This window comes from Oncorhynchus gorbuscha, linkage group LG20, assembly GCF_021184085.1.
Source record: "Oncorhynchus gorbuscha isolate QuinsamMale2020 ecotype Even-year linkage group LG20, OgorEven_v1.0, whole genome shotgun sequence".
Lineage (NCBI taxonomy): Eukaryota > Metazoa > Chordata > Actinopteri > Salmoniformes > Salmonidae > Oncorhynchus > Oncorhynchus gorbuscha.
In genome coordinates, this window is record NC_060192.1 from 25,548,654 (window position 1) to 25,765,309 (window position 216,656).

At 42.7% G+C, this 216,656-nt stretch overlaps 16 protein-coding genes, 1 long non-coding RNA gene and 1 pseudogene across 25 annotated transcripts; 10 read left to right on the forward strand and 8 right to left on the reverse strand.

Annotated features, from left to right (window-relative positions):
* Positions 1-6,563: 6,563 nt before the first annotated feature.
* On the reverse strand, positions 6,564-11,185 carry LOC124007334. The gene is made up of 2 exons (XR_006833908.1): positions 10,964-11,185; positions 6,564-7,326 (listed from the first exon to the last, which is right to left on the reverse strand). It is a non-coding gene; the product is annotated as an uncharacterized LOC124007334 (long non-coding RNA).
* A 3,439-nt stretch (positions 11,186-14,624) lies between these two features.
* Positions 14,625-18,139, reverse strand: wdr74 (WD repeat domain 74). The gene is made up of 10 exons (XM_046317559.1): positions 17,968-18,139; positions 17,654-17,760; positions 17,378-17,502; positions 16,951-17,014; positions 16,665-16,808; positions 16,449-16,550; positions 15,998-16,154; positions 15,470-15,612; positions 15,279-15,332; positions 14,625-15,172 (listed from the first exon to the last, which is right to left on the reverse strand). Exons 1-10 carry the CDS (start codon positions 18,026-18,028, stop codon positions 14,990-14,992), a joined length of 1,140 nt encoding a protein of 379 aa, XP_046173515.1. The 5' UTR covers positions 18,029-18,139; the 3' UTR covers positions 14,625-14,989.
* Positions 18,140-19,050: 911 nt separating this feature from the next.
* Positions 19,051-31,733, forward strand: LOC124007298 (protein cornichon homolog 2-like). The gene is made up of 6 exons (XM_046317762.1): positions 19,051-21,026; positions 24,291-24,359; positions 25,500-25,547; positions 28,394-28,506; positions 29,265-29,408; positions 29,621-31,733. Exons 1-6 carry the CDS (start codon positions 20,946-20,948, stop codon positions 29,646-29,648), a joined length of 483 nt encoding a protein of 160 aa, XP_046173718.1. The 5' UTR covers positions 19,051-20,945; the 3' UTR covers positions 29,649-31,733.
* A 6,617-nt stretch (positions 31,734-38,350) lies between these two features.
* LOC124007066 (ubiquinol-cytochrome-c reductase complex assembly factor 3) lies at positions 38,351-40,670 on the forward strand. Its single transcript, XM_046317344.1, has 2 exons — positions 38,351-38,604; positions 39,993-40,670. Exons 1-2 carry the CDS (start codon positions 38,488-38,490, stop codon positions 40,128-40,130), a joined length of 255 nt encoding a protein of 84 aa, XP_046173300.1. The 5' UTR covers positions 38,351-38,487; the 3' UTR covers positions 40,131-40,670.
* A 2,316-nt stretch (positions 40,671-42,986) lies between these two features.
* LOC124007064 lies at positions 42,987-51,531 on the forward strand (annotated as a pseudogene).
* Positions 43,497-44,959, reverse strand: faub (FAU ubiquitin like and ribosomal protein S30 fusion b). Its single transcript, XM_046317343.1, has 5 exons — positions 44,880-44,959; positions 44,365-44,446; positions 44,109-44,250; positions 43,930-43,985; positions 43,497-43,791 (listed from the first exon to the last, which is right to left on the reverse strand). The coding sequence occupies exons 1-5, from the start codon at positions 44,954-44,956 to the stop codon at positions 43,666-43,668; spliced, it is 483 nt and encodes a 160-aa protein (XP_046173299.1). The 5' UTR covers positions 44,957-44,959; the 3' UTR covers positions 43,497-43,665.
* A 2,357-nt stretch (positions 51,532-53,888) lies between the features above and the next one.
* znhit2 (zinc finger, HIT-type containing 2) lies at positions 53,889-55,953 on the forward strand. Its single transcript, XM_046316863.1, has one exon. The coding sequence runs from the start codon at positions 53,930-53,932 to the stop codon at positions 55,820-55,822; it is 1,893 nt and encodes a 630-aa protein (XP_046172819.1). The 5' UTR covers positions 53,889-53,929; the 3' UTR covers positions 55,823-55,953.
* On the reverse strand, positions 55,950-61,991 carry LOC124006747 (delta(14)-sterol reductase LBR-like). The gene is made up of 10 exons (XM_046316873.1): positions 61,720-61,991; positions 60,293-61,121; positions 60,123-60,191; positions 59,597-59,656; positions 58,410-58,638; positions 58,190-58,293; positions 57,974-58,093; positions 57,416-57,491; positions 56,956-57,078; positions 55,950-56,802 (listed from the first exon to the last, which is right to left on the reverse strand). Exons 5-10 carry the CDS (start codon positions 58,435-58,437, stop codon positions 56,753-56,755), a joined length of 501 nt encoding a protein of 166 aa, XP_046172829.1. The 5' UTR covers positions 58,438-58,638; positions 59,597-59,656; positions 60,123-60,191; positions 60,293-61,121; positions 61,720-61,991; the 3' UTR covers positions 55,950-56,752.
* Positions 61,992-62,164: 173 nt separating this feature from the next.
* Positions 62,165-69,136, reverse strand: vps51 (VPS51 subunit of GARP complex). The gene is made up of 11 exons (XM_046316862.1): positions 68,796-69,136; positions 67,537-67,666; positions 67,257-67,403; positions 66,271-66,490; positions 64,461-65,382; positions 64,106-64,321; positions 63,886-63,969; positions 63,642-63,776; positions 63,357-63,478; positions 63,107-63,194; positions 62,165-63,014 (listed from the first exon to the last, which is right to left on the reverse strand). The coding sequence occupies exons 1-11, from the start codon at positions 68,985-68,987 to the stop codon at positions 62,754-62,756; spliced, it is 2,517 nt and encodes an 838-aa protein (XP_046172818.1). The 5' UTR covers positions 68,988-69,136; the 3' UTR covers positions 62,165-62,753.
* A 58-nt stretch (positions 69,137-69,194) lies between these two features.
* Positions 69,195-79,375, reverse strand: frmd8 (FERM domain containing 8). Of its 2 annotated transcripts, none has more exons than XM_046316865.1 (11): positions 79,108-79,375; positions 78,692-78,779; positions 78,378-78,545; positions 75,651-75,752; positions 75,322-75,380; positions 73,379-73,545; positions 73,038-73,253; positions 72,785-72,908; positions 72,421-72,570; positions 72,080-72,305; positions 69,195-70,825 (listed from the first exon to the last, which is right to left on the reverse strand). In XM_046316865.1, the coding sequence occupies exons 2-11, from the start codon at positions 78,777-78,779 to the stop codon at positions 70,713-70,715; spliced, it is 1,413 nt and encodes a 470-aa protein (XP_046172821.1). In that variant the 5' UTR covers positions 79,108-79,375; the 3' UTR covers positions 69,195-70,712. The 2 variants fall into 2 exon arrangements, with proteins under 2 accessions (XP_046172821.1, XP_046172820.1); XM_046316864.1 differs by having other exon boundaries at positions 79,159-79,374.
* Positions 79,376-79,531: 156 nt separating this feature from the next.
* LOC124006745 (solute carrier family 25 member 45) lies at positions 79,532-90,830 on the forward strand. Of its 4 annotated transcripts, none has more exons than XM_046316866.1 (7): positions 79,533-80,109; positions 83,037-83,092; positions 83,191-83,234; positions 83,345-83,416; positions 89,418-89,606; positions 89,688-89,940; positions 90,232-90,830. In XM_046316866.1, exons 1-7 carry the CDS (start codon positions 80,048-80,050, stop codon positions 90,513-90,515), a joined length of 960 nt encoding a protein of 319 aa, XP_046172822.1. In that variant the 5' UTR covers positions 79,533-80,047; the 3' UTR covers positions 90,516-90,830. The 4 variants fall into 4 exon arrangements, with proteins under 4 accessions (XP_046172827.1, XP_046172822.1, XP_046172826.1 ...); XM_046316870.1 differs by lacking the exon at positions 79,533-80,109 and adding an exon at positions 81,734-81,884; XM_046316869.1 differs by lacking the exon at positions 79,533-80,109 and adding an exon at positions 82,085-82,255.
* Positions 90,831-92,596: 1,766 nt separating this feature from the next.
* ganaba (glucosidase II alpha subunit a) lies at positions 92,597-102,616 on the reverse strand. Of its 3 annotated transcripts, none has more exons than XM_046316860.1 (25): positions 102,365-102,616; positions 102,004-102,105; positions 101,776-101,884; positions 101,476-101,603; positions 101,166-101,345; positions 100,794-100,859; positions 100,016-100,082; positions 99,636-99,729; positions 99,378-99,474; positions 98,755-98,926; positions 98,522-98,642; positions 98,107-98,342; positions 97,847-97,973; positions 96,138-96,217; positions 95,776-95,916; positions 95,533-95,629; positions 95,301-95,402; positions 94,957-95,200; positions 94,369-94,433; positions 94,133-94,209; positions 93,930-94,004; positions 93,681-93,794; positions 93,466-93,578; positions 93,269-93,369; positions 92,597-93,063 (listed from the first exon to the last, which is right to left on the reverse strand). In XM_046316860.1, exons 1-25 carry the CDS (start codon positions 102,382-102,384, stop codon positions 92,954-92,956), a joined length of 2,838 nt encoding a protein of 945 aa, XP_046172816.1. In that variant the 5' UTR covers positions 102,385-102,616; the 3' UTR covers positions 92,597-92,953. The 3 variants fall into 3 exon arrangements, with proteins under 3 accessions (XP_046172816.1, XP_046172815.1, XP_046172817.1); XM_046316859.1 differs by lacking the exon at positions 102,365-102,616 and adding an exon at positions 102,253-102,350; XM_046316861.1 differs by lacking the exons at positions 100,794-100,859; positions 102,365-102,616 and adding an exon at positions 102,253-102,350.
* Positions 102,617-105,249: 2,633 nt separating this feature from the next.
* On the forward strand, positions 105,250-108,269 carry LOC124006746 (phospholipase A and acyltransferase 3-like). The gene is made up of 4 exons (XM_046316872.1): positions 105,250-106,020; positions 106,198-106,294; positions 106,551-106,819; positions 107,484-108,269. Exons 1-4 carry the CDS (start codon positions 105,967-105,969, stop codon positions 107,595-107,597), a joined length of 534 nt encoding a protein of 177 aa, XP_046172828.1. The 5' UTR covers positions 105,250-105,966; the 3' UTR covers positions 107,598-108,269.
* A 2,820-nt stretch (positions 108,270-111,089) lies between these two features.
* Positions 111,090-114,984, reverse strand: LOC124007122 (zinc finger protein-like 1). Its single transcript, XM_046317441.1, has 8 exons — positions 114,699-114,984; positions 114,317-114,433; positions 114,096-114,207; positions 113,794-113,987; positions 113,456-113,531; positions 113,031-113,237; positions 112,678-112,801; positions 111,090-112,469 (listed from the first exon to the last, which is right to left on the reverse strand). The coding sequence occupies exons 2-8, from the start codon at positions 114,416-114,418 to the stop codon at positions 112,283-112,285; spliced, it is 1,002 nt and encodes a 333-aa protein (XP_046173397.1). The 5' UTR covers positions 114,419-114,433; positions 114,699-114,984; the 3' UTR covers positions 111,090-112,282.
* A 2,332-nt stretch (positions 114,985-117,316) lies between these two features.
* LOC124007282 (sororin-B-like) lies at positions 117,317-120,542 on the forward strand. 2 transcript variants are annotated; one of them, XM_046317728.1, is made up of 5 exons: positions 117,317-117,641; positions 118,039-118,171; positions 118,297-118,365; positions 118,482-118,973; positions 120,052-120,542. In XM_046317728.1, exons 2-5 carry the CDS (start codon positions 118,067-118,069, stop codon positions 120,130-120,132), a joined length of 747 nt encoding a protein of 248 aa, XP_046173684.1. In that variant the 5' UTR covers positions 117,317-117,641; positions 118,039-118,066; the 3' UTR covers positions 120,133-120,542. The 2 variants fall into 2 exon arrangements, with proteins under 2 accessions (XP_046173684.1, XP_046173686.1); XM_046317730.1 differs by having other exon boundaries at positions 118,104-118,171.
* A 3,092-nt stretch (positions 120,543-123,634) lies between these two features.
* LOC124006670 (filaggrin-like) lies at positions 123,635-133,600 on the forward strand. Of its 2 annotated transcripts, none has more exons than XM_046316719.1 (8): positions 123,635-124,486; positions 124,768-125,157; positions 125,551-129,550; positions 129,937-129,962; positions 130,125-130,286; positions 130,516-130,582; positions 130,732-130,839; positions 131,429-133,600. In XM_046316719.1, exons 2-8 carry the CDS (start codon positions 124,937-124,939, stop codon positions 132,266-132,268), a joined length of 5,424 nt encoding a protein of 1,807 aa, XP_046172675.1. In that variant the 5' UTR covers positions 123,635-124,486; positions 124,768-124,936; the 3' UTR covers positions 132,269-133,600. The 2 variants fall into 2 exon arrangements, with proteins under 2 accessions (XP_046172675.1, XP_046172676.1); XM_046316720.1 differs by having other exon boundaries at positions 130,732-130,891; positions 131,429-131,567.
* Positions 133,601-137,598: 3,998 nt separating this feature from the next.
* On the forward strand, positions 137,599-141,587 carry LOC124007389 (peripherin-2-like). The gene is made up of 4 exons (XM_046317895.1): positions 137,599-138,302; positions 139,391-139,821; positions 140,003-140,249; positions 140,453-141,587. Exons 1-4 carry the CDS (start codon positions 138,153-138,155, stop codon positions 140,642-140,644), a joined length of 1,020 nt encoding a protein of 339 aa, XP_046173851.1. The 5' UTR covers positions 137,599-138,152; the 3' UTR covers positions 140,645-141,587.
* Positions 141,588-142,654: 1,067 nt separating this feature from the next.
* Positions 142,655-164,869, forward strand: LOC124007039 (ribosomal protein S6 kinase alpha-4-like). The gene is made up of 18 exons (XM_046317294.1): positions 142,655-143,676; positions 144,270-144,341; positions 144,548-144,615; positions 144,721-144,871; positions 146,345-146,460; positions 146,630-146,737; positions 146,967-147,047; positions 147,179-147,282; positions 147,646-147,796; positions 147,912-148,073; positions 156,220-156,345; positions 157,811-157,944; positions 158,670-158,763; positions 159,564-159,734; positions 160,098-160,289; positions 160,385-160,553; positions 161,750-161,913; positions 162,616-164,869. The coding sequence occupies exons 1-18, from the start codon at positions 143,583-143,585 to the stop codon at positions 162,838-162,840; spliced, it is 2,382 nt and encodes a 793-aa protein (XP_046173250.1). The 5' UTR covers positions 142,655-143,582; the 3' UTR covers positions 162,841-164,869.
* Positions 164,870-216,656: the final 51,787 nt, after the last annotated feature.

Genomic DNA, 216,656 nt, shown 5'->3' on the forward strand with positions numbered 1-216,656 from the left:
ACATAGCTATGAAATAGACTTCATACCTATCACCACTACAGTAGTGGAAGACACAGTGACATTTTCAGGCATTGACCTGAAAATGATCTGACTACGTCAGACTCATTCTGAACAAGTTGTAATCTGCCAGGATACTTGGTTTCCTTCCCTTGACATGCGCGCTTGTGTAAGCATAAATGCACATGCACAACGGAACATCCAATTAGGATTTATGCTAGGATCACTTAAGGGTCCAAGCAAAATACCAGCCTTAGTAAAGTTGAACATTTACTTCTAGGCCTTTGACTCTACAGCACTCACCAGTTTTCTTCCCAGAAGTCCATAGGTCATCCCTGTAGACTGCCCAAAACTAGTGCCTTACAGCTGTAAACTTATCATATAGTTATCAACTTAGGATAGTGCCTAAGCAACACATCAAGCAGGAAAACCCTAGATATGGCATTAGAGACAATGCCATGATAGTCATTTTGCCAGAACATTGGACGTATATAGAATACAGTCCAATTAGATAACTTTTGTGTGAGAACTATATTTTGTATATCTTTTGTTTATGCTTTCATTCCTTTTCGGTTCAGTTCCTTTGACACTTAGAAAGTGATAGAGCCATTAACAAAGTCCCCATACAACCATCACTTAGTGCCACAACGCCGCTCATTGGGGAATGAATGTAATTATATATATTTCCTGAGTGTGTGTGCGTTGTTAACATCTGCCTAAGTTACTGCCCAGATCTTCAAGTCTGGACGACGACCAGATGACGGGTCCGGAACTGCGACCCCAAATCCGGACACCGACAGCCCATCCTTGTGGCGGCATGCCCCGCTGTCAGGAAGCCGACCAAGGTAAACCACCAGAGGAGGGGGGGGGGTCGCAACGGCGATCACCAACCAGGACATCCTGCTACCCTGGAAGCTACTTTGCAGCTTCTAAGGAACCTACTAAGGTAAATCACTAGAAGGGACCGCAACGGCAATCACCAACCGGACATCAACTGCCATCCTTGTGGTGGACTGCTCCGCTTTCAGAGAAGCCTACAAAGTTCAACCACCAGAGGGGACTGCAACGATGATCTACAAACAGGACATCACGTGTTCATGATTTTATGATGATTTGTAACTTGCAGGACAAACAAGATCCAAACCACCAGGGGGGGTATGTCATGATGTTGCCCTCTGGGTATAGCAAGCCCCATCCCCCTCTCCCTGCCTCCCCCTTGCCTCCTTCAACTAGGCTGCTGTGGTCAGAGAGAGGTCGTAAATTCCTGAGAAGACCCTGCCACATGGCCACATAGTATAAGAGGCAGACTAAATGTTCATAGAGTACAAAGGAATTTCTTCCACCTCACAGAACTTGAGGTACGAACAAATTTCATGTTCCGGAGAAAGTATAAAAGATCGGTGAAGAATCCAGCTACGAACTGGTCCGTTTGTTACAACTTGGGGAAGCTCATGGGTGTAGCCACGTTACCATAACGCTGTTTATATAATGGCCTCAGATATGAGGTTTACATCTAATTGTTGTATAAGATGAATGAGTATGATACTGTTTGTAAAATTGTGTAATATGATTTTGGACTGTTTAATGAAGGAAAATACAATTCCCTTTTGATTTGAACTAAATCAGAGGACCGCCCCTGAGCCCAGTTAGGGTCAGGCATCCTGGGACAGCCCCTTTTCTGCAATTCCGAATAAAACCCAACTTTGAGAAATTATCACCAGACCATGTTTTTCTCCATTAGGAGAGGATGAAGGTTGTAGACCATTTCTGAATCTTTTAACCATACCACGTGGTTAAACTCTTAGACTATCGATACCGACAGAATAAGAACAAGTTTTTGATAAGGAAGTGGATGGCTGCAAACTTTCTACTTTTAAACTCGGACAAAACAGAGATGCTTGTTCTAGGTCCCAAGAAACAAAGAGATCTTCTGTTGAATCTGACAATTAATCTTAATGGTTGTACAGTCGTCTCAAATAAAACTGTGAAGGACCTCGGCATTATTCTGGACCCTGATCTCTCTTTTGAAGAACATATCAAGACCATTTCAAGGACAGCTTTTTTCCATCTACGTAACATCTACGTAACATTGCAAAAATCTGAAACTTTCTGTCCAAAAATGATGCAGAAAAATTAATCCATGCTTTTGTCACTTCTAGGTTAGAGTACTGCAATGCTCTACTTTCCGGCTACCCGGATAAAGCACTAAATACATTTTTCAGTTAGTGCTAAATACGGATGCTAGAATCCTGACTAGAACCAAAAAAATGTATCATATTACTCCAGTGCTAGCCTCCATACACTGGCTTCCTGTCAAGGCAAGGGCTGATTTCAAGGTTTTACTGCTAACCTACAAAGCATTACATGGGGTTGCTCCTACCTATCTCTCTGATTTGGTCCTGCCGTACATACCTACACGTACGCTACGGTCACAAGACGCAGGCCTCCTAATTGTCCCTAGAATTTCTAAACAAACAGCTAGAGGCAGGGCTTTCTCCTATAGAGCTCCATTTTTATGGAATGGTCTGCCTACCCATGTAAGAGACGCAAACTCGGTCTCAACCTTTAAGTCTTTACTGAAGACTCATCTCTTCAGTGGGTCATATGATTGAGTGTAGTCTGGCCCAGGAGTGGGAAGGTGAACGGAAAGGCTCTGGAGCAACGAACAGCCCTTGCTGTCTCTGCCTGGCCGGTTCCCCTCTTTCCACTGGGATTCTTTGCCTCTAACCCTGTTACAGGGGCTGAGTCACTGGCTTACTGGGGCTCTTTCATACCGTCCCTGGGAGGGGTGCGTCACTTGAGTGGGTTGAGTCACTGATGTGGTCTTCCTGTCTCGTTTGGCGCCCCATGCTGGTCATTTATGAACATTTAAACATCTTGGCCATGTTCTGTTATAATCTCCACCCGGCACAGCCAGAAGAGGACTGGCCACCCCACATAGCCTGGTTCCTCTCTAGGTTTCTTTCTAGGTTTTGGCCTTTCTAGGGAGTTTTTCCTAGCCACCGTGCTTCTGCACCTGCATTGCTTGCTGTTTGGGGTTTTAGGCTGGGTTTCTGTACAGCACTTTGAGATATCAGCTGATGTACGAAGGGCTATATAAATACATTTGATTTGATTTTGATATGATATTAATTACTAGTCTGCAGCTAGGAATTCAGTATCATTGAACGCGAAACCGCCGAAACATCCATTCTATAACAAATGAATGAATATCACTCTGAACTATCCCCTCTAACCAAGGCAGAGAGAGAGAGAGAGAGAGAGAGAGAGAGAGAGAGGGGGGGACGAAACTCTCCAACAGAAACAAACTTTTCAACAAAGATCCCGACGACACACTGAGCGTAAATATATATATTGATTGCAATTGTTCCCGAATTAGTTAGCATTTATGTGCAAAGGATTAGCATTTCAATTGTTAGAATTATCAACTTTGTAGTGTCTCATCTCAGTTGACCCCCACATCCACTTTTGTCTAACAAGCCGTGATGCCGGTTTAGCCCACTAGGGCACATTCCCCTATCATTTCTTGTAACCACATTTACCTTGTTTGTTTGTTTATGCATTTCTGTGAATTACTTACTTAGTAATAAATAAATTATTTAAGACAATTGATGTATGGATGACTCATAGTGAAGACTGGGTTTGTGCAGATAACCAACAATTTACGATGTTTGGAATGAGACTAACGTGAGGTAAAGTAAATAATTCATTAATCAGAAGACTATGGATCAGATATGAAAATATCTGAACGGTTATATTAGGAAATGATAACCTTGTAATCTGAATATTTTTCCTTGGTGCCCCGATTATAGTTCCATGATTAATCAGTTGATCGCGTAATACTAATTACAGAGAATCTTTGATAAAACTAAGTCTTCAATTTAATGATAGTAAAGCCACGACACCCCTTTCCTTAAATCTTTGTGTGAGGTCCGTGGTCTGTTTCTGATAAGAGGCATCAGAGCTGCATATTCTTCTGATACAACTTAATTGACTTATTGGGGCGGCAGGGTAGCCTAGTGGTTAGAGCGTTGGACTAGTAACCGAAAGGTTGCAAGTTCGAATTCCCGAGCTGACAAGGTACAAATCTGTCGTTCTGCCCTGAACAGGCAGTTAACCCACTGTTCCTAGGCCGTCATTGAAAATGAGAATTTGTTCTTAACTGACTTGCCTAGTAAAATAAATAAATAAAAACTTATATGGAGACTTTTAATAAGTGTATGAAAGCTGTCACCTCTAAGGAGGGTATTTCTGTCTGTAGGTATCCTATAGAGATCTGTAGAGAGGGAGGTTTTGTCCTTAATAACCATCACATCAGGAAAACTGATTTGTGATAGGTCATAGTTAATGGAAGGTGTTCATTCATAGAGTTTAGCATGGAATTCCAAAAGTTCTTCCTGGGTGCCTGTACAGATCACGAAAATGTCCTCCACATATCTCAGAATTAGGAGAATATATGAGAGAAAAGGGTTAAGGTCTGAAATCAGCACCACCTGTTTTCAAACATTTCTAGATACAGGTTAGCATAATTGGGAGCCCTAGTGCTCTCCATCTCTGTCCCTTTAGTCTGGAAGAAGAAGTCTCCTCTGAAGAGAAAATAGTTGAAGGTTAGTACCAGTTCAGCCAAGTCCACAATGCAATTGGTGCTGGGAAGAGCATTAGGGGGACGTTCATTGAGGTAGAACATGAGGGCCTCTAGGCCGCCCTGATGGGGGATGTTTGTATATAGACTGGTAACATCAAAAGTACACAGAATAGAATGTTCAGCTATATGGTCCACAGATTTATACAAATTAATAAAATCAATAGAGTCTCTAGTGTATGTGGGGAGGGAGATCGCCCCGGGTTTCACAAAATGGTCTACAAAGGTAGAGATATTCTCTGTCAAAGATCCGTTACCTCTCACAATGGGCCTGCTTGGTATAGGTGGTGTCATGCTCTTGTGAATTTTGGGTAGAGCGTATATGACAGATGTGGTTGGACAGTCAACTTTCATAAACTCATATTATGTCTTTGAATTTCCCCTTCATTCAAAAAACTGTTACTGGAGTCATTTTTTCAGTTCCATAAGAGATTATTTCTCTGCTTTGGACATATCGTGGAAAACCTTGTATTGTTTTTTCTCAGCCAAGAGATGATGTACATCTTTCTCAACTAGGCGGAAATATGTTTCAAGAGAGGGATTTCTTTTGGGTGCTAAAAATGTGCTTTTCCTCTTAAAATATGTATTCTTCCTTATTCATGTCCTCGGGGTGAGAGTCAGGTTCATTGTCATTCAGGTTATCAATGGGGAAAATATTAGCATTGTTTCCTGTCTGGTTATTAATATTGTTCAATAGATTAACATTGGCAGGTGCATAGGGAGCAACCCCATTACCAAAAAACTCAGTCAATCTCAAACTGCAGAAAACGTTTGAAAGTTTATAAATGTATCAAAGTCCTTGGCCTGTGTTGGGACAGATGATAATCCCTTACCGAGGGCAGATGAACATGTATAAGAAATAGACCTGTTTGGCAAGTTTATTACAGGAAACCTCTTCAAAGGGAATCTTTCTGGATCCAAAGGCTAAATAAATATAACCTGGGAACATGAGCAGCAGTGTGCTGTGTTTTGCTTTCTGTTTTCTATGCATGATAGATGACCCCTGTACCATGTTTGACTATGATCGTTTTTAGTGTCTCAACTCAATTTCAGTGTTCTACAATGTGGTCAAAAGAAAATATGGATTTTGTATTATTGTATCACTCTGACAGTGACACTTACATTTTTCTAACTCTACTTAGTCAGTCCTCTTTCTTCATGGAGTTTACTGTTTGAGGTCAAACTATTGACACTGTTGACATATCACACACACACACACAAAATATATTTCTTATTAAGTGCACTATGAAACTCCTCTGACTGGTAATATCCCTGTGAGATTCCTGAAGTGACTCATCCAGGGACCGCAATGTGAAAATGAAAGTAAGTTCATGACGTTTTCCCAGCACAAAGGTGATTTCATATAAACTGAAGAGACCTTAGGAAGATTAGTAGAGCTAAGTGATAAGGTAAGATTGGGGAAAAGGTGTGGGAGTGGAGAGTCTGGGAATATTTTTGCTTTCACTTTTAAAAGCCCCTCCCTTGCAGGTTTATGTTAAAACACAACTCATCCTGTGGCAACACTCAGGAATACTAAGCTTCTACCAGACTAGACAACTTCCGTCCAATTCTTGAATTTATAGAGACATTTTTTTCACTTACTCTCATGCACTTATAACAGTTATTATAAACTGGGTGGTTTGAGCCCTGAATGCTGATTGGCTGACAGCCGTGGTATATCAGACCGTATACCAAATGTATGACAAAACATGTATTTTTACTGCTGTAATTACTTTGGTAATCAGTTTATAATAGTAAGGCACCTCGGGGGTTTGTGGTATATGGCCAATATACCACGGCTAAGGGCTGTATCCGAGTGCTCCGTGTTGCGTCGTACTTAAGAACAGCCCGTAGCTGTGGTTATTGGCCATATACCACACCCTCTCAGACCTTATTGCTTAATTATATTATTTAAACAATCAGAGAGTGTTTTCAATCTTTATTTCCAAGGTTGGCAACAAAGCAATTGTATTGTCTTCAAATAACTTGCAAATGTATACCAAACAGAATATTATCAGGGGTTTCACAAATACATCATAGGTTTCTGACAATTTATCAAACATATCAATGAGTTAATTTGCTCCATCTAAACCCCTGTGTGTGCTCAGTAGGATAGACACAGCAGTGGCCTACAGAACTGACAGGCAGTTGTGTTGCAGACACTGGCTGTCAATTCATAGGTCATCACCATGCATCCCATGCATCCCTACTCTGAATTCAAACCAAAGTTTGGAGGGCATACATATCTTCACATGATGTTGTCATTGAAAACAAGGAGCCCATATCTCTTGAATGATCTAGAGACTGTTCTTAATAATACAAAACAAAAATTACATGACAATGTGGTGAAAGCAGATATAACTGAGTTCAACCGAAAGAGGAGAAACATCAGAACAGCCGTAATAAATAAGGACTGTGATATTCTAAAAATGGATTCCATGTCAGAGCTGGCTAGGGGGTGGCTCTCTGCAGGTAACAGCATCTCCACTGGAACACAGACAACTTCCACATGGAGTTGCTGTTACAGCCAGCAAGCACCAGATTTGTCCACAAGCTGTTCATAGCACACTATGCCTCCTACAGGATAACAATATTACTGCATTCATGCAACATTTAGCTCGTCCCATTTATTGAGGTCACACCTTCAGTTGTTTCTGGTGGGCGTATGATATCTCACTTTGAAATACCTGAAACAGAAGTACATATAAGGTCAATTACAGGGAATTTACGTGGGGTTAAGGCAGGACTCTGACTTAGTCATTCGGTACTGGTACATGTGAGGAGCCTGCAATTGCAACTGACTTTGACCTGTCATTCCCCCTCTACCATCTTTATGACCGGCTATAGTCAACATCATAGCACACAAAGGCCAAGGCCTGTCTAGATAACAGGGTTTTATGGTGGCTGTCAACATAAGGGTGCATTGAGGATTGTGAACACAAGTTGAACATAATGGGTGTGTCTGGCTTCTCAATAACTATGTTCCCTTTTTAATCCTACTTTTACTTCACCATCAAATGTATTTAGTGTTTGGTATACTGATCATTTATTCCTGTTGGAATATTGTTACTCATTTCTTTATTTTATTTCTCTCCCCTATCATGCTCAGCATTCCCTCTCCTGCTCTGATACCTCTGAAGACTTTTCCTCGTAGTAAACCTCTCTATCTTGGGAAAAACAAAACAATAAAGCAATTAAAAAACAGTGACACTGACCCTGACGCCCCTGTCTGACTCATCGCACTTGTTGTCAGGCACACTCTCAAACACTGCCTTTTTTCTATTTTCTATCTCTCATCCATTTATCATTGTATGTTGGCCGTGTGGCTCAGTTGCTAGAGCATGTTTCTTACCATGCTGAATGTCATGGGTTTGGTGAAAAATCTGTCAATGTGCCCTTGAGCAAAGCACTTAACCCTAATTGCTCTGGATAAGAGTGTCTGTTAAATGACCAAAATGTCAAAATGGCTGTAGGTAGCTTTGGATAAAAGCATCTGCTAAACGGCCTACATTCTTCTTATTTGTATTTTTATTTCACAAGGTAGGCCAGTTGAGAACAAGTTCTCATTTACAACTGCAACCTGGCCAGGATAAAGCAAAGCAGTGCGACACAAACAACACAGAGTTACACAAGGGATAACCAAACGTACAGTCAATAACACAATAGAAAAGTCTATATACAGTGTGTGCAAATGTAGTAAGATTAGTGAGGTAAGGCAATAAATAGGCCATAGTGGCGAAATAATTACAATTTGGCAATTAAACACTGGAGTGATAGATGTCCAGAAGATGAATGTACAAATAGAGATACTGGGGTGCAAAGGAGCAAAAAAAGAAAGAACAATATGGGGATGAGGTAGTTGGGTGGGCTATTTACAGATGGGCTATGTACAGGTGCAATGATCGGTAAGCTGCTCTGACAGCTGATGTTTAAAGTTAGTGAGGGAAATATAGGACTCCAGCTTCAGTGATTTTTGCAATTCGTTCCAGTTATTGGCAGCAGAGAACTGGAAGGAAAGGCGGCCAAAGGAGGAGTTGGCTTTGGGGATGAGCAGTGAAATATACCTACTGGAGTTTGTGCTACGGGCAAGTGCTGCTATGGTGACCAGTGAGCTGAGATAAGGCGGAGCTTTGCCTAGCAAAGACTTATAGATCACCTGGAGCCAGTGGGTTTGGCGACGAATATGAAGCGAGGGCCAGCCAACGAGAGCATACAGGTCACAGTGGTGGGCAGTATATGGGGCTTTGGTGACAAAATGGATGGCACTGTGATAGACTACATCCAATTTGCTGAGTAGAGTGTAGGAGGCTATTTTGTAAATGACATCGCCGAAGTCAAGGATCGGTAGGATAGTCAGTCTAACGAAGGTATGTTTGGCGGCATGAGTGAAGGGGCCTTTGTTGTGAAATAGGAAGTCAATTCTAGATTTAATTTTGGATTGGAGATGCTTAATGTGAGTATGGAAGGTGAGTTTACAGTCTAACCAGACACCTAGGTATTTGTAGTTGTCCACATATTCTAGGTCAGAACCGTCCAGAGTAGTGATGCTAGATGGGCGGGCGAGTGCGGGCAGCGATCGTTTGAAGAGCATGCATTTAGTTTAACTTGCATTTAAGAGCATTTGGAGGCCACGGAAGGAGAGTTGTATGGCATTGAAGCTCGTCTGTAGGTTTGTTATCACAGTGTCCAAAGAAGGACCAGAATTATACAGAATGGTGTCGTCTGCATAGAGGTGGATCAGAGAATCACGAGCAGCAAGAGCGACTCTTCCTCTAATATATTAACAACTTTGTCAATTGGTCTTCATGTTTAAACACTGGCCCCTCTGAAATGGCACACTATATCAACAGTAACAAACACAAGGAGCCTGGCCTTCTCATACTAAATACAACGATTTCCCTTATAATGAATAACCATATCCCATGTTTGTCATGGGTTTGTACAGCAGAAGAAAGTAGAATTCTTTGGAAGGGATATCCCACTAGACACCCACTGCTTGAATCAACATTTAACCATTTAATTTCAACGAAATTAAGTTGAACTAATGTGGAATAGAAGTTAAATTGGTGCCTGTGCCCAGTGGGATGTTAAGGTTTTCACAGTACTCAAGCATGTTTATTTGAATTCAAACACTGCTGACCTACTTATTTTGCCTTGGTTAACAACAAAAAACACTAAGCAAAAGCTTAGGGTTAGTTCAAATGCTTTAAAATACATATAATGTATTACATGCCATTCTCATGTACTCTCTGTCTCTCTCTCGCACGCACGCACGCACGCACGCACGCACGCACGCACGCACGCACGCACGCACGCACACACACACACACACACACACACACACACACACACACACACACACACACACACACACACACACACACACACACACACACACACACACATTGAATGACAGAAATATAATTAAATCTGTTAAATGTATATCTCGAAATACTTTCTGGTTGTAAAGAACTGATTTTAAACCATCTGCTTTCCCTGAAACTGCTCTACTCCAGCTGTCACTGTATAAAACAGTGGAATGTCAAATGATGTTTGTAGGCCTATGTGGCGAAACTTATTCAAACAGCCTCTTGTTAGGATAGCCGTTTAGCCTTTGAAACTGGAAGTAGAAAAATCAAGTACTGAGGTTTGTAAGATAATAACGTTGTGTTTTCCATTTTAAAGCAAAGACTGATATTGAGAGTTTATCTTACGAACAAAGGTTAGCATGGGATGGGTTGACACTTTTTGTGGATGGATACATAGGAATCTCAGTTTCAAGCCTTTACAGGTCCAATGCAGACATTTTTATCTCAATATCAAATCATTTCTGGGTTATAATTAAGAACCTTACTGTGATTGTTTTCTTATTACAATCGTCAAAAAGAAACAAAAATAGCTTCTTAGCAAAGAGCAATTTCTCAAGCAAGAATTTAGCTAGGACTGTCTGGGAGTGGTCTGAGTGGAGAGGGGAAAGCTGGCTGTTATTGGCAGAGGTTTGGAACTCTCTTTTATTGGTCTATTAACAAATTGGCCAAAACGCCATCCTTACAAAACAGGCTGAGATTTTAGCCGGTCTTTTCAAACAGCTCTTACATTTAAAGAGCATTATCCTAATTTTTACTTCTCACAGTATTATTCCAACATCATAATGTGGAAATATATATGAAACACAGGATAATCACGTTTTTGACTGAACTAGGCCTTAAGATTATTCTTATCCTATCTAACATGTCTTGTAAATGTACAGTTGTAGGACATTTAAGTCCTGAATATGAGCTAACACATTCACACGGACAAACATCATACAAGCGCAGTACTCACCTTCAGATGCAGCCGAGCCTGGCCCGGTGACTTTCATAGCACGAGGCCGAAGGTTAGGGAGCGTCAGCTTTTGGGGGGTGCAAGGATAGAAAGGCAGAAATAAGGAAAGAGCGGTCTAATGTAGCAGAAAAGTCTGATAGAAGGCAACGCAGTGATGAACATATACACAGACAGCCTCACTAAGAGGAGAGGTAGAAAGGAGAAGGAGTTTAGGGTGCATTTGTCAGCAATGCAATGGCAGAGAGGGTGGCCAGTTTAAGAGACATCAGGAGTGGGAGCCAAGTTAATTATTACACTCCCAGTCAATATTTAACAGTCTCAATGCCCTGCCCCTCAATCCAACATCCTGATTCCACAGACTCACACTCAAGGTAGGGCTACAGAGAAACACACTCGTAGTTCTCGTTTGTACCATTCACAAACACACCGTCAACACACAAAAACTGTGCCAATGACAGCAGAGCACACATTGTAAAACGCATTTGTAAATCCACCATTCCATTTGTCATTACCACTGAATGTATGATTATTTGACCTCAACGTGCCTTCCCATGAATGCACTTGATCTCATTGGCTCGTCAGTGTGAGCTCCATGTTATGTGGCAGCACTGATTTATCATTAAACCCGTACTAAAGTATACAACTGAGTGGAACTCTGCACCTTGATCAATGTCAGATTTCTCCACCAACTCTGAATCAGTGCTCTGAGCGAAAATATAAATGGTTTCAATGAAAAAACACTGGTGTGGTTGGCTAACATGGTGGGGATTGTGTGGTTGGATAAACCTTTGTTCTAGTTTGTGTTTTTTGGAGTCACTAGACTAGAGTCATAAACATCCCAAACTATTCAGTGGTCGACAAGCTGGCGGCATTTTGTCAAAAAGGATTGTTACATACTGTGAAAGAAATGCAAAAAGGGGTGAAACAAATTCATGCACACACACACACACACTTGTTTTACTATTCTTGTGGGGACCAAACAATTGATTCCCATTCAAAATCCTATTTTCGCTAACCTCTAACCCTAACCCAAAACCTAATCCTCAACCTAACCCCAACTCCTAACCCTAAACCTAACTCCTAAATCTAAAATAGCCTTTTTCCTCGTGGGGACCGGACCGGCGAAATGTCCGAACTTCTGGTCCCCACAAGGATAGTAAGACTAAAAATACACACACGCACACGCACGCAAGCAAGCACACACACACACATACACACACACACACACACACACACACACACACACACACACACACACACACACACACACACACACACACACACACACACACACACACACACACACACACACACACACACACACACACGCACACACATACACACACACACACACACACACACACTGGCTCTTAATTACTGGAGTAAGCAAAGATGAAACTCAGTGAGATCATGAGGTAATAGTGCAGGGGCAGCACAAGACTCTGGACTCTAAACACCGAACAAGGGAAACAGATTTTATAATAGCATTATAAAAATGCTTTTGAAGTGTTAATGATTGTTAAAAACAGGGTTAAAGAGTACACGTCTTTTATCAGTGCAGAGATATAAAACATATCTAAAGTTACGGATATATTTTACTTCATTTCTAAGAGCACAGACCTTTTACAATTCAATTCAGCAACATCCTCTGGTTTCTCAGCTCCTACTTAATCCAACAGCCCATTGCTGTAAAATGTCATCTCTTCTCATAAAGTGTGAATGTCTACGGAGAACTGAGAGATGATTGTAATGAAAAACTTCCCACGGCATCGTTTTTCGTCATGTATAAAAAAAGACGGATCCCTGCTTAGACGAGCAGAAAGAAAATACTAAATAAGCTCCACACCATTGATATGAGGAAACTGAAAACATGAATCTCACAAGCCCACAGTCTGTGTTGAGGCCCCCTCCCCTCCAATAGGTTTTGTAATACTAAAACATTCCTTCCTCCACCCTATGAGGTCTTAGGATCAAGTACATCTTCTGGCCAGTTTAGCAACAATCTTTTCCTTTTTGCGCCATTTGCACCTAAACTACTTACCCTTTCTAACTTGTCCTTATTGTGGTCTATCGACAATCAGGTGAAAAACGTCATTCCCATTTTATTAGACACATGACATGTTACAAAAGACCGTGTGGATGTGTTATTTCCCTGAGAGAACATGACACCTCTTCAGGTTATTATTTATTTTGGGACCAAGAAAAAGTATTTTTCCTTGAATGTCATTTTTGAACTGAAAGTAAATGCTGGGCAGCAATTTATTTGCAACTGACAAATAAAGAGAAAAGTCTTCTTTCTTTGAAGTTGTTTCCTCCTTGATTCAGACTGGTCTTATCGGGAGTTAAGGAATGGGTGTGTCCGTGTACAGAGTCCAGTCTCCGAATGAGTCGAACACGGGTATCTTATCTAGCACACACTGCTCTCCATGAAACTAGAGAAACGTGGTGCTGTCTTCAATACACCCACAAGGTCACAAGCAACTCCTAAATCCAAGCAGGTCAATTTGAAGACATAAAACCTAATGAAACTCACACTGCAATAATGTACTTTGTCAACCACGGTGATAAGTTACACAAGTGATTGTTCAATCATGGTTATAACTAATCCATTCAACCAACACTTATCGTTACACCTAGGTTTATTATACCTTGATTCCGTAAATGTAAGATAGGCCTCTCTCTTGAATAAGGTAGCAATTAAATGTAATCATTCATTAGACCCTTACGCCCTAGGCTTAGAAACATCAATTTCCACAGAACACACCACTGCTGGTTAAAATCTAAACAATTAACAGAGACATATTTACTCAAACTGACAAACACAAATGATAAAACACTTCTGGGCTATCTTCACAGCTTTAAAGAGCAACTGCCCCTAAAAAGGTACTTCCAATTTTGAAATCTAAGTCGCTCTGGATAAGAGCGTCTGCTAAATGACTTAAATGTAAATCGGCCAATGTGGCATTGATGAGTCAGAAACATTTATACTAGTGTCAAAATTTACTCGTGTAAATAGAATAATTTTGGTCATGAAGTCAGTCTCTTCCAAAACAGAGATTTGTGAAATAGGAAAAGATGGTGTGTCACAGAATGAAGGTTACCGTGACACTTTTCCTTTGGTTGGATTTATTTTAATCCTGCCATGTACGTCAATAGCTCAATAGCTCTTAAAATGAAAAAACTAAAAACGATATACAAATAATTAGAGACAACTAAAATATGTACAACATGAAAACATTGTCCAAATTATTGACCGTTCCTAACGACCCCCAGAGACCGGCTATCCAATTTCAAACCAACTTTGCCACGGTCACACACCTGCCGGCTGAAGCTAATTGGCGAATATGGCGACTTCAAGACAAGACCCGGTTGGACTGTTTCAGGTTATCTAGGAGGGTGAGTGACTAACTATGTACTTGGCAGAGTGAATGTACAAACACTCACCACTCACGAACACACATTAAACCACACCCCCAAGACAACTCGTTTGGCTTCAGTCACAGCCGTTGCAATTGTTCATTTCTAAGCCAAGCAAAGAGGTCATATCGGGAAGTTCAGCCCCCCTTTAAAAAGACACCCATCGTGCTGAGTGATTTTCCTAATCAGTACACTCTACTCCATTCCAGCAGACACCAAAACAGAAGCAAGCCAACCAATGGTATCAGACGCCATCGTTCTTTTTATTAGGGGCATTGCACTCTCGCTGTCACACATACTTACAACCAATCCTGTTCAGAGTTCTGAGATATTGGAATAGCCCCAGGGATATTGTACATACAATACACTTATTTTGTGTGCCAAAAATAATATATATTATTTATGTTAGCTACATTTCAAGGAAGTTGGTATTGAAGGGCATGCAAACAACTCCAGAGTGAGTTTAGTTTTAATAGGAAAACTACAGCCATTTCAGTACAGACTCAACAGGAAAAGAGTCTGTACATCCACAACAGACGTTTGGCAGACCTCTAGAGCTTCTGCGTTTCTCATAGAGCACAGCCCTTTCCTTAAGCTCTCCACTGCAGGTCATTTGACCACTTTTCTTTTCTTCGTAGTCTTCTCTACACCTGTAACTACGGCTTCCTCTTCGTCTGTTGCTCGCTTCTTAGCCTGGTCATTTATCATCTCCATAGTGTCCCACACCTCATCCACTTCACCTCCCTCTTCTTTCACTTCCTCCACATCTCCGGTTACTGCTGAACTGCTCAGCTGAAATTGAGGACGGAGAGACTGTAAACACACTACAGTATTGTTGCAGCAAAATCACATGTTCACAGCAAAAGTATAATTCATAGCACTTTAAATTCTCCCCTACCTCTAGATCTTTGCTGGACAGAAGCACACAGTTGAGTCGTGACTTCAGATACACCTGCAAGGGAGACCGAGAAAGAACATCTTGAAGACAAATATTAAAAACAACTCTAGGATGCTTCCCTAATGATGGTTTGTGTAGCTAGCTTCAGGTGTACTGAGAGTGTAAGAGAAAGATAGTGTGTTTGTGTGTACCTTGTGCTGTAGGGAGCGGTCCTCCAGGCTGTGTACTCTCAGAAAGCGATCCAAACCACAGGTAGCCACCAGAGGGAGAGAGGGGTGGCACTGCAGCCCCCGCACTCCTCCTGCCAGCCCCTTCAAACACCCACGCACCAGACCTGCAGCGAATGGAGAAGAGAAGAGGCGGCAGGGTTATACAACCAACAGACTGTAGTCAAGGAGAGGATCTCACGCAACATGCACACATAAAAAGCTCCATCCCTACATGACTATCAGAAGACAATAATTCTGATCATTACAGGCAAAGAACAATAAAGCTAAACAGATGCTTCAAAGAGAAAATACAGCAAAATGCCTCTAATGTAGTACAGTGAAAAATAAATACATGGGCAAAATGATAGCGGCTAACATGGAAATGTTCTGATGCAGATGGCTAAGAAAACACAATCATGTCAACAACCCAATTTGTAAGTCGCTCTGGATAAGAGCGTCTGCTAAATGACTTAAATGTAAATGTAAGCAGACATCCTTTGCCTCATTCACCTTTCCGCAAATCTAAGATGGCGAGTTCACCATGCGTGTTGCCCACTACAACACTGTCTTGGTTGGCAGGGAGGGAGAGGGCTGTGAGGGGGTACTCTCCAAAATGAGCCTCCAGAACCGGACGCCTCTGGGGAGAGGCTGGGTCATACACTCGCACCTAACAGAGAGAGAACAAACATATGAGTTAAAATAGATGTCTTTTGTAATGTCCTTAGATAAATGAGGCAAAGAGACGTGATCCAAGTCATTCATCCTGGTACCTGAACTTGACCAATATGAATTACAATCTTTACAGAAAATGGACTATTAAAACCATTAAGAGTCCCTTTTCACACTACTGAGCAAACTGCAGCTGGATGTATCATTTGAGGACTTTGCTCTGGGTCAGTGGCTGGGAACACCAGCAGACCAAGTCTAAGAGCAGGGCTTTTACAGGAAGAGACAGACAGACCTGGTGGTGACCTGTGCAGGTGACGATCTTGTCAGAATCTGGGATGAAGGACATGTCTCTGACCCACTCTGGCACTCGCATGTCCAGCCAGTCATTACGTACCTGCAACATCAAAAACACAGCACTGTGTTAATGCGAAAATCACCTAAAAATAATAACATACTATGTAGTCATTCCCACTGTAATTCCTTGACATGTAGTTGTTAACGCTCTTACATTCTTAGAGGTGAAAATGGGTGTTTCAGGCCTCTCCAGATCCCAGACCTTTAGGCCATTCTCCTTCCCACCTGTGGCCACTTGGTTGCGCTGTGAGGGATTCTGTCGCATCCGACAAACATTCGTCCCTGCATTTATCTCAACCTGGATATAGGGACAGAGGTTATGTTCAAGGAACTGGCAGTGCACAAAAATGCAGACAGTGAACCTTGTTCATTAATAAGTATCCATCAGCAATGTAACAACCCCTAGGGGGCCCAAGTGGTATTCTGGCAGTGTCACTCACTGTGTCTGTGCTGCCCTCCTTCCAGACCCTCAGCAGTCCTGTCTCCACACACGTGATCAGAGCACTGCATAGACACACAGGGAGTGTGTAGTCCAGTGTCAACATCAGGGGTGTATTCATTATTCTCAGACTGTAGCAAAACATTTGGCTTGTTGCAAAACGTTTTGCAATGGAAACCGTTTACTGTAGGAAACAAACGGAAGCAAACAAAACGGGGAGGGACCATTTGTCCAATAGAAACTCTAGTTTTAGTTGCAAAACATTATGTTTATGGCAAATTATTTCTGTTACAGAACGTTGAAACAGACCATACGTTTTACTACAGTCTGCGACAAATGAATACACCCCAGTATCCTCAACACATGACCACGGAGCTGCTGGTGTGTACGGTTTTGTTATGACTATGTCTTCATCGACAAGACTATACCTGTCCGTGACAGCAATTCCTGTGAACCTGCCCTGGGTGCTCTCCCCACACTGTCTGGTCTCAGTGAAGATGCCCTTCTCTGTGCTAAATGTCTTCACTGTGCCATTCACAGACCCCACCAGTACCTAGAACAGAGACACTCTGGTAAAGAACAGACTGGCACAATACTCATGAGGCAAACTTTCAGACCTACGTCCACTCTTAGCCAACACATCAATGACCAACAGATCAGACATCATCAAGGGCTCCATTACTTTCTAGAGCCCCCACACACACCTCAGTCTCATGTTCATCTCCCCAGCCTAGGACACACACTTCCTGGTCCCGGCTCAGGCAGCTCATCTCACAGAAGTTGAAAGCCTGTTTTTTGGATAGGCTCACTCCTAATGAAACAGACAGACAGAGTAAGTGATAGACATTTAAATATCCTGAAGATGAGCATCATTCCCAAACCAATCTGTGTTGGATTGGCTAATGCACTCTCAAGCTAGCTACAGCTAGCTAGCAAACACGTGGGGTGGTTAGCTAGCTCTAACAAACCAGCACACAAGCACAACATGGCTAAGTTGACTGATATACAGAATTTTTACCTTTTAATATCCCTGTTTCCGATCCAACCCATACTGAGCACACTTGACTTTTGTCTGCCATGAAAAAGAACGAAAAGATTGTCAAGAAAACAATTTTTTTAACACGTTAATGGTGTGTCCAGAATGTCCTCCGTAAGGATACACTAGTCACCATACTTCTGTTCCCGACCAAAATGAGCTTATATAAAATTTCCAGGAGATGGTGCTCTTGAGTTTTACATTGTACATCACTGCATCTATCCAAAATCCACAGGCACTATTGCAGACAAAGTATTATGATATTTACAGTATCACTCAGACTGATAGACGAGGGCCATACACAGAAGCAACCCACAAGACACCAAAGGGGAACATTCATTTTGCTGTTGTTTTTACATTATGTAAGATTCACTGACTTAATTGTCAAAAGGGTATTTTTTCTGATGCTATTGGTGTTTTTCAAATGTTCAAGTTTGTAATAATTAGAGTGGCACTCAGGAGTGAGGTATAGCAGGGGACAGGCAGAGGAGAAGGAAGAGAAGAGAAAATTGGACTTCAGGTCACCCTGGAGGATTTACCAGAGATTAGCTATTGGCATGGATTTAGTGGGTGACAAAAGAGGGGACAGGGATAGGGATTAGGGGAAAACAGCATGGGCACTTTAATATCCAAAGCCAAAGACCTGTGGGAATTAAAAAGTTGTAGAAATCCTCCAAAGAGAATAAGAGTACCAGAGAGACTGGCAGGGTAGCAGGGTAGAAAGGGATGAGAGCAAAAACAGCAGGACCACAGAAAGATAGAGGTAGCTTTGAGAAAACAGAGAAGGGGAGGGAAAGAAAGTAAGAGAAATAATCATATACTTAAAAGAAAGAGAGAGAGCCTTTTCATCTTTCTGGAAATGACAGAAGAATAGGAGACACAGCATCATGACACAATGAGAGGGGAAGAGGGAGAGACAGAGAGAGATAGAGAGGGAGTGATAAAGAGAGTTGGAGAGAGAGAAGAAAGAGAGAGCGATAGAGAGAGAGCGGTAGAGAGAGGAAAAGGGAGCAGAGGGAGGGGTAGATAGAGACAAACAAGGGAAGTCGACAAAAAAAATATTTGGAGCTTCCCCTGCCCCCTCAACCATCTCTGGGGAACAAGGGAATACGGCAACGGTTCAAAGCCAGGGAGAGAGGGACCGAGAGAGAAAGAGAGAGAGAAAGAGGGAGGGGGAGACTGTTGAATGCACTTGGCCGGTATATTCTAGGGTGATCCAAATCTTGCTTTATCAGACTGTCTGAGAGAGAGAAGAAGACGAGACTGAGGAGGACAGAACATGAGGGAGAGTCTTTCTCGGTCTGTTTTCAAAATCGTTCCATTCTTTTTTAGAGAAAGAGAAGAGAAAACATAAGGGGGAGCTTTGGAGAGAGAAAAGCGAAAGAGGATGGAGGGGGACAAGAGAAAGAGGGGAATTAATGAACTTAGAGACTTCTAAGGGCTGTGGAGATGTTTTTCCTTTCTTAAGAAAAAAAGACTTGTACCAAATAAGAGCAAAAAATGTTTTAACATCTAAACATAGTTGATTCTCTAAATGCTGTTTTTCCACCCTGCAAGTGAGCACTGAAAAGCATATGCGTGAAGAAATCTGATGGACGCGACTGAGATAGATAGAGAAAGGCAAGGCAGAGAATTCTGACATGGTGTCGACCCAAATTGACAGAGTGGGAAGAGGAAGGAGTTGGATATTCAGTGATAGACGCATCTACCACCAAACACAGGTACACTCTGATCAATATTAAGATCAGTCAAAATATCCATCGTCATCATCACAGATTATCATTATCCTGATACATCCATCGTTCATCAGTCTTTATTGATTTGAGACCTCAGTGTGGAGTGTAGTATTCTATCAAATTGCTGTTTATTTATATTCTACTCTATACATTACAGCACCATTTATCAAATCATTGCAAGCTATTGTTATCAAATTGATCATTTGATTGTAAGCTGGTGATCTTTGCTCATTCTGTTATTATAAATGATCACTAATAACTGTCATCGTAAGAATATTTATGGGGCACGTGTATGAATTGCTGTTATTGTATGAAAAACAAAATATCCTTTCTCTTTACATTAATGGACAATTATTATATGCCTACAAAACAGGCCTTTCCTTCTTGACAGCATATCTGCTCCGTTTAAAAACATTGAAATATCAGAATATACCAAAATCAAAATCTCTTTTGAATAATCTCTAATTCCAATTACAACTATAAATGTTTGTAGTTCAAATGTAAATAAATAAATATATTTGCCTATTACAGATGTGCGCTAACAATTATATTGTTCTTGAAATATGTGCCATCATGATTTTTTTCTAAGCAACTGAATAATAATAATAATAATAAGCCACAACACTGCAAACGTCTGCTATAATGACCACAAGCCATACTGTCTCTCATCAATAATCATTCCTCTCTTTACTTTACATACAGTCCAGTGTGTCAGGTAGTCACTTACTAGCTGTGTCACTGTGAGCAAGGTGGAGGTTACTGGAACGGGGAGGGGACAGACACATAAAGGGCACAAAACCCCTGTCTAGAATCAGAGGAGGCTGGGACCAGAGGAAAGAGCATTGCTCAGCTGTAGCTGTTCTCCATGAACAACTGTGCCTGTCGACCGCTTTGCAAATTGTATGTGTGACAGAGAAGAAAATATTTTGCACAGACTCATGAAAAGGAAAGAGGAACTCAAGCAGAAGGAGCAACCTAGATAAGCTGAAATAGAGGGACCTCAGCTGATAGACTAGAGAGTGGAGCAGGGATTCTTTCTTCCAACACAGTACTTCAGCTCCTCACCTGGACAATTCAGTCTCTCAATACAACGTAAGAGGGCAGGGAGTGGAAGAACAGGCAAAAACCTCCTGAGGAAGGAGAGATAGTCATCAATAGAGAGAGAGAGGAGGGGAAGTTCCCCCTCTCTCGACCCAACTCGTTGTCAGGCTGGCTGACACAGCAATGGCGTTCACCTTCGCGGCCTTCTGCTACATGCTCACCTTAGTGCTGTGTGCCGCACTCATCTTCTTCGTCATCTGGCAGGTGAGTTGAGCTCACACACACACTCACCTTAACCATATTTACAAACTCTGGGTGATGGCGGTTAAACCATGTTTCAGCAATATTCTCTTGTTTGCTTTGTGACTCATACCTGAAATAAAGAATTGGTTGGTCTGAGAAATATCTATAATTCTGGGTGAAGACTACTTAACGTAATAGTAGTATGAGACAATGCAATAACTGAAGTCTAGCCATTGGTTGGTGTGAATGTGTGCCCACGTGTCCATCTGTGACACACTATTTATTTTATTAATATCAGTACTGGAAGTGTCTCTCTCTCTCTCTCTCTGTTGTTATAATAAGCACATGTACAGTGCCTTCGGAAAGTATTCAGACCCCTTGACCATTTCCAATTTTGTTACCTTACGGCCTTATTCTAAAATGGATTAAAAACATTTTTCCCTTCATCAATCTACACACAATACCCAATAATGACAAAGCAAAAACAAACCCTTTACTCAGTACTTTGTTGAAGCACCTTTGGCAGTGATTACAACCTCGAGTCTTCTTGGGTATGACGCTACAAGCTTGGCACACCTGTATTTGGGGAGTTTCTCCCATTCTTCTCTGCAGATCCTCTCAAGCTCTGTCAGGTTGGATGGGGATCATTGCTGCACAGCTATTTTCAGGTCTCTCCAAAGATGTTCAATCGGGTTCAAGTTCAGACACCTGTCCCGATGCCACCCCTGCGTTGTCTTGACTGTGTGCTTAGGGTCGTTGTCCTGTTAGAGGAAGGTGAACCTTTGCCCCACCCAGTCTGAGGTCCTGAGCGCTCTGGAGCAGGTTTTCATCAAGGATCCCTCTGTATTTTGCTCCGTTCATCTTTGCCTTGATCCCGACTAGTTAGGTTTCCTCCAGACATGTGCCAGGTGTCCTCCAGATGTGATACTTGGTATTTAGGCCAAATAGTTCAATCTTGGTTTCATCAGACCAGAGAATCTTGTTTTTCATGATCTTAGAGTCTTTAGGTGCCTTTTGGCAAACTCCAAGCGGGTTGTCAGGTGCCTTTTACTGAGGAGTGGAGTGCTGCAGAGATGGTCGTCCTTATGGGAGGTTCTCCTATCTCCACAGAGGAACTCTAGAGCTCTGTCAGAGTGACCACCAGGTTCTTGACTCTTCTCCCCCGATTGCTCACTTTGGCCGGGCGGCCAGCACTAGAAAAGTCTTGGTGGTTCCAAACTTCTTCCATTTCAGAATGATGGAGGCCACTGTGTTCTTGGGGACATTTAATGCTGCAGAACTGTTTTAGGTACCCTTCCCCAGATCTGTGCCTCGACACAATCCTGTCTCTGAGCTCTACAGACAATTCCTTCGACCTCATGGCTTGGTTTTTGATCTGACATTCACTGTCAACTGTGGGACCTTATATAGACAGGTGTGTGCCTTTCCAAATCATGTCCAATCAATAGAATTACCACAGGTGGACTACAATCAAGTTGTAGAAACATCTCAAAGATGATCAATGGAAACAGGATGCATCTGAACTCAATTTCGATGTGATACAGCCTGGATTAAAACCAGAGACTGTAGTGACGCCTCTTGCATTGACATGCAGTGCCTTAGACCGCTGCGCCACTCGGGAGCCCAAAGTTTAGGGGTCTGAGTACTTTCCGATGGCACTGTATGGCACCATAAACAGGAAGTTTATTAATATGAGCTAGTGAAAAGGAATTTAAATTTGAGTAGGAATGGGGAGACAATTAGATGGAGGGCGAGAGAGATATATGTGCATTAATGCAACCTTCATCATAAGGACCAGCCTACTGACTGCAGAATTATGATAGGAATTTGTACAGGCGTCACTGGAGACTTCTTCACAATCAGTATTCTACATGTCTAAAACCTCAGACACAGACTGCACAAAGGCCAGAGCTCATCTCTCTCAGCTATAGCCTTCTGTCGAGGGAGACATTGTTCATTTGAAATTCAACACAGCATTATCAGATCATTACAAAAGACTGGTTTGAAATTACTGTAAGTATTGACTACTAAATTGACTAGTGGGTGAGACTGCACTGCATGTGAGTCAGTCAATGTGTGTGTGTGTCTGTGTTTGTGGGAGAGATGCGTGTGTATGTACCTGTGTGAGAGAAGGGGAAGGTAAAAGGTGGGATAGGGTGTGTGTATGCGTCAGCAACGAACCATGTTATTGAGAATGCTTATCAAACTATCATTTTGTTCCACCCCTTACCCCCATCTGCCTCCATCCATGGTTTGCGACCCCCATCTCTGTGTGTCTTTCAACCAATGAGATGGCTTGTTCACTTCTATAGTAACCATGGTGCCCGCTAAGGGGCTCATCAGATCACCATGGAAACTGTATCTGTTTACTACGAAGAGGAGCGTGAAACAGAGAATAGGGGGTTGTGCTATCCGGGATCCTTGGGACATCCCTACCCTAACCATAACCCGTATCTAACCCTAACGCTTACCGTAACCATTTTACATTTCAACTTCAAAGGGGTAGGGACGTTCCAAGGATCCCGGATAGCAAGGGCCGAGAAGAGGGAGTGGTTTAGATCTATTAGGTGGGAAGGTGTTGTTGAAAGTCAAATACAGATGTGGAGCGTTACATTGGTTTCTGAAAGGGAAATATGGATGTCACAGGGAGAGAGGAATGTTGAGAGGCAGAGAGGGATGCTTAGCTGGAGATCTAAGAAACAGAGAGAAACAGAGAGAGACTAAGGATTTGAAAGATATAAAAGGATGAATGGAGGTATGGGAATTGCAAACTTAATGCGGCAATCAGCAGTTGACACAATAACAGAAGAACTCCCCGCCCCTCGTTTGGTAAAAAGCTAAGGGATGGAGCTGGAAATATGTAGCTATGGATGCAAGGACTGACCAAAATGATAGCTTTAACCATGTTGTGAGGCCATATGGTGTTTGTTTACATTGACTTTGTTTAAAAACATTGGAGTAAAACAAGCTTATATTTCGGGCTCTGATGGGGTATGACAGTTGAGCTAAACTCACGAGGCATTATAAATGATATTCTTCAAGAATCAATGTCTACATATCATTAATTTACAAGTCCAAAATGTTTGTAGCATCTGCAGATTACCCCTTTAAGATGATAAGAAATCTTGTGAAAAGAGGCTAAAAGGGATATGATTGGAATTTAACGAGAATAACACATTGTGAATGTGAAAGAAAACACCATCCATTTACGTTCAATATTAATGTATCTTTATCCAATGCAAATGACAGAAAATGTAACCATATACACTGTACATGTGTTTTTAGATTATTGCGTTTGATGAGCTGTGCACAGACTTCAAGAACCCAATCGATCAGAGCAACCCCACCAGAGCGGTAAGGCCCCCTGCTTTATGAAAGGGAGGGGAGTTCTGTGAAGTGTGACCCAGTTCTATGAGCCCATCTACAGTCACGGCCACTCAGCTGTGAAGAGTAGAGCACTATAGACAGACAGGCAGACAGACAGACACACATAGACTATGGCAATTTATTCAAATAGAAAAACCTTTGTTAATTTATCTATTTATTTATCATGTGTGAAGCATTTACTCAATGTAACGTTGCTTCTATTTTGCCAGTGATATTTTTGCTGAGGGTTCCTTCATCTAAAATAGCTACACAATAATGTTCTGTATCTGACTCTCCATATCTGACTCCCCATATCTGACTCTCCATATCTGACTCTCCATATCTGACTCTTCATATCTGACTCTTATCTGACTCCCCATATCTGACTCTCCATATCTGACTCTCCATATCTGACTCTCCATATCTGACTCTCCATATCTGACTCTCCATATCTGACTCTCCATATCTGACTCTCCATATCTGACTCTCCATATCTGACTCCCCATATCTGACTCTCCATATCTGACTCTCCATATCTGACTCTCCATATCTGACTCCCCATATCTGACTCTCCATATCTGACTCCCCATATCTGACTCTCCATATCTGACTCCCCATATCTGACTCCCCATATCTGACTCTCCATATCTGACTCTCCATATCTGACTCCCCATATCTGACTCCCCATATCTGACTCCCCATATCTGACTCTCCATATCTGACTCTCCATATCTGACTCCCCATATCTGACTCCCCATATCTGACTCTCCATATCTGACTCCCCATATCTGACTCTCCATATCTGACTCCCCATATCTGACTCCCCATATCTGACTCCCCATATCTGACTCCCATTATCTGACTCCCCATATCTGACTCTTCATATCTGACTCCCCATATCTGACTCCCCATATCTGACTCCCCATATCTGACTCCCATTATCTGACTCCCCATATCTGACTCTTCATATCTGACTCCCCATATCTGACTCCCCATATCTGACTCTCCATATCTGACTCCCCATATCTGACTCCCCATATCTGACTCCCCATATCTGACTCCCCATATCTGACTCTCCATATCTGACTCCCCATATCTGACTCTCCTTTCTCTCTGTTCACTTTTCAGAGGGAAAGAATTCTGAATATTGAAAGAATATGCAACTTGCTGCGGAAGGTCAGTAAGTGGCTCGAAGGCACGCACACACACACACACACACACACACACACACACACACACACACACACACACACACACACACACACACACACACACACACACACACACCACACACACACACACACACACACACCTTGTGGGAGAGAAGATCTACGCATCTATTTACAGGACTGAGACGGATTGATTCACATCTTCCCTTCCTGCCTGTAGCCCACCTTCTCATTCTCTCTCTTACTCTCACACACACACACACACACACACACACACACACACACACACACACACACACACACACACACACACACACACACACACACACACACACACACACACACACACACACACACACACACACACACACACACACACACACACTATAATTACCTGGCTTTCTATACTGCCACCACTCTCTAATTTTCTCTGTCAGTGTTAATGGACAAGCTGTAGAGTCGATGAGGGGAGATTGAAGGAGGGAACACCTGGAGGCCAGCAGGCTTTTATGAAAATCATAACTGATCCCTGCCACTCTCATTCCATATGAAAATCATAACTGATCCCTACCACAATCATTCCATATGAAAATCATAACTGATCCCTGTCACAATCATTCCATATGAAAATCATAACTGATCCCTTCCACAATCATTCCATATGAAAATCATAACTGATCCCTACCACAATCATTCCATATGAAAATCATAACTGATCCCTACCACAATCATTCCATGTGAAAATCATAACTGATCCCTGCCACAATCATTCCATATGAAAATCATAACTGATCCCTACCACAATCATTCCATGTGAAAATCATAACTGATCCCTACCACAATCATTCCATGTGAAAATCATAACTGATCCCTGCCACAATCATTCCATATGAAAATCATAACTGATCCCTACCACTCTCATTCCATATGAAAATCATAACTGATCCCTACCACAATCATTCCATGTGAAAATCATAACTGATCCCTACCACAATCATTCCATGTGAAAATCATAACTGATCCCTGCCACAATCATTCCATATGAAAATCATAACTGATCCCTACCACTCTCATTCCATATGAAAATCATAACTGATCCCTGCCACTCTCATTCCATATGAAAATCATAACTGATCCCTACCACTCTCATTCCATATGAAAATCATAACTGATCCCTACCACAATCATTCCATGTGAAAATCATAACTGATCCCTGCCACTCTCATTCCATATGAAAATCATAACTGATCCCTACCACTCTCATTCCATATGAAAATCATAACTGATCCCTGCCACTCTCATTCCATATGAAAATCATAACTGATCCCTACCACTCTCATTCCATATGAAAATCATAACTGATCCCTGCCACTCTCATTCCATATGAAAATCATAACTGATCCCTGCCACTCTCATTCCATATGAAAATCATAACTGATCCCTGCCACTCTCATTCCATATGAAAATCATAACTGATCCCTGCCACTCTCATTCCATATGAAAATCATAACTGATCCCTACCACTCTCATTCCATATGAAAATCATAACTGATCCCTACCACTCTCATTCCATATGAAAATCATAACTGATCCCTACCACTCTCATTCCATATGAAAATCATAACTGATCCCTACCACTCTCATTCCATATGAAAATCATAACTGATCCCTACCACTCTCATTCCATATGAAAATCATAACTGATCCCTACCACTCTCATTCCATATGAAAATCATAACTGATCCCTGCCACTCTCATTCCATATGAAAATCATAACTGATCCCTGCCACTCTCATTCCATATGAAAATCATAACTGATCCCTACCACTCTCATTCCATATGAAAATCATAACTGATCCCTACCACTCTCATTCCATATGAAAATCATAACTGATCCCTGCCACTCTCATTCCATATGAAAATCATAACTGATCCCTGCCACTCTCATTCCATATGAAAATCATAACTGATCCCTGCCACTCTCATTCCATATGAAAATCATAACTGATCCCTGCCACTCTCATTCCATATGAAAATCATAACTGATCCCTGCCACTCTCATTCCATATGAAAATCATAACTGATCCCTGCCACTCTCATTCCATATGAAAATCATAACTGATCCCTACCACTCTCATTCCATATGAAAATCATAACTGATCCCTACCACTCTCATTCCATATGAAAATCATAACTGATCCCTGCCACTCTCATTCCATATGAAAATCATAACTGATTCCTACCACTCTCATTCCATATGAAAATCATAACTGATCCCTACCACTCTCATTCCATATGAAAATCATAACTGATCCCTGCCACTCTCATTCCATATGAAAATCATAACTGATCCCTACCACTCTCATTCCATATGAAAATCATAACTGATCCCTGCCACTCTCATTCCATATGAAAATCATAACTGATCCCTACCACTCTCATTCCATATGAAAATCATAACTGATCCCTACCACTCTCATTCCATATGAAAATCATAACTGATCCCTACCACTCTCATTCCATATGAAAATCATAACTGATCCCTACCACTCTCATTCCATATGAAAATCATAACTGATCCCTACCACTCTCATTCCATATGAAAATCATAACTGATCCCTGCCACTCTCATTCCATATGAAAATCATAACTGATCCCTACCACTCTCATTCCATATGAAAATCATAACTGATCCCTACCACAATCATTCCATATGAAAATCATAACTGATCCCTACCACTCTCATTCCATATGAAAATTGCAGCTTTTTAAAAGCATTTTGTCCTGAAGTGTTTCTGATAACGACATTTGCATTTGTGTGGTGTTCACTCTATTTGTATGTTTTATTTCTAGCTGGTGGTGCCAGAGTACTCCATACATGGGCTGTTCTGCCTGATGTTCATGTGTGCTGGGGAGTGGGTCACCCTGGGCCTAAACATCCCCCTGCTCTTCTACCATCTCTGGAGGTACACATACGACACAAAACGACACAAAACGACACAACACGACATGCCAAGACGCAACAAGACATGACACAAGACACAACACGACACGACACAACATGACACGACAAGACACAAACAACATGACATGACACAACACAAACAACATGACATGACACAACACAACACGAACGACACAACACAACACAAGACAACACGACACAACACGAACGACACAACACAAGACAACACGACACAACAGGACACGACACAACATGACACGACACAACACAAACAAGACACAACACAAACAACATGACACGACACAACAAAAACAACATGACATGACACAACACAAAACAACACAACACAACACAACACAAGACAACACAACACAAACAACATAACACAACACAACAAAAACAACATGACATGACACAACAAAAACAACATGACATGACACAACACAAAACAACACAACACAACACAAGACAACACGACACAACAGGACACAACACAAACAACATAACACAACACAACAAGACACGACACAAATCGACACAACAACACAACACGACACAACACGAACAATACGACACAACACAACAGAAACAACATTACATGACACAACAGAAACAACACTAACAACACAACACGAACGACACAACACAACACGAACAACATGACACAACACAACACAAATGACACAACATGACACAACCACTCTCTCAAACAGGATGCTTTTTAGTTGTTTTTGTTGTAAGAATGCTCTCTCTCGTCAGGTATTTCCATCGGCCGGCAGATGGGTCAGAGGTGATGTATGACCCTGTCAGTGTGATGAATGCAGACATCCTGAACTACTGTCAGAAGGAGTCCTGGTGTAAGCTGGGCTTCTACCTGCTCTCCTTCTTCTACTACCTGTACAGGTGAGGTCAGATTAATCAAGCTATTGATCATCAGTCCAGGCAAGTTCATTGGTGAATGGGAGCCTCCTCTTCTTACTGCACAATAACTGCTGTCACTCAGACCTAAAAAAAAAGAGTGACAGGGGACATGATGTTATTGCTTGGCAACATCACATTCCTTCTAACATTGCTGTCCTTCTTTCCTATTTTCTGCCTCTCTCTGTCCTTGGCAGTATGGTCTACGCCTTGGTGAGTTTCTAAACACAGAATAGAAGACAAAGCGACAAAGAGGAGATTGAAAGACCGTAAAAGAGATAGAGCATGCAAGACTAAGACTGGGTGATGTCACTCACCCTTCTTTCTCACCACCCATTACTCCATCATAGACCCTGTTTTGCTCTCCTCAAATCTTTGGATGGAGGGACAAACATTGGAGGACATTGTGAGGAAATTAGGCAAAGTAAAGAGACATTTTTGAGGCTGCTCAGACACTGCCGAGACATAGAAGAGGAGGCGCAGACAGTGAGGAGGAATGAAATAATGAAGAGAAAGAGAGAACACATCTTAGCCTGTGTACGGGATGCCTTGATCTGACCACATCACGTCTTAAGGGCTGCGGGTCTGCTATTCTTAGTGATACTGTCACTCAACTGTGAATTTATAACGTTTGTGTTGCCTAAGTCCTAGCGTAGATGTTGCGGATTCATACATCAATATCCTTCCATTCCAATAAACCTCACCATTTTAGAAAATAAACATGTATTTAGTTATTCTACTAATTTGGTTATTATTAATTATTTCAATAATTCAGTACTTGTGGTAAATCATATTCAGAGGATATGAATAGTTAGTTGTTTAAGCAAATAAATACACAGTTCAATGCTACTATTTTGATCCAGAGTGATAGCAATTGTGTTATTCACAAATATCTAATATACGTCATTTATGAAGTCAACAACACAAACACACAATATGAACTGAACATTACGAACACAACATGAAACAATGGAGCAAGCCAAGAGGAGGAATAACAAGCTGTAACACTGTTTTGATTATGATGCAATGGCCATAAGCTTCTGCGAAGGATCACGGACACCCTGGAGCAATGTTTGAGTCTAGGTCCATCCCAATCAAGGCACTATCTCCCAGCCCCCGTTCCTGCCCAGGGCAAACAGGCGGATTTCATTCCAACAGAAAATGATTCAGGACTGAAGGGAATGTTTTAGCTCTGACCGAGTTGGTACTTGGGTGTTTAAAAGTATTCTGTGTTTGTCTGTTCTGTTCTAGGCAGCAAGGGATGATTTCACCTGGACTTTCCATGCTCTGTGCTCAGTGATTCTAGATCCTAGAAATCTCATTCAAGAAAAGCAATAGCTAGGAGCGATTACTGTACATGGGATCATATTTCCTCTGTGGACTAATACTGTGTGACACAAATAACTGATGAGGCTGCTGAAGATGCTGGTGTTGATAGGGTTCCAATGATGACTGTGTCCTGCGCAGAAACGCGTCTCACATAGAACATTATGGTGGGACATACATACAGTAACTGTTCTCACTCATAGGTGTCACGGTGAATGTTGTCAGACACTTTAGTCTTCGGTTCATTTCAAAGCCGTGACTTAGCTGGTGCTGTCCTCATCGTCATGAATCCATAGCGCTATGGACATAGCGCCTTCGTACATCAGCTGAGATATCAGATATCAGCTGATGTACGAAGGGCTATGTGTAGATCATTCATAATGATCGGACTGTGTGATGTTAAAATCATTAGAAAAATGAGTAATACTGGAACTTGAAAAATACATGTAAAAACTGAGTGATTATTTATTATAAGTTGACCATAATTGTAGTAATGAATTGTTTACAACAGTTGTGATCAGTTGGCATCTGAACACACACAGAGCCCTGCATTATAATGGAGCCACTCACATTTGAGTAATGTGTCAATATTGTTCAGCTAGGTTTCTTGTGCCAAGACACATACAGTATGTTGATCCTGACAGTTCCCTCTAAAAAAGGACAACAACTTCTCAACCCCTGCCAACAATGTGAGTCAATCACAGACAATTGCTAAAGCACAAAATGGCGGGTCACAGAGGAGGGGAAATATAGCTAGGCTGACCATCAATGACTGTCATAATGCAGTTCATCAGAATGAATGGATGAATATATATTTAAGAATAACTATTTGTAACTGTCTTCTATACATCTCTCATCACTGTATGCTATATTTGTTGGTGCGGTAGTTTGTATTCATTAGAATACAATATGATATACAGGTCACAAACAGCAATTCACATATTATAATAAAATAGCAATGTGTTAAAATATTATGTGGTACAACTACTGTGTTTTTCGTCTTTTCTAAAACTATATTTTCTTGAACAATTCTTTGTTAAGAATTGGATTCATTGGTCCAGTTGTAGTGCACTGGGTGTTCATAGTTAAAAATGCAAATGAAAGAAATTCAATGCATGATTGGGAGGTGAAGGATCTGTCTCAATAGCTGTAAGTAACAGGTGATCAAAAGAACATTGGAAGATCGAAAAGGAGACGTATTCTGAAGGCCATACTTTGTTATGTCTCAATCCCAAGATAATCTGTTTGCTATGGACTCGAGGGAACCTGGAATAGTACAATAAACAGGAGCTCAGGATTGTACATCTACAAGAGAGCAAGTATGATGGAGGAAGTGAGTGTGTTAATTATGGGGGTTGGAGGGGAGAGTGGGTGAGGGAGAGTTGGAGAGGTAGAGACAGGCAACCGGACATAGACTGCATCTCATTATATGGTGTCACCATGGCAACATAATTGTGTTAGATTCCTATTGACTCACCCTGTCTCTGCCTCACTCTGTTGCTCTCACTCAAATCTCAGAATCAAATCCAAAATAGACTTTACATGCATGGCAGCACTGAAGTATAGGTAGATGCATGATACAGCAAATACATTGTTATCACTTATCTTATTCAACTCAGATGCACAGCAAACCATCTCTCTACATTACTCACATACACCCACACACACACACACACACACACACACACACACACACACACACACACACACACACACACACACACACACACACACACACACACACACACACACACACACACACACACACACACACACACACACACACACACACACACACACACACACACACACAAAACCACACGCACGCACACACACACACACAAAGACAAACACACACACCCACAAACACACACACAAACACACATATGCACAGACACACACACACACACAAGTCATATTATATACACACCACACGTTTATGTAAGCATGCACATAAATGCCCTCTCTCCTTACACTCTCTCAGATACTTAACAGTCCATACCATATATTTCATTCATTCTAGGCCCCCCCTACCCTCCGAAATAATCATTTTCTCAACTCCGTCCCTGCATTCTCTCCCTCCTCTCTGCCTCCAGAGAGTAGTTGCCATGGAAACTGGTTACAATTGATAAGTTTGAAACATAAAGTACGCGCTTGGCATATGCACACACACACTCACTCTCTTTCTCTCTCTCTCTCTCTCTCTCTCTCTCTCTCACACACACACACACACACACACACACACACACACACACACACACACACACACACACACACACACACACACACACACACACACACACACACACACACACACACACACACACACACACACACACACACACACACACACACACACACACACTTTCTCTTTCTCTTTCTCACTCTCTCTCACACACACACACACACACACACACACACACACACACACACACACACACACACACACACACACACACACACACACACACACACACACACACACACACACACACACACACACACACACACACACACACACACACACACAATTGAAACTACACTAGGATTTCTACATGGTGCATATACTCTACTCCCCACATTATAAAGTGTAAGCAAAGCAAGACATCAGGCAATATTATGACTCAGACATTGTGTGACCTCACAAACAGGGAATAGTCAAAGTAATTGGTGGTATGTCATGCCCATTGAAGTACAGTTGGTAAAATGGCTGATTAACACTTAGCTAAAATATTGGGTTTCTAGAAGTGAACTCATCACCTATATTTGGAATTAATTCCACAGGAACAGTCAGAGAGAAGGGGGATGCAAAATTGGGGGGAGATACAGTGGGGCAAAAAAGTATTTAGTCAGCCACCAATTGTGCAAGTTCTCCCACTTAAAAAGATGAGAGAGGCCTGTAATTTTCATCATAGGTATACTTCAACTATGACAGACAAAATGAGAAAAGAAAATCCAGAAAATCACATTGTAGGATTTTTTATGAATTTATTTGCAAATTATGGTGGAAAATAAGTATTTGGTCACCTACAAACAAGCAAGATTTCTGGCTCTCACAGACCTGTAATTTATTCTTTAAGAGGCTCCTCTGTCCTCCACTCGTTACCTGTATTAATGGCACCTGTTTGAACTTGTTATCAGTATAAAAGACACCTGTCCACAACCTCAAACAGTCACACTCCAAACTCCACTATGGCCAAGACCAAAGAGCTGTCAAAGGACACCAGCAACAAAATTGTAGACCTGCACCAGGCTGGGAAGACTGAATCTGCAATAGATAAGCAGCTTGGTTTGAAGAAATCAACTGTGGGAGCAAGTATTAGGAAATGGAAGACATACAAGACCACTGATAATCTCCCTCGATCTGGGGCTCCACGCAAGATCTCATCCCATGGGGTCAAAATGATCACAAGAACGGTGAGCAAAAATCCCAGAACCACACGGGGGGACCTAGTGAATGACCTGCAGAGAGCTGGGACCAAAGTAACAAAGCCTACCATCAGTAACACACTGCGCCGCCAGGGACTCAAATCCTGCAGTGCCAGACGTGTCCACCTGCTTAAGCCAGTACATGTCCAGGCCCATCTGTAGTTTGCTAGAGAACATTTGGATGATCCAGAAGAAGATTGGGAGAATGTCATATGGTCAGATGAAACCAAAATATAACTTTTTGGTAAAAACTCAACTCGTCGTGTTTGGAGGACAAAGAATGCTGAGTTGCATCCAAAGAACACCATACCTACTGTGAAGCATGGGGGTGGAAACATCATGCTTTGGGGCTGTTTTTCTGCAAAGGGACCAGGACGACTGGTCCGTATAAAGGAAAGAATGAATGGGGCCATGTATCGTGAGATTTTGAGTGAAAACCTCCTTCCATCAGCAAGGGCATTGAATATGAAATGTGGCTGGGTCTTTCAGCATGACAATGATCCCAAACACACCACCCGGGCAACGAAGGAGTGGCTTCGTAAGAAGCATTTCAAGGTTCTGGAGTGGCATAGCCAGTCTCCAGATCTCAACCCCATAGAAAATCTTTGGAGGGAGTTGAAAGTCCGTGTTGCCCAGCAACAGCCCCAAAACATCACTGCTCTAGAGGAGATCTGCATGGAGGAATTGGCCAAAATACCAGCAACAGTGTGTGAAAACCTTGTGAAGACTTACAGAAAACGTTTGACCTCTGTCATTGACAACAAAGGGTATATTACAAAGTATTGAGATAAACTTTTGTTATTGACCAAATACTTATTTTCCACCATAATTTGCAAATAAATTCATAAAAAATCCTACAATGTGATTTTCTGGATTTTTTTCCTCTCATTTTGTCTGTCATAGTTGAAGTGTACCTATGATGAAAATTACAGGCCTCTCTCATCTTTTTAAGTGGGGGAACTTGCACAATTGGTGGCTGACTAAATACTTTTTTGCCCCACTGTATGAATGACATATTATAGAAGAATTCTGATAGTTACACCTGGCCAGAAATAAGAAAATACTTTAACTGGAAGGGAAGGAGAGATGGGGAAGTGGATAGAGAAAAGGTTGACAAATTGCTGGGGGTTAGAAAAGACAGGGCGCTGTGGAAATATCTGGGTAAGAGAGACATGGGAGTCTGGATGGGGTTATTAAACAACTGGGCATGGACTGTAAAGACAAATGAGGGCATTAAATACTGTCCATTTGGTCTGTGTCTGTTGAGGATCTGTCATGATGCGACAGCCTAGTTTAAATATGCAGGTTACATGTAATCTATGAGCAAAGCATGTCAGAGATGAATGAACTAAACTGGTTGATACCAGACTCAGTAAGCTGAAGATGTGTGTATGTGTGTCATGTACTTTGTTCCCAGTGAGTCAATATGTCTGGAGACAAGCATGGTTCCCTGAATAAGAAACGCAGCCTATGCATAACATCTGCGTATCATCACTTTTTTTGGCAGCAGTAAATGCTATACTAACTCACAAATAGATTTCCCCAATCTGCAGCCAAATCTGCAACATGCAACTGAAGAAGCAAGACTTTTTCACTGTGGCTTGTTTTCTACTAAAGCTCTCAGTAAAAGGCACATGCTCACTAATATGCCAAGAGAGGTATATTAACACATACTGTATTCCTTCCCACTTTATCTCTCTCTAACACACACACACACACACACACACACACACACACACACACACACACACACACACACACACACACACACACACACACACACACACACACACACACACACACACACACACACACACACACACACACACACACACACACACACACACACACACACACACACACGCACGCACGCACGCACACATGCACACATGCACAAATACACACCACTGCTTCCCATTTGTACCCAAAAATGCAAACTGAAGAGAGCCCAGATCCATCAATGAACATGTTGTATGTGTTTCAGATTATAGCAAACATACAGTAGTTGAAAACAACAATAGGCATGTCCTGTCGCTCCTCAGTCTCATCTGTTTGATGCTGTGTCATGCTATGAAATATAACACTGGAACAGCTGGGGAATGGGGCTACGTGTTGGTGTGAAGAATGCTACCAATTCTGTTTCTGAGCTATGCACAAACACACAAGCATTAATATTCAAGAATACTGGAATACTCTCAGACAAAAATGTACTAGGACAAACAGAGTGGGACAGGATTTAAACCACAATCAGACAAAGAATGTACACATGGATGTTGACTCTTGTGCACATAGCACCTTCGGGAAACACGGGTGTCATGGCAACGGGAACTGGCATCTGCAAGCGTTACTGTTGCAATTAGAGAGGAAAGGAATGGAAGATCAGATGGGGTAGGTGTGGGGGTGGGATGGAGGAGGGGATGGGGTAGGGGTGTGGGGGGATGTAGGATGGAATGGGGTATGGAGGATGGGATGGGTGGAGGATGGGATGGTGTAGGGGTGTGGGGTATGGAGGATGGGATCAGATAGGGGTGGCGGTGAGGTGGAGGATAGGATGAGGTAATTGTCTGGGTGGGGTGGAGGATGGGATGAGGTAGGTGTAGGATGGGATGAAGGATGGGATGAGGCAGGGATGGGGGGTGGAGGATGAGATGAGGCAGGTGTGTGGGGGTGAGGTGGAGGATGGGGTGGGGGTTGGGATGGAGGATGAGGTAGGGGTGGGGTGTGGAGGATGGGATGGGATGGGGTATGTGTGGTTGGGATGAGGTAGGGTTGGCGGTGAGGTGGAGGATGGGAAGAGGTGGTTGTGGGGGTGGGATGGAGGATGGGGTAGGTGTGGGGGGTGGGACGGAGGATGGGATGGGGTGGGGTAGGTGTGGGGGTTGGGATGGAGGAGGGGATGGGGTAGGTGTGGGGGGATGGGATGGAGGATGGGGTAGGTGTGGGGGTGGGATGGAGGATGGGATGGGGTAGGGGTGGGTGGGTGGGATGGAGGATGGGATAGGGTAGGGGTGGGTGGGTGGGTGTGATGGAGAATGGGATGGGGTAGGTGTGGGGGGTGGATAAAAGTGTCATTATTGACTCAGCTATCATGGAAGAAGGGAGGGAGGGAAAAAGAGTGAGGGGAAAATGTAATGTGCTGTTATGTATTTTGTGTAAAATGTTACACATAATTCTAAAGGGTCAGAGTGTTACAGTACGCCTAGGGCTAAGAGATATTTTGGAAAAGAAAGACAAAGTACAAAGTACTGAGTCTAAAAACTGTGAGGAATAAAATACTTGTCTTAGAAAGAAATAAAGCACACTGCCTCACTTACAGCAACATGTACTTCTAGTAACATTTTAAAAAGCAGATTGGTCAGACATTAAATATCTTATATTGTTAAAATATGTATAAAATGGTATACACATGTTATTATCAGTGATGGACCTTTAAACAGTACAAAAAATGTCACGGGGGTCTCTAGTTTTGAAAATGATAATTGCTCACAATGTCACCAACTCTTGAAGAGTTAGGAGTACATTTTAGCACATAATATCACAGCAGAACTGCGAGTTCTATTATGTATTTTTAGCAAGTTACATTAGCTGGCACTGAACCTTAACAATCTTTCTCCTTCCACCCTACCTGACACTGATGAATACATATTATCAGCACTTATCAGCACTCAATACACCCCCACACACTATGACTCACACATATACACACACACACACACACACACACACACACACACACACACACACACACACACACACACACACACACACACACACACACACACACACACACACACACACACACACACACACACACACACACACACACACACACACTTTCTGCCAATGTGCACACGGCAACACAGGTGATTTTCTGAAGAGAAAGTGTACCGAACAGTACTGTATTTGACCAAAAAAAGACGCTACTTGACTGACACTTGGTGGTTTTGAGTGGAAATTGCACAATTAAGCTTATCGTCAGTGGTCCCTACGCATTAAAAAATTGTGTTAATAATGCATCATCTTACATTTACATTAAAATATTGGTCAACACAAACAGGAATATGGTCCACTTCTTGAATTAAAAAAGAAAAACGTGGTTTGACATGACATCTCATAACTCACCGAAAAAAGGTTGTATAAAGAAGGGTAGGCTATCCCATAATGCACTGCATATGTCTGTCAGCGGACATTGAGCACCTCCTAATGAACTTACTAGCTAACAGTCACAACAAAAACAGAACAGTGTATTGCTAATTAAGAACATACTCTCAATACGTCTTAGAAGGAGGATACATACAAGCCTAACATAATGAGTGGTCTACGCACTGTCCTGTTCTCTACTGGGTTTGTCGGTGTGGTAGGCATTGGATATGGAATGTGGTCAGTGATTACACCAGGAGAGGAAAGGAAGAGGGAAATGCTCAAGGTAGGCCGCTAACAATGCACTTGACTTACACAGCACTGACTTTTTAAACCGAGCAAAGGACTGCTTGTCATTTGTTAGTCAGATGTGTAATGATTTGTGCATTACATTTAATTTTTTTGTAAATGGTAAATGGCTTGCCAGTAGCTTCACCTGTCAGACATAGATAGTTACATGACGCTGTGGTTCTCTCTTTGCGCACTTGTCCGAGAGAAGGTTCTCCTAGTGGTGCTTGTTGCTTAATTCAGTGGTTCCCAAACTGGGGGGTGCGAGGGGTCAGTGTAAGAATGCACAAGGTGCAATTTCGAAAGTGCATCAACAGTTTTCCTCTTATGTCAGTCATTGCAGACCTTGGAGAGCTATTTATAACTTGTCAGAAATGTCCAGATCAACTACCCCACGTCAAGCTGTTTTTTTTTGCTAGTTTTTTAAGCCCATTGATTTTGTTGTAATGTTTAAGTCACTCGGATATCACAGGAACACACATAAGACATGGAAAATGTGTAGAATTTCAGGAAATAAGCTTTAAACTTGCAAAATGACAGAAGGGGGACCTGAGTGAAGAGTTTGGGAACCACTGGGTTACTTAATGAGCCATAGAATGGCATAGTCTGTCACTAATACTCACCAGAGACAGAAGAGAAAGTGCTGATAGAAATGTCATTTTTGAATATATTTTTCATTTCTGTTATTTTACCAGGTAAGTTGACTGAGAACACGTTCTCATTTACAGCAATGACCTACAGCAATTTACAGCAACGACCTGGGGAATAGTCATGTGGATTGGAACATGCAATCATGTCCGTTTTCTATATTTAATTTCTATCTGCAACCATCTGCAATTGCCTCCCACTGAAAAAGGCCTCCTGATGGTTTCCTGGTCTGAATCAAACGTTGAAAGGAATAAGAAACAGCACAGCAGACAGTCTTCAATAACATTATACCTTGCTTTGTTTTGGTGTCAGCTTCTGTTGCATTATCTGTATGCAGTATCAGCTTTGCATTCACCTCGGCTATGAAAAGCCAACTGACATTTACTCCTGGGGTGCTGACCTGTTGCACCCTCGACAACCACTGTGATTATAATTATTTGACCCTGCTGGTCATCCATGAACATTTGAACATCTTGGCCATGTTCTGTTAATGTCCACCCGGCACAGCCAGAAGAGGACTGGCCACCCCTCATAGCCTGGTTCCTCTCTAGGTTTCTTCCTAGGTTCTGGCCTTTCTAGGGAGTTTTTCCTAGCCACTGTGCTTCTACACCTGCATTGCTTGCTGTTTGGGGTTTTAGGCTGGGTTTCTGTACAGCACTTTGAGATATCAGCTGATGTAAGGAGGGCTTTTATAAATACATTTGATTTGACCTGCTCTTTTTCCAATCTGACCATCAGAATCTACCCGAAGCTAACCCACTGAGAATGGAGGAGACAAGGAAGAGGAACGCCCTCATGATGCAGGTGCTGAAGGAAGCTGCAGAGACCGATGACAACATTGCGAGAGGATTGGGCCCTATGAGATCCCAGAAATAGTCATGCTCACATGCTGGTCATGTTCTCCAACTCCGACATCACATGCATCATCCAATGGTTACGTGCCATGTCATCGACTGTGCCGTCAGGCACCAGATTGATACAACGTGGTTAGCTGATACGTAAAAAAACCCTATCCAGATCTGACATGTGACGTCTGAGCAGGGGAACCAGACCATTGTCTTCACATTGATTTGAAAGACGTGGGGAAGAGACCATACTATTACAGATGACACACCAGTAAACCTGAGCTTTACCACTTCCTCTTAAGAGACAAGATTATATTGGCTAAGTGTTTGCATTTGTGTTGAGTATGAATGAGTGTAAGGGACGTTAAGTACTTTGTTTCACTGAATAAGAAAGTGCTGAAAATAAGAGGCAATGGTTCCCAAACTTCAACTTGAACACATGCTCTGTTATATTGAAACAAAGCATATTTATTACAATAATAGTGTTGTATATAATTCATTAATCATTTTTGCTCGATGAACGTGCTTGTGATGGTCCCAACAATGTATGGCTAATAAAATGTAAACAATCCTGCCTAGTTTTGTATGTTGGATATTTTCTGTTACATTTTGTAAAACCAATTCGATTTCATGGATAGAGTAACGTTTTTAAATGATGTTTACATGATCATGAATATAATTCTGTTGGCACTTGTCAGCGGACCACTGTTGGACCCTTTTACCGGTTGCACCCATTTCCGGCTTTAGAAAATGACGTTCATTTCAACTGATGTCGAAGGTTGCGGTCAGATTCATGCACAACACATGCAGTCGTAATCGTCATACCTGAGTGGTCGTAACTGGGATCGGGGGATTACATTTTTAACTGTCTGATGTACGTTTTAATAATAAGTGATTATAGTAATTTGTCAAGTTAGCGGCTTGGTAATTATCACGTCAAGCCAAGCACAGCTAACGAGCTAGTTAGCATAAATCCATTTTTTTGACAATGTCAACACCAGAGCCATTTCCCGTACCACCGGGCTCAGTATCACCTGCAGCGGGTCAAATGTTTGGGAGCTGCTGGAGTTGTCGGATTCTTTCAGGTGGAGGTCTGCTGTTAGGAGCTGGATATGTCTTCCTAGCCGCCCGAAAAGTAATGCGCCAAGGTGGGACAACCTCAATTGGAACTGTCGCACAAGTCGCGTTTGCAGCAAGTGAGTAATTGTGATTTATTGGCAGCATGTTTACATGTTCAGTGACAAGAAAAAGTATGTGAACCCTTTGGAAACACTCAGATTTCTGCATAAATTAGTCATAAAATGTCATCTTATCACCTAGGTCACAACAAATGAGCGTTTGCTTAAAGTAACACACAAACAATGATACATTTGCATGTCTTTATAGAACACACTGTGTAAACTTTCACAGTGCAGGGTGGGAAAAGTACGTGAAGCCTTGGATTTAATAACTGTTTGATCCTCCTTCGGCAGCAATAACCTCAACCAAACGTTTTCTGTAGTTGCGGATCAGACCTGCACAACAGTCAAGAGGAATTTTGGACCATTCCTCTTGACAAAACTGTTTCAGTTCAGCAATGTTCTTTGGATGTCTGGTGTGAACTGCTAACTTGAGGTCCTGCCACAGCATCTCAAATCAGGTTGAGGTCAGGACTCTGACTGGGCCACTCCAGAAGGTGTATTTTCTTCCATCGAAGCCATTCTATTGTTGATTTACTTCCGTTCTGGGTCATTGTCCTGTTGCATCCCCCAACTTCTGTTGAGCTTCAATTGGTGGAAATATAACATTATCCTGCAAAATGTCTTGATAAACTTGAATTAATTTTTCCGTTGACAATTGCAAACTGTCCAGGCTGAGGCAGCAAAGCAGCTTCAAACCATGATGCTCCCTCCACCATACTTTACAGTTGGGAGGTTTTCAATGTTGGTGTGCTGTGCCTTTTATTCTCCACACATAGTGTTGTGTGTTCCTTCCAAACAACTCAACTGTCCACAGAATATTTTGTCAGTAGCGCTGTGGAATATCCAGGGGCACGTTTGCAAACTTCAGACATGCAGCAGTGTTTTTTTTAGACAGCAGTGGCTTCTTCCTTGGTGTACTCCCATGAACACCATTCTTGTTTAGTGTTTCACATATCGTAGACTTGCCAGAGATGTAGGCATGTTCCAGAGATTTCTGTAAGTCTTTAGCTGACAATCTAGGATTCTTCTTTACCTCATCGAGCATTCTGCGTTTTGCCCTTGCAGTCATCTTTGCAGTACGGCCACTCCTAGGGAGAGTAGCAACAGTGCTGAACTTTCTCCATTTATATACAATTTGTCTTACCGTGGACTGATTAACATCAAGGCTTTTAGAGATACTTTTGTAACCCTTTCCAGCTTTATGCAAGTCAACAATTCTTGATCTATTTTGTTCAAGGCATGGCTCACATTAGGCAATGTTTCTTGTGAATAGCTATCTCAAATTTTGTTAATGTTTTTATAGGGCAAGGCAGCTCTAACCAACATCTCCAATCTCATCTCAATGATTGGACTCCAGGTTAGCAGACTCATGACTCCAACTAGCTTTTGGAGAAGTCATTAGCCTAGGGGTTCATATACTTTTTCCAAAGATGATCAGATCAAATTTGATTACCAATTTATGCAGAAATCCAAAGGGTTCACATACTTTTTCATGACACTATCTCCTGCATTGTATTAGCAGCAGGAATTTATCCAACATTACTAAGGTGAAAGCAAAGGCAAGAGCTATGATGAGTTGAAGCTATTCAAAGTATTCTTGCAGGGCCTCTGAGGTGCAGTCAACTCAATATTTCTGTTTCAGGTTTGGCTGCTTGGGGAGTCGTGGTCATCGCTGACCCTGTGGGGAAATCACACAGGAAGGCTTGAAGATGCTCTGACAGATGGAATTATTTGAAGCTGCTGAAGTATAAGCCATGGTCATATCCAAGATCACTTTGACAGATAGTGATCTTAGCATAATGGATGAGAACATGCCAAAGACTATTCTCATCATCTGTCAGTGTGACTTGTCTATAATACATTAAATAAATTGAGAACATGTGCACTTGGAACTACCTTGTGCAAGTAAGAATTTCATTGGATGATATATACCATGCGTATCCTGTACATACAACTGATACAACTTGAACTACCCTGTGTTCATGCCACCATGACTGTATTTAGACAGGTAGTCCAATTCGGATCATTCTCACTAAAATTGTATTTTTACCCATCAGATAAGCTCTGAAAAAGTTCAGATTTGTCAAGAGACCAGTTATTGGGAAAAATATCAGAATTGGAATCTTGAGTCCATTTCATCTACTTCTGAACCATGAGAAAGACAGCCAATCATACAACTGTTCAATTCACCCAATGTAAAGGAACCATCAAATTGGTGCAGAGTACCACTCTTTCCTCACTGAGTTTTATTGTATTTCATCCCAGTGACAAATGTAATTATAAATGACAGATATTGCTCCCAGTCCATTGCTCACACTGCATGCATGGTCATGTCAATGTTGAACTGTGATGAGACAGCAGAAACAAGGCTTTGGGAAAATAATTTTATGAGTTGGCATTGGGTCCCTTCTTCTTGCCAAATGTTGGTACCACGTTCACAAAGCGCCTATTATACTGGATCCTCCTTTTAGCCCTACCAGTCTTCTTTTTCTTCTTCTCTTGCTTATCCACCTGTGAGAATGGTTATAAACAGAGTTAGAGGTGTGGTGTCTTGACGTGCACACTAGAGACTAAGCAAACTTGCCAGAAGAGCAAGTGATGTTGAATATGCCACGTTAATTTAATTTCTATTAAAACACAAACGCCCACCTTGGGAGTCTGTCCCCTGACTTTCCCCGCTCGGGCCAAGGAGCCATGGACTTTGCCTGGGATGGGAAATGGAAATTAATCAAAGCAAGCCCCACCAAATGATGGTACAGAAACAAATACCTTAACAATTTCACATATTTACAATAACGCTCAAGAATGTTTAATTATTGATCAGTTACCTCCCAACAGTCGGGGGGTAACCTCAAGAGTGCTGAACTCCAGTGCCGATTGGCAAATCACAGCATCATCCTGCAGGGGTTCCCCGCACAGAAAAACCACCTGGTCATCACAGGAGAGTCCCTCCAACGCCTCAATATGAGCCTTGTGGAGAAGGGACGAGAACAAAGAGCTGAATGTGGTTAACCTTTCATGGTCATCAATGAACTTTTAAACCAAAAAGTTGGTAGACGAAAGCACAGTAGTGCTATACTTTACCTTGATGTCAGCGACAGTTTCTAACCCAGACACCTGAAAGGTGTGGAGAGTCTGAGCACGCACAAACAGCTGCATGGTCAACCTGTTCAAAATAAGATGGATGATGTTAGGTCAGTGTGTTCTACAATCCTGAAAGACCCAAAGGGTTGTGCAGGATTTTGTTCAAGCCTAGCACTAAAAAAAACACCTGATTCAAACATGGTCACCAACAGGGTTGAATTTATTTAACTTTTATTTAACTAACCAAGTTAAGTATTCGTTTGTTTCTTCAGGCTTATGCCAAAATAAACGGTGAATCAAATGTCCAACAACTAGTGCAAAGATGAGTAGTTTGTGGTAAATCATTAGCAACTGACGTTATAGCTAGACTAGCCAGAGCGGTAGAACAATGTATATTTCCTGTCGATATAAAAAATACAACTTTTTTTAAGAGACAATGTTTAAAATGTCATGAAACTTTTGAGTCCCTTTGTTATGAGTTACAAAACAGAATTTAAACTTATTTCATAGCTCACCAAAATCTCGCAGTGTAATAATCGTGTGCTTCGCAAATGGTGTTTGGCCTGGAGATGGAAAACAGGAAGCATTTCATTGCGCATACCTGTGACGTAGTATTCTCTGATCCCGCCCACGTGTGGTGGTCGAGAAAAATTATGTCGCGCTCTTTCATAAACGGGACCACAATGTTATGCAGATGATTTAGGGAAAGTTTCGAGCTATACGACCACACGGCAAGAATACCAATACTACGATACGGTTACGAGTGAGTTGGCTATTTGATACCCATATACAGTACCAGTCAAAAGTTTGGACACACCTACTCATTCAAGGGTTTTTCTATATTTTGACTATTTTCTACATTGTAGAACAATAGTGAAAACATCAAAACTATGAAATAACACATATGGACTGTAGTAACCAAAAAAAGTGTTAAACAAATAAAGTATATTTTATATTATTCAAAGTAGCCACCCTTTGCCTTGATGACAGCTTTGCACACTCTTGGCATTCTCTCAACCAGCTTCACCTGGAATACTTTTCCAACAGTCTTGAAGGAGTTTCCTTCTCTCTGCAGTCCAACTCATCCCAAACCAACTCAAATGGGTTGAGGTCGGGTGATTGTGGAGGCCGGGTTATTGTCCTGTTGAAAAGCAAATAACAGTCCCACTAAGCACTAACCAGATGGGATGGCATATCACTGCAGAATGGTGTGGTAGCCATGCTGGTTAAGTGTGCCTAAATAAATCACAGACAGTGTCACCATCACACCTCCTACTTCATGCTTCATGGTGGGAGTCACACATGCAGAGATCAACCGTTCATCTACTCTGCTTCTCACAAAAACTAGGCGGTTGGAACCAAAAATCTCTAATTTGTAATCATCAGACCAAAGGACAGATTTCCACCGGTCTAATGTCCATTGCTCAGGTTTCTAGACCCAAGCAAGTCTCTTCTTATTAGTGTCCTTAAGTAATGGTTTCTTTGCAGATAATTGACCATGAAGGTCTGATTCACACAGTCTTCTCTGCACAGTTGATGTTGAGATGTGTCTGTTACTTGAATTCTGTGAAGCATTTATTTGGGGTGCAATCTGAGGCTGGTCACTCTAATGAATTTATCCAGCAGAGGTAACTCTTGGTCTTCCTTCCCTGTGGTGAGTGTAGCGAAATTCTTGTGGTTCTAGTTGACAGTGCTGTAATGTCTAACAAGTAATCAAACAATTTCACAACAACGACCTTATGCACACAAGTGTAAAGGAATGAATAAGAATACGTATATATAAATATATGGATGAGCGATGGCCGTGCGGCATAGGAAAGATGAAGTAGATGGATTAGAGTACACTATATCAAATCAAATTTATTTCAAATCAAATGTATTTATATAGTCCTTCTTACATCAGCTGATATCTCAAAGTGCTGTACAGAAACCCAGCCTAAACCCCCAAACAGAAAGCAATGCAGGTGTAGAAGCACGGTGACTAGGAAAAACTCCCTAGAAAGGCCAAAACCTATGAAGAAACCTAGAGAGGAACCAGGCTATGAGGGTTGGCCAGTCCTCTTCTAGCTTTGCTGGGTGGAGATTATAGCAGAACATGGCCAAGATGTTCAAATGTTCATAAATGACCAGCATGGTCAAATAATAATAATCACAATAGTTGTTGAGGGTGCAACAGATCAGCACCTCAGGAGTAAATGTCAGTTGGCTTTTCATTGCCAATCATTGAGAGTATCTCTACCGCTCCTGCTGTCTCTAGAGAGTTGAAAACAGCACGTCCAGTGAACAGGTCAGGGTTCCATAGCCACAGACAGAACAGTTGAAACTGGAGCAGCAGTACGGCCAGGTGGACTGGGGACAGCAAGGAGTCATCATGTCAGGTAGTCCTGAGTTATGGTCCTAGGGCTCAGGTCCTCCGAGGGAGAGAGAGAGAGAGAGAAAAGAAAGAGAGAATTAGAGAGAGCATACTTACATTCACACAGGACACTGGATAAGACAGGAGAAATACTCCAGATATAACAGACTAACCCTAGCCCCCCAACACATAAACTACTGCAGCATAAATACTGGAGGCTGAGACAGGAGGGGTCAGGAGACACTGTGGCCCCATCCGATGATACCCCCGGACAGGGCCAAACAGGCAGGATATAACCCCAGACACTTTGCCAAAGCACAGCCCCCACACCACTAGAGGGATATCTTCATCCACCAACTTACCATCCTGAGACAAGGCTGAGTATAGCCCACAAAGATCTCCGCCACGGCACAACCCAAGGGGGGCGCCAACCCAGACAGGAAGACCACGTCAGCGACTCAACCCACTCAAGTGACGCACCCCTCCTAGGGACGGCATGGAAGAGCACCAGTAAGCCAGTGACTCAGCCCCTGTAATAGGGTTAGAGGCAGAGAATCCCGGTGGAGAGAGGGAAACCGGCCAGGCAGAGACATCAAGGGCGGTTCGTTGCTCCAGAGCCTTTCCATTCACATATACTGTACATATGAGATGAGTAATGTAGGGTATGTAAACATTATATAAAGTGGCATTGTTTAAAGTGACAAGTGATACATTTATTGCATCCAATTATTAAAGTGGCTAGAGATATGATTCTGTATGTTGGCAGCAGCCACTCAATGTTAGATGGCCTTGAGATTGAAAAACAGCTTCTATCTCTCGGTCTACTTTGATGCAAATGAGCATTTTCGAATCTGAGAGTAAATAGAGCAGAATATATTGATAGTCACCTTGTCTGAGAGAGATTGACATGGTTATCAAAACGTCACGCCTGGCTGGGCCTACACAAAGCACAACCCTTATTTTAAGTGTTTCAAAAATACCCAATGGGAAAAATGATTGGTGGAAAAACAATTTGAACCATTTCCCTTTTTGACCCCCATTTGATCTTGTTAGTCACTCAGATAACATATTAACATGACAAAATGTGTAGAATTTCAGGAAATAAGCTTTAAAACGGCAAAAAATAATCTGCACCCCAGTGCAAAATGTACAGAATTGCAGAAAATTAACTATTCAACTTTTTCTCTCCGCATTCAAGAGGGGGGGGGACCAAAAATCCCATATTTATTTATTTCACCTTCATATAACCAGGTAGGCCAGTTGAGAACAAGTTTTCATTTACAACTGCGACCTGGCCAAGATAAAGCATAGCAGTGCAACAAAAACAACAACACAGAGTTACAAGTAAACATACAGTCAATAACACAAAAGAAAAGAAAAATAGAAAGATCTATGTACAGTGTGTGCGAATGTAGAAGAGTAGGGAGGTAGGCAATAAATAGGCCCTAGAGGCAAAATAATTACAATTTAGCATTACTACTGAAGTGATATATGTGCAGATGATGATGTGCAAGTAGAGATACTGGGGTGCAAAAGAGCAAGAGGGTAGGTAATATTATGGGGATGAGGTAGTCGGGTGTGCTATTTACCGATCGGTAGGCTGCTCTGACAGCTGATGCTTAAAGTTAGAGAGGGAGATATAGGACTCCAGCTTCAGTGATTTTTGCAATTCGTTCCAGTTATTGGCAGCAGAGAACTGGAAGGAAATGCGGCCAAAGGAGGAGTTGGCTTTGGGGATGACCAGTGAAATATACCTGCTGGAGCGCATGCTACGAGTGGGTGCTGCTATGGTGACCAGTGAGCTGAGATAAGGCGGGGCTTTGCCTAGCAAAGACTTATAGATGACCTGGAGCCAGTGGGTTTGGCGATAGATACGTAGTGAGGGCCAGCCAACGAGAGTATAGTGGTCACAGTGGTGGGTAGTATATGGGGCTTTGGTGATAAAACGGATGACACTGTGATAGACTACATCTAGTTTGCTGAGTAGAGTGTTGGAGGCTATTTTGTAAATTACATCGCCGAAGTCAAGGATCGGTAGGATAGTCAGTCTAACGAAGGTATGTTTGGCGGCATGAGTGAAGGGGCCTTTGTTGTGAAATAGGAAGCCAATTCTAGATTTAATTTTGGATTGGAGATGTTTAATGTGAGTATGGAAGGAGAGTTTACAGTCTAACCAGACACCTAGGTATTTGTAGTGAAGAGCATGCGCTTAGTTTTACTAGAATTTAAAAGCAGTTGAAGGCCACAGAAGGAGTGTTGTATGGCGTTGAAGCTCGTTTGGAGGTTAGTTAACACCGTGTCCAAAGAAGGGCCGGATGTATACAGAATGGTGTCGTCTGTGTAGAGGTGGATCAGAGAATCACCAGCAGCAAGAGCGACATCATTGATATACACAGAGAACAGAGTCCAGAGAACTGAACCCTGTGGCACCCCCATAGAAACTGCCAGAGGTCCGGACAACAGGCCCTCCCCGATTTGACACACTGAACTCTATCTGAGAAGTAGTTGGTGAACCAGGCGAGGCAGTCATTTGAGTAGCCAAGGCTATTGAGTCTGCCGATAAGAATCCGGTGATTGACAGAGTCGAAAGCCTTGGCCAGGTCGATGAAGACGGCTGCACAGTACAGTCTTTTATCGATGGCGGTTATGATATATCGTTTAGGACCTCGAGCATGGCTGAGGTGCACCCGTGACCAGCTCGGAAACCAGATTGCATAGTGGAGAAGGTATGGTGGGATTCGAAATGGTCGGTGATCTGTTTATTAACTTGGCTTTCGAAGATTTTAGAAAGGCAGGGCAGAATGGAAATACGTAGGTCTATAAGAGTTTGGGTCTAAGGTGTCGCCCCCTTTGAAGAGGGGGATGACCGCGGCAGCTTTCCAATATTTGGGGATCTCAGACAATTCAAAAGAGAAGTTGAATAGGCTCGTAATAGGGGTTGCAACAATTTTGGCAGAAAATTTAAGAAAGAGAGGGCCCTAGGGCCTGCCCTGCATAAATGTGTGGAATTGGGATGGATTGAATGACAGACACTGCTTATTTTCCCTTTTCAATGCATCTGTCAATTATTTTTTTCATGAATGAGTTATCTGAAGCACGCGAGAATACATTTCTCCCTGTCACTTTCCCTTCAAAAACAGACATTGTGTATCCCAGCTGGAGAAGCCAAGAGTGGGATATTAGCATCTACAGAAGAATACAAATTTGTGGAACAACTGATATCACCTTCACGAGTGCCCTTTCCCCCTAAACATGATGGTCCTTCCCCATTTGGCTGGACTCCTCCATCAGGTGAAGCTTGACACCTTACGTCATCCTTTGTTTTAAGGCAAATGGAGAGCAATGGCTTCGTTTATCACACTAATTCAACTTCTGCTTCAAATACCTTACTACATTTAAATTTGTTGTTCGAGTTGTTTTACGCTTCTAATATTCTGTACATGATTTATCTGCCAACACTTAGTTTTTTATAGTCTCATACACACATCTCTCATAGGCCTTTTCTCAATTGGATTTGCTGAACTCCTGTGTCCTCTCTCTCCGTCCTCTCTCGCCTCCTTTTGAAAAAAAGTCAAAGATAATGAAGGAGGGGAGGCGAGTAGAGGGAAGGTGTATCGAGATGTGCTTGTTTGAAATGAAATCGTCCTTCTCCACTGCACGTCATCAGGCAAATTAAGTTTACAGGGGTGGAATCCCAAAAGAAAGGTGTAATGTGCTAAAAAACACATTTAGTTGTTGTGCTAGACATTTTATAGATCGTTTTTAAATGTTTGCATGCTTTTCTCCTTTGAGAAAGAAATATCTGATTCAAATGGGGTGTGGCAGATTTCAAAACTCTTCCGCAAAGAACTCTGGTAGCCTACACAGAACTTGCTAGGATACACATACGACTATCCTTGATGAAAGTGGCTATCGAGGAGGGCCGGACACTTCCCCATTAGCCTATAAACAAATGAACACTCTCCTCGACCATGTCTCCACGTCATGTAGGAGAGAGGAAAGAGGACAGACTTTTTCTCAAATGAGACCATAGTCTCAGCAAACACACTTTGGGTATTAGGTGCTATTTACTTTATGGTTGATTAACCTCAATTAAATATTTTTCCTATTTTTCTCATCCCCTTTAACCCAACATTTTATAGGGGTGCCTCTTGCTTTACCATACATGATCTCTGTCGCTCCCGAATGCACAATGTTCCTGTCTACACTTACCTCACCCATGGCAGTCACACGACAAGGTTGAAGGGAACATCTGGGTGAGTGAGACATAATTTCTAGGGTTCTTCTGTCAAAGCATTGTTGAAACTTTTGCAGTATTGCATATCAGTAAGTATGACTGGCTGGAAACCAGAGTATAAGTATAAGAGCTCTTGTATTTATCTAGCAACAACTTTGGGTTGAATGTTATGTTTTCCTGTCACTGTGCAGTTGTTTCCCCCTGATTAATGCTGCTACTTTTGTGTCTCCTGTCAGGCTTTTGAGAAGGATGTTAAGGAGTACCTGCAACAGCTTACTGGCAAACACCTGCCAACCCAGGTCAATGAAGTGACCATGACAATTCGAGTCAAAGGTCACTTTGATACAGCGCTGAAGGAGTGGCTGGTGAAGATGGGATTCTAAGTCGACCTTTGGTGAGGAGGTAAACTGTTGCAGAACAGTTGTCAAAGAAAAATAGTGCTTACTTTTCTATATGCACCCAACATTTTCAAATGAGTGGATAAATAAGAGACAGTTGTTTATTTATGTCCATGTCAATTATATTTGTTTGTATGCAACACCTTATGCTCAAATGACAAGAGTTCTTCAAATTTGACTAATTAAATGGCCAATTGCTATGGGGGATGTCTGCTTTATTTAAAAAAAATATATATATTTTTTTTTAAATATCCACAGGAACAATATCAGTTGTAAGTTTGATATGTGATTCGGGTATTCATTGCATTAAAATAATAGCACAGCTTATCAGTGGAGGCTCCTCAGTGAATTTCCTAAAAATGAAATGGTAAAATATTTAAAGTTATAATAATTAGATAAATCTATACTAAGAATATTCACATCACCAAATAATTGATTAAAACACTGTTTTGCAATGAAGGTCTACAGTAGCCTCAACAGCACCAGTGTAGGATAACACCATGGTGTAGCCAGAGGACAGCTAGCTTCCGTCCTCCTCTGAGTACATTGACTCCAATACAAAACCTAGGAGACTAATGGTTCAACCCCCTTCCATAGACTTCCATAGTAATTATGGCAACTTCCAGAGGACGTCCTCCAACCTATCAGAGCTCTTGCAGCATGAACTGGCATGTTGTCCACCAAATCAAAGGATAAATAATTAATTTAGTACTGGAAGCATGAGCTACAGCTAGCTAGCACTGCAGTGCATCAAATGTGGTGAGTAGTTGACTCGAAAAGAGAAAGACAATAGTTGAACAGTTTTTAACAAATACATTTCCTCTAAAATGAAGGAGCCACAAGAGAGAGAGAGAGAGAGATTTTGTTTAAAAAAATGTAGTTTCATTTTCACTTACTTAGCTAGTAAATGCAGCTAGCTAGTTTAGCCTACTCAAACACCCTGCTCAAACAAATGGATGCTATGTTAGCCAGCTAGCTATGACTATCCAGCACAACACTGAAACTCTTCCAAGTCAGGGTAAGCTTTTGGTTTTACAAATGTATTGCCACCAGGGCCTGCGGATGTAAGTGCTAACTAAACTGCTTACTGACTGTGCACTAACGTTACTGCATGATTGTAACATATGACGTTACTTTAGCTAATATGTTGACAACGGTATAGGCTGTGTATAGCGGTTAAGATATGGTTTGGCTTGGAAAGTTATTTTTGCCTGGTCACATACAGCTGATGTGTTGTGCATTGAAGTCCACAAGCAAAGGGAAAAGATGAGAGGAGGAGAGCCCATAGATGCGAGAAGGAATACAACATGGCTGCTATGATAGTGAGCTGGGTTTACGCGTGATAATGGGTGTAATTCATTCTGCCAATTCTGTAGAACAAATAAATGGAACAAAATGGGGATAAACCTACTTGAATTTGTCCATTAGAAACTTATTTGCAACTGTTGGACTAATGAGTACACCCTAGATCAGCTAGATGTAGGCAAGAGTGTGCAAGGTGGTATTGAATGTGTCACTGTTTACCCATGTGTTCGTCTGTCTCCTGAAATGTTTCTCTTGACCTGCTTGCACCTACGTTGTAAACTTGCATTCATAGGCTAGGTTTTAGCAACCTCATGCAGTATCCTAAAACTATCACTGTTACATTGGACTGGGTGAATGGAATATGAATGACAGTCATCCAATATGCTGTAATAGAGATAAGGCCATGCTCATTAAAAAAAACGCCACCGACCGCCAGTGGTGTTCAATGTTTTGTGGTGTAGTCAATACTCAATGCTGGCAAGTTAATTTAGGATTTGGTGTTTTACACATATTTTTCATCGCTGTTGATGGATTTTTTCATGGGAATTTAAACTTGAGGAAAATGTTCCGAAAGATGCTGATGTTTTCTGTGACTTTTAAATGCAGATCATTTCATTATCCAGTTTCTATGGCCGTCACTAGTTACCACAGCCACAAAGTCATACACCCCGCCTATTTTCTTTTTACAATTTATCTTCTTAACATGTGATTTGAAACCTAACCCTAACGTTAACCACATTTCTAACCATATGTCTAACCATAACATTAAATTAAGACCAAAAATATGTTTGATGTTTTCATACATTATTACGAAATAGCCCATTTTGACTTTCTTGCTGTGGTAACTAATGGAAACGATCTTCCGTGTCTGGCAGTTATTTGTTTTTGCGAGCGTTTTACGATGGGGACACGTCATCCAATAGCGACAAGCTCAGAAACCATTTACGGCAGGAGTTTTACCAACGTTTAGTCCGAAATACTTAGTCGCACATGTTGTGTTCTTTGATAGTTTTAGGCTGATTAAACGCCGAAAATTGTAATTACTGTACTACATATTGAAGTATTGGGATTTTCATGTGTCTGACGACGTACGGAGAAGGCTTCTAAAGGTACGGCCATAGTAGTGAAACAAGATATAATATATCTGACATTCAATTCTGTGAGAGGACTCGAGTTTTAAAATCTGTCTTTCCTTTCAGGCAAATTGGACGTTCATCGTTTCACTCAACAGCATGCAATGAGAAGTAGAAACTAATTTGCCCACCCAAAATCATGAATCCAATACTTAGACAGAGAATCCCTCCATCTGTGCGGAAGTTGTTGACCGACATTGGACCAAGGGATGAGCACCACTGCAGTGAATGGCCTGACACAGAGCCTGAGACTGTCACTAGAGATGGAATTGAGCTTCCTGCCAGAGGAACCACCAATAGCAGTACATTTCTGACACCAGCTACTGGGAAAGAGGATGGGGATGCAGACCATACAGATGCCACAACACAAAGCAAAGTGTGTGGGCTGTGCTTATGCAAACTCTCTTACTACACCTGTCCACGATGCAATGTACCTTACTGTGGCCTGGAATGCTACCGGAGTACAAATCATTCTGTGTGCTCAGAGGAATTCTATAAGGAGTCTGTGTTACAGGAGCTGAAAGATATTGGAGAAACAGAGTGTGAGGGGAGGAAGAAGATGCAGGATATTCTGTTAAGGCTGAGACATATGGCAGATGGGGCAGAGGGAGGGATGGAGGGTGTTTTAAAGACCGTAGAGGAGGAGATGGGAGGTAGTGAGGAGACAAAGGAAAGAGCACAGGTTTTAGACCTCCTCTCCAAGTTAGCAGAGATTCAATCATCTGGGGAAGGGAATGTGGAGGAGATTGAGGAGATTTTAACCAAACTCAAAGAGTTAGGAGACACGGATGAAGAAGCAGGGCAGGTGGTTTCTGCAAATGTTGGAGACGTCGATGAGGGGGTTGAAGACGCCGAGGAGCTAGACTTGGCTGACAGGCTCTTGGGGCTGGATATCGATGCTCTCTCTGAGGAGGCATTGTGGGACCTGTTGAGCAGCCAGGAGAAGGAGAAGTTTAGGAGTCTGGTGAAGGGTGGCGCTGTAGGAGCTCTGGTCCCCCTGTGGAGACCGTGGTGGGAGCAGCACGAGGAGGGGGAGAAAGCTCTGATGGAGGTACTGAAGGAGGAGATGGGCGAGCCAGAAGGAGATGATGCAGCAGAACAGAGAGGGAGCAGGACAAGAGAAACAGTGAAGACAAATAAAGAAGGACAGGTGGGGAGTCTGCAGAAGGAAGAAGTGTCAGGTTTGTCCAGTTGTGAAAAAAGAGCGGCAGAAAGTCAAATTGTGGTCATTGCGGATAATGAAGTCAAGGATTCTGGGAAAAGACTTGAGAGTGTGGGTAAATCAGGGAAGGAGCAGGGACAGAGAAAGTGTAAGGGAAAATACAGAAAAGAGGCGAGCAAGGCTAAGGGACCAAAATCAATCCCTGGTGTGCCTCCAATCAATGTCAAAATCCTACCTCTGAGCTCCTTGTCATCCCATCCATCCCCTCTTGTTCGACATGGCTTGGTCGATGCACTGTTTGGCTACACCTTCACCCTACGCCTGTTCAATGGTGTCATCGAGTCAGACGTAATTCAGGAGTTTTGTCAAATGGTTCTCACTGTGTCCGAGGCCCTGAGCTCAGGCAGGGTGTTCAGCTCCCTCCAGGAGACCCTTGAGGGAGGGGAGGCAGCCATTTTGGCCGGGGGCTACTTTGACCGAGAGGACCCCAGTTCCCCAGCCAGGGCTGTGGAGGCTGTGGCTCATATTCTGACTGGGAGAAGTAAGCAGGATGTCATTGGATACTCCTTGGCAGCTTTGAGCCAACTCCGTATGGTGCTATCCCAAGCCAGGGCAGCTCTGCCCAAAGAGGGAGAAGAGGGGGACATGAGAAAGAAGTATTTCCTCGCAGGGAAGAAATGTGAGTTCTTTCAAGCTTGGGTGTCTGACAATGCCCAGGAGGTGAGAAGACTGGCCGCTGGGTTATGGAGAGAGCACAGGAAGAGGGAGGATGAGAGGAGTGTTTTGCAGAAGGAGAAGAGAAGAGTTGAAGAAAGCTGGAAGAAGGGAAGAGGAAAAGCGAAGGGTGTGTTGATTAAAGAAATAGATTAAGAACATTTTGGTATTTTATGACAGTTAAGTAAATAGGAGTCTCTTTATTATCTTGTTTTCAGGGCAAGCCTGGTATTTGTATACTATTTTGTAAAAATGTATTCTGACTGCAATTACAATTGAGACATGTTTATTGTTTTGTTTTTTAATTACAATTCAGTTATGCAATAAAGGTCATGTAAACTAATAAGTCTTACATTTCAGTTATCAATATTAAAGAAATAGGCCTACACTGTCATTCTAAAAGAAATTGTCCAACATTACCTTAATTTCAAAGCATGCATGAATTGTCATGATAATTTGAATATACTTCAGATTAGTGCTATTTATACATCAGTTACAGAAATGTGACTAATCTATTAATTTGAAATTAAGTTTTGGTCTGGTTGCCCGGACAGAGATTAAGCCTACTTCTCGACTAAAAAGCACTTTCAGCGGAGATTCTCTATTGAGCATGTTTTTTAGTCTGGGAAACGGGCCAATAGTGTCCAATCTTGAGGAAGTATGGCTAGATCAGTACAAAAGGTGATGGTCAAGATTGTGTTAGAGACTCACAGGACAGACATCACTACTGTGAACAACTTAAAGCTGCTGGGCTGGTGTGTCAGCTTGTCTTGTCTACTCATCCAGTTAGAAGTGTCATTTTCTCCACAGTGTTCACTTTTAAAGTACATATTCTTTATGACAGAAAAAAAGACAGCATTTCACTAGTTTCTGTTTCGTCCAGTCTGTTGAGGTACAGAACGTTCACTTTATACAACAAAGCTGGCTATCCTATTGCATGTCCCTGGGCCCTGGTTCTGCCCTGACCGGCCCAGCTCAGCTCAGTAGACATAGGGGAATATCCTGTTGGGCACACATCTGCAGTAGGCGTCCTAGGCCAGGCCATACTTGGCCCTGCAGTGCCTCTCATCACGGGCCTCTCGTGTATTAGCAGGACAGTGAAGTACACAACATAGAAGGTAGAAAATGGTTGAATCCTGAGGAAAGACATAGTACATGGGAATCAGAATACTGTCGGTAGTAGGAGGGATAGTGTATCACTGACATTCTATTCCGGAACAGCCACTGGTTATGGACACGTGTGCAGGGTGGCTGCAAGAGAGGATCTTATGTATTTTCTAGGTACTTACCACACGGCAGGGACCATGCCAGGGCCATGAGAAGGTCTCCTAAGTAGTTAGGGTGGCGGACGAGGCACCACCAGCCTGACACCAAAAGGCGCTTCCCCGTTGCTGTGGCAATAGTCTCCAGGTCTACAGTAAGGCACGGGGGAACATAGTCTTTTTTCAGTTTTGGCAGTCATTTGAGAGAGCTCAGATTACAAATAATTCACACTCCATCTGCTCTTTCTAATGGGCCCAGATTCTACTCTGTGGTGCTTCCTACCATCCACTGTATTCATATCTGCACTTCCATTATGGAAAATACCATTTGAAACAGACAGTAATAAAGCTGTCGCCAGAGAGAAGACCAAATTCTATCTATCTCAAAACTGTTAAACTGATTTAAGAAAAGTTTATTAACAAAAAATGTGTGGATGTTGATATGCCAGGAGATACCAGAACTCTAATCAACATTTTGAATACCAACATGCCACACTGGGATGCATAGGGTCTGAATTGGTTCTTCTGGGAGTTGGATTTTCTGAAGATATAATACCCAACACCTAATGCCAGGGAAACAGGAAGAGAAAAAATTACCATCCATGAATAAGGGTACATACAATACACCAAATATTCAAATGATTCAAATAAGAAGCATTCACACTGCTCCACCCCACACCTTGAAACTTGATTTACCATTCAATGTGACTATAGCTGTGGCTCCTAGAGGACTGAGGGACTGTGGGTGCACCACAGTCACATGCCGTATGTGAAAGGAACCCAGGCCAGGTCCCCAACCGCTAACATAAACCCAAAGCCATCATGCACTATGTCCATGGTGGTTAGTACAGCCTCCTGCAATATTACATATTCTACCTTCAAATGAAACATTATACAGCACTGCAGAAATGTAATGAATTCATGCAGGGCTCAATGATACATTCGTAGTGTACCACCACAAATTAAATTGGCATCATCATCGGAGATCACTCTGCTACCACTGTTATTTTCTGTGGACTGTTCCTGTGGACCGTCCTCCTCTCACCTCATTCCACAGAGCATCCGCCAGGTAGAGCAGCTGGAAGCTGTTGACCAGTATCATGGCCAGGGAGGCAGGGTCCCGTAGCTCCACCTCTTTCATCAGCATCCCAAGGTTAATCACCACCTAATTGGAAGAGGGTATGTTGGATCAGATTTTAAAAATCTATATCAACACAATTACATTTAACTTGATAAAATGTAGTCATCCTTTTCCACTCACCCAGCCAATCAGACCTGGTCTCAGCTCACAAAAGTATTTCAGATCGAAGCTCCCAATCCGCGGGTTCAGCTCTCGTCCCATAAATAAGTCATACAGAGGGTTTCCTGTGTGAGATATAGCAGGCTTGAGCCTATACAGAAAAACCTCTGATACATGTTCATGTATAATTTTGTTAACTATATATTTTCCATGTATTATTTCCCTAATCCTCCACCTTTACCTGTGTTCCCCCCCCTGGGCGAGGGCATGGTGAGGGGCCCAGAAGGAGCATATGTAGAGGTAGGGGGAGAGGAGGAATGACACCCCAATAGCACACACTGCCAGGGGCAACAACAGCTCAAAGAGATACCCCAGGGGCATCCCTAGCCATAGTGGCAATGTCAACAGCACAGCTGTGATGCACAAGGCAATGAAAACCTGTAGAGGAAGATAGAACGATAGAAACAGAGCTAGAAAGGGTGGGAGATCAGAGAGAGAAAGAGATACAAAAACAAGAATTAGTTGGGAGAGGGAATCATAAAAAAAAGAGGTAGAGTTTGGACTGAGTAACTTATAAAAATATAAATGAGTCTTTGGACCAACAGCATACATAGCTCAAGGTCAAGGACACCTGGCAGTAGATAAAAGGAAAACATAACCAGTTAACTCCTTCCACCCAGATCAATCAAACCTGACAGAAATGGAAACTATACACACACAGGGGTAACTGACGATTGACATTGGAACCCACTGCTTAAAAAGCATTACTATAGAGAGCAATAAGTAATGGAGTCTTTTTGTGGGCACTAACCCGCCATGGTTCGTTGGGCAATTTAGAAATTTTGTTTATAAATGCCAAAAATAAAGTCTGTGGTAAACACAGGTTTAGGAGATCTCCTATGAGATAATCTTCATCAGCTAATGTCACTTTTTGTGAAGTGGAGGTGCATAAAGATGGCGGCCCCCATGGACGTGTTTAACTATCCTTGTGGGGACCAGAAGTCCCCACAAGAATAGTGAACAAAAAAACATCAAATCAAATTTTATTTGTCACATACACATGGTTAGCAGATGTTAACGCGAGTGTAGCGAAATGCTTGTGCTTCTAGTTCCGACAATGCAGTAATAACCAACAAGTAATCTAACTAACAATTCATTTGACCAATTGGGGATATTTTGTTAGTCCCCACAAGGTCAAATGCTATTTCTAGGGGTTTTAGCGTTAAGGTTAGCATTAATGTTAGAATTAGGGTTAAGGTTAGGAACTAGGGTTAGTTTTAGGGTTAGGGGTTAGGTTTAAGGTTTTCAGGTTAATGTTAGGGGTAAGGTTAGGGATAGGGTTATGGTAAGGTTTAGGGAAAATTCTATTTTGAATGAGATTGAATAGTGTCCCCACAAGGTCAGTTATAAAAGACTTTGTGCACTTACCTCAAATTCCTTCTTTTACTCAGTTCGCCGTATTGTACTTTGCTATCCGTTACTCTTTTCCTGTATGGTGATAAGCAGAGTATACATGATCCCAATTCTAGCACCAAGACAGCAACAATTAAAATATATTTTTTTTAAAGTAGATTGTGCTGATTTGTTGGCACATTGAACCATATCGAGCTCTGTAGTAAAAAATAAATAATCTGTGGATAGTGCTAACACAATGATGTCATAACTTAATTCCACCATCTTTATGCATGTTTGCCATTTTGAAGCATTTATATAATAATTTAAAAAACACATAAAATATAGTCTTCAATATTCATAAAGGTCATGTTTACTGACTGATATTATATCATAGACCTAAACGTCTGAGATCTTATAAACCTGTGTTAACCTCAGACCTTATTTTAAGTGTTTATCCAAAAACCCAATTCTTTCTCCATACATTTTCCCCATAGGAATGGCTGAACGAATCAGAGTAACTCATTTAGGACTACAAGCTGGCGAGCTTTATTGCACCTACCAACCCTAAAATACCGTTTATAGGGTACGTGAGTCTCGATCCATCTTTCAGCACCATACCCTCAGACAGCTACAGGTAAGACAGAGACAAGTATATCAGCCAAATCTCACATGACAACACAGTAAATCGACAAGAACTCAAAGGTATTTCTAATTAATAGCTAGTCTCACCAAGGGGTCCCATAGCTGGGCGGTGGAGGGAAGGACAGGGGGCCACTGGAGCACGCTGGCCGCAGGGGAGCAAAACACACAGCAGGTAAAGCACCGTCAGGGGCAGGAAGACAGGGATGCAGGTGGCACCTTCAGGGGCAGGAAGACAGGGATGTAGGTGGCACCGTCAGGGGCAGGAAGACAGGGATGCAGGTGGCACCGTCAGGGGCAGGAAGACAGGGATGCAGGTGGCACCTTCAGGGGCAGGAAGACAGGGATGCAGGTGGCACCTTCAGGGGCAGGAAGACAGGGATGCAGGTGGCACCTTCAGGGGCAGGAAGACAGGGATGCAGGTGGCACCTTCAGGGGCAGGAAGACAGGGATGCAGGTGGCACCTTCAGGGGCAGGAAGACAGGGATGCAGGTGGCACCTTCAGGGGCAGGAGGACAGGGATGCAGGTGGCACCTTCAGGGGCAGGAAGACAGGGATGCAGGTGGCACCTTCAGGGGCAGGAAGACAGGGATGCAGGTGGCACCGTCAGGGGCAGGAGGACAGGGATGCAGGTGGCACCTTCAGGGGCAGGAAGACAGGGATGCAGGTGGCACCTTCAGGGGCAGGAAGACAGGGATGCAGGTGGCACCTTCAGGGGCAGGAAGACAGGGATGCAGGTGGCACCTTCAGGGGCAGGAAGACAGGGATGCAGGTGGCACCTTCAGGGGCAGGAAGACAGGGATGCAGGTGGCACCTTCAGGGGCAGGAAGACAGGGATGCAGGTGGCACCGTCAGGGGCAGGAAGATAGGGATGCAGGTGGCACCGTCAGGGGCAGGAAGACAGGGATGCAGGTGGCACCTTCAGGGGAGAAGAAGTGAGGTGAGTTGAGAAGACTGAGATGACTGAGAGTGGGTTGAGAAGACTGACTGAGAGTGGGTGCGAGATGGGATTGCGCAATATCCCTTTTTGAAATGAACATACAAAATTAGTATTATTTTTATTAAAACACACACTATTGGACTCACCCAAAGTCCCTCCAAATTCCCTTTCTGCTTGTGAGGATTTTTGTTTGTTTAGCTTCATGATCTGTCTCCTGTGAGCATTTTAAAAGGAGGACACTGGTAGACAGCATTCTAAAGATAAATCTGCTTAGGCAGCTCCATTTCGGAGCCTCAATGTATTTGGACTAGTATAGACTGTAATGGTCGTATTGTATTGTTGATGTTGAGAAATAAAAACATAACTCAGAGCCAAAATAGTTTCTCTATGGCGTAATAAGGATACGATTCGATTGAATTACCAAAGTCATAGACAGATTATTCAACATATATAGGTTATATCACAGCAGAAAAACAATTACATGTGCTTTAATATAACAGTAAACCGTTTTGTGCTGGACGTAAACCAACAATATGAAAGGGTTTTTCATCGTAGCATAATTTCTAGCATCACTCACCTGTATTCCTCATGTATGCATACTCCAAACAATAAGCACTGTGCGACCATAAGAACGCGTGCAACGAACCGCCCCAAAATAGCCCCTCTGAACATGTCCCATCTCTAAACCAATGAGATTAAGCCATGGCCATCAGAAGAGCGTGGAAGGGAGTGTTAAAACCAGACAAATTTACGCTAGGGTGGTGACCACCTTTATCAAACAGCCGAGAAAAGTGATGGTCAAATTCCTACTGTACACCTTTTTACTCGACTGCGCGCGAATTGGTTGCTAGAAACGGGACTCATGCTTATGGAATTTATGGAAGTACCGATGTTACACATTTCCAATGATTCCAGTCATTGATTCAAACTACGATCAATCAATTATGATTGAAAAATAAATTGAAAAACAAAATAATTGAGATCACACGACCTTGAAGGTAGGAGAGGCAACTCAGTACCTCATCTGTTTATGAAAGTAACTTTTTTATTACACCATATCACCACGTTACAATTTGAGTAATTAGCAAACAAATGATTATAGATGCACCCCACCCAAACATCATAATTTAAACAGGCAACCCAGCACTTTTTCCACTAATTGGTCTTTTGACCAATCACATCAGATATTTTCACATCCTCTCTCCAAGGGGTTGGTACAAAGAGGATGTTTCCCGTTTTTCAGGGATACAATATTTTTAACCAAAGCTTCCGTTTCCCCTGAAAAAACAGATGTGGGAACTCCGCTCAGGCGTCTTTTTATGCCTGCCACACTAGCTTATTTCAAATCAGATCTTTTTCAGAGCTGATCCGAATTAAAGATCCGAATTGGTCTGGGTGTCTACATGCAGCAATAGTAAGTAGCCTTAATCCTCCTACTGATACCACATTTACATCATGGGAATCCAGTGTGTCCAGCAAAATACCTGTTTTTTAATTATTCCAGTTCAGTTGACTTCAATGTTCTTTTTTTGTTGTTTTAAACTCTGTTACACACCATTCAATTTCACCATCGCATTTCACCAGTTCCTCAACCAATGTGACCTCTAGCATTTAACCTCTCTCACAGATGACCTCGATGACGCTCTGCTCCATGGGAGCAGGGTCCAGACAGCGGTGGGCAGTGCTGCCCACTATCTCATCGAGCAGGAAGTGGACCAGGTTCTCATCGGAGACGAAGCGCCAGAGGTACATCTGCAGGTAGTGGCAGTCCACCTGAATCTGTTGCAGGCCATAACGACCAAAGGTACGCAGGCGGACACACTCCAGGAACGTCTTCAGACTTATCTTTATGATTCCCGTCAACACAGAGACCTGAGAGATCAAGACAGAAAGAGTTGAGGCAATAAAAAGGCTAATGAATGGGGGGGAACCAGAGCTCTGTATCCAAACCACTCACTACCCACCTTGTTAAACTCCACAGGACTGAATATTTCAACCCGCTCAGAGAAGAGCTTGTGTATATTACTCAGGAGATTGGTATCCATAGGAGCACTGCAGAAAGACAAAACCATTCTTAAATCTTTATCCATTGGGGAAGACAGCAATCATCCTAACATTTGACTGACCCTGCCTCTGCCAAACCTCCACACATTGTGATGCAGTGTATATTATGTTATTATAAACATGTGTGTTAGGCAACTGTAGTTCAGGTACCTAGGTGTGTAGCTAGGGGCGTAGCGGGTTTGCTGCCTCGAACTGCTATAGACTGAGAAGGTCCTTTTGCTGGAGTCACTGCTGTGGGCTTTCCTCACCCCCTCCTCATAGAGAAGACCCACCTGTAGGGCAACACAGGGAGAGACAGATCAGGGAGGTAGTAAAGCTGTTAAGATTCCTAGCACTGATGCTGCTTTTGTCCACTCACAATTATACAGTAATTACAGTTTACCCACAGTGTAAAGCCTGTTTACCAAAGGGTTTTAAATAGATACCGGGCGTTACCTGCACATCAATAGAGGTGGTATCCTCCACCACTCTCTTCATCACAGCACGGACATTCCGTGGCTCGATGGTGTTGACCCAGTCTCGTGTCTCCACACTCTTTCTCAGCATCTGGGATATGATCAGGCCCTGAACCTGTCCACAGCAATAGAGAAGGGGTCAGCAGAGAAATAGAAGGACGAGGCCTGAAGTGGCCATTTGCAGAAATAGTCATTTGTTGGTAAGAAGGTGGGAAAATGTGTACCTTGACATAATGGTTCAGTAGCTTCTGTGCTGCCTCTCTGGCCTCTCCACATAAAGCTGTGACTGCAGTTACAGGAGAGTGATGCTGTGAACACAAGAAAGAATATAACAGCATTTGTAGTAGCATGTGATACACATTTCTCATGACATTTGCACATTTTGTTCTTACATTCCCATCAATTGTCTTCAAGAAATCTTCAGAGGTTCATTGGCACATTTACCTGCACAAGAAACTGCTCGTCTGTGAGGGTGAGGATGTAGGTGATGGTGGAGGTTTCATAGTCCAGGCAGAGGCGTGACAGCAGCAGTAGGAGGGCAGGGGGTGTAGAGCCGCCCCGGTCTCCTGCACTCTCACAGAACTGACGCGAGGACTGGCACACAAACTTAATGAAGTTAACCACCAGGCTCTCACGCACACCGTGGCTACAAAACTCCCCCTGAAGAAAGAGAAAGAGGAGAAAAAGATCCAACCGGGATGTCAATGTTAACATACAGTTAGTTACATAAATGGCATTAAAAAAAATATATGGGGACAACTAACTAACCACCAATAGCATGAATATTCATCTAGCTCACCTTGAAGTAAGGCTTGTTGGAGAAGGTGATGTCCTTTGCAGTAAAAAGGTGCACGGATGCCAGGACTGATTTGATCTGATTGAGAATGGAGGCAGACAGAGTGGAGAGGAGCTCTGGCAAGCTGGCCGGAGCATCTTTCCCAGTGGCTGGCCCCCCTAGATGAGACCCACCTCCGGCAGAGCTTCCACCCAGCCGAGGTGCTGCTAGGGCCTGCCTCACGTCTGTCAGGCTGTTCAGGTAGAAGCTCTGCAGGGCTGCCAGGTACTGCTTGATCCTCTCCCTGGCTGCTCGCACTACGATCTCAGTCCCCTGGCTGGGCACAGCAGACCCAGGCAGCAGTTTGGCCACAGCCTGGAGCCTGCGGTGGAAACGATCCAGAGCCCGGACCAGGAGAGAGTTGTCTCCAACACTTTTCTCCTCCTGTATCCTCCTCTCAACCAGGGAGAAGTAGCGGGTGGCCAGTGCATCCACAAAAGCATGCAGCTTGCCAATAGCCATCTGGGGGATGTTTTTGGAGGCCAGCTCACCTTCTTGCGGACGGTTAACAAACAACTCTTGGTACGAGGCAATGACCAAGCAAAGGCTGCTAACGAATTCATTGCAACCTCTGTCTATGAATTCCAAAATATCAGTCCTTGAGCTGGGAGAGAGGAAGGGATTGTTTAGAGAGGAGGGGCCAGTGGGAGATCCAGCAGTGGGTTCAACTGACAATCTGCGGGCGGGGCCAGTGTAGGGATCTGTCACTGCTGTGGGTCCAGAGGACAATGGTGGTCTCAGCTCCGCTTCCAGTCCTAGGAGGTCTGCTTCCAATCGTGACTGGGCGTGACTCAGGAACTTGTCACAGAGTTCCTCTGCCGGCTCATCCAGCTGCAGCAGAAGCTCCACACACTCTGAAAGGTCCTTCGCACTCGAACCTCCATCTCTGCAAACACATGCAACACCAAACAAAGATGAAACATTCATGCAGTTATAGTGTAGTATTAACCACGTTTCCATCCACAATTTTTATGCGAGTAAAGTCATAACGTACAAAACAAAATCACGACAGCTGTGATGGAAACAGGAAGTTTCAATTACATTTTATAAATGGCGACATGGTGGGATCTTTTTGTTAATTAAAATTAATTATGTGAGAAACGCCTTTATGCACAAATATTAATATAATAACCATCATATCGAAGTAAACTTGGAGTCATGCGACGATATGGTGTGTGGTCCTCCCACTACGACTCGGGAAATCATGCAGTTTATTAGGCTACAGATTAAATATGTTTTTATGAACTCATAGGGTGCTGAAAGTGCACGGTGATGAGCTTGATGCTCTTTTCCAATAAATATTGAGGGTCTTATTGACATGATGATCGATGCTTGACTGCCATTTGACAAATAAAAATATTCTCGCTCGTATCCATAATAATCTCATCAACCACACTGTATCTGTGAGCTGTTGACTAGAGCGCATGTCAACAGCTCACAGATACAGTGTGGTTGATGAGATTATTTTTTTTACAAAACTATCAGTAGAGCTGAAAAAACGATGGAAACACAACTTTATATTTGTATTTGGTACATGAAAACGAAAGTGAAAAAGTACATTTTGTGTGCACTACGTCATCATGCACTGATTTTTAATCCACAACAAGTCAATTTGGTGGAAACACACCACTGGTGGGAATATGTGCATATTTTCTTTATGTGAATGGAAACCTAGCTACTGCTATATAATATGAACCAGAAATGAAAATTAAAACACCATTGTTTGCAACCATACCAAAGTGAATACCAACTGAATATTTCCTGAGACTCCTACCTGAATTTCTGCCTAAGCTCCTGTGCCAACTTGTCCATGATGGCATGACAGTCATCCTGGATGCCCCTGAAGGAGGGCATGTGGCTGTACTGCTGCAGCACGCAGCGGGCACGACGATGGGAGCTCACTGCCTGGGCATAGGCCTGCAGCTCCAGGCACTTATTCAGCCTGGCAGGCAGCTCAAACAGGAACTGCAGCTTCCTCAGGAGAGTGTGGACTCCTTGGTGAGGGATGGGGGGGGGCTGCGTTTAGACAGGCTGCCCAATTCAAATATTTTTCCCACTAATTGGTCTTTTCACCAATCACATTTTTTTCAGAGCTGATCTGATGGTCAAATGACCAATTCGTGAAAAAAATATCAGAATTGGGCTCCCTGTCTTTAACACCGTAGTAGCCAATAATGCGTATAAACCCTGGATGACTGACATGGGACGCTGTATTGAAGACACTGCCCAGCCATCTTGGTACTCATCCTCCATTGTGAAGCTATAAAAATGCATTTATTAATGTCTACATTCGTTATTGATACGTTTACTCTATTACAGACAGCTACATGCATACTTTAATGATATTATGTGAGTTAAACAAAAATAAAATGTAAAATGTATATAAAAACATTGTCCTTCAAGTATTTTTTTATTTTTTTGCACTATTGTTACCATCCCCACATCAATAAAAATTAATTAAGTACTTTTGTCCTTAAAACATTTAATTGAAATACTGTAGAATTCCATTCATTCCTATGGAGGACTGCTCCTACTGGGGAGTGTCAATATGGCCAACCGATGGCTTCAAAGACTCAATGGCCAATACATAGCATCAGTAATCTAGGGTTTATATACATAATTAGTAGTAGCGTATTATGAAGTGGTTCACAGTCCACACAAGTAGTCTTACAATGATAGATATATGACCAGGAAATACGATTTGTTAATCTAGTTTTCATTGCAGGCGGTGGAGGCGTCACCTCGGGTTTCATTACCAACCTGACAGTTTGGTGATCTGTGCATGCTGGTCCTGAAGAGTCCCACTGATGCGTGCACTGAAATCTGTGATAGAAGCCATGTTGGTAGAGAGACAGTCCATTTCATCCTCCATCTTCTTAAAATCATTCTTCATTTTTCTGATTGTGTCTAGTAGAAGATGAGGACATTCATTAATTCATCACATGGTACAGTATGTGCACAGAACAGAGTGAGACCAACATGATCCAATTCAACAACATGATGTCCAACGCATTGCATACACTATCACCCATTGTCTTACCTGTGGCAGAGATGAACTTGTTGTAGTTCTCATACACCAATGTCTGCATGTCACTGTCCAAGGAGCGGATCTGCTTGACCATGCAGGTCTCCTGGTCCATCAGCTCTCCAAGGGAACATTCTCTCCTGAGCTGCAGACACCAGTAGGACTCAAAGGTCAGTTTTGAAGACAACAGACAGCTACTGTACTACCTGGATGACACCAATCATTTCTATATACACTAGATGACAGGTGTTTTGTAGCCTCTATTTTGGCACTCCCTCACCATTGTAAAACATATTTAGGAAGCTATCTAAATGTATTTATTAATGTCTAAATTTGCTTTTGTCACGTTTATTCTATTACAGACACCTTAATGCATACTTTTGAATGATACCATACAAATTAAATATACATATACACTACCGTTCAAAAGTTTGGGGTCACTTAGAAATGTCCTTGTTTTTTAAAGAAAGCCAATTTTTTTGTCCCTACAAATAACATCAAATTGATCAGCAATACAGTGTAGACATTGTTAATGTTGTAAATTACTATTGTTTTATTGCTTCTTTAATCAGAACAACAGTTTTCAGCTGTGCTAACATAATTGCAAAAGGGTTTTCTAATGATCAATTAGCCTTTTAAAATGATAAACTTGTATTAGCTAACACAACGTGTCATTGGAACAAAGGAGTGATGGTTGCTGATAATGGGCCTCTGTACGCCTATGTAGATATTCCATTAAAAATCTGCCGTTTCCAGCTACAATAGTAATTTACAACATTAACAATGTCTGCACTGTATTGCTGATCAATTTAATGTTATTTTAAATCGACAAAAGTGCGATTTTCTTTCAAAACAACATTTCTAAATGACCCCAAACCTTTGAACGTTAGGGTATATACAAGCAAAGTATCATTTTTGGAAAGTTCAAATCTTTCTTTCCCACTACAACAAAAAAATACTTGAATACATGTCATTTTTATAATACATTTAATTAAAATACTGTAGAATTATATTCTTTCCTATGGAGGACTGCGTCTTCTGGGGAGTGCCAATATGGCCGACCGGTGCCTTCGAAGCCTGTCATTGGCCAATACTTTGCGTCAGCAATCCAGGGTCTTGTTTATATACACCACTTGGTGACACCAATGATAGACAAGCAGTTGGCTCCCTTGTACGGTAAAATAATAGCAATCCTTTGCCTTTCACTTATTGTATTATGGTCAGTGAATAGCGAACTAAATATGTCGCATCCAGAAACAGAAACTGGATTTTACCTTATTGAGATAAACCTCAGGATCGAAATGCGGCCCGTTGATATCGCAAGGATCCATGGACTCAGCTTGATCCACGGTCTTTCCTTCCTCGTTCAGCCCGTAGTAGAGCTTCAACATACCGTGCACTCTGCGCTTCCGCGCTGGGTCGGAGTCAGGTGGGGTGGAGCCCGGAGCATTAATATCCCCGTCCATTTCGACCGAATATCTGCGAAACAAACCAAATAATAGCTAGCTAAATACAACTGACAGCCACCTAAACAGACAACCAGCTATGTGCCCCGACACTACCAAACCTGCAAGAGAATTGCCGTACTGTCATGACGAGAAGCTTGTAAAACACGAGCCAGTAGGTGGCAGCAAGAACTCAAGGAACACAAAATCATGACATTAAGGCTCGGATATGGACAAACGTTTTTATTGTAAAAATGAACCAAAAAAAGTTTCAAAAATATAAAAATCTCAGATTCACCGTTTTGTCAAAACAGTATAAAGCTGAATAAAAATGTATTATGGGTTTGACTAAACCTACAGCCACTTGTTTAGTTTGGTAGTGCACATTATAGAAATTACAAAGAAAACAGTGAAGTTAAAGGGTTTGATATAGTTGACTGTCTCAATGTGTACACACGAGGTCATGTAAATTTATAGCAAAATTAGCAGATAAAAAGGAATATAGTAACATTCTGATGATCATGTTTAAACAGACAAACAAGGCGACACAAATACCAGGTTAGTCTCTCAATGCCAAATTAATACTGAAACAAAAGGCACTTGGTCTTTATACAGAGACTACATTGTGAATGAATAAGGCTTCAAATGACCCAATGCCTAATTTGTGTGAGAAAGACAGATTGGTGTATGAGAGTCAAAAGGTATTACTCCAATAATATCAATAATTATCAAATGTAAAAACACTACAGTATTTCAGATAGCAACAGTACAATCTAAGAGTCAGTCATGTGCACACACACACAAAAAAACAGTTTTAAAAGAGCTTAACTTAATCAACAAAATGGTTAAATTCATTGTTCTTATTTTGTAGGTTTGCATAATTGACAATATCAGTTAACAGTGTAAACCACATTCTTCCGTTTGTGTTAACACTAAATTGCATCAGCGATACAGTAGAATCACTCCTCTCAAACTGACACTGAGTAGATGCCAGCAGAAAACATCCTCTTTTTGAATGGATAGCTCCTAAGTCAAACTGCCCTTGCATGTTGTACAATATAACAATAACAAAAAGTGAAATCTAAACCCACTTGGAAAAGGGTGCAGTCTGGAATATGGTTGACCTTGTGATTTCTGGGAGGAGGACAGATTCAGTCTCTCATGGACTGTATGTTTAGCACATAGCATCAGACTACTGCAGGATACATGTTTGTTTTGGTACAGACTGAGGGTTGAGCAATATAGTTGCAGAGCCTTCAATATTGCCCTCCTTTTAGACAATACAATGCCCTGTGCTGTTTGGTTTCCCAAGAGAGTTGCATACATTTCAATGGGTGATACTGTACGTAGTCATAGTAGATCAATTCCATCTGAGGGAGAACAGTAAAAAGGTCCCTTATCACAAGGGTAAAGATACAAAGTGGTACAACTGTGAATGTTACCATCACTCCAGTTTCATATTAAAACTACTTATAGGTAGCCAGTTCAACTTGACCTGTGAAGCAACGACACAACATCACTTTGCAGCACCTAAAGAATGCCAATATTCTCATCTAACTTCATATACACACACAATTATGCATAAATATTTATTCACACTTAAATCCCACTCTTGGTCCATTGTGTTTTCACAAACAAGATAAATGATAACTCTTTACATATCTTTTTCCTCTCGCAATCTTAACATGCATGTTCAGTTTTGGTCTCCAGTTAGCATAGAGCAGTGCCTATGCTGGAGATGGAGGATCACCGTCGCTCCAAACTCTCTTGCACCTGTACTGCGGAATATGTTGGTGGCTGTGCCTGCCTGGTGAAGAAGGAAGCAGCCCGCTTTGGTTTCAGCCGTTTGATTTCTTTACCTGCCGTGTCAACAAGTACATTTAACAGTTAGTTTTACAACCTTACCTGATAAACAAGTGAAACTTACACTACCCGGCCAAAAGAATGTGGACACCTGCTCATCAAATGTCTCGTTCCAAAATCATTAGCATTAATATGGTCCCCCCTTTGCTGCTATAACAGCCTCCACTATTCTTGGAAGGCTTTCCACTAGATGTTGGAACATTGCTGTGGGAATTTGCTTCCATTCAGCCACAAGGGCATGAGTGAGGTTCGGGCACTGATGTTGGGTAATTAGGCCTGGCTCGCAGTTGGGGTTCCAATTCATCCCAAAGGTGTTCGATGGGGTTGAGGTGAGGGCTCTGTGCAGACCAATCAAGTCCTTCTACATCGATCTTGACAAACCATTTCTGTTTAGACCTCCCTTTGTGCACGTGGGCAATTAAGAATAAATATATTTAAAAAATAAATGCTGGAAAGGGACTTCCCCCAAACTGTTGTCACAATTTGAAGCACAGAATCGTCATAGTTCCAGTGAAAGGAAATCTGAACGCTAATGGGCCTAGCCTGAAACATGGAAAACAGCCTCAGACCATTATTACACAACCAAACTTTACAGTTCACGGTCTCCTGGCATCCGCCAAAACCAGACGGTGAAGCGCGATTCATCACTCCAGAGAACGTGTTTCTACTGCTCCAGAGTTCAATGGCGGCGAGCTTTATACCACGCCAGCCGACGCTTGGCATTGCGCATGGTGATCTTAGGCTTGTGTGTGGCTGCTCGGCCATGGAAACCAATTTCATGAAGCTCCCGATGAACAGTTCTTGTGTTGACGTTACTTCCAGAGGCAGTTTGGAACTCGTTAGTGATTGTTGCAACTGATAGACGTTTTTTACGGCGGGCCCATTCTGTGAATTTGTGTGGCCTACCACTTTGTGGCTGAGCAGTTGTTGATCCTAGACGTTTCCACTTTACAATAACAGCACTTACAGTTGACAGCGGCAGCTCTAGCAGGGCAGACATTTGATGAACTGACTTGTTGGAAAGGTTGTATCCTATGACGGTGCCATATTGAAAGTCACTGAGCTCTTCAGTACGGGCCAGTCTACTGTCCATGTTTGTCTATGGAATCGATTTTATACATCGGTCAGCAACAGTGTGGCTGAAATGGCCAAATCCACTAATTTGAAGGGGTGTCCACATACTTTGTGTATATGGATGGTTAATATTGACTAAATGAATGGCATGCATGATTCTCCCTCCCCAGACTAACCGTTGTCCACATAGCTGATGGTGTTCAGTGTATGGACCCGACTGCACACCACACTGTTCTGCCTACGCAGTTTGCCACGGCGACCGTTCCCTTCACCACTGCCCCCTGCCTGTCCAGCAGGCTGATGGGATGGACCGACAGCGCCGTCCGTTTCCGTGGTCGTCCCGCCTTCGGCTGCAGAACGTAGCTCCACGCAGAACTCGATAAGGCCGCTCATAAGCTCTGCCTAGAGGTACAAGGAGGGAACAAAGATTAGTAAGAATTCTGGTAACGTCAAGGGAATTTATGACCGCCTACTAAGGAAAAGCACAATGGGAAATGGAGAAGTTAGGTTTTATTACTTGTTTTGAGTAGATCTTCAGTAACTTGTTGACAGGGGTGCCAGCCTCCTCCCCATCAAATTCGAGCCACAGGATGTGTGAGTCACCCTCCCCTTCAGGGTAGCTGTGGTCCCATGACAGCTCACTGAATCGCAGGCCCAGGAGCACGTGCTGTCATGGAGTAGGGATGTGAGAGAGGGAGAGAGAGAGGCAGAAAGGAAGAGGGTTGGGTCAGTCAGTGAAAAGTATTTTTGAATTGATAAAGGATCCCTCTGGTTCATGCAAATACTTAAAATCACACAGAATAAAAAATAAAAAGTAATATTCTGCTTGTTATGGAAAGGAATTATCATTAATTTTAACTTGACATTATTCCAGGTCTCACCTTCTCTTTGACGTCCATTACATACACCCCCTCCAGACTGATCCCCACTTTGACAGCTTTCCGTCCTGCTCTATAAAGAATACCCTGGGCTGGCTTGTCGATCTCCCCCGAGAAAAAAGCACACCTGCCCAAAAAAAGAAAAAAAGAAAAACCCCCACCAGCGAGACATGATGCAAGTGGCACATGAAGATAGAAACTGAATGTGTTCCATGCACCATGCAGTTGAGGCCATTTTGACCAGCTTGTTCCTTACCCGTAGTAAGGCAGAGAGTGGCATGTGCAGAGGTACTGGCGTAGATGCTGAGTGGGCTCCAGGGGGGTGCTGCCTGAGGTGCTGATCTTGCGATATTCCTCCAACAGGTTATGCTCCAGCCCTGCCTGACGGCCCCCTTTCCCCCTCAGGGTAGAGAACAGCCCCCCACCTCCCCCTGAAACATGTACAGGCAGGAAGGATATCAGCTTCTTCTCCCTGAGTGAGTTGGGAGAAGAGGGGCAATAATCAGGGTATGCAGCCAGGTATTGAAAAAAAAATATGAGTTATACAAAACATAACTCCAGCAAGAGGCAGATGTTCAAATCCCTGGCATAGTTTACCTTAAAGCAGCAGTGGCTTTCTGGTCATCCAGACCAATTCCCAGCTCCAGAGCAAAGGACAGTGCGCCCAAACCCATCCAAGTCTCAGGGTCACAGGGGAAGCGGCCCGCGAGGATGTTAACCCGTGCCTCATCATAAAGGAGTCTCAACACCCCCTCATCTTCAATCTAGAGGGAAAGGCCACGCAATGACAGGTGGAATAAAGGAGGATGCAAACAGAAAGGGAATTTGGGTCATTTCCATGTAAAAGGACCCATGAGCACCAACACGTGAAGTTCATAAGAGCATCTCAAATTGAATGTCAAATGAAAGCTAAGTTATATTTGAGAAATTATGGCATATACATATTTTTAAACCATTTTCCATTATAAAATTAAGAATAAGCAACGGCTTTGATTTCTGGTCAAACAGATAGAAAAACAAAACATTACCAGAAAGGCTTAAAAAGGTATTAGAAATAAATCTAAAACAATGTTGAAGACCCATGCCAACAAATAAACACATTTAGTTAAATACATTGTTCTGCCTTCTGTAAGTTTAAGAAAAATTCCATTGTGCCTTAATTCCATTACCAAAACCCCACATATCTTTAAGATATTTTCTAATTTCTCTCCCTCATGAGGAAGGGTAATGAAAGTTCACAAGGCAGACCTATCAATTAGTGTTTTTACTGATATCAATTTTGTTGATGAATTAAGTGATTAAAACTCAAATCCGTTAACGATTTGGTAACGGAATTTCAGCAATTGAATTGGCTATAATTGGAAATCATTAGTAATCAAACCACAGTTGTGTTCACAAGCTTGGACAGTAAAGAAAAGTATCATAGTAATGTACAGTAGAGTAAAGTTCAGAACACAATAACATACTCTATTGTAATTTACCTTGATGGGTCAGATTTGGTCCAGTCCAAATAAATGTGGTCTTGTTTAGGGACAGATCTCATTAAAATAATAGCCAGTGTGTAGAATAATACCCAAATATGCAAAGGAGGATAGCATATTCAAACTTTTTCTACCCATTTAAAAGATACCATGAGAAGGACATTCATAACCATAATTATGCAATAATGCTGCAGTAGTTTGTGTCGGGGGCTAGGGTTAGTCTGTTGTATCTGGAGTATTTCTCCTGTCTTATCCGGTGTCCTGTGTTAATTTAAGTATGCTCTCTCCAATTCTCTCTCTCGGAGGACCTGAGACCATGCATCAGGACTACCTGGCATGATGACTCCTTGTTGTCCCCAGTCCACCTGGCCGTGCTGCTGCTCCAGTTTCAACGGTTCTGCCTGCGGCTATGGAACCTTGACCTGTTCACTATGATTACCATTATTTGACCATGCTGGTCATTTATGAAAATGTAAACATCTTGGCCCTGTTCTGATATAATCTCCACCTGGCAAGTTAGAAGACTGGCCACCCCTCATAGCCTGGTTCCTCTCTAGGTTTTGGCCTTTCTAGGGAGTTTTTCCTAGCCACCGTACTTCTACACCTGCATTGCTTGCCGTTTTAGGCTGGGTTTATGTCAGCTGATTTAAGAAGGGCTATATAAAATGTGATGTATAATACAGATCAGGGACTAATGATGAAATTCCATTACCGGGTGTAAATCACCTTCACATAGTACTGTAGTTCAATAACCAAAATGTTTCATGTCATAGCTGACACCCCATTCGTTATGTAGACATGGTTGAATCTTAATTCAGAGCAAATATTTAACCGTTTTTGGAAAACATGGAAATAAAATAACGGAAGGAGATTGTACAGAAATTATTTGACCAATCTCAGCATCTTTTCTGAGGGTTGGTGCTAGAGTACTCGGGGTATGTGTCTACGACCAGGAAAGTATAATCTATCCATTTGACAATACAACCTTACTGATATTAAGGAAAATGTTTTCCCCTAGCAGTTTCATGTGAAGTTTGAGAAAATTGAAACAAGTAGTACCTGCAGCTCTTTAGACTTGGGATAAAACACATTCCTTCTGTACTGCAAGCTCGGCTCATCTGGAGAAAAGAATACAGCATGAGGGTATTACAGAACATTTTATATGATGGCAGATGTACAGTTTAGGATTAGTGATGTTGGGTCAGAGTTAACAGGAAGTCAGGTTGACAAAGCAATATGAATTCAGCAGTGGGGATGACAAATGTAACAATTTGGGGGGGGGGGGAAATAACATGGGAGACAAAATATGAATCTGCTCAAAAACCAGAAGAAAAAAAGGTGTTTTTTGTAACAGTCGTCCCTACACAGAGAGACACAGGCAGTCTCACCTTGAGATATGTCCTCCTCCGAGGCCTCAGTGAAGCGATACAGAAGGTCCTGCCACTGGCGGCACAGTTTATAAGGCTGATGCTTCGGCTTTAACTGCAGTTCTGAGAGAGGAGGAAAAGGCAGGATGTAGACAACCAAATATTATTTATGAAAGGATGAATAAACATTCTCATGGTATAACAGAGATCAAATGATTGGCATGACAAAGCATGCTAATCTTTCACACTATAGTCACAAGCTATAGACTTGGCCTAGACTAATTTTGCTGTAGTGATCTCTTCCATATTTTACAAACAATGCCAGTCTTCCAACATGACAGTAGTTCAAGAGAGAAGCATACAAACGGGTAGTGTTCCACTTTACATTTACATTTAAGTCAGTAGCTCAGTTGGTAGAGCATGGCGCTTGTAACGCCAGGGTAGTGGGTTCGATTCCCGGGACCACCCATACATAGAATGTATGCACACATGACTGTAAGTCGCTTTGGATAAAAGCGTCTGCTAAATGGCATATATTATTATTATATATTATTTAGCAGACGCTCTTATCCAGAGCGACTTACAAATTGGTGCATTCACCTTATGACATCCAGTGGAACAACCACTTTACAATAGTGCATCTAAATATTTTAAGGGGGGTGAGAAGGATTACTTTATCCTATCCTAGGTATTCCTTAAAGAGGTGGGGTTTCAGGTGTCTCCGGAAGGTGGTGATTGACTCCGCTGTCCTGGCGTCGTGAGGGAGTTTGTTCCACCATTGGGGAGCCAGAGCAGCGAACAGTTTTGACTGGGCTGAGCGGGAACTGTACTTCCTCAGTGGTATGGAGGCGAGCAGGCCAGAGGTGGATGAACGCAGTGCCCTTATTTGGGTGTAGGGCCTGATCAGAGCCTGGAGGTACTGAGGTGCCGTTCCCCTCACAGCTCCGTAGGCAAGCACCATGGTCTTGTAGCGGATGAGAGCTTCAACTGGAAGCCAGTGGAGAGAGCGGAGGAGCGGGGTGACGTGAGAGAACTTGGGAAGGTTGAACACTAGACGGGCTGCGGCGTTCTGGATGAGTTGTAGGGGTTTAATGGCACAGGCAGGGAGCCCAGCCAACAGCGAGTTGCAGTAATCCAGACGGGAGATGACAAGTGCCTGGATTAGGACCTGCGCCGCTTCCTGTGTGAGGCAGGGTCGTACTCTGCGGATGTTGTAGAGCATGAACCTACAGGAACGGGCCACCGCCTTGATGTTAGTTGAGAACAACAGGGTGTTGTCCAGGATCACGCCAAGGTTCTTAGCGCTCTGGGAGGAGGACACAATGGAGTTGTCAACCGTGATGGCGAGATCATGGAACGGGCAGTCCTTCCCCGGGAGGAAGAGCAGCTCAGTCTTGCCGAAGTTCAGCTTGAGGTGGTGATCCGTCATCCACACTGATATGTCTGCCAGACATGCAGAGATGCGATTCGCCACCTGGTCATCAGAAGGGGCCACTTATGGCCCAAGGGCTCTCTACAATCTCCACACATACATGATACTAGAGGTCGACCGATTATGATTTTTCAACGCCTATACGATTATTGGAGGACCAAAAAAAAAGCTGATTAAATCTGACGATTGAAAAAGAAATGTATTTGTAATAATGACAATTACAACAATACTGAATTAACACTTATTTTAACTTAATATAATACATCAATAAAAATACATTTAGCCTCAAATAAAACGTTCAATTTGGTTTAAATAATGCAAAAACAAAGTGTTGGAGAAGTAAAAGTGCAATATGTGCCATGTAACGTTTGAGTTCCTTGCTCAGAACATGGGAACATTTGAAAGCTGGTGGATCCTTTTAACATGAGACTTCAATATTCCCAGGTAAGAGGTTTTAGTTAATGTAGTATTTATAGGACTATTTCTCTCTATACCATTTGTATTTCATATACCTTTGACTATTGGATGTTCTTACAGGCACTTTAGTATTGCTTTTGTAACAGTATAGCTTCCGTCCCTCTCCTCGCTCCACCCTGGGCTCAAACCAGGAACACATCGACAACAGCCACCCTCGAAGCAGCATTACCCATGCAGAGCAAGGGGAACAACTACTCCAAGTCTCAGAGCAAGTGACGTTTGAAACGCTATTAGCGCGCACCCCGCTAACTAGCTAGCCATTTTACATCGGTTACACCAGCCATTAGGCTGGTAGGCTTGAAGTCATAAACAGCACTGTGCTTGCGAAGAGCTTCTGGCAAAACGCACAAAAGTGCTGTTTGAATGCTTACGAGCCTGCTGCTGCCTACCATCGCTCAGACTGCTCTATCAAATCATAGACTTAAACATAATAACACAAATGAGCCATGGGTCATTAATGTGGTCGAATCCGGAAATTGTAATTTCGAAAACAAAACATTTATTATTTCAGTGAAATACAGAACCGTTTGGTATTTTATCTAACGGGTGGCATCCCAAAGTCTAATAATTCATCAAAATCGGCATCCAAAAATACCGATTGTTATGAAAACTTGAAATCGACCCCGCCGATTAATCGGTCGACCTCTACATGATACAGTGAGCCATGGTACTAGACCAGCCACAACACTATTCCTTTGTAATACAAATCAGCCTGATTAAAATATCAAATGAATGATCCAGTTGTTTATATTAAAATAACAGCACAGCATGTGCAGCACAGCTGTTTGAGGGCTAGGGGAGGAGGAAGAGTGGTGCATTACAGAGAGAGCTGTCATTACCGAGCAGAGGAGAGCAGAGCCAGAAGGCAAAGACATCCATTGCCGAATCAGGAATGTGGAGAGCCTCCCTGACACTGTGGCCTAGCTCTTGGACACTCACACAGCCAACCCCTTCCACACATAGGTGTACAGCACTGTCACCCACCAGGTACACAAGCACATCTTGAGCTGTAGGAGAAAACACACAGAGGGAAGTTGACATAACACTAACATTAGCACAAAACACAATCTTGGATCTTCCAAATATGAAAACACAGAGGGACAAAACAATATTACATTGTAAACACCAGACTGAAAGAAAGAAGGAAACTGACCGCGGGTGACTGAGGAGGCCACACTTCCTCTCTGTGATTTACCCTCCGATGGTTCTGGAGGAAACCTCCCACACTCATCTCCTTCCATCTATATGGGACAAATATTAAATAGGGTTTTATTTTGAAGGTTATCCAGCAAATTCTCGGACACACTTAACGTTAGACATTTCAGAAGCTACGTTGGTTGCTAGCAGCTAATTATATTCTATATCAAGGCTTTGATTTACTAGTCGTTGTTTAGTCGTAAGAAAATAGTAATTGCTAACGTTAGCCGCCAGCTTTTGACAAGTGGGATAGCGACATTTCACATCTAGCACCCTGCGCGAACAGTAGGTATTCGTACACGAGCTATGTTAGCTAGCTAGTTACTAGTAGCAAGAAGTCAGCGGTGCGCTAAACCAGTAAGATTCAATTACCTTTTAATGACGAGGTGGTATTGACAGTGTATAACAACCTCAACAGCTTACCAGCAAACTGACAACTCTGGGGAACTGCGCCCACCGCGGTCCAGACTCCAATCCGGAAGTGTCGAGCCAGTAAAAAACAATATTTTATACGTAAACCAAGATAAACCACAGCCTGTCGTTTCCACTTGAAACAAATTAGTCATAATAGGCAGAACAAGCAAGGAGGTGGGCAGAGCCAAGCACGAGCTCCTATTGGCGTGTTCTACTAGCATATATCTGCACATGTCCATTAGGGACTTGGGAAGAGTCTTTCTTTTCCAAACGCAGTTAAGCCACGCCCCGTTATTCAAAGAGACGTTCTACTACGCTCCCATTGGCTAGTTAGCGTTGTCTCACTCACAGGCAATTAGCGCTGAAACCGTGCCTACTTAACGTTTCTTGCTCGTTATTTGAAGTTGTTCATTTATCGTTAGTAGTCTATTTTCCGGTAAAAGCATATGCTTATTATTCATACTTTCTCAAATATTTACTCTGCTACAGCCATTGAATCTGTCTTTGAGCGTCAATGGACGTTAATGGCTAGCTTGGTCCACGACGTTATGTTGTTATATTTTTCAATCTTGAAATACAAGGGCACATGTTATTAATCCGTGACTGAAATTTCGCGCTAGGTGAAATTCACTTCCGGACTTGGTGGCGGCTCAAAGCGTTGTAGAACGCCCCTCTGAATAACGGGGAGTGATTTTGGCTTAACTGCGTTGGGGAAAAGAAAGTCGCGTTAGGAAACCCCTACTCTGTGCAGTGCGCGTGTGCAATAGCTCAATTCGCCTTTGCACAACTTCTAAACGCGATTTAAAAAAAACTTTAAATATACAAAACTTAATCCACTCTTCATAACAGATTGTAGTTTTGGGAACAGAAAACTGTATTGAGATCAAATGATTCATCAATGAGCAGAATATCGGACAAAATCCATCTCGTTCCACCTTCTCCCACTTCATCAAACGCCAAGTAAGATGATTCACATTTATACATCCAGTGAAATATCTGTCTCATTGTTCTTTGGTAAAAATGTTCATATTTTTGTTGTGCAGCTCAACTTTTCTGGTGCATTACCGCCATCTATCGTTCTGGAATTGTAGTTTGCGTCACTATTATTCTGTGTTTAGATATAAATTGAGCAATAATGCTAAAACCAGAGGCAGTGTGAGCACTGTCTAGAGCAGAAGCAATACAATTGAACTCACCTAATGGGATCGGGGAACACTGTCTGTCTAGCTATTCGAAATACATTTGGGTTATAATCGCTACTTGATAGAAATGTATACATTTACGTAAGGGGGCTATGCCTTCTATGGAAAATAATGAACCACATTGAAGGCGTGTTCCACGACTTTCTAGAGTGGAACTGAACTTCTACGGAGTTGCATTATTTTCCATACAACGCAGACTCCAGAGTTGATTTAAACCATTGCTATAATTTAACACATTTGCCACCAGAAATGTGTTCAGCATTTATTGAAGTAGCTAGCTGGCAATTTGACTACATAGCTACAGTAGTTGCCGTGGTAACCATTCAAACAGACTTGCTAGTTTAGCTAAACCAACCCATCAGTCCAAGCTTGCCATTATGAAAATCCAATTCAACAATGGCAGTAATGTTTTCAATTGGACTTCTGCTTTCAAAAGCAGCTCAAACATAGAACATGTAAAAATGAACTATAACCATTGAATTCATACTTACAAAAATACCTGCAATTATAAACGGGGTGGTTTTGAGCCCTGAATGCTGATTGGCTGACATCCGTGGTATATCAGACTGTATACCACAGTTATGACGACACTTTTTTTTTACTATTCTAATTATGTTGGTAACCAGTTTATAATAGCAATAAGGAAACTCAGCAGTTTTTGGTATATGACCAAAATACCATGGCTAAGTATTCAGTTCTTAGATAATTTATTACAACATGGGAGAGAGGGGGCAAAGGGCAGGCAGAGGTCGGTAATCCAAAACAGTGTCAATAAGGGTCAGACCCAGAAGGACGAGAAACCAAGCTAGTAAGACTTGACCAAACGAACTGGCATCAGACCAGCAAAAAACACAGGTATAAATACACAGGGGATAATGGAGGAAAATGGGAGACACCTGTTGGGGGGTGGAGACAAGCACAAGACAGGTGAAACAGATCAGGGTGTGACACTAAGGGCTTTGCAACAGCCGTGGTATATCAGGCCGTATACCATGTGTTTGACAAAGCATTTATTTTTACTGCTCTAATTACTTTGGTAACCAGTTTATAATGGCAATAAGGCACCTTAGGGGAGTGTGATATTTGGCCAATATACCACGGCTAAGGGCTGTATTCAGGCACTCCGCATTGCGTCATGCATAAGAACAGCCCTGACCCATGGTATATTGTCCATATACCACACCCCCCTCGGGCCTTATTGCTTAATTATAAACTGGGTTGTTCGAGCCCTGAATTCTGATTGGCTGACAGCCGTGGTATATTTAAACAATAAGGCCAGATTAGGTTTGTTATATATGGCCAGTATACCATGGCTAAGAGCTATATATTTATTTATTTATAGCGGACAGTGCACATTTTTACAGCTAAAGGCCAGCAAAACCCTACCCTAGAAAAATTAATCAAAGACTATTTGCCTTGAGATATAGTACTTTGTAGGCAGTCATACAATAGTGCAGGTCGATCAAGAAAGTATAATGCTCCGATATAACTTGTGTTGGTGTGTATTCTACGATGAGGTAACGCTCAAATCAGGTAAATCTTCCTCTGATCTAGGTCACCAACCAAATTTTCTAGTCGAACCTACTCTTCAGAATATTTGCTTTCATTCTTTTAAGCGCAAAAAGCAACGTGGATGTTCGCCCCAAATTCATTTAGTATATTATTAACTGGTTTACTGCTCCAGACTGATGTGTGCGTTTATGAATTCTGCACGGGTTGAAAAGCAGCACATCACTAGCCATATACAAGCCATATAAGCAATGCTATATGCTTTAGCGACCTATATTTTCTATCAATGATTTAGAATGGGACTTCAATAGATATCTTGACATTGAACAGTCAACCCTGTGCAGACTCTTATCTTTTTTGGTACTGTACTTGCGGTGGTTTGCTTTTGAAGACAGGTAAGTGATAATGTCTGTGTTCAGATGGACCTACGAACAGTAGGCATACTGTTAAGAGATATGAAAAACCAAGATCAACCAATGGGAAATATGATTATACTCTTCGGTAAAGTATTTCTTTTTAGGGCAATCTAGGTTGAAACGGTACACATACAGAGGTTCAAGAACCTCGTTAGACATCACAGTAAAATAGAAGGATGTATTGTCAAAGGAAACAGTCAAATAGTAATGTACTGGGAAAGATGGGTTAGTTTGTGGATGATGGGTTAGTTTGTTAGTTTCTGAGGGTTGGAATTAAGATGGCAGTGTGCTGTATGTGAGCGAAAATAGCTGTAAGTAGCAGTAAAGGCATATTGTTGTCTGTTAGTCCCCACCCCCTGCCCCCATAAAAACAATAAAACATTAACATGCACAAGACTGCAAGGATTGCACTCCCAAGCTCAAAGATCACTCTTTGAGATCCAGAACCATGTGCTGTGAAATCTGTATTAAAGTTGAATGAGTCTACCCACTGGGCAAACACTGGTTGAATCAACGTTGTTTACACGTCATTTCAATTAAATTACGTTGATACATTGAATTGACGTCTGTGCCCACTTGGTAATGTCATCAGAGAAAATGATTAATCATTTAATATTTTCCCCTAAAATGTAATGGCTATTCATGTATCATCATAAAAAATGCTGAATTCTGACTAGATGGTTACAAGGTGAGAGATTGTAAACCCAACTACCTTGATTAACCTGGGACTGATAGTTGTACTGTAATTTATCTGTTTTAGTGTGAGCAAGCAACTGAGCATGCCGTTTGTGGAATTCATAGCAGGATGCCTCTCAGGTAATGTATAGGAGTAACATAGATCTTTGTGTATAAAAACATTTTTGGACATGAATATGGAGGGTGAATTTGACTAGGCGTATATGAATATGTTCTAGGAGCAGTAGGGTTGGCTTTTGGTCATCCAATGGACACAGTGAAGGTACAAGTATTGGACTCACTCAAACTTTATGATTATATCCACTAATTTAGACCAAGGAATCTAAACTTGTTGACAAGTCACATAATATGTATATTTTACTCCATATGTAGGTGCGTCTGCAGACCCAGGTTAAATACAAGGGGATTTGTGACTGTGTGGCTAGGACATACACTCGTGAAGGGGTAAGGTTTTGAATACTTTGGTATTATATGACTCATCCCACTGTGCATAGCATGTCATTTCAATGTCGATAATTGGGTGATATTTGGTTGATACGAACAATGAGATTACAACCTATATTCACCAACTCAAAAAGACAGCCAAAAGTTAGATGCATTTCCAGTGTGTTATGACTAGTCTTTCAACCATCTAAAAGCACAACCAAATTCCAATTTAAAAAACGATGTCTTCTTTTTGGTTTAGTTTTCACTCAAATGTCTATCGCTGCGCTTTCAACCATGCACAGCAATGTTCAAGTGGGAATACAATGTCAGGATTTTAGTTTATTTATACAATATATTTAATGTGTTAATGTGTTATCGCTGTGCTTCATCTAATAGCAGAACCAAATTGCTTGGATTGCTGTTGAGATTACATTAAAAGTACATAGTGCAGGGGATCTATGCCGTTCGAGATTCTGCACAGATTATTACACAAAGGTGAAGATCTCCACAGACCTGTGACGACCTATGCATGTTATCTTGAACATCCACACTTTCCGTTATTACATAAAAATACATGTATAGTTACAGTAACCTCAAAATGTGGCCATGGATATGTTACTCATTTTGAGGTAAAATGTTACATTAGTTTGTAAGATAGCCTTAATGAAGGCTATTTACTGTATTACAAAAGTAATATTAAATTGTATTTGGTTGACAACACAACCAAATATTAACATTTAAAGGAGATCTACTGCTTGGATAGTTCCATCTGTGCAGCTGGCTTATGCCCATTCTTTAACTTTTATTTTTTTTGGTTGAGTTGGAGATGTAAATCCAACATAACATTTGTTAACAAGTTAATAGGCTATTTATTGTATTTTAAATATAGAATTGTATTTGGTTACATTTAAAATGTTTACATTTGAGTTATTTAGCAGAGGCTCTTATCAAGAGCAACTTACAATTAGTGCATTCATCTTAAGATTGCTAGGTAAGACAACAACATCACAATCGTATCAAGTACATTTTCCCTCAACAAAGTATTTATCATCAAGGTCAGTGCTAGTGGGAAAAGAGAAGTGCCTTTTTTACTTTTCTTTTTTAATTGGGAGGAGGGGGGCGTCGGGGGCGCCGTGAGAGTTATTTAAGATACTCTTCAAAGAGGTAGTTTCAGATGTTTTCCCCAAAATAGGGACTCCACTGTCCTGACTTTAGGGAGAAATTTGTTCCACCATTGGGGTGCCAGGACAGAGAAGAGCTTTGACTGGGCTGAGCAGGAGCTGTCCTCCCATAGGGGTGGGAGGGCCAAGAGACCCAAGGTGGAGGAAAGGAGTGCTTGTTTGGGATGTAGGGTTTGAGCATAGCCTGAAGGAAAGGAGGTGCAGTTCCCTTGCTGCTCCATAGGCAAGCACCAGGGCTTCGACTGGAAGCCAGTGGAGTGTGAGGAGGAGTGACATGGGAGAATATTGGTTGAATACCAGGCGGGCTGCAGCATTCTGGATAAGTTGCAGGGGTTTGATGGCACAAGTGTAGAGCCCAGCCAACAGAGAGTTGCAGGAGTCTAGACAGGAGATTACAACTGCCTGGAATAGGACCTGCGCCGCTTCCTGTGTGAGGAACGGTCGGACTCTACAGATGTTGTAGAGTATGAACCTGTAGGAGCAAGTCACTGCTTTGATGTTTGCAGAGAACGACAGGTTGTAGTCCAGTGTGTAGTCCAAGCTTCTTTGCATTCTGGGAGGGGGACACCGTAGAGTTGTTAACAGTGATGGAGATATCTTGGAGTGGGCAGATCTTCCCCTGGAGGAAGAGTAGCTCAGTTTTGTTGAATTTGAGCTTGAGGTGGTGGGCTGACATCCAAGCTGAGATGTCTGCCAGGCACACAGAAATGTGTGTCGCCACCTGTGTGTCAGAAGGTGGGCAGGTTGTTGGGCAGCTGGACATCACTAGTCACAGGATTTCATCTGGAGAGAGGTGAGAAAGAGCTCAACACGTAGGGTAGTTCTGTGTGAGTGGGACTAGTGGACTTAGTAGGCTGAGTGAACGAGGAGCGGATGTTGTCAACCTTTTTTCAAAGTGGTTGACAAAGTCGTCCACAGAGAGGAAAGGGGGAGGTGGAGGATTAAGGAGGGAGAAAAAAGTGGAGAGAGGTTTCCCAGGGTTTGCGGCAGAAGCTTGACATTTATAGTGACATTTAGGGTGATAGAGGCTTTAGCAGCATATACAGAGGAAGATAAGTTACAGAGGAGGGTTTGGAAGGATGATAGGTCCTCCAGAAGTTTATTTTCCTCCATTTCCACTCAGCTGCCCGCAGCCCTCTTCTGTTAGAATGCAGTGAGTCACCCAGCCACGGAGCGGGAGGGGAAGGTCAGGCCGGCTGGGAGGTAAGGGGACAGTGAGAGTCAAAGGATGAGGAAAGGGAGGAGAGGAGGGTTGAAGAGGCAGAGTCAGGAGACAGGTGGGAAAAGGATTTAGAAGATGGAAGAGAGGATAGGATAGAAGAGGGGAGAGTACTGGGAGAGAGAGAGCAAAGATTGCAGTGGTGCATGACCATCTGGGTAGGGGCTGAGTGGTTAGGGTTGAAGGAGAGATGGAGATAAAATAAAAAGTAGTTATCAGAGACCTGGAGGGGAGTTGTAGTGAGATCAGTAGGCAAACAGCCTCTAGTAAAGATGAGGTCAAGCATATTTTCTGCTTTGTGAGTAGGAGGTGACTGGGAAAGGGTGAGGTCACGAGGAAAGGAGTGGAAAGATAGAGGTGGAAATACATTAATTGAAGTCCTTGTCGGGAGGTTAAATTCGCCCAGTACGAAGAGTGGTGAGCAGTCGTCGTGAAATTAGCTTATCAAGGTGTTAAGCTCATTGGTTGTCAACGCAACCAAATATCAACATTTGAACGAGATTTATCTTCTGCTTGGATAGTTCCATCTGTGCCACTTTCTGGCTTTAATTCCAGTTTGTTTATGAATTAATAATCAATATGTTGGAATTATGTCTCCATCTCAACCAAAAATCTAATTTAAAGAATAGGACTAAATCAAAACAAACTTGAAATGCACTTTAAATAAAGTTTGATTTGATTTAGTCCTATTCTTTAACTAGATTTTTGGTTGAGATAGATCCGTGAATCCAACATATCTATTATCAATTTGAAAACAAACTTGAATTAAAGTCAGTGGCACAGAATATACATCTCCTTCAAATATTGATATATGCTTGTGTTGACAACTAAACACAAAACATGTCATATTTATCTGTATGTTATATATGCCATTACCCCAACCTCTTAATGTTTTGTACACTCAGTGTATTTATTCATCGAATGGTTCTCTCATTGATCGGGTTCCCGCTTTAAATATCTGTGCATTTGGATTGACAATGATTTAACGTATAAAAAACATACTGATGAGCTTGTTTAAAAGCTACGTAAGATTACATATATTCGTTGTTGAAGTATAAAAACAAAGTATTGGTTAACTCTTGAGGTTCCTCGGGTCTCCACCGAATTACAGTACCAGTCAAAAGTTTGGACACACGTACTCTTTCAAGGGTTTTTCTCAATTTTTTACTATTTTCTACATTGTAGAATAATAGCGAATACATCAAAACTATGAAATAACACATATGGAATAATGTAGTAACCAAAAAAGTGTTAAACAAATCAAAATATATTTTATATGTGAGATTCTTCAAAGTAGCCACCCTTTTCCTTGATGACAGCTTTGCACACTCTTGGCATTCTCTCAACCAGCTTCATGAGGTAGTCACCTGGAATGCATTTCAATTAACAGGCGTGCCTTGTTAAAAGTTCATTTGTGGAATTTCTTTCCTTCTTGATACGTTTGAGCCAATCAGTTGTGTTGTGACAAGGTAGGGATGGCATACAGAAGATTGCCCTATTTGGTAAAAGACCAAGTTCATATTATGGCAAGAACAGCTCAAATAAGCAAAGAGAAATGACAGTCCATCATTACTTTAAGACATGGTCAGTCAATCCAGGAAAATTTCAAGAACTTGGAAAGTTTCTTGAAGTTCACTCACAAAAACCATCAAGCGCTTTGATGAAACTGGTTATCATGAGGACCGCCACAGGAAAGGAAGACCCAGAGTTACCTCTGCTACAGAGGATAAGTTCGTTAGACTTAACTGCACCTCAGATTATAGCACAAATAAATGCTTCACAGAGTTCAAGTAACAGACATATGTTAACATCAACTGTTCAGAGGAGACTGCGTGAATCAGGCCTTTATGGTCGTATTGCTGCAAAGAAACCACTACTAAAGGACACCAATAAGAAGAGACTTGCTTGGCTCAAGAAACACGAGCAATGGACATTAGACCGGTGGAAGTCTGTCCTTTGTTCTGATATGGTCCAAATTTGAGATTTTTGGTTCCAACGGCTGTGTCTTTGTGAGACGCATGGTAGGTGAATGGATGATCTCCGTATCTGTGTTTCCGTGAAGCATGGAGGAGGAGGTGTGATGGTGCTTTGCTGGTGACATTGTTGTTGATTTATTTAGAATTCAATGCACACTTAACCAGCATGGCTACCACAGCATTCTGCAAGGATACGCCATCCCATCTGGTTTGCGCTTAGTGGGACTATCATTTGTTTTTCAACAGGACAATGACCCAACACACCTTCAGGCTGTGTGCGGGCTATTTGACCAAGAAGGAGAGTGATGGAGTGCTGCATCAGATGATCTGGCCTCCACAATCACTCAACCTCAACCCAATTAAGATGGTTTGGGATGAGTTGGACCGCAGAGTGAAGGAAAAACAGCCAACAAGTGCTCAGCATTTGTGGGAACTCCTTCAAGACTGTTGGAAAAGCATTCCAGGTGAAGCTGGTTGAGAGAATGCCAAGAGTGTGCAAAGTTGTCATCAAGGCAAAGGGTGGCTACTTTGAATAATCTAAATTCAAAAATACTTGTTTAACACTTTCTTGGTTACTGCATGATTCCATGTGTTTTTTCATAGTTTTGAAATCTTCACTATTATTCTAGAATGTATAAAATAGTAAAAATAAAGAAAAACCCTTGAATTAATAGGTGTCCAAACTTTTGAATGGTACTGTAGTTTTAATGCACCTCACTGAGTATACAAACATTACGAACACCTGCTCTTTCTATGACATAGACTGACCAGGTGAATCCAGGTGAAAGCTATGATCCTTTAATGATGTCACTTGTTAAATCCACTTCAATCAGTGTAGATGAAGGAGGAGACAGGTTAACGACAACTTTTTAAGCCTTGAGACTCGATTGTGTATGTGTGCCATTCAGAGGGTGAATGGGCTAGACTAAAAATGTAAGTGCCTTTCAACACGGTATGGTAGTAGGTGCCAGCCCAGGTGCACCGGCTTGTGTTAAGAACTACAACGCTGCTGGGTTTTTCACACTCAACAGTTTCCTGTGTGACATCCAGCCAACTTGACAACTGTGGGAAGCACTGGATTCAACATGGGCCAGCATCCCTGTGGAACGCTTTCAACACCTTGTAGAGTCCAGTACATCTTAGTTTTTAGGGGAGCTCTCACAACAATCAATGTCATGATAGCACATTGATAATAGTCAGTGGCAAATATCATATCTAAGCAGCGATGGGCTTGGTTAAAACCCTGGATGGGATACCAAAGGGTAGCTTCTGATAGATCAATTCTCCAGGAGGAGGTGCTGCCCAGCCTTCTTCTGATAGTAGATTTTATCATTGAAGATCTGAAGTTCTTTTAAAGGTACACATTTAACATATTTTATTCAAGGTTTGTCTATGTTGAAATTTGGTTATCATGATGACATAATCCTGTGGTTGAAATCTTACCCAGAAAACAACAGTTGATTACTTTTTTTAAATCTAATGTATTTTCCTCGTAGAGTTCACGTCACAAATTATGTTGAAACAACGTTGATTCAACCAGTTTGTGCCCAGTGGGATTTGTTGATGAGTGTTTTATATTTTCGCTACATTGTTGTACCATCAGAAATTCCTTAACTATACTATTTCTGTATTTGCTGGATCAGATCCCTGGGTTCTTCAAGGGCATGACATTTCCTGTCCTGACTACTGGCATCACCAACGCTGTGGTCTTTGGTTCCTATAGCAATGCTTTAGACTGCCTCACCCAGTCCCAACGGAATGACCGAATCCAAGGCAACCCTGCCTCGGCATCAGCAGTCTTCGCAGCTGGCTGTTTCTCAGGTCTGGCACAGGTAATATGGAACGTGCTTTAAATGGCCCTGAAATATGGCATTATGTGTACTTCTTAACACCAAGCTGGTCTTTGCTGCCAGGTGGTGGTTACTGCGCCTGTTGACCTGGTGAAGGTACGCTTGCAGTCCCAGACCAAGGGCTGGGCTGGGGTCGGTGGTGACGGGTATCGAGGTCCCATTCACTGTGTGACTGTCATCCTGAGGGAGGAGGGGCCAAGGGGATTGTTTCGAGGGGGGTTGGCTCTTACCCTGAGAGATGTACCCTGCTATGGAATCTACTTCTTGCCTTACGAAATCACCTGCAGGTTTCTGACTGAAGAAGGCAAACGACCAGGTCAGTTGGAGAGAGATTGTGTTCCAGGCCATCTTTTCATGTGAAAAGATTGCTATATTATGTGGTTCCTGAGATGTTACGCTCATCTCCAGGCATTTTGAGATATGATAAACTGTTATACGTCACTGCAATAGTCGACTTGGAGTGTGTGTGTCATTAACAGTTCAAAGGCCATGCTAGTCTGTGAAAAGAAAGCGAGTCTGTGTCTAGATTTGACCGTTTACTGCTGATGGTTTGAGTGCTAGTGCAATAACATAGATTTTCAGGTAATTATTTGGTTTGTATCTGCAGGCACATTTGCAGTATTGATGGCGGGTGGGGTGGCAGGCGTGGTGACGTGGGCCTTTGCCACGCCCATGGATGTGATGAAAGCGCGGCTGCAGATGTCCGGTGCTGGGGGCCGGGTGTACCAGGGGGTCCTGCACTGCATGAGTGTGAGTCTGAAGGAGGAGGGGGTGAGAGTGTTCTTTAAGGGTCTCCTCCTGAACAGCCTGAGGGCCTTCCCTGTCAACGCCATCACCTTCCTCAGCTATGAGAGCCTGCTGCGTTTCCTCACCCGGCCGTCTGCAGACTGACCACAAGACTATATGCATCTCCTGGATACACTCCAAATGATGGAAAGAATAGCAACATTGGATGGACAAACCATTATGTTAAATGAACTGGTATATACAGTATACCTTAGCATGCTATACTCAGAATTGTATCTGCTAAACTGGAGTTTCACACTGTGTTATCCTCAATGTGGGCACTCACAGGGTTCATGATGCTGTTTTAGTAGGACGCAGTGCTGTGATATCATAGGGCGTCACCATACTTATGGATGCAAACTGTCATACAGCATCACCTCTTACAGAGCTATGATACCATCAGTATTTTATGTCATGAGACAACAAAACCTTGAATATGAAAACACCTGGAAACCAAATGTTTATACCAAGACATGGTGTATTTATGTACGAACTTCATAGCCTTCATTTATAATCACTTTTTAATTTAAAAAAAGTGAAGCAAATGGGAATGTAGTTGGTTTATTGCTGACAACCAATCCTCAATTCAAATCAACTTTTAGTTAAATAAACCCCCTTCCCCAAAATGTAAACATTTAGTAAAATGCGTCTTACTTATTGCATAAGTTAATGTATTCACCCCTTTGGATTTATTCACATTTTGTTGATTGACAAAGTGGGATTGAAATGGATTTAGTTGTGATTTGTCATTGAGCATCACAGAATACCAAAGTGAAAAGATTTCAATTTTTAACATAACAGTTGTTGCAAAACTATTCAGCCCTTTTGTTTAGAGAAGACTAAATTAGTTCAGGAGTCAAATGCGGCTTAACAAATCACAAGTTACATGGACTCACTCTGAAATGATAGGGGTTGACATTTATTTTAATGACTACCTCTTCCTGTCCCCAATACATACATTGAACTACAACGACTAGGCGGCTTTTCAAAAGCCTCAGAAGGGCAGTGATTGGTAGATTAAATATCTGATCTGGTATTGTTATCCATCTTTAAGCATGGTCAAGTTTATTATGCTGTGGATGATGTATTAAACCACACACAAAGACAGTCGTTCTTCTGAACTGAGCTGCAAGACAGGAAGGACACTGCTAAGAGATGTCACCATTGGTGCTTTTAAAACAGATCCAGTTAAAATGGCTGTGAAGGGAGAACTGAGGATGGATCAACATTTCAGTTACTCCACAATGAAATGTAAAGAATAAAAACCTTGTTGGCCTAAATGCAAAGCCTTGTGCTTGAGACAAATCCAGCACGTCACTGAGTAACTGCCTCCTTTTCAAGCATGGTGGCTGCATCATGGTATGGGTATGCTTGACGTTGGCGAAGACAGGAGTTTCAGGATAAAAATGGGATGGAGCTAAGCTTTACACCAAACACAGGAATTTACCTTTCAGCAGGACAATAACCAACAAGGCCATATCTACACTGTAGCAGGACAATAACCTACAACACAAGGCCAAATCTACACTAGCAGGACAATAACCTACAACACAAGGCCAAATCTACACTGTAGCAGGACAACAACCTACAACACAAGGCCAAATCTACACTGTAGACAGTGGATGTTCCAAATGGCCAAGTTACAGTTGAGACTTAAATCTGCTTGGAAATCTATGGCAAGACTTAAACGGCTGTCTAGACATGATCCTCAACACCTTCCCAGATCTTGCACAATCCAGGTATGCTAAAGCTCTTAAGAGACTTACCTAAGAAAATCACAGCTGTACATTGCTGCCAAAGGTGATTCAGGAGAGTGAATACTTATCTATTCAAGGTATAGTTCTTTTTAATTTACATTCTAATAAAATATTCCACTTTGACAGAGCAATAATGTAGATCAATTACAAAAAAAACAATTTAATTTCAATCCCACTTTGTAACGCAACAAAATGTGAAAAAAATCCAAGGGGGTGAATACTTCTAATACCCACTGTATTTCATCATGTATATATAATATATAATAATATATATGCCATTTAGCAGACGCTTTTATCCAAAGCGACTTATCATGTCCGATAGAAGGTCATCTCTTCTTCATACTTGTCTAGTCACAATGCTAACCCATGTAAAAGCAAATTCATTAACAAAAATGGAAAGGAAAAAAATACAAACATTACATTTGGACATTCATTGTCATCATTTATTTATTTTATTTAGCTAGTCATATAGTCTTATAAGGAGTCATTATCATCAGTCATAATTTCAACCCTGGAAAAAATATTTCTTAAAATTAAGTATCAAAGATTCAGCCTCTTGTTAGTGGTGCAGAATTTCTCCTGACTAACACCATTTGTGGTCCTGAGTTTCATACTCTTTCAACAACCCTGATCCATTTCTCCTGCAGTTTGGGTAACTGCTCCAAATCCTAGCCACACTTTTGAATCTGGTTGTGTGCTTTTCTGTAGTTGTATGTTTACTTGTTTGTCCAAAAGTCTGTGTGTGACATTTCATTTGTCTCTTGACTTCTATGTGTGTGTCCTGTGTTACCGCAGATGTAATGTCCAGTTGACCCCTGCGTTCACGCCTGGCTTACGAAGAGTTAAGACTGCCGTGTCCGGGTCAAACTCAAACTCCACAGAAGACTCCCCACCATCTGTGGAGGATGGGTGAAGAACATCAGGCACATTGTAACAAACCCCAATGTTCACAACCCTTACCACTTTCTGCACTAGCCTGCCAACACAAAAATAACTTTGCTGCAACAAGTTATTTTTCCATTACCAGAAGGACATTCAGGGGAAACTCCTGGCTCTACACGTGACACCATGTTGCCTGGTTATTGATGGTACATGACTAACCTGTCATTGTGAGGGTGACCGCATCAGGCTTCTGAGCTCCCAGGATGTTCACTTGCTCTACCCAGGAGGCCGTGGGAAACTGGGAGTCAGGAGACAGATCACTGCAGCATCAGAGAAAGAGACAGGTTACACTCGATACAGAAACACAGGGAGAACATGGCCTGGTTGGAATGATAATGTTAGTTAGAGGGACAGACCTCGATGAGAGGCTGTTCGCAGTGAAACTCAGGCGTCTGTGAATAAACTGCTTGTCTGTCTTATGTTTAAAGGTGTGACCATCATCTATGTAAATCTCTCCTTCTGCTTTGCCCTGGAACAAAGAGAAACATTTAAATGACGACAAAGCCCCTGCAAGTAAAATGGTACAACAACAATGGTAGTGATATCATAGTGGTGTAAACGAAGGTTATACCTGTGAGTCAAGGGCCACGTAGAGGGTGTAGGGATCGTTCTCCATGCAGGATGAGGACCTGCGAACACGGTTCTTCCGGCAGATAATGGAACCTCCTCGCTGGAACACTGGAATCTGAGATAGGAAGAGGTGGTGGGACAGAGAAGAGAGAGAGAACAGCGAGAGAGTTATTTGTGGGAAAAGGTGCTGAGTAAAGACCATAGGAGTTGAGAGAAACAAACAGCAGATCCATGTTAACAGAGAACCTACTGAGCTCATGGTGACAGGGATAGAGAGGTTCTGAGCTCCGTCATGTCTCTGGAACGTGTGGACGTCATACCAGACCTGTGACGGGGAGAGAAGCGAGAGGATGTCAGAGGACGAGAAGATATCAGGTTGACTGAACATGTGGTATATTTCAACAGGCAAAACTCCAGGTCAGCCTTCCCTCTCTCTCCATCCTCAAAACTCACCTCGCCATTCCCAGGTAAGTAGGCTGTGACCCCACTAGACCTTTCATCTGTTACAGGGTGAACCAGAAGATCTCTGCCTGATGAACACACAGGGGAAGAGGTAGCCTGGGGTAATGCATCATCCTCACCAGGTTGAAGAGCTCAACTTCATCCAAACATTTAGGTATTCAAAAGTATTGTACCATAAAAAGTTAAGTACATACCGGTCTAAAGGCCACTCTCCCTAACCTACTTACCAATCAGGAACTCATTGTCAATGGAAAATGTGGCAATATCCTCTGGATACTCCACCCACAGGGGCCTATAGTACAGAGAGAGAGAGATACAACCCAAGGTGAATCAAAATACAAGGATTCTCTCTAATATCTTCTCAAAGACTGGTGTCAGCTATAGACCTTCAAAACATAGACGTGGCAGGGCTCGACATTAACACTTGTCCGCTTGCCTGGGCATGTAAAACAAATAGTCAGAAAGACGATTATAGAGTTAAGTTTTCCGCATGGACAAGTTAAAAAAAAGCCTACTCTGATCAGAATTAGATAGTGTGCGGATCAAAAATCTGCACACCCAGTAGCTCTCCACATATGGGTTTTATACAGTAGTCCATCAGTGCAGTATTTTACTTTGTGGGAGGTTTAAGTGTGGCAGGAGACAATACATGGGATCAGAGACCAGCAGCCTTCCATTGTCAATACCAGTGATAATAATGGTATTATGGTGTTACAGAAGATTGTTTATTTTTGCACTTAGTGACTTGAGCTGACAAATAAAAAGTGTAAAAAAAAAGTTAATGTCAAGCCCTACATGGGGCTTGATGAGCCTACCTCATGACAGGCTGGCCAGTGCGTTGGGCATGGTAGAACTGCAGGTACCAGTAGGGCAGAAGGGTGTAGCGCTGACGCACAGCCTCCCGGATGAGAGCTGTGTTGTCAGGGCCAAAAAGCCAGGGCTCCCTCCGCGGGGTGTCCAGGTGGGCATGGGCACGGAAGAAGGGCTGGTAGGCCCCCGCCTGGTACCAACGCACCAGCAGCTCCGCACTGGGAGTCTTAAAGAAACCACCCACGTCAGCTGGGATGAGAGGAGTGATTAGGATACTTTAAGAATTACAATCAAACAAGGACAGACCGAGCCATCCAATCTGTGCAGCACCAATCCCTGCCAGCCTCACCTCCACAGAAGGAGATGCCAACCAGGCCCAGGCTGAGACACATGGGGATGGACATCTTCAGGTGGCCCCACTCAGCTGCATTATCACCAGTCCAAACTGCACCTGGAGGAGAGTGGGTGAATGCGTGTGTGTGAGAGAGTAAACACTTCAAGAGTGGGTTGGGGGTTCAGTGAATACATACAGTATACAACATTTATGGTAACCAGAGGGAGGCGTTATCGAAGGGTCTAACCATAGCGCTGAGACCCAGCGAAAAAGGCCCTGGTCAGGACAAAAGGCCTCTCCAACCCCCCGGAGCGCTGGATCTGACCCTCTGCTGTCGCCATTTGCTGAGAGAGGGAAAGAAGGGAAGACTGAGTAGATGCCAGTAAATAATAAGGATGCTGGAACTAATCCAAAACAATCCCAACAGTGTGGACAGTGAACACCCCCGGGGCCATCTAGTCCTAGTAACGCCCTTCCTTCCCTTCCTCACCACGTAGAAGCCGTAGAGGTTGTGGATGTCTCTGTGCTCCCAGGGCCCATGGAGGGCATCCTTGTGCATGGTGACCTCTGGACCGTTGAACACAGACGGCTCGTTCATGTCGTTCCACGTGTACAGGTTCTCCATCGAGCCCTGGAGAAGAGAAACAGGAGATAATGACATGTCAGTACATCTGTGGTCTCAGTAGCTCAAGGCTCCAGCAGCTTTACTGGTTAACCAGTGACATCAATTCTAACTGACTCAGTGAAGAGGACAAAGTTTCCAAAGGAAATCAAGAAAGAAGAAGGAAAGAGAAAAAAGGTAACTGCGTTTAAAATGTGGAGATGAGACTAACTGACACAGGGTTTACTCACCTCATACTGGTCATAGGCAAACATGCTGGCCCACCACTTCCTCATCTCAGGGTTGGTAAAATCTGGGTAACCTGCATTCCCTTTTACAAGGAAATATAGAGTACATATACATAACAGTTCTAAACAATTCTAGCCTTTGGGTGACTGAATCAGTAGAAAAACAGGCAAATCTTATAATGCGTTGACATTTATTGCCAAAATATTGCCCTGGAGGTAGAACTCAGCGATTTCCGTTAGATGGGGCAAATTGGCTATTTCAGAAAAACGTATGATTTAGCTTTTTGGTCTTAATTTAAAAGGTTAGTGCTAGGCATTAGGGTTAGTGGTATGGTTAAGGTTAGGTTTAAATCAGATTTCATGACTGTGGCTATGCCAGCAAGTGACCACTCTGCAGAGCTGCTTCCAGGGCAACATTCATGACAAATGCTAACCTGCACTGTGTTGTCTGGTACGTTAAATACAATAAATTAAATACACTAAATTACCAAAGGTATGTGGACACCTGCTCGCCTAACATCCCATTCCAAAATCATAGGCATTAACATAGAGTTGGTTCCCCCTTTGCTGCCATAACAGCCTCCACTCTTCTGGGAAGACTTTCTACTAGATGTTGGAATATTGCTGTGGGGACTTGCTTCTATTCAGCCACAAGATCATTAGTGAGGTCGGGCACTGATGTTGGGTGATTAGGCCTGTCACACAGGCTTCGTTCCAGTTCATCTCAAAGGTGTTCGATGGGGTTGAGGTCAGTGCTCTGTGCAGGCCAGTCGTCACCGATCTCGACAAACCCTTTCTGTGTGGACCTTGCTTAATGCGCAGGGGCATTGTTATGCTGAAACAGAAACTTCCTCAAACTGTTGCCACAAAGTTTGAAGCACAGAATCGTCTAGAATGTAATTGTATGCTGTAGTGTTAAGATCTCCCACCACTGGAAGTAATGGGCCTAAACCAAACCATGAAAAACAGCCCCAGACCATTATTCCTCCTCCACCAAACTTTACAGTTGGCACTATGCATTGGGGCAGGTAGCGTTCTCCTGGCATCTGCCAAACACAGATTTATCCGTCGGACTGCCAGATGGTGAATCGTGATTCATTACTCCAGAGAATGCGTTTCCACTGCTCCAGAGTTGAATGGCAGCAAGCTTTACACCATTCCAGCCAACGCTTGGCATTGCGCATGGTGATTTTAGGCTTGTGTGCGGCTGCTCGGCCATGGAAACCCATTTCATGAAGCTCCCGACAAACTGTTATTGTGCTGGCGTTGCTTCCAAAGGAAGTTTGGAACTCTGTAGTGAATGTTGCAACCGAGAACAGACCATTTTTATGTGCCATGGGCTTCAGCACTCGGCGGTCCCGTTTTGTGAGCTTGTGTGGCCTACCACTTCGCGGCTGAGCCGTTGTTGCTCCAAGACGTTTCCACTTCACAATATCAGCACTTACAGTTGACTGGGCCAGCTCGAACAGGGCAGAAATTTGACGAACTGACTTGTTGGAAAGGTGGCATCCTATGACGGTGCCACATTGAAAGTCACTGAGCTCTTCAGTAATACCATTCTACAGCCAATGTTTGTCTATGGAGATTGTATGGCTGTGTGCGCAATTTTATACACCTGTCAGCAACGGGTGTGACTGAAATAGCCGAATCCACTAATTTGAAGGGGTGTCCACATACTTTTGTACATAGTGTACATATTGACATGTTCCTACCTGGCCAGCACCAGCCCTCATAGTCTCCGCCATCTTTGTTTTTTATGTAGTAGCCTCGAGAGCGAATCTCAGTGTGGATCTTATAGCTGCTGTCCACCTTAATGTGAGGGTCCACTATGGTCACCATCTGTGGACAGCCGGGACAGGAGAGGACGCAGTGAGTGGAGGAGGAAGAGAGAACAGTGCCAAAAATGTAAATTATCTTCTCATTACCACACACACACCATTTCAAAATCCTATGTTTCCATCATTAAGTTCACCTTGCGTCTCTTATCCAGGAGGCCCTGCAACATGTCTTTGGGCTGTGGGAACTTGTTGTTGTCCCAGGTGAAGTAGCGCTTGCCGTCCGTGTGCTCAATATCCAGCCAGATGAAGTCATAGGGGATGTCGTGTTCATCAAAGCCCTGGTCCACCGCACTCACATCTTCCTGGTCGTTGTAGTTCCAACGGCACTGGTGGTAGGCCAGCGAAGAGAGAGGGGGGAAGGCCTGAGTTCCTACGACAGCCAGAGAACAGGTCATTTCTAAAGTGAAGGTAACACTTCTGGGATAGGGAGCAGTGAAGCTATAAACCAACCATGTATTGAACATTAAAATGTGCTTGGTGTGAATGTGTAGAATATACCGTGAGTGACGTGTACCTGTGTTCCTGTTAGTGAGTGTGTAAGTAGTGTACCTGTTAAGGAAGAGTACTGTGTGAACACATCATTAGGTCGTGGTCCCAGCATGATGAAGACGTCAATGATGCCACTCTCAGAAATCCATCGGACGTCTGTCTGAGGGACCTCACTGGAGCCCTGAACGCAATCAAACATGCACAAAGAGGATTCAGAGATCAAACCAAGTGGATCCAAGGGCAAAGAAGGAAAGGCAAGACAGTGTGTGAGATCCAGTCACACACACACCCACCTGTCCAGAGCTGACGTCCACCCATGTCTCTGCTGCGTTAAGCCAGAAGAGACCCATAGTCCTGTGGGTGTTGTGTGAGAGGAGGACAGGCACTGCTCCATACAGAGCCATAGGGTTAAAGAGCTCATACTGGAACACATCCAGGTTATAAAGCCTGTAGGGGTCTCCTCCACTAAGGAGAGGAACAGGAATCACTGGGTTAGCACTGGATGACCAACAAAAGGGGAGGCAGGTAGCCTAGTGGTTAGAGTGTAGGGGCGGCAGGTAGCCTAGTGGTTAGAGTGTAGGGGCGGCAGGTAGCCTAGAGGTTAGAGTGTAGGGGTGGCAGGTAGCCTAGAGGTTAGAGTGTAGGGGCGGCAGGTAGCCTAGAGGTTAGAGTGTAGGGGCGGCAGGTAGCCTAGTGGTTAGAGCGTTGGACTAGTAACCGAAAGGTTGCGAATCCCAAAGTTGACAAGGTTAACATCTGTTGTTCTGCCACTGAACAAGGCAGTTAACCCACCCACCCACCATTGAAAATAAGAATTTGTTCTTAACTGACTAGATAATTAAAGTCAAATAAATCAGAAAACTACACTTTGAGCTGAGTGCAAATGACATTGGGGCAAGGGCGTTTATAGTCTCACTCTGTGTTTTTCAGTCTGAGGCCGTCTGCATGTTCAGGGATGCCATAGACGTGTTCTACTCCAGGCAGGGAGAAGTCCAGACTGATGGAGGAGGGACCTGGAGGACAGGAGGCAGGTTACATTAGAGCAGTGTTTTTATTTATATACATTTTAAAAATTTAACACATGATGTCAATGTTAAGTAAATAGGTGAAAACAAATAAATGGACTTGAGTAACAGTTTGTTTTACTATGGAATTGTAGTGTACAATGATGTACCATTAGGCTTGGTGTCAGCATGGGTCTTGAATGTCTCCTCCCACATTCCTGGCTGATCCACCTCTTCTTCTGCTTCCTCCTCTCCTTCTGACACCTGGAAAGAGAGGGGTTTTGTGGAGAACCAGAAAAGAGGCCAAACGTGTAGCTAAAGTGTCTCAGAAAGGTGCTACTCGTACACACCCTAGTTCAAAGTTCACATCAAATTGATACCAGAAGTTGGAGCTCTTCTCACACCCTACTAGGCTACTACTCACAACCTGTTCTCTCTACACACTTTGAACACAAAAAAAATAGACAGAACAGAGTCAATAAATGCACCAATAAACCCATGCAGTGTTTGTATCAGAACAATAAGGTATTTGGAATAGAACACCACACACCTTTTCCTTGTCATGCTTCTCTGTGTCCTCTTTCTCCCCAGCTTCCTCTGTGTCTGTTTGGCTTTTGCTGCATCACACAATAATACATATCAATGTCAAAAGAGTGATTGATTGCTATAGAAAACACATGGAGAAATGTGAAGAACAAGTAAAGCAATATAAACTGCTTTTCATCACCTGGATTGACATGTTGTTAGTGATCGATTGAAGGACAAACTCTTTCCATTTGAGTTAAACATGCATTATGTACTGGCATCTTGTTGACATAGCAGTTCATTTTAACTTGTGTTTGCATTGATCTTAATGTTGGGGTTGCACAAAAATGTGCAGATTTTAAGTTAGGATTCAGCCCATAGAATATGACTTGGTAATGGGCTTGGTAATATGCCCACATTTCTAAAAACTTTGCAGGATAATGATTCAGAAGATTTTTTATTTGTTAATAATTATCCATGGGTAAACCAATCAAATCACTGAACAATAAAATATGACATGCAATAATTTGTTTAGTTTAGAGGGTGGTGGGAAGCTTAGTAAATATATGTACACTACACTGAGCAGTAGAGGCTGTACAGACTTATGGAGAAATTGCACACAGCAACATGTTTACATATATGTAGTTGCTCTAGTAAAGTTAAGATCAAAAGTAAAAATCTGTTGACTTCATTTTTGACTTGTTGGATTTCTACTATAAGACAATACAGCCGCAAGCTATTTCAGTAGTTCAACTCAGGTGTCACACAAACATTACATCAAGAGGCAAGCTAAGACCAGTTACCTAGAGAAAACGCTCTTGATCTTATCCCACATGCTACCGACTGTGCTACTTATTTTGTGGGAAATACTGGAGGACATGGTGAGAAACAGGAGGGAAAGGAAAGGAACAGAATAGGATGGGAAAACAGATCAGTACAGCACAGCTAAGTGCATTTTAGAAAACCTTTGAGACAATTATCAAATTCAGCAGGAGAGCACAAGTGGAAGCCTTCATTAAAAAGCCTTCCATGAAATTACACAACATATATTACACGGCAATATTCCGTCTAAGTCCATCCATCACAGGTCTAGTATATGCATTCAATTGCATTGTTCCATGTGATATAAATGCATGGTTTCATCCTGTACATGCAAGACTGCATAAGCGACTCACGTGTCCTTGCGTATGCGGAGCTGCTCAAAGGCTAGCAGGCCCCGGGAGTTGAGGGACAGCAGCACCTGTGGGCCCTCCATGATGTCCAGGCGGAAGGGCTGGGCACTGAGGATGAGCCTCCAGTCCTCCCCACCCAGAGACAACACCACCCTGTGCTCATCCTGGGCCACCACTGACATACTGCATTGGAGAGAAACGGCCATCACACCCATGCCAACACCCCCACTATGGACCTTCTCTATACCATTACAAAACCATCCCAGAATGTGAGACATCAATAGTGGGCTGATATTGAAATGAACAAACTCACAGTTCAGTGGGAGGGTCAGTGATGAGAACATCAGGCACCTCATATCGAGGCTTGATGGGCTTCAGCTCATTGATCTTCACTCTGGTCATGTTCCCCTGAAGGCGATACAGCTCGAGCAGCAAGAGCACCTGAACACAAGCAATGCAATTATCACACGGTTTGCACGATGTGGAAAAACACTAAGTGTATGGTGGATTTCCATTGTATGCCATTCAAGTAATCCATTATAAAAGCGAAGTAATTTCACCCAATCTCCATGACAACTTATTTACGTGTGCAGCAGGTCTTATTCATTCTGACCTTATTATTGTTATTCAGGAGCTGCACTGTGAGGTGGGAGTCACTGAGTTCCAGGGTCTCCAGTAAGGCTGTGTATGATGACTGGCCTGGCTTCATCGCCCTTTGACGACTACACACACACACACAAACAAACACGTTATTTCGTTTAGGTCTCAAAATGTCCATCTAGGTAACGTTATTGTTGTTACACATTTTTCTACAATTGAATTGATGGTAGGCAGCCATCACCTGCAGAAGGCACTCTGGTCACATGTTTTGAAGTTGCTGCGATCCACAGCTTGAGTGATGCTCAGGAAAACAGACAGCACGAGCACACGATATAGGCACATCCTAGGGAAGAATGGAAATAAACAGTGATGTAACTATGTTTGCAATTATCATATTCCAGCTAGCTAAATCATGTTGCTGCTGAACTGATTAGTTAGGTAGGTAGTTTTCCTCTAGGTAGCAAGCTATCCGTGACAAAAGACAACTGACCAAATGCGGCATTTATAGATAATATCCACAAAGACTGATGCAATAGTACACATGTTTTCTGTTGTAATGGCTTGCTAGCAGGCTAACTGAACCTGAATTCTGAAATAACTACCGTTCAATGAAGCTCGCCATCTTGATTCAGCTTGCTTACGCTCTCAAGCCTCGCCCCTTCAAATCATGTGCACGCAGATGATTTGACAAATAGAACGTATATGTGCCTGTAAGAAACTAAATATGTTATTTGGGGGACAGTCAGAGCCAACCCTGTCCATCCTGTAGAAGTATTGGCACAGTTTCGAATTAGACGAACTCCTGTTATTGCCTTAACTTGAAATGGTAGTGGGATGCTATAATAATAAATGCTCTAAACATGGTGCTTTCTGTTAACCGTTGCTAAAGCGTTTCGATCTTGAATGCGCTCCGCATTGCCGCGAGTCATTCAATGATTGGTCAGTTCATTTTGACGAGGGAGGCGCGTGTGCATAGCAAAGGTGCGTTAAACACTTTGGGGTTTTGGAACGTTCAGATATAAATATACTATGTAGAACAGGAAGCACGTCGGATCTATTCGTTCATGTAATTTCTATTTGCAACGTTCGATAACGTTTGGCGACTGAAAGTAGCCAGTCGTCCATCCCAAATTAATGGAAAAGATGGGTATGGTACTGTCTAAAATTAAATGAGAAAGATGCCACGTGGCATGGACTCAACATTAGACTATTTCTGAAGTTTGCTATTATAGAAAGCAGGAAAGCAACGGCTGGCTTTTTCAAACAGAAATGTGCATCCTCTAGCTCTAACTCCAAAAAGTTTTGGGACGCTGTAAAGACCATGGAGAACAAGAGCACCTCCTCCCAGCTGCCCACTGCACTGAGGTTAGGTAACACTGTCACCAACGATAAAACCGAGAATTTCAATTTCTACTGACTGGCCATGCTTTCCTCCTGGCTACCCCAACCTCGGCCAACAGTTGCCGCCCCCAACAGCTACTTGCCCAAGCCTCCCCAGCTTCTCCTTCACCAAAATCCAGATAGCAGATGTTCTGAAAGAGCTGTAAAACCATTACCCGTGCAAATCAGCTGGGCTAGACAATCTGGACCCTCTCTTTCTAAAATTATCTGCCGCTAACCCCTATTACCAGTCTGTTCAACCAACCTCTCTTTCGTATCGTCCGAGATCCCTAAAGATTGGAAAGCTGCCGTGGTCATCCCCCTCTTCAAAGGGGGTGATGCTCGACCCAAACTGTTATAGACCTATATCCATCCTGCCCTGCCTTTGTAAAGTCTTCTTAAGCCAAGTTAATAAATAGATCACTGACCATTTTGAATCTCACTGTACCTTCTCCGCTGTGCAATCCGGTTTCCAAGCTGGTCACGGGTGCACCTCAGCCACGCTCAAGGTACTAAACGATATCATAACCGCCATTGATAAAAGATTGTACTGTGCAGCCGTCTTCATTGACCTGGCCAAGGCTTTCGACTCTGTCAATCACCGTATTCTTATCGGCAGACTCAACAGCCTTTGTTTCTCAAATGACTGCCTCGCCTGGTTCACCAGCTACTTCTCAGACAGATTTCAGTGTGTCAAATCGGAGGGCCTGTTGTCCGGACCTCTGGCAGTCTCTATGGGGGTACCACAGGGTTCAATTCTCGAGCCGACTCTTTTCTCTGTATATATCAACGTTTTCGCTCTTACTACGGGTGATTCCCTGATCCACCTATATGCATACAACACCATTCTGTATACATCTGGCCCTTCTTTGGACACTGTGTTAACAAACCTCCAAACGAGCTTCAATGCCATACAACACTCCTTCCGTGGCCTCCAACTCTTCTTAAACACTAATAAAACTAAATGCATGCTTTTCAACCGTTCGCTGCCCGCACCTGCCCGCCCAACTAGCATCACTACTCTGGACGGTTCTGACTTAGAATATGTAGACAACTACAAATACCTAGGTGTCTGGCCAGACTGTAAACTCTCCTTCCAGACTCATGTTAAACATCTCCAATCCAAAATTAAATCTAGAATCCCGATTTCGCAACAAAGCCTCCTTCACTCACGCCGCCAAACATACCCTAGTAAAACTGACTATCCTACCGATCCTCGACTTCGTCGATGTCATTTACCAGATAGCGTCCGACACGCTACTCAGACTTTCCTTCCAGTTCTCTGCTGCCATTGACTGGAACGAATTGCAAAAATCGCTGAAGCCGGAGACTTATATTTCCCTCACTAACTTTAAACATCAGCTATCTGAGCAGCTAACCGATCGCTGCAGCTGTACATAGCCCATCTATAAATAGCCCATCCAATCTACCTACCTCATCCCCATATTGTTTTTATGTACTTTTCTGCTCTTTTGCACATCAGTATTTCTACTTGCACATCATCATCTGCACATCTATCACTCCGGTGTTAATTTGCTAAATTGTAATTACTTCGCTACTATGGCCTATTTATTGCCTTACCTCCACACGCATTTGCACACATTGTATATATACTTAAAAAAAAGGTTTTATTCTATTGTGCTATTGACGCTTGTTTATGCCATGTGTGTAACTCTGTGTTGGTGTTTGTGTCGCACTGCTTTGCTTTATCTTGGCCAGGTTGCAGTTGTAAATGTGAACTTGTTCTCAACTAGCCTACCTGGTTTAAATAAAGGTGAAATATATATATATTTTTTTTAAAGATTGTTGTGTAATGGCATTTTATTATTGTTAATTGAATTCCTATTGGATAGCCATTAGCAACATTATGAGCACACATTGTATAGAAAGGCTTTCAAGTTTAAAACCCATTGTGAGTTTAGGCTTCCGAGTGGCACAGCGGTCTAAGGCACTGCATCTCAATGCTAAAGGTGTCACTACAGACCCTGTTTTGATTCCAGGCTGTATTACGACCGTCCGTGATTGGGAGTCCCATAGGACTGCGCACAATTGGCCAAGAGTTGTCTGGTTTACTGTTTGGCCGAGGTAGGCTATCATTATAAATAATAATTTGTTCTTAAGTGACTTGCCTAGTTAAATAAAGGTTAAAGAAAAAATGTTGAACTATAGTTGATATAACTGTATTTGCTTTCCAAATTCAGGTCTGAACATTTTCATTATATATTTAAAAAATACTCATTTTAAAAATCTTATTGTTGTGAATTTATATGTACATTTGTCATTTGTATTGCAGCGCTTAAATCATTGCAGCTTCCTTCTTGCCTGGTATGGATTGTTGTTACTTTTTATGATCACTTTATAAACAATCCATACCAAGCAAGAAGAAAGTTTCATAAAAGAAGCCGACCATAAACACACCAGACATGTTACATCATTTCAATGCCAATCCTGGTCTAACAGTGGAAACGGTTGGTCCCAAGAAAGCACAAATCACTCATTTCCATTAGACAGTTACATAGATTATCTCATTGGCAAAGGAAACTCTAGTTGAAAGCCATCCATATTTTGAGAGGTCAGCTCTGCATATTTTGAGAGGTCCGCTCAACACAACTCACAAGTGCTACTCCAACAGTCAGAGATCAAGGTTTACTACCCAAAATAGACTGTGAAAATCCAATTAATGGCTTGATCCACTGTAGCCTAAGCAACACACGCTTTAGGTTAGCATGTCTGTTTTAATCAACAGAGGAGTATATTGCAAGTATGAACTTTTTTCACATGCTGGATAAGTACAGTATACGCAAGAACAAATCAAAACCTGGATATGTTATGTTTTTGTCACAATCTTATCAAAAGGAATGACATTGTCCCAATAATGGTAAGTCAGTAACACCGTGCAGTGTATTTGACTTGATGACAGACCTGCTTTGGTATTTTTGTTGTGTTTGTGGGGTAATCTTTGTCAAATACTGAATTAACATTGAATATAGACTTGTTTACTAATTGCCAGTTGTAATGTAAAAATCTGATATTGTGTTGTCAATATCAAACAAAGCCTCAACCTGGGGACCTGATTGAGATATTCCGGGGGACCTATCAGCACTGGGCCTTGTATGTTGGAGAAGGCTACATCGTCCACCTCTGTCCCCCCAGTAAGTACAATTTGGTCCTGATCTTTAATACTGGATGTCATGGCACAGAGAAGCCTATAAAGTACATGTATAAGGGATTCATAGACCTAGAAAAATTATGCTTATGATTATGTTAATAAAATCGTATATATACTCTATCAGAAAAACATAGTACACATCACTGATCTGATACCCTCCTAAGATTTTCCTTTCTGCTCTTTCCTCAACTCTCACGTGCCCCTGCCTCACCCCACTGATCCTCCCTCCCCTACCTAAGCTGAGGCAGCTGGGGCTGGTGCCTACAGCCTAGTGTCTGTGTTGTGTGATACAGCCGTTGTGACCAAGGAGAGCCTGGAGGAGATAGTGGGGAAGGACAGGTTCCTTGTCAACAACCTGCTGGATGGCAAACACAAACCCCGGAGTGTTTATGACATACTGAGGGATGCCCGCAGCCTGCTGGGCCTGGAGATGCCTTACTGCATCCTGAGGGGAAACTGTGAACACTTTGTCACAGAGCTGAGATATGGGAAGGGAGAGTCCCGGCAGGTGTGTGTGCTGACAATCATGATATCCTTCAAAGGATATCATGACATATCCTGGGATGTTGGTAAAGCAATACTTTTGGTCTATGCCTTGGTTTATTGTTTCTGCCAGTTGCCAAGCTGGACTAATGGGCTCCCGAGTGGCACAGCGGTCTAAGGCACTGCATCTCAGTGCAAGAGGTGTCACTACAGACACCCTGCTTTGAATCCAGGCTGTATTACAACCGGCCGTGATTGGGAGTCCCATAGAGAGGCGCACAATTGGCCCAGCATCGTCCGGGTTTGGCCGGTGTAAGGCTGTCATTGTAAATAAGAATTTGTTCTTAACCGACTTGCCTGGTTAAATAAAAATGTATTCAGTTTAGGAACAGTTGACCTGACCAAGGAGACTAGTCAGATAATCAGACACTACCTTGTAAAATGGGAGATGCATGTTACATATTAAAGCCCACATGACTGCATTTAGACAAGCAGCCCAATTCTGATATTTTCTCCACTAATCACATCAGATATTTACCCATTAGAGCTGATCTATTAATGGGGGAAAAAAATCAGAATCTTTCTGTTTTAGGATATGAAGTCTATTTGCATTTGAAAACAAGTTTATTTGGGGATAGGTGTTTCTCATCGGTTAGTGGTTACTGTTATGATCTATTCTCTTTTTGCAGGTATATTATGCTCTGGGCGTAGGTGTTAGAGCAGTGGCGATTGGCATGAAGGCCTTGAATGCAGTGTCAAACATCTCTTGTGTGAAGTCAAAACAAAAGCGGATACTCCTTTGAACCTTCGAGTCACCTTCCTCCGTCTACCTCTGGGGTGAATGCGGAGACAGCGGAACAATTTTTTTTGACAGGGGGTATAATTCCTGACATTTGGTAGGCTATTTGTAAGTCAATTAGTCTAAAATTAGACACATGCATTTTCTTTTCTGTCCTTCGCCTACTAGTTGCCCCCTAGGACAGGGTTTCCCAAACTTGGTCCTGGGGCCTCCCCTGGGTGCACATTTTGTTTTTTGCCCTAACACTACACAGCTGATTCAAACAATCAAAGCTGGATTATGGATTGATTATTTAACGGGGGGGGGGCACCAGGACCACATTTGGGAAACCCTGCTCACCAGGATAATGTCATACATTTATAGAATTAATGTATACATTTCTAGTTGACAGTGTGCCTCTTGTGAAAGATAAAATATTGTACTTGCTAATTGGCCCTCTAGGAAAACTACAGCTTTTCAGAACAATAAGGAGATTGAGTGCCTATCTTGTTGTCCTACGTATTGTTACAGACAGTGCGTAGGCCTAAATATGTGGTGTGATTCCATGCATGATTGTTGACAGATTGTACATGATGAATTTCTTAATGTTTGTTTTATTGACACATGAAATGGTAGCTTTTTGTCTAATCACATTAAACCGTATGATGGTGAATCAAATGTCATTTTCATTCTTCTGATTGGTGAGTCTTCAATTTTGTTAATTAAAAACTACACCCGTGGTATGACTACAGTACATATTTCTAATTTAGAGGACCCTTCACTACACACATTATAGCCGATGATGTGGATGTGGATTAAGGCAACCCCCCGCACCTCTCTGATTCAGAGGGGTTGGGTTAAATGCAGAAGACACATTTCAATTGAATGCATTCAGTTGTACAACTGACTAGGTATCCCCCCTTTCCATACCCAGAGCCTTCTATTTATTTGTAAATAGGCTTGTGTTCATTACAATGAAAAGATTCAAGACAAAAATGTTTCTTTTGGTCCAATATTTAGAATCTTGGTTCTTGATGTTTCTGTGATGTCATAGCTGGAGAATATGAACATTCTATTACCTTCAGACAGTTCCACACTTAATCACAGTTGGTGTACTGACAAATTACAAGTTGGGACAATTTTATTCAGTCCAAGAATCTGTATCATTGTGCAAGTGTCGGTCTAGGTCTCTCAAGAGTGGGCCACCAGTAGTTTGTGACATGGCAGAAAGTGGTGACCTCTTCAAGAATGTAAACGATGTTCTGTTTCTCCTTTTACACACAAATCAATTCACACATACATAAATAGTAAATGTCTTAAATCTGCTGGACAAAGACAATGCTTTACAAATATAATCATATAATGAATGATATGTATGATATTTATCTTGGATCCAGTTACTCATTATCCTTATTTTATATTCAATTACAGAAAATGCTTGTTCTCATCTCATCCATTTTGTGAGCAGGGCAACACCTCCGCTTTGATGGCATGGCTGTTTTCCCTGTCTGTGTCAAAGAGAGGGCTGTACACAACCATGTCGCTGCTCCTCTGCATCTTTCAGCTAGGCCTACTGGTCGCTGATGTCATCCTGCACTTTGTTATCAAGGACAACAGCTTTCCAAGCCAGCACCACACAGAAGCCATACTGGTGGCTACTTCTCATTTGATAATTATCATTGATAGAGGTTATATGAAAATTGAGATATTTTGTCTGGGTATTGATATCAGGTTGATATTAAGACAATCCCTGATATATATTTTTTACTCAGTTGTTTCAGGTGGTGAGTTTCTACTGGTCACTGATGGGCTCAGTGTATTCACTCCAAGCAGGAAATCGCAAGATGGGCTTCATTGCCCTACTGTCAGTCTGTGAGTCAATCAATGTCTGCATGGTCATCACTCCTAATTTTAGAGATACAGAGCTTATTTGTTTTGCATTCCCCAGTTACTGTTTGACATGAGCGCCTTCATTTCTCTCTTTTTTCTAGTTTTTAACTTGGTCATTTTCATCACTCGCTTCTGTTATGAGTTACTTATGATCCAGTACAGAAGAGAGCAGTTCTGAGAACAATAAATTAAATCACCTTAACCTCAGGAAACAGAGACCACTTGCAAGAGTCATCGTTATTTCTCAGAGGTGTTGCCATGTGAAAATTATCAGTATGACATGATATAAGGCCTACAAGTGTGTGTTCATAGATAATTAAAATATCTGTAAATACTTCATTTGAGAAATATGTGAATAGTATAGAAAAACATAATGGGTGTTTTTTTTATGTCTGCTTTTATCAAAAGCATATATTCCTCAAAAACTACATATTGTTACACTAACAGAATTGCCTTCTGCAGAGTAAGCATCAGCAAGAGAGATGTTTGTTCCTCAAATAATTTAAAGTGTTTAATGTCACATGGGGAAAAGTGCAGAGATATATAATAACAGCAGACTGATATAGGTGGTGTAGAATTTGATTTCAATACAGAAATGTGACTTCTCAAACATATATACAGTGCATTCGGAAAGTATTCAGACCCCTTGTCTTTTTCCACATTATAGCCTTATTCTGAAATTGTTTCAATAAAAACAATTCCTCAATCTACACACAATACCCCATAATGACAAAGCCTAAACCGTTTTTAGAATTTTTTGCTAATTTATTAAAAGATAAAAAACAAATAACTTATTTACACAAGTATTCAGACCTTTCGCTGAGACTCGAAATTGAGCTCAGGTGCATCCTGTTTCCATTGATCATCCTTGAGATGTTTCTACAACTTGAATGGAGTCCACCTGTGGTAAATTAAATTGATTGGACATGATTTAGAAAGGCACACACCAGTCTATATAAGGTCCCACAGTTAACAGTGCACGTCAGAGCAAAAACCAAGCAATGAGGTTGAAGGAATTGTCCGTAAAGCTCCGAGACAGAATTGTGTCGAGGCACAGATCTGGGGAAGGGTACCAAAAAGGTTCTGCAGCATTGAAGGTCCCCAAGAACACAGTGGCCTCCCTCATTCTTAATTGGAAGAAGTTTGGAACCACCAAGAGTCTTACCAGAGCTGGCCGCCTGGCCAAACTGAACAATTGGGGGAGAAGGACCTTGGTCAGAGAGGTGACCAAGAACCCAATGACCACTGATGGAGCTCCTCTTTGGATATGGGAGAACATTCCAGAAGGACTACCATCTCTGCAGCCCTCCACCAATCAGGCCTTTATGGTAGAGTGGCCAGAAGGAAGCTTGGAGTTTGTCAAAAATGATCCTAAAGGGTTCTCAGACCATGAGAAATAAGATTCTCTGGTCTGACGAAATCAAGATTGAACTCTTTGGCCTGAATGCCAAGAGTCACAACTGGAGGAAACCTGGCACCATCCCTATGGTGAAGCATGGTGGTGGCAACATCATTTTGAGCGGCAGGGACTTGGAGACTCGTCAGGATCTAGGGAAAGATGAACGGAGAAAAGTACAGAGAGATCCTTGATGAAAACCTCAGACTGGGATGACGGTTCACCTTCCAACAGGACAACGACCCAAAGCACACAGCCAAGACAATGCATGACTGGCTTTGGGACAAGTCTCTGAATATCCTTGAGTGGCCCAGCCAGAACCCAGACCGATGAAACATCTCTGGAGAGACCTGAAACTAGCTATGCAGCAACCCCCCATCCAACCAGGAAAGAGCTTGAGAGGACCTGCAGAGATGAATGGAAGAAACTCCCCAAATACAGGTCTGCCAAGCTTGTACCCAAGAAGACTCAAGGCTGTAATCAATGCCAATGGCCCTTCAAACTACAGCGTAAAGGGTCTGAATACATATTCATATTGTTTTGGCTTTGTCATTATGGGGTATTGTGTGTAGATTGAAGAAAAAAAAAAACTTTAATCCTTTTAAAATAAGTCTAACATAAGTTAAGGGGTCTGAATACTGTCCGAATGCACTGTACTTATTTTAGAGGTCCCATCAACACACCTTTCATAACACTTCAAATTCAGGAGAAAGTAGATCACTCTATCAAAGTGTCTGAGCACAGGGCACTTGTAGATTTAAGACTGCATGTGCCATTTTAATGCTAAACCAAGACCAATGTCCAATCGGTTAACCACTACTTGAATATCCTCACAGTATCTGTTGTACATTTTGTTTATCCACAAAATATGAACGTATATTGCATACAGAATTTGAGAATTGGTTAAACATTTATTCCAGTTCAACACAAAAACACACTATCATCTCATTAAATTTATATATTTACAGACTCATTTAAATCACCATACAATGTAGTATGTGAATGTCAGGTGTAGCATTCTTCCAATTCAACACAAACATCACTCTGTCAATTAACTTGAGCAACTTATTGACGCCCCCTTCAAAAATGCCTGTTTTAGCAGATGTTGCAAAAAGCCATGTGTCATAGAATACAGTATTTCTGTGGTGAAAATCTGTTTTCCCCATCACCATTCATTCCAATAATGCAATCTCATTTGATGTGGAGTGGGTCAAAATATATAAATTCATTGTACATATAGCTCTAAAAGCAACTGCCTATCCCAAAGGAGGGTGTCAGGTTGCCATCAATTCCAGGACAAAATGCATCCTCTTTTCTTTCATGTCTGAGAGAGAGAGAAGGTAGCTCTCTGCCTTTACTGGTCCCACCATCTTAGATGGCCTATATCGGCCCTATGTTCAACACTCACTAGGACTTGGAGCTGGTCAGTTGTTGCCCACTCGGATGTTGGGGTTTAGTAGGGGGTCTAAGTTGGGGTCGGAGTCGGCTGAAGCACGGCCCAGTTTAGCCATAATGATGATCAAGGTAAAGAATCCCAGAACTCCAACCAGAAGGAGCATGAAGACCCTCTGCTTCCAGGACAGGCCTGTCCTCTTGGAACCGGCCCGGTTTCTGAGAACACAAATTCATTTACATTTTCAGAGTTAAGAGAAATTGGAAAAAGGACTCGACCTTTGGAGACAGAGTAATAGATAATCGGATCTATAAAATGTAAGTCAAATACGGTTGTCCATATGTAAGGAGGTTTGCTAGGAAAGATGTACTTGCTGTGTAATAACAAAATGAAGCAAAACTTTAAATAACTAGTAACATTACTGACTTGAGAATCCGTGCAAACCAGCTGAGTGCTGGTCGTCGCCGGTACTTGTCGTCATCAAAGTCGATCTGTGTCACAGAGCTGTGTCCGGAGTCCCTAGTGTCATAGATCTTCCTTGGGGATGATGCTGGAAGCAATAATTCACATTAAATGAATACACCAAATATATGAGGATACAGCATACATTATACACTACGTGAGGAATGTCAGATGTGTCATCAAAAATGTCAGGAACTAGAATTAGAGTTGAGGCTAAGGATTGGATTAACGTATGGCATGACAACACTGTGTGTGGCTGATAATGGTTAGGATTAAGATAGCTCCTCTGAACCTGGGTACCATTCATAGTCCTTTACCTGTGTGTAGGGTGATGGTGTCACTGGTGGTTGCAGTGATCATGTTGACCAAAGAGTGTTGTTCATGAGCCACCATCTCCCCTTTGTTGTGGAGACTTCCATGATCTTCCTGAACTGTGTTTGGAACTGGAGTAGGGGCGAGGCCTGGGTGTGGTTGGGAGGCGTAGGAGTCGGTGGGGTAAGCTTCAGTAGGCTCCAATGCTGGTGCTAGCAGAGTAGGGGAGAAGGGAAGGCAAATGTTACAGTAAACTCCCAGATTCAAACAAACATTTCCAACATTCAGCTTAGCATATGTCATGACGCCCTGGATAAATAAAATAAAAACATCTGATATATATTATTATGTATTGCAACATTCAGTTGCAATACAGGCTCCCTTACTGTGGACCAATAAGGCAGTATCAACAGCAGAAACAATTACTTACCATCAAACGTGGACCAGTCGGCATAATCAGTGACATCCTGTGTGCTGTCTTGAATAGCTTTTACAGGTTCTTCAATCTTGCAGTGGAGAAACGATGTACCTGTTAGAGTTGAATTGTCACAGAACACCTATTTCATAATATTTGTGTCTTCTTTCTAAAATAAACACTTGATTTATGGGGTCCTAAAAAGTGAATTATGTTTAAGCTCTGACATACAGTATTTTACACAAATATAATACACAACTGAATGTCAGCCAGCATTTGAACCAGTATCCCCCCCTTGTCACTATTCAATATCCCTGACTGCTAGTGTGACTCAGCCCACCCATATTCCTCACCAGAGGTAGGCCTAGTCCAGCTCTGGCCCAGTTGACTAAGGACAACTGTTCCCTCAGCATGTCAGCTATTGGGCTGGCCAGGTTGGAGGGGGGGAATACTGGACCCTGGCAGCTGGGACACTGGTATCCTGCAGGAGCAGTGTGTAGGGGCAACCGGGCTGCCAGGTGATGAAGACAGGCCCAGTGGAATACATCTTGGATAGAGAGAAAGAGCAATGAACCAGAGGGTTTGAGCAAATTCCATACAGCAGTAATATCAAGCAACAGCAATAAGGATCTATCCTAGATGTTGACATTCTTACCATAGCAGACCAATCTGACAGTATCCTGGGAGATCAGTGGGTTATTACACAGTCGACAGTTAGGGTTGTAATCACTATCCTGAAGCCACTGGAGGTAGGACTGCACTATACACTTGGGATCAGACAGGTAGATAGCTTAGTTTAGTGGCAAACAACTACTTTGTGGTCCATATTTAATTTAACATGACACATTGGGTACTTAGAGCTGCCCATCCACTGACCTTGTTGTGGTTGGAGACCAGGCAATGCTCACACACATTCACCCGATGTTCAAAGCAGAACAAGTTGGTCACCTTCCTCTTAGGACACTTGCACAGACCCATGGTCTGTCTGTCGTGCTGTAGACAAGTGATCACCAAAACAAGCTTCAGCAACGACATAACTAGTTAACGTTATAGCTATTAACCAAGCAATAGTCTGATAACCAAGGAAAATCTACTCATGGTTCAAATGTAGTTTGATTATTACATATTGCATAGGTGCAAGACACTATTTGTATGTATTGAAAATGTAGATCGATAGTTGGAGCTAACGTTAACGAAGCTAATTCACAAGCATCAGATGCGTTCGGGTGGCTTTAGTTGTAAGTTAACTGAACCCTACCTGTCACACAAGTTTTCTCCTCGATGATTTATCGTTTGAAGGAAAAGGTGGTACAAATAACTTAAGCTAGAAAATGCGAACGTTCCCAAAAGCGGACATTTTGCCACGTCTCTTCCGGTAGTCTCAGTATAATGATGTCATATAAACGCGGAACATATACCGTAATGTTTAGAAAGGATCCAGCTTTTATTCAAATTAAAAGTCAAAAGTTATTTTTTTTGTGCATTTTAGCTAACCTTTTACCTAATTATCCTAACCGGCTACGTTAATTCTCCTAACCTGCTTTGAAAAATCAAATCTGACATTAAATTGACAAAAGGTGGAACCATTCCAGGGACCCACATTTTATACCAGCTGGTCCACGGGCAGGTTTTACCGTTTGAACTTAGGTTGTTATGTTACGATTGGTTTGGAGAGAGCTGATCATCAATTCTATTTGATTTTACATTAGAAAGAAACGTTGGCGCACTTAATGGGCGTGTCAGCCTCACCCACATTAAATTTCGATTTATTTACTAATTCAAATCAAAATAAAATGGAATGTTATGTCACATGCGCCGAATCCAACACGTGTAGACCCTACAGTGAAATGCTTACTTGCAAGCCCTTATTAACCAACAATGCAGTTGTAATAAAATACAAAAAAAGTATAAAATAAAAGTAACAAACAATTAAAGAGCAGCAGTAAAATAACTATAGTGAGGCTATATAAAGGGGGCACCGGTAGTCATTTAGGCAGGTTACCTTAGTGTTCTTGGGCACAGGGACTATGGTGGTCTGTTTGAAACATGTTGGTATCACAGACTCAGTCAAGGAGAGGTTGAATATGTCAGTGAAGAAACTTGCCAGTTGGTGCGCATGCTCGGAGTACATGTCCTTTTAATCCGTCTGGCCCTGCGGCCTTGTGAATGTTTACCTGTTTAAAGGTCTTACTCACATCAGCTGCGGAGAGCATGATCACACAGTTGTCCGGAACAGCTGATGCTCTCATGCATGTTTCAGTGTTACATGCCTCGAAGCGAGCATAGAAGTTATTTAGCTTATCTGGTAGGCTTGTGTCACTGGGCAGCTCGCGGCTGTGCTTCCCTTTGTAGTCTGTAATAGTTTGCAAGCCCTGCCTCATTCAACTCGCTTCTAATTCTAATACACTCGCGTCTTTATCGTAGTTTATTTATTTAGACAGAATCACATATTTATCATTAATTTAGTCTCTGTGCAGTGCTGAAGTAAAAGGTTCTGAAGAACACCTCCAAAAAGAAAGGCCAGACTGTATCACAACCGGTCGTTATTGGGAGTACCATAGAGCGGCGCACAATTGGCCCAGCATCATCCAGGTTTGGCCGGTGTAGGCCGTCATTGTAAATAAGAATTGTAAATAAGACTTGTCGAGTTAAATTTTAAAAAATACATGTGATTTGGTAAGAATGCCCCTCTACCTGTGACTGGCAGAACAGGTGTTGTATGTTGAGGATGAGGGCTGCAGTAAATATCTCAGATAGGGGGGAGTGAGGCCTAAGACAGTTTTGTAAATAAGCATCAAGCAGTGGGTCTTGCGACTGGTATACAAAGATGACCAGTTTACAGAGGAGTATAGAGTGCAGTGATGTGTCCTATAAGGAGCATTGGTGGCAAATCTGATGGCCGAATGGAGAGCACCCTTACCTGCCGATCTATAAATTACGTCTCTGTAATCTAGCATAGGTAGGATAGTCATCTGAATCCGGGTTAGTTTGGCAGGTGAAAGAGGAGCGATTATTATAGAAGAAACCAAGTCTAGATTTAACTTTAGCCTGCAGCTTTGATATGTGCTGAGAGAAGGACAGTGTACTGTCTAGCCATACTCCCAAGTAATTGTATGAGGTGACTACCTCAAGCTCTCTTAACCCTACCTCAAACTCTAGTGTGTTAAAGGTCCCCAAAGCACACACATCCCTGGGTCCCTCCTCTTTTCAGTTCACATCAGCTAGCGACTGGAACGAGCTGCAACAAACACTCAAACTGGACAGTTTTATCTCAATCTCTTCATTCAAGACTCAGTCATGGACACTCTTACTGACAGTTGTGTCTGCTTTGCATTATGTATTGTTGTCTGTGCCCAATAATGTGTGTACCATGTTTGTGCTGCTGCCATGTTGTGTTGCTACCATGTTGTTGTCATGTTGTGTTGCTACAGTACCATGCTGTGTTGTCATGTGTTGCTGCCATGCTATGTTGTTGTTTTAGGTATATCTTTATGTAGTGTTGTGTTTGGAGGATCTAAAGTGGTGCCAGAAGAAATGGAAGCTGTTTTACGGGCGCCCAACCAATTGTGCTATTATGTGTTTTTCACCTTTTTTGCACTATTGGTTAGAGCCAGTAAGAAAGCATTTCACTGTACTACACCTGTTGTATTCAGCGCACGTGACAAATACACTTTGATTTGATTTGTTGTCTCTCTTTATCCTATATATTTGATTTAAGTTTATATTTTTAGTCCCCCCTGCAGGAGGCCTTTTGGTGGGCCGTCATTGTAAATGACAATTTGTTCTTAACTGACTTGCCTATTTAAATAAAGGTTAAATCAAATTTAAAAAGAAAGATAAAATAACGGACAGGAACTACACTCGAATGTCACTTCCGGTACTTCCAGGCGGGGAATTTTTAAACTTTTGAGGACTGACGAGTTAAATCAAAATGAACTGTTCTCAAGTTATTCAGTCGTAGTTTTGCATGAGTTATTTGTTGCCTAGTTAGCGTGTGTGATATATGTATTTGCTAATTAATAAATAATTTGTTTTACTAATTTCTCAAGTTAGCTAGTTTGTTGTCGATAGCTACTAGCCAGATTACGTTCATGTGTATTCTTGCTAGCTAATCACCCACCGAATTCATGTATTAACGTTAGTAAATAAATTGGACAGACGGCAAGAATGAGCAACGAGACACATCAATCCTGTTTGGCTGGTCAGTATGTTTAATATTTTGTTCTTTATTTTTTAATTTAGAGGAGTGCTTCTGTTTAAAGTAGTGCTTGTCTGTAATTAGCAGATGTGTGGTTCACTCCAATGGCGAGATTATTCTAAATCAGTCAAATTGTCAAATGGTGCCTATTGTGCAGACTCAGTTAGACAGCTAGCTATATGCATCAATCTCAAATCAATGGCGAAGATGGACAGTACAATTATGGAAACAGATGGTCGTCTTCATATTGAGGCATACAGCTGGATCTTCACAACATCTCGACATTACTATAATTAATTATACGTTTTTAGATAACAAACAAAAAAACTGTCAATTGACTTTATCAGTCAAGGGACCAGTCAAGTCATGTTGCTAACTGAAGATCTCACATCATTGTTAGCTGTATAAAGGGAAGCCAATGAGCCAATATGGTTGGTTGGACCATTATTTGTCTTATCAAACCAGATTCTACCAGCCAGCCACGAAGGAGGTCAGCGCGGTTGACCTCTCCAAATCAAAATGTCCCCAACACAGTAAGTAGTACCTTTTTGTCAGCACAACCAGTAACATTTCAATTTACCTTTTGATGTAGTCAAACTGCATCTTCACTCTTGTCAGTGCTTTGTCTAAGTATATATAATGTTACTGTAATCCACAGGCTCCTACAGACACTGTGAAACGCCGCATCACTGTGAGGAAAATTGCACCCAGGAAAACACAATTCAATGTGAGTTGAAAGAACACAGCAAATTCATTTACAGAATAAGCTGCATAGTTTTAATATGTTTGGTCCTGCTATTTCATATCAGCCCAGTCATATGTGCACAATTGCTTTTGTTTCAGGTACCCTCTGAGGACAACAAAGAAAATGAACAAAGATTGTCTGAAGGCAGTCTGAAGAAGGCCAAAATGTATATCCCAGGAACTGCCCAGGTTCCTCCACCAAAAGCCACCATGCTCTCCCCGATCTTGGCCCCCTATCCCCAGGCTGCAGGGAACCCTGAGGATTCAGCATGGTCACAGAAGGTTCGTCGGTCCTACAGCCGCCTAAGCCTAGGGGACCGTTCGTTTGAGCATCCCCAAGGCCAGGACGTGTCCTCCCCATCTCTGCGTCGGGAGACCCTGTTTGGGTTTGAGAAGCTTCAGACACCCCAGGTTCTCCGCAAAGTGGAGCAGTCCAGGGTGGGCTCTGAGGCCTCCAAGTCATTCTGTGGGGTCAGCTCCTTCACCCTGATAGAAGGGGACGACAGTGCTGCTCCTGAGCCAGATGTCAACATTCCTGGAGTTGCTGTGGTAAAGGAGAAGAGGAGGAGGAAGAAGGTTCCTCAAATAAAAGTAAGTGAGACCATAACTGTATCGCATTAGTGGATACCCACTGCTCTCAGGGCAGGTCTGACGGATTTGACTAGCAGAAGTGACTACGTAGGAGGTTAGGAGAACTTGTGCAGCAGGTTAGTACAATTACGAATAGGGCTGGCTAAAATTGTCCACAACTTAAGCATATCTAGCTATAACTACGCCTGCCTGAGAACAATCTTGGTTTCCAATAATGTGATTCTGTGAGAAGAGGGCATATTATACTACTGTGGTCACTATTGACAACATTAATAAACAACTTAACATAGTAGACTACAGTGTATATTCAATCTAATTTATTTAGCCTGAAACTCCAAACAGCAAGTAATGCAGGTGTAGAAGCATGGTGGCTAGGAAAAACTCCCTAGAAAGGCCAGAACCTAGGAAGAAACCTAGAGCGGGGTGGCCAGTTCTCTTCTGGCTGTGCCGGGTGGAGATTTTAACAGAACATGGCCAAGATGTTCAAATGTTCATAGATGACCAGCAGGGTCAAATAATAATAATCACAGTGATTGTAGAGGAGTAAATGTCAGTTGGCTTTTCATAGCTGATCATTCAGTGTCTCTACTGCTCCTGCTGTCTCTAGAGAGTTGAAAACAGCAGGTCTGGGACAGATAGCACGTCCAGTGAACAGGTCAGCGTTCCATAGCCACAGACAGAACAGTTTAAATTGGAGCAGCAGCATGACCAAGTGGAATGGGAACAGCAAGGAGACATCGGGCATGGTCCTAGACCTCAGGTCCTCTGGGAGATTTAGAGAGAGCATACTTAAATTCACACAGGACACCGGATAAAACTGAATAAATAATCCAGATGTAACAGACTGACCCTAGCCCCCCGACACGTATAAACTATTGCAGCATAAATACTGGAGGCTGAGACTGGAGGAGACACTAAGGCACCTTCCGATGATACCCCCAAAGAGGGCCAAACACCATCAAGAAATGAAAAGTAACACTTATTGCTTGCTTAAACTATTTTTAAGATGGAGATGTGTAAGACCCTATAGCATATGTACCTTTGTGTTGATCTACTTTTCCATTTCCTTCCTACCCAGCTGGCAGAGTTGGACGACCTTGCTGCAAAGATGAATGCAGAGTTTGAAGAGGCGGAAGGATTTGATTTGGTGGTGGAATAAACTCATAGGTCATCCTCAAAGACTTTACATGTAACTAGAAATCCTTTTTGCCAAGATTGGAGAAAGTAAGCTTTTTACACCTCTATAATTGCATTTCAAAGGTGATGAGGTGTGAACGTAGTTGATATTTGCATAAATATGGCACCTATGGGAACAACAAACAGGATTAATTTACAATACAGATGTAGGCTTTTTCAATGTTCTAAATGTGAGATTGGTTTAATACGTGACTTAATACGAGTTGTGTCATCTTAAAACCAGTTTCTATCTTCACTGATGTTCCTGTCACTTTGATAGGTTGATATTTCTTTTCTTTTTGAGATGACAACTTCATTAGGTCACATGGACATTATCTTGTGTTGAAGAGCACCCTGTTATATTTTAAATAATTGTAAATTGGATTACAGACATCAGGTGTGTTATAACTTGTAAGATTTATTTACAAAGCATTTTCTGTGATGTTGAGATTACAGCTGTTTGCTTTTTACTTTGTTCTTTTCCTAAGTGTTAGAATTTGGGACAGAACATGTCCAAACTAAGAATCTTCATCATGGCAGATTGTCATGTCCTACTATGATTTCAGAACTTGTGTTTTGGGATTTGATTGAAGCCTGCATGTCATGCAGTCCCTTATCACATTTGTTCTCTAGAGGGTGCTCTCACCCTCTCATTGTGGAAGCCATCACTGTTTTTACATATACCATATTAGTTTAAATGTAATTATTTATTCCTCTCATATACAGTTCAAGTTTACATACACCTTAGCCAAATACATTTAAACTCCGTTTTTCACAATTCCTGACCTTTTAATCCTAGTTTTAAAAAATCCCTGTCTTGGGGCAGTTAGGATCACCACTTTATTTTAAGAATGTAAAATGTCAGAATAACAGTAGAGAGAATGATTTATTTAAGCTTTTAGAATTTTGGCTCATTCCTCCTGACAGAGCTGGTGTAACTGAGTCAGGTTTGTAGTCCTCCTTGCTCGCACACGCCTTTTTATTTCTGCCCACAAATGTTTTATTCGATTGAGGTCAGGGCTTTGTGATGGCTACTCCAATACCTTGACTTTGTTGTCCTTAAGCCATTTTTCCACAACTTTGGAAGTATGCTTGGGGTCATTGTTCATTTGGAAGACCCAGTTGTGACCAAGCTTTAACTTCCTGACTGATGTCTTGAGATGTTGCTTCAATATATCCACATAATTTTCCTCCCTCATAATGCCATCTATTTTGTGAAGTGCACCAGTCCCTCCTGCAGCAAAGCAACCCCATAACATGATGCTGCCACCCCCGTGCTTCACGGTTGGGATGGTGTTCTTCAGCTTGCAACCCTCTCCCTTTTTTCCTCCAAACATAACAATGGTAATTATGGCCAAACAGTTCTATTTTTGTCTCATCAGACCAGAGGACATTTCTCCAAAAAGTACGATCTTTGTCCCCATGTGCAGTTGCAAACCGTAGTCTGGATTTTCTATGGTGGTTTTGGAGCAGTGGCTTCCTTGCTGAGCGTCCTTTCAGGTTATGTCAATATAGGACTTGTTTTACTGTGGATATAGATACTTTTGTGCCTGATTCCTCCAGCATCTTCACAAGGTCCTTTGCTGCTGTTCTGGGATTGATTTGCACTTTTCGCACAAAAGTGCTTTCATCTCTAGGAGAGAGAACGTGTCTCCTTCCTGAGCGGTATGACGGCTGCGTGGTCCCATGGTGTTTGTAGAGATGAACGTGGTACCTTCAGGCGTTTGGAAATTGCTGCCAAGGGTGAACCAGCCTTGTGGAGGTCTACAACTTTTTTTTCTGAGTTTTTGACTCATTTCTTTTGATTTTCCCATGATGTCAAGCAAAGACGCATTGAGTTTGAAGGTAGGCCTTGAAATACATCCACAGGTACACCTCCAATTGACTCAAATGATGTCAATTAGCCTATCAGAAGCTTCTAAAGCCATGACGTTTTCTGGAAGTTTCCAAGCTGTTTAGACACATTTAACGTAGTGTGTAAATTTAAGACCCACTTGAATGTGATACAGTGAAATAATCTGTAAACAATTTTTGGAAAAATTACTTGTGTCATGCACAAAGTAGATGTCCTAACTGACATGCCAAAACTATAGTTTGGCCAGCAGCATACCACCCTGCATACCACTGCTGGCTTGCTTCTGAAGCTAAGCAGGGTTGGTCCTGCTCGGTCCCTGGATGGGAGACCAGATGCTGCTGGAATTGGTGTTGGAGGGCTAGTAGGAGGCACTCTTTCCTCTGGTCTAAGTGATTGACACTGCCCTGTGTAGGGTGCCGTCTTTTGGATGGGATGTTAAACGGGTGTCCTGACTCTGAGGTCATTAAAGATCCCATGGCACTTATCGTGAGAGTAGGCGTGTTAACCCCTGTGTCCTGGCTAAATTTCCAATCTGGCCTTCAAACCATCATGATTTGATTTGATGGTCACCTAATAATCCCCAGTTTACAATTGGCTCATTCATCCCCCCCTCCTCTCCCCTGTAACCATTCCCCAGGTCGTTGCTGCAAATGAGAATGTGTTCTCAGTCAATTTACCTGGTAAAATAACGGATTAAAATAAAAAATAGTTTGTTTACAAGAAATTTGTGGAGTGGTTGAAAAATGAGTTTTAATTGACACCAACCTAAGTGTGTGTAAACTTCTGATTTCAACTGTATGATGGTTTAGATTTGAGTGATTTAAGACTATCTGATCAAATTTATTATCCGATTTAACACTTCTTATTGGCTGTCTTCTCCAGGACTGACTCCAACATATTGAATTTTTGTTGTTGTAAGGACTAGCTTATAGTGGGTAGGCTTTTTTGTAAATTTCTGTTTCATGAATATAATAAATAGTTTGAGCTATATTCTGTCTAGTAATGGTTGTACGAAACACACTGTGTTGTAGATGTTGTGTCCTTTTGTATGGGTTTGGTATTAAGGTAATTCATGTTTCTTTAAACATACTTTTTGAAGGATTATTTTCCCAGGCCAGTGATCCTGAATGTCAATTTGTTTATATTAAGTATCAATGTTCTAGGTCTCTGAAAAAAGATTGTCCTTAGAATTGAAGGAGTCTGTTGATTTCTGAGTAATCTAACCTATATTTGGGTTGGGTCTCACATTAGCCCCACACTGCTTTGTCCTTCCCTTCTCTTTGCTGGAGGGTCTCAATACAGTACTGCCATTGATTGTGAGTATAGGGCTGGGCTGTATCACACAATTGGCAATCGATTTGGGGGAAAGGGGCTGCGGGCGATGGACAACTACAGACAATAGGATTGTATTGCTATAACCTCAGAGCTAGAAATGAATTAAAATGAATGTCTATATAACTGGTGTCAAACATTTACTTTTACATTTAAGTCATTTAGCAGACGCTCTTATCCAGAGCGACTTACAAATTGGTGCATTCACCTTATGACATCCAGTGGAACAACCACTTTACAATAGTGCATCTAAATATTTTAAGGGGGGGGGAGGAGGGAGAGGGAGGAGGGAGGGAAACACATCCCGAAAGCACTTGTGTCCCTCTGTACCTACCAACTGTCAGGGTCTAGTGATATGGTAATTGTTGGTATGTGGTTGCTTAATATGCTATTGTAATTCAATGAGGTTCTCAACGCTTTCCTTAATTTTCGTTGTCATTGAGTCTTTTGCAGTGATACAATAGGGACAGGCAGGTCAATAGCAAGCTGGATATTAATAACCTGTCAATCTCCTAAACACTGGAATCCAAACAGTTGAATTGTATACATAACTTAAGGGCAACTTTATTTGAGAAAATGCATAGACAACATTTTGGTTTCAGTCTAAACTTCCATGACATGAACATAACAATAATAAATTATTGAATATTGTTATTGAGTAAACTAAGCTTGTTGCACAAATGGGTCTTCTTTTTTTTTAAATGAACATTGCCCATACCATGTCATTTGAATAGAGTAGCTGACCATTGTTTAATTTTATCGGGCGTGATAAAAATAGAAAAAGAGCACGTGTTTTGTCTATGAAGCCGTTTTCACATGAGATTTGAAAAATTGCTTTAGGCTCGTGGATGGGTGCAAAGGATTTATTGATGTTTCATGCTGCACTGCAATTGGAAAATTGTTACATCAGATGGAGGGGGCAAGCAGAATCCTGGTACAAAACATCAATGAGCATCTCAACCTGTGTCATTCTTATGGGTCCTCTGACAGAGTATATGCTAGCACTCACTGCTTATGTGGTTTAGGATATCAGAATGAATGATTAAGATCAAGTTAATTGAGTTAAGTTGACTATTTATGCTTCTTGATTTAGACAGATAAGGATTCTTGAATTACTGGCACGTCTAAAACATTTCACACCATGTTTTAGGTAAGTCCGACTGTGATTTGAGATTGATGGTATTTGCTGATATACTATGTTTGTGTTGACTTAAAGTATTTCAAGAATAACTTAACAGATGTTAGTAGTTTTGTAACCGCTTCATTTAGGAATAAAATAGTTGTAGTTGATGATTTGGTTAATGGCCTGTTTTAAGTTAGCATAACTATTATACCCTCATGAAAGTGCTCAGTTAAATTAGCTCACAGAAAATGTATTCAGCATGTAGTAATGTCCTAACTTTGCTATAATTCTGTTATTTTTCCAAATAGTTGAGCTATGGTCCAGAAAATATATTTGAATCATCAAAAAGTAACAAGGGAATAACACAGGAAGAGGAATAGTTGCAGACCGCACAGCAGGGAAAAGATTGTCCCTGCACCCAGGGACTACCACACAAAAGCAGTGGAGGAGGACTTGGGTTTGGGGAAGCAGCAGGTGATGGAGAAGTACTTCACTCCCGTGCAGCATAAGCAGGGGACCAGGAGCCACAGGCACAGCAGGCCCCACCTCCATGACCATCACGAGAGGGACCACAAGCATTGCAAGATTGCTGACCAAAAAACTGATCACCACAAACACCATCACCACAACCATGATTATCATCACCATCCTCATCACCAGCACGAGCTAGATTGGTCAAAGGATCACAATTGTCATGGGTATGTTTGATTAAATTAGTTTATTAGTTCACCAATTTCTGAAATCTTGGATGGAATTTCTTGTTTTTATATTCAACATTTTGGAAATTGTACATATTTTGAGAAATATTCAGATGTGACAAAATTATCTTGGCCTAGTTAATTTAACCAGCCCTGCGTTATTGTAAAATGTGTAACTCACAGGAGGTTGGTGGCACCTTAATTGGGGAGGACAGAATTGTTGTAATGGCTGGAGCGGGAATTAGTGAAAAGGTGTCCGATACATCAAACACATGGTTTCCATGTTCCATGCATTATTATGAGCTGTCCTCCCCTCAGCAGCCTCCACTGGTGTAACTGAGCCCTAAGAGTATGGTCTCTGAACACTGCTGTCATCCTGTTCTCCTCTTGCAGTAGCAACCATTCAACATCAGAGGGCAACATTGTCTGCCACCATGGCCACAACAATCACCCTCACCACTACAATGAGAAATCACACCACTCTCCCCCTGGCCATCCTCATCACCAACACCAACCGCATCACCATGCTACAGATGTGACCTCCCACCCTCCGGTTGCAGCAACTTCCTCCAGCTCTACCTCTGGTTCCTCATCATCATCTTTCTCATCTTCCTTCTCTTCCTTAACATCCTCCTCTTCCTCCTCGTCATCCTCTGGCTCTTCATCCACCTGGTCCTCTCAGACCACTATAAATGGGTCTGTGAAGGATTACAAACATCCACTGCAGAACCCCAAGTACTCACAGTCCTGCAATGAAATCTCTGAGGGGAGGAAGGCCTATGATGAAGAGGAAGATGAGACATCTCCTTTGATAGATGACGAAGGCTATCTCCACAAGTCCCCAAGCCAGGAAAGGAGCCTGAAAGGAAAAAAGAAAAAGAAAGCTGTGTCCTCTCATCTGACCCCTGCCAAGATCACCCTGAAGAAGCAGGAGAGTGCTAAATTGGTAGGAATGGCTGGCAAAGTCCGCAAGGCAAAGTCAATGGAGGCGCTGTCCCATTGTGAGGACAGGGATGGAGATGCAGATACCATTGTAGATCAGGAGGAGTTGTGGAAAAGCAAGGAGGTAGCCAATAAGAACTTAGTGAAGGACAAGCTGAAGTTCTCTGCCTTTCTGAACGAGATCACCAGGCAGGTGCTCAGCCCATACAGACTCACCTCTCTTGGAGTCACAGCTGCTCACAGGCCTAGCAGCCCAGGACAAGCCTCCCTGAGGTTCCCCAAGGTGGAACGCACAGGGGAGCAGAGTCAAAGACAGAAGAGTAGTCGGCGTGGCAGTGCAAGCTCTACGACAGTTAGTGTTCACTCCCACATCAGTAGGCATTCCCATTCCAGGAAGCACTCTCATTCCATCAAGCACTCTCGCTCCCATCTCGGCACAAACCAGCATCACCAACACCATTGCCACCATCAGCCTGCAAGAGACATACACCACAGTCCTAGCAGCCACACCGATTACAGCAGTAGCCCACGAAATAGCCCCTCATCAAGACATCACTCCCGTTCTTCAACACCACACCATCATAACCAGCATCTCTCTCATTCTCAATCTCGCCACCATCACAGAGGTCTTCAAAGTCCATCTCATCACCATGGAGACCACCAAAGCCCAAAGCATCACCATGGAGACCACCACAGCCCCACTCATCCCCATCACCATGGACACCACCACAGACAAATTCATCCCCATGGAGACCACAACAGGCCAAGCCACTCCCGTGATCATGGGGACCTTCACAGCCCCGGTCATCCCCATCTCCATGGAGGCCAACACAGCCCAACTCATCCCCATGGAGACCTCCACAACCCCAGTCATCCCCATCAACATGGAGACCTCCACAGCCCCAGTCATCCCCATCACCATGGGGACCTCCACAGATCCAGTCATCTCCATCACCATGGACACCACCACAGCTCAACCCATCACCATCCCCATGGAGACCACCACAGCCAAACTCATCCCCATGGAGACCACCACAGCCCAACTCATTCCGATCATCATGGAGACCACCACAGCCCAACGCATCACCATGGAGGCCACCACAGCCCAACCCATCACCATGGAGACCACCACAGCCCAACTCATCCCCATCACCATGGAGACCACCACAGCCCAACTCATCACCATGGAGACCACCACAACCCAACTCATCCCCATCACCATGGAGACCACCACAGTCCAACTCAAACCTATCACCATGGAAACCAACACAGACAAATTCATCCCCATGGAGTCCACCACAGCCCAACTCACCCCTATCACCATGGAGACCATCATAGCCCAACTCACCCCCATCACCATGGAGACCTTCACAGCCAAACACTTTCCCATCACCGTGGAGATCACAGCCCTAGTCATCACCATGGAGACCACCACAGCCCAACTCATCCCCGTCACCATGGAGACCACCATGGCCCAACTCATCCCCATCACCATGGAGACCACCACAGTCCCACTCATTCCCATCACCATGGAGACCATCACAGTCCCACTCATTCCCATCACCATGGAGACCACCACAGTCCCACTCATCCCCATCACCATGGAGACCACCACAGCCTAAGCCATTCTCATCACCATGGAGACCACCACAGCCCAACTCATCCCCATTCCCATGGAGACCACCACAGCCCAACTCATCCCCAACACCATGGAGACCACCACAACCCAACTCATCACCATGGAGACCATCACAGCCCAAGTCATTCTGATCACCATGAAGGTCACCACAGCCCAATTCATCACCATCACCATGGAGACCACCACAGCCCAACCCATCACCATTCACATGGAGACCACCACAGCCAAACCCATCCCCAACATCATGGAGACCACCAAAACCCAACTCACCCCCACCAGCATGGAGAATATCATAGCCCAACACTTTCCCATCACCATGGAGAACATCACAGCCCAAGTTATTCCGATTACCATGAAGATCACCACAGCCCAACCCATCACCATTCCCATGGAGACCACCACAGCCAAACTCATCCCCAACACCTTGGAGACCACCAAAACCCAACTCGCCACCATCACCATGGAGACCACCACAGCCCAACTCATCCCCATCACCATGGAGACCACCACAGCCCAACTCATCACCATGGACACCACCACAGCCCAACTCATCACCATGGACACCACCACAGCCCAACTCATCACCATGGACACCACCACAGCCCAACTCATCACCATGGACACCACCACAGCCCAACTCATCACCATGGACACCACCACAGCCCAACTCATCACCATGGACACCACCACAGCCCAACTCATCACCATCACCATGGACACCACCACAATCCTCTCCACCCAGATTCACACCATCACCACGGCTCCGATCCAGAATCTCTCCATCACCACAGATCCCATCCAGAATCTCTCCATCACCACAGATCTCATCCAGATTCTCTCTATCACCACGACTCCCATACAGAATCTCACGATCACCACGACTCCCATCCAGAATTTCACGATCCCCATGGCTCCCATCCAGAATCACACGATCCCCAAGGCTCCCATCTAGAATCTCTCCATCACCGCGGCTCCCATCCAGAATCACACGATCCCCAAGGCTCCCATCTAGAATCTCTCCATCACCGCGGCTCCCATCCAGAATCACACGATCCCCAAGGCTCCCATCTAGAATCTCTCCATCACCACGGCTCCCATCCAGAATCACACGATCCCCATGACTCCCATCCAGAATCTCTCCATCCCCAGGGCTCCCATCCAGAATCTCTCCATCACCATGGCTCCCATCCAAAATCTCTCCATCACCATGGCTCCCATCCAGAATCTCACAATCCCCAAGGCTCCCATCCAGAATCTCTCCATCACCGAGACTCTAATCCAGAATCTCATGATCCCCATGGCTCCCATACAGAATCTCACAATTCCCATGGCTCCCATACAGAATCTCACAATCCCCATGGCTCCCATACAGAATCTCACGATCCCCTTGGCTCCCATACAGAATCTCACAATCCCCATGGCGCCCATACAGAATCTCTCCATCACCACCATAGTTCCCACCAAGATTCCCACCACCACCTCTCTCATTCAGAATCTCAACATTCACACTCCCATTCTGAACCCCATCACATTTCTACCAACCCAGAATCTCATCATCACCACCATCCTTCCAATTCTGAATCTCACCAACATCCCTCACCTGCAGACACACAGCACCACCATCAGCACCATGACGTTCACCACAGCCCATCAAGCCATTCTAAGGAGCACTTTCCTGTCAGTGCATCGGCTACAGAGCTGGAGTCATTGTCCCATTCCAGCAAGTCTGGTTATTCCAGGAATACCAGCAGCCCCACGAGTCAGGACGAGCAGCAGACGGGCTACAGCGGCTCAACTACCTCTCTTCATAAAGTATGACATTGCTCCGGGGGTTGGGTTTATCACTATCGCTAGTTATGTCAAGCATTATCTACAGTATACTGTATATTTATTGACCATTTTCTACCACTGAACATGCTTTACATTCTTAATTAAGCAATTATGTAAGAATGTTCCACTCATTTTTTTCCCCCATCGATTGTGGAATTAAACATGCAGGCTCCTTCCTAACTACGTAATCATGGATGACACATGGAAAAAGTGATCACATGCAAACTCATGCACATCAAATTATCACACAATGTGTCCCTATTGGTTATCAATGTCTTTTAACTAGAAGCTGCAGAATCCATTTCTATTTCTGAAATGCATGTTGTGGACGACTGTCAATACTTTTTTGTTTTGTCCTTCCCATACAGGAAGCATCTGAGGTTAATCGAATAACGTGAGGTTTATTTTGTTTAATTTGATCTCAGTCTTCTTGTTTATTGGGGGAATCATTTTAATTGATAAAATAAAGTTTTAAAAAACATATTTTCTTGAAGATACACATTATTATCTAACTGAGCACTAAACCCCTCCCCTTCCACTCTCCTACTTCATTCAGGAAGCTTCAGGAGCAAAATGTGGATCTGCACCACAGTTTGTGCCAGACTGCCGTGCGAATGGAGTGCATGGGCACCGAATTTAAGAGCAGTCACCAGCTCCTTGAGTCAGAACTACAGAACACTTGTGTCGAGCTGAGCAACCTCCTGGACAAATTCAAAAGGTCATGGGTGTGATGAGACGTTGGGACGGGTACCTCTAGCATTATGAGGGGGTTCAGAGAGGACTGGCAGTTCCAATCCATTTTATTTGCCTTTTACAGGGACTCGTTCAAAAGTTTAGAAAAATTCAAATCAGCATTCATTTTGAGTTAATATGCATGACATTGTCAAGCTTAGATAGTGCTATTATTGTACCTCTTACAGTCCTTATGTATCTCTCTCCCATTTCAGACTTACAGATAACAACTCCTACACTCAACAGACCAACAATCTCCTGGAGCAGAAGCTTCATTCAGTGGTGAGGCACCAGAAGATCAAAAGCTCATTTTGCCTTCAAGTATACATTAGATAAGTCAATAGAAGGGATTTTGTTCACATATCTGGAAAATGGTATCACCATTTTCATCATGTTTATGTTTGTTCTGTCTTATGTGTGTGGTCTGTCAGGCTCAGAGTATGGACGGGGAGCATGAGCATTTGAACCAGCGGATCACATCCCTGACAGATCAGCTGTCCTCAGCCAAGAACACCATCCACAGCATGGAGACTATTAACGTGAGAACTCCTGATGAACAGATCTAGCCGAGACAAAAAGACAACCTAAAACGTGCGCAAAACCAGACCAGAGTGGCCAAGTACAGAAAAATACTACTAGTACAGGCCCTGAAACAAATTTGTCTGACCTCTATGATCGCCTGACCCTCATGCCCCAACCTAGGAATGCATTGCAATAAGAATCAGCTATAGTGCATGGTATGCACACAATGGTATTACACAATGTAGCAAATTGTAACTATGTTCCTCTTTGTATAGTATAAAATGTCTCCTACCTTTCACCATCCAAATCTCCCTTTAGTTTGACCTTCTGTTTATTCATCATGCCCATTTTAGTTGAGAGTAAAACCACCAATAGAAACCATTGTTTTTGCTTCGAGCTGCATGTAGTTAATAAATGTTGTTTTAGATAACCCATTGTTTCAAAAAAAAAAAACATTGTTAAGAAGCTATGTGTTGTCTTTAGATTTTTTTTCTTGATGTATAATTGTGCGTTGTTCTTTGTCAACAACATGCCTGTATTCTTGTTCTGTGTTTTTAACTTTTGACCATGATTGACGAATCGATTGATTACTCCTTCACCCCTTAGGTAACATCATTGCTGCAGGAAGCCTTGGACCAACATTTCCACAGAGATGATTCTGTCAATCAATTAAATCTCCCTGCTGCGCCACCACCGGTCCAGTTCATGGATAGTCATCATTATGGAAAGGTCACCGCTACAGGGGAGGACCTATCGCTGGGAACATTGCCAGAAGAGGAGGAATCGGATTGGTCGGAAATGGGGGATGAGGCTCCAAAATGTGTTCTGAGGTCAGGGGGAGATCATCATGGTGGTACAGCGTTTCAACCATGGAGACAAGAGCGTATTAGCTGGGCAGGGCAGGGAGAAGGAGAGACAGAGAGTGAGTCAGGGAGTGAGGAGATTGTCAGACAAAACCCTCCCCGCTCCCAGCAGGTCCCCCATCTCCATGTTACCATTCGCTCTGAGACCTTACCAGCCCCCATAGATGGTGTCACCCTCACCACCATTTTCAAGAGCTCAGCTGATGGCCCAACAGAGGATGTGTACAGGGCCACTGCGAGCCGCAAACTAGGCTCTCCCATTCGCATCCTGTCAGCCAGTCTGGATGAGATCCCCTCCTGTAGGGGGAAGAATCAAAGACAGGAGGAGCAGCATGGCCAGCTGAAGGGCACAGAGGCCATGATGGACCTCCACCAACCAGAGGATGGTACCATGGATGACTCAGAAGATGAGATCATCCATAACTGGAGGACAAGGAGTGGGGACATGGGTGTGGATACCACGGAGGCAGATCCTGGCAGCAGTCTGGAAAACTTGCAGTCGGCCCAAAATATGCTCAACCACTTCATCTGCCAGCTGCAGCCCAGCGAGGGGGAGGATATGGGATACCGGACAAAGTGCTGAATGGGGAAAGAACACAGCTGTGACACCTGATCTCTTCACAGAGACACAGATGTTGACTGAGTTGGTGCATAGTTGTTTAAGTAATTAAACTTAAGAGTGATTTTTGTTACATTTGATATTCATAATTCATCTATGAGTATGTTGTATTTTAAACATAAAGCAACAGAATTGGTCTTTATAACCAATTTAATAATAATAATTTAAATCTGATTTGAAAGTTTCCAGGCCTAAATATTATTCAAAATTTAAAAAACAGCCAGCAACAAGTAAGAAAGAAACTAAAATATAATTTTTGCTCTGCACCTGAACCTATTAAGGCAAGCGGCCCAAGTTGGAGATCGAGGATCCCCAGTTCCACGTTTTGATATTTATGATATATTTCTCTATTCATAGTCAAAAACATGTCCTGGTGTGTTTTTGTTGTTGTTACGCTATGCAGGGATTGGCTTTGATGTCCTCCAGAGGTAACATCAAACACAAATCACGTTGCTTTGACATCTCCTGTTCTCGGGTGCAATCTCTCCGGGAAACACTGTCCAGGCCTCCCTCCGTCTCATCATAGCAGAGCACCGAGAACTTCACAGCCCAGCGCTTTCCCATCACCATGGAGACCACGGCCCGAATCTCGCCCATTCCACTGATTTATAGAAAATAGATCCTTTCAGAACCTCTTGTGCATAATTCATTATAGTGGTTGGTGTGTGTCTTTCTCTCGGTGCGTGCATGTTAGATAAGACGACAAGTGTTTCACAGAATATAGGTCCTTAGGTAAGATTTAAGACATGTACATAGATATACTTTGTTTGTCCTCATAAATTAATTCCTCTGCAGACAGACATAATGCAAGGTCTAGTTTGGACAATGTATACCATCAAATAGTATCCGTTGGACATCACGGTGGATTGGAAACAAGCTTTCTTAAGACCGGTTTTAGTTAATGGTGATAAAATGAAAACAGAATTTGGGGATGGATCGTGAATGGTTCCAACTGTTAAAATGTATAAAGATTTCCTCCCCAAAGTAATAGTTAAGAATCCTTGGGGAAAACAAAGAAATATATTTATTCTTCTTGCATGCAAACTGTTTTATCTTATAATATTGATGTTTATGTCTCCATGTTGATATGATGGAAAAAGCAACATGACATAATGTAAAACAGAATCACCATTATCATTGTGTTCACCAGAGGTATGCAACAGTCCAGTGAGATAGGGGTCACTTTGTTTTGTTTTTCAAATAAATCCACATTTTTTGTCCATTAAAATAACCAAATTGATTAGAAATACAGTTAATAATAGTTTGTTAATGACTATTGTAGCTGGAAACGGCAGATTAAAAAATATATATGGAATGTCTACATAGGTGTACAGAGGCCCATTATCAGCAACTTCACTCCTGTGTTCCAATGGCACGTTGTGTTAGCTAATCCAAGTTTATAATTTTAAAAGGCTAATTGATCATTAGAAAACGTCAACAGTGAAGAGGCAATTCCATAGATGCTGGCCTTCTAGGCATTTCTTGCATGGAATAGCCTTCATTTCTCAGAACAGAAATAGATCAATTGTTTCTAGCAATTTCGGGCATGTAATCGAACCCACAATCGCTGATGCTCAACTAGTCTAAAGAAGGCCAGTTTTATTGCTTCTTTAATCAGAACAAGTTTTCAGCTGTGCTAACATAATTGCAAAAGGGTTTTCTAATGATCAATTAGCCTTTTAAAATGATACACTTGGATCAGCCAACACAATGTGCCATTGGAACACAGGAGTGATGGTTGCTGATAATGGGCCTCTGTACGCCTATGTAGATATTCCATAAAAATTCAGCCGTTTCCAGCTACAACAGTCATTTACAACATTAACAATGTCTACACAGTATTTCTAATCAATTTCATGTTATTTTAATGGACAAAAATGAGCGTTTCTTCCAAAAACAAGGACATTTCTCAGTGACCCCAAACTTTTGAACGGTAGTGTATGTATGACACAGTATAAGCAATGTTATTATTCCACATGACATTTCTGTTTTGTCCTGTATGGGATTTCCCCGCTGGTGACCATAGTAAAGATATTTGGATGGATTGGAAGAAGCATATAGGCAAAGTTGAAAAAATACTATAAGCAACATTTATTTATCTTCAACCTAGCATATAGAGACATGTTGGGAACATATATCTCTATTTTCAACCAAAATCATAGTCACTATGTCACATGTCAACATTTGAGGAAAGCACAGTGTTTTGTGACGTCTATGTTGCCATGCTCTCTGCTGCCTCTCCCTCCAATCCATACCTCTGTCCTCCATGGTGTATTTCAGGACCAGTGATAGATAGATGTCCACTATTTACGGTATATGTTACATATTTATTATTTAGAAGTGGCGGTTGCTATCACCATATTTCACCTTGTTCTAATTCCCTAGGTTAATCTTAATTTAAACGAACCATGTGTGATATGGTTTAGCACTGTAGAGCTGCTACTTTCTGTATTTTTATCGTTGTGTTGTGTCCTATAAATGTGTCTGAATGTTCTCAATAAATATAGTCATCTATCATTTCCAACTGTATTAACATCAAATAATTCCATAAAACATTAGCATAATTGATTCAGTTGAATATGTTAGAAGGTGACAGAGTTAGATTGAGTCAGTCAGTCAGTTATCACCAAGGGGAGCCACTCTTTGATTTATGGTTTCTCTGCATACAGCAGCTTTACTGAGATATGAGTAATATATGAGTAAATGTATTTTCTACCCATTTCTCAGGCCATTTTAGTGGCCTGTTAACTTAGGGGCACTCTCTGCGGTGGTTGGCAATGAAGCGGATGTTTCCAGGGTATTTTCAACCTAACTTCCGTTTCCCCTGAAAAACGGATGTGGGGACTCCACTCAAGCATATTTTTCACCTGCTATCTTAACTTAGGGGTTGGCTTGTCCCTAGGTTTTATTAACACTGATGTACTTTCATAAGGTCATGTCAGTCCACCTTCATAATGATCGTTACTAGTTACCACAGCCACAAAGTGAAATTGTCTATACCGTAAAAATTCATGAAAACAAACATTTGCTTTTTGGTATTAATATAAAGTTAGGGTTAGGTTGTAAATCAAAATTGTAGAAATAGTCAGGTTTTAGCCATTATTGTGGCTGTGATAACTAGTGGCAACCCATTGAGTGTGTCACATGTATATTTGTTCTGAATTGTCAAGAGCAAGCCACATCATGGCAGTTTAAAATGGGTGTTACTGTCACAAACCCACCCAGTAAACAGAGAAGACCATGTCCTCTATCTATCTTATGTTTTTAGGCTGGAAATTGTTTTCCATGTTAGTTTAAACTCACCCTGCTGATAACCAGATGTGTTAGTAAAAAAATATTGATTTGGGGTCTTGAGATATACAGTGGGGAGAACAAGTATTTGATACACTGCTGATTTTGCAGGTTTTCCTACTTGCAAAGCATGTAGAGGTCTGTCATTTTTATCATAGGTACACATCAACTGTGAGAGAGATAATCTAAAGCAAAAATCCAGAAAATCACATTGTATGATTTGTAAGTAATTAATTTGCATTTTATTGCATGACATAAGTATTTGATCACCTACCAACCAGTAAGAATTCTGGCTCTCACAGACCTGTTAGTTTTCCTTTAAGAAGCCCCCCTGTTCTTCACTCATTACTTGTATTAACTGCACCTGTTTGAACTCGTTACCTGTATAAAAGACACCTGTCCACACACTCAATCAAACAGACTCCAACTTCTCCACAATGGCCAAGACCAGAGAGCTGTGTAAGGACATCAGAGATAGAATTGTAGACCTGCACAAGGCTGGGATGGGCTACAGGACAATAGGCAAGCAGCTTGGTGAGAAGGCAACCACTGTTGGCGCAATTATTAGAAAATGGAAGAAGATCAATATGACGGTCAATCACCTTTGGTCTGGGGTTCTATGCAAGATCTCACCTTGTGGGGCATTAATGATCATGAGGACGGTGAGGGATCAGCCCAGAACTACACGGCAGGACCTGCTCAATGACCTGAAGAGAGCTGGGACCACAGTCTCAAAGAAAACCATTAGTAACACACTACGCCGTCATGAATTAAAATCCTGCAGTGCAGGCAAGGTCCCCCTGCTCAAGACAGCACATGTCCAGGTCCATCTGAAGTTTGCCAATGACCATCTGGATGATCCAGAGGAGGAATGGGAGAAGGTCATGTGGTCTGATGAGACAAATAGAGCTTTTGGGTCTAAACTCCACTCGCCGTGTTTGGAGGAAGAAGAAGGATGAGTACAACTCCAAGAACACCATCAAAACTGTGAAGCATGGAGGTGGAAACATCATTCTTTGGGGATGCTTTTCTGCAAAGGGGATAGGATGACTGCACCGTATTGAGGGGAAGATGGATGGGGCCATGTATCGTGAGATCTTGGTCAACAACCTCCTTCCCTCAGTAAGAGCATTGAAGAGGGGTTGTGGCTGGGTCTTCCAGCATGACTATGACCCAAAACATGCAGCCAGGGCAACTAAGGAGTGGCTCCGTAAGAAGCATCTCAAGGTCCTGGAGTGGCCTAGCCAGTCTCCAGACCTGAACCCAATAGAAAGTCTTTGGAGGAAGCTGAAAGTTCGTATTGCCCAGCGACAGCCCCGAAACCTGAAGGATCTGGAGGAGTGGGCCAAAATCCCTGTTGCGGTGTGTACAAATCTGGTCAAGAACTACAGGAAAAGTATGCTCTCTGTAATTGCAAACAAAGGTTTCTGTACCAAATATTAAGTTCTGCTTTTCTGATGTATCAAATACTTATGTCACGCAATAAAATGCAAATTAATTACTTAAAAATCATACAATGTGATTTTATGGATTTTTGTTTTAGATTCTGTTTCTCACAGTTGAAGTGTACCTATGATTAAAAATTACAGACCTCTACATGCTTTGTAAGTAGGAAACCTGCAATATCGGCAGTGTTATCAAATACTTGTTCTCCCCACTGTATATTTGACTATCAATCTGATCAAAATTGATATCAATCACCAATAAATGTTGATAACAGTGCATGAGAGCAAGGCCATACACATAGTTAAACATATATAATAATTATTAGCTTCATGCTAACATTTCAGAGAGGTTATATTGGCAAATGTATCAGTGACCATGCTTCTACAGTATCTTTCACCCTGTCATCTTCAATTTGGTTAGTCAGAGCTCATCTATGTCCCCACCCCTGGTTTCAAGGGAGGCTAGCTTTGCTGACCAGACAATGACCTGGATTCCAATTGCAAAGGCCTGTTTAATAGGACAGGTGAGGGATTAGTGCTAAGACTCTCCCGATGTCCAACATTGTCCAAATCCATTGTGTCTCACCTACCTAAGCATGGGCACACAGGTGCTAGAACAGGACTGAAGGGTCACCTGGACTTTCTTTAACTTTTTTGGGGGGGATCAAGCAGGTGAACTTTGACACACCACCACTAACAAATCCAGGAGATACTAATAAGATACAACGTTCAGTATTTTGTGGCTTATTTCTCCCCACAGATTTTGTTCACTAAACCATTTTGGTCTGATTATTCCTTATTTTCTTTTGGATTACAAACTCCTCTTTCTACAAGAATCCTCTAACCATCTCTCCTTTGAAAAACAATCATCGAATCAGTCAACTTCATTTAAAACGGAATTCTACCTGTTGCACTTCAAGTTTTTCCAGACTTCCTCTTCTTCACCTTTGACCTTACCCACCCTTTCCAGGTCGCCTCTCAGATCATTCCAGTAGTCAGTCGCTGCACTCTCCTCCTTCCCCACAGATCCCACTCATCATCCCTTCATCACCACATTCCTAATTTATTTCTCCCAGTAACCCTCGGAGCCTCCGTGGGCTCCCACCACCTCCATGGTGCTGATGAAGATGAAGTTCCCTTTTGAGAAGAGGGTGAAGCTGGCCCAGGGGCTGTGGCTGCTCTCGTGGATGGCCACACTGGCCGGAGCGTTCACCTTCACCCTGGGCTGCTTCCTCAAGACCGAACTCCGCAGGAGGGCAGAGGTAGGCTACTGCAATGCTCTACAGCTTTACACTGTACGCTCTTAAATGTTTCACTATCTAGAAACTAAAAGGGTTATTCGGCTGTCCCCATAGAAACCCCTTTGAAAACCATTTTTGGTTCCAGGTAGAAGCCTATTGGGTTTGATGTAGAAGCCTTTCCCCAGAGGGTTCCACATGAAACCCCAAATAATTCTACCGGGAACCAAATAGGGTTTTTATGGGGACAGTCAAATAACCCTTTTGGGACCCTTTTTTGTGTACAACGCCACTAGGGTTCTTCCAATACAATGCATATGACTTATCTAGAAGCTTAACTTTCTCAGGGTGTATTCAGTGAAGTTCTACAGTATGCCTGAATCAAAGAGTGATACTTGTAAACTTCTGGTCATAAACTGCACGAAAAGCATGAGGGTGAATAGGGGGGGGGGGGGGGGGGTAATTCATTACACCTTATTTTAGTGCATTGTAGCTTAAATTAAGAGTACATTTTTTGAGTGTTTCTAGATGACAATGAAATGCATTGGAGTGTTGAAGATAACATCTCATGTAGAATTCAGGAGCCTTTGATAATGCTCTCGTGATTGGGATGAGGTATCTATAGATCTGTTGGATAGGTGGTTAGATGTGAACGTTATGAACAAGGGGAAACTGTCTCTGGTCTGAACATACCGGTGATAAGCTCATAATAGGGATAAGATGAGCTGACCAACAGAATATGGAGTGACTGACAGTTTTATTATGATCCTATTCATAATCTATCTCTTGAGATTACAGTATTTGGAATAATATAATGTCAATTATTGCACTTGTTGAGTACATCAACAGAAACAAAATTCCTCTCAATGCAGCATTTTTGCAGAAAATATTTATGTTCAATTTCAGTAAAAATAAAAACAACCTAATTGATTTCCTCCATTATACAATATAGCCTTCAGTTATGTTCCTCACTGTAAACCATGAGATTATTCACTGACCTCTACATGTTCACTTTTCCTTAAATATGGGATCAATGGGTTGACAGCCTAACATATCAGTTTATACTGTATAGTTTGCTGCATCACTGATGCATAAGGTTCTTCTGCCTACAGGTAATGGACAACACAGAGATCCATGCTGTGCCCAACACCCTGATGATAGTGGGTCTGGCCTCTCTGGGTATCAACTACTTTGCAGGCCGTATGTGCCAGGATGCGCTGGATGCCGGACGCTTTCCCCGCTGGAAAACCTTCATGCAACCCTACTGGGGTGTTTCCCTCCTCTTCACCCTGCTCATGTTGATGGCTGTGATCATGAGCTATGCCATGAAGGGGAACCTGGAGTCCTCCCTGAAGATCGGCCTGAAGAACGGCATCCGCTTCTACAAGGACACAGATACCCCCGGCCGCTGCTTCCAGAAGCAGACCATTGACCGCCTGCAGATGGAGTTCCGTTGCTGCGGAAACACCGACTTCAAGGACTGGTTCGAGGTCCAGTGGATCAGCAACCGCTACCTAGACTTTAGCTCTAAGGAAGTGAAGGAGTGAGTATTAGAGGACTGGGAGCAGTCTGACAGTCTTTGGTAAAGGAAGAATCCCATGTCAGATTATAATTGAAATAAATAATTAAGGTTATAGGAAATGAGATGGTTGAGGTAATACAAAGGCATGATGTAGACCGTTTATTCTCTATTTACTTCCCTTCCTTCCTCTCTTCTTCTTTAGCCGTGTTAAGAGCAATGTGGATGGGCGTTACCTGTTTGATGGGGTCCCTTTCAGCTGCTGCAACCCCAGTTCCCCAAGACCCTGCATCCAGGACCGCCTCACCAACAACTCAGCCCACTACAGCTATGAGCACCAGACCGAGGAGCTCAACATCTACATCCGCGGCTGCAGGGAAGCTCTAGTCAACTACTACATGGGCCTGATGAACACTATTGGTGCTGGGGTCCTGTCCGTCTTGCTGCTGCAGGTACTGTGCAGATATACAGTACATATCAACCTATACACCTAAAAGTGTGCTAATGTCCTGTGTGACAATCAGAAGGCACCCGGACTCCTGTGAGTGGCCACAATTATACTTGTAGCTCGCTGTTGAGTAGTAATACAGTATATCCAACATCCTCCTGTATAACCTTTCTCCCTTCTCTTCCCTCTCCTATCCTTCCCCTCCAGTCATCTGTGCTGGTAAGTCTGCGGTACCTGCAGACAACCATGGAAGCGTTGGCAGGGCAGGAGAACACTGAGATTGAGACTGAGGGCTACCTGCTGGAGAAAGGGGTGAAGGAGACGATCATGGAGTATGTGACTCCTGTGCTGGTTTTCCTTCAGTTGAACGAGGTGGGCAGTGAAGACACTGAAGCTTAGGCGACCCCCGCCATATAAGGTGGAGAAATCAAAATGTTTCAGACAGGGTGGTGTAGAGGACAAACGTGGCATTTTATTGGGTGATAAATAATCTAACTAGACACTGATCAATTAATCTGGTATTTCTTTGACATCACAATCCATTTTAATGCTGATATATTTCTGTGTTTAATGTTTTACCCCTAAATGCAGTGTTTCCCTAACTCGGTCCTGGGGACCCCAAGGGGTGCACGTTTTGATTTTTGCCCTAGCACTACACAGCTGATTCAAATAATGAACTCATTATCAAGCTTTGATTATTTTAATTAGCTGTGGAGTGCTAGGGCAAAGAGTTTGAGAAATTCTGCCTAAACGAGTGACATGAATGTTGTAATCTATTTCAGTCACCTGAGGGCTAATATATTTTTGTATCAGTTGTCCGGGGACAATGCACCCCAGTCTTAGGTATCCATGGCTGCACTAACACACACACACACACACGCACACATTAATCACATTAACCTCACCCCAAACCCTCCACAATTCTCCATGTTTAAATAGGGTTTTTGATATTTAATCAATTACATATACTCCCCAAAGGAGAAATAAAAAACACATTATTGTAATTTTGTATTTTATAACTCGGGGTTGCTATGCATGGTTATTTCCACCTCACCAATGCAGTGTTCTCTCAGTTAATACCACAACAATATTATGGTTGACACTTAACAATGCAAAGATATCTCCAATTACTAAGGGATAGAATTATATGAACATTTTACATTTTGGGGAATATTTTAAAAAGCACATGTGACATTTTGAGTAAAAGACTAACAGCAATGTAAAGCTGACTGTAGAAAGATTCAATGCTCTGCTATGTAACCCTCAGCAATATGACAAACACAGCACTTTATTACAGAACTATTATAACGGAGAATTATTAAAGGTTCAAGTTTTTAATTGATTTGTGGAGTTCTGTCATTTTGTCTGTGTCTTTGTTTTGACCAGCTTTCCTTTCCCTACCATTTGCACCTTTTGACCCCCGCCCACCCACACTTTGCTCCCACATTTTATTTTTCTCATATTCTCTTTCGACCTGTAACCCTATCTCTAAGGGTGCGTACGTAAATGCATCAGTTATTCTGTGCTCCGTAAGTGTCAGTCAGTGGGAGGAAGAGAATTATGAAGATGATGATTGATGTCATTAATGCAATGAAAGCTGTGAGTAAGGGCTATGTCTGTGACCTCTGTCCTGACACCTTTCACAACTCTGCTAATCCCTGGGATAATACTCCAACTGCTGCCCCAGCAGGCCATGCAGCAGAGAGGAGATACATACATACATACATACATACATACATACATACATACATACATACATACATACATACATACATACATACATACATACATACATACATACATACATACATACATACATACATACATACATACATACATACATACATTACAATACATACATACATACATACATACATACATACATACATACATACATACATACATACATACATACATACATACATACATACATACATACATACATACATAGGTGGTTTATTATGGTTTATTATGGTTTATTATGCAAAACAGCATTCAAACCAAGGAACATTATATGGAATAATATTAAACAAATGGTGGTTTGTTATGCAAACCAGAAATACAAGGAGCATTATATGGAATAACATTAAACAACTGGTGGTTTGTTATGCAAACCAGAAATACAAGGAGCATTATATGGAATAACATTAAACAATTGGGAATAATAATGTGTTAGCCTACTATATAATATTACTGAATGATTATGATAGCTGATAATTAATCAATATCATAACAATAATCATCAGCATCGTCATCATCCCCATTACTGTCATCCCCACAGTCAAATAATTTAGCTAGCTATTATCAGCACAATTTCGGGTAGTTAGTAAACCTAAAAGTATTACCTGTAGGCTGTAGCAGCCCACTTCTAAGCGGTCTAACCAACAGGTCTCCCCAAAAAGTTCCTAAAACTGTGACATCGCGGCTTCCGTACTATGGACTACTCCAGCCACAACATCAACTAACTACCTAAACCTACTTTTACAATCATTGTTGTCAAATAACTTCAAAAGTGGTATATCTTCAGCGTGTGTCACATCCTATCCGGACGAAATAGCATAAAATAGGTATTCGCAACATGCTAGCTATAAATAGTACGCTTGCTATGAAATTAAAATTAACCGACAGTCAGCAAGCTAGCTAACGTTAGCTAGCTCTGACAGGACAGCTAGCTTTCTAGTTAGCTAATGACGTTAACAGTTTGGTTGTGAAGTTGCCGAGGTTTTACATAGTTTTGACGTATTACTGAAGGTTAGTTAACTAGCTGTAATTGTCTATAACCGGTTAGCGTAGCTACAAATGAGTAGCTAGCTAGTTGCTCATTTCAGTTTGTCAAAAAATATTGTTGCAAAAGGTAGCTAGCTAGCAAGAGATAGGCCACTCGCTACTATGTAGCCAGTTTAATGCTGTCTGGTCAGTTCGGCGCTATATTGTAATCAAATCAGTGCTAGAGAGATCAGCAGCAGTTAACGTTAGTCTGTTGTAGTAGGCAATAACATCCTAATGGACACCGTTATCTAGCTAGCTACAGACGTACGATTCTGGTTTATTATTAGTTCAGTGTTAGCTAGTATTTTCGTTTTAGTAGTAGATTAGGCAGAACAGCGGGATGTCTATGGGATTAAGTCTAGCAATGATATTGTTTAGAAAATAAGAAAATAAAACAACAAAACTATGTTTATAATGCATGCCACGGCTCCCAAATTAATTCGTACATAAGGCTGCATTTGTTCTTTTCTTTGACTACATAAAATCTAATGCGTCTGAGGTTATTATACAAAACACTTCAGCTAAATCGGTTTATTTATTTTGAAGAGTAGCCACATAAACATTTGAAATGTCTGGAGACGGCTCGGATAGTAGTAGTAGCGAGGACTCCGATACTGGGATCCGGAGGAAAGCCTGCACTGTCAAACATGAGATCACCAATGGTAAGTAACCATCAAAGTAAACTACTGTTTCATAATGTATTATTTGAACCTGTCAAAGGATTTGAATATGTTATACACTTTGGGTAAATGTTGCCCATCAGTATTTCAGTGAATGAATAGAACAGGCTTCCTCAATTCAAGTCGATGGTGGACTGGCGGACATTGCAGGTGTACCCATGGGAGTAAAGCAGGAAGTAAAAGCAGGAAGTGTACCCTTCAATATGTGCTTTGCTTTGTTGATTAATTCTACTGACGTTACAAAAAATACATTCCATTGCATGAGCCACATCTGTTAACATCATTTGAATGAACATTATGCATTACCATGGAAAGTATTGCATCATAATACCAGGCAGCCTCTGTGAGTGTACCCATGAGTTTAACAGTCAAATTGCCGCAGTTAGAGGTTCCTAGTTCTATGACCCGACACCTGGGATCACAGCAATGAATGAATGCAAGCAGACCATCAATGTTTGTTGTGGTGTCACAAAATATTTACAGTTTACTGTGCTCAGCTGTGTTTCCTCAGTGTGTGTGTGCACGAGCGTGTGTTGTGCGTAAGCACTGATACTGTACTCTTTCCCCCATGCCAGCGAACCTCACGGGCCATACTGAGAGAGTGGGCATGGAGAACTTTGAGCTTCTCAAAGTCTTGGGCACAGGAGGTGAGTCTCACTGTGCCGATCTGGGGTTCATAGCATAGGGTCATGGTGTTATTGGAGACCTGGATAACTTTATTTTACTGTCTATTTTTTGTAGAACATTTAGAATAAACTATATTAAATGTAGTGCAGGCTCCTGGGTGGGTGGTAGTGGCTACAATCAAATGTGATGCAGAGTTTTCCATTCTGTGCTGTGTTTCTCTGTCTAGCCTATGGGAAAGTGTTTCTGGTCAGAAAGAACAGTGGTCATGATGAAGGGAAGCTGTATGCCATGAAGGTGAGTCTCTGTGACATTGGTCCAAAGACAACCCAAGCATTGACATTGTCTGATGTAGGGAGAATTTATGGGCGGGTTGACTGACTGTTGATGATTATGTCTCAGGTGTTGAAGAAAGCAGCCATCGTTCAGAAGGCAAAGACTGCAGAGCACACACGTACAGAGAGACAGGTGCTGGAGCACATCCGCCAGTCCCCGTTCCTGGTCACACTGCACTACGCCTTCCAGACCCAGACTAAGCTCCATCTTATCTTGGGTGAGCGCTGGGTCAAAAAGACCCATACATGGAACACTCCGGCTATGATCTTGAAGTGCTGAAAGTGTATCTTTCTGTGTGTATACTAGAGGTCGACCGATTATGATTTTTCAACACCGATACCGATTATTGGAGGACCAAAAAAAGCTGATACCGATTAATCGGTCCATTTTTTAAAATTTATAATAATGACAATTACAACAATACTGAATTAACACTTATTTTAACTTAATATAAAACATCAATAATATCAATTTAGCCTCAAATAAAAAATGAAACATGTTCAATTTGTTTTAAATAATGCAAAAAAAAGTGTTGGAGAAGAAAGTAATATGTGCCATGTAAAATATGTGCCATGTAAAAAAGGCTAACGTATAAGTTCCTTGCTCAGAACATGAGAACATATGAAAGTTGGTGGTTCCTTTTAACATGAGACTTCAATATTCCAAGGTAAGAGGTTTTAGGTTGTAATTAATATAGTATTTATAGGACTATTTCTCTCTATACCATTTGTATTTCATATACCTTTGACTATTGGATGTTCTAATAGGCACTTAAGTATTGCCAGTGTAACAGTATAGCTTCCGTCCCCCTCCTCGCCCCTACCTGGGCTCGAACCAGGAACACATCGACAACAGCCACACTCGAAGCATCGTTACCCATCGCTCCACAAAAGCCACGGCCCTTGCAGCGCAAGGGGAATAACTACTCCAAGTCTCAGAGCGAGTGACGTTTGAAACAGTATTAGCGCACACCCAGCTAACTAGCTAGCCATTTCACATTGGTTACACCAGCCATTAGGCAGATAGGCTTGAAGTCATAAACAGCGCTGTGTTTGCGAAGAGCTGCTGGCAAAACGCACGAAAGTGCTGTTTGAATGAATGATTACGGGCCTGCTGCTGCTCAGTCAGACGGCTCTATCAAATCAGACATAATTATAACATAATAACAAACAGAAATACGAGCCGTTGGTCATTAATATGATAGAATCCGGAAACTATCATTTTGAAAACAAAACGTTTATTATTTCAGTGAAATACGGAACCGTTTGGTATTTTATCTAACGGGTGGCATCCCTAAGTCTAAATATTCTTGTTACGTTGCACAACCTTCAATGTATGTCATAATTATGTAAAATTCTGGCAAATTAGTTCGCAATGAGCCAGGCAGCCCAAACTGTTGCATATACCCTGAATCTGCGTGCAATGAACGCAAGAGAAATTACACAATTTCACCTGGTTAATATTGCCTGCTAAACTGGATTAGTAGTTATAACTAGTGATTATGATTGATTGTTTTTATAAGATAAGTTTAATGCTAGCTAGCAATTTACCTGGGCTTCTGCTTTTGCTTAACAGGCAGGATACTCGTGGAGTGCAATGTTTAGAGCGTTGGACTAGTTAACTGTGCGGTTGCAAGATTGAAACCCCTGAGTTGACAAGGTGAAAATCTGTCTTTCTACCGTGTGTGTAGACTATGTGAGCGGAGGGGAGATGTTCACACACTTGTACCAGCGAGATCACTTCTCTGAGGAAGAGGTGCGGATTTACATCGGGGAGATTATCCTGGCCCTGGAGCACCTCCACAAGGTATGTTATCGAGCATTTCTGTCCTTTACATTACTTGGCAGATATTCCATTCTATTTACTTCCAACATGTTAATCTTACATAATTACGTGAAGGCTAGATTCTATCCTCTCTCTGTTAATCATATGTTATCCTGTGTATGTAACTTCCTGTTCGTTATGATTCTCACAGCTGGGCATCGTGTACCGGGACATCAAGTTAGAGAACATCCTCTTGGACAGTGAGGGACATTTAGTGCTGACAGATTTTGGGCTCAGCAAAGAGTTCCTGGAGGAGGAGGTATGTAAAAAAAGGAAACCCTTTTTCATTGATGCTTCTATTTGTGTGGACGCAATCTGTGCATGTATGTATCCATGCATATATTTTTGTCACTACAGACTAGTCTTATCTGGTTTTCAGGGATACATCTAATTCAATCTAGCTTCCTTTTCCGCTGAAAACGGCATTCTTTTACACCTGCTACGTTAGGTTACTACAGACTGAGTCATGTTTATTTTCCCCACTACAGAAGGAAAGGACGTATTCGTTCTGTGGCACCATAGAGTACATGGCTCCAGAGATCATCAGGGGGAAGTCTGGTCATGGAAAGGTAAGAGTTAACGCATCACACAGGGAGAGAACTTTGGATATGCGCTGTGAGCTACAGCATTTTATTACACATCAATTACTGTAGAACACAGAGTCATCTTTTGTTTATTTTATCATCCTTCCTTTCTCCAGTCGGTAGATTGGTGGAGTCTGGGGATCCTGATGTTTGAGTTACTGACGGGGGCGTCACCATTCACCTTGGAGGGGGAGAGGAACTCCCAGAGTGAGGTGTCCAAGTGAGTGCTGTGTGTCATCCACCCCTCCTCACAAACACTGGTTCCGTTCCACTCTTTCATCATTGTCTATGGCCCTCGGCAACTTCTCAAAATAATGACATCTATTGTAAAGGTGGCTCGTTTCACCCTCTCTTTTAGCTTACTGTCTGAATACAATAACAAAGAAATGAGTTGTGCTGCGTCCTTTGTGTAACAAAGCCTGCAGCTTAATTAGATATTCTGTTAATGTGTTGCTTTGGAATCGTGTTCTTTATGGCCATAATGGTTGGCTTATAATTAGGGCTGGGTTTACACAGTGTATACAGTGATTGTTCTACCCGCTTTCTCTTTTTCGTTCCTCCCCCCTTCCTGCCCTTCTCTCAGGCGCATCTTACATTGTGAGCCGCCGTTCCCCTCTATGATCGGCGCCGTGGCTCAGGACCTGTTGAGGAAGCTGTTGGTCAAAGACCCCCACAAGAGACTGGGCTCTGGGCCCCGAAGGGCCGAAGACATCAAGACTCATGCCTTCTTCAAGGTGCTCGTCTTCACTCCTGCTTTGTCTCTAGGCCCATCTCACTCCCTCTCTTTATCTTCCAACAGCCACACACACACACTCTCACCATTCTCTTTCCATTGCTCTATATTCATAGGGTCTCAGTTGGTCAGACCTGGCTGAGAAGAAGGTAGTCAGCCCATTCAAACCAGAGATCAGGAGTGAGCTGGATACAGGAAACTTTGCTGAGGAGTTCACTGGCATGAATCCTCTCTACTCTCCAGCCAGCACCCCACCAAGCACTGATCGACTGTTCCAGGTACCCTTATACCCTACCCTCTGCAATATGCAGAATACCTACTCTGTGCCTACACTGTCACAGGAAGACACCTTTTGATAGTCCCTCCACAAATAAGACTATTCTTATTATGGTAGGAGACTATAACACAGTGTTAAGTACCTCAATGGCCCATAAAGGTGATCACTCTACAAACTATCATCACCGTGCCCTTAAGGAAATCACAAATATTATGGACACATTAGAAATAGTGGATATTTGGAGACTAAAAAACCCTGACCTAGTGAGATATACATGGAGGAGACTTAATCAAGCTAGTCGTCTTGACTACTTTCTTGTATCTTTGTCTCTTGCATTAAAGGTTAAAAAAAGCTTTAATAGGAGACAGAATGCGATCGATCATCATCTAATTGGCCTTCACATAACTCTTATAGAATTTCCATGTGTACGGGGATATTGGACATTTTAAGTTTAAATGTACCATCGGAGGTCATTCAATTCATTATTCATCAATAATAAAAAATAAGTTTCTGGCTAGAGGACAGAACAGAGAGGACACTGAACAGAGATTAGAGACACCGCTGCTAAGCAGAGAGGACACTGAACAGAGAGTAGAGACACCGTTGCTAAGCAGAGGACACTGAACAGAGAGTAGAGACACCGCTGCTAAGCAGAGAGCACACTGAACAGAGAGTAAAGACACCGCTGCTAAGCAGAGGACACTGAACAGAGAGTAGAGACACCGCTGCTAAGCAGAGGGCACACTGAACAGAGAGTAGAGACACCGCTGCTAAGCAGAGAACACACTGAACAGAGAGTAGAGACACTGCTGCTAAGCAGAGAGCGCACTGAACAGAGAGTAGAGACACTGCTGCTAAGCAGAGAGTGCACTGAACAGAGAGTAGAGACACTGCTGCTAAGCAGAGAGCACACTGAACAGAGAGTAGAGACACTGCTGCTAAGCAGAGAGTGCACTGAACAGAGAGTGTAGTTCACTTGGCCAAAGTCAATTCCAGTAATGAAATAATTATAAATGTACTCTGACACCTTGTGACCCACCATTAACAGGTCTGCGACCCACTTTGGGTCACGATCCATACTTTAAGAAAGGCTGCTCCAGAGATACAAAATAAATTAAAGGAAAAACAAAAAGAACTTGTGGAACTTATTCAAGAACAATCTAATGTAATCTATTAAAAAAATAAAGCATATTGGATGGAATATGGAGAAAAAGTCACAAAATACTTCCTGAATCTCCAGCAGAAAGTCGTTACTGAAGACGGAGTGGTCTATGATTCTCCAAATGATATTTTAAAAGAGGAAGCTAAATATTTTAAGCAGATATTCTCTGTTCCATCTCATACTCTCCCACTGATTGAAGAATTATTTCTAAATAATACAAAACATTTAAAATTAATAAATGTACAGAAAGATCAGTGCGAAGGCCAAATTACAGAGGAATAGGCCTGGTATTTATAGAGGATTTTGAAAAGGCATTTGATAAAGTAAGACTGGATTTAATTTATAAATGACTGGATTCTTTTCAATTTCGGTGATTCTCTTATAAAATGGGTAAAAGTAATATATAGCAACCCCAGGTGTAAAATAGTAAATAACCCCTACTTCTCAGGGAGTTTTGAATTGGATTAAATAAATGTATCACTAGTCACTTTAAACAATGCCACTTTTATATAATGTTTACATACCCTACATTACTCATCTCATATGTATATACTGCATTCTATGCCATCTACTGCATCCAGCCTATGCTGGTCGGCAATCACTCATCCATATATTTATATGTACATATTCTTATTCATTCCTTTACACTTGTGTGTATAAGGTAGTTATTGTTAGATTACTTGTTAGATATTACTGGATGGTCGGAACTAAAAGCACACGCATTTCACTACATTCGCATTAACATCTGCTAACCATGTGTATGTGACCAATAACATTGGATTTAATTTAGAATTGTTAAGTGGAGTTAAACAAGGGTGTCCTCTGTCACCATATCTATTCGTTATGGCCATCGAAATGCTAGCTATTAAAATCAGATCCAATAACAATAGAGGATTAGAAATCAAAGGCTAAATAACTAAGGTGTCTATGTATGCAGATGACTCAAGTTTTATATTAAGTCTGCAAGCTAGATCCCAGCTATGTCTCATTGAAGATCTAGATAACTTTTATGGACTCTCTGGACTAAAAACCTAATTATGATAACTGTACAATATTACGTATTGGATCTTTTAAAAGCACAACTTTTACATTACCCAGCAGTTTACCTATAAAACGGGCTGCCAGTGAAGTAGCCATACTTGGTATTCATGTCACAAAATATATAAATAAGCTCTCCACAATGAATTTCAATAGAAAACTTGTAGACAAGATCCTGCAACCATGAAGAGGTAAATACCTGTCTATTTATGGAAAAGATTGCCCTGATTTAACTCCTTAGTCATATCTCAGTTTACTCACTTACTTATGGCACTGCCTACTCCTGATGCCTTGTTTTTCAAATCATATGAGCTAAAAAATACTTTGCTTTATCTGGGACACTACACCTGACAAAATAAAGCATTCTTATCTATATAATGAATTGGGTGGGTTGAGATTATTAAATATAAAAGCACTAAACCTCTCTCTAAAAGCTTCACTTATTCAAAAGTTTTACTTGACCAAAAACGGTTCTCAAGTAGATTACTAAGAAAAGCTCATCCATTTTTTAAAAATGGCCTTTGTGCAGATTGCCACGTCTCATTTTCGATTAATGGAAAATGATACTTCTTTTCAAAGTATCTCTCTTAAACAAGCATTGCAGAGCTGGCTACAATTTCAATTTCATCCCCCTGAAAAGATAGAACAAATATTACAACAAATTTTATGGCTGAACTCAAATGTGCTGGTTGATAAAATACCTATTTATGGGAAGGGTATTTTGTTCTTAAATTATATTGTAAATCGGAATGGTAGAGTTATGTCTTTCATGGAGTTATCAGAATTGTATGGGAAGGTCTGCTCAATCCAAGAGTACAACCAATTGATTACAGCATTACCCCCAAAATGGAGGAGGCTGGTGGCAGCTGGAGGAGGTAGGGAACTTGCGGAGGAATAAAACTATCATAAATAGGAAAGTATACCAGTTTCATTTGAGGACCAGGATGTTGACAACTGTGCCATACAGATTGCAAAATAGTTGGGAAGAGATTTGTGATGTACCGATTCCATGGTCCAGGGTGTATTAGTTGATATACAGTGCCTTGCGAAAGTATTCGGCCCCCTTGAACTTTATTGGATATTTCAAACTTTTTTAACAAATCAAAAACTGAAAAATTGGGCGTGCAAAATTATTCAGCCCCTTTACTTTCAGTGCAGCAAACTCTCTCCAGAAGTTCAGTGAGGATCTCTGAATGATTCAATGTTGACCTAAATGACTAATGATGATAAATACAATCCACCTGTGTGTAATCAAGTCTCCGTATAAATGCACCTGCACTGTGATAGTCTCAGAGGTCCGTTAAAAGTGCAGAGAGCATCATGAAGAACAAGGAACACACCAGGCAGGGCCGAGATACTGTTGTGAAGAATTTTAAAGCCGGATTTGGATACAAAAATATTTCCCAAGCTTTAAACATCCCAAGGAGCACTGTGCAAGCGATAATATTGAAATGGAAGGAGTATCAGACCACTGCAAATCTACCAAGACCTGGCCGTCCCTCTAAACTTTTAGCTCATACAAGGAGAAGACTGATCAGAGATGCAGCCAAGAGGCCCATGATCACTCTGGATGAACTGCAGAGATCAACAGCTGAGGTGGGAGACTCTGTTCATAGGACAACAATCAGTCGTATATTTCACAAATCTGGCCTTTATGGAAGAGTGGCAAGAAGAAAGCCATTTCTTAAAGATATCCATAAAAAGTGTTGTTTAATGTATGCCACAAGCCACCTGGGAGACACACCAAACATGTGGAAAAAGGTGCTCTGGTCAGATGAAACCAAAATTGAACGTTTTGGCAACAATGCAAAACGTTATGTTTGGCGTAAAAGCAACACAGCTCATCACCCTGACCACACCATCCCCACTGTCAAACATGGTGGTGGCAGCATCATGGTTTGGGCCTGCTTTTCTTCAGCAGGGACAGGGAAGATGGTTAAAATTGATGGGAAGATGGATGGAGCCAAATACAGGACCATTCTGGAAGAAAACCTGATGGAGTCTGCAAAAGACCTGAGACTGGGACGGAGATTTGTCTTTCAACAAGACAATGATCCAAAACATAAAGCAAAATCTACAATGGAATGGTTAAAAAATAAACATATCCAGGTGTTAGAATGGCCAAGTCAAAGTCCAGACCTGAATCCAATCGAGAATCTGTGGAAAGAACTGAAAACTGCTGTTCACAAATGCTCTCCATCCAACCTCACTGAGCTCGAGCTGTTTTGCAAGGAGGAATGGGAAAGAATTTCAGTCTCTCGATGTGCAAAACTGATAGAGACATACCCCAAGCGACTTACAGCTGTAATCGCAGCAAAAGGTGGCGCTACAAATTATTAACTTAAGGGGGATGAATAATTTTGCACGCCCAATTTTTCAGTTTTTGATTTGTTAAAAAAGTTAAATATCCAATAAATGTCATTCCACTTCATGATTGTGTCCCACTTGTTGTTGATTCTTCACAAAAAAATATAGTTTTATAACTTTATGTTTGAAGCCTGAAATGTGGCAAAAGGTCGCAAAGTTCAAGGGGGCCGAATACTTTCGCAAGTTACTGTATAAAACGACGCAAGATTCAAGACTTTGCTTTTCAGCTAAAATTATTATATAGAATTCTTGCTACCAACAAAATCTTGAATATTTGGGGCATAAAATCATCCAAGCTCTGCAGATTTTGTTGTGAGGATACAGAATCAATAGACCATTAATTTTGGTATTGCCCTCAGGTAGGTAGCCTGTTTCTGGTCTCAGGTTCAGGAATGGCTGAAAATGCATACTGTAGCATTGATCTAAAATTGACCCTAGCAATAGTACTGTTGAAAGACCGGGCCAGTCAATTACTTATATACTAATACTCTTAGTAAAAGTATTTATCTTCACCTCACAATCTGTGAATTATTTTTGATAAGATAGATTGAAACTGTACGTTAAACATCACAGCATAGTTGAAAGATATATACAGTGGGGCAAAAAAGTATTTAGTCAGCCACCAATTGCGCAAGTTCTCCCACTTAAAAAGATGAGAGGCCTGTAATTTTCATCATAGGTACACTTCAACTATGACAGACAAAATGATAGAAAGAAAATCACATTGTACGATTTTAATGAATTTATTTGCAAATTATGGTGGAAAATAAGTATTTGGTCAATAACAAAAGTTTATCTCAATACTTTGTTTAATACCCTTTGTTGGCAATGACAGAGGTCAAATGTTTTCTGTAAGTCTTCACAAGGTTTTCACACACTTGCTGGTATTTTGACCCATTCCTCCATGCATATCTCCTCTAGAGCAGTGATGTTTTGGGGCTGTTGCTGGCCAACACAGACTTTCAACTCCCTCCAAAGATTTTCTATGGGGTTGAGATCTGGAGACTGGCTCGGCCACTCCAGGACCTTGAAATGCTTCTTACGAAGCCACTCCTTCGTTGCCCAGGCGGTGTGTTTGAGATCATTGTCATGCTGAAAGACCCAGCCACGTTTCATCTTCAATGCCCTTGCTGATGGAAGGAGGTTTTCACTCAAAATCTCACGATACATGGCCCCATTCATTCTTTCCTTTACATGGATCAGTCGTCCTGGTCCCTTTGCAGAAAAACAGCCCCAAAGCATGATGTTTCCACCCCCATGCTTCACAGTAGGTATGGTGTTCTTTGGATGCAACTCAGCATTCTTTGTCCTCCAAACACGACGAGTTGAGTTTTTACCAAAAAGTTATATTTTGGTTTCATCTGACCATATGACATTCTCCCAATCTTCTTCTGGATCATCCAAAGGCTCTCTAGCAAACTACAGACGGGCCTGGACATGTACTGGCTTAAGCAGGTGGACACGTCTGGCACTGCAGGATTTGAGTCCCTGGCGGCGTAGTGTGTTACTGATGGTAGGCTTTGTTACTTTGGTCCCAGCTCTCTGCAGGTCATTCACTAGGTCCCCCCGTGTGGTTCTGGGATTTTTGCTCACCGTTCTTGTGATCATTTTGACCCCACGGGGTGAAATCTTGTTTGGAGCCCCAAATCGAGGGAGATTATCAGTGGTCTTGTATGTCTTCCTTTTCTTAATAATTGCTCCCACAGTTGATTTCTTCAAACCAAGCTGCTTACCTATTGCAGATTCAGTCTTCCCAGCCTGGTGCAGGTCTACAATTTTGTTTCTGGTGTCCTTTGACAGCTCTTTAGTCTTGGACATAGTGGAGTTTGGAGTGTGACTGTTTGAGGTTGTGGACAGGTGTCTTTTATACTGATAACAAGTTCAAACAGGTGCCATTAATACAGGTAACGAGTGGAGGACAGAGGAGCCTCTTAAAGAAGAAGTTACAGGTCTGTGAGAGCCAGATATCTTGCTTGTTTTGTAGGTGACCAAATACTTATTTTCCAACATAATTTGCAAATAAATTCATTCAAGATCCTACAATGTGATTTTCTGGATTTTTCTAACCTAATTTTGTCTGTCATAGTTGAAGTGTACCTATGATGAAAATTACAGGCCTCTCTCATATTTTTAAGTGGGAGAACTTGCACAATTGGTGGCTGACTAAATACTTTTTTGCCCCACTGTATGTTGCGTAGAAATCCGAAGAGGGTGGCCAGCACAGATAGGTGGGATGGGCTGAGGGTTGGGATGTGGAATTGGAGACAAGTGGGAGTGGAGTTGCTTGGCAGGAGATAGAATGATGGTCAAAAATAAAGTATAAAACATAATAAAAAGTTTGAAGGACACTGATGGACAGTGTTTTTACAGCTAATGCTGGTTTGCCTGAGGCTGATGCTGATGTTTGTACACATGCATATACACACACTCTCATTCAAATACACTCATACACAGACACACACATATGTAAATAGTGCCAGACATGCACTCAAATATACACAGTTGTCCTTGTTGTTTTGATTTTAGTTGTCATTGATGTCCTTTGTTTTGTTTTTTGCATTGTTTTCTGTTTACATTTTGTCTTTCTTTTTTCTCATGAGCTCATTTTCTTGTTTGTTGGTGCATAGGGGGTGTTCTTGGGGGTGGTGGATGGAATTAATTAGATTTTTTGTTAGATTTTTCTTGGGAGGGGGGGACTGTGGGATGGGTCTGGTTGAGGGACAGCTGTGGTGAACTGTGGGAGGATCTTGGAGGGTTTGTGTCCCTGTTTTTGAATGGGAGTCTGTTGGGTGATTGGTGTGATGTACCGTCATTTCCGGACTATATTCCCTCTTTCACAAGATTCATGCCGCCAAAAAACTGAGCACCGTCACATAATGTGACGTAAATCGAGCGCGCTCAAACTTCCCATCATTCTGATTACGGTAGTCATTTTGTCACCCTCATCATGGCAAAGACATGGAGAAATGCATATGATGCAGCTTTCAAGTTGAAGGCAATCGATCTGGCTGTTGGAATAGGAAATAGAGCTGCTGCACGGGAGCTTGGCCTTAATGAGTCGATGATAAGACGTTGGAAAGCAGCGTGAGGAACTGACTCAGTGCAAAAAGACAACAACAGCTTTCAGAGGGAAGAAAAGCAGATGGCCCAAAGTATTTGCAGCCACTCGACATCAGTGTAAATCGTGCATTTAAGGTGGCGCTCCTTGTTCAGTGGGAGGCTTGGATGACAAGTGGGGAGAAATCCTTCACTAAAACGGGCCGCAGGCGAAGAGCATCTTATGGTCAATTCTGCTAGTGGGTTTTGTTATAAGCCGTGTTTTGTTTAAAGGCTGTGTAAAGTTAATTTGTTTCAATGTACCGGTAGGCACCTGCTGCTTATAGACATGTGCGGCTTATAGACATGTGCGGCTTATTTATGTACAAAATACATATTTTTTAATAATTCAGTGGGTGCGGTTTATATTCAGGTGCGCTTAATAGTCCAGCAATTACGGTAGTTGTTGAGCGGCTTCACTGCAAGTATATTGTATGTTTTGGATTTTCAATAAAATAAAATAAACTCTTCTCTTCCATTTCAGGGCTATTCTTTCGTTGCTCCCTCCATTCTGTTCAACAAGAACGTGGTGATGGGGGACTTCATGGAGGGCCAGATGGGAGCAGAGCGACCGGGATCATCCACTGTCCGTCGCAGTGCTATGTTAGAGGTATGGATCTAGTCCTGACATGGCTGTAGGAAAGCCAGTGCTATGTTAGCGGCATGGATCTAGTCCTCACATGGCTGTAGGAAAGCCAGTGCTATGTTAGAGGTATGGAACTAGTCCTGACCGGGCTGTAGAAAGCCAGTGCTATGTTAGCGGTATGGATCTAGTCCTCACATGGCTGTAGGAAAGCCAGTGCTATGTTAGCGGTATGGATCTAGTCCTCACATGGCTGTAGGAAAGCCAGTGCTATGTTAGCGGTATGGATCTAGTCCTCACATGGCTGTAGGAAAGCCAGTGCTATGTTAGCGGCATGGATCTAGTCCTCACATGGCTGTAGGAAAGCCAGTGCTATGTTAGAGGTATGGAACTAGTCCTGACCGGGCTGTAGAAAGCCAGTGCTATGTTAGCGGTATGGATCTAGTCCTCACATGGCTGTAGGAAAGCCAGTGCTATGTTAGCGGTATGGATCTAGTCCTCACATGGCTGTAGAAAAGCCAGTGCTATGTTAGCGGTATGGATCTAGTCCTGACCGGGCTGTAGGAAGCCAGTGCTATGTTAGAGGTATGGAACTAGTCCTCACATGGCTGTAGGAAAGCTAGTGCTATGTTAGCGGTATGGAACTAGTCCTCACATGGCTGTAGGAAAGCTAGTGCTATGTTAGCGGTATGGAACTAGTCCTCACATGGCTGTAGGAAAGCTAGTGCTATGTTAGCGGTATGGAACTAGTCCTCACATGGCTGTAGGAACGCCAGTGTTATGTTAGCGGTATGGAACTAGTCCTCACATGGCTGTAGGAAAGCTAGTGCTATGTTAGCGGTATGGATCTAGTCCTCACATGGCTGTAGGAAAGCCAGTGCTATGTTAGCGGTACGGATCTAGTCCTCACATGGCTGTAGGAAAGCTAGTGCTATGTTAGCGGTATGGATCTAGTCCTCACATGGCTGTAGGAAAGCCAGTGCTATGTTAGCGGTATGGAACTAGTCCTCACATGGCTGTAGGAAAGCTAGTGCTATGTTAGCGGTATGGATCTAGTCCTCACATGGCTGTAGGAAAGCCAGTGCTATGTTAGCGGTACGGATTTAGTCCTCACATGGCTGTAGGAAAGCTAGTGCTATGTTAGCGGTATGGAACTAGTCCTCACATGGCTGTAGGAACGCCAGTGTTATGTTAGCGGTATGGAACTAGTCCTGACCGGGCTGTAGGAAAGCCAGTGCTATGTTAGCGGTATGGATCTAGTCCTCACATGGCTGTAGGAAAGCCAGTGCTATGTTAGAGGTATGAAACTAGTCCTGACCAGGCTGTATGAATGTTGATAGGTGAATGTATTACGTCAGGTCTTGCTGGCCTGAGCTCAATCTGTGCTGCTTTAATAAATATCCATCCAGCCAGCAGTTTAAATATTTAATTTGGACACATTCTACAGTTTCCTGTGCAGTTGTATTTGACTTCCCTCTCTTGTCCTCTGCAGGACTCTACGTTCTTCCAGCTGTATGAGCTGTGCCTGCAGGGGGCGCCCCTGGGCGAGGGCAGCTTCTCTGTGTGCAGGAAGTGTCGACACCACCAGAGTGGCCATGAGTACGCCGTTAAGATCATCAGCCGCAGGTGAGTCAGCCGGGGTGTGGCGATGGCTGAGACTCTGTCACTCGCTAATGCAATCTGTCATTATTACACCACCATGATGAATTACACACTTCACGCTGCTGTGTTTTAATGGCTGTTCCATGGCATTTTGTTATTTTATTTTATTTTAAGGGGGTAGGGCGCTTTGCATTACCAACCACAGCATTTTTCAGACCAGTTAGTACATACTAGCAACACGCATAACCACCAAACCAGACAGGCAAATTCAGGGAAGCTAAGACAATCCAAGCCAAGGACAAATCATCTTAAATCTACAGTTTTATATAGAGCCATAGCTAAATGGAACTCTTTACCAATCCATACTTCTCAGGCAAAAAGTAAATCCACCTTCAAGAAAAAAACAAAAGCGCATCCATCTAATGTGACCATATGACTGGACAGGAAATAGAAAGCATCAACTGAATGTTAAATGTGTTTCCTGTCATGTATTTTAATTGTATGTATTGTCTATTTGTTGAATATTTGTGAAGTCTTGATTTGTGTTTGTAATGTCTTGTTAATTGGTGTTGGCCCCAGGAAAATTAGGTAGCAGTACGGTGTTAGCTAATGGTGATCCTTATAAAAGTACAACAAAATAAATGACCACAGCTGTTTCATAGGCTGTTTGGCGCACTGAGGTGCTTTGTGTTGTTGACCTTTAATGTGTGAATGCCTCTCTCTCTCTCTCTCTCTCTCGTGCTTGTTAGAATGGAAGTGAACACTCAGAGGGAGATTGCTGCCCTCAGGCAGTGTGAGGCTCACCCCAACATTGTCAAACTGCATGAGGTCTACACTGATCAGGTACAGAAGGATGATATTATGCACATGCACACACCTTCAAGTACTAACAACTACAGGCACGCACCTTCAAGCACTAAAAACTACATGCACCCACCTTCAAGCACTAACAACTGCAGGCACCCACCTTCAAGCACTAACAACTACAGGCACCCACCTTCAAGCACTAACAACTACAGGCACACACCTTCAAGCACTAACTACAGGCACACACCTTCAAGCACTAACAACTACAGGCACCCACCTTCAAGCACTAACAACTACAGGCACCCACCATCAAGCACTAACAACTACAGGCACACACCTTCAAGCACTAACAACTACAGGCACACACCTTCAAGCACTAACAACTACAGGCACACACCTTCAAGCACTAACAACTACAGGCACCCACCTTCAAGCACTAACAACTACAGGCACCCACCTTCAAGCACTAACAACTACAGGCACCCACCTTCAAGCACTAACAACTACAGGCACACACCTTCAAGCACTAACAACTACAGGCACACACCTTCAAGCACTAACAACTACAGGCACCCACCTTCGAGCACTAACTACAGGCATTTTCTTTCTCTTCTCCTTGGCTGTGTTTACTTACAAGGTTTCAGGTCTTGAATCACAATAATGTTTGATATTTGGGGTATTTATTGGGGAACTTCATCAATCATGCAGCAAGAATATTTTCTCATCATACAACCTTATTATTTTCTCTCTCGCCACCCCCTCTTTTCCATCCTCCCTTCCCCCACCTCCTTCCCTTTCCCCATCCTCCCTCCTTCTCTCTCCCTCCTCTCTCTCAGTTCCATACGTACCTGGTGATGGAGCTGCTGCGTGGGGGGGAGCTGCTGGAGAGGATCAAGAAGAAGAAGCTGTTTGGGGAATCAGAGGCCAGTCAGCTGCTCAGGAGCCTTGTGTCAGCTGTTGGCTTCATGCACGAGGCTGGAGTGGTGCATAGAGACCTCAAACCAGAGGTGGGCCAACAGACAGACACAGACAGCGAGAGAGAGGGAGTCTAAATATATTCTATAGAAATGTATGGCCCGAAATAAGTCATTGAGTTTGCTGCAATTAGTACTCTGTACCAACCAAAGCCTGTAGCCAGTGAGTATGATGAGATCAAAGTCTTTAGCAATGCTGTAAAAACCACTAAGCATGGCCAATCAGGTTTATGATTTTATTTTGTTTGTTCAGGCTCAAATAAATTGACATTTGGTTGCTCCTTACATCAGCCAATGACTGTAACCTTCTGTTGACTGTGTTGTTCCTGCAAGGCCCACTCACTTCTTTCTCACTCACTCGCTCTCTCTCTTTCTCTTTCCTTTTCTCTTTTTCAGAATGTGCTGTTTGCAGACGAGGGGGAGGACTCGGTGCTGAAGGTGATAGATTTTGGTTTTGCCCGGCTGTGCCCTGCGGGCAGCGCCCCCCTGCAGACTCCCTGCTTCACACTGCAGTACGCTGCTCCTGAGCTCTTCCACAGCACCGGTTACGACCAGGCCTGCGACCTCTGGAGCCTTGGGGTCATCCTGGTACTTACTCTCCCAACCTGACTCTGTAATGTGTCATTAGTAAAACCAATTATCGTTACGTTATTAATGACTGTGTGTGTCCGTCCGTCCGGCAGTACACCATGCTGTCAGGACAGGTGCCCTTCCAGAGTAAGCAGCAGCAGCGAGCGGGGATGACCTCATCTTATGCTGCTGACATCATGCATAAAATTAAAGAGGGAGACTTCTCGTTGGCTGGAGAAGCCTGGAAGGGTGTGTCAGGGGAGGCTAAAGAGCTTGTGAAAGGTATGTTCTGCATCCCTTACATTATCCTTATTCACTCATTGACATGATCCAAATCACATTTTATTTGTCACATGTGCCGAATACAACAGGTGTAGGTAGAGCTTACAGTGAAATGCTTACTTACAAGCCCTTAACCCACAATGCTTTTTTTTTTTTTTTTTAAGTGTTAAGTAACAACTAGAAAATAAAAAGTAACAAAAAATTAAACAACAGCAGTCAAATAACAATAGCAAGGCTATATACAGGGATGTGCGGGGGCACCGATTAGTTGAGTTAATTGAGGTAATATGTACATGTAGGTAGAGTTAAAGTAAATATGCAAAGATAATAAACAGAGAGTAGCAGCAGCGTAAAAGAGGGGTCTGGGTAGCCCTTTGATTAGCTGTCTTATGACTGTGGGGTAGAATCTGTTAAGAAGCCTTTAGGACTTTGCGCTCTGGTACCGCTTGCTGTGCGGTAGCAGAGATAACAGACTAGGGTGGCTGGAGTCTTTGACCATTTTTAGGGCTTTCCTCTAACACCGCCTGGTATAGAGGTCCTGGATGGCAGGAAGCTTGGCCCCAGTGATGTACTGGGCCGTACGCACTACCTGTAGTGCCTTGCGGTCGGAGGCCAAGCAGTTGCCATGCCAGGCAGTGATGCAACCAATCAGGATGCTCTCGATAGTGCAGCTGTAGAACCTTTTGAGGATCTGAGGACCAATGCTAAAACTTTTCAGTCTCCTGAGGGGGAATAGGTTTTGTCGTGCCCTCTTCACGACTGTCTTAGTGTGTTTGCACCATGTTAGTTTGTTGGTGATGTGGACACCAAGGAACTTGAAGCTCTCCACCCTGCTCCACTCTAGCCCCGTCAATGAGAATGGGGGGCGTGCTCGGTCCTCCTTTTCCTGTAGTCGACAATCATCAATCAATCACGATGCAATTATTCCTTCTCCATTCACTCAATCTTTTAAACATTTACCCCACCTTTATCTGTCCCTGCCCTCACTCACGTTCGTTCCTCTTTTCTGTCATGCTTTCTCTGCCCCTCCCTGCTTCTTCCTTTCCTCTCTCTCTTTCTTCTAAACTAACCCCCCAACCTTTCATATTTTTCATTTTTGCTTTCCCTCCCTACTTCCTTCCCTCCCTAACTCTTCTAAACCTCCCTCCTTCCCTCCCTAACTCTTCTAAACCTTCTTTCTTCCTGTTTGTGTTCAGGGCTTCTGACGGTGGATCCAGAGAGGCGTCTCAAGCTGTCTGCTCTGAGAGAGAACAGCTGGCTGCAGGGCGGGGCTATCCTATCCTCCACCCCCCTCTGCACCCCAGATGTGCTAGAGTCCAGCGGCCCCATCGTCCGCTCCTATGTCAACGCCACCTACAAGGTAATGGAATTCCAGTGGGAAGAAAGTATACATTTTCTATAACCAGTAGATTACATTCCTTCTGCTCTTTTATTTATATATATTTTTTGAATCTCCCAATCAAATCAAAGTTTATTTGCCATGTGCAGAGTATAGCGTATTGTACGCATTACAATTAAATGCTTACTCACTCGCCAGCTCTCCTCTTCAACAGTGCAACATCTATAAAAAAAGTATTCAGTCAAAAATTAAGTTAAATGTTGGAGTAAAACAAATAGAGAACACAATATAAAAAAGCACTATAGGAATATAATAAAGGGTATGCGCAATATAATGACAATAGAGAAATAACCACAATAGAGAAATATAATGGAGGTGTATATGCGTTGTAATAGAATAGGTAGGTTATATTTAAGCAGTTAGGCCAGAGGTGTGGTATATGGCCAATATACCACTGCTAAGGGCTGTTCTTCAGCACGGCGGAGTGCCTGGACACAGCCCTGAGCCGTGGTATATTAGCCATATACCAAAAACCCCAGAGGTGCCTTATTGATATTATAAACTGGTTACCAATGTAATTAGAGCAGTAAAAATAAATGTTTTGTTGTATCCGTGGTAAACGGTCTGATAAACCACGGCTGTCAGCCAATCATCATCCAGAGCTCAATTCACCCAATTTATAATATTGTATGTACTATTGTATGTACATCCTCTCTCCATTAGGCTTTCAACAAGGGGAAGAGGGAGGGCTTCTTTCTGAAGAGTGTTGACAACGCCCCCCTTGCAAAGCGACGCAAGCTCAAGATGACAAGTACAGGTGTGGAGACTCGACGGAGCTCCTCTTGCTCATCCTCTTCTTCCTCTTCCTCAGCTGCCTCTGCCGCTGCAACAAACTCAAAAACACAGCCACCACACCAAACTCTGCCCCCGAAGCTAGAAAAGCACTAGATGGGGAGGAGTGGGAGGAATAAAGTTAGAAGAAGGAAGCACATTAATTCAGATATGACAGATTGGGATACTGTCTCTGAAAGACCAGAGATGACTTGATTCGAATTCCAAAGTCATCTAGAATCTCCAAATTCTAAGTCTAAGAGCTTATTTATGAACCAACTAAGAGACTAGTTAAATATTTAAGGATTCACCTCCCTGTTTTCTAGAAAGACGATGCTTTTTGCATTGTCGTAATGATGCAATGACTTTATCTATATGTGTTTATACCATTTGCAGTAAACTGCAGTAGCTTGTACCATCTCATTAAATTTTCTCAAGAAATTAACTAACATGTAATTTCTTGAATGGAAATAAGCTTTAGACCAGTGTTTTCATAACTCTGGTCTAGAGGATAAATATCAGTATGGTAGGTTATGGAAGACTATTGGCTTTAAGGTCATACTAAGGAAGTTTCAGTCACCTTGCCAGGGTGATGATGATGAGCATGCAGTTATCCTGATGTTAACATGTTCTCAGTACCAGAGAGAGGGAGGGAGGCAGGGTGGAGGAAGGCAGGCGGGAGGGAGGGAGGCAGGGTGGAGGAAGGCAGGTGGGAGGGAGGGAGGCAGGGTGGAGGGGGGAGGGAGACGTAAAGGGAAATGAGGAGCCATAATGAGCACAAGCCATATATACATAGGGAGGTCATGACCTCTACACCGGAGCACTTGTAGATACATACACAGCACTCATCGCATGACAAACCGAGGCAGTGATTAGGAGTCTGTTGGAAGTCTCTCACTGTATCTAATGGTGTGGTTGAGATTGAGAAATAATGGTGCTACTGTACTATATAAAAGAAAATCTATTATTATTACTGCGGACAGCTGTTCAAGTGAACTTTGACCCTGTGTGATGATCCCAGTCCATGGGACACAGTCTTTGTGACCCAGATGTCCCATACTGCCAATTTACAGGAACCTTAGTATCATTCCCTTTGGCTTAAGATGTCAGTGTTCTATTGACATCGGTCTCGCTGTGTATACTTAACTGGTTCACTGAAGTTCACCTGCAAGTCAAATAACAGCATCCATTGTCCTGTGAATATGTGTGCTTCATTAATTAATAAGCATCATGATTCTGACTAAATAAGATAAAACGGGGAAATAAACACTGGGTTATGATAAACATTCTGATTTGATTTTATATTCTCATAAACAGATGACAGTGCCCTCCAGCTCATGGTGTTGAGTTCTTATGAGCAGAGCAATTTTTCGCTACATTTCTCAAAGGGACAAATCAAAATATGAATTATTTTGTACTGTGAGTAAGAATTGTCACCCTGACTTAAAGAATTTTGTGTTTTTTTTAAGACATTTCGGTATTTTATCATTGAATGTCAGTTACACTGATCATTTACCAATCACTTTTTTACCCAGATATATTGACTGTTGATTAGATTTGTACCTGGATATCGCACAAATGTAGTCATTTAATCAGTGATACACATTTCAGCTTTAAACATAATGCTTATTTGAGTATTTATTACATTTTATGGGTTATGATGTGTTTTTCTGATGCTGTGGTAATGGTTTTCAGACTGATTTACCTTTGGTGGGTTTGAGTGTATGTGCTGTATGCATGTTGATTGGTTTGCGCAGCGTGACTGGTTCTGGGTATTATATGTGCTCTTTTCCTTAGTCTCCAGGTAAACCATTATTGCAAGTTAATGTAGTAAATATATATATTTTTCGTTATTTCTTATAAACATTATTTTGTGTCGGGAACTGTGCTTATGTTCTATTCTATTGTTTGTATTTTCATTTGGCTGTTGATGTCGTATGTTGTCTTTTTAATGTTATGAATTTGAGATACTATTTTTAATGAGCTACTGCCCGTGCCATGTATTGTTGTCCTTTTTGGCAAAAAATATCAAATGTTCTTCAAAGCATATCATGATATTGAGATACACTATGTCACAATAACTTGTAATGCTTTGTCTTGTGTCGAACACTTAAATGTGGAGAAAAATAAATGATTTTACTCAATATTTATTCATTTTCTTCAGTTCTTAGTCTCTTACATAAATTTGCCGTGAGTCTTTTTGCTCAGGAGATAATGATTGATGTATATTTTTAATTCAACTTTGTCTTGCATTTTAAGCTTCCAGGAAATATTTGTTACATGAGGTACATTATTGGTTGTGACAGTTGACAGAAATGGACTTTAGTGTTAATGTAACCAGCAGGGGGCAGTAGGGTGCTTACCAGTAGCAGGCCAACAGGCACAATGAGCCATTGAAAACCAATAGACAACATGGCTATAATGTGATTATCATTTTGCCATTAATCAAAACTTTACTTGAGTGGATCATTTCAATGGGAAATTGTGATATATTGAACGTGACACAGATGGATATGGATGAAACTGTAAATCATGACCATTCCAATAATTACAGTACAATCTGCAGTCTTGGAAATGACCCAAGGCATGAGCCTGCCTTTGGTAAGAGCACGCGAACACACACACACTGGGATGGATTAAATGTATACTTGAGCAGATACAGCCAGCCCTTTAACACAGACCCATGCAAACTGCTTTGGCAGACCTCAGAGCCCTGCAAACACCACATATAGACTTTGTCTTACATTCATCCACCAAGCTTTTAAATAATTAAAACAGTAGAGAAGCTCTACTCATGTCAATGCATCAAGGTTGATTTCATGGCAGACCTACCACTCTATTCTCTGCCATCAAAATTGTATTATTTATTTCTAAAAACTGCTTTCATTATTAAGTACCGGTACCTAAACATGACTTCTGTTCACCATATAACCCGAGGAAGAAACATTCCATCACCAGCATGTTCTATACTGAACCCAAACAGTTCCAGTGCTATCAGGTAGAAAAAGCAAAACCAGCAATCATGTGACTGGAGGCCAAGAGGGTGTTCGCATGCAAGGTCACTGGTGGTGAGTTCTCATTTGTAAGCCGGAGCACTAGAGTCACATTGACGGATGTGTTGCTGGCGCAGGGGAAAACATGGAAGGAATATGCGTAAGCAAGGCTAACATACAGTGCCTATCGAAAGTCTACACCCCTCTTGGATTTCTTCACATTCTATTGTTACAAAGTGGGATTGAATTGTCATTTTTTTATCAACGATCTCCACAAATTCTAACATTTTTTAAAGATTCATGAAATATAAAACACTAATATACCTTGATTAGATAATTATTCACCCCCCTGAGTCAATACATGTTATAAACACCTTTTGTAGTGATTACAGCTGTGAGTCTTATTCAGGAAAGATCCTTGGGGAAAACCTACTTCAGTTTACTTTACACCAGTAACCAGGAGAGGAATTTACCTTTCAGCAGGACAATAACCTACAACACAAAGCCAAATCTACACTGGAGTTGCTTACCAAGATGACAGTAAATGTTCCTGAGTGGGCAAGTTACAGTTTTGACTTAAATCTTCTTGAAAATCTGTGGCAAGACTTGAAATTGGCTGTTCAGCAATGATCAACAACCAACTTGACAGAGCTTGAAAAGAATAATGGGCAAATATTGCACAATCCAGATGTGCAAAGCTCTTAGAGACTTACCCAGAAAGACTCACAGCTATAATTTCTGCCAAACATGTATTGACTCTGGTGTGAATGCTTATGTAATTGAGATATTTCTGTATTTAATTTTCAATAAATGTGCTGAAATTCCTAAAAACATGTTTTCACTTTGTCATTATGGGGTATTGTGTTAGATGGGCGAGAAAAATATATTTAATACGTTTTGAGTTGAGGCTGTAACAAAATGTGGAATAAATCAAAGGCTATGAATACTGAATACATATGCATGTTTTGGAATATTTTTATTGTGTATATTTGTATTCTTTTCACTCTGTAATTTAGGTCATTATTGTAGAGTCACTACAATGTTGTTGATCCATCCTCAGTTTTTTTTCCATCACAGCCATTGAATTCTGTAGCTGTTTTAAAATCACTAATGGCCTCATGGTAACATCCCTGAGCATTTTCCTTCCTTCCTGTCCTGCAGCTCATTTCAGAAGGACAACTGCATCTATGATGTGTCTGGGTGGTTTAATGCATCATTTACAGCATATTATTAACTTTGCCATGCTTAAATATATATTCAGTGTCTGATTGGTTATTGTTACCCATCTACCAATCACTGCCCGTCTTTGTGAGGCTCCCAGGTCTTGTAGTTGAATCTGCGTTTGAAATTCAGTACTTGACCGAGGGACCTTACAGATGTTGTATGGGGACAGAGGAAGAAGTTGTCATTGAAAAATAATGTCAACCCCTATTATTTCACACAGAGTGAGTTCATATAACTTCTAATGTGATTTGTTAAGATACATTTTACATCTGAACTAATTTAGGCTTGTCTAAACAAAGGGGGATAATACTTTCGCAAATAACGATAATTTAGTTATTCTAAAAATGTCATTTTCACTTTGATATTATGGAGTATTTTGTGTAGATCAATGTCAAAACATTACAATTAAATCTATTTCAATCCCACTTTGTAAGGCAACAAAATGTGAAAGAAGTTCAAGTGGGTGTAGAATTTCTATAGGCACTGTATAAGCTAAATCCACATATAGGCTATTTCTCCATCATGTGTGTGTGTGTGTGTGTGTGTGTGTGTGTGTGTGTGTGTGTGTGTGTGTGTGTGTGTGTGTGTGTGTGTGTGTGTGTGTGTGTGTGTGTGTGTGTGTGTGTGTGTGTGTGTGTGTGTGTGTGTGTGTGTGTGTGTGCGTGCGTGCGTGCGCTTCCCCATACAACATGTGTGGGTGGCAGTGTTAGTGTCCTTATGCTTTGGGACATGTCTTGCTGAATACTGCAATAGCCATCTGTCATAAGGAGAAGAGGAGGTAAGAGTGATCCTCAGTGTCTGTCCTGTCCCCTTTTACCTCTCCCTGCCTCTCACTCAATGACATTTGCACAAGACACTTTAATATTGCAACAGTCAACATCTGTGAGTAGGTCTGAGACATCTGACTTAGAGAGTGTGTGAACAGTACACACACACACACCCAATCACAGTATACTCTCTCTCTCCTTTTCCTGTCATTGCGGTAAGCGTCCACTTTACCACTTGCAGTTAAATAGCTTGAAAAATAACAAAACTATCTTTCATTGTTTTATGTCAAGACTTTTTAAACATAAATACACATTTCATTTGAATAGCTCGGCTGTTGAGAGCCTTGGGTTATCATGATCATTGATCAATATTGAATTGGATTATATTTAGGAACAGATTTAAATTTAGGGGATGATTGTCAAAATTGAATTGGATTATATTTAATGACCTTAAGGACCGATTTATATTTAGGGAAGGTTGTCAAACTGTTTGTTTTGCTTTGGGGAGGGTTGTGTTGTTTTTTATTGGGCACATGGGAGGGAAGTGCGGTTTTTCCCTGGTTTACATTCGCTCTTTTGCGAATATTTCTTCCATCCTAGCCAAATTTCCTCATCTGCTTGCGGGCGTCTTCCTTATACCAAGGTGTTTTGGTATTTCCCTTATGCACGACGCTTTTCCGCACGCTAACTTTTACTATGCCACAGGTCAATATAGTCTACCAGTGTAACTGTATATCCTGCCCTGTATCCACCATTCATAGTGTCAATAGTGGTAGGTGGATCGTTTATCTGTATCTGCAATAGGCCAACTAGCAATCATACCACACATTAAAGTATTTAAAGCTGCATACATTTTCAATAATGAATCCACAAGAACAAATGGCAATAGCTGATAGGCAGCAAACCGGAGAGGCCAGGTGCATTATTGCGCATGAAAGAACAATGAAGACATGAAGCATGCAGCTCAAAAAGCCCTCCTATTGATCGGGACAATGTAAGTATCCTACCCAAGTCTAACTTACAACAACACCACAATGCAAGATATAATTGCATTATTGTTTTCAAGAGTGCAAAATTCTGCAGTGAAAATGTCATTTGAATAGCGGCTCAAAAGACCTGTGATTTGAAAGTTTCATTCCATTTGGATCAGTTGTGGGCCTCATCTCAACAATTTATAAGGTCTAGACAAGCACAGTGGCATACTGGCTGTATTTTTACTTCTGATACTGAATGCGCTGTCTGTTGCAAATCATGATTCTCCCAAGTCATCCTATAATAATATGGCCACATAGCTCCTGGCAGGCCCAGTTTTTCAGGAAAGCTTAATAAATTCTCTGCATCCTCCAGTCCGAGCGGCTATTATGTGATAACCATCTTATGGGTTGACATAAATACTTTCCCCAAAACCTTCTCAATTAAATGTTAACTGCAAAGTAGGCTTACCTGGCAGAAGTATATCATGAGGAAGTATATAAATTGTATCTACTATTTGTTATTTTTTAAAGTTTCCCATGAAATGAGCAGCAGCAGTACAGAACCATCACTATCCCTTATATTAGATGCACATTCCTCACTTGCTAGATGTGCAATTAAAGGGCAAGATGCGCAATTAAAGGGGAATTACACTCACAAGTCCACATGTGTTTGTTTTTTTCCAGACCTAAAGAAAAATTGTCTTATGTGATGTAAGCATTGATATGGACTCAGAGCTGGTACCTATATATGCAGGGAGTCAGGAAGCAGGTGCAGACGGTGAGTTTATTAATAAGAAACATTCAGATAAACAAAACAGGAATAGCGTACTGAACGTAAACAAAACCAATACTGCCTGAAGACTGAGGCTACTGAGGGCTAAATAAAGGGGAACTAATCAAGGTAATGATGAAGTCCAGGTGTGCATAACGATGGGGAGCAGGTGTTCGAAATGATGGTTGCCAGATGTGCATAATATGGGTTGCCAGGACCGGTGGTTAGTAGACCGGCGACATTGAGCGAGAGGGGGAACCAGAGTAGGCGTGACAGTACCCTCCCCTCCCATCTCCGATGCTCGGCTCCAGACACAGGATGGCCCCAAGGGCGACGAGCGGGCCGGCGGAGATGGAAATCGCAGATAATGTTGGGGTTCAGGATATCTGCCTCCGGAACCCAACAGCGCTCCTCTGGGACATACCATTCCCAGTCCACCAGGCACTGAAGCCTACCCCCACAACGTTGGGAGTCCAGTAGGGACCTGATGGCATAGGCAGCGGGGACCACGAACTACCGGCCTGGGGAGGGAAACATGAAAAGAGGGTGAGATCCGGCAGTTGGTAAGTTACCTCATTAACCCTACATTAACCCTACAGAGGACATTGAAGGGCCCCACAAACCGGGGGCTCAGCTTCCGGCAGGGCTGGCAGAGCCCTGGTCCTCAATTCACATCGTGGGTCTAGAAAGCCTTTATGGAGAAGCTGGGGGCCACGGTCAGCCTCACATCCGGATACCGGCCTCAGTCAACAGGCTGGAGAGCCAGATGCGATCACAAGGATGGAACGCGGGAGCCTCACTGCGGTGGTGGTCCGCCTGAGCCTCACGTGTGCATCGCTCCACACTTTCTCTGCACATTGGAACCACTCTGACCACTGCAGGGGCCTTGGTCTGGCTCAGAGTCCACAGAGCCAGGGCCGGCTGATATCTAAGAACGCACTGGAATGGAGTCAGCACGGTGGAGGAGTGACGAAGTGAGTTCTGGGCGTATTCTGCCCAGGGAAGGAACCGGGCCCACTCCCCCTGCTGGTCCTGGCAGTGACTCCTTAGGAACCTCCCCAGCTCCTGGTTGGTCCTCTTCACCTGCCTGTTGGACTGAGGCCGGTATCCGGATGTGAGGCTGGCCGTGGCCCCTAGCTTCTCCATAAAGGCTTTCCAGACCCGCGATGTGAATTGAGGACCATGGTCAGAAACGATGTCCTCCGGAAGGCCGTAGTGCCTGAAGACCTGCTGGAATAGTGCCTCAGAGACCTAGAAAGCGATAGATAGACCGGAGAGAGTGGATAAAACGGCAGGATTTAGAGAATCTGTCAACAACGACCATAATAGTGGTTAAACAATCAGAAAGGGTGAGATCAGTTACAAAGTCTTTGGACAGATGTGACCAAGGCCGCTGAAGCATAGGAAGGGGAAGTAGTTTTCCTGCTGGAACGTGACGGGGAAATTCGGATTGGATACCAACGGTGCATGAGTTAACATAGTGAGCGACGTCCTGCACCAAGGTGGGCCAACAGTATTTACCGTTGAGAGATTGGATGATGCAGGTGATACCTGGGTGTCCAGCGGTGATGGATGTGTGCGCCCAGGTCAACAGCTGATCTCTCACCCCTGTGGGGACATGGATGCTCTCTGGGGGGCAGGTAGAAGGAGCGGGTTCCCTCTCCAGTCTGAGATTCAGTGTCTTAGACCGCTGTGCCACTTAGGTAATGATGAAGTCCAGGTGTGCATAACTATGGGGAGCAGTTGTATGTAATGATGGTTGCCAGATGTGCATATTGTGGGTTGCCAGTACTGGTGATGAGTAGACCGGTGACGTCGAGTCCCGGAGAGAGGGAACGGGAGTAGGCGTGACAAGAGCATCCAATTTTGTTGTTTCTCGAAGAACAATTGTAAAAATAAAAAACAATCCTATACTTTGGGAAAACATAAAACAGACTTTGGGAGAAAAAAAGTCACAGATTTTATAGGGCCCCCCTTAGAGTTGTTTATTAACCATTATTTTACCAGGTATATTGACAGAAAACAGTGCACTACATTCTTTTGTACACTAGGGAGGGATGTATTTTCTGTTTGTTAAGATTGACATAGTATTTTTATTGTGGTGTTGAAAACGCAAACCATGACACTGAAGTGCCCGAAGTTGGTATGATTTTTTTATTGGTTGTGTGGTTCATTGGGACCAGTGGAAATTTTAGCATGTAAATCTTGGTGGGGCAAATATTTTTAATGTGGGATGCATATGCAAGAAAGCCAATACACAACACAACACTAAACAATACATTAATTGCACTATAACGGTGAGAAACGGTGCCCACAAACTGTTAGGGCCTACATATAGCTGTCCCAATGTCACGACTCCCACCGAAGTCGCCTCCTCTCCTTGTTCGGGCGGCGCTTGGCGGTCGACGTCACCGGTCTTCTAGCCATCGTCGCTCCACCTTTCATTTTCCATTTGTTTTGTCTTGTTTTTCTGTACACCTGTTTTACATCCCCTCATCACTCTCCGTGTATATTATATTCTGTTCCCCCCGTGTCTGTGTGTGTAATTGTTCGTTACGTGTCATGTGTGACGCTTCATGCTGGTTTTTCGCTGGGTCTTGTTTGGAATCCGTGGTATTGTATGCTGTACATTATTTGTGTGACGAGTGTGCTATTCGCTTTTGCCTTTGGCGGGAGTGTCGTTACGCAGTTGCGTCCGACTGTTTTCCTTATGCCAAATAAAGTGTGCCTGTTCACTCATCTCTGCTCTCCTGCACCTGACTTCAGTTGACCAGTTGTGCACACTGTTGACACCCAACACCTTTACCACTACTACACCTGGCTATCAGTGGAGCCTTTTCTGGCCATGAAACAGTTCATTCAGCCTCATTTACTGCCTTTAAAAAAAACATAGCTGATATGGCTGACTTGCTTAAACAAATGTGGTTTCTACTGACAATTGAGAAGTAGAAACTATGGCATAAGAGGATGATAAGCAAATAAGAGGCAATCCGTAATTTAAATTAATAATAATAATAATAATATATGCCATTTAGCAGACGCTTTTATCCAAAGCGACTTACAGTCATGTGTGCATACATTCTAAGGCATTAACCTGTTACTCCTACCCTCTACTTTTTCGAAACATTCTGTTAAAAATCGCGCAACATTTCAGCGCCATGCTACTCATGCCAGGAATATAGTATTATAGTATGTGTGGATAGAAAACACTCAGGCGTTTATAAAACTGGTTAAATCACGGCTGTGACTATAACAGAACGTGCGTTTCATTGAAAAGCGCAGGAAAATCTGATCACTGAAAATGCAAAAATATATCCATGCGCCACTAGAACCCATTGTTGAATGTGAACCACATTAAATGGGGCCGAAGTTGCAATACATACAGCTTCCACACAATGTCAACAGTCTTGTCATTTGCCTACGATTTGTTTCTTGGTCAAACGGGCACAAGGTAGCACCTTTCTCCCGGTCTCCGACCGGATATTTTGGTTGAGATTTACCCGGACATTATTTCCAAACGTACAGCTATAGAATATACATCGCCTCGTGATCAATTTGATCGCTTATTAACGTTTACTAATACCTAAAGTTGCATTACAAAAGTATTTCGAAGTGTTTTGTGAAAGTTTATTGTTGACTTTTTTAATTTAAAAAAATGACGTTACGTTATAAAACGCTATTTTTTTCCTTGATCACAGTCTTCATAGATCGATATCTAGGCTATATATGGACCGATTTAATCGAGAAAAAAATGACCCAATAGTGATGTTTATGGGACATCTAGGAGTGCCAACAAAGAAGATGGTCAAAGGTAATGAATGTTTTATATTTTATTTGTGCGTTTTGTGTAGCGCCGACTATGCTAATTATTTTGTTTACGTCCCCTGCGGGTCTTTTGGGGTGTTACATGCTATCAGATAATAGCTTCTCATGCTTTTTAAAAATCTGACTTGTTGCCTGGATTCACAACGAGTGTAGCTTTAATTCAGTACCCTGCATGTGTATTTTAATGAACGTTTGAGTTTTAACGAGTGCTATTAGCATTTAGCGTAGCGCATTTGCATTTCCAGATGTCTAGATGGGACGCCTGCGTGTCGGGTAGGAGCAAGAGGTTAATGAGCGAGCTAGGACGGACGTAGTCAATATAACTATTTGTTCTGCACTTTTGAAATGTACAGCGACAGAATTCCGAACACGGGCCGTTCTTAAAGTTTTATCCTAGTACACCAAATCAGAACCATAGGATAAATAAAGGGGGCGTATAAGCAGACAATGAAAGCTCTTACAATATTTGATGATTAAGGATTGGTTTCCAGAGAGACATTAGAGATTGTAACGTTCTCTGTTTCACGGAAACATGGCTCACTCAGGATACATTATCAGAGTCGGTACAGCCACCTGGTTTCTTCACGCATCGCGCCGACAGAAACAAACATCTCTCTGGTAAGAAGAAGGGTGGGGTGTATGCCTTATGATTAACGAGTCATGGTGTGATCATAACAACATTCAGGAACTCAAGTCCTTTTGTTCACCTGACGTAGAATTCCTTACAATCAAATGCCGACCACATTATCTACCAAGAGAATTCTCTTTGATTATAATCACGGGCATGTATATCCCCCCCAAGCACACACCTCGATAGCCCTGAAAGAACTTCATTGGACTCTATGTAAACTGGAAACCACATATCCTGAGGCTGCATTTATTGTAGCTGGGGATCGAATGCGCAATCCGTGCTGGTAAAATTCTGGATCATTGTTACTCTAACTTCCGCAACGCATACAAAGCCCTACCTCGCCCTCCTTTCGGAAAATCTGACCACGACTACATTTTGTTGCTCCCAGCCTATAGACTGAAACTAAAACAGGAAACGCCCGGCAAAACTGCGCAAAACTGAAAGTGTGAACCACTGCCTTTAATCAGGGCAAGGCGACTGGAAACATGACCGAATACAAGGCAATCAAACAAGCTAAGCGTCAGTATAGAGACAAAGTAGAGTCGCAATTCAACGACTCAGACATGAGAGGTATGTGGCAGGGTCTACAGTCAATCACGGACTACAAAAAGAAAACCAGCCCCGTTACGGACCCCGATGTCTTGCTCCCAGACAAACTAAACAACTTCTTTGCTCGCTTTGAGGACAATACAGTGCCACCGACACAGCCCGCTACCAAAACCTGCGGGCTCTCCTTCACCGCAGCCAAAGTGAGTAAAACATTTAAACCTGTTAACCCTCGCAAGGCTGCCGGCCCAGACGGCATCCCTAGCCACGTCCTCAGAGCATGCGCAGACCAGTGTTTACGGACATATTTACGGACATATTCAATCAATCCCTATCCCAGTCTGCTGTTCCCACATGCTTCAAGAGTGCCACCATTGTTCCTGTTTCCAAGAAAGCTAAGGTAACTGAGCCAAACGACTATCGCCCCGCCCCGTAGCACTCACTTCTGTCATCATGAAGTGCTTTGAGAGACTAGTTAAGGATCATATCACCACCACCCTACCTGACAACCTAGACCCACTCCAATTTGCTTACCGCCCCAATAGGTCCACACGTAATCGCAATCACACTGCCCTAACCCATCTGGACATCTTACCTATATAAGAATGCTGTTCATCGACTACAGCTCAGCATTTAACACCATAGTACACTCCAAACTCACCATTAAGTTCGAGACCCTGGCCCTGTGCAACTGGGTACTGGACTTTCTCATGGGACACCCCCAGGTAGTGAGGGTAGGAAACAACATCTCCACCCCGCTGATCCTCAACACTGGGGCCCCACAAGGGTGCGTTCTCAGCCCCCTCCTTTACTCCCTGTTCACCCATGACTGCGTGGCCATGCACGCCTCCAACTCAATAAATCAAGTTTGCAGACGACACTACACTGGTAGGCTTGATTACCAAAAACGAGGAGATGGCCTACAGGGAGGAAGTGAGAACCCTAAAACAGGTTATAGGCTACATGTGTACCACCAAGTCAGAACAGTAAGCGAAATTAAGAGGGGAAAATAGACCAAATGATTAGGGTGAGGCACATGGGCTACTACTAACACAACATACACTTAGTATTACTTTCTTAGCTATAGTATACATATATATATATTACATATATATACATATATTACATATTTTACATAATTTATGCAGCAGCATACAAGACATTTTTGGACTCATGTTGTTGTGCTGTGCTCACTTGAACAGGAATATGGTATGGTGGTCCTTCGTGGGCAAATCATCAAACTTGGTCATCAAAGTCTGACATTCTCTGGATTTATGGTGCTTTCAAGACAACTGGGAACTCAGAAAAAAACAAGGTTGATTCATGATGACTTCAGTGATCCAATCAAAGCTACTGTAGATATAACTTGATTTGATGTCATTTTATCTGTGGCCAACAGTCTTGAGGCTTCTTGGATGGGCACTTCTAATGTAACTCTATGGCAGCACCCAAGGTTACAACCTTTATTCTACAAGACAAACTTGCACATGTTTAATAACACAGAATTATCCATTTGAGGAAAAATAAAAACATAACATATTTATGCTCTTTAAGTTACATGAGAACCAGTGTCTAAACACAGGCCTCCTCACAACATATAGGACAGACATCCCTCTAAGTCCTGGACAACACCCTGTCGTTCTCAACCAACATCAAGGCGGTGGCCCGTTCCTGTAGGTTCATGCTCTACAACATCCGCAGAGTACGACCCTGCCTCACACAGGAAGCGGCGCAGGTCCTAATCCAGGCACTTGTCATCTCCCGTCTGGATTACTGCAACTCGCTGTTGGCTGGGCTCCCTGCCTGTGCCATTAAACCCCTTCAACTCATCCAGAACGCCGCAGCCCGTCTGGTGTTCAACCTTCCCAAGTTCTCTCACGTCACCCCGCTCCTCCGTTCTCTCCACTGGCTTCCAGTTGAAGCTCGCATCCGCTACAAGACCATGGTGCTTGCCTACGGAGCTGTGAGGGGAACGGCACCTCAGTACCTCCAGGCTCTGATCAGGCCCTACACCCAAACAAGGGCACTGGCCTGTTCATCCACCTCTGGCCTGCTCCCAATGGTGGAACAAACTCCCTCCCTACCACTGGAGAGGAAACCCCACCTCTTTAAGGAATACAGCTCCCGCACTATCAGCTGTTCCACTGGATCAAAACTGTTCGCTGCTCAGAAATCTGGCCCCCATACAATAATTATCCAATAATTCTACTACTAACTTTTTAATCATGATTTTAATACAGATCAGTATCTCAATGGAACAAACCACAAAAGTATAAACTTTTAATGGCCCCCCTTACACAGGCACGGATGGACACGATGAGACATTGAAATTGGGACATTATCATGCCAGGATAGCGGAAACAATTAACAAGTCAATAACACAGTAGAAAAAGGGGAGTCTATATACAATGTGCAAAAGGCATGAGGAGGTAGGCGAATAATTACAATTTTGCAGATTAACACTGGAGTGATAAATGATCAGATGGTCATGTTAATCACCACACTTCAGGAGACACCTGAAACCCCACCTCTTTAAGGAATACCTAGGATAGGATAAGTAATCCCTCTCACCCCCCTTTTAAGATTTAGATGCACTATTGTAAAGTGACTGTTCCACTGGATGTCATAAGGTGAATGCACCAATTTGTAAGTCGCTCTGGATAAGAGCGTCTGCTAAATGACTTAAATGTAAAAGTAAGGAATACACATCATAAACTTTGACTAAATATGTATGTTTTACATATGTATAGGAAGATACACTTCTTCTAAATGCAATCGCTGTGTTACATTTATTTTTAACGTTACAGGTTGCGTTCATTAGGCTATACTAGGAAACATATTTACCAATCGGCGCTCCAAATGTATCATTATGCCTCCTTTATCTTGGAGTCAGAAAATAAAATAAAAGTTATAATACCTTTGCACAAAAACCCAAAATTAACACATAAATATTCCCTTACCTTTGCTGTTCTTCCATCAAAAGACCTGGAAGGGATTATACTTACCAAAACAGCATTTAGTTTTCAAGTCTGCGTCTTTTTCATAGTTAACCTCCACACATTCTCATAGCCACATTTCGGTCGAAATGTAGGCAAAATTCAAGTGGATGCGCACCAAAACGTCGAAAATATATATTATATGTCGTAGTAAACTTGTCAAACTATGTTCATAATTAAGCTTTAACATGTTATAAAGGTGTACAGCAATTGTGAGGGACGCTCCCGCTCAGCGAAACACACACGTCTTTTAATCGATCCTGAAGAAAAGACTTCACCGGATGCACTATTGAAAGCTGTTCCACTGCATAATCGTACACTTTTTTTTTTGCATCATAAACTTTGACTGACTGAGACCTTTTCGGCACGCTCATTAGGCTATACGTCTCGTATCATTATGCCTCCTTTATCTTGGAGTCGACAGAAACCCAAAATTAACACATAAATATTCCCTTACCTTTGATTCTCAAAACAATGAGAAGCCCCATTGAAAGCAGGCTTAAACTTGTCAAACTATGTTCATGTTAACACAATTGTGAGGAACTGTTCCCAGAGCGGTAGCCTTTTTTTTTGGGAAGACCTGCGTTTAAGATGACGTCAAAGTTGGGCCAACTTTTTCCATGACAAGAGAGACTTTGGGAGAATGCATACCCTGAGACTTCTGCTTTACATAGAGACAAAATTTAAACGGTTTTAGAAGCTTTAGAGTGTTTTCTATTCTATAATATTTTTTTATATGCATATATTAGCAACTTTTGACAAAAATGTATCCTGTTTTATATGGGTACCCAATTCCTCCAGAAGGGGCAGTAAATGGAACTCGGGCCTCCCGCATGGCAGGCGAGAATTCTACCACTGAACCACTAATGCTATTGCAAAAATCTAAAATTCTCCGGATTTAAACTCCATTTACAAAGTAAAATCAAAACACGTCATTATCGGTAATTCCCAGAAGAATAATAGCCCAATTTTAATAGTACAAACGTTACTCCAGCTATGATTCTCAAATTCCAGCCATGATTCTCAAATTCCAAATTATTCATATTAGCAATCAAAGAATAAAATTGACACTAATGACTAGGAAACAGATATTGCGCCTTTTAATTAAAAGTAGATTATGTTTACTTATGCAACATCTTTCAATTACTTTACTACATCACATTAATCACACAATGATAATTAGTTTGATGGAAAACCTTAGGCTTTGTACAACATAAATTACATCGAGCATCCCTCGAATTCTCTTTAACTTTATGGAAAACAGTTTATTCAATAAATCCCGCAACTTCTCTCATACTGGGAAGAAAAATTATAACATGTTCAGACATTAAGGGCAGTTTAATTGAACATGTTTCACCCAGACGGAGATAATCCAATATGCGTTCTATAGTTACATCGTTAGGGTAAGAAGAACCAAAAGAAGAACCAAAAGTGGACACTCTAATCAGTTTCTAGAGCTCAATTTCCCAGATTTTGTAGATTATTTTAATAGTGCTTAAAAACTTCATCTTTATCAAATGATCCATTTAAGATATCTACTCAAAACCTACGTACGTCTACGAATGGGTGGTTTAAATTGTATCTAATCATTCTCCGCATTACTTTATACACACATACCATTTATCATCATTTCAAATAATTCACAGAATCCATATAAAACTTTAAAAATCATGGGTACTCACACAGAACTTTCAGGATCATCCACACAGGATTGTTCAGATTTTCACATAGAAACTGTTCTGACGTCCACACAGAACATCAAAAGGTTTGCCCACACAGAGTAAACCCTACCCTGCTCACACAGAACGGTCCGACTCACACAGAGTAACCCTACCCCGCTCACACAGAACGGTCCGACTCACACAGAGTAACCCAAAGCATACCTGGCTAGCACATTTAAAATAATTGGAATTCACCACATCTGAGGGTCACTTAGACAAATCACACAGACGCACAGAATGAGGTCCTTCTTCCAATAGGGCTTCACCAAGTGCCGTGTTTCACCTAGAACACACAGACCCCCTGGCCCATCACCCCGACAGACCTCACCAAATCCCCACTGTGATCAATTCAGTGTCAGGAGGGCTCTTGGTCACTGGCAACCGGACAGCGCAGAGTATTTTTTGAGTCCACAAAACCCCCAGATTACTCTCCTCTGACTCAGCCCTGCTTACGCCGCCAAGGTGCCTCCTTATAAAGGAATTCACGCTCAGAGTATACGTAACAGGCATAATTAAAGATCTCGACTTCAAATCCGTGTGTGGTTCGCTCACTTTTTTCTTTAAAAAAACTCAGTTCGAGATGTGGTATCCACTCGGCTCGCTTCCTCTTGGATCAAAGGTGGGTCCATCTGCTTCGTTCCCGAAGTGTGGTTCTCCCTGAGATCCCAAGTTTAGGGGATCCCTCGTGCACGATTTATTTACCTAGATCGTAGGAACGGTCACCGAGTGAAGATTCACATCCCATCCTCGTCGCCAAATGTTGTGGAAATTTCCTCTATTTACCAAATCATGGGAGCAAACCACACACGCATCAGAGTTAGTTATAAAAGTCCATCTTTAATTATATGAGCTCTATCACAATCCTGTGACTCTCAGATAAATTCAGTGTCTCTCAATGAATTCTCTGAGAGCCCCCTTACAATGCAACTGAGTTCCTTTAATAGCAAAGACACACATAGTCAGACAGCATAGACATAATTCATCGTTCAGCTTTGTCTCCTTTTCCAAACCCCAGAACCATAAACCAAATCCTCCATATCAACAGGCATATATCAAATTGTCATTTAGATACAACCAACTCAAAATACAACCTCCTGGACAAACTCACAGAGAGGAGGGTGAGGCTATAGGTTAAGATAAAAGCAACATTAGAGGGAGCATAGAATGACTCCAGACACTGCAACCCTCCTTTCCCCATTGGGAAAGGTAGGGAGTAAAAGATATGTTTACACATGATGACACTTTGACCTCTCCCCTCTCTGTGGCCCATGCAACTTAGTTTTGACATAGAACAGATATCTGCAACCTCGCCACAGTATTATACAAAAATACCATTCTGATGAGAATTCACTTACACACATTTGATGAATATTAAACATCTTACATATGTTACCAACAAATTCTGAATCTTCCATGACAGCATCCAACCTGGAAGCCAGCCACACCAATGTGTTGGAGGAAACACTGTGCATCTACAGTGCCTTGCGAAAGTATTCGGCCCCCTTGAACTTTGCGACCTTTTGCCACATTTCAGGCTTCAAACATAAAGATATAAAACAGTATTTTTTGTGAAGAATCAACAACAAGTGGGACACAATCATGAAGTGGAACGACATTTATTGGATATTTCAAACTTTTTTAACAAATCAAAAACTGAAAAATTGGGAATGCAAAATTATTCAGCCCCTTTACATTCAGTTTAGCAAACTCTCTCCAGAAGTTCAGTGAGGATCTCTGAATGATCCAATGTTGACCTAAATGACTAATGATGATAAATACAATCCACCTGTGTGTAATCAAGTCTCCGTATAAATGCACCTGCACTGTGATAGTCTCAGAGGTCCATTAAAAGCGCAGAGAGCATCATGAAGAACAAGGAACACACCAGGCAGGTCCGAGATACTATTGTGAAGAAGTTTAAAGCCGGATTTGGATACAAAAAGATTTCCCAAGCTTTAAACATCCCAAGGAGCACTGTTCAAGCGATAATATTGAAATGGAAGGAGTATCAGACCACTGCAAATCTACCAAGACCTGGCCTGTTATGCAGGTGAATGAGGACCCAGGTCGGATCCTTCTGTTATGCAGGTGAATGAGGACCCAAAAGCGACTTAACGAAAACAGAGTCTTTATTCCAGTCTTAGACAAAAGCGATAATCCTGGATATTATCTAGGTGAAAGCAAAACAGGAATGACTGGAGACGCGACCACAGACTGCAGGTCGCTTCGGGAAGGCACCGGCCGTAGCTGACATTGACACCTGCTCACACGCAGCATCTGAAGAAGGTAAAACACGACAGGGCGGAACAAGGACACAGAACAGCAAACATCATACAAGGATCCGACAAGGACAGAAGCGGAAAACAGAGGGAGAAATAGGGACTCTAATCAGAGGGCAAAATAGGGGACAGGTGTGAAAAGAGTAAATGAGGTAGTTAGGAGAATGAGGAACAGCTGGGAGCAGGAACGGAACGATAGAGAGAGAGAGCGAGAGAGGGAGAGAGGGAGGGGGAGAGAGAGGAATAGAAAGAGGGAAAGAACCTAATAAGACCAACAGAGGGAAACGAATAGAAGGGAAGCACAGAGACAAGACATGATAATCAATGACAAAACATGACAGTACCCCCCCCCACTCACCGAGCGCCTCCTGGCGCACTCGAGGAGGAACCCTGGCGGCAACGGAGGAAATCATCAATCAACGAACGGTCCAGCACATCCCGAGATGGAACCCAACTCCTCTCCTCAGGACCGTAAACCCTCCCAATCCACTAAGTACTGGTGACCACGTCCCCGAGAACGCATGTCCATGATCTTCCGTACCTTGTAAATAGGTGCGCCCTCGACAAGGACGGGGGGGGGGGGAAGACGAACGGGGGCGCGAAGAAAAGGTTTGACACAGGAGACATGGAAGACAGGGTGGACGCGACGAAGATGTCGCGGAAGAAGCAGTCGCACAGCGACAGGATTGAAGACCTGAGAGACACGGAACGGACCAATGAACCGCGGAGTCAACTTGCGAGAAGCTGTCGTAAGGGGAAGGTTACGAGTGGAAAGCCACACTCTCTGACCGCGACAATACCTAGGACTCTTAATCCTACGTTTATTGGCGGCTCTCACAGTCTGCGCCCTGTAACGGCAAAGTGCAGACCTGACCCTCCTCCAGGTGCGCTCACAACGTTGGACAAAAGCCTGAGCGGAGGGAACGCTGGACTCGGCGAGCTGGGACGAGAACAGAGGAGGCTGGTACCCAAGACTACTCTGAAACGGAGATAGCCCGGTAGCAGACGAAGGAAGCGAGTTGTGGCGTATTCTGCCCAGGGGAGCTGTTCCGCCCAAGACGCAGGGTTTCGAAAAGAAAGGCTGCGTAATATGCGACCAATCGTCTGATTGGCCCTTTCTGCTTGACCGTTAGACTGGGGATGAAAACCGGAAGAGAGACTGACGGAAGCACCAATCAAACGACAGAACTCCCTCCAAAACTGTGACGTGAATTGCGGGCCTCTGTCTGAAACGGCGTCTAACGGGAGGCCATGAATTCTGAACACATTCTCAATGATGATTTGTGCCGTCTCCTTAGCGGAAGGAAGCTTAGCGAGGGGAATGAAATGTGCCGCCTTAGAGAACCTATCGACAACCGTAAGAATCACAGTCTTCCCCGCAGACGAAGGCAGACCGGTAATAAAGTCTAAGGCGATGTGAGACCATGGTCGAGAAGGAATGGGAAGCGGTCTGAGACGACCGGCAGGAGGAGAGTTACCTGATTTAGTCTGCGCGCAGTCCGAACAAGCAGCCACGAAACGGCGCGTGTCACGCTCCTGAGTAGGCCACCAAAACCGCTGGGGACTAGAAGCAAGCGTACCCCGAACGCCGGGGTGGCCAGCTAACTTGGCAGAGTGAGCCCACTGAAGAACAGCCAGACGAGTAGAGACAGGAACGAAAAGAAGGTTACTAGGACAAGCGCGCGGCGACGCAGTGTGAGTGAGTGCTTGCTTTACCTGTCTCTCAATTCCCCAGACAGTCAACCCGACAACACGCCCTTCAGGGAGAATCCCCTCGGGGTCGGTAGAAGCCACAGAAGAACTAAAGAGACGGGATAAGGCATCAGGCTTGGTGTTCTTATTACCCGGGCGATAAGAAATCACGAACTCGAAACGAGCGAAAAACAACGCCCAACGAGCTTGACGTGCATTAAGTCGTTTGGCAGAACGGATGTACTCAAGGTTCTTATGGTCAGTCCAAACGACAAAAGGAACGGTCGCCCCCTCCAACCACTGTCGCCATTCGCCTAGGGCTAAGCGGATGGCGAGCAGTTCGCGATTTACCCACATCATAGTTGCGTTCCGATGGCGACAGGCGATGAGAAAAATAAGCGCAAGGATGGACCTTATCGTCAGAATGGAAGCGCTGGGATAGAATGGCTCCCACGCCCACCTCTGAAGCGTCAACCTCGACAATGAATTGTTTAGTGACGTCAGGAGTAACAAGGATAGGAGCGGATGTAAAACGCTTCTTGAGGAGATCAAAAGCTCCCTGGGCGGAACCGGACCACTTAAAGCACGTCTTGACAGAAGTAAGAGCTGTGAGAGGGGCAGCAACTTGACCGAAATTACGAATGAAACGCCGATAGAAATTAGCGAAACCTAGAAAGCGCTGCAACTCGACACGTGACTTAGAACGGGCCAATCACTGACAGCCTGGACCTTAGCGGGATCCATCTGAATGCCTTCAGCGGAAATAACAGAACCGAGAAATGTGACAGAGGAGACATGAAAGGCGCACTTCTCAGCCTTCACGTAGAGACAATTCTCTAAAAGGCGCTGGAGTACACGTCGAACGTGCTGAACATGAATCTCGAGTGACGGTGAAAAAATCAGGATATCGTCAAGGTAGACGAAAACAAAGATGTTCAGCATGTCTCTCAGTACATCATTAACTAATGCCTGAAAGACAGCTGGAGCATTAGCGAGACCGAACGGCAGAACCCGGTATTCAAAATGCCCTAACGGAGTGTTAAACGCCGTTTTCCACTCGTCCCCCTCTCTGATGCGCACGAGATGGTAAGCGTTACGAAGGTCCAACTTAGTAAAGAACCTGGCTCCCTGCAGAATATCGAAGGCTGACGACATAAGGGGAAGCGGATAACGATTCTTAACCGTTATGTCATTCAGCCCTCGATAATCCACGCAGGGGCGCAGAGTACCGTCCTTCTTCTTAACAAAAAAAACCCCCGCTCCGGCGGGAGAGGAAGAAGGCACCACGGTACCGGCGTCGAGAGAAACAGACAAATAATCCTCGAGAGCCTTACGTTCGGGAGCCGACAGAGAGTATAGTCTACCCCGAGGAGGAGTGGTCCCCGGAAGGAGATCAATACAACAATCATACGACCGGTGAGGAGGAAGGGAGTTGGCTCTGGACCGACTGAAGACCGTGCGCAGATCATGATATTCCTCCGGCACTCCTGTCAAATCACCAGGTTCCTCCTGAGAAGAGGGGACAGAAGAAACAGGAGGGATAGCAGACATTAAACACTTCACATGACAAGAAACGTTCCAGGATAGGATAGAATTACTAGACCAATTAATAGAAGGATTATGACATACTAGCCAGGGATGACCCAAAACAACAGGTGTAAAAGGTGAACGAAAAATCAAAAAGGAAATGGTCTCACTGTGGTTACCAGATACTGTGAGGGTTAAAGGTAGTGTCTCACATCTGATACTGGGGAGAAGACTACCATCTAAGGCGAACATGGGCGTGGGCTTCCCTAACTGTCTGAGAGGAATGTCATGTTTCCGAGCCCATGCTTCGTCCATAAAACAACCCTCAGCCCCAGAGTCTATCAAGGCACTGCAGGAAGCAGCCGAACCGGTCCAGCGTAGATGGACCGACAAAGTAGTACAGGATCTTGATGGAGAGACCTGAGTAGTAGCGCTCACCAGTAGCCCTCCGCTTACTGATGAGCTCTGGCTTTACTGGACATGAAATGACAAAATGTCCAGCAGAACCGCAATAGAGGCAAAGGCGGTTGGTGATCCTCCGTTCCCTCTCCTTAGTCGAGATGCGAATACCTCCCAGCTGCATGGGCTCAGTCTCTGAGCCGGGGGAGGAGATGGTTGAGATGCGGAGAGGGGAACACCGTTAACGCGAGCTCTCTTCCACGAGCTCGGTGACAAAGATCTACCCGTCGTTCTATGCGGATGGCGAGTGCAATCAAAGAGTCCACGCTGGAAGGAACCTCCCGGGAGAGAATCTCATCTTTAACCTCAGCGTGGAGTCCCTCCAGAAAACGAGCGAGCAACGCCGGCTCGTTCCAGTCACTGGAGGCAGCAAGAGTGCGAAACTCTATAGAGTAATCCGTTATGGATCGATCACCTTGACATAGAGAAGCCAGGGCCCTGGAAGCCTCCTTACCAAAAACTGAACGATCAAAAACCCGTATCATCTCCTCTTTAAAGTTCAGATAATTGTTAGAACACTCAGCCCTTGCCTCCCAGATAGCTGTGCCCCACTCCCGAGCCCGACCAGTAAGGAGTGAAATGACGTAAGCGATCCGAGCTCTCTCTCTTGAGTATGTGTTGGGTTGGAGAGAGAACACAATATCACACTGGGTGAGAAAGGAGCGGCACTCAGTGGGCTGCCCAGAGTAACATGGTGGGTTATTAACCCTAGGTTCCGGAGACTCGGAAGACCAGGAAGTAGCTGGTGGCACGAGACGAAGACTCTGAAACTGTCCTGAGAGGTCGGAAACCTGAGCGGCCAGGGTCTCAACGGCATGACGAGCAGCAGACAATTCCTGCTCGTGTCTGCCGAGCATTGCTCCCTGGATCTCGACGGCAGTGTTGCGAGAATCCGTAGTCGCTGGGTCCATTCTTGGTCGGATCCTTCTGTTATGCAGGTGAATGAGGACCCAAAAGCGACTTAACGAAAACAGAGTCTTTATTCCAGTCTTAGACAAAAGCGATAATCCTGGATATTATCTAGGTGAAAGCAAAACAGGAAAACTGAAATCCACTCGTCAGTAGAGAGGAATGACTGGAGACGCGACCACAGACTGCAGGTCGCTTCGGGAAGGCACCGGCCGTAGCTGACATTGACACCTGCTCACACGCAGCATCTGAAGAAGGTAAAACACGACAGGGCGGAACAAGGACACAGAACAGCGAACATCATACAAGGATCCGACAAGGACAGAAGCGGAAAACAGAGGGAGAAATAGGGACTCTAATCAGAGGGCAAAATAGGGGACAGGTGTGAAAAGAGTAAATGAGGTAGTTAGGAGAATGAGGAACAGCTGGGAGCAGGAACGGAACGATAGAGAGAGAGAGCGAGAGAGGGAGAGAGGGAGGGGGAGAGAGAGGAATAGAAAGAGGGAAAGAACCTAATAAGACCAGCAGAGGGAAACGAATAGAAGGGAAGCACAGAGACAAGACATGATAATCAATGACAAAACATGACATGGCCGTCCCTCTAAACTTTCAGCTCATACAAGGAGAAGACTGATCAGAGATGCAGCCAGAGGCCCATGATCACTCTGGATGAACTGCAGAGATCTACAGCTGAGGTGGGACACTCTGTCCATAGGACAACAATCAGTCGTATATTGCACAAATCTGACCTTTATGGAAGAGTGGCAAGAAGAAAGCCATTTCTTAAAGATATCCATAAAAGGTGTCGTTTAAAGTTTGCCACAGGCCACCTGGGAGACACACCAAACATGTGGAAGAAGGTGCTCTGGTCAGATGAAACCAAAATTGAACTTTTTGGTAACAATGCAAAACGTTATGTTTGGCGTAAAAGCAACACAGCTCATCACCCTGAACACAGCTTCCCCACTGTCAAACATGGTGGTGGCAGCATCATGGTTTGGGCCTGATTTTCTTCAGCAGGGACAGGGAAGATGGTTAAAATTGATGGGAAGATGGATGGAGCCAAATACAGGACCATTCTGGAAGAAAACCTGATGGAGTCTGCAAAAGACTTGAGACTGGGACGGAAATTTGTCTTCCAACAAGACAATGATCCAAAACATAAAGCAAAATCTACAATGGAATGGTTCAAAAATAAACATATCCAGGTGTTAGAATGGCCAAGTCAAAGTCCAGACCTGAATCAAATCGAGAATCTGTGGAAAGAACTGAAAACTGCTGTTCACAAATGCTCTCCATCCAACCTCACTGAGCTCGAGCTGTTTTGCAAGGAATGGGAAAAAATGTCAGTCTCTCGATGTGCAAAACTGATAGAGACATACCCCAAGCGACTTACAGCTGTAATTGCAGCAAAAGGTGGCGCTACAAAGTATTAACTTAAGGGGGCTGAATAATTTTGCACGCCCAATTTTTCAGTTTTTGATTTGTTAAAAAAGTTTGAAATATCCAATAAATGTCGTTCCACTTCATGATTGTGTCCCACTTGTTGTTGATTCTTCACAAAAAAATACAGTTTTATATCTTTATGTTTGAAACCTGAAATGTGGCAAAAGGTCGCAAAGTTCAAGGGGGCCGAATACTTTCGCAAGGCACTGTAGCAACCTTGGTTAGCGTGCACTGCGCCCGGCCCACCACGGGAGTCGCTGGTGCGTGATGAGACAAGGATTTCCCTACTGGCCAAACCCTCCCTAACCCAGACGACGATAGGCCAATTGTGCGTCGCCCCACGGACCTCCCGGTCTCGGCCGGAGCCTGAACCCAGAGTCTCTGGTGGCGTAGCCCTGGATGACGGGGCACCACTGATTGGCACAGAAACCTGTTGGTGGGAAATTTGTAGCATATATTTTATATAATTATAAATATAGCATCAAAATGTAAAAAATCTGATATCCCCTAGCTGATCATTGTCTGCAGCCGGTTCTGATCGTAGCGTAATGAAACAGGCAAGGAGAGTGAGCTGGTCCGTGGTGATCGGCGAACCCTCCACCTTCCGACCCGTAGCCCTGCAAGGTATCGATTGTGGCACAAAAGCATGCTGAAGTAGCAAAGTCAATATCCACATTTATAAACACAGGGTTGCTACAGTTGTTATTTGTGGTTGTAAACATTCTCTTGAGTCATTTTTTGTTTGTGACACCTTGAGTTGGACCAGAACTGTCCCTTATATCATAATTATACCTGCCTTAGGCTATGCAAGGGATCCACTCTGTTCTTTCTATGGTAATTAGAATGGCGATTTGGTTTGTGACTCGTGATTGATGGAGGTTATTGCTTGAAACACTCAGATGGATCTTTTGTGCTAATGAAAAGCTGTTGTGTTTCCTTTTAAACAAATTAAAACCATTTCCATAATAATAAATAAGAGGACATATTCATCTTCAATTTGGCTGCCCCACGTCCTCTGCACAATGCTTCCATTGCATGCGGATGAAAGTGATTCGAGGTTTGTCTAGTCTTTGCATAACCTTTTACAGATATATAGGAAATGATTAATCGGTTGTTTGTTTATTGGTAAAAAATAATAATTTTTAAACTCATTTCGTAAAACCAATTAATTTCTAGCTCAGTATTAATTTGTCTGAGATGTGCAACAGTAACCTAAGCAACTACAGCATTGGTCTCGGGGCTGAAATAAATGAGATTGTTGATGTTTTGTTTCTAATTCCTTGAACGTAAACAGCAGTTTACCCCAGTTTCTCCTCACTCAGTCTGCACCCATTCACCCCTATACCACGAGTCATCACTAACCCCATCCCCAACTGTGACAGGCTCTCAGACAGCGAAGCAGTACATCGATTCAACGGCTAAAATGGCATTTTCAATTCAAATGCCATTTCACCCACCCTAACTTAATTTGCTCCTGCAATTCCATTAACCTCGCCCTACATACTGGCCAACCCCCCTCTTCCATCTCCCTCTCTTTTCACCCCACCCCCTTTATTCTCATCCCTTCATTTCTGGTTCATTTGAGAGAGAAAGGGTAAGAGTGAGGGATGACCCCTGTCTTCTTTACTCTCTGTCCCTTGTCTGTGATGTTACATTGACCCCCACCCCTAACACCAATTATCATCATCCTGCCCCGCTCTGCCCTGACCGACCACCCACCAGCCCCACCTCTCTCTCTCTCTCTCTCTCTCTCTCTCTCTCTCTCTCTCTCTCTCTCTCTCTCTCTCTCTCTCTGAGCAGAGGATGATACGGCTGCTGAAGGTGTCAAACATGTCAAATTAGAGGAGGAGAGGTGAAAAGGGAGCACACAGAAGAGAGGGTTTCAGGCGGATGCCCTTTGGTTGGTATAATTTCCTATGAAATAACGACTCATCTTTCTCTCTGTCATTGTTAAGTGCACCTCCCTCAGTATCTGATCTACAGGGCCGTGAGCAGTTTATTAAAAAGTGAAAGTCATTCTAAATGAGCTTATAATGCTCAACCCTATCTGGAAACAGCAGACAGACCCTAATGGGACGCTACAGCGTATCTCTGACAAGGTTAAACACAATGGGATGGACAGTGGGGGAGATGGGGGATGTAGGACCGCAGGCAGTGGGATTAACTAACCAACACAAGCACATTTCTGTCCTCAAATAAACAAGCTGCCCCACCCATTAGTACTTTCTCAGTAGTCTACTGTCCCTTGTAAGTGGGGGGACCGTTCAGAGGAATTTATAATGCAGGCCTGAGGGCATCAGACACTGAGGCTGTGAAATGGACAGCCTTGTCTATTGGGATGTTGAACTGTCATGAATTGTTGTGTCCATCTGTGATCTAGGTCAAGGCCTTCTCTCTCTTGTGTGTGTGCAATTACGGGTCCGGTCAGGCACGCACAGAGACAACGCATGCAGCGCCATCATTTCAAAGGCAGCACAATCAACTGCATTGTGGAGACGCCACTGCTCTTATTAGCCTCTCCCCATCTCTCTCTATTGAACTGAAGCTGAATCGCAGTGTGGACTTCACAGTGCATACAGTCCCAGAGTCCTCACAGGCCCGATGCCTTTTATAGGTTCCCTGTGTGTTGGAGCTCTAACCACTGAGGGATGCAGTGTTGACTACATTCTCGCCCTTGTGCACAAACAGAGTGTCAGTGTAGCATAATGATTACATTTGAGTTGATTCGTACCAGGATTGCGAGGCAGGGAGTAGTGGAAGATGGGGGGGAGAAAGGTGACAAGTAGAGTAGAGAGGAACCACGCAAAGCAAACAGGAGTAGTGGAAGATGGGGGGGGGGGAGAAAGGTGACAAGTAGAGTAGAGAGGAACCACGCAAAGCAAACAGGAGGAGTGGAGTGCAACCACATTGTTCACAACCAGTCAGTCCCCCCTCAACCTTCCGCTCATTATCATCATCATTAAGATTGATCTAATACTGCATTATGTATGTGTCAGGATAAAACCGTTTGGGGCAGTCATCATTACAGTTGTGCCCAGCAGGAAGAGCTCAGAGGGATGTTAAAGTATGCACTCCCCACTCTGCCAGCTGGACTGAAACCTTTCGAGCTGTTGTGTCATCTTCTCAATGGAAGCCTGTCAAGTGCTGTCTCTGTCAGTCAGCCAGCCTGACAAGCCCACTAGTTTAGTGGGTGTTTGTCCAAAATGTGTTCTGAACAAGGGAGAGGATGCTGAAATAGAAACTCTATGATTTGTTATTTTTGTATGATTGTATGGTGTGTTAATTCTATTATATGGTAGTAATATACTGGTAATATGCTGTAAAATAAATACTATTAATGGATTACAGTTCTGGATTGTCCATTAAGGATTATATTCTGGGTTTCCAAAAGTGTTCTCCGGCTGTCCCCATAGGAGAACCCTTTTTGGTTCCAGGTAGAACCCTTTCTGGTTCCAGGTAGAAATATTTTGGGTTCTACGTAGAGCTCTCTGTGGGAAGGGTTTTATATGGAACCAAAAAGGGTTCTCCTATGGGGATAGTCAAAGAACCATTTTAGATTCTAGATAGCATATTTTTTTCTATGAGTGTAGCATAAAGCACATTGAACCTTTTTGTATACACACGTTGATAGCCAAAATGTGGCCTTAGATGCTGGTCTTTGATATGTAACCCTGTCATGCTACGATAGAATTAGAGTTGAGTGACAGGGATTCATCCAGAGATGCCAGAAGGAGTAAAGCAGATCCATTTAATACACATTCTGGACTACATACCAAAAAGCATTCTACCTGAGTCTCAACAGACACACACCACTTCTAACCATATGCATCTATGGCAACTCCTCCAACCTTCTCCACCTCCAATATTTCCGTCCCCTACTGACCCAGTGGTGTGGAAAATTAGATCTCTAATTGAGAATCTTCAAAAGGAATCCTTAACTAGTAATTTCACACGTCTTTGGAGTCTGTGGGAAGTGAGCCCTGTTTGGAGAATAGCTCACCCCCCAGACAGACGAGGGGTACCACAAACAGAGAGGGTGTGGTGTTGCTGAGATGCTCCTCTTTCTGCACCCCCACTGTTCCCTCTTTCTCTCTCTCTCTCCACACCCTGCTGTGTGTGCTTGTACCAACCCCAGGCCCTTCTCTCTCTCTTTGTGTCTGCTCTGAATGGCTATGTGGATGCTGCATACATACTTTTGATATATCTGTGATTTATGCTAGCCTCTGTGTGATGATTGGCCTCTTCATATAAAAGGCCAGGCAAGACGTGTGCGCTGAGTCAACACAACTCCCCGTTCCCCACACCTCCCTGTCCTCAACCTTACTATAGCAGTCCCAGTGTGAAGCCTTTTACTCTCCCCCCAGCAACAACAACAGTAGGAACAAGGAACCCAGGTGGTGCTACAGAGAAGAGAGAGAGAAAACAGCCACAATAGACCTGCTGGGATGAATGATATCAACATATTAATCATAGTTTGGTTGGTTACCTCATATAATATTTCATAACAATGATAAACATAACATGATGACATCATCAAGGCCGCATAATAAACAGCCAATCAGCATTCGGGGCTCGAACCACCCAATAAACAGTATAAATACTTTGAACTGGTTACTAGTTATCTGTTCATCTCAGTTCTGTGTAGCTCATTGGAGTATTTCCTGTCAAGTCAAATGTTCATTGGATTTGATGAGAGTGGTTGAGTGAGATTGCGCAGGACCCCCCCGGTCCTCTGAAAGTTTTGCTGCGTTTAACAGAACTCTTGTGAAAGGGGTTTATCATATGCAGTGTGATTTTATTGATTGCATTGACAGGCAAATGAGATTTTAAAGCAGGAAATTAAAAATGAACTCCTCCTCTCCTCCTCCGCCTAGCTGTCCTGTTCCTCTGCTATGATGGCTTATTTACAACCTCGTTCCATTCCTGTTTACAGCATCGATTGGCCCTGTGTTTGTTTTACCTGTCACCTAGACCATACATCAACAGAAAGAGGGAGTAACGGAGAGAGAAAGAGGGGAAAGAGGAGAGGGAGAGAGAGAGAGAGAAAGTGTATGTGTGTGCATGAGAGAGGGTGTGAAAGGGAGAGGGAGTGAGAGAGAGCATTACCCAAAGAAGCAATATAATCTTGTTTGCTCATCAATTTGATCAAAAGATTGCAATGTGTACAGCACATTCAGTCAACGGAACCCATCAGTAGTGCTGTTAAGTCAGTTATGTCTCAGCACAAGTTCAAATTTAAACATCTCAAGAGCATGAGTGTGGGCCGTGGATTTGCTTTCAGAAAGTCGATTTATTTAAAGTGGTTTTACTTTTGTTGTCAGTGGCGGTATGGGACAGCGAGATGGCTCACCAGTATCGGTCCTCCCCATTGGTGCTCAGCGGAGCAGACACTCTGACCATACAGTGCCACAAAAGCATCCCTGGCCTCATTCCCTGGGGCTATCTGCTCATTTTACCCGTCGTTCTCTCTCACTGTCCTGCCTCCCCCTCAGCCCTGACTCCTCTCAGCCATGGCCCTCTCCCAACCTGCTCTCTCAGGTGACCAGCCAATGAAAATAGGTTGAGATCAGATAATAAAATTGATTAATAATGACATTAATAAAATGAGGGATTTGGTGGTCTTTCTTTCTGCGAAATTATATACCTCCAGAATGCTTTTCTGAGGGTGTTTTCCCTCAAAGCCATTCATTTTTTTTACCCCTTTTTCATGGTAATCAATTCGTAGTTACAGTCTTATGAAGGTGAAGGTCGAGAGCCACATGTACTCCGAAACACAACCCAACCAAGCCAGACTGCTTCTTGACACAATGCCCACTTATCCCAGAAGCCAGCCACACCAATGTATCAGAGGAAATGCCATACACCTGGCAACTGTGTGCACTGCACCTGGCCCGCCAGAGGAGTTGCTAGTGCGCGATGGGACAAGGACATCCCTGACGGCCAAACCCTCCCTAACCCGGATGACACTGGGCCAATTGCGCGCCGAACCATGGGTCTACTGGTCACAGCCGGCTGCAACAGAGCCTGGATTTGAACCAAGAATCTCCAGCGGCACAACTGCGATGCAGTGATTTTGACCACTGCACCACTCGGGAGGACCTCAAAGCCTTACATAACAATTAAGAAATGTAATATAAAGTGCAGTCAACAATAGAGAGGGTGTATTGAATATAAAACACGCTGCCTACAGGTGTAGGATCTTAATTTGAGGCAGTTTGCCACAGCAGGAAAATTATCCTGCAGCGACATGAAATGTGAATAATTTTGTGGATTATAATTAATCGCCTATTTTTGTAGGAGTTAATACATGTAAAATTAAATCTGAAATTTCTAACTCTACAATCACATCATTTAGCAGACACTCTTATCCAGAGTAAGTTAAGTTCATACTAGTCCCCTGTGGGACTCAAATCCACACAAATGGCATTGCATGCGCCATGCTCTACCAACTGACCTACACGGGAAGCCTTTTTAAACCTCAAATACACTGTATATGAAATGTTGCTGTAAGGTAAGCTAGCTATACATAGCTTTTAGCTACTGTACATACATATCCACAATATGTACAAAAGTATGTGGACACCCCTTCAAATTAGTGGATTCGGCTATTTCAGCCACATTCGTTGCTGACAGGTGTATAAAATCATGGACACAGTCATACAGTTTTCATAGCTGCTGCTACTCTCTGTTTATCATATATCCATAGTCACTTTAACTATACACTCATGTACATACTACCTCAATTGAGCCAACCAACCAGTGCTTCCACACATTGGTTATCCGGGCTATCTGCATTGTGTCCCGCCACCCACCAACCCCTCTTTTACGCTACTGCTACTCTCTGTTCATCATATATGCATAGTCACTTCAACCATATCTACATGTACATACTACCTCAATAAGCCAGACTAACCGTTGTCTGTATGTAGCCTCGCTACATTTATAGCATCGCTACTGTATATAGTATTTTTACTGTTTTATTTCTTTACCTACCTATTGTTCACCTAATACCTTTTCTGCACTATCGGTTAGAGCCTGTAAGTAAGCATTTCACTGTAAGGTCTACACCTGTTGTATTCGGTGCACGTGACAAATAAACTTTGATTGGATTTGATTCATAGACAAACATTGGCAGTAGAATTGCCTTAATAAAGAGCTCAGTGACTTTCAATGTGGCACTGTCATAAGATACAACCTTTCCAACAAGTCAGTTTGTCAAATATCTGCCCTGCTAGAGCTGCCCCGGTCAACTGTAAGTGCTGTTATTGTGAAGTAGAAACGTCTAGGAGCAACAACGGCTCAGCCACGAAGTGGTAGGCCACACAAGCTCGCAGAAGTCCTGAAGCATGTGGCGCGTAAAAATTGACTGTCCTCAGTTGCAACACTCACTACCGAGTTCGAAACTGCCTCTGGAAGCAATGTCAGCACAAGAACTGTTCGTCAAAGCTTCATGAAATGGGTTTCCAAGCCTAAGATCACAGTGCGAAATGCCAAGCGTCAGCTGGAGTGGTGTAAACCTTGCCGCCATTGGACTCTGGAGCAGTGGAAACGCGTTCACTGGAGTGATGAATCACGCTTCACCATCTGGCAGTCCGACGGTCGATTCTGGGTTTGGCGGACGCCAGGACAGAAGAAAAATCAAATCCATATTTGGTGTGACCACCCTTTGCCTTCAAAACAGCATCAATTTTTGAAGGTACACTTGCACAAAGTAAGGGATTTTGTAGGCATATAGTCTGGTGTATGATTAAACAATTATACCAAACAGATGCTAATGATCATCAATTCAATATGTAGGTGGAAACACAATCATTAACTGAAACAGAAACAGCTGTGTAGGAGGAATAAAACTGGGTGAGGAACAGCCAAACTCTGCTAACAAGGTGAGGTTGCTGAAGACAGTTTACTGTCAAAAGTCATACACCATGGCAAGACTGAGCACAGCAACAAGACACAAGGTAGTTATACATTACATTTACATTTACATTTAAGTCATTTAGCAGACGCTCTTATCCAGAGCGACTTACAAATTGGTGCATTCACCCTATGACATCCAGTGGAACAGTCATACTGCAGCAGGTCTCTCCCAGGCAGACAGTTCAAGGCAAACAGTGCTTTCCATATGTGCTGTCCAAGCACTTTTGAAGAAGCACAAAGAAACGGGCAACGTTGAGGCCTGTAGACCCAGTGGTCGCCCAAGGAAACTTACTACAGCAGATGAAAGACACATCATGCTTACTTCCCTTCGTAATTGGAAGATGTCCAGAAGTGCCATCAGCTCAGAATTGTCAGAAAACAGAGGGACGCTGGTACACCCATCTACTGTTCGGAGGAGTCTGGTCAGAAGTGGCTTTCATTGAAGACTTGCGGCCAAAAAGCCAGACCTCCAACGTGGAAATAAGGCCAAGCGACTCAACTATGCACGAAAACACAGGAACTGGGATGCTGAAAAATGGCAGCAGGTGCTCTGGACTGATGAGTCAAAATTAGAAATATTTGGCTGTAGTAGAAGGCAGTTTGTTCGCCGAAGGGCTGGAGAGCAATACACGAATGAGTGTCTGCAGGCAACAGTGAAGTATGGTGGAGATTCCTTGCAAGTTTGGGGCTGCAAATACTTATCCATTTTGCAATACCATCTGATTGGCCCCAAATGTATTATGCATCATGACAACGACTCCAAACATAGTTCTCAATAACTTTTGCTGTATCTTCAGCATTAAGAAGAACAAGGAGTCCTGGAAGTGATGGTATGGCCCCCACAGAGCCCTGATCATCGAGTCTGTCTGGGATTACGTGAAGAGAGAGAAGCACCTGAGGCTGCCTAAATCCATAGAAGAACTGTGGTTAGTTCTCCAAGATGTTTGGGCCAACCTACCTGCCGAGTTAATTCAAAAACTGTGTACAAGTGTACCGAGGAGAATTGATGCTGTTTTGAAGGCAAAGGGAGGTCACACCAAATACTGATTTGATGTAGATTTTTCTTCTTTTCACTCACTTTTCTTCTGTTCACTCTCATTTTGATTTGATTTGATTTAGAATGGGCCCATATGCGCCGGACCCAGTATCTCAGAAACGTCCGCCCTCCTGGGTTTTTCACACACGGCACGACAAACAAAAGATATCCAGTCAGCGACAGTCTTGGGGGAAAAAACAGCTCATTGATGAGAGAGGTCAAAAGAGAATGACAAGAATTGTGCAATATAACAGGTGGGCCACAAACAGACAAATAAAGGCGCAGTACAATTGTGGTGTGCAAAGTAGCATCTTGGAACGCACAACTCATTGGTTCTTGTCACGGATGGGCTATTACAGCAGACAACTACACCAAGTTCCACTCCTATCAGCTAAAAACAAGAAGAGGCGGTTCTATTGGGCACACGATCACCAAAGGGGGGTTCCGACTTGGTACTAGATGAGTGTACCTAATAATCTTGCCAGTGAATGTATGTACAGTGCCTTGCGAAAGTATTCGCCCCCCTTGAACCTTGCGACCTTTTGCCACATTTCAGGCTTCAAACATAAAGATATAAAACTGTATTTTTCTGTGAAGAATCAACAACAAGTGGGACACAATCATGAAGTGGAACGACATTTATTGGATATTTCAAACTTTTTTAACAAATCAAAAACTGAAACATTGGGCGTGCAATATTATTCAGCCCCTTTACTTTCAGTGCAGCAAACTCTCTAAAGAAGTTCAGTGAGGATCTCTGAATGATCCAATGTTGACCTAAATGACTAATGATGATAAATACAATCCACCTGTGTGTAATCAAGTCTCCGTATAAATGCACCTGCACTGTGATAGTCTCAGAGGTCCGTTAAAAGCGCAGAGAGCATCATGAAGAACAAGGGACACACCAGGCAAAAAAATACAGTTTTATATCTTTATGTTTGAAGCCTGAAATGTGGCAAAAGGTCGCAAAGTTCAAGGGGGCTGAATACTTTCGCAAGGCACTGTATATACACTACCCTTCAAAAGTTTGGGGTCGCTTAGAGATGTTCTTGTTTTTGAAAGAAAAGCCATTTCTTTTGTCCATTCAAATAACATCAAATTGATCAGAAATACAGAAGGCCAGCATCCCGGAGTCGCCTCTTCACTGTTGACGTTGAGACTAGTGTTTTGCGGGTACTGTGTAATGAAGCTGCCAGTTGAGGACTTGTGAGGCGTCTGTTTCTCAAACTAGGCACAAATGTACGTGTCCTCTTGCTCAGTTGTGCACTGGAGCATCCCACTCCTTTTTCTATTCTGGTTAGACACAGTTTGCGCTGTTCTGTGAAGGGAGTAGTACACAGCATTGTACGAGATCTTCAGTTTCTTGGCAATTTCTCACATGCAATAGCCTTCATTTCTCATAATAAGAATAGACTGACGAGTTTCAGAAGAAAGTTACTTGTGTTTGGCCATTTTCAGCCTGTAATCGAACCAACAAAAATGCTGATGTTACAGATACTCAACTAGTCTAAAGAAGGCCGGTGTAATAGCTTCTTTAATCAGAACAACAGTTTTCAGCTGTACTAACATAATTGCAAAAGGGTTTTCTAATGATCAATTAGCCTTTTAAAATGTCCAGCTACAATAGCTACAAAAGTTTCCAGCTACAATAGTCATTTACAACATTAACAATGCCTACACTCTATTTCTGATCAATTTGATGTTATTTTCATGGACAAAAAATATGCTTTTCTTTCAAAAACAAGGACATTTCTTAGTGACCACAAACTTTCGAACAGTAGTGTATATACAGTGGGGCAAAAAAATATTTAGTCAGCCACCAATTGTGCAAGTTCTCCCACTTAAAAAGATGCGAGAGGCCTGTAATTTTCATCATAGATACACTTCAACTATGACAGACAAAATGAGAAAAAAAATCCAGAACATCACATTGTAGGATTTTTAATGAATTTATTTGCAAATTATGGTGGAAAATAAGTATTTGGTCAATAACAAAAGTTGATCTCAATACTTTGTTATATACCCTTTGTTGGCAACGACAGAGGTCAAACGTTTTCTGTAAGTCTTCACAAGGTTTTCACACACTTGCTGGTATTTTGACCCATTCCTCCATGCATATCTCCTCTAGAGCAGTGATGTTTTGGGGCTGTTGATGGGCAACACAGACTTTCAACTCCCTCCCAAAACATTATATGGGGTTGAGACCTGGAGACTGGCTAGGCTACTCCAGGACCTTGAAATGCTCCTTACGAAGCCACTCCTTCGTTGCCTGGGCGGTGTGTTTGGGATCATTGTCATGCTGAAAGACTCAGCCACGTTTCATCTTCAATGCCCTTGCTGATGGAAGGAGGTTTTCATTCAAAATCTCACAATACATGGCCCCATTCATTCTTTCCTGTACACGGATCAGTCGTCCTGGTCCCTTTGCAGAAAAACAGCCCCAAAGCATGATGTTTCCACCCCAATGCTTCACAGTAGGTATGTTGTTCTTTGCATGCAACTCAGCATTCTTTGTCCTCCAAACACGACGAGTTGAGTTTTTACCAAAAAGTTATATTTTGGTTTCATCTGACCATATGACATTCTCCCAATCTTCTTCTGGATCATCCAAATGCTCTCTAGCAAACTTCCGACGGGCCTGGACATGTACTGGCTTAAGCAGGGGGACACGTCTGGCACTGCAGGATTTGAGTCCCTGGCGGCATAGTGTGTTACTGATGGTAGGCTTTGTTATTTTGGTCCCAGCTCTCTGCAGGTCATTCACTAGGTCCCCCCGTGTGGTTCTGGGATTTTTGCTCACTGCTCTTGTGATCATTTTGACCCCACATGGTGAGATCTTGCGTGGAGCCCCAGATCGAGGGAGATTATCAGTGGTCTTGTATGTCTTCCATTTCCTAATAATTGCTCCCACAGTTGATTTCTTCAAACCAAGCTGCTTACCTATTGCAGATTCAGTCTTCCCAGCCTGGTGCAGGTCTACAATTTTGTTTCTGGTGTCCTTTGACAGCTCTTTGGTCTTGGCCATAGTGGTGTTTGGAGTGTGACTGTTTGAGGTTGTGGACAGGTGTCTTTTATACTGATAACAAGTTCAAACAGGTGCCATTAATACAGGTAACGAGTGGAGGACAGAGGAGCCTCTTAAAGAAGAAGTTACAGGTCTGTGAGAGCCAGAAATCTTGCTTGTTTGTAGGTGACCAAATACTTATTTTCCACCATAATTTGCAAATAAATTCATTAAAAATCCTGCAATGTGATTTTCTGGATTTTTTTTACCTCATTTTGTCTGTCATAGTTGAAGTGTACCTATGATGAAAATTACAGGCCTCTCATCTTTTTAAGTGGGAGAACTTGCACAATTGGTGGCTGACTAAATACTTTTTTGCCCCACTGTATATATATATATATATTTTTTTTTTTTTGGGGGGTATTTTACCCCCTTTTTCCCCCCAATTTTGTCTCATTGCTGCAACTTCCCAACGGGCTCGGGAGAGGCGACAGTCGAGCCATTCGTCCACATGACCCACCAAACCACGCTTCTTAACACCCGCCCGTGTAACCTGGAAACCAGCTGCACCATTGTGTTGGAGGAAACACCGTTCAACTAACAACCAGAAGTCAGCCTGCAGGCACCTAGCCTGCCACAAGGAGTCGCTAGAGCACGATGAGCCAAGTAAAGCCCCCCCGGCTAAACCCTCCCCTAACCCGGACAACGCTCGGCCAATTGTGCACCCTATCTGTAGTGACACCTCAAGCACTGCGATGCATTGCCTTAGACCGCTGTGCCACTCGGGAGGCTGAGTGAGGGTACATTTTATACAAACACGGTATTTATATTGGCATTATAAAAACTAGATTTATACAGATTACAATAAATAAAGGGAAGGAGAAGGACTGTTAAAAAAACACTAGATGAGACAGACAAGAGGAGCACAGTTGACATGACTCATTGTAATCTAAAATTGTGTGACAAAATGACAGCAAAATAATAATGCCATGCTACTTTGAACCTTGTTCTCTTTTCAACATTAAAATGTGTAACATCATTGATGTTGCCTGCCTAAGAAAGGGTTTAATTTGTGTTAAGTGTTGCATTCATCAATTGTTTTCATGCTTTGATACATGCTGAATATCTTGCATTCCATTAACAGTGAACATAATTCAGCGAGAAAGAGAGCGAGCGAGAGAGCGAGAGAGGGAGAGAGCGAGAGAGGGAGAGGGAGAGAGGGAGAGAGCGAGAGAACGAGAGAGGGAGAGAGCAAGAGAGGAGAAAGCGAGAGAGCGAGAGAGCGCATGTGTGATGCATCTGTACATCAGCAACTTTCTCTGGGAGAAACATAGAGGAACGTTGGGGATGAGGATGTTTAAGGCCACGTGGGTGTTCACTGATGTTAATTAGCCACAGAGGGCAGAGAGACTAGACGCTGGGTCCCCATGATGATGTCTTCTGTTTGTTTCTCTGCTCCACTGGGGTGAACCTTCCGGTGGTACACAGGTTGGCTCAGGGACCCCTATCACCAACAACAAATCCCCCAAAACACCCAAACAGTCTCAAACACAAGACCAGACCCCTCCTGTATTTTACTACCTTTCAACTATAAACTAAATTACGAAGTCTCCCGGCTGCACATACAGTATCCCTCCTGCCGCCCCATCACCCCTCTCCCTCTAGAAGCAGCCCCTTGCAGTGGTAGAACACCCTCAATGGGCCTCCGGGCCTGCTAAACAACCAGTGACTCCCACTCCCTCTACCCATGCTCAGTGAGCTGCCTCCCTCTCCCCATGCTCAGCCCAGGCTCTACCCATGCTCAGCCCAGGCTCTACCCATGCTCAGCGAGCTGCCTCCCACTCCCCATGCTCAGCCCAGGCTCTACCCATGCTCAGCGAGCTGCCTCCCTCTCCCCATGCTCAGCCCAGGCTCTACCCATGCTCAGCGAGCTGCCTCCCTCTCCCCATGCTCAGCCCAGGCTCTACCCATGCTCAGCCCAGGCTCTACCCATGCTCAGCGAGCTGCCTCCCTCTCCCCATGCTCAGCCCAGGCTCTACCCATGCTCAGCGAGCTGCCTCCCTCTCCCATGCTCAGCCCAGGCTCTACCCATCTCAGCCCAGCTCTACCCAGCTGCTCCCTCTCCCATGCTCAGCCCAGGCTCTACCCATGCTCAGCCCAGCTGCCTCCCTCTCCCCATGCTCAGCCCAGGCTCTACCCATGCTCAGCCCAGCTGCCCCCTCTCCCCATGCTCAGCCCAGGCTCTACCCATGCTCAGCCTGCCTCCCTCTAGCTGCCCAGGCTCTACCCATGCTCAGCCCATGCTCAGCCCATGCTCTACCCATGCTCAGCGAGCTGCCTCCCTCTCCCCATGCTCAGCCCAGGCTCTACCCATGCTCAGCCCAAGCTCTACCCATGCTCAGCCCAGGCTCTACCCATGCTCAGCCCAGGCTCTACCCATGCTCAGTGAGCTGCCTCCCTCTCCCCATGCTCAGCCCAGGCTCTACCCATGCTCAGCCCAGGCTCTACCCATGCTCAGCCCAAGCTCTACCCCCCATGCTCAGCCCAAGCTCTACCCATGCTCAGCCCAGGCTCTACCCATGCTCAGCGAGCTGCCTCCCTCTCCCCATGCTCAGCCCAGGCTCTACCCATGCTTATACCAGAATAGCGAACTACTACTCTACTGCCACATCCATGTCTGAAACATGATATCTTGGGACCAGTTCCCTGGACCCAGATTAATAAGCTCTCAGGCTAAACAGTATGATTACATTCTCCCTTCTTCCTTAAAGTAACAGGATGGTTAGAATGTTATCCCCCATCTGGCGATACATCATGCATCTACCACTCAAACGTGTACTCCAGTTCTCATAGACACAAACGCTTTGGAAGCCCATGGAAAACACACACATGAGCACATAACACACTCTGGCTGTCCCCCCTAGAGACAGAGACTCTCTGTAAATAGGAACACCAAGCACTAAAAATATTGGCGGACGACACCACTTAATGCCCAGACAGAGTACCGCATGCTGTTTGATCTGGACTCCATGGTGAATGGGGGTCCTCTGACTGTAAATATTCAATGTATGAAGTGCTAATGGCCACAGCAAGACTGACATTAGCCACACTGACTAATGGCCACAGCAAGACTGACATTAGCCACACTGACTAATGGCCACAAAGTCATTGACCGTTTTGGAACCACATTGATAAACGTGGCGTTTGACGTCATTGAACACAGTATCTGAAATGTCACTGCAGGCCATCCAGCTTGTCACACTGGATATTAATATTAATGGATGATATTAATAAAGCTTCAATAGTCAGCACGCAAACACAACATACCTTCCAGGGACATGAAAGAATGGCCAGATTTAAGAGACATTTTAATGTAGATCATTGGAAATATTTTCCTATGGTTTGTTCTTCATGGAATTGAAAAGATTCTTCACCATTGTCTGTCTCCGGAGGAATCCACTCACAGATTATATTTCCAATTGGTTTCAACAGAAAAGGGTCAAATCCCTTCCAATTTCTGGTCGGTCAAAGTCTTTCAATAGAAATGAAACATTCAATGAAAAGGCCTAGTAAATTGGAAAAATATTATTACATCTCTTAAAGAGGCAATCTGCAGTTGCTACATCAATCTTTGGACTTACAAATGAATGATATTCACTTATTGATTATTGAAGAATAGAACTTATAAATGCTTGATGAGCTTAGTTCAACTGTCATACCCCATCAGAACCCATGATATACCCTGATATACCCTTATTTTACTCCAATGTGTGTAAACAATGTAAATGTTAACAAACACAATATAGCATTAAAACATGGTTAAAACTATCATTTTGATATCATGGATGGTCAGTCCTTGCATCCATAGCTCTGTCTATGCAACAGCGCCTCTTCAACCTCAGGAGGCTGAAGAAATTTGTCTTGTCACCCAAAACCCTGACCAACTTTTACAGATGCACAATCGAGAGCATCCTGTTGGGCTGGTACGGCAACTGCACCGCCCCCAACACAAGGCTCTCCAGAGGGTGGTCTGCACAACGCATCAACGGGGCAAACTACCTGCCCTCCATGACACCTACAGCACCCGCTGTCACAGGAACGCCAAAAAGATCAAGGACAACAACCACCAAAGCCACTGTCTGTTCAAACCGCTACCATCCAGAAGGCGAGGTCAGTACAGGTGCAAAGCTGTACAAAGCTGTATCAAAGCTGGGACCGAGATACTGAAAAACAGCTTCTATCTCAAGGCCATCAAACTGCTAAACAGCAATCACTAACTCAGAGAGGCTGCTGCCTACATTGAGACCCAATCACTGGACTCTTTTATAAATGGATCACTAATCACTTTAAACAATGGCATTTTAAATAGTGCCAGTTTAATAATGTTTTACATACCTTAGATTACTCATATCACATGTATGTACTGTATTTTATACCATCTACAGCACCATGTCTATGGCACTGGGCCATCTCTCATCCATATACTTATAGGTACATATACTCATTCATCCCTTTAGATTTGTGTGTATTAGGTACTTGTTGGGGAATTGTTAAATTACTTGTTAGATGTGTGTGTATTAGGTACTTGTTGGGGAATTGTTAAATTACTTGTTAGATGTGTGTGTATTAGGTACTTGTTGGGGAATTGTTAAATTACTTGTTAGATGTGTGTGTATTAGGTACTTGTTGGGGAATTGTTAAATTACTTGTTAGATGTGTGTGTATTAGGTACTTGTTGGGGTTAAATTACTTGTTAAATTACTTGTTAAATTACTTGTTAGATGTGTGTGTATTAGGTACTTGTTGGGGAATTGTTAAATTACTTGTTAGATGTGTGTGTATTAGGTATTGTTGGGGAATTGTTAGATTACTTGTTAGATATTACTGCACTGTCGGAACTAGAAGCACAAGCATTTCACTACACTCACATTAACATCTGCTAGCCATGTGTATGTGACCAATACATTTTTTTACTTTATTTCTCCAACCCCATCCCTTAGCTTTTTACCGAAACAGGGGCGGGGAGGTGGCTTTGCTATTGTTTCAACTACTGATTGCCACTTTAAAGCATGGTATGGTAGGCAGGGTAGTGTACAGTGTGTGGGGGTCAATACTATAATACTGTATATGCTCTCTCTCTCTCTCTCTCTCTCTCTCTCTCTCTCTCTCTCTCTCTCTCTCTCTCTCTCTCTCTCTCTCTCTCACTCCCTCTCACTCTCTCTCTATTTATTTTTCCCTCTCTCTCTCCCTCTCTCTCTCACTTTCTCTCTCTCTCTCTCTATTTATTATTTCCATCTCTCTCTTGCTCTCTCTCTCTCTCTCCTCTCTCTCTCGCTTTCTCTCTCTCTCTCTCTCTCTCTCTCTCTCTCTCTCTCTCTCTCTCTCTCTCTCTCTCTCTCTCTCTCTCTCTCTCTCTCTCTCTCTCTCTCTATTTATTATTCCCCTCCTCTCTCTCTATCTCCCTCCCTCTCCCTCTCACTCTCTCTCTAATTATTATATCCCTCTCTCTCTCTCTCTCTCTCTCTCTCTCTCTCTCTCTCTCTCTCTCTCTCTCTCTCTCTCTCTCTCTCTCTCTCTCTCTATTTATTATTTCTCTCCTCTCTCTCTCTCTCTTTATTATTTCTCTCTCTCTCTCTCTCTCTCTCTCTCTCTCTCTCTCTCTCTCTCTCTCTCTCTCTCTCTTCTCTTCTTATTCTTCTCTCTCTCTCGCTCTCTCTTTCTCTCTCTCACTCTCTCCCTCCCTCTCCCTCTCTCTCTATTTATTCTTTCTCTCTCTCTCTCTCTCTCTCTCTCTCTCTCTCTCTCTCTCTCTCTCTCTCTCTCTCTCTCTCTCTCTCTCCCTCTCACTCTATTTATTCTTTCCCTCTCTCTCTCTCCTCTCTCTCCCTATGGGGTGGGGAGCTATAAATTAAAGTGGGGAATTACTGCTAACTGTTGGAATAAATTTAAGCGCTTTTGCATCTGTAAACACAGTCTGACTGCGTAATTACTGCACACTCCCACTGAGAGCATCGAAGGAGAGCGAAAGGGATGAGGGAAGAAATGGGAAAGGAGAGAGAGAGAGGAATGAGGGAATAAATGGGAAAGGAGAGAGAGAGGGCGGCGGGCGGAGTACATGGAGGGGGATCTGACTTGGGCTTCGTGAGTCGAGGTTGGATAGTAGATTTATTTACACATTTTGTTTATCTTGTTGTTAAGTGTAAAGGGGAGCAATCTGAATCATTTTGTTGATTTATTTGAGCATGTTTCCAAGGCCTCTGTGCACATGTGTACTCTGCTAAAAGGGAATTCATTCCGTCTTCATTTATATAATAAAGGCACAGATTGGTAATATCAATAATACACACATTAACAATAGCTGCATCACCATGCTTTTGAAAAACAGGGCTGCTACCTTGTGTGTAGGCTTAGCCAGGCATTCATGGATCCCAACAGAGGTAACTGAGCCAATAACATTTTAAAGTATTTATTTTCACTGTGATTGTCCATGTGAAAAAAAACTTTTGGTTTTGGTTCAGTTGATCTTTTCTGCCCTGCAGGTAAAAATAAGAGTTGTAGATAATCAAGCAGGAACCAAATAACTTGAGAATGTTCAATCAGTAATCAAAGGGTGAAGGATTCTTCACATGTCACTCACACTCCAAGGAAAATGATGACAGCCTCTTAAAAAAGATATAGGAACATCAGGCTGACTGGAGGGGGAGATACCATGAAGGCTGGAGGGAGAGATACCATGAAGGCTGGAGGGGGAGATACCATGAAGGCTGGAGGGAGAGATACCATGAAGGCTCGAGGGGGAGATACCATGAAGGCTGGAGGGGGAGATACCATGAAGGCTCGAGGGAGAGATACCATGAAGGCTGGAGGGGGAGATACCATGAAGGCTCGAGGGGGAGATACCATGAAGGCTGGAGGGGGAGATACCATGAAGGCTTGAGGGAAAGATACCATGAAGGCTGGAGGGGGAGATACCATGAAGGCTGGAGGGGGAGATACCATGAAGGCTGGAGGGGGAGATACCATGAAGGCTGGAGGGGGAGATACCATGAAGATGAGTTGATGTAGTATGTGAACAAAAACACGATGGTAAAACATGGTGAGGATGAGGAAAAATGTACACTGCAGTAAGAGCAAGAAGAAAAATCATAGAACTGGACGAGAACAACATAAACACAAGTGGTGATGTTAACACAGTATATCACATGGAAGAGATTAGGGGAAACAGCAAGAGGGTGAGCTGGGGGGTGTAGAGGACGGAGGGGGAAGGAGGGAGAGAGAGGGCAAACATGTTGGAGCTCTTATCAGTGCCGAGTTGATTGAGAGGCTGTGCAGAGTGCTTCAGATAGTGAGAGAGCAGCGGTTGCCTTGGGGATCATTGGCTTCTCTGTGTCACATACACCCCACACCTCCTCTTCACACACACAAGGCGCACGCACACACACGCATACTCACAAACTCACACACACAAGCTTTTTAGCAGGTGCAAACAGGCCCAGCACTAACCAGGTAACAAGGTCTGGAGCCTGTTCATTACAAAACACTATATATCCATTTTCATTCCAAAACCCTATATATAATTTCAATTCCAAAACGCTATATATCCTTTTTCATTCCAAAACACTATATAATTTTAATTCCAAAACCCTATATATCAATTTTCATTACAAAACACTATATATCCATTTTCAGAAATGTTGGTAAATTGGTTTATCTTTTTAAAGAACTTACAAAATAGGTGTGTTTTTCCACTATCTAATCATGGCATGGGGTCATTCAATGAGGGCTCCCGAGTGGCGCAGCAGTCTAAAGTACTGCGTCTCAGTGCAAGAGGCGTCACTACTGTCCCAGGTGGTATCACATCTGGTCGTGATTGGGAGTCCCATATGGCAGTACACAACTGGCCCATCATTATCTGGGTTTGGCCAGTGTAGGCCGTCCTTGTAAATAAGAATTTGCCTGGTTATATAAAACTTTTTTTTTTTAATGGTTTCATTTCAGAGAGACAAATATCATGTTTATTTGCATAACGCTATATATCAGTGTCACTCTCAAAGAAACAAGTATTAAAGTGATAATATGTAACTTGTTGGGCTTCATGACCAAATTATCATAGAAATGTGCATTATAGATCTATAATTCTACCTGAAAGCAAGTCTAATAGCGGTAGATATGTTCTATGTCCTCTATTTCTATGCTTCCCGTTCCCGATAAGTTTTGTTTTTTTGTCTTAAAATACAATATTTTTGGTTATGAAAATATATTTCACAGCGGTTTGATGGTACAATGATTCTCTACACTACATTATCTTATTTTGTCACATAAACTGAAATTAGGTGAACTATTACAGTTTTAGCATCCAGGAAACAGCGGAGTGATTTCTGCATAGTGCAAAGTTAGGGAGAGTGGGATAATTTGAGCCATATTTACATTCAGCATCACTATGTCAAGGGAAATATGATATTCCATCTAACAAAGGTCTGCATACTGTATATTTCAGGATGGTGTGTATCCCTGGAAATAATCTGAATTTTTAAAAGCTTGTCCAAAAAGGTGGTCTCTTGACATGGGTATTGGGTAAATTGAGCCACTGAACCGGGTAAGTTAAGCCACACACACATTTCTGTACTGAATGAAAAATGACCACTACATTTTAAAAACCATGTCTATCTTTATTTCCCAAACACAATTCAACACAATCACAATCACTCTTTTTGTCTTTTCATGATTTTAAGCAATATGCAGAAATCGCTCCACCATTTCCTGGTTGCTAAAATTCTAATAGTTCACCTAATTTCAGTTTAAGTGACATAACAAGCAATGTACATTGTAGGGAATCATTGTAACCAAAAATATTGTTTTTTTAGACTTTCAATGAGAAGGACAGATCTATTACTCACATTTCTATGTGAATTTGGTCGGGTCGCATACAAAGTTACATATTGCAGCTTTAACAACAAACAAACACTTTGTGCTGTTTAAAACACTTCTAACATAGTCCAGACCCTGTTGTTACCTCATATCCCAGGGATAATGCCTTGCATTACTCCTGGGAAGAAAACACTTACATTTGCTCAATTTGCCATTGGTTTAACCATGGGCTCAACTTACCCCAAGGCCATGCCTCAACTTACCCCAAGGCAAACATTTTGACTACATTAGCCCACACAGGCACAAGGATGCACTTTCATGCTAGGTTTAGGACCTCATATTGAAGCTTATAGAGATCCCAATTGATGTATAAAACAATCTTAAAATGAACTACTTGGTTTAGAAACCTAATATTTTGGGCAAAATCGGTTTTTTAGAGCTAACTTATTTACCCGTTTTCCCATGTGGTTTCTTTCTTACCCCACTCTCCCCTACTGCTAGATTTTACACAGTCAAATCTAACAAATAACTACATTTTTAATAAAGAACTTTACAAATGCTTTGTGACATCAATATTTAAAAACACTTTCAAAAAATGAACCAATACAGTAATATGAGATATGTATATAAAACATTTACATTTGACATTTTAGTAATTGAGCAGATGCTCTTATGCAGAGCCACTTACTGTTTGTGCATTGATCTTATGATAGCTAGGTGAGACGACCATATCACAGTCAAATATGCAGTATATACCAACTTTCCATTCCAGCTAAACAATGGATATACAGAATAGTAGAGTTGAAAATATATATATTTTAATACACCTCTAAAATCTATGAATAACAAAATCTGAGAACACACACATGAAGGTACCCCTAAGCAATCATTTCTAGTGAAAAAATAAATGTGAAAAATGTGTGGATATAGCCTTTTGGAAATAATCTCTTCATATACAGACATATTAAGCACCTTTCTACATTTCAATTGGCTGAATAGTTCTACGTGCTGACATGTCTTACTGACTTTTCCTGATGTTTTATCACAACTTCACTTTGGCTCTCTGACACACTCTCTCTTCTTCCTCCCACTCTACCTTTCATTCCCCAATCCCCTGCCTCTCGCTTCATCAGGCATACTGTATCCCTTGGAAATGATCTCCTCTCTCCTCTCTCAGTCCCTCAATAATTAACACCAAGGTTCTATGCTTGTCTGCTCTCAGCAAAACCCAGGGGGACATGAGAGAGAGAGAGAGAGAGAGAGAGAGAGAGAGAGAGAGAGAGAGAGAGAGAGAGAGAGAGAGAGAGAGAGAGAGAGAGAGAGAGAGAGAGAGAGAGGGAAGAAGAGAGAGAGAGAGAGAGAGAGAGAGAGAGAGAGAGAGAGAGAGAGAGAGAGAGAGAGAGAGAGAGAGAGAGAGAGAGAGAGAGAGAGAGAGAGAGAGAGAGAGAGAGAGAGAGAGAACAAGAGAGAGGGAATGAGAGAGAGAGAGGGAACAAGAGAGGGAACGAGAGAGAGAGAAGGAGAGAGAGAAAGGGAACAAGAGAGGGAACAAGAGAAAGAGAGAACAAGAGAGAGAGAACGAGAGAGAGAGAGGGAACGAGGGAGAGAGGGAACAAGAGAAAGAGGGAACAAGAGAGAGGAGAGAGAGAGAGAGAGAGAGAGAGAGAGAGAGAGAGAGGGAGACAAGGAAAGAGGGATGTAGGGATGTTGCACATTTCACTCCTACTCCAGGTACATGTGCAGCAACCATCAAAGCATTACTGAAACTAGTACTGTTGATTAAGTACATACTCCATCAATAGAAACATCAGTTAAAATTCTGATCACTTTCCCTCTGAACAGAGAATACTCATTCTGTCTCCATCAGTGATAGATATATGGCGCTGGTAGAACTGCATGTTACTAGAGAGCCTGTACTGCCTGTGATTGTGACATAATTACAAAATTTCCGAGACTCTACAACAGTCTGGGTTACAAATGGAAAAATACATCTATACTTACTTGTATTCTATATTCAATTGGCTGCAGTAACACCTGGAACTGAAACAAAACTCTCTATGAAAAATATGGCCACAGCTACTGACAAAGACCATCGCAAACATTGAAATAGTGTCCCTGTCACAGGTGATAAATTGAGCTTGCAGTACAAAATCACACAGGTACTGCCTCCCAGATATCAGTCCTAAAAAAGAGCAGCATGCTCTTAGATGCCTCTTCAATGAGTTGCCCTGCTATCTTGCTGGCACACTGCAGAGCACCACACAGCTCTCCCCAGAGAGGCCATCATGCCAGTGTACATGACTCCCACCACTGGGCCCCAAAGATAAACTCCCAGCAGAAAAATCAAACAAATGCATCTGCCAATGCAACAGTGTCTCCGCAGTAGCCGAATGTGGCATGCTGTTAGGCAAGCACAATAAATATTAAAGAAGTGGAAAAATGATTTGTCTAGAGGCAGTTTGTTTGAAATGGTTTGTTGATCTATTGGCAAAATTAACTTGACAGACTAAGAGAAATATAAGCGAGAAGGTCAAAGCGAAACAGAAGCAAGGGAGGTGGTGGAGGAGGAGGAGAGTGAGACTTTTGATGATTAGGTATTAGCAGTGCAGATATATCACTGGTATTGATCAGTGCACAGCCAGGCTCTTAACAGCCCCCCCCCCCCCCCACCCCCACCCCCCCACACACACACACTAGCGCAACACCCCAAAGTGAACTGAGTCAACACTCAGATATAAATTAATATTTACATAGTGGTACACTTCACACCATAAATTACAATTGCATGACACGCAAAGGAAGTTGCTGATGCACAGATGCATCACTCATGCTCTCTCTCTATTTCTCTCTCTCTTTCTCTTCTCTCTCTCTCTATTTCTCTCTCTCTTTCTCTCTCTCTCTCTCTCTCTCTCTCTCTCTCTCTCTCTCTCTCTCTCTCTCTCTCTCTCTCTCTCTCTCTCATACATACAAATATTGTGAAACCACAAAACACATCTACAAATAGAGCTGTTGTTGAAAGGAGGCTCACTCACAGTGTATGTGTTCATTCATTGCTAATGCACATTTATATAGCCAGGCATCTGGGTTTTCCCTATCAGACACACCATCACCCTTGCACCTCCGACAGAGCCATTTGTAGATACCGCCAGTACGCATGCTAAAGGAACAGGATAACATGGAAGAGTGTAGGGGGAGAGAGCAGAGCAAACCACACAGTAAATGTGGCATATATGAAGACAGCTCATGCATCATTGATCACACTTGCACTAATTTACAGTGTTCATGCAGAGGTTGATATTCACTGTCATCAACCCTAGATGTACAACTGACTTCCCCTTTCCTTTCCTGCTGTCTTTACAGCGTGTCCTTTAGAAATGTCACCTCAGTGTCCTAACCACGGTCATTAAAGGTCCCTGGACAGGGAGGAACGGTGTTACAGTAATCAAGAAACCCTGGCCAGCCCTGTAATTGCCGTACCTTTGCCAGCCAATCAGCGACTAGTGTATCTGGTGCTCTGATTGGATGCCCAGCCTCTGTAGCCCACCACCCCCATGGTGAACACTTCCCAAATCACAACCCCAGATGAGGAGATGTAGAGTGGGATACACGGAAGAGATGGAAATAAACGGACGGACGTCATCCTTTATCTACTGTCATCCTTTTGATGTGGTCTTTGCATGGCCACCGTGTCCACTATGGACCCTTTGTATGGAAATTAACAACAGTAACCAAGGCAGCAGAGAGAATAAAGAGAGATTATACACAGATGGTTACTTCCATATAACATCATCCGGCATTATCACTATCATTATTACAGTGTCTGTGGAATAATAATGATCGTAATTTGTATTTGGCTATGAAGTTATGCTCATGTATAGTTCAAAAAGCCCACGTGGAGACCTACAGATGTAAGATCTTAATTTGACCTATACTGTCACAGCAAAATAATCCTGCAGCGACAGGATTTGAACGTTTACTCTATAATGTTGCTTGATTGGTGGTTAGGCTATCGGCTGGTCAAAAGTAGGCTACATGAAAAGTGCAATACTCTTAATAAAGCCATGTGTTAGTGTGGGATTTCAGTGACTTTTTGTAAATCAAGAAGCTCATCTGCATTTCCTGCTGTGCAGGAACATTTTCAGCAACAAAAGAGTGATCAAATTATGATCCTACATCTGTGCAATATGAGGTTTGCTGAGATTCAAAACTACATGAGTCCAAAGACTAGGCTGGGGCAGCAGGTAGCCTTATCGTTAGGAGTGTTGGCCCAGTAACTGAAAGGTTTCTGGTTTGAATCCCAGAGCCGACTAGCTGAAAAAATGTTGATGTGCCCTTGAGCAATGCGCTTAACACTGATTGCTACTCTAAGTCGCTCTGGATAAGTGTCTGCTAAATGACTAAAATGTAGGCTTCGGTTTGAGTTGTGAATCCTTATTACAATGATAGGCAGGCTACTTTGTGTGTGTGTGTGTGTGTGTGTGTGTGTGTGTGTGTGTGTGTGTGTGTGTGTGTGTGTGTGTGTGTGTGTGTGTGTGTGTGTGTGTGTGTGTGTGTGTGTGTGTGTGTGTGTGTGTGTGTGTGTGTGTGTGTGTGTGTGTGTGTGTGTGTGTGTGTGTGTGTGCGTGCGTGCGTGTGTGTGTATGCAAAAAAGATGGGGGGAGTGTGATAGAGAGGAGGAGGGAGCACAGGCACAGTTGAAAAATATTGGGGATCGGGGGTAGCCATGGCAATGGCAAGGCCCAAAGGCTAGTTACTGAAGCCAAGTTAATTATGGAGAGGAGGGAGATGGCTTTATTTGTCTCTGGTGGCACCTCTCTCTCTCTCCCTTTAGTCTGCCACTGCAATATTGACAAGTGGCAAAAAGGTTTTTTAAAATGTAATGATTGAAAGAGAGATAAATAGAAAGAGATGTACAGACTGAGTGAGAGGAAGAGACGGGAAGATGATGTAATGACGGCTTGGAAAGGATGTGTTGAGATGCTGCAGTTTTCCTGGATATGGAAGCCTGTCTCACAGCATCGACTAAGGGTCTGAATGTACTCAACAGTGTTTTTCTGGATATAGAAGCCTGTCTCACAGCATCGACTAAGGGTCTGAATGTACTCAACAGTGTTTTTCTGGATATAGAAGCCTGTCTCACAGCATCGACTAAGGTTCTGAATGTACTCAACAGTGTTTTTCTGGATATAGAAGCCTGTCTCACAGCATCGACTAAGGGTCTGAATGTACTCAACAGTGTTTTTCTGGATATAGAAGCCTGTCTCACAGCATCGACTAAGGGTCTGAATGTACTCAACAGTGTTTTTCTGGATATAGAAGCCTGTCTCACAGCATCGACTAAGGGTCTGAATGTACTCAACAGTGTTTTTCTGGATATAGAAGCCTGTCTCACAGCATCGACTAAGGGTCTGAATGTACTCAACAGTGTTTTTCTGGATATAGAAGCCTGTCTCACAGCATCGACTAAGGGTCTGAATGTACTCAACAGTGTTTTTCTGGATATAGAAGCCTGTCTCACAGCATCGACTAATGGTCTGAATGTACTCAACAGTGTTTTCCTGGATATAGAAGCCTGTCTCACAGCATCGACTAAGTGTCTGAATGTACTCAACAGTGTTTTTCTGGATATAGAAGCCTGTCTCACAGCATCGACTAAGGGTCTGAATGTACTCAACAGTGTTTTTCTGGATATAGAAGCCTGTCTCACAGCATCGACTAAGGGTCTGAATGTACTCAACAGTGTTTTTCTGGATATAGAAGCATGTCTCACAGCATCGACTAAGGGTCTGAATGTATTCAACAGTGTTTTCCTGGATATAGAAGCCTGTCTCACAGCATCGACTAAGGGTCTGAATGTACTCAACAGTGTTTTCCTGGATATAGAAGCCTGTCTCACAGCATCGACTAAGGGTCTGAATGTACTCAACAGTGTGCACATTTAGCATTTACATAAGTTAACATTTGCACTGTTACACTGTTATTTTCAGAAAATAAGAAAATTAGCTAAACCATGAAACTGTCTTTATTTACACTTAACTTTACTTAGATGATGCTCAAAACAATTATATTAGATGGTTGTTGTTTAGGCCCCATGTCCCCTCTCCCTCTCGCTCTCCCTCTCTCTCTCTCTCTCTCTCTCTCTCTCTCTCTCCCTCTCCCTCTCCCTCTCGCTCTCCCTCTCTCTCTCTTTCTCTCTCGCTCACTCCCTTGTTTACATGCCCATTGAGACTATTACCAAAATGTTCCTGCTATGATGTAAGATGTACAAGTCCTAGCCTCCTGTTCTTCCATCCATATTTTCCTCCTCCCTCTGCAGTGCTGCTCCCACTCTCAGTTTAATTGCTTGTGATTGTCAATTCCACTCTTTAATTGTTCTGACATAACAGGAGGAAAAACAATGACGTGCCATAGCCAATCTTTATCTCTGTTTCTTCTTCTCTATGCACTCCTGCAGCAAAGAGAAACCAAAAAAATGCAAAAAGTGAGCGAAAGAAAGAGAGGGAGGAAAAGGAGAGAAAGCTGTATTCATATAATCACTCGGGCTGATGTATCTGAATGACTCCCTAGGGGACAACATACTAGGCAAGCTTATGACATACTGTACCTACATACTAACAGTAAGTGCTTGCAGCACATATACAGTTAATCATTCATAAGATATGGGTACAATTTACATGGGTTACATTCAGGCTTGAGGAGATTCTGATTACATGTAATCTTGTAATCAGCAACTTGTAATCAGTTACGTTACCACTAAAAATATTGTAATCGAATTAAAGATACTCTTGAAAAACTAGATGATTCCTTCTTGGATTACTTAAAAAAAACATTATGACACCTTTCGGTTTTCTCAATTATATTAAATTCACTATGAGACCACTATGATGACACACCAAATGACAACCACCTGTCAGAGACCACTATGATGTCAGACCACTATGATGTCAGACCACTATGATAACACACCAAATGCTTTTGGTGGATCTTTTTAGTCTTCATCTAATGCATCTTAAGGAGAAAGTAATCCAAAAGTAACTGAAAGTAATCATATTACGTTACTGAGAGTGCCATTTAAAAAGTTGCGTTACTGATTACAATTTTGGACAGGTAACTAGTAACTGTAATAGATTACATTTAGAGAGGTACCTACCCAACCCTGGTTACATTTGACCTGTAATATATATGGGCATCCAGAGAAGCAGTATAAGTTAACTGTATCACTGTGGTTTACAACATCCAACAACTCAAACACATTTTCAAAGCTTCATAATGGAGGACCACTTAAATGACATTCACTGATACAGTTTCCCAATTGTGACTCTAATTTGTCATGAATGGTTAAAACCAAGTTCCTCATACTTCATTTCAATTGTATGTACCCAGCAGAGCATTCCATCCTACTAACTGTAATTCTATGCATATTAAACCCCCGAAACTGTGTGAGTGTAGTATTGTGAATGTCTGTGCGTTGATCTTGTCATATGTGTTTCATCTCTAAATGTTTTTTATTGCATTTCAATGTTACATTGAAGTGTTGTAATTATTCATGGAATATCTGATGACGTTCTATTATAGGAAATGAGTCATATAGTACAGCAGCAACAGTATGCTATGCAATATGCCCTAAGGACATTTTAGGAATGCTATCTTATCTCCAGACAAATTGCATCAAAATTGCCCTCTCTCAAGTTGAAGGCAGTCACACTGTCTGGGCTGGAGGGAAAGATTGCCTCTGCACCTCATCCAATCACACTGTTTGATAAAATAGAAAACCAGCCCATCTACCGCTGGCAATGTATCAGGTCATAAAACATTAACTTAATTGTAAAAAATGTAATAAAATAAAAAACATTGTTCTGAGCATGTTGCTACCTGTGTGGTTCACAACACACACTTTGCTGTGCAGTCTATTATCAGCCTAAAAACGTCATCCTGTGATATTTATGCATTTATGTCAATAAAGTTTATGTCAATACATTGCAGTCAATGAGAAAAGATGAGTGTCACAGGGTTGAAGCTGACACTGAGTATACCAAACATTAAGATCACCTTCCTAGTGTTGAGTTGCACCCCCCCCACCCCCACCCCCTTTCCCTCAGAACAGCCTCGATTCGTCGGGGGGTGGACTCTACAAGGTGTCGAAAGCATTCCACAGGGATGCTGGTGGCCCATGTTAACTCCATTGCTTACCACAGTTGGGTCAAGTTGGATGGATGTCTTTTGGGTGGAGGACTATTCTTGATACACACAGGAGACTGTTGAGTGTGAAAAACACAGCAGCATTGCAGTTCTTGACACAAACCAGTGCGCTTGGCACCTGCTACCAAACCTTGTTCAAAGGCCC

What these genes read in the sequence shown, in the direction of transcription:
- wdr74 (XM_046317559.1), bottom strand. Translation starts at nt 18,028, where the DNA reads ATGGCAGACAAAAGTCAAGTGTGCTCAGTATGGGTTGGATCGGAAACA. An exon ending in GAGATGAACATGAGACTGAG is followed by an intron (nt 17,503 to 17,653) that starts GTGTGTGTGGGG and finishes TCTCTGTTCTAG; the next exon opens with GTACTGGTGGGGTCTGTGAA. An exon ending in CCTGCACAGGTCACCACCAG is followed by an intron (nt 16,155 to 16,448) that starts GTCTGTCTGTCT and finishes TCTCTCTGTTAG; the next exon opens with GTGCGAGTGTATGACCCAGC.
- LOC124007298 (XM_046317762.1), top strand. Translation starts at nt 20,946, where the DNA reads ATGGCGTTCACCTTCGCGGCCTTCTGCTACATGCTCACCTTAGTGCTG. An exon ending in TATGCAACTTGCTGCGGAAG is followed by an intron (nt 25,548 to 28,393) that starts GTCAGTAAGTGG and finishes TTTTATTTCTAG; the next exon opens with CTGGTGGTGCCAGAGTACTC. An exon ending in TTCTTCTACTACCTGTACAG is followed by an intron (nt 29,409 to 29,620) that starts GTGAGGTCAGAT and finishes TGTCCTTGGCAG; the next exon opens with TATGGTCTACGCCTTGGTGA.
- LOC124007066 (XM_046317344.1), top strand. Translation starts at nt 38,488, where the DNA reads ATGAGTGGTCTACGCACTGTCCTGTTCTCTACTGGGTTTGTCGGTGTG. An exon ending in GGAAGAGGGAAATGCTCAAG is followed by an intron (nt 38,605 to 39,992) that starts GTAGGCCGCTAA and finishes TCTGACCATCAG; the next exon opens with AATCTACCCGAAGCTAACCC.
- faub (XM_046317343.1), bottom strand. Translation starts at nt 44,956, where the DNA reads ATGAAATGCTTCCTGTTTTCCATCTCCAGGCCAAACACCATTTGCGAA. An exon ending in AAACTGTCGCTGACATCAAG is followed by an intron (nt 44,251 to 44,364) that starts GTAAAGTATAGC and finishes CTTCTCCACAAG; the next exon opens with GCTCATATTGAGGCGTTGGA. An exon ending in TACCCCCCGACTGTTGGGAG is followed by an intron (nt 43,986 to 44,108) that starts GTAACTGATCAA and finishes TTCCCATCCCAG; the next exon opens with GCAAAGTCCATGGCTCCTTG.
- znhit2 (XM_046316863.1), top strand. Translation starts at nt 53,930, where the DNA reads ATGAATCCAATACTTAGACAGAGAATCCCTCCATCTGTGCGGAAGTTG.
- LOC124006747 (XM_046316873.1), bottom strand. Translation starts at nt 58,437, where the DNA reads ATGCCCTCGCCCAGGGGGGGGAACACAG. An exon ending in CGGATGCTCTGTGGAATGAG is followed by an intron (nt 57,492 to 57,973) that starts GTGAGAGGAGGA and finishes CCCTGGCATTAG; the next exon opens with GTGTTGGGTATTATATCTTC. An exon ending in TATGCATCCCAGTGTGGCAT is followed by an intron (nt 57,079 to 57,415) that starts GTTGGTATTCAA and finishes GCCTTACTGTAG; the next exon opens with ACCTGGAGACTATTGCCACA.
- vps51 (XM_046316862.1), bottom strand. Translation starts at nt 68,987, where the DNA reads ATGGACGGGGATATTAATGCTCCGGGCTCCACCCCACCTGACTCCGAC. An exon ending in ACGAGCAGTTTCTTGTGCAG is followed by an intron (nt 63,970 to 64,105) that starts GTAAATGTGCCA and finishes TTGTGTTCACAG; the next exon opens with CATCACTCTCCTGTAACTGC. An exon ending in GCCCCTAGCTACACACCTAG is followed by an intron (nt 63,195 to 63,356) that starts GTACCTGAACTA and finishes GTCTTTCTGCAG; the next exon opens with TGCTCCTATGGATACCAATC.
- frmd8 (XM_046316865.1), bottom strand. Translation starts at nt 78,779, where the DNA reads ATGGAAGGAGATGAGTGTGGGAGGTTTCCTCCAGAACCATCGGAGGGT. An exon ending in GCTCTGCTCTCCTCTGCTCG is followed by an intron (nt 75,753 to 78,377) that starts GTAATGACAGCT and finishes CTCCTCTCTCAG; the next exon opens with AACTGCAGTTAAAGCCGAAG. An exon ending in TAATGGACGTCAAAGAGAAG is followed by an intron (nt 72,571 to 72,784) that starts GTGAGACCTGGA and finishes ACTCCATGACAG; the next exon opens with CACGTGCTCCTGGGCCTGCG.
- LOC124006745 (XM_046316866.1), top strand. Translation starts at nt 80,048, where the DNA reads ATGAGCAGAATATCGGACAAAATCCATCTCGTTCCACCTTCTCCCACT. An exon ending in CCCACTTCATCAAACGCCAA is followed by an intron (nt 80,110 to 83,036) that starts GTAAGATGATTC and finishes TATCTGTTTTAG; the next exon opens with TGTGAGCAAGCAACTGAGCA. An exon ending in ATCCAATGGACACAGTGAAG is followed by an intron (nt 83,235 to 83,344) that starts GTACAAGTATTG and finishes CTCCATATGTAG; the next exon opens with GTGCGTCTGCAGACCCAGGT.
- ganaba (XM_046316859.1), bottom strand. Translation starts at nt 102,305, where the DNA reads ATGTGTACTATTGCATCAGTCTTTGTGGATATTATCTATAAATGCCGC. An exon ending in GACCAGAGTGCCTTCTGCAG is followed by an intron (nt 101,885 to 102,003) that starts GTGATGGCTGCC and finishes GTGTGTGTGTAG; the next exon opens with TCGTCAAAGGGCGATGAAGC. An exon ending in GGTCACCCTCACAATGACAG is followed by an intron (nt 93,064 to 93,268) that starts GTTAGTCATGTA and finishes CATCCTCCACAG; the next exon opens with ATGGTGGGGAGTCTTCTGTG.
- LOC124006746 (XM_046316872.1), top strand. Translation starts at nt 105,967, where the DNA reads ATGTTATGTTTTTGTCACAATCTTATCAAAAGGAATGACATTGTCCCA. An exon ending in ATGACATTGTCCCAATAATG is followed by an intron (nt 106,021 to 106,197) that starts GTAAGTCAGTAA and finishes TATCAAACAAAG; the next exon opens with CCTCAACCTGGGGACCTGAT. An exon ending in CGTCCACCTCTGTCCCCCCA is followed by an intron (nt 106,295 to 106,550) that starts GTAAGTACAATT and finishes CCCCTACCTAAG; the next exon opens with CTGAGGCAGCTGGGGCTGGT.
- LOC124007122 (XM_046317441.1), bottom strand. Translation starts at nt 114,418, where the DNA reads ATGGGTCTGTGCAAGTGTCCTAAGAGGAAGGTGACCAACTTGTTCTGC. An exon ending in TGTCAGATTGGTCTGCTATG is followed by an intron (nt 113,988 to 114,095) that starts GTAAGAATGTCA and finishes TCTCTATCCAAG; the next exon opens with ATGTATTCCACTGGGCCTGT. An exon ending in CACCATCACCCTACACACAG is followed by an intron (nt 112,802 to 113,030) that starts GTAAAGGACTAT and finishes TATTGCTTCCAG; the next exon opens with CATCATCCCCAAGGAAGATC.
- LOC124007282 (XM_046317728.1), top strand. Translation starts at nt 118,067, where the DNA reads ATGGTTGGTTGGACCATTATTTGTCTTATCAAACCAGATTCTACCAGC. An exon ending in ATCAAAATGTCCCCAACACA is followed by an intron (nt 118,172 to 118,296) that starts GTAAGTAGTACC and finishes TGTAATCCACAG; the next exon opens with GCTCCTACAGACACTGTGAA. An exon ending in AGAAGGTTCCTCAAATAAAA is followed by an intron (nt 118,974 to 120,051) that starts GTAAGTGAGACC and finishes CTTCCTACCCAG; the next exon opens with CTGGCAGAGTTGGACGACCT.
- LOC124006670 (XM_046316719.1), top strand. Translation starts at nt 124,937, where the DNA reads ATGGAGAAGTACTTCACTCCCGTGCAGCATAAGCAGGGGACCAGGAGC. An exon ending in CTCCTGGACAAATTCAAAAG is followed by an intron (nt 130,287 to 130,515) that starts GTCATGGGTGTG and finishes CTCCCATTTCAG; the next exon opens with ACTTACAGATAACAACTCCT. An exon ending in ACAGCATGGAGACTATTAAC is followed by an intron (nt 130,840 to 131,428) that starts GTGAGAACTCCT and finishes TTCACCCCTTAG; the next exon opens with GTAACATCATTGCTGCAGGA.
- LOC124007389 (XM_046317895.1), top strand. Translation starts at nt 138,153, where the DNA reads ATGGTGCTGATGAAGATGAAGTTCCCTTTTGAGAAGAGGGTGAAGCTG. An exon ending in AACTCCGCAGGAGGGCAGAG is followed by an intron (nt 138,303 to 139,390) that starts GTAGGCTACTGC and finishes TTCTGCCTACAG; the next exon opens with GTAATGGACAACACAGAGAT. An exon ending in TGTCCGTCTTGCTGCTGCAG is followed by an intron (nt 140,250 to 140,452) that starts GTACTGTGCAGA and finishes CTTCCCCTCCAG; the next exon opens with TCATCTGTGCTGGTAAGTCT.
- LOC124007039 (XM_046317294.1), top strand. Translation starts at nt 143,583, where the DNA reads ATGTCTGGAGACGGCTCGGATAGTAGTAGTAGCGAGGACTCCGATACT. An exon ending in AAGAGTTCCTGGAGGAGGAG is followed by an intron (nt 146,738 to 146,966) that starts GTATGTAAAAAA and finishes TCCCCACTACAG; the next exon opens with AAGGAAAGGACGTATTCGTT. An exon ending in GTTAAGATCATCAGCCGCAG is followed by an intron (nt 157,945 to 158,669) that starts GTGAGTCAGCCG and finishes CGTGCTTGTTAG; the next exon opens with AATGGAAGTGAACACTCAGA.